Here is a 288,277-nt window from a genome sequence, read left to right on the forward strand (position 1 = left end):
AATACCTTCAAATGATGTCACATATTTCTTTCGGTTAAATAAATAAAATGTCAATGCCCTAGACGCACATCATATAAAAAAAGGAACAACAAAACGTTAAAATAAAATTACTGATTTATTCTGATAAAACGAGCGAAACTACCAAATCTACACATACTAATCACATTTTAATATAAAAACGAGATGTTCAAGGAGTGAAAACTTCAATTGTCCAAATGCCACTAAACTCTCATTGGTATTAAAGTACAAAAAAAGTCCAAATATCAAATTCCGATACTTTGTTTCATTAATAAAGAAAATCAAAATCTTTAAAATGCAGATATATCTATGTAACTTGTTTTCGACATGAACAGAAGATTAGTAAAGTTCATCGTCGGAGACCCACGGGTGATCGCACTACACTACCCTAAACTTATCACAACCATGAATAACACCAAACATACATTATTTGTACAGACATTCAGAGACAAAACAAATATACTCCCCAATAAAATTCACTAAAATTAATCAAACTCCGTGACCATATCCGATGACGTGTATAAAAATTAACGTTGTTCAACCGTTCAACCTCGCTCCACAGATAATTTCTGTATATTTGTTTGGCTAGTTCCTTTGCTATGCCTTTTGGAAATGATTTTCACCGTTACCAAAGAAACTTTGTCAAAATCACCAAAGTACAGTTTTCTTTCCTTTCCAGTCTATAACTCCAAATCTGTTCCACTAACGCGATCTGTAACAATATCTGTATAAAATAGGTCAGTGCCCTGGTTGTGTCTTTGGTTTTAATGGCAGACCTTCATGTTTTGCATTTTCTTTTCTAACATAGAAACATGTTCACATTTTTATTTGGGACTACACCACCAATCTACGGTGGCTGGGAAAGGACTTGTCTGGACTAGGAAAGGACATGAAATATAAAAAGTTACGCAATAGCATCGCGTTCACACGCAGTAGTTTTTGTGTGTTCATAATGTTCTGTAATAAATATTGCGTGTAACACACAGGGACCTGGCACGATTTTTTTTAAACTAACAGTATACATATATATATTTATAGATACTATAATATATAGATATATACTGTTGGTTAAAAAATTTCGTGCCAGGTCCCTGTGGTGTAACACAATACAGGAGATTAGCATCGATACAACTGGTATGGATCTGCAAATGGAACGCACGGCTACATTTAATATTGCGATCGCTCGCATTTTTTTATAATTTATTATTTTTCATGTCCTTTCCTAGCCACCATGGCCACCCTACCCAAATATATGTATAAATAATAAGTAAATAATTCTGATAATGTTTCTTTTTATAAACAGGTAAGAATAAGATCACCAAAACGTCCAACAAGACCCCCGGCTCAGTGACCAGCTCTCCAAAGAAAGCAGACGACACGAAGCAAGACTCCTCCGCTAAGTGCAATGTTTTGTAGCAGTACGAGTGGCTGGCTCGTCATGGCGGGTACAGCAACCATCCAGTCTAGTGTGTCAGTATCGACGACATGTTGTCAAGGCCATTTCTGGGAGACTGTTATACTCTCAAAGTCGTGACTTGGTGTTCAAATGGTCTGAATTACAAAACTTGTGTCAACCAAGAGACCAAATGTCATAGAGGAATCGATTTCCTGAAAAAAATACCATTGTACATAGATATATATATATATACAGAATGTAGTAGAAAATGTTTGATGCTATTGTGTCATTAACGATACACTATAATGTACATCTGTTCAGTTCCCATTCATGACCATGTTGAGGATTCCATTCGATCTTTATCAATGACCGACATCTTACCTCGTCTCATTTACGTATAATCATTGACTTACTTTATCCACATAAGTCTGTCACTTCCTTAGCTCACCTTATTCTGAAAACAACATTAGTTCGCTTATAGGTGTGTGCTGATGAAGAAATAAAAGTTGTGTTGTGCTGAACAGAAAGTTGTGTTGTGCTGAACAGAGTCTGCGTATTTCATTAACGTGTTTGGGATAACAAGGAACCACAACCAAGCCAGTACAAATATCGAATTCTTAAAACCCTTCGTCTTCTCCTTTAATTTCTTATACGTAAACAAAACTTTCAAAAGCCCCTTTCTTTGAGTGATTTGTCTAAAATGAGAATTCAAGTATTCATTTTGTAACAAACATATAACTCAATCAATCTGGATATTAGCTGGCCCGATTAATGTCATGGCTCGGCGTCCGTTGTCGGTTAACTTTTCACTGAAATTCCTACTAGTCATAAACGACTGAAGGATTTGTGCAGCCAATTTTTTTTTTGATAATACGTCAGGATATTGCTTTGGATGAATGAAAAATTAAGTCCCACCCAACGAATCGCCTAGCTTTTAGCGCTATCGGTTGGTTTTGGTCGTGATTTACGGGTAGTGTCGACTACGGTTCAGAGATAATGAGCTAGGCGGTCACGTGGTCTTGTGATGTCACAGTAGTCCGCGGCTACACAAGGTAAGCCTAGTACTATACATCTATACAGCACATACACGTATACGTTAGATCTACAATTTGAGTTTTTCGAGTAAATGGTTATTCTAGCTTTATGATTAAGATATTTTCAGTTTCAAAACATTCCATTTACACCATTTCAAACATTCAAACAAGAATATATCTAACTTTAGATTAGATAATCAGTCCAATTCGATAGCGATATCAATATGATGCTCGGATCAGTCTGGACTGAGATTATCCTCGATACTCCAGGGGTTCCGATCACTTTCGATCTCTACACCCATGGACTATCTCATAGTAAAAATGGAGGCAACAGAATAGAACAGGTAATTTAGTCATTTGATGTACATCAAAAGAGCCGAATAACGGTACACTGTGGTTGACTGTGTGGCTTAGATGTTAGGCGTCGCTCTCTCTGTAGTCTTCAAAGGAAATCTTTGCTAGCCTGTGATTGGTCAAATGTTTTCCGCTGAGCTGCCTTCAATTTCACTATGAGATAGTCCAGGGGTGTAGAGATCGTAAGTGATCGGAAGCCCCGGAGTATCGAGGATGGACTGAGATTAGATAGCATATTATGTAAATTTCTGTGTAATAAAAAACAGTATATTGTAACGCTATCTTTTTACGAGTAAAATCCCAAAATTAAGCATGAATATATCTAGAATCCATGTTTTTATTTCAAACTTCTGCCACAACGATGCAAACACGGCACAGTTTTTGAGTAAAAATAAAATTTGGACGGTTATCAGTTATGTGATATTGGAGTAACAGTACCGAACTTATACAGAAAATAATATGTATATCTATATTGTTGCCTTTGAAACTTAAACGTTTACTAAAAAGCAGAAATACATCAATGATATTTCTGATATATGTTTCTTAATTACAGTATAAGTGTAGATTTAAATTCATTATTTCAAAATCATACTAAATCCTTAAAATAGTATATTCATTGTCGATCCTTTTGTATATCATACCGAAATTTAATAGTATGATATATGAACATTTATCGTATAATCCAAAACGTAACCACATATAGTGTTCAAATGAAAAATGAAATTACTTGTATACAGGCATTATAAATAGATATAATATCTTGTACCTTTTCAAAAATATACTAAGTGATATTAAAATAAGTATATTTATATATAATTAGTGTGGTAATGCTGTAACCCTTCTTGTATGACTATACATGTAGATTCGAAACGGTGAAAATACATGCTTAGAAGTTTTACTAATACCTTAGAAATTACGGTAGATTGCTATATAGATATGCCACGATTCCGTAATTACAGTATTAGACTGGAATAATGTTTAAAGTTTAATCTTTAGTTGAAATAGTTCTTAGAACCATTTTTGTTTCTGAATAAGTCAACTTCCATTATTGTTTTACCTGTGTACGACATATATATATCCTAGGTATGATCAGGGATATTTTATTTCCATTTGCTTTTACATTTTAAAAATGGAGGTGACAATAAAAAACCTAGAGCATAAATGTACGGGGTTTCCATAATTCAAATCACAATCCAATTAACAGATGTCCTAACCTGATTGACAGTAAGACAATAGCAAATACCCGATATAGTCCACCGAATAGCAAATTGCCCGCGGCCAGGTAATTACAGGTGAGTTCGATGAATGGCGTTGTGTACAGGTAAACAACATCCTGGTCCAGGTATTACATAACCATCAAACTAAAGGCATGGCTAATTATATATCTATATCGGAGTATCTACTCGTATATCGATTAAAAATTGAAAGCGACCGCACGGTCTGAAAAAATAGTTTGTTTTGTTTAATATCTCAATATTTAGATCTTTTATAATATCAAAAATAAATTCTTTCTACCATATGTTGAAACGTTTTACGGTATTGTAATAAATGTATCTCAATTTCTTCGGTTAACAACACACAACACAATGTTTGTAATGATCAATCATCGGTGTGTACGTACGTCAATACTTTAATCAAGGATTTCTTAAATTGCTACATGTACGTAAAATTTCATTTTACAGTCACAAACTTTGTAATTCACAATGTATCAAAGATACAGACTATAGGAAAATATTATCTAATTAAAGCTTATTCGTTGCTGAACTCCTCGACAAAAAATCCGAAACTTTTATTTCTGTGCGGATTTTCTTTCATAATTACATGAAGATACCTGCTATTAGAGCATAAATTAGAGCATTTGAAACATCGAATTTCACTCTTTTAGTTATTTACATTCGAGCCAAAGTTATTATACGATTAACTTCACTCAAGAGTAATCATAAAATATCGTTGATCGGCTTTTCCTGTGACCGTCGATGTAAGTCATAGCACACCAGTTTTAGTACAGCTATAAACCACGGACTATTGTGACGTCACACGGTTTAGAGCTAGAAAATATGCATAATCGGGCGGCCAGAATTTTGGACTTCGATATCGACTTCTTACGGGTTATTCCGGTCGCGCGCGGCACGGAGAGGTTTCTACACGTGCTAATAAAGCCATTTCCAGCATAAACTGAAATTATCATTTTTGACTGCACAAATCCTTTAACCAAATTTGGTCTGAAGCTTTCTTGGGTGAAGAAGAACCAATTTTGTATAAACGGTGGTTGTGGTTCCCCAGGGGCCTGTGGGGCGGGCTCAATATGGGAAATATAGCAAATGCTTTAAAATCATTCTTCTTCTGTAGGAATGAAGGGATTTTGTTCTAATTTGGTCTGAAGCTTCCGTGGGTGAAGGGGAACCAATCTTATGAAAATGCTGGGTCTGGTCCAAGGGGCCAGAGGAGCGGGCCGTATAGAGGAAATGGGGTACGGACAAAAGCCCCCCGGACAAAATCCCCTTAGGACATAAGCCCCTAGGACAAAAACCCCTTGGACAAAAGCCCCTTCATACTAATGGAAAAGAGGACAAAAGCCCCTTCATTTAAAAAAAAATTGAATTCAAAAATATAGTAAAAAAAAATATTTTCTTGTATAATTTGTTTAGGTCATCTGACCCGAAGGGTCAGGATGACCTATAGTCGTCATGTTTCGTCCGTCGTCGTCGGCGGACCGCCGTCCGCCGTCCGCCGTGCGTTAACTTTTCACATTTTGAACTTCTTCTCAAGTTCTACCAGTGCGATTTGTCTGAAACTGGCATGAAATGATCCTGATATGGTCCCGACAAAGTGTTGTTATTTTTCCGGTCGATCCGTAATCCAAGATGGCCGCCAAAGCCGCCATCTTGAAAACACATTTTGAACTTCTTCTCAAGTTCTACCAGTGCGATTTGGCTGAAACTTGCATGAAATGATCCTGACATGGTCCCGACAAAGTGTTGTTATTTTTCGGGTCAATCCGAAAACCAAGATGGCCGCCACAGCCGCCATCTTTAAAACACATTTTGAACTTCTTCTCAAGTTCTACCGGTGCAATTGGGCTGAAACTTGCATGAAATGATCCTGACATGGTCCCGACAAAGTGTTGTTATTTTTCGGGTCGATCCGAAATCCAAGATGGCCGCCACAGCCGCCATCTTGAAAACACATTTTGAACTTCTTCTCAAGTTCTATCGGTGCGATTTGGCTGAAACTTGCATGAAATGATCATGACATGGTCCCGACAAAGTGTTGTTATTTTTCGGGTCGATCCGAAAACCAAGATGGCCGCCACAACCGCCAATTTTAAAACACATTTTGAACTTCTTCTCAAGTTCTACCGGTGCGATTTGGCTGAAACTTGCATGAAATGATCCTGACATGGTCCCGACAAAGTGTTGTTATTTTTCGGGTCGATCCGAAATCCAAGATGGCCGCCACAGCCGCCATCTTGAAAATACATTTTGAACTTCTTCTCAAGTTCTACCGGTGCAATTGGGCTGAAACTTGCATGAAATGATCCTGACATGGTCCCGACAAAGTGTTGTTATTTTTCGGGTTGATCCGAAATCCAAGATGGCCGCCACAGTGACACTATATCTAGTTAACTTCCTACATGTTAAGGCCCTTTGGCCTCTTGTTTGAAAGAAAATTTGTTGAAAGAAATTGAAAATGATCCTGACATGGTCCTGACAGAGTGACACCATTTAAGCATTGAACGTCTTTCAGTTGGCATTCATAGCCAATATGAATGCAAACTGGACAGAGGCAAATTCCATGAAGCGCGCTAGCGCTTCATGTTGAATTTGCCTCTATCCAGTTTGCATTCATATTGGTTATGAATGCCAACTGAAAGACGTTCAATGCTTATATTTACATTTGGTTACAATTTTATGATGAAATCCCAAGGAATTTTGCATATATAATTAATTAATCATTCGTTATCGTCATGGATGGAATAGCCATTTGAACAGACCGTCTTCCGTGATCGCTGGCACGACAATTGTGACGTCACAATGATAATGACGTCATTATAAGCGCTTGAAGTTCATTGTCTATATGACTGCCAACTGCGCTTGGTAAGGTTACATAGTGGGACTGCAGTGAAAATGTAAATATATGAAATTAAATTTACTATTGCCAAGGTAGTCAGATGACCGTTAAGGCCCTTTGGGCCTCTTGTTTCTTATAATATACATGTAAATCAAAATAGGACACAATGTATTAATTTACTGGATTATTATGATTTTACTAAAAATTTTGATAAATTGATTTAATGATTTATAGAAAAAAATGTAAAAAATTATATTGATGTTACTCTAATTATGACACTATATGATAAATATTTTGTAATTAAACATACTTTCCTAATTATCTATATATAATCAATGCAAACATCAAGCTGTTAGCCTGGTAGGTGTGTTATTATAAAGTAAACATTAATGGCTTCTTGTATATATAATATTCTAATGTCTATGTATACATGTGTGTACATGTTTTTTTTTATTCTTTCTTTGATATCAATAACTCAAAAATTAAAAGAATTCAAATGATCAAATCATAATTATGCATATTTGTTATGTTTGACACTCTTTTCTGATAATACCAAAATGTATCAAATAGAAAATAAATATTTAAAAAAAACCAGAAATAAGAAAAAATACATTATTTTTGAAGAAGGGGTTTTTGTCCGGAGGGGCTTTTATCCTAAGGGGCTTTTGTCCGCAGGGGCTTTTGTCCTAGGGGCTTATGTCCGGGGGGGGGGAGCTTTTGTCCGGGTGGGCTTTTGTCCTACACTCAGAGGAAATATAGCAAATTCTTTAAAATCCTTCTGTAGAAATAAATAGTCTAAGTTCAAATCTAAAGCTTTCAAGTTGGTAGCTTGTGTTCTTAGCCTGAAACAGGTGAGTGATGCAGGCCCAATGGGCTTCTTGTATATTAACACGGGTTAATTATATTCGTATACATTCACCATTTTAGTTTATAAAAGTCTCCATCATTTTGGTTGTGCCAATGGGTGACACATTGCCACTATCCCGAACATGTATATAACTGCTTACAAATTACTTTACATCTAACGTAAGCAAAGATAGACTAACCAGGTTTATGTGAAATCTGAAATTGCAATTAAGAACATGCAAGTGGACCTTTGCTGATTCCGGGAGAGACTAGTGTATTTTCTAGAAGTGTGAAGTCTGATGAATGACTGACAATGGTGGATATGGAATAAAATGCTCTTTCTATTAACGATTAAATTTTGAACATCGAATGTGATAGAAATGTACTGTTTATTTGAAAGAACATACACAACGTAATAAAAGTACTGGTTTATGCTGATAAAACTATAAAGTCTACACGTGCAGTTCATAATCACCATTTTAATATAAAAACAAAATGATCAATAGGCGAAAATCTAAATTGTCCAAATGCCACAATTCCGATACTTTATTTCATTTACTTTATTTAATAATAGAAAATCAAAATCTTCAAAATGCAGATACATCTATGTAACTTGTTTCCGACATGGACAGACGATAATAAAGTGTTAAAGATCACCAACATACATTATCTGTACAGACATTCAGAGACAAAACAAACATATACTCCCCAATAACATTCACTAAAATTAAGTAAACTCCATATCCGATGACGTTTATAAAAATTAACTTTGCTCAAACGTTTCAACTTAGCTCCACAGATAATTTCTGTATATTTGTTAAGCTAGTTCCCTTGCTATGCCTTTTGGAAATGATTTTCACCGTTACCAAGGAAACTTTGTCAAAAACACCCAAGTACAGTTTTCTTTCCTTTCCATGCAGGCTATAACTCCGAAACTGTTCAACTTTATGATAGATCAGTGCCCTGGCTGTGCCTTTGGTTTTAATGGCAGACTTTCATATTTTGCATTTTCTTTTCTAACATGAAAACATATTGACTTTTTTAATTTGGGACTACACCACCATGTACGGTGGCTGGGAAAGGACTTGTCCGGACTAGGAAAGGGCATGGAAAATTAAAAAGTTACGCAACAGCATTGCGTTCACACGCAGTAGTTTTTGTGTACAAATATTATTATAAATATTGCGTGTAACACAATACTTTTGCGTGTCAACTCAATAAAAATATGTCGTTCACAAGCTGCACGTTCCATGTGCTACCAGTTGTACTTAATTGATTACCGATTAAATTTTGAACATTGAATTGGATACAAATGCACAAATTTATTTTGATAAACACACTAAAGAAATAGACCCGTTTGGTGATCCAATTTCTTAAAAAAGGAATCAGAAGATATCTTTAAACTGTACAAACAAAGTTGTTGGTCATTCTGGCAATGCATAGATAGAGGCTCAAGGATATATGTAAACACAGGGACTACATATATATAATATCATACCATGCCATACCTCCCGGAGTGAGACAAATCCTCCCGTATTTTAAAGCCTTTTTATTGTCTCCCGACAGGAGAGTCTAAATTCCTGATTTCTATAAACCCCTCCGTTTTATTTTCATTGCCACATTTTGTTTACATGCTAGGTTAATTTTAGCACGAGAGTAACCACTCCCTGACCCCCTGACCAACACCCAAGTTGGACCCTAATTAGCAGCCTTGGGCTATTTACACCTTGGCTTGTGGTGTCACTTTACCCTTACGTCCTGTGTATTACGTAAAACTGAAGTCAAGCAGCACCGATCGGCCGCCTAGGAAAACAATCAGCTGGCCTTTCAATAAATTTTATGACACCGAATACCAGGCTAGTGAGGCATATACAACAAAACCAATACTGCTTACAAATTCTGTGAATGATTTACTCACGTTTTTTAATGTTAAATAGGCCTATCTGTATTTGATGGATGTCACCAAACTGCAAATCGTAGATGGACCGCCCGCCATTTTGGGATTAAGTGTAATTTAGATGATCTGGATTTTATAGAATTTCCGGATTTCCTAATAACCACGTTTTTTAAAATGGAAAAAAACGTATTATTTTTTTAGAATTTCTGTGTGAATTTATTTTAAGAAAAAAAAATATATTAATAATAAAATAATTATCAGTAAGTATCTGAATTTAAATAAATAAAATTAAAAAAGAAAGTTACTTTTTTTCTCTCAGATTAATATTACATTTTGAATACTACTGTAACGATTCTGTTTTTTTTTTTTTAATTTAGTGCTTGTAAATTTAGAACTTTATCTAAGTTAATTATCCGTTACATATATATAAATAATCCCTATGTAGACATATGAATGCATATCAACAATACATTAGAAAATTACGTTGATTTTTGTGGGGTTTTCAAATTTCTGCACATTAAATAATTAAGTATGAAACAATTTATTTACATAGTGATACCTTATCTCTGCATTTCTACTTTCACTTTCACTTTCGGTATGGGATTATATACGTCTTTCCAAGAAGTCAACATTAATGTTCAATAAAATTACTGTCTGAATTTTCAAAAAATTAGATATAAATAGAACATGTTGTCATTATTATTACTGGAATGGGATATCAACTATGTAAAATGTTTATAATATCAGTAGTGTAGCTTTATGTTTGACAGTCATCTATAGTTAACTGTTTAGTGAAGGGAGTTCCCAACACTTGAGGAGACCTATGTCACAAGAATCCAATGCTACCTACACAGAGTTTATGTAAAGCTAGGTATACATATAACATACATTACTTGTTTTTTGTCCTTTACTTATGAAGTGGATCTGTTTTCAGATATAGGAGATAATCTTTTTGAGAGCTGATCGAGGTTCATCATGATCACCTGAAAACCGAACTTAAGAATTCTAGGTAAGTGAAAAAAGCTATAGGATTAGAAAGTCTATCTTTGCTTTATCATAGTCATATTGAAAGAAAAATGCATTAATCATATATACTATATATTAGTATTATATGGAATCAGAATGGTACATGTATGTATTATGAAGGTATTTTCTGGACAGTAGATATATTTTTAGTATTATTTACAAAAGTTAAAAAGTTTGTTAACACTTTTTCTCAGTAAAAACTGAAGCATAGGTTCCCCTATGACCCTAGTTGTGCATAATACATTTTGGGGCCGATCAGCTGACAAGATGGCTGACATTGCAAGCCGCCATCTTTGATTTTGAAACTATAAGACTGTTATCGCTATTTTTCAGAAAATACTATAGGGGTCTGTCTTTAAGGAGTAGATATGATAGGACCAGTATTTGGCCTTAATTTTTCAGGCCGAAAAATATTAATTCTGATCCATATCAGTTTCACATCAATAAATACTCTCATACTTGCCATTCATCAAAACATAACTTTTTATAACCATGTACAACGATGTGTGCTCCACCCTATGACGTCATCAAATTGATGATTTTCCTCTTCTCGCCAAATTTTGCTAGAAATTCATCATTTTTGAAACATCCTTGGGGGAAAGGGAAAATACAGAACTTGTATAAATTTTGGCTCTGACACCCCGGGGCAGGCAGGAGGGGCGGGGCCCAATAGGGGAAATATAGGTAAAATCCTTTAAATCGCTACTTGTCATAGAGGTCTGAATGGAACGTAACAAAATTTGGCCACAAACATCCTGGGGGAAGGGGAACAGTACTTGTATAAATTTTGGCTCTGACCCCCCGGGGGGCAGGAGGGGCGGGGCCCAATAGGGGAAATAGAGGTAAATCCTTTAAATCGCTACTAGTCATAGAAATTCTACATGGATTGTAACTAAATTTTGCCACAAACATCCTTAGGGGAAGGGAACAGAACTTGTATAAATTTTGGCTCTGACCCCCCGGGGCAGGAGGGGCGGGGCCCAATAGGGGAAATAGAGGTAAATCCTTTAAATCGCTACTAGTCATAGAGTTCTACATGGATTGTAACTAAAATTTTGCCACAAATATCCTTGGGGGAAGGGGAACAGAACTTGTATAAATTTTGGCTCTGACCCCCCCGGGGGCAGGAGGGGCGGGGCCCAATAGGGGAAATAGAGGTAAATCCTTTAAATCGCTACTTGTCATAGAGTTCTACATGGATTGTAACCAAATTTGGCCACAAACATCCTTGGGGGAAGGGGAACAGAACTTGTATAAATATTTGCTCTGACACCCCGGGGTCAGGAGGGGCGGGGCCCAATAGGGGAAATATAGGTAAATCCTTTAAATCGCTACTTGTCATAGAGTTCTGAATGGAATGTAACAAAATTTGGCCACAAACATCCTTGGGGGAAGAGGAACAGAACTTGTATAAATTTTGGCTCTGACCCTCAGGGGGCAGGAGGGGCGGGGCCCCAATAGGGTAAATAAAGTAAATCCTTTAAATCGCTACTTGTCATAGAGTTCTACATGGATTGTAACCAAATTTGGCTACAAAACATCCTTTGGGGAAGGGGAACAGAACTTTGTTTAAATTTTGGCTCTGACCCCCCAGGGGCAGGAGGGGGGGGGGCCCAATAGGGGAAATAGAGGTAAATCCTATAAATTGCTACTAGTCGTAGAGTTCTGCATGGATTGTAACCCACAATTTGGCCAGAAACATCCTTTGGGGAAGGGAACAGAACTTGTATAAATTTTGGCTCTGGCCCCCCGGGGGCTGGAGGGGTGGTGCCCAATAGGGGAATATAGAGGTAAATCCTTTAATTCGCTACTAGTCATAGAGTTCTGCATGGAATGTAACCAAATTTGGCCAGAAATATCCTTGGGAGAATAAGAACTGAGTTTGTATAAATTTTGGCTCTGGTCCCCGGGGCAGGAGGGGCGGGGCCCAATAGGGGAATTATAGGTAAATTCTATAAATTGCTACTTAATTGTCCTAGAGTTTTGTATGGATTGTAACTAAATTTGGCTACAAACATCCTTGGGGGTAGGAGAACAGAACTTGTATAAAATTTTGGCTCTGACCCTCAGGGGGCAGGAGGGCGGGGCCCAATAGGGGAAATAGAGGTAAATTCTATCAATCGCTACTTGTCCTAGATTTCTGCATGGATTGTAACCAAATTTGGCCACAAACATCCTTGGGGGAACAGAGGAACAGAACTTGTTTAAATTTTGGCCTCTGTTCCCCTGGGGGTAGGAGAGGTGGGGCCCAATAGGGGAAATAGTAGAGGTTTAATCCTTTTAATCGCTACTTCTCATAGAGTTCTGCATGGAATTGTAACCAACATTTGGCCAGAACACTTCAACCTTTGTGGAAGGGGCGAACAGAACTTGTATCAATATTTGTTGGCTATGACCCCAGGGGGCAAGCGGAGGGATGGGGCACCAATAGGGGATTTAGAGGTTAATATAATAAATTCCTTCACAGAAATTATTTGGCATTACCAAACCACAGGTGAGTGCTTACAGGCACATCTTGGGCCTCTTGCGTACGGTTAGAAAAGGCTTTTGAATGATTTTTGGCCGCCACTTTGGATCAACTTTATAATTTTGACATGGGATGTGCGTAAATACACAGATACACAACGTGCTTTTAAAATCTCTTTTGGCTACAACAAAGGCGGCCGCGCGGCCACATTCATTTTTAGAGAAAACCACTCAAAAAGTATGATTTTTCAAGGATTTTTAGGTCATTGACCCGACAAGGGTCAGGATGACCTATAGTCATCATGTTTCGTCCGTCGTCGTCCGCCGTGCGCCGTCCGCCGTCCCGCCGTACGCCGTGCGTTAACTTTTCACATTTTGAACTTCTTCTCAAGTTCTACCAGTGCGATTAGGCTGAAATCTTACGTGAAATGATCCTGACATAGGTCACGGACATAAGTGTTGTTATTTTTCGGGTCGATCCGAAATCCAAGATGGCCGCCACAGCCGCCATCTTTGATGAAAACACAATTTTGAACTTCTTCTCAAGTTCTACCGGTGCGATTTGGCTGATGATAAAACTTGCGTGAAATGATCCTGACATGGTCCCGACAAAGTGTTGTTATTTTTCGGGTCGATCCGAAATCCAAGATGGCCGCCACAGCCGCCATCTTGAAAACACATTTTGAACTTCTTCTCAAGTTCTACCAGTGCGATTTTGACTGAAACTTGCATGAAATGATCCTGACATGGTCCCGACAAAGTGTTGTTATTTTTCGGGTCGTTCCGAAATCCAAGATGGCCGCCACAGCCGCCATCTTGAAAACACATTTTGAACTTCTTCTCAAGTTCTACCGGTGCGATTTAGCTGAAACTTGGGTGAAATGATCCTGACATGGTCCCGACAAAGTGTTGTTATTTTTTGGGTCAATCTAAAATTCAAGATGGCCACCACAGCCGCCATCTTGAAAACACATTTTGAACTTCTTCTCAAGTTCTACCGGTGCGATTTGGCTGAAACTTGCATGAAATGATCCTGACATGGTCCCGACAAAGTGTTGTTATATTTCGTGTTGATCCGAAATCCAAGATGGCCGCCACAGCCGCCATCTTGAAAACACATTTTGAACTTCTTCTCATGTTCTACCGGTTCGATTAGGCTGAAACTTGCGTGAAATGATCCTGACATGGTCCCGACAAAGTGTTGTTATTTTTCAGGTCGATCCGAAATCCAAGATGGCTGCCACATCCGCCATCATGAAAACACATTTTGCAGTTCTTCTCAAGTTCTACCGGTGCGATTTGGCTGAAACTTGCATGAGATGATCCTGACATGGTCCCGACAAAGTGTTGTTATTTTTTTGGGTCGATCTAAAATTCAAGATGGCCCTCCACAGCCTCCATCTTGAAAATACATTTTGGGATTAATTTTGCGAAAAAATTATACGACACTCGTGTTGGTTTATGATGCGGGCGCATTCAAAAATCGGCCGAGCCAACAACCTTAAGGCCCTTGGGCCTCTTGTTTGAAATAAAATTTGTTGAAAGAAATTGAAAATGATCCTGACATGGTCCTGAAAAAGTGACACCATATATAATTAATTTTACTATTGCCAAGGTAGTCAGATGACCGTTAAGGCCCTTTGGGCCTCTTGTTGTGAAAAATGGCGGGAAACTGCATGTTGATGACGTCATAGAGAACAGAATTGGCACATGCGGGATATTTTCGGGATGTAATGTGTTAGCAAATGTATTCAACTGTTATATGGCAAAATATGTTGTTCTTTACTGGAGAATTAATTTTGGGGCCATATTCGAGTCTTAACGTACCTTCTTTCATATGTAGGTTTCCTACAGGCTGTAGTTGTACATATTGCATTTCGGGACTGATCAGTCTACAAGATGGTTGACAAGCTGCCGTCTTAGATTTTGATAGTTGAAGTTTGTTACTTCTATTTCTGAGAAACTACTGGAGGAATCCTTCTCATATCTGATATATGGGTTCCCCATGTACCCTGGTGGTGCATATTGCAATTTTGGAACAATTTCCTTGTTAAATATATACATATTATTTACTCATTAATATGTGATTTTTTACAGTGTGACCCATTGCAACAGTCACAATCATGAACAAGGAGAAGTTTATTGAGCGTCGCCAGTCCATTAAGAAGAAAATATATAATGTTCTTAAGAATGAGGCACCTTTGGGAGTCCTCAAGACAGAATTATGGAATAAAGTTGCAAGCAGTACGGGTGAGCAAGTCGCAGCACATTATTACGGAGTTTCCAAGATGCACCGCTTACTGGAGCAATTTGAAGACATGGTGTGTGAAAGAGTTCAAGGTGGCAATACATATATTTGTTTAGTCCAAGGTTATACACCTTCAGACGTCTCCGATGATGACAGCGATAATGATGTCCAGATTGACCAAGTATCATCGTCAGGACCCGGTATCTATTCTCTACTGCCTGGGAAAAAACCAGGTACATCCTACACTAGCATAAGGTTTGATACCGATCAAAACACTAAGATATTATACCAGTACCAATAAAAGGAATGTTATTTTAATGATACCAATACTAATACTTTTTGAAGAAATAAAAAGATTATCTTACATGCCTCTACTATACAAGGTACTGTATTACTCGTCGGTTTAGCATAGTTATACATTGGAATTATATCTCATAACATTTGTTATGTACCAATAACATTTGTTATACTCACACATACAAATATTGGGAATGTTGGGTAACTTTTTTTCCCAAGATGATGAAAGAAAATAACAAATTGAGGTTTTTACACCAATGGCATATCATGATCATATATACTTACTAGATACTTATGAGGCCAAAAAAAATTAATTAGTTGGTTCTTAGGCCACTTTTTCTGAAAATAGATGAGGGAAGGAGGGTTTTTCTTTTTCTTTTTTTATTGTAGAAATAAGAGACGAGGGCCGGTGAGCTTATGTCATGGCGCGGCGTCCGTCGTCCGTCGTCCGTCCGTCCGTCCGTCCGTCTGTCTGTCCGTCAACATTTCCTTTAAATCGCTACTAGTCATAGAGTTCTGCATGGATTGTGACCAAATTTGGCCACAAACATCCTTGGGGGAAGGGGAACAGAACTTGTATAAATTTTGGCTCTGAGCCCCTGGGGGCAGGAGGGGCGGGGCCCAATAGGGGAAATAAAGGTAAATCCTATAAATCGCTACTAGTCATAGAGTTCTGCATGGATTGTAACCAAATTTGGCCACAAGCATCCTTGGGGGAAGGGGAACAGAACTTGTATAAATTTTGGCTCTGAGCCCCCGGAGGCAGGAGGGGCGGGGCCCAATAGGGGAAATAAAGGTAAATCCTATAAATCGCTACTTGTCCTAGAGTTCTGCATGGATTGTGACCAAATTTGGCCACAAACATCCTTTGGAGAAGGGGAACAGAACTTGTATAAATTTTGGCTCTGACCCCCCGGGGGCAGGAGGGGCGGGGCCCAATAGGGGAAATAAAGGTAAATCCTATAAATCGCTACTTGTCCTAGAGTTCTGCATGGATTGTAACCAAATTTAGCCACAAACATCCTTGGGGGAAGGGGAACAGAACTTGTATAAATTTTGGCTCTGAGCCCCTGGGGGCAGGAGGGGCGGGGCCCAATAGGGGAAATAAAGGTAAATCCTATAAATCGCTACTTGTCATAGAGTTCTGCATGGATTGTAACCAAATTTGGCCACAAGCATCCTTGGGGGAAGGGGAACAGAACTTGTATAAATTTTGGCTCTGAGCCCCCGGGGGCAGGAGGGGCGGGGCCCAATAGGGGAAATAAAGGTAAATCCTATAAATCGCTACTTGTCCTAGAGTTCTGCATGGATTGTGACCAAATTTGGCCACAAACATCCTTGGGAGAAGGGGAACAGAACTTGTATAAATTTTGGCTCTGACCCCCTGGGGGCAGGAGGGGCGGGGCCCAATAGGGGAAATAAAGGTAAATCCTATAAATCGCTACTAGTCATAGAGTTCTGCATGGATTATAACCAAATTTGGCCACAAACATCCTTGGGGGAAGGGGAACAGAGCTTGTATAAATTTTTGCTCTGACCCCCAGGGGGCAGGAATGGTGGGGCCCAATAGGGGAATTAGAGGTAAATATTCAAATTTCTTCAGAAAATAAACAATGAACCTGTATCCAGAATATTACTAGGCATTACAAACCAGGTGAGCGATACAGGCCCTCTGGGCCTCTTGTTGTAGAAAAAAGAGACGATTTTTTTTTTTTTTTTTTTTGATTTCCCAACACAATAGGAGGTAAAATCCACCAAATTTTCAATTCAAAAGGATTTCGTAACAGCAAATGATCAACACCTTGTTAAATACAACACGTTTGTTGTTGACAACGGTGGTATCCTCGGGGTAGGGCTCCGGTAATGACAGTTTCCGAGCAGCCGTGAAAAGCACATCAAAAGCATTTCGTTTACGGTTCCCACTATCACCCGTTTCGTCATGATCACGGTATTCAGGTTCCGTTTGGGTGCATGCACCATCAATAATGTCATATCGGATGTAACGGCCGAATGCTGTGACAGTCTCCCCAACCTTCATGTTCGTCATTACTTGATCGAATCTAGACACTTTTACTTTGACCGATTGATGCTGTCATTTTGTTCAGCATCAGTTTCTCGGGAAAAGTCCATTCATGGGGTCCTAATGTGCTCTCCTCCAATGATTGGAACAGTTCGGTCAAAGTACAAGCATCGGAGAATCCATCGATAATGTTCCATGGCAGTACGACCGTGGAACCGTGCCAAATGTGGACAGATACCAGCGACATTACCACACGACCGTATCACAATGTCGTGTTTTGCATATCACTTTGGCGCTTGGAACATTCATTCACTAGTATTGCAGACAAACATCTAAAAGATGTGCCATCTAAAACTGCTAAAAAAGCGGGAGACGGACACTTTTTTACGGGAGCAACCTCGTACGTTTGCCAATCAAGATCACGTTGGCGCTTGGAATACTCGTAGTGTGAATGCAGACAAGCGTTTTTAAGATGTGCTATCTAATATCGTACAAAAAAACGGATGCGGACACTTTTTTCTGGAATTTTGGTCCACGCATACAATTTTTTTATTTTTTTTTTACTTTTACAATAAAATCGGCAATGCGGGGCTTAAAAATGATATGCGTGTGGGCGTGAGAACTAACTAATTAATTTTTTTTGGCCTAAATTGAACATGTTTATAACATTGCTAATCAGGATTGATATGATATGAAAACATACTTTGACATTCCTGATTAAGATACCAAACACATTATTTTATACTCACTTTCAAACCAAAAACACAGTTATTAAGACTTTTGACAAAGATTTTAACTGGAAACCATTAGTTACAGACTTGTTGGACCCAAGATCCACAGAGTTGATACAATGAAGACCACTACCTCAGTGGGTAATGGGCTAAAAAAATCTATACCAAATAAAACAAAAAGAAAATGGACTGTTACTTGTTGGTTTTTTTTAGCTCACCTGGCCCGAAGCGCAGGTGAGCTATGTCATGGCGCGGCATCCGTCGTCTGTCCGTCCGTCGTCCATCCGTCGACATTCCCTTTAAATCGCTACCAGTCATTAAAGTTCTGCATGGATTGTAACCAAATTTGGCCAGAAACATCCTTAGGGGAACGGGAACAGAGTTTGTAAAAATTTTGGCTCTGACCCCCCCCCGGGGACGGGAGGGGAGGGGCGGGGCCCAATAGGGGAAATAGAGGTAAATCCTTCAAATCGCTACTAGTCATAGAGAGTTCTGCATGGATTCTACCAAATTTGGCCAGAAACATCCTTGGGGAAAGGGGAACAGAGTTTGTATAAATTTTGGCTCTTACCCCTTGGGGGCAGGAGGGGCGGGGCCACATAGGGGAAATAGAGATAAATCAATTATGGTTACCATGAAAGCCAGCTCACAGGTTTTGTAGACAACTCCTTCTGGCTCCAATTTCTTGAAACAAACTTCAGTCAAAAACTGACTTAAGTTATAAATTTTCATATAAGTTACATAAGGAGAGAAACTTAAGTTTTGACTTAAGTCTTCACTTTTGTTTCGAGAAATTGAGGCCTGAACTAGGGAAGCTTAAAGGGACAAGTCATTCATCATTTAGTTAGTTATTAGCTTACAGATCTAGTTCCCTTCAACTTTGAGGGAAAATAGAGATTTTTCATCAACAAGTTGAAAGAGTTCATTCCAGAAAGCAGATGATATTTCCTTTATTGAGGCTATTATTACAAATTTTCATATTGGCATGTCAGGCAGTGGTTAATAGTTTTCCCAATTCTGTAGTCGAGAAAATTTGGTTAAGAACCATGGGTTATATAATGTTCATTATTCATGAAGTACAATTTTACAAGGAATTATCTAAAGACCATTGTGGTTCCTTCTCCAAAGTAATAAAATCATTTTACGTCGGACAAATCCTTGTTTTGTCTGGTATTTCAAGTCCTCATGGTGCACAATCAAAACTCTGAATTTATGCTGAATTATGATGTCCCATTGCTTGTCTGTAATTGTGCAATAGAGGTTTGTCAGGCTTTGTATGGTGTGACCATACATTAATTGTCACTATTGAATAACATGTTTGTGCAATTGAATATAAGTTAAATATTGATTTGTACATGCATTTATTTAATTTGTTTATTAATCGGCTACCTGAATATCAATAATATTTTACATTATGTCCAATAAATCATCCAAATAAATTATTTCAATACCTTTAAAAGTTTTGAATTTAATTGGGTTTATAAATTCTTTGAATGTGTTTGTGATGTTAAATGTTTATGAATGTGAATGCATACATACACTTATACTTACTGTACAGTGTATACTCTACAATCCATGTACAATGTATTGTGGTTGAACACTGTTCTGAAGTAGCTATTTAGCTTCCATGGCGATTGATCAAAAACAGAAATATAAAAAGAAAATGACGTATTTTCTATATTTAAAAAGATGGCGGTCACTTTTCCTCAGGGAGTACTGAAATACAATTTTGAGATAACAATGTGGGTAAAATAAGATGTATTATGTTGAAACTTTGATGTAGATTTAGACAATAATAGTGTTATCCTGTGTGTTGTAGGAAATGATGGCCTGTTACCTACGCCACCCATACGTTTTACAAACTCTCTTCTTCCATTTGGCCCATTTGGCCAGCAGCCACTAATGTTTGGCCATCCAATACCACCAGTACAACAGCCAAGACAGACTTTCCAAGCACCAGAGCCACCTCAACCTTCTCAGCAACTCAGCCAAAATCTTCCCACGGAACACAAGATGGAATTAGAGGAAGAAGATTTTCCCGTCCTTGTGTCCTCGTTAGAAAAACCAGGAACATCTATGGATGCAAATAAAGCTAAATTGAAGAAAAACGTGCTATCTCTTCTTGGTAATTTTCCTAAGGGATTAAAGAAGTCAGAAATATGGAGGGTATACAACACTACATATCACCATCAACCAACAGCAAAGAGCTTTGGGGTGACTAAACTAACAAATGTTTTAAAAGAATTCCCGGAAATCGAAGAATTTGTGAAGGGGGAAATACCCTTTCTGAGACTGAAAGGTCGGACTCCCTCACCTAACCTTGGCTTATCTTGGGGTCAGGGGGCACAGAGTCATGTGTTAGGGCAAATCCGCCGGGAGCGCACCCCATCCACAAGTTCTGTGGAATCTGTGGCGAGTTCCAGCAGCAGTGTACATGGAGTGCAATTTAAGGGCAAGCATACAAGGTTTACATCACCAAACAGAAATGTCATAGATCTCACAGAGACATCATCAACTGCAAAGAAAGATGGACCGTTTATTGATCTTACACAAGAGAAGGCAAAATCAACTAGGGATTACATTAGCTGTGACCCAAATGAAGGGACTTTGCCACAGCAACTGGTGCCAGAAGCTAGAAATTCAAATGCGCAGCTGCAGAGACAACAACCAATGAAACTTGGAGGATCACATCAAGGAGGACAGCCTTTAGACATCACAGAGACACGAGTCGTACCCATCAGTCGGCGCGAGTTTGAGGAAAGGGAGATCAGGGTGTCGGCTATCAGAGGCTATGATGGGCGTAGAAGACCACCACAAAATATCCTTGAAAATGCTGCACGAGAATGCATTGAGATCTTGGCAGAGGCTAACCAGTATGTGTCTCTGTATAGGGTGGAAGACCTGGTAAAACGAAGGTTCAATGCAAATACCATTTCACAGTTAGGATTGAGGTATTTTGAACAAATTAATTGCATCAATGAATTCAATCGCAGCATTGCTAAGGTGAATGCATACATCCAGGCCTTTGTGAAGACAAGGTCTATATGTACTCTCTATGAACTAAACCAGTGTTTGTTGGAGTATGCCCCAGACAAAGAAGACTTTGCTTCATTCAAATTTGGTCCACTGCAGCGCATGCCTGAGGTATATAGGCTGTTCAAATTCCCCACCGACTTTGCAGACATTCCAGAGATTACCACTCTAGATGTTCTGGAGCACCTGCGTAATTTCATGACCAAGCACAACAAGTGGTCGGAGACCTTGGTAATGGAGGAGTTCATGAACTATCTGGTAGAGGTTTACTCCGCAGAAAATGCCTACATGCTAGGGGTTAGACTTCGTAGTCTGCCTCTGGCTGCTATGGTAAATATATTCTCATATTTCCATAAATCCATAAATTATTTCAAAATTCTTGTCAAATTTTCAATTTTTCAATTGGCTTTTGTACAGTGTATATATTATATACAGCTGTGTGATATAATTGAGTTTTCAAATCTAAAAATTACTATATAATAATCTTTGTTAGCTTGAAGGACAAAGGTGAGCTGTTGCCTTACCGTTGTGTCTGACGTCCGGCCATCAACAATTGACTTCTTCTCAATAACCACTAATTGAAATTTCACAAAATTTGACTGGAAGCATCCCTGGGAGGTTTGGATTCAAATTTTTAGAAATTATGGGGTTGAACCAATGTCTGATTAAAGGCAATGGACAGAAATAAAAAAAAAAACATTGATTTGCAGTTTATAAATTCGAGTTTTATTAAAATTGATATATTTACTAATTTAGGAAGAACGATTTTTAAAAAAAAATGTTGATTTTACAGTGAAATTAACTTTAGTGAGGATTATATGGTAAAAAAGGTTTTGCAAAGTCACAACTAACAACTGTAGTGTAGTATTCATGTGTAGAGATATCTTGTTTTTTGCAGTACGTCATTTGTATATAAATACCATTTACTAGTAAGCATCAGGTTTTGGCAAGCAGTGCTGATCACATTCTAAAGAAATTTTTGAAAATTTGATAAAATGACAATTAAAAATGCTTAATGTTTTATTTCATAGCTAATACAGTATACAATATTAGAATGTTGGAATTTCTATGTTCAATAAAACCTGTTTTATCAGGTTTTGAAAAAAGCACAGCGTGATGTTTCATCAAGTAGAAGAACTATTCAGGAAGGTTTTAAGGAAGAGTTGAGACAGCAGATACAGCAAGCTTTCCAGAAGTTCCGAGCCACCATCTTACAGCCTACAGCAGACTCCAGCCTGCAGATACGACAACACTACCTTCAGCTTCAACCAGAGACCGCCATTATGGAGATATTTCAGAAGTTCCAGTTGATCACACAATTGGAACAACCATCCAACAAAATGGAGCGGCGCCAGGTAGCACAGTTCCAGAAAGTGGTGTCAGACTTTTTATTGGTAATCAACGGTGACTCTTTAGGATGCAAACTGTTCCACCTGGCTATCTGTGTCAGTAACACAATACTAGAGGAGGCGGCGTGTGAGCTGCTGTCATCCTCAACGGCAACAAAGGGAGAGACAGACGCAGAGCAGGAAGGAGAGGAAAGGCAGCCACCAAAGAAAGGTATGTGTTTAACAAATCTACAGCTTTTGTATAGAATCCTACTGACGGTATACTGTAAAGTTAAAGGTATGTGTTTTACAAATCTACAGCTTTTGTATAGAATCCTACTGACGGTATACTGTAAAGTTAAAGGTATGTGTTTTACAAATCTACAGCTTTTGTATAGAATCCTACTGACGGTTATACTGTAAAGTTAAAGGTATGTGTTTTACAAATCTACAGCTTTTGTATAGAATCCTACTGACGTTATACTGTAAAGTTAAAGGTATGTGTTTTACAAATCTACAGCTTTTGTATAGAATCCTACTGACGGTATACTGTAAAGTTAAAGGTATGTGTTTTACAAATCTACAGCTTTTGTATAGAATCCTACTGACGTTATACTGTAAAGTTAAAGGTATGTGTTTTACAAATCTACAGCTTTTGTATAGAATCCTACTGATGGTATACTCAAAAGTTAAAGGAATGTGTTTTACAAATCTACAGCTTTTGTATAGAATCCTACTGACGGTATACTGTAAAGTTAAAGGTATGTGTTTTACAAATCTACAGCTTTTGTATAGAATCCTACTGACGGTATACTGTAAAGTTAAAGGTATGTGTTTTACAAATCTACAGCTTTTGTATAGAATCCTACTGACGGTATACTGTAAAGTTAAAGGTATGTGTTTTACAAATCTACAGCTTTTGTATAGAATCCGACTGACGGTATACTGTAAAGTTAAAGGTATGTGTTTTACAAATCTACAGCTTTTGTATAGAATCCTACTGACGGGTATACTGTAAAGTTAAAGGTATGTGTTTTACAAATCTACAGCTTTTGTATAGAATCCTACTGACGGGTATACTGTAAAGTTAAAGGTATGTGTTTTACAAATCTACAACTTTTGTATAGAATCCTACTGACGTTATACTGTAAAGTTAAAGGTATGTGTTTTACAAATCTACAGCTTTTGTATAGAATCCTACTGATGGTGTACTCAAAAGTTTAAGGTATGTGTTTTACAAATCTACAGCTTTTGTATAGAATCCTACTGACGGTATACTGTAAAGTTAAAGGTATGTGTTTTACAAATCTACAGCTTTTGTATAGAATCCGGCTGACGGTATACTGTAAAGTTAAAGGTATGTGTTTTACAAATCTACAGCTTTTGTATAGAATCCTACTGACGGTATACTGTAAAGTTAAAGGTATGTGTTTTACAAATCTACAGCTTTTGTATAGAATCCTACTGACGGTATACTGTAAAGTTAAAGGTATGTGTTTTACAAATCTACAGCTTTTGTATAGAATCCTACTGACGGTATACAGTAAAGTTAAAGGTATGTGTTTTACAAATCTACAGCTTTTGTATAGAATCCTACTGATGGTATACTCAAAAGTTAAAGGTATGTGTTTTACAAATCTACAGCTTTTGTATAGAATCCTACTGACGGTATACAGTAAAGTTAAAGGTATGTGTTTTACAAATCTACAGCTTTTGTATAGAATCCGACTGACGGTATACTGTAAAGTTAAAGGTATGTGTTTTACAAATCTACAGCTTTTGTATAGAATCCTACTGACGGTATACTGTAAAGTTAAAGGTATGTGTTTTACAAATCTACAGCTTTTGTATAGAATCCTACTGACGTTATACTGTAAAGTTAAAGGTATGTGTTTTACAAATCTACAGCTTTTGTATAGAATCCGACTGACGGTATACTGTAAAGTTAAAGGTATGTGTTTTACAAATCTACAGCTTTTGTATAGAATCCTACTGACGGTATACTGTAAAGTTAAAGGTATGTGTTTTACAAATCTACAGCTTTTGTATAGAATCCTACTGACGGTATATACTGTAAAGTTAAAGGTATGTGTTTTACAAATCTACAGCTTTTGTATAGAATCCTACTGACGGTATACTGTAAAGTTAAAGGTATGTGTTTTACAAATCTACAGCTTTTGTATAGACTCCTACTGACGGTATACTGTAAAGTTAAAGGTATGTGTTTTACAAATCTACAGCTTTTGTATAGAATCCTACTGATGTTATACTGTAAAGTTAAAGGTATGTGTTTTACAAATCTACAGCTTTTGTATAGAATACTACTGACGGTATACAGTAAAGTTAAAGGTATGTGTTTTACAAATCTACAGCTTTTGTATAGAATCCTACTGATGGTATACTCAAAAGTTAAAGGTATGTGTTTTACAAATCTACAGCTTTTGTATAGAATACTACTGACGGTATACAGTAAAGTTAAAGGTATGTGTTTTACAAATCTACAGCTTTTGTATAGAATCCTACTGATGGTATACTCAAAAGTTAAAGGTATGTGTTTTACAAATCTACAGCTTTTGTATAGAATCCTACTGATGGTATACTCAAAAGTTAAAGGTATGTGTTTTACAAATCTACAGCTTTTGTATAGAATCCTACTGACGTTATACTGTAAAGTTAAAGGTATGTGTTTTACAAATCTACAGCTTTTGTATAGAATCCTACTGACGGTATACTGTAAAGTTAAAGGTATGTGTTTTACAAATCTACAGCTTTTGTATAGAATCCTACTGACGGTATACTGTAAAGTTAAAGGTATGTGTTTTACAAATCTACAGCTTTTGTATAGAATCCTACTGACGGTATACAGTAAAGTTAAAGGTATGTGTTTTACAAATCTACAGCTTTTGTATAGAATCCGACTGACGGTATACTGTAAAGTTAAAGGTATGTGTTTTACAAATCTACAGCTTTTGTATAGAATCCTACTGACGGTATACTGTAAAGTTAAAGGTATGTGTTTTACAAATCTACAGCTATTGTATAGAATCCTAGTTGTTAACCAGCTCATTTTCACATGCGATTAAATTTTATTTATTTCGCAGGCAAGCCAAAAATCGTGAAAATAAATCATTGCAAACAAGGTCAGGCATTTGTACAATAGACACTTATGACTAAAATCTCAAAATATAATCACTGTAAAGACATCTGAAAATAACTTGCTTTACAATATATACCATAGTAACTAGATAGCCAATACCTAATTAGTAACAGTTACTGTAGTAGGATTTGGTAGCTTGACAACAATAACAAATGACATAACAGTATTATTTTGCACAAATATTGTACACTAATTCACCAAAATATTTTGATGTTTTTTTAAGCTGTAATAAAGTGTATATAAATGCTGCCACGTTTGCAGTACCATGAAAGACATCTCTCCATATATATATTGATGCTGATAGGTGTTGTTATTGAGAATTTGAAGAAGTACCTTGAGCGGTGTCTAGGCCATGGATCTCTGAAGCTGTCCCATATGGATATGATTGAAGAAAAGCTGGCTGATGACTTCAAATTCCCAAGTTTTGTTGCCATGGGATATGGCCGCTTCCTGGAGTTTGTCCTCAGGGAAGCTAAGTCGGTTGGTAGTTATATGGCCTAAGCTGTAATCATTTCACCTTTCGTTTCATTATCATGAATTAATAAAACCAGTATATTTATATTTCTTTAAGTTAACAGATTTACTTATTAAACGTGGACTGATTATATCTGGAAATCTTGTGTAAAAGATAAATATTACAGTGTCTAGGAGAAACTTTATTTTGGAGAAAAGTTTTATGAGTCGTCACCTGAACAATAATAAAGAATTTTGATGTCATGGATTCATGACCAGGCGGTAAATAACATTAATTTCATGTAACACAAATACTCGATTGGACTTAATTAAACGTTTCTTGAGGGACCTTGTCTTTCCCCCTATATTGAATTTGTTTAGTATTTAATCAATTTTTAGCTCACCTGGCCGGAAGGGCCGGTGAGCTTAAGTCATGGCGCGGCATCCAGCGTCCGGCGTCCGGCTTCCGTCCTTCTGTCCATCCAACCGTCAACATTTCCTTTAGATCCCTACTTGTTATAGAGTTCTGCATGAATTGTAACCAAATTTGGCCACAAACATCCATGGGGGAAGGGGAACAGAACTGGTATAAATTTTGGCTCTGACCCCCCGGGGGGGCAGGAGGGGTGGGGCCCAAGAGGGGAATTAGAGGTAAATATTCTTATTCCTTCAGAAAAGTAACAATGAACCAGTATTTAGAACATTACTTGGCATTACAAACCAGGTGAGCGATACAGGCCCTCTGGGCCTCTTGTTTATTGAATTAATTTTACATAATATTTGTTGGCTACTCATTGTGTTTCCAGTTCCTGGACGAGTGTGGTAGGATGAATTTTGTTTGTATTAATTTTTTATGATATTGGCTGACTACATTTTTGTGTTTCCACAGTTTCTGGACGAGTGCGGTGCGATGACTTTATTTTGTATTGAATTAATTTTCTATAATATTTGCTGACTACATTTTTGCGTTTTCACAGTTCCTGGACGAGTGTGGTGGGATGACTATCGGTATGGGAGTCTCCGGAGGGGATACAGACTCTGTGTATAGACCACAGAAGTCTGAGGTGTTGGAGTTCATGCACCAGTGTAAACAATGTGGCTTAGAGCAGGTAATAACATACACTTAAAACACATATTCAGGACACCCACGCATCATCAATTCTCTATCATGTTGGTATACGTAGGTATTGATTATGATGTCATGATTTTGCAAGCTTAAGTAACTTCATACTTTTCAGAGAAAATGGTGCGAGTTTCACTCACAAAAAATAATTTTGTCACAATGGATACCTACATGAAAGGGAGGTAACTCTGTAATATGCAAATACGGAATTTGTGGGTAGTTCACCTTTAAATGCCAATACTTATTATTTATGTAATTTGTGTGATGAGAGGTACATGTCCATTTAAGTTTTGTGTAGTATTGTGATGCTAATCTAAATTCCACGAGGTAAACATGGGTCTGGTCAGAGAATAATCAAGGGGTTAGTGATGACTGTAATAATGTCTAGTTTTAATGTAATCTTGATCAGATCTAAAGTTATCATATTTGTGAGGGAGAAATAAAATATATGCAGCACTAAATAATAATCTTATCTAACTTTCACCTTTAGAATGAAGATTTTGAGAAGGCGCTTTGTCAGCAGTTTCATGTTCGCGAACCAAAGCAACTTGGGTATGGGAACCTTGGACGTCTTCGTACTGAGAGTGACCGGCCGGGCAAACATCAGTCTAAGGAACACACCGTACTGTATGAGTCGGCATTAGGATGTACTCACAGGTAACGCTGCCTATGTATGGGGTTTAGATTAATGTAAAAAATGTCCACTGTTTTAAAAGGTTTTAAAAGGTTTAAAAAGAAACCTTGAAAATTGCCTTTAGGAACCCACTTTATCATGATACTGATCATTGGAGTACTTTGACCATAGTTTGAAATGAACATGAATGCTCTCATATGTAATTAGCTATGTGCAGAAAAACAGTTCATTTTAGAAAGAAAATGCGGTATAACTCAAAGACTCTATTTTAAGGCATTTTGTTATTGAGCTCACATAACTTTTACACCAAGATTATACCGATTTGAGATAGCAAGGCTGAACTTTATATCAAATTGTGTTAAAGTAGCTGCAGAAGTGCAAGACTCTATTAGCAAACTTTGAAATATTATACTTAAAAGTTCACTATTTACACTTTTTCCCTCACATTTCGTTATGGATTCTTGTTGCCAATCTGATAACCTTATGTGTGTAGGGTTTTCAGCTGTTTGACTGCGTACAATTTGTACCAGATATAGTATTCCTTTTTACAGTACAGCAACCCGGGGTCAGGTTGGTATCCTTGGTCACCAGGCTCGTGAGACTGCCCTGGCCTGTCTACATAACTGCCCTTTGCTGGAGGACCTGGCCATCTGGAGTCAGTGGACATTGGTGTTTGAACCAGAGCATGGCAAACTGAAAGATTTCCTACAGAAATATGGTGGCTCACATATCTCTGCAATTGAAGGTATTGTAAATTGCAAGACTTCAATTATATTTTCTTTTTTATGATAAATTATTTTTGTAATCGGCATGAGCTATATTTAACCTCAGCTCCCCAAATTACAATTGTCTTTAACCTTTTTTAGGCCACCATCATCAGAAGTTGTCTGTCCATTAACAATGCTTGTTACCGCTATTTCTCAGAAAGCACATAAGGGATCTTCTCAAATTTCAAATGTAGGTTTCCCTAGGACCCTTGTTGTGCAAATTGCATTTTTGGACCAATCGGTCAACAAGATGGCCAACAGGCAGCCATCTTGGGTTTTGTTTAGTTGAAGTTTGTTTCTGATATTTCTCAGAGTGTACTGAGAAATCTGTCTCAAATTTCATATATAGGTTCCCCTTGGGCCCTTATTATGCATATTACATTTTGGGACTGATAGGTCAACAAGATGGCTGACTAGCTGTCATTTTGATAGGTACAGTTTTAGAAAGCAGAGAAGTGTATACCTTTGTGTACAGGACAACTATTGTCATTTACATTCTAAATATAAACTGTTTGTTCCTCCTCAGGGAAGCGTCTCATGACAACCAACATTCTGGCCCTAGAAACCAAACCAGGAAAGTTTCTCAAGCTGACCAGTCAGACATCTCCAGACATATTTGAACAGTTCCTGATTGACCGTGACGTGACTGGTGTGTGTGGTCACTTGTTGTCCCTGGTGGTCAGTAACAGAGGTCTGGACAACACTCCCTTAGCCCTGCTGACCAATCACCTGAAAACAGCCCTCTTTACCATGCAGGGTTCGGAGAGTAGTCACAGCCTTCCAGGTACAAAAAGTTTTGTTATAAAGAAAAACTTCAACCTTAGAGCTGTGTTATAGGGGGCTATGAGGATAAAATTATGATATTTGGTAATTTTATGTCGAGTGATAACATGCTAGCAGCCTTTCTTTATCCCGTGTCAGTATAATGTGACAGTATAATGTGACCGGGTGGGGTGTGTTGCTTGGTGTCTTCGGCGGCATGCTTCAGTGATATAGCACTATAAAAAGGGCAAAAGTTCCACTATACAAGAAGACACAACATGAATATACCGCAGTCTCCCGAAACACGCACCTCGCACAACATACACGCAACACACTGCATACATGGGAGGCCGTCCTTATATGACTATAGCTGTTAATAGGACGTTAATTAATCAAACAAACAAACAAAATTTTGGCAATATATCACTGATGCAATAGCTTTGTAGCTATCATCATGTACAGTATGTGTATGGCTGTCCTGTCCATCCAAGATTTGTTTATTTGGAATTACACATGGTATTATTAAATATCCTACATACAATGTGGGTTTGAAAGTCTTCTAATTTCAAAATGGGTTTCAGAGCCTCATTTCGAGTTTAGAACACTTTGGGCTATAGCACTTTCAAAAAACCTTGGACTTGTACACACCACTTACTGCCACTAAGGTACGTGTAAGAGACTTTTAAATGATTCAGTGCCTCTTTGATTTTGAATGTAATTTATGACATAACTGCCTATTTTAGGAGCTCCCCCTATGTCCAGTCCTAATGCTGCTGTGAAGTTTGTTTTGGCCTGTCTTGTGAAGCTGCCAATCCGTAGCTGTGTATCCCTGGCTGATAAGGTTTGTTTACTTACGGTATAAATGTTCTTGTATCAAGGTAACAAAAAACTTAACCAATAGTATGTACCTTAAATTGTAGTCCGCTAAACCTGCCTATATTATTAGGCTTTTTTTAATTATCCCCCGCCCAACGAAGTTGGCGGGGGATATACAAATGGGTTCCGTCCGTCCGTCTGTCCGTCCGTACGAATGGTTTCCGGAGCATAACTCTAAAACCAGTAGAGATATTTCCACAAAACTTCATAGACACATTGGTCTTATGGTCTAGTAGTGCCTTTTGCTATTTTTAGGTTTTCATTTTTTGCATTTTTTCCGTAACCATGGAAACATTGCTGAAAATATCATATTTTTGTACCAGGTTCGTTTCCGGAGCATAACTGGAAAACCGTTGAGATATATGCACGGAACTCCATAGGCACATTAGTCTTATGGTCTAGTAGTGCCTTTTGCTATTTTAAGGTTTTCACTTATTGTACTTTTTTCTGTAACCATGGAAACATTGCTGAAAATGGCAGATTTTTGTGTAAGAATCGTTTCCGGAGCACAACTCTAAAACCAGCAGAGATATTTCCATGAAACTTCATAGACACATTGTTCTTATGGTCTAGGAGTGCCTTTTGCTATTTTTAGGTTTTCACTTTTGGTGCTTTTTTTTCTGTAACCATAGAAACATTGCTGAAAATATCATATTTTTGTAGCAGGTTCATTTCCGGAGCATAACTCTAAAAGCAGCAGAGATATTTCCACAAAACTTCATAGATACATTCTTTTTATGGTATAGTTGTACCTTTTGCTATTTTTAGGTTTTCATTTTTTGCATTTTTTCCGTAATCATGGAAACATTGCTGAAAATATCATATTTTTGTACCAGGTTCGTTTCCGGAGCATAACTCTAAAACCGAAGAGATATTTCCATGAAACTTCATAGACACATTGGTCTTATGGTCTAGTAGTGCCTTTTGCTAATTTAAGGTTTTCACTTTTTGCACTTTTTTCTGTAACCATGGAAACATTGCTGAAAATGGCAGATTTTTGTGTAAGAATCGTTTCTGGAGCACAACTCTAAAACCTGCAGAGATATTTCCATGAAACTTCATAGACACATTGTTCTTATGGTCTAGTAGTGCCTTTTGCTATTTTTAGGTTTTCACTTTTTGTGTTTTTTTTCTGTAACTATAGAAACATTGCTGAAAATAACATATCTTTGTAGCAGGTTCATTTCCGGAGCATAACTCTAAAAGCAGCAGAGATATTTCCACGAAACTTCATAGACACATTCTTTTTATGGTCTAGTAGTACCTTATGCTATTTTTAGGTTTTCTTTTTTTGTACTTTTTCCGTTACCATGGAAACATTGCTGAAAATATCATGGTAAATGGTAAATGTTTCTTTGCAAAACTCCACCCATCTTTGTGTATATAGTCTAATATAAATGTCAAGGCTGTATACCTGATTCAACAATTGCAGCCCCGCTCTACTTGAATTATACTCCATCTTTCTTTAGCTCAACTTCCTTTTTCCTGGTTTTTTTCATACACGTAAGTCTCCAAAATCAAACTTACTTCAGTTTTGATATCTCCATTGGCAGGGGATCTGAATGACTATGTCCTTGTTTTTTTTTTTTTTTTGCTTAATATATAGTCAGCTCGCGGTACCTCTTAAAAATGTGAAATCGTAGGCCAGATTTGGCCTACGCTACGTCAGCGGCATATTTCTAATATATCGTCCATGCAATGCCGGGAAAACTTGACAATTTGAATATTTGACATCATGTCGTGTATGTCGACCATAATTTCACTATAAAAACTCTAACTGGCTAGCATTTTGTTTATCTTTCAACTACACTGGCGTTGTATTTGCAGTACTTTGAGTACTTTGATTTAAAAAGTTGAAAGATAAACAAAATGCTAGCCAGTTAGAGTTTTTATAGTGAAATTATGGTCGACATACACGACATGATGTCAAATATTCAAATTGAACACGACTATTGCTGGTACCGCATCACTTTCGCGATATTCACGTTGCATATACATGTAGCATATACACGGTAGAATTTTGTTTATCTTTAAACTACACGTGGTTTTTTAAAAATCAAACCGGAAGCGAAGTTGATTGGCTGCCGTTTGCTCTACTAAATGTGTATACGGCGGCCATTACAAATGTGTGAAATAGAATGGTCTCGGAAGTATTTCATTGTGCAGAGTTGTTTAATTTCATAAATGGGATGTAACATGGGGGCAGTGGAGTACATAAGATCCCAATATATAGGTATGTGTACGTTTTCCCAGCATTGCATGGACGATATATTAGAAATATGTCGCTGACGTAGCGTAGGCCAAATCTGGCCTACGATTTCACATTTTTAAGAGGTACCGCGAGCTGACTATATATTAGGCAAAAAAAAAAAAATTTAAAAAAGCCTAATAATATAGGCAGGTGTAGCGGACTACTTAAATTGATACATTCTAACATAGAAACAAACAAAGATTTCAGATTTCTAGTTATGAAATTTAAATACTGAATTTTGCCTTTCTGTTGTGATTGTTTGTGCCAAGCGTGTATCCTGATTTGTCTGTTTCCATTATAGGTGTTCCTGGAGCCCCTCGGCCATGTTGTAGGTTCTACCAAGTCTAAGTCACTGCTGTTAGGGGCATGCCACACTGTATGTGAGAGGAACCGCCTCCAGGAACTGGGCTGTCTCCTGGGTATTGAAGAGTGGATACAACTAATCAACACTAAATGTTCTCTCCCTGCTGACGCTATAGAGGATATACCCACTGAGGAGGCACAGGAGTTCTTTGGCCAGGTCAACCAGGTACCATATTATTTCACGTTATTCCACACGATATATCGTATCTCATATCAGACAATAATTTATTCCTCACAATATATCGTATCTCATTCTACACGATATATTATATCTTTATTCCACACGAAATATCATATTTTTATTCCACTCAATATATTGTATCTTTATTCCACTCAATATATATCATATCTTTATTCCTCTCGAAATATTATATCTTTATTCCACACGATATATCGTATCTCATTCCACACAATATATCATATTTTTATTCCACACAATAAATCATATCTTTATTCCACACGATATATCGTATCTCATTCCACACGATATATCGTATCTCATTCCACATAATATATCATATCTTTATTCCTCTCGAAATATTATATCTTTATTCCACACGATATATCGTATCTCATTCCACACAATATATCATATCTTTATTCCACTCAATATATTATATCTTTATTCCTCATGAAATATCATATTTTTATTCCACACAATATATCATATCTTTATTTCACACGATATATCATTTCTTTATTCCACACGTTATATCGTATCTTTATTCCACACAAAATATCATATCTTTATTCCACACAATATATATCTTTATTCCACATGATATATCATATCTTTATTCCACATGAAATATCATATCTTTATTTCACACAATATATCATATCTCATTCCACACGAAATATCATATCTTTATTTCACGTGATATATCGTATCTCATTTCACACAATATATCATAATTTTATTCCTCACAATATATCGTATCTCATTCCACACAATATATCATATCTTTATTTCACACGATATATCGTATCTCATTCCACACGAAATATCATATCTTTATTTCATGCGATATATCGTATCTCATTTCACACAATATATCATATCTTTATTCCTCACAATATATCGTATCTCATTCCACACAATATATCATATCTTTATTTCACACGATATATCGTATCTCATTCCACACGATATATCATATCTTTATTTCATGCGATATATCGTATCTCATTTCACACAATATATCATATCTTTATTCCTCACAATATATCGTATCTCATTCCACACAATATATCATATCTTTATTTCACACGATATATCGTATCTCATTCCACACGATATATCATATCTTTATTCCACATAATATATCATATCTTTATTCCACACAATATATCATATCTTTATTCCTCATAACATATCGTATCTCATGCCACACAATATATCATACCTTTATTTCACACGATATATCGTATCTCATTCCACACGATATATCATATCTTTATTCCACATAATATATCATATCTATATTCCACACAATATATCATATCTTTATTCCACACGAAATATCATATCTTTATTCCTCACAATATATCGTATCTCATGCCACACAATATATCATATCTTTATTCCACACGATATATCATATCTTTATTCCTCACAATATATCGTATCTCATGCCACACAATATATCATATCTTTATTCCACACGATATATCGTATCTCATGCCACACAATATATCATATCTATTTTCCACATTGAATATCATATCATATTAAAAAAAGTATCGCATGTCTTCTGCATTTTTTTATTGCTGTTTTTCAGGTTGAAGAGAACAGTGACGATGAATCTGAAGATGAATCATCCTCTGCTTCCTCTATTTTGTCCAGTGACAACGAGGAAGAGGAGGAGGTAGAAAAGGAAACTGAGGCATCAGATGACGTTGTGATAGTAGACGAAGTTAGTGGAGAAGACACATCAGACAGTGGTGAGTGTATCCTGTAGGTGACCTGTATAGAGAGGTCTGACTGTATTTCAAAGCAAATGAAGCTATGAATTACATTAAAAATGAGTATTCCTGTAAACAAAATAATTTAAGGTAAATTTCATTGACCATGGTACAGGATATTTGAGATGACAAAGCTTGGCTCCATTAGAAATGATATTCGAATTTCAGTCATAGATGTCACAGAGAAAGTTGTGGAGTTAGAGGAGGCCAAAGAAAAGGAAGAGGACACAAGCAGGGAGGAGGAGGAAAATTTGTCTGAAGAGGAGAAACAGGAGCGACGTTGCCACAAGATCATTGACAGTATTCGTCGTGATGAGTTTGGTATAGGTGTAGAGCTCAATGAGGATGGACAGAGATTGATGCAGGTTCATCAGGAACGACTGGGGCGCAGTCTTGACCGCCTTTCTAAGGACCTCTACAGCAAGGTAAATATCTTATTAGATAGTTCTATATCCATTTCTGCAGTATAGGTATTAAGTAGTTGACCTTAATAGAATATAGAATCTGTTATGGGAGTTTCTGGAAAAGTGATCAATTGTGGATTCACAATAGAACAATGTGCCGGAGACCAAATGAATTGTTAAACTTAATCCTAGTATTTCAACTGTTGTGACGTAATTGGACTCTGCAATGTGTGTGTTAAAACCTTTTTGCGGTGAAAGAATGGTTCTAATATGCTGTCTAGGAGGTTAGGACAGATATTTTGTTGTTATTGTGTTATCATTAGTAATTATTGTGAACCACATGAAGACTGTTTTAGATGTTTTATAAAACTACAAATTAATCTGTCCATCTACATGCAATTGACTTGTATTTGAAAGGATACCCACTTTGTGCTGGAGTTGGTACAGAACGCTGACGACAACACCTACCCTGATACAATGACAAGTGATGAGTGTCCATCTGTGAAGTTTATTACCAGGCAGGATTCTATCATCGTACTCAACAATGAGAGTGGGTTTGAGGAGAAAAACATCCGTGCCCTTTGTGATGTGGGCAAAAGTACCAAAGGAAAACACACATTTGGCTACATAGGCAAGTACATGTACAAGTGCTCATAGTCAACAGTTTGGGATGTGACTGACTTTTTGTCAAAACTTTGGGGGAAATGTAAAGTTCAGTTCAGCGTTCCTTATAAGTATACTGTCATACATATTTCTATTAACATGAGATTTTAATGAAATAGAGTGAATTGGAACAAAGCCAGCCATTATATTTGATATTCTTTAGATATTATTATCAAATTTGTATAGAATTTATGTCTGTATTCAGTATGTAGATCAGAATATGATGTACGTCGGTATTCTACAGAAATGTATAGAGATTTTGTCAGTATTCTGTGAGGAAATGAATAGGATAGCCTATGCTATGTTATTTATTCACTAAGGTCAGAAAGGTATAGGATTTAAGACCATCTTCTCTTTGTATATACACTTAGGTCAGAAAGGTATAGGATTTAAGTCGGTGTTCCGAGTAACAAGTCGGCCAGAAGTTCACTCCAATGGTTACCATATCTGCTTTGATGCCAAGAGTGGCCCTATGGGATTCATACTACCCCACTGGACGTCAGACTTGTGGGAGGACGGCAAGGAGTAAGTATACTGTCCGTCGTCCCTCTGTCTGTCAACATTTTCCTTTAAATCGCTACTAGTCATAGAGTTCTGCATGGAATGTAACCAAATTTGGCCAGAAACATCCTTTGAGGAAGAGGAATAGAATTTGTATAAATTTTGGCTCTGACCCCCAGGGGGCAGGAGGGACAGGGCCCAATAGGGGAAATAGAGGTAAATTCTTTTAATCGCTATTAGTCATAGAGTTCTGCATAGAATGTAACCAAATTTGGCCAGAAACATCCTTGGGGGAAGGGGAACAGAGTTTGTATAAATTTGGGCTCTGATCCCCAGGGGGCAGGAGGGGTGGGGCCCATTAGGGAAAATAGGAGTAAATCCTTTAAATCCGACTTGTCATAGAGTTCTGCATGGAATGTAACCAAATTTGGCCAGAAACATCCTTGGGGGAAGGGGAACAGAGTTTGTATAAATTTTGGTCTGATCCCCAGGGGGCAGGAGGGGCGGGGCCCATTAGGGAAAATAGGGGTAAATCCTTTAAATCGCTACTTGTCATAGAGTTCTGCATGGAATGTAACCAAATTTGGCCAGAAACATCCTTGGGGGAAGGGGAACAGAGTTTGTATAAATTTTGGCTCTGATCCCCAGGGGGCAGGAGGGGTGGGGCCCATTAGGGAAAATAGTGGTAAATCCTTTAAATCCGACTTGTCATAGAGTTCTGCATGGAATGTAACCAAATTTGGCCAGAACCATCCTTGGGGGAAGGGGAACAGAGTTTGTATAAATTTTGGCTCTGACCCCCAGGGGGTAGGAGGGGCAGGCCCAATAGGGGAAATAGGGGTAAATCCTTTAAATTGCTACTAGTCATAGAATTCTGCTTGGAATGTAACCAAATTTGGTCAGAACTCTTGAGGGGAGATGAAAAGTGATTGTATAAATTTTGGCTCTGAACCTGTAATCAGAACATTACATGGCATTACAATAACCAGGTGAGCGATACAGGCCCTATGGGCCTCTTGTTTTGACCTATATCAAAGAGAAGTCTTAACTCTATGGTCTGTATTTCATCAAATTGTCATAGTTGATATAAAATCATGCTTCAGTGAAATAACACTATAAAAAGGTAAGAGTATCGTTACTAACAAGAGTCGCAATGCGACCATACTGCAGTCTCCCAAGACATACACACACTTTATTCCTGCAACACATGGCATACACATGGATGATGTAAACATTAATCTATTCAACCAACGAATGAATGTGGTATAATAAATTATTGATTAACATAAATCAATACTCACAAGCTAGATTTGTGTTTATCACTTAAATTCCATTGATAAGGCTTTAAACAGACAATTTTGATTCTATACAAGACCGGAAAATTTTAACTGATGGATAAGTTTTTTCTAAAGAAATATTTATGAACCTTGGTTGTAACATTGGGTACTGATTACTTTCTAGTTGGACCACCAAGATAGTGCTCCCCCTGAAGGAGGAGATGGGTACCTCGTCTTGTTCCCTGGCTGCGCGGTTCGATGACATCCACCCCTCACTTCTCCTCTTCCTCCATCGTCTCCGTCAGATCACCGTCCTCAACAAGGTACACCTAATTATTAACCTAAGTAAAGGTTAAGCTGTTTCACCACAAGTGAATGGTAGATACATTAGTAAACATCACTTATTCTCCACATGATTGTTTGTGCACTGTCTGCAATGGAGCATCTTTAAAGTATTGTCCATGATGAATAATGTTTACAATTTTACTTAGCCCAACTTTTTCTTTGATTTGGAATTTCCTAGCAGTTTCTAAAATTTCTTCTGTTAATGGACCAAGAGAAAACTTAAGACCATCGTATTGTCTAGAGTTAAGATCCATGCCTTTGGAGCTCAGGAGGTGTTTTTAAAATTCTGACTTGGATTTCTCAAAGCACTGACTTCAGTCCATTTTTTACCTAAGTTTGTTTTGAGAAATCGGGGCCTGATTCCGGATAGTTTTTGTTTCATAAGAATACCGAGACATGACATGACAGCAAACCTAGCTAACAAAGTAGCCATTGATATCTTGATAGGTTGATGAATCAACGCAGGTGATGCGTCGTCGAGATCTGGGTGACAACGTGGTGGAGATACAACACAAGAAAGGAACTGACAGATTTCTGATCATCAAAAAATCCCTTGATGCCTCTAAGATATCTTTACAGGTAAAGATCTCATAATTCAACTTTAATGATGGAGGAACTACCGATTATGTTTTACCTTTACCAAAATATCTTCATTGTGAAACTCCTTTCCCTAATTGTAAGCTAATTATTTACTGTACATGAATAGATTCATTATTAATAAAAGATTTGTTCGAAACATATAGAAGATTCATCAATGTTTGAAAGCCTTGCCACATTTGGAAAACAAAAGTATTTTTGAATGGAAAGGATCATTGTAAGTCTAACTTAGAACCTGACGTAGAATCAATCTTATCGTGGTGGTTTTGTCCAAAGGACCAAGGTGAGCTTAGCATGACATCCTGTGTCTATCTGGTTATTTGTCATTGGTCCAATAGGACTTCTTCAAACCTGCTGATTCATAAATATAAGATACTGATGGGGCAGATACCAAGCTTTGAAAGTCCAGTAGTTTTGTTATATTTACCAGATCTTTTGGAATCTTGTTGTAAGATGATTATGTTTTTAACAAATATTGCATGAGAGAATCATCTCTCTAGACATTTAAATTGACTCCCAACACATAGGTTTTGTATGATCTTCACCAGGAAAAGTTATCAGTGTATTTACAGTTACTATTGTTCCTCAGGCTAAATCAGGTGTGGAGGTAGACTCAACAGAAATAGCCATGGCTTTTCCTCTGAGGAGCAAGAGTCAGCGCAGCCATTCTTTGGTAAACATGGTTTTATATCTACTACTCTAACAAACTTTTGTTTCTTTATGTTAATACCTAATGTCAAGTAAGAAATGTGAAAAATTTATCTCATTTATCATCTCCATTTTTTGTTTGATAAAAACTACAGTTCTGTTACCATGGTGTCTTGCAGTACCTCAAACAATCTATAATAGGGCATAACAATAACATGCCATAATGGCCACCTCTTTTTAAAAACCGCCTACTTAATGAGACCACTTACTAGGGGTCTTAAATTGACAATTATAATAAAACACTTTATCTGTATAAAGACCACTTTGCTATGAAAACCATTTTGTCTTGGTTCTTTTGTAGTCTTTATAGTCAGATTTGATTAGATCTCTTTTACCAGTGTCTATTGTATCCCAAAAATTGATTCTGTTATAAATTGTTAAAATTCTGTAGATGTCGTATTAAAATGTTGTGTGCCTGTTTTGTTTTGTAGACGAATCAACCCAGACAACCAGTGTTTGCTTTCTTACCACTTCGCAGCTATGGGTTCAGGTTCATTGTTCAAGGTATTGCCAATTGCAATAGTACCGTATTTTCCGGACAATAAGTCGCACCTGTGTACAAGCCGCAGAGGCCTTTTTTACGATTTTTTCAGGTTTTGTACACACATAAGACGCACCGTTACATAAGCCGCAACCAAAAGTTAGGCCCATGCACCCACGCAACCCTCTGTGTATACGATCGATCTCTAATGAAGCACGGTAATGCTTATCGATCGATTAGAATCACGAAAACTGTCTGTAAACTTGTTCTGTAAATGTATAACAAATAAAACTCACAATGATGTAAATATCTTTAGCAAAATTGATTTGGTCATGTTTCTGTTCGTTGTTTACTCTGCCATTACGTAAGACTTCTTGTGTGTAAACAAACATGGCGGCCATACGAATTCACGCTTACTCTCTCTCATATTTCAACATGCCGGTTAAAATACTTTCCTCAATATGCATACCATTTTCTTTTATATCTATTTTGATATACTTCGCGTATTAATTAATTATATTGATGTGTATAGGATTACTTTATTATCAAGACTATCATTAACCTAAAATTGACTTCGTTTAGAGTGTTCTCTCTCAACTTGCCATCCCATGATGCAATATTCACCGAAGCCTTATTTTTGTAAACTTCCGGATATGATTTCGTAGTGTTTGCCGCTGCAGAGATTGATTAAATGATGTTTTATACGACTGTTTGGTGCTTTTTAACATCGCTATAATGTTCTATATTACATGTAATTCACACTATAAACTTGACTGCCGATTATTTCATTGAAGTCACAGCGACAGGATTCTGAGAAATACACATGTTGACCGTGTGTAAACCGTGTGCAAGTTATATTTAGCAGTCATTCAGAAGATTGTTTTTTCCCTGTCTGCGGACATTTCTTTCACTCAAATAATATTTAAATAATATATTTAACTTATTGTTTGATATTTGATGGTTTTTGACGTTTTAGTTATTATTTTCTTGGTAAAGATCCTGCAGCAAATCGATAGCGAAATCAGTCCGCCATTGTGTTGTGACTGTAAACAACCACGCTTCAGTCGGCCGATTTTCCATGAATTAAACAATTTTACGATTGAACATGTATCTGGTACGTTATTATTTTTATCTTTATTATATTTTCATCACATATTATATCGTTTTTAAACACTTTTACAGTGATATTTTCGATGTATAACTTTACTAAACCGCTATTGTGTTGCGCTAGTAAACAAACACGTTTCAGTCGGCGGATTTTCCTTGAATTAAACAATTTTACGAATGACTATGCATCTGATATGTAATCATTTTCATCGTTAATATATTTTCATTGCATATTTTATCTTTTAAACACTTTTACAGTGATTTGTTTGATGTATAACTTAAACAAAACTGGCGAGTAAAAAGATTTTCACATGTGAATCACGACGTAATAATGCCAAAACATCGTCAGATTTTGGTTTTCGTCCACAGATAAGTCGCACTGGTGTATATGCCGCACTCCCGATTTTCACCACTTCGCGATTTTTCAGGGAAAAAAGTAGCGGCTTATACTCCGGAAAATACGGTACAAAGATTTCCCTTAGTTTCACCATTGTGTCATATCATTACATTCAAATTACTTTTCAATGTATAAAATCTATGAATAAAAGGATATTTCTAGCTCTCTTAATTTCACCAATAGATTAAAATAGCATACCTTCTTTTTAAAAAGTCAATATAAAGAACTTTATGATTTACTAAAAGCCTTTATTACAAGCCTCCAGTTCTGAGTATGTAGATAATTCACTAAATTAATACAGATAATTTCACCAAGTCATAGATAACAAGTCCTTGATGATTGTTTTCAGGTGACTTTGACGTGCCGTCCAGTCGTGAGGATGTGGATAGGGACAGTCCCTGGAATCAGTGGATCAGAAATGAGCTCCACACTCTGTTTATAGAGGCCTTGGATTTGTTCAAGGTTTGTCTAATGATACCCATCAGATAAAGAAGTTAACACACTGCTATATATAGACAGCTAGAAACATGTCATGTGTTCTGATCATGTATATCCTAGTGGCATAATTTCAGCTATTAAAAGTAAAGCTTTGTTTGATTATTATTCCCTTCATTGTAAAAGTAGTCTCATTTGTCTAAGTATGAAATACAGATTTGGCCTGATTAAACTATCCTATGTTTTAGTTCCACGAGGAGATTGCTCCCCTTGATGAGACATAATCTTAATAGATCTATGTTCAATGCCTTATGTTTTAGTCCTTTCAGAGTTCACTCCCCTTGATAAGACGTCTGATCATAGTTGAACTATTTCGATGACTCAGACGTTTCAGACACTTACAGAGTTCACTCCCCTTGATAAGATATTTGAACGTAATTTATATTATATATACACTACCTTTAAATATATTTTTAGTCCCACAAGGAGTTCTCTCCCCTTGAAGCTGTCACATCATTCCTCCAATTTGTCCCCATGGAGGATGAGATCCTAGATTTCTTCAGACCTGTTGCTTCACAGATCCTTGCCAAACTCAAAGCCAAAGCCTGTGTGCCTACGCAGCCAAACAGCAAAGGTTTGTTGGCTAAATTCTTACAGTCATTGTTTGTAAAGAATTAAGATAGTTCCGTAAATGGCTATTGATTTTAGAATTCAAAGAAAGTTTTTTATGTATAGTGCAGCTTATTCAGAGCTACAAAGAATGTAAGGAAAAGGAAATACTTCCAATTATATAGATTGATATCTAAGATGACATTTGATGGAACTAGATCATGTTTGGAGGTACTTGCTTTGATTATAATGTAAGGTATACAAAGAGGAAACAAAAAAGGCCTTGTAGGCTTAGTGGTTGAAGTGTTTCTAACACATTATCAGTAGTCCTCAACCTCTGGGTTCAGGTTTGGAACCCATGTTTGGGAGTTGATACTGACCATAGGGTTAGTTGTTTACTGCTGGGCATTGTTTTATTTGTTTTACCTGTCAGTAGGTATGATTAATGATTGTTTTACCTGTACATATCTGTTTTACCTGTAGGTATGATTGTTTTATCTGTACATATCTGTTTTACCTGTACATATCTGTTTTACCTGTAGGTATGATTGTTTTATCTGTACATATCTGTTTTACCTGTACATATCTGTTTTACCTGTACATATCTGTTTTACCTGTACATATCTGTTTTACCTGTACATATCTGTTTTACCTGTAGGTATGATTGTTTTATCTACATATCTGTTTTACCTGTACATATCTGTTTTACCTGTATGTATATGTATGATTGTTTTATCTGAACATATCTGTTTTACCTGTACATATCTGTTTTACCTGTAGGTATGATTGTTTTACCTGTAGGTATGATTGTTACCTGTACATATCTGTTTTACCTGTAGGTATGATTGTTTTATCGGTACATATCTGTTTTACCTGTACATATCTGTTTTACCTGTACATATCTGTTTTACCTGTACATATCTGTTTTACCTGTACATATCTGTTTTACCTGTAGGTATGATTGTTTTACCTGTAGGTATGATTGTTACCTGTACATATCTGTTTTACCTGTAGGTATGATTGTTTTATCTGTACATATCTATATATATCTGTTTTACCTGTAGGTATGATTGTTTTACCTGTAGGTATGATTGTTTTACCTGTAGGTATGATTGTTTTACCTGTAGGTATGATTGTTTTACATGTACATATCTGTTTTACCTGTAGGTATGATTGTTTTACCTGTAGGTATGATTGTTTTACCTGTAGGTATGTTTACCTGTAGGTATGATTGTTTTACATGTACATATCTGTTTTACCTGTAGGTATGATTGTTTTACCTGTAGGTATGATTGTTTTACCTGTAGGTATGATTGGTAGGTATGATTGTTTTACCTGTAGGTATGATTGTTTTACATGTACATATCTGTTTTACCTGTAGGTATGATTGTTTTACCTGTAGGTATGATTGTTTTACCTGTAGGTATGATTGTTTTACCTGTATGTATGATTGTTTTACATGTACATATCTGTTTTACCTGTAGGTATGATTGTTTTACCTGTAGGTATGATTGTTACCTGTACATATCTGTTTTACCTGTAGGTAGGATTGTTTTACCTGTACATATCTGTTTTACCTGCAGGTATGATTGTTTTACCTGTAGGTAGGATTGTTTTACCTGTACATATCTGTTTTACCTGTACATATCTGTTTTACCTGTACATATCTGTTTTACCTGTACATATCTGTTTTACCTGTAGGTATGATTACCTGGAAGATGCCCTCACAAACCGTCATTGTTCGGGACTCGTTAATTTGTGAACTGATCACACCTGAGATGCTACAGAAACACCTGAACCTGTTTTATGTGCATCGTGACCTTGCTGAGTCTCTTAACACGACCTTGACGCAGTGTCTTGGAATTGAGTGCTTGACGACAGATCATCTGATACAGATTGGAAAGGCTCTTATACTTGACCGCAGCCAACAGTCAGGTATTCTTACATTCCTTGTCCAGATCTTCTACTTATGAAAGATATAATTAAAGATTCTTATTTTGAAAACCCTATTGTAATCACCATGTTCATCTGTCTATCTGCATCCACAGTTGATTTCTTGAGATTTCCTTAAGATCCAATAGACCTATTTTTGAAATTGCCCATGGTAATAGCTGATAGTATGCAGATGTGCAATAGGAAGGGGTCATATATAAAAATTGTCCAATTTTAATGAAAATCAGTATACAGGTTTTTTAGGTCACCTGAGACGAAGTCTCAAGTGACCTATTCTAATCGCCTTTTGTCCGTCGTCGTGCGTCGTATGTCCGTAAACAATTTACATTTTCGACTTCTTCTCCAAAACTGCTGAAGCAATTTCAATGAAATTTTGCACAAACCTTCTAAGGCATAAGGCCAATCAAAATTGTGAATTATATGGTCCCCACCCCCCAGGGGGCTGTGGGAGGGGCCAAAAGGGGTAAAATTGAGTAAAATTTAAAAAATCTTCTTCTTTACTCACAGATGTGGTAGAATCAAATACTCTTCATAGATAGAAAGGTCTTAAGGTCCTTTACAAAAATTGTGAATTATATGACCCTGGGGTCTCTAGTTTCCCCCTGGGGAGGGGGTTAAGTTTACTATACTTTATATTGAGAAAACACTTTTTTGCGCATTATTTGGTCATTTGTAATAGGAAATGAGTCAAATGTTGTCAGAATTATCAGTATGAGATGGCCATTTAATCCTATTAACAAATTTTCTATGACTGACCCCCAGGGGCCTTAGGGGCGGGGTCAAAAGGGGTCAAATAGGCTAAAACTTCAAAAATCTTCTTCTGAAATTCTGGAAATGGTAGAATCAAAATACTTTTCATAAATAGAAAGGTCTTAAGGTCCTTTACAAAAATTGTGAATTATATGACCCTGGGGTCTCACATTTCCCCCTGGGGAGGGGGTCAAGTTTACTATAGTTTATATAGGGAAAACACATTTATGAGCATTTTTTGCTCAATTTTCATTTGAAACGAGTCAAACTTGGTTAGAATTATTAGCCTGAGATAGCATTTTAATATCATATCCATATTGGTCCAGGCCGACCCCCTGGGGGCAGAGGGGCGGGGCCAAAAAAGGTCAAATAGGCTAAAACTTCAAAAATATTCTTTTAAAATTCTGGAAATGGTATAATCAAATACACTTTATAGATAAAAAGGTCTTAAAGTTTGTTTATAAAAATTGTAAATTATATGACCCTGGGATCTCCTGTTTCCCCTTGGGGAGGGGGTCAAGTTTACTATAGTTAGGGCCCCGCATCGAGATGCGGGTGCCCTATAGTAATCGGGTTGTCTGTCCGTCCGTCCGTCCGTCTGTCCGTTTTTTTTCTTTTGCACATTAATGATGGAAGGGAGTGGAGTATTTTCCCCATATTTTACATGATGATTCCCCATCCATCCTAGATCTGCTTGGTAATTTTTCAGGCTGAAATTAAATTAAAAAATCGGCCATCTTGGATTTTAACATTTAAAAAAATCACAATGTTGTTGCTCTTAACTGATAAACATTTTGTTATAACATTATGATGCAAAGTTGTTCAGAATTAAACAAGGAGTTGACTGTCCAAAGGTAAGGTCATGGGCCAAGGTTACTAAGTCAAAGGTCAAGGTCAAATTTAAAAAAAATTATTTTCTCATGAACATTTTGCTACAACATTTATAATGAAGCAGAGTTGTTCAGAATTAAACAAGAAGTCAACTCACCAAAGTTTTGACTGACCAAAGGTAAGATCATGGGGTCACTGCATCAAAGGTTGTGGACACATTTTCCATTTTTGGACTTATTAACAATTTGTTATGACATAATAAATAAAATTATTCATTGCTTAATATATTAATTAAAGTCAATATGATTTGAATCAAAATGGCTACATGATATGATTAGAATCAAAAAGGCTGCAAATCAGTCATCTTGGCACGTCAGACACATAGCGGGGCCCTTTCTGACGTGTCAGTGTTCTAGTTTATATAGGAAAAACACATTAATGAGAATTTTTTGCTGAATTTTCATAGGAAATGAGTCAAACTTGGTTAGAATTATTAGCCTGAGATAGCATTTTAATATCATATCCACATTGGTCCTGGCCGACCCCCTGGGGGTAGAGGGGCGGGGCTAAAAAAGAGTCAAATAGGCTAAAACTTCAAAAATCTTCTAAAATTCTGGATATAGTAGAATCAAATAATTATAGATGGAAAGGTCTTCAGGTGTTTTATAAAAACTGTGAATTATATGACCTTGGGGTCTTACGTTACCCCCTGGGGAGGGGTCAAGTTTACTTTAGTTTATATAGGAAAAACATATTTGTGAACATTATTTGCCCAATTTTCGTAGGAAATTAGTCAAACTTGATTAGAATTATTAGCCGAAGATATAGCATTTTAACATCCATATCCGTCCTCGATGACCCCCTGGGGGACCAGAGGGGCAGGACCAAACAGGGTCAAATTGATTAAAATTTCAAAAAATACCTCTAAGTTCACAGGTTTGATGGAAGCAAATACTCTTCATAGTCTAAAAAGATCAAATTTATAAATCACTGACCAACTTCAAGGCCTAGCAATAGAGCATATAGTGTTTTTATGTCTTTCATTTGTTTTATTAGCCCACCATCATCAGATGGTGGGCTATTCAAATCGCCTTTCGTCCGTGGTCCGTCGTCCGTCCGTCCTTCCGTCCGTCCGTCCGTCCGTCCGTCCGTCCGTCCGTCCGTTAACAATTCTTGTGACCGCTATTTCTCTAAAAGTACTGAAGGGATCTTTCTCAAATTTCATATGTAGGTTCCCCTAGGACCCTAGTTGTGCATATTGTATTTTGGGACTGATCGGTCAACAAGATGGCCGCCAAGCAGCCATCTTGGATTTTGATAGTTAAAGTTTGTTACCGCTATTTCTCAGAAAGTACTGAAGGGATCTTTCTCAAATTTCATATGTAGGTTCCCCTAAGACCCTAGTTGTGCATATTGCATTTTGGGACTGATGGGTCAACAAGATGGCCGCCAGGTAGCCATCTTGGATTTTGATAGTTAAAGTTTGTTACCGCTATTTCTCAGAAAGCACTGAAGGGATCTTTCTCAAATTTCATATGTAGGTTCCTCTAGGACCCTAGTTGTGCATATTGTATTTTGGGACTGATCGGTCAACAAGATGGCCGCCAGGCAGCCATCTTGGATTTTGATAGTTAAAGTTTGTTACCGCTATTTCTCATAAAGTATTGAAGGGATCTTTCTCAAATTTCATATGTAAGTTCCCGTAGGACCCTAGTTGTGCATATTGCATTTTGGGACTGATCGGTCAACAAGATGGCCGACCAGCCGCCATCTTGGATTTTGATAGTTAAAGTTTGTTACCGCTAATTCTCAGAAAGTACTTAAGGGATCTTTCTCAAATTTCATATGTAGGTTCCCCTAGGACCCCAGTTGTGCATATTGCATTTTGGGACTGATCGGTCAACAAGATGGCCGACCAGTGGCCATCTTGGATTTTGATAGTTAAAGTTTGTTACCGCTATTTCTCAGAAAGTATTGAAGGGATTGTTCTCAAATTTCATATGTAGGTTCCTCTAGGACTCTTGTTCTGCATATTACATTTTGGGACTGATCGGTCAACAAGATGGCCGACCAGCAACCATCTTGGATTTTGATAGTTAAAGTTTGTTACGGCTATTTCTCAGAAAGTATTGAAGGGATTGTTCTCAAATTTCATATGTAGGTTCCCCTAGGACCCTAGTAGTGCATATTGCATTTTGGAACTGATCAGTCAACAAGATGGCCGCCAGGTAGCCATCTTGGATTTTGATAGTTAAAGTTTGTTACCGCTATTTCTCAGAAAGCACTGAAGGGATCTTTCTCAAATTTCATATGTAGGTTCCCCTAGGACCCCAGTTGTGCATATTGCATTTTGGGACTGATCGGTCAACAAGATGGCCGCCAGGTAGCCATCTTGGATTTTGATAGTTAAAGTTTGTTACCGCTATTTCTCAGAAAGTATTGAAGGGATTGTTCTCAAATATCATATGTAGGTTCCTCTAGGACCCTAGTTCTGCCTATTGCATTTTGCGACCACCATCTTGGATTTTGATAGTTTAAAGTTTGAAAAGCAGAAAAAAGAAGTGTAAGTTTGAAAAGCAGAGAAAAGATCCCTCTTTCATTTGTCAGACATAGATCAATCTTTGGTGGGCGCCAAGATCCCTCTGGGATCTCTTGTTATTTGTTTCATTATATATTCTAACTCAGGTGACCGTTAAGGCCCATGGGCCTCTTGTTAGGAACTTGAAAATGGTCCCAGTAACCCCTAAAGTGGTAAAAATATACAATTTGTGCGATCTCGCTGAAAATGAGCATACAGGCTTTCCAGGGTTGTACAATTCTGAAAATTTTGCACTAGCCCAAGGGCTAGTAGCATCAATTTTTTACTAGCCCTGATCAGAAGTCTACTAGCCCTTTTTTTCGTTCGTTTTTATATGTGCATTTTACTCAATCTGGATTTTTTACAAACCTGTACAAAACAAGTACATGTCTTACAGTGTGTTAAATACCATTCTAATAATAAAGATATCACACCGATTGTTCATAGGTACCAGATATTCATTTAGTAAAAACATTCTTGATTCAATATTGATAATGCAACGATGCAATCGCATGCAAAATACTTTAGATTTGAAATTATGGTTCTTATTTCACTCAGATACTTCCTTTAAAACTATCATTAGAAAGAAAACATAATCAGTATATCTATTAAAGTTTAACTTTGATATTAAAAGCTTAGCAGGAAAATGTAAAGTGAACAATCAGTATTTATTATCTGCCATGTTCATTTTATAGGTATGATGAATTTAGTTAATAGTACTGTTCATGAAAATTCTGCAAAAAAAATACTGTTTTACTGAACACTTACTTTTTTTCCCTAATTTTCTGAGCATTGAAAAAAACCTTTATCGAGTAACATTTGCATGATACATTCGTATTTGAATAAAATGATGCCAATTTCATATAGATTTATTCCAAGAACTACACTAAATCAATTCTACAATTTACTATAAAATATTTTGTAAATGATTATTAATTAGCACTGCTGATTTTCATTTACAAGTTTTCAATATATCATAAAAATATGCGAAAGATAAGATGAAAAATATGCAAAAATATTGTACCTATAATTATGAAACCTCTATTAAAGTTATTTAAAAAAAACATTCAGTGGGTTTATTTGTGTCAGCTCTTGTTAACTAAGCATACCTATGTATCTGCAAGTGTACATGACAACATTTTACCGTGTATTTTAATTACTTCAAAATGATCCGCTATCCATCTCGCAGCAGTAGTACTTTCTGAATCCAACCCCCATATACTCAAATTTATAACACTAAAATGATAATGATGCTAGATAATAAAACTGTCACTTCATAATTGATTCTTATCTAGAGTCAAGAAATCTAGATTTTCCCTTTCCCTGTCTGTCAGCAACCTCGGCAAACACATGGCCATTTGTGTCACTCAAGCGCTTGATTTTCATCAATTACATAACAAAACGTTTGATGCACCTAGATGAAGAATGTTATTTACGTTTGGGAACCACCTGTGGTATGCATCAATATCGTTTGCTTCAGTTTTGACGACACTTTTACTGAATTTCAGAATTCTGAACAGCAATAAAAGGCTAAACTGCTGATTTACAACTAAAATTTCAATGTGAATATAGGATTTTAACAGAAATTTTCACTAGCCCACGGGCTAGTAATGATCGTGAAGCCACTAGCCCTGACCTGAAATTCAGGTCCCGGACGTCGGGCTAGTGGAATTGTACACCCCTGCTTTCAAGGCACAATTAGTTTAGAAAATGGTTTAAAAATCCTTAATCATCACTGTGGTCCCTTAATGTAATTGTAAATACATAACTGTAACACATGTACACAAATGTTTTTGTTTCTTTGTACATCAAACTGAAATCACTCAAACTATACTACATGTAATTATTCTGTAGAAGACTACGACAACCAAATCCTGATGACAGCTAAATGGCTGGCGTGTGTTTACCGGAGTCTGGACGAGTTCCGTGACAACCAATTTATCCTGGACACTCTGAGCACCCTGAAGATTCTGCCTCTTACCACTGATCAGTTTGTGTCCGTGGCAGATAAAACCATCTTTTTCCCTCTGACAGAGGATAAGAAAACACTGCAAAGGGGAGGTAACTTCATATTAGCTTTTGTCAATGTCTTGGCAGTAGTATTATCATCTTTATGAATAAATTTTATTACAGGAAACAAATGAAACTTTGCTCCTTCATGTGATATTGGATCCAACTATACCGACCAAATATGCTAGTCTCGATGGCCTTCAGTTCAGACAAGCTATACTGTATCAATATATATATGTCATCCCTTTAATGGTGTTAACTGTTGACCATTTTTGATACCACCAGATCCTATGATGGTACTACAAGCAGATATCAATACCATCCACCCTCTACTTCTGGCCACCCCCGACAATGAAGTCAACTCCCAAGTCCAGAAACTTCTCAACAAACTCAACGTGAAGCGTCTGATGCCCAGTGATGTCATCACTCACCATATCCTTCCCGTCCTCAGCTCCGACCAGTGGCAGGTAATCCTCCAAACTTTACCATCCAGTCACTTGCGTGGCTTCAGTCCTCTTACATCTTCAAGCTATTGCATGAATTCATAAACAAGGACAATTTTATGACCAGATCAATTTTCAGGTTTGTCTCTCTAACTTGATTAGCTTGTAGTGGCCAGCAGATGACATTACCTATGCTCAGTAAGCCAATATGTCTCTCTTCAAGATTAAAATTCAATATTTGACATAAAATGAAATAATATTGCAAAGAGATTTAGAATGATAATGGTCAAACCCAGCATTGATTATGGGACAGTAACAGTGATGAAAAGATGACCTCCAGGGCCCAGTTGTTCAAAAGGTGATTGACTTATTCACATGATTAGTGAAATTTTCAAATCATCTATGAATATATCTTCTCTAAAATGGGCAGGTAGGTAGAGAAATAAATGCTTCAAAATTTGGTAAAATTTTATAGAGTTAGTATTACAAGAAATCATTTGACTTTGATTTGAAAATTGTCGTTAAACTGTGGTTAGCCTAATCACCTTTTGAACAACTGGGTCCAGTAGATTTTTAGTTTTGAAACCATTTATATTCTCCTTGTACTTTTTCTTCAGTCTTTACAACTTTTACAGTTTACAACTTTGTAATAGTGTCAGAATTCCTTATTCTGGTTTCTTGATCAAGGACAAAACTGTTAGCTACTACTTCATTCCTGTTCACTAATTGCTGCAGTTATAACTTGTATTCAGTCGAGAGAGACTCTGATCAGCTACCTTGTGTTTTGTTTTCAGACCAAGTCGAGAGAGACTCTGATCAGCTACCTTGTGTTTTGTTTTCAGACCAAGTCGAGAGAGACTCTGATCAGCTACCTTGTGTTTTGTTTTCAGACCAAGTCTAGAGAGACTCTGATCAGCTACCTTGTGTTTTGTTTTCAGACCAAGTCAAGAGAGACTCTGATCTGCTACTTTGTGTTTTGTTTTCAGACCAAGTCTAGAGAGACTCTGATCAGCTACCTTGTGTTTTGTTTTCAGACCAAGTCGAGAGAGACTCTGATCTGCTACCTTGTGTTTTGTTTTCAGACCAAGTCGAGAGAGACTCTGATCTGCTACCCTGTGTTTTGTTTTCAGACCAAGTCAAGAGAGACTGTGATCTGCTACCTTGTGTTTTGTTTTCAGACCAAGTCGAGAGAGACTCTGATCAGCTACCTTGTGTTTTGTTTTCAGACCAAGTTGAGAGAGACTGTGATCAGCTACCTTGTGTTTTGTTTTCAGACCAAGTCGAGAGAGACTCTGATCTGCTACCTTGTGTTTTGTTTTCAGACCAAGTCGAGAGAGACTCTGATCTGCTACCTTGTATTTTGTTTTCAGACCAAGTCGAGAGAGACTCTGATCAGCTACCTTGTGTACATTAAGGAATGTTACGAGGAGCAGAATTCTATTGTTGACCTTGAGAATTTATCCAGCGTTGTTAGGCTGGTAACCAACCATGGAGTTAAAAATCCTAGAGATGCCCCTCTGCACTTCTCGGTACTCTACGGTAACACCATCGATCTGCAGGCTTGTTTCCCAGGTAAATGGTTACTGTATTTGTTATCCCACCATTATCATTTTATAAGTTGTATTTTTTAAGTTGTAGATCACACTGTTACTAGTGACATAAAACTAATTTGAGGTCATTTTTTTGGGCAACTTATGCAGACCAGGAGTCAAGATGGCTGCCACGACATGCAATTGGTCAAAATTGAACAAAAAGGAACATGGTTGAGAACACAAATCTAATACAATTATAGGCATTGCTGTGCCTAAGACATTAACTTTAAATGATGTGACTTTTCAAAAGGTATTTTTATTTTGCGAAATAAAATTTATTTACTGGTAAAACAATGTCACATCATTCAGGGGAGGTCACTCTAGTCAAATTAGGCTTTGTGGAGATTGGGGGAACTTTATGTGACGGGTAGATCTTGTTAACAAAATAATTTAATCCTTTTAATAGGTATATCCTATTTTCCCCATATTTGTAGTGTTTTGTTTACCTGTCTAGGATATGATTGGATTCTGCTGGACAGTGTTTACCTGAACAACTGTAGAAATAATTCTACGATACAACGTTGGCACAGATTCCTGACCAAACTCGGTGTCACCAACTTCCTGTGTGTGAGGTCAGAAAAGATCCCGATTGATGCCAACTCAATTGTAAGTTGTTTTTCGATAATAGTGACTGTTAGAAGTTTAATGTTACTTGGTAATCAAAAGCTGAGTTGGTTATCTGACATACTGCCTTTGGCTCCCTAAACATAAAATTTTTGTACTTTGGAGAGCTAAAAAACCGGCTGGTCTGAGCTGTTGTGGTTATGTTGTTAAGCAGGACATTTTACTTTTCATGACACTTCACAATTCATTTATATTTTTAAGCCGCCAGCTATAGCCTGCTTCAAAAGGACCTGTCTGTTTATAAAAAACACCAACTCTGACAAAAATAAATGTTCCTTAAATTAAGATCCAAATGTGTTTGAGTCTACAGACATTTGGATGATGACTTGTGTTTGTTTGAATTATATTTAGAATGGTAGCCATAGATATTGTATTGACGAAAGAAAACCCATAGACTTGACACATAACTAATTAGTATACCAGTATGGTCTTCAAAGCTGCATCTTAATTAAGCACAATGGTTTCAGTAGAAAGACTATGTACTGGTAATATGATAATTCTTAAACATTTACATAAAAAGATCTGTTTGTATAGAAATTGGAGAATTAAATTCATTTTGAAAATATTGTGTCAAGCATTGTATTTGTATCGTAGGTAAAGCCTTTATTATGATTTGGCGACATTTTGTTATCATTTCCAGTCGTCCAGTCCTTGGGCTCCATTGAAGGAGATGTGGGGAGAGCTACAGGAAGGCAGCTACATACAGGACTTGTGCAGTAGGGAGTTGGAGGGTATTGTCTCCGACAACCAAAGTCCCAGCTTGTATGAGGCCCAGATGAAGATCCTTTTCCAGCTACTAGACAATGCTTGGGACACTCAGTATTCCAGCTATATGTCAGCTCAGCTGTGTACAGCTGAAGGAAGGTCGATCAAGGACACAGACTCATCATTCAGTATTCTACTCAGAACACACAGCTGGCTGCCAGCAGTAAAGAAGGACTTGAAAGCTGATGGCATCGGTAATGTGCAGGTGTCAAATAGTGTGACGATGATGGCACCTTCATGTATCTATCAACGCTTGCCTGAAATAGAGAAACATCTGTCTCATACCGTCCTTTATCTTGATGCCACTCCATCCAATCAAAGTACCTTCTGTCAGTTTCTCAGACTGAAAACCTCTGTGGACATTGAGGAGGTAAAAAGCAGTTTGATTCACTGGGGTGAACGGTCAAATGAGGCTGAGCCAGCAGTGTTCTGTACAAGTCTACAGCACATCAGGACAGTGTATCGCTACTTACTAGAAAACCTTCCTCCGAAGAAAACACAGGACCTACTGATGGAAAACTCTGTTATCTTTGTTCCCATGGCAACCTCCCTCCCTGCTTACAACCCACCTACTACAACTGAGGTAGCTGGAAAGATGATGAATAGAAAGGAAGTATGGTGGACGGACAAGACCGGTCTAATTGAAAAACACAGAGAACTTCTACAGGAGTTCCATTCTGACCTTGCTAGGAAGCAGACGTTGTGCCAGCTCTACCATGACACTGATATACAAGACCTCTTCCTGCGTGTTGGTAAGATCATATACCAGCCGTGTATGGCAGAGTATGCCGAGCTACTTATTCTGATGACCAGCGTGATGCCGAGTGTAGACAGAACCAAGCTACGTGATGTCTTTCATCTTTATTCCACCATTGGCTCTCTGCTTCAGGATCCAAGTTCAGATTCAAGTCAAGCCAATTCAACAGATCAGGATGTAAATACAAAACGGCAAATCCTCGAAAGCGAGAAACGTGAGCTTCTTGGACGACTGAAAGGTCAGAAAATTCTGGCCACAAAGAAGGGGCAGTGGATCAGCATTGACCAAAACCCTATGATCAGCGACAACCGTGAATTGGAGAAAATGTTCTGTGATAAAGCAGATGTACACTTCATAGAATTGGAGGATACCAAGACAAAAGACAAACGGGTGCGCCAGTCCAGACTTTATGGTAGGTATCTCCTTTTGCTCTGAAAGAATTTTGCTTCGTCTCTTTGAATGAATGGAAATATTGTATAACCACTCAGTCTGATTCTTTCACTTCGTATGTCTATGGAATAACTCCCTGAAGATGTGTTGAAGGCAGGACATTTGTATCAGTGGTATACATATAGTTCAATTTAATTAGGTCATTATTTTGATTGTAACCAACAGGTTAGAGCCAATTCTTTAAAAAAAAATTGTACTCAGTTGAGTGATATTGGTCCATCATTTTGAAACAATTTAAGGGAATATATTCCCATTTGCAAATTTGCATAGTTATTTTCAAAATCAAATTTCAAATTATCAATATTAGGACTAAATTGCATAGCGGTGCATGGTAGTATTCTTTGCATTGTGATATCTAAAATGTAGCTATGTATTTGACAGATATGGAGGCTGTGCATGTGTTTCTGAAGCTGTGTAAAGTCTGTAGTTTGACTGAGAGTGTAGCGACTGAGGAGATTACACCAGACTTCCAGGAGTGTCCTAGACTCCAGTACTACATCCACCAAGCTGTACCTCAGATACAGGTCTTCATATACAACCGCTACCCTCATATCTACCAGCAACAGACTGATGATGAGATCGCCAAAAAGCTGCCCAATATGAAATTTTTCCAGGTAAATCATTGGCTTGTGGTCCTGACATATCTTTACCTGTCTTTGAATGAATATCATAATGATTATTATATCTAGTCTTATTTTTTAAGCAAGAGTATATTTAAATATTTTTCTGACTTATTCATTCACCACATGAAAGCACCATGGTCTTGTGGTAGGTTGGTACTATTGGACCAAAGATTTGCCACATTTTGTCCCAGAACTCACACTGCATTGGATCTTTTTAGCCCACCATCATCAGATGGTGGGCTATTCAAATCGCCTTTCGTCAGTGGTCCATCGTCCGTTCTTCTGTTCGTCGGTTAACAATTCTTGTTATCGCTATTTCTCAGAAAGTACTGAATAGATCATTCTCAAATTTCATACGAAGATTACCCTAGGGCCCTAGTTGTGCATATTGCATTTTGAAACCGATCAGTCAACAAGATGGCTGCCAGGCAGCCAACTTGGATTTTGGTAGTTGAAGTTTGTTACAGCTATTACTCAGAAAGCACTGAAGGGATCATTCTCAAATTTCATATGTATGTGCCCCTTGGGCCCTAATTGTGTATATTGTGTTTTGGGACTGATCGGTCAACAAGACGGCTGCGAAGCCGCCATCTTTGATTTTGGTAGATGAAGTTTGTTACCGCTATTTTCAGAAAGTGCTACAGTGATCTGTTTTAAATTACATACACATGTAGGTTCCCCTTGGCCCCTAGTTGTGCATAGTGCATTTTGTGACCGATCGGTTAACAAGATGACTGACAGGCCACCATCTTGGATTTGGATAGTTGAAGTTTGAAAAGTAGAGAAAAGATCCATTTGTCAACTGTCAGACATAGATCAATCTTTGGTGGGCACCAAGATCCCTCTGGGATCTCTTTTTAGCCCATCATCATCAGATTGTGGGCTATTCAAATTGCCCTGCGTCCGTCGTCCGTCGTCCGTCCGTAAACAATGCTTGTTATCACTATTTCTAAAAAACTATTACAGGGATTTTGTTCAAACTTCACATGGAGGGTCCCCTTGGTCCATATTTGTGCCATACAGATTTTGAGGCTGATCGGAAAAACAAGATGGCCGCCAGGCAGCCATCTTTGATTTCGGCAGTTGAAGTTTATTATCGATATTTCTTGAGAACTACTGAAGGGATTTTGTTCAAACTTCACATGGAGGTTACCCTTGGTCCCTAGTTGTGCCATACAGATTTTGAGGCTGATCGGAAAAACAAGATGGCCACCAGGCAGCCATCTTTGATTTTGGCAGTTGAAGTTTGTTATCAATATTTCTTGAGAACTACTGAAGGGATTTTGTTCAAACTTCACATGGAGGGAACCCTTGGTCCCCAGTAGTGCCATACAGATTTTGAGGCTGATTGGAAAAACAAGATGGCCGCCAGGTAGCCATCTTTGATTTTGGCAGTTGAAGTTTGTTATCAATATTTCTTGAGAACTACTGAAAGGATTTTGTTCAAACTTCACATGGAGGTTACCCTTGGTTCCTAGTCGTTCCATACAGATTTTGAGGCTGATCGGAAAAACAAGATGGCCGCCAGGCAGCCATCTTTGATTTTGGCAGTTAAAGTTTGTTATCGATATTTCTTGAGAACTACTGAAGGGATTTTGTTCAAACTTCACATGGAGGTTACCCTTGGTCCCTAGTTGTGCCATACAGATTTTGAGGCTGATAGGAAAAACAAGATGGCCGCCAGGCGGCCATCTTGGATTTTGATAGTTAAGATTTGATATCCCTGTTTCTCAAAAAGTGCTGAAGGGATCTTTGTTAAATTTAATATGTAGGTTCCCCTAGGGCCCTAGTTGTGCATATTGCATTTTTGGACCAATCGGTGAACAAGATGGCCACCAGGCCGCCATCTTGGATTTTGATAGTTAAAGTTTGTTATCGCTATTTCTCAGATAGTACTGAAGGGATCTGTCTCAAATTTCATATGTAGGTTCCCCTAGGGACCTAGTTGTACATATTGCATTTTTGGACCAATCGGTCAACAAGATGGCCGCCAGGCCGCCATCTTGGATTTTGATAGTTAAAGTTTGTTATCGCTATTTCTCGGATAGTACTGAAGTGATCTGTCTCAAATTTCATATGTAGGTTCCCCTAGGGACCTTGTTGTGCATATTGCATTTTGAGACTGATCGGCCAACAAGATGGCCGCCAGGCAGCCATCTTGGATTTCGTTATTCAAAGTTTGTTCTCGCTATTTCTCAGAAAGTACTGAAGGGATCTGTCTCAAAATTCATATGTTTGTTCCCCTAGGGCCCTAGATGTGCATATTGTGATTTGGGACCGATCGGTCAACAAGATTGCTGCCAGGCAGCCATCTTGGATTTTGATATTCAAAGTTTGTTATCGCTATTTCTTAGAAAGTACTGAATTGATCTTTCTCAAATTTCACATGTAGGTTCCCCTAGGGCCCTAGTTGTGCATATTGTGATTTGGGACCGATTGATCAACAAGATGGCCGCCAAGGAGTCATCTTGGATTTTGATAGTTGAAGTTTGTTACCGCTGTATCTCAAAAGGTACTGAAGCGATCTGTCTCAAATTTTATGTGTAGTTGATATAGATAATTCTTTGGTGGGCTCCAAGATTCCTCTGGGATCTCTTGTTTAAGCATGTTCTTGATTTCTCTATAGGTTTCCAGATTGGAGGTGCGATATTTCCTACGTTCCCAGCCAGAGATATTCCACATACAGCCGGAGAAATGTCTAAGTGAAGGTTCCACTTTTTTCTTCCACAAAGATTACTTGACTTCCTATCAAGATATCAACAGGGAAATCTCAAAGTTTTTCAGCAGGAAAGATGAGAAATGCTCCAGAGATTTGAGGTAAAAGGGAGTTTATCTACTATACAAAGCATTATTAATAAGTATTCTCTGGTATTTTAGCTTGATATTGTTTTATTTCAATTTCTGTTCTGCATGTTACTTATGTTAAGACCAAGAATTCATTTAATACATAATCTAGAAAATGGTTTTGATACATAAACGCTTTTGAAATATGGTTAGAATTATGAATATTATTTTTGTGGGTCTGTTTAACACGGCATTTTGTTAAAGTTCCAATATCTGTATCTGTCTTGTTTTTTTCATGATGAAGAAGAATGTTGAAAAAAATCCTGTTGTGAATAATGCAGAGACAGGACTAAATTAGGACTAAATTGAAGTCAAGATGAGCAATAATGATTCAGAAACTTTTGATATGTATTGTATGATTTCAGGATGTTCCTGAACAGTGTGATGTCTATCCTATATTATAATGTATTGTATGATTTCAGGACGTTCCTGAACAGTGTGATGTCTATCCAATATTATAATGTATTGTATGATTTCAGGACGTTCCTGAACAGTGTGATGTCTATCCAATATTATAATGTATTGTATGATTTCAGGACGTTCCTGAACAGCGTGATGTCTATCCAATATTATAATGTATTGTATGATTTCAGGACGTTCCTGAACAGCGTGATGCCTATCCTGACAGGCCAGCTAGAGGGGTCACTTGATGAGATTTGTGAGGACAATGGAGTGACAGAGTTTGTACCTGATGGGGAGGAAGCTTGGTGTGTACCAGCTCCAATAATTCCTGTCATACAACCACCTCCTCCTGAAGGTGAGTTCCATGGCGGTCTTAAATCACAGTTTTCATTCCATTTTACACTGAATCTTTATTTCCAGAGCTCCTCCTCCCTTTAAATAAGCTATGACTGTGAAATAGTGTCTTATGCTTTGGTTTTTCAAATATCATAATGTTATATGCTGATTGTGTGACAGCTGAGGTAACTGCTGAAGAGACTGTCCCTGATACCAGATCCCAGCCAGAAGGAGAACCGACTCTGCGAGCTTGGCCACCTGCCTCGGATACAAATGTTACACACAACCAAGGCAAGAAGAGAGGTAGGTAGACCAATACCAATGTTACAGACAACCAAGGCAAGAGGAGAGGTAGGTAGACCAATACCAATGTTACACACAACCAAGGCCAGAAGAGAGGTAGGTAGACCAATACCAATGTTACACACAACCAAGGCCAGAAGAGAGGTAGTAGGTAGACCAATACCAATGTTACACACAACCAAGGCCAGAAGAGAGGTAGGTAGACCAATACCAATGTTACACACAACCAAGGCCAGAGGAGAGGTAGGTAGACCAATACCAATGTTACACACAACCAAGGCCAGAAGAGAGGTAGGTAGACCAATACCAATGTTACACACAACCAAGGCCAGAAGAGAGGTAGGTAGACCAATACCAATGTTACACACAACCAAGGCCAGAAGAGAGGTAGGTAGACCAATACCAATGTTACACACAACCAAGGCCAGAAGAGAGGTAGGTAGACCAATACCAATGTTACACACAACCAAGGCCAAAGGAGAGGTAGGTAGACAACCAATACCAAGTTTAACACAACCAAGGCCAGAAGAGAGGTAGGTAGACCAATACCAATGTTACACACAACCAAGGCCAGAAGAGAGGTAGGTAGACCAATACCAATGTTACACACAACCAAGGCCAGAGGAGAGGTAGGTAGACCAATACCAATGTTACACACAACCAAGGCAGAGAGGAGGATAGGTAGAGGTAGACCAATACCAATGTTACACACAACCAAGGCCAGAAGAGAGGTAGGTAGACCAATACCAATGTTACACACAACCAAGGCCAAAGGAGAGGTAGGTAGACCAATACCAATGTTTCACACACACCAAGGCCAGAAGAGAGGTAGGTAGACCAATACCAATGTTACACACACAACCAAGGCCAGAGGAGAGGTAGGTAGACCAATACCAATGTTACACACAACCAAGGCCAGAAGAGAGGTAGGTAGACCAATACCAATGTTACACACAACCAAGGCCAGGAGGATAGGTAGGTAGACCAATACCAATGTTACACACAACCAAGGCCAGAGAGAGGTAGGTAGACCAATACCAATGTTACACACATCCAAGGCCAGAGGAGAGGTAGGTAGACCAATACCAATGTTACACACAACCAAGGCCAGAAGAGAGGTAGGTAGACCAATACCAATGTTACACACAACCAAGGCCAGAAGAGAGGTAGGTAGACCAATACCAATGTTACACACAACCAAGGCCAGAGGAGAGGTAGGTAGACCAATACCAATGTTACACACAACCAAGGCCAGAAGAGAGGTAGGTAGACCAATACCAATGTTACACACAACCAAGGCAAGAAGAGAGGTAGGTAGACCAATACCAATGTTACACACAACCAAGGCCAGAAGAGAGGTAGGTAGACCAATACCAATGTTACACACAACCAAGGCCAGAGGAGAGGTAGGTAGACCAATACCAATGTTACACACAACCAAGGCCAGAAGAGAGGTAGGTAGACCAATACCAATGTTACACACAACCAAGGCAAGAAGAGAGGTAGGTAGACCAATACCAATGTTACACACAACCAAGGCCAGAGGAGAGGTAGGTAGACCAATACCAATGTTACACACAACCAAGGCCAGAAGAGAGGTAGGTAGACCAATACCAATGTTACACACAACCAAGGCCAGAGGAGAGGTAGGTAGACCAATACCAATGTTACACACAACCAAGGCCAGAAGAGAGGTAGGTAGACCAATACCAATGTTACACACAACCAAGGCCAGAAGAGAGGTAGGTAGACCAATACCAATGTTACACACAACCAAGGCCAGAGGATAGGTAGGTAGACCAATACCAATGTTACACACAACCAAGGCAAGAAGAGAGGTAGGTAGACTGATACCAATGTTACACACAACCAAGGCCAGAAGAGAGGTAGGTAGACCAATACCAATGTTACACACAACCAAGGCCAGAAGAGAGGTAGGTAGACCAATACCAATGTTACACACAACCAAGGCCAGAAGAGAGGTAGGTAGACCAATACCAATGTTACACACAACCAAGGCCAGAGGAGAGGTAGGTAGACCAATACCAATGTTACACACAACCAAGGCCAGAGGAGAGGTAGGTAGACCAATACCAATGTTACACACAACCAAGGCCAGAGGAGAGGTAGGTAGACCAATACCAATGTTACAGACACAACCAAGGCCAGAGGAGAGGTAGGTAGACCAATACCAATGTTACACACAACCAAGGCCAGAGGAGAGGTAGGTAGACCAATACCAATGTTACACACAACCAAGGCCAGAGGAGAGGTAGGTAGACCAATACCAATGTTACACACAACCAAGGCCAGAGGATAGGTAGGTAGACCAATACCAATGTTACACACAACCAAGGCCAGAGGAGAGGTAGGTAGACCAATACCAATGTTACACACAACCAAGGCCAGAAGAGAGGTAGGTAGACCAATACCAATGTTACACACAACCAAGGCCAGAGGAGAGGTAGGTAGACCAATACCAATGTTACAGACAACCAAGGCCAAAGGAGAGGTAGGTAGACCAATACCAATGTTACAGACAACCAAGGCCAGAGGAGAGGTAGGTAGACCAATACCAATGTTACACACAACCAAGGCCAGAGGAGAGGTAGGTAGACCAATACCAATGTTACACACAACCAAGGCCAGAGGAGAGGTAGGTAGACCAATACCAATGTTACACACAACCAAGGCCAGAGGAGAGGTAGGTAGACCAATACCAATGTTACACAAACCAAGGCCAAGGAAGGTAGGTAGACCAATACCAATGTTACACACAACCAAGGCCAGAGGAGAGGTAGGTAGACCAATACCAATGTTACACACAACCAAGGCCAGAGAAGAGGTAGGTAGACCAATACCAATGTTACACACAACCAAGGCCAGAGGATAGGTAGGTAGACCAATACCAATGTTTCACACAACCAAGGCCAGAAGAGAGGTAGGTAGACCAATACCAATGTTACACACAACCAAGGCCAGAGGAGAGGTACATGTAGGTAGACCAATACCAATGTTACACACAACCAAGGCCAGAGGAGAGGTAGGTAGACCAATACCAATGTTACACACAACCAAGGCCAGAGGAGAGGTAGGTAGACCAATACCAATGTTACACACAACCAAGGCCAGAGGAGAGGTAGGTAGACCAATACCAATGTTACACACAACCAAGGCCAGAGGATAGGTAGGTAGACCAATACCAATGTTACACACAACCAAGGCCAGAGGATAGGTAGGTAGACCAATACCAATGTTACACACAACCAAGGCCAGAGGATAGGTAGGTAGACCAATACCAATGTTACACACAACCAAGGCCAGAAGATAGGTAGGTAGACCAATACCAATGTTACACACAACCAAGGCCAGAAGAGAGGTAGGTAGACCAATACCAATGTTACACACAACCAAGGCCAGAGGAGAGGTAGGTAGACCAATACCAATGTTACACACAACCAAGGCCAGAGGAGAGGTAGGTAGACCAATACCAATGTTACACACAACCAAGGCCAGAGGATAGGTAGGTAGACCAATACCAATGTTACACACAACCAAGGCCAGAAGAGAGGTAGGTAGACCAATACCAATGTTACACACAACCAAGGCCAGAAGAGAGGTAGGTAGACCAATACCAATGTTACACACATCCAAGGCCAGAGGAGAGGTAGGTAGACCAATACCAATGTTACACACAACCAAGGCCAGAGGAGAGGTAGGTAGACCAATACCAATGTTACACACAACCAAGGCCAGAGGAGAGGTAGGTAGACCAATACCAATGTTACACACAACCAAGGCCAGAGGAGAGGTAGGTAGACCAATACCAATGTTACACACAACCAAGGCCAGAGGAGAGGTAGGTAGACCAATACCAATGTTACACACAACCAAGGCCAGAGGAGAGGTAGGTAGACCAATACCAATGTTACACACAACCAAGGCCAGAGGAGAGGTAGGTAGACCAATACCAATGTTACACACTACCAAGGCCAGAGGAGAGGTAGGTAGACCAATACCAATGTTTCACACAACCAAGGCCAGAGGATAGGTAGGTTGACTAATACCAATGTTACACACAACCAAGGCCAGAGGAGAGGTAGGTAGACCAATACCAATATAACGCACAATAGAGACATAATAATTTGTTCACCAATGGTCAATATGATATATCCTTCTATTGATTGTAGTACCTAGTATGCTTCTATTAGATCACACTATATTGTCACTATAATGAGAACATGTTTTTGTCTCATGAGAAACACCTTTGACTTCATGCTTCAATGAGATAGCAATATTGTTTGTGTACCACCTCAGAAAGACAAAAACAAAGTGCAGCTTCTCAAAAACACACTGCTCACCACTAATATATTGCACACAGGAAAGCTATCGTAAATACCTTTTTATGGGCTATAAGCTGCTACTCACAGTTGGTACTAAATTATACCAGATCAATATATATATAGAGAGAGTCTCATGAGCCTTTAGGCCAGTAGCAAATCAAATTATTGAACAAATTTGAAAAATTTCATATTACATAGTCATGAACGTAATATTCTATTAATCACGTAACTTTCATTAATAGAAATAGAAGTGAAACTTCTTATTTCATCTTCATATAAAACAATAAAAATCCAGCTCGGATGTGACGTTTTTGTCTACAGAGACAATCGTGCGACGTCATATATAGATTATGACGTCAAAACTACATGTGACATCATAATAGTGTTATTACACATGTATGTTACAATATGTATGACATGGTTGGATGGTCCAGTTATTTGATAAATAAACATCTCTTTTTGAAATGAATTTGATTGATGAATTATTAGTTTCAGCTGTTGTTATGGTCTTTGATGTTTTCAGCCACGAAAAAAGAGGGATCTGAAACCTCCAACATCTGGCCACCACCAAAGGCACCCGACTACCTCCGCAGTGTGAGAGAGCTTCCTTCAGGGGTCAAGGTCACAGATGATGAAAGTTCAGAAAGCGGATCGATAGCAGACCAGAGACCAAGAGAAGGTACAGCTAGTGTATCCGGTACTGAAGCCAGTGTATCTTATACTGCAGCCGGTGTATCTGGTACCACAGCCAATGTATCGGGTACTACAGCCCATGTATCTGGGGTTGTTTACGCCGGTCAGGACACCACTGGAGAGAGTGGTAATATGCTTATGTCTTTAGACGTCTGCCTTTTGTAACGACAATAGATCATAAAGTGTTGATTATTGTTCCACTACTGCAGATTTGACATTAATTCACATATATGGAGTAAAATGAGCTGCCTAAAGATAAAGAAATAATGTTAAATTATCTGTGCAATATTATGTAATGATAAATTTTACCGAAATATTTTTTAGTCATATCAATTTATAAATCAGCTGTTGATCTGAAGATTTTGTATGTATTACTCTCATAACAGTCAACTTTTAATAACAACTTTTATTTTTAAGATGTATGATGACTTTGAAAAACAAGCTTTAAATTTTCAATATAAAATTTGCACTAAGCAAAAACATATTTTTTACAGCAGACGGAATGAAGAGAAAGCGAGCAGACGACAGCGGGTCTGAAGCTGGAGAAACTAAACGTCCATACAGTGGAGGGGAGGTAACTGAGCAGTCTTCTTCTAATCAAGGAGTCGGGAGGTCAACATCGGTCCAGTCAGGGTTAGTACAGTCCGGAGGAGACAAACCTACCGGTCAATATAAAGCTGTGGATGGACAGACAGAGGCCAGTAACAAACGCCGTCACCCAGATGATGGATCACCACCACCTACATCAACCAAGAAACCTGTCACTGGTGTACACTTTGGTAGGTTTATCTTGTAATTGTAGTCCTTTATGTAAACTTTCTGCTTGTACAACCACAGTATATAGCTAGTAGTGGTTAGATTTTGAAGGGTAACATCTATGGATAAGTCTGTATTTGACATTGAATGCTTTTGCCTTAAAAGTCCTGTTATGGTTAAGGTTACCTCTTTAACAGATACAGTAAATCACTGTTATCCTGACCATCTGGGGACCAACTATATTACTTAGTTATAAGCATAGTTGTTATTCACATATTGTAAACACCTGATAGGAAGTTTCCTTGTTGAGAGTGAAACTTCCTATGTTATAACTATGAATTTGCTGCAATTGTGTTTTAACCATGTATTTGTTGTAAGCGTGTCCGTTATAATGTGTTTACTATATGTAGCTGAGTTTAAACCCATCTATTCCTCCATTCAGGTGATCCAGCCTGGGCTAACATTTCCAGTGAGTATGTATTTGAAGAGCTTGACATCAGGAAAGATCTGGCACTGCCAGAGACAGTAACGCTGGAGTCTGGTGCTGGCACTGAAGAGGTTGGACAGTGGGGAGAGAGCCTGGTGTACTACTACCTCCTACAAATGAAGGATATCAGTTCTAATATCATACAGGTCACATGGAAAAACCAGGAGAAGGAGACAGGCTTACCGTACGATTTTGAACTGCATGTTGCCACAGAAACAGGCATCTCTGTGATATATATAGAAGTGAAGAGTACTCTCTCTGATAAAAAGGAAGTTTTTGAGATCTCAGCTCCACAAATAAAGTTTGCTCAGGAACAGAAGGAGAATTTCTGTATCTACCGTGTGTTTAATGCTGGAGATACAGAAAATGTGAAGCTTGTCAGGATTCATAATCTGGCTCTCTGTATGGACCAGAAACAGGTCCGCCTGTGTATGGTGATTTAGATACTCTTGAGTAGGGTCAAGGCCATTAACAGAATATATCCAGGGTGAAAGCCTGGTGCTGGCATTTATGTGTCATATAGGAACTTGTCGTACTAAATCAAAACATTGTTGATATACCCGTTGATGAATGTTTTGCTTAGAGAACATCTTTCAGTTGTGTAAACCTTAATCAAATTGTCCGGAGCAGCATTTTCTTATCTGTATAAACTTAAAATCGTAATTAATATGCGTGTGCCATTATTTCCACATACTTTTGAAAGTGATAAGATGATCATGATACAGATTCATCACATGATCCACATGCTGTCCAGTGACATATATGACTACGTTTATAGGAGTGTATTGAGGATCTATACTGATCTTAGTCTATGAAATACCACTGTTGTTGTGCCAGTGTCTGACAATGCTTAATATGTTTTTATATGACTGACTTGTATAAACCCCACTATTACACCATTAATATGATAAAATATGACCTACGCATGTTTGGGTTGAAATTATGTAGTTACTTAGAAAGGTTATTTTGATCTTTAACAGATGGATATGTACTACATTACATGAAATGTACACCCAAATCTAGGCATGGTTTATTTATGTGATTTCAGTGACCTCAGCACGGTTAATTCCAATTCCATATTCTAAATCAAAATATGATGACTATGATGTATATTTTGTCTTGAACTGAAATATTTGTTTTGAAATTTTTCGTTCCTTCAAATTACAAAATATTTTATGAACGGGGTCATTTTAAATCACATTTTATATCACCACAGTATTATTTATGTATGTGTCTGTGTAAATCTTTAGGAAAGACCAATACCACTTTGTTACCGTTTTATGTTTTTAAAATGTTAAGTTAACCATCAGTTTGGTACATGTGTATGTACATAGAAACATGGCACCGATTTCATTTTTGATTGATGCTGTGAAACAGCAACCATAGGTACCCTCGGCAAGCCTGAGCGCATCAAAACAATCATAACAATCCGCATTGAAAATTAAATGTTTTTTTGTTACTCTCATATCCTTATTGAAGGTATGAAATAATAAAAGTCTCATGTACAATTTTTACAACGTTAATCGATGTTTACAATTACGCATTCGGTGATGTTTCTTCAAACGATTTCGTTTAATTATGAGCGTCCTGTATATTCCCAAATATCACACACAACATCTTCTTAATTTATTACTCCGCAGTAGAATTTTTGAGTGTATATTTCTATTTGAATGCTACAAAGTTGAGATTATATAAATGATGAGAAATAATATTTATTAAAATGATTTATAAAAAAAAAATCAGATTTAGATGTGTTTGCCCCCCTGGTTGAAGTTCCGAACTATATCTGATGAACTTACATTGAGATGTGGTAGCTCTAGTTGCCTTCCTTTAAACGTCATTGCTACTTGGCCTAACATTCATAGTAGGAAAATATTATTTATAGCTACCTTTTGATTATTTAACTAAGATTATTTACACCAAAAGTATACATGAGAAGGTCAATCTCTAGTCAATATTAATTTCATCATTCTTGTTTTTTAAAACATTGTGCATAACACTGCTATATTTAGAAACAGTACATAGCACTTGCTGTTCGACTTGCACAGATAGAGTATAATTTGGAACATTACTTTACATCAAATGAGTGTTATAAGTAACCAAATTATGTACCTTTTATTTGGCAAACTTATCTGGCCATGATTTATAAGTCAAACGTCGGCAAAGCAAAGTGATACACATGCAGGCATGGGCACAATTACTTCAAAATATAATTAATTAATAATCAATTACTTGGGAGAAAATGCTGTAATCTTACAGGTACAATTGACCTGTAATCGATTACTTTACAAAAAGTAATTGAAATTACTTTCAATTACATTCGATTACATATTTAGTTGATTTATTAAATTTTATCTTCTATCACAATATTTTCAATTTGTCCTTTTTACGATTTGATAGCATTCCAAGACCAGTTATATTTAGATAAAATAGTTTCATTGGAATTAGTTAAACTGTTAATTTAGTTTCAAGTCTACACCTGTCCCACATCATGCTTTTTAAACTGGTGTGTCTTAGAAATGACCATGTGCATTTTTCGTATGTGGTTAATTGATAACCTGCATTTTGCAGATGTCAGTATAACACAACAAGTAGATATTTCTTGTATTTATAATTTTCATTTACAATGCAATGCATGTTAAATATATAAAAATGAATCAAGTATATAATTCAAGGATTTTTCAACAGATATATCTTGGTTGACTGTACAGGTAAAAAGAACAGTTACTGGGAATATCAAACAGTATTAATTGTGACTTCTCATTGTTTCCTAAAACAACAAGTTCATTGGAAATCTGAGGACATACTCCCTGAAACAACTGAATTGATCTTATAATTAGTCAATGCCTGTTGACTTTTATGAAAACAATATTTTCCATTGTTTAATACAATATGCTCTTATGCCCATGGGGACACTGGTGAAACTTAAAATTAGCTATAAAGTGTACCTGTATAGACAATTCGCCTCTTGTTATTCTTTATTTCTTTGAGCCGTAAACTAATTATAAAATATTTTTATAGATCAATACTAAACACTGTTACATCTATCTTCAGTTTTAGTTGAACTACAGCAGACAAGTTGAACTTTACACTTTCTAAACTTAGTATACTGGCTGCTAAATTCAACTTCATAATAGGTATAATGTAATTGGAAAGTACTTGAAATGTAATTACGATTACACAGTAAAATTTTTTTACTGTAATCGATTACGATTACAATTATAAGTAATCGAAATAGCCTTCGATTACTGATTACTGTCGATTTCTTGAGAAAATGTAATTAATTACAATCGATTACAATTACACGAGTACGATTACCCCATGCCTGAAAAATAAAAAAAAATAAAAAAACGTTAGAAATATTATTACGTGTGTAACACATGCAATAACTTATTTTTCTTTTCTTTTTATGTCTTTAAAGAAACATTGATAAAATTGATAATTTATTAATAAATACATGTATATGAATAAAGAATCAGAAACATATATACACATACATATATGTTTTTGATAGAATTGATTAATTACTTATAAAAAATGACACTCAGATTCTGACTGAATTTATTTGTGTTGAAATCATTATTTCAGAAATAAGAAATTTAAACATAAAATATATATCTTTGAGTTATTTCAGGAAAATGAGTTATTCAACTTATTGTTCTTGAATCAACTTTAAAAATCATAAAATGAATACAGTAAATATCTTTTGTTTAACTCCACAATTCAACACTGCACACTATATACTACAACATGTATACTAAATTCAATATAAATGATAAACCAATTTCTTTTTTCCTTATTTGAGTCCTTCATTCACAGCATCTATGAGTGGTCTTGGCACTTTGGTTATAATCAGTCATTTATTTGCTGTTGAATTGTGTACCGGATGAAATTTGTGTTTTAAATTTATTAACAAAATATATATATTAATATATCAAATTGTAGAAATACATGTACAAAATGTATTATGTTTCATCAAATTTAACTGATACATGATTTGTAATGCCATATGTACAATGCATATATTACACTTGAACCTCATTAACTTTTTCAACTCAAAGGCTGAACATATACCGAATTTGACACTTCGATATAATTCAATACTCTTAACTTTGATAATTCAACGTTTATCATAGTTCCACTGAATACAAAATTTTTATCAAGAGATATGGCTATAAAGTATTTCATTTACTTGACATATTTTTACACCTGGCTACTGTACAAAATTTCTATTATGCCTGATATGTTGATACAGCAATTCCAGTCCCACAAAATGTACACAATAGGTAAATGGCCTGCAGTTGTTACGTTGAACTTGGTAGGTTTGATGTGTCATACACTTGTACTAGTTAAGTTACTGGAGCTTAAATCAATACATTGATCATGAGAATGATTTCATTGTTTCTTGCCATATGTTTTATGATAATGCTCATTAATGATTATGTTTTGAAATACCTTTATTACGAAATAGAAGCTAACTATTAACCAATAAAGTCCTCTCAGAAACTTAGGACAAGCTGTGGATTAGGTAAAGTCTAAACATTCTGATTCAGAATATCAGAAATAACATATCGTAAAATGTCACGTATATCTATTCATTGAGTGACCTTCCCTTGAAATGTTTTGAAATAGAACCTTGATTTGACTCCCTAACTGTCACTAAAATTATAATGACAGAATATTGTTTGATTTTGTAATTGTTCTCTTGGATTGGCTATAAGCTTTGCTTATTGTTAACATGTAAATTGAATTGGCAGAGCCATCTTGTTGGATATTTTGTTTCTGATGTATTACTATTGTGAAGATTTCAAATACTAGTTAGCAGGTTTAAAGCTAGCATGATGCCAAAATGCCTTCTAGTATTCCATTCTCTTGTCTATTATCCCCTCCATCATTATTCTGTCATGGGTTTGCGAGCATAATGTCATATATTTCACAGTAAAAAGTTCTGCAAACAAAATGATGATGTCCCAATCGACACCTTCCTGCATGGGAGATAACTGTTAAATGCAAATACAGAATACAGTATAAAGAAGTAGTAAGATGACACAATAGACTGAGTTTGAAATAAAAGAATCAGTCAAATATTTCTTACATGATGGTTCGAACTTGAGACAATTTTTTATGATGACTCAATTTTACAACCTATTGTATAATAATCAGTAATAGATGAGTGCCCAATTGAACTTCTTGATTAGCTCAGATGGAGTTTAGACTTTACTACATAACATGTAGTTCACTAAATATTATTAGGTCAAAGTTGAAACTATTCCTACTGAAGTATGGGACCACAATTATCTCTGTTCATTATATATCGTATGGAGTTTATTACATGTTGAAGGAGTACAATCTTCTAAAGGTAGCTAGGCATTAATTACTTTAATTTCATTGTTTTTTGTAATATTATTGTGATAAATTAGTTGAATGGAATATTAAAATTCTATTGAAATGTTATCAGTGTTTTTTAATGATATTACATGAGAATATTGTATATATTGGGTATTTGTTGAATTGGATGTATTTGAAAATTATTCTATCTTAAAGGGACAATTTAGTCTGAAAATGCATTGAAATGTGCATACATATTGGAAATAAACTAGTTCTAATGAAACTTGAAGTAGTTGGCATCACTGTAATATGCCATCAATGTCCGCTATACGATCACAGTTTTTAAAATGCATGTTCATACCCTAGGGTTTGACGGAGAAATCTCGGAGCTTAACCTCCATAAACATCTGTTATAATGTAGGTCTGAATACCATAAGCTTCGTCCCTGTACTATGTTAATTTGATGTACGGCATACTAGTGCACACAGTCTTTAAAAATAAACCGACTTCTTGTTGTATACACTTAAAAAATACTACTGATATCTATTACTATGGTACCACTTCCATGTAGGCCCATATGTGTGATGTTATAGTGTTCTCAAAAAGAATCACAACTTGAACACCTCTACGCTACCTGCTTTCTTCCCAGCCCACAATCTGTCATCAATCGACACAGCAAGGTAATTCAATGCCTTCACCTGGCCTAGACACTGAAGTATGTGTCCGTCTTTGTCTATAATCTCGATAAATCCGGATTTTATGTCCCCAAGTATGATGTAGTCTTTACTATCGATAGCAGGAACGAAGTGTTTGGAGGACACGTCTTGTTGGTAGCTTTGGTCACCTGGGATGACTCGGCCATCACTGAGATAGCGGAACTTCACCTGTAGGTCTCCGGTCATCACTAGAACGTGACTGTTGAAGTTGCCGTCATTACTTTGGTTTGTAATTGAAGTTATCACTACCATATCAGAGACCGGACTTGCAGTGACATACTTGGGGCAGATACTGTTACCGAATCGGTCCCTCTCAAACGTGATCATCCTCTTTCCCTGGGGTGTGTACCGACTCACTGCCCCCACCGTGTCAGGAATCGGGTCCTGGAAGGACGACACCAGGGTTACTAAAACATCCCCGTTATTCGCGACACACACTCTGTTAGGCATTAAAGGCTTTGTGCTAAAACTGTGCATCAGTTTTCCATCGGGAGAAATAGTCTTCACACACTGGCCATCGGAACAAGTCGTCAGTAACTGACCAGACTTTGAAATTGCCATCCCACGAAATTCCGTCCTAGTATCATTTTGGATAGTGTTGATTATTCCTTGTCCACAACAAAGCTTCAATTCCTCTTTTATTATCACCCAAAACGTATCGTTTTTACTGGGAACAACGTTAGATATGTGGTCTGATGAAATTGTGAAACATGAAGCTGATTCCAGTGTCTTGTGTTTGTAGATTTTACCCTCAAAATCTGATGCATGATCGTCTGCTTCGGCTTCAGTTGGTGTACTATTGCTTACATGCGGTTGACATTGCTGTAAAGCTGATAGAATCCCGGTAACGACAGTCTTGTTGATTTCGTCTGGTCCGATATTTGGTGTAGTTTCCTCGGGAATATCTTCTCCATTCGGCTTTGTTATCGTTTTCTTCCCCTCCATGATAATCTCTGCCCAGTCCTCTGCTTCTAAAAGGTGTCCTAGTCTTTGTTGTAATGTTTGTACTGTCTCAACAGAGAATTGTTTGCGTTGATTTAGGCCAATAAGCTCATCCTTTTTTCCTCTATACCTATTTTCAAACTGAGAATTCATATTGTCTATGATTTTATCAACAGCCTCGTGCATCAGTTGCCCTTGTTCCTCCATTAATACACGAAGTTTTGTCAGTTTTTCGTCATTTTCCTTTTGCATGCTTTTAATACGCTCTATTTTCTCATTTTGGTCCATGAGGTATTCTTTGTTTTCAACAAATTTCTCTTGCAGTTGCTTCTTGACTGATTTTCCTACTTCTTCTAGAGTCGTTATTGCATGTCCCTTGTGTGGACCAGCTATGCACAAAACGCAAACTAAACTCGTCTCGCATTCTTGTCTTTGACAAACCATGATAACGGGTTGGTCTTCGTGCATAGAACATTTCATTATTGCCCTGTAATACAGAAAGTTGAAATTTGTTATAATACCTTCTGGTATATGCTTTTCTTCTTAAAGCTATAAAGACAAAAATGAAACACGACCGTTCTAATATTTATGTTACAATGTTCATTTGGATGACGGTATCACCTGGATAATGTATGCTAAAATTTGTGAATAAGAAATTTAAATAGGAGGCTTACTTTATATACTGGGGTCATAATGGGTTACATACGCTTATATGTGATCTGATATACACTCTGCTGACCAATAAAACTTAATTACATAAATATAAGTTTACCAATTGAAAAAGATTTACATATACTTTTGTCATCTTATCATTAAGCCACAGCTTTTGCGCGGTTTCGGCCTCTTGTTAAAAAAAACACTGAGGAAGATAGAGTCACAAAGTGCTAAAGCTTGTTATATATTATTTATGTTCATTTGTACGTTTGTGTCAGTTCATTTGCAGGCACCCTCGGAAATTCAGTGTCTAAACTCCACTACGCTGCGTTACTGATTAACGTGGGTGACCGACGAGGATTTGCAGGTCGATCCATACATATACTGTATTGATTTGCAATAATTGCTTAACCCTTAGCTCTCTAGACAACCACATAGCAGTGTCTTGTTCCTTCACTTTGGTTATATTTCCGAACTCCCATTTAACGTACATATGGTATACACTTACTAGTGAATAAGACGCCAGAGACTTGCAATAGTTAGTCGTGTGATCCTTACTGTACAGTCTGGTAGGAAATGTCACAATTGCATAAGCCTGTGTTCCTGACCAGCGGGTAACAATTGATACAGTTCCTTTTGTTCAAATGCACCAGAGTAGTCATTTATTGGCATGCGAAATATAACGATATTAACCTTTTAAAACTGTCCCGTCGTTCATGGTAGACACTGTCCTATCAATCAATACATAGTATAGGTGTATCTAAATACTTCAAGTCAACTTATGCACTTCTTGTGATTTTCCTACTACATATATATGTAGGTTTTGGTGATAGCTTATCCTCTATTTTGATGTTTTACTTACCTGTGATATTGTCTTCTCTGCATGCATAAAGGACTAGACCGTTCTATAAATAGTCTTAACGTATACAACTAAATGTGTATTGTGTTCCGACATTGAGGTCAGCGTTACCCGACAATACCAAAGAGTTAAATATTATCGAAATAAACTGCTAGATCCATTTCGATCTAAATCAAAGTGTAATGCTTATTGGAAAGTAAAGTGAACTTTAACAAAAACCACTCGCACACTGTAAAATATATGTCTTGTCGTAAAATTTGATAATATCTTTTATTTGGAAACACAGCGTTGTGATCGAGTAACGGAATGGAATGCTTTCGTTTTAATCACCCTAACCATCCCATTATCAATACTTGTGAGACTCTCTATTTTCGATTCAAATTTAGTCGTCTTCAATTTAATGTCTTTTGGCTTTTCGCTTTACTGGAGGTTGTTTTGAGGAATATAATTATGAAATAGTTGTATGATGTTTTCTAAGATACTTGATACATGTATCATTTGCCTTATTTACGATCCACTGTTGCAAAATTATTGAAGTGTCTCCCATTAAAATCACTTATGTAATGAATAGTGGACTAAAGGATTTGCACAAAAAGAATATAATATATATATTATATTTGTTCTATATATATTAGACTCAATCTGCTCAGGTTTCCAAATTTTCCAAATGTTTTGCATTTAGATGTTTCTCAAAAACTGTCAATCAGATCTCCAAGCTAAAGAAATATAGTTAGAGGATAACATATCCGTGACTATAGCAGGGTTCTACCCTGGGTGTAGGGTTCAGAGGCTGTAGAACAGTGGGGTGCTGAGCCACATTGCCTTTTATGGACTGCGTTTAGGCCCAAACTTACCAAAACTTCGAGTATAGATAGAGAAAACCAGTAAGATGATTCTGAAGTGGAGGAGCTTGGGGGTTCTATACAAACAAGGTTTGTTTAGATCGGTTTGAGAAACCAGTCTGATATTCAACACACTTAACAGGATATCATTAAGACCTCGATTTATCTGGTTTGATATATCAAGAATCTTGGAATTTTAGTTATTACAATCAGTGAAAAAGCAACACCATTTCCACACATTTTTTTATTTGCCACCATTAATTCCAGTGACACATATCGGGTATTGAGAGAGGCTGAGAAAATTGCGCGCAACAGATTTAGACATATATATACACAATACATTAACACTAAACCCCACACTCGCATGCATGCAACAATACATTCCTGACACACTCATAGTGACTTCCACACGCACAATCACACACACAACCCTCGCAAGATTATATAATTAGTGTTGTGGGATTTCGCTAAATTATAACATACATGAATTTCTTTTCTTATTACCTAATTTAGTGAATTTTCTAAATCAAATCACCTTTTTTTGTTATGTTTCTAAAAGTTCAATTAATTTATACATAGATTTAATAAAACAAAATTTCTTGATAAAATGCCTTTTTAATTTAAATAGCATTCACATTTTAAAATGTATGTAAAACAAAATTCATATTCAATGTTCCCACTGTTACCGTTCCTGCATGTTCTTTCAGCTATTTCCAGGTTATCAATCCTGCCTTTTTCAATATCTATCATGTGAGAGACAATCTTTTTTGTATTTTTTAAAGGTTTAAACCCTGTTGAAACTATTGATATTTTGCGTGTCTATATATAACTTCTTAAATGTACTTGAACCTAAAAAAAAAGTCTAGGTATGGCCGTTGACTCGTAGATTGATGCGTTGTTGGTAAATTTTGGCAAAATATGTAAGAAATTGTACTTTTCAATTTAGCAAGTTCACAGGGCTCTGTACATATTTCTGTCACTAAATGTTCAAGGAGCGCTTGTTTGACCAGGCACGACTTTACAAAAAGCATATTCACTATGAGTCCGTTTTCGATTGTCTTGCAAATGACGGTTGTAGATTATAACATGCAAATCTGGCATATTCAATATCATTTGAACATAATGGGAATACCATTAATATAATTAAGGAGTTTAGGTGCATTTCCATAAATCTGCATGTTTTGCCCCAAATACAGCAGTCGAGTATCTTTTTTTCAAAACTAGTCTTCGTTTCATGTTCAGTGTTCCTAAATGTATATAATAGGAGTATTTGTGATGATTGAAATGTCATATCTACATGATATAATTTACAACCGCCATTTGAATAACAGGTTAAAAGTACTCGATGTGTGTGCTTTTCTCGAATCATCACGTTCTTTGTCCATACCATAGACACTAGTAAATATAGTGGCATGGTGATCTGGTGACAAAAAGATGCAGCGAACACTGTGGACTATTTAAACTGAAATGTACAATGTTTTACATATTTTGCCAAACTTACAAGCAACGGAACAATCTACGTCTCAACAGTAATACCTAAGGTTAAACCTGATGCATACATACTTTTTATCAACTTAGTTACAATAATATGTTCAAGGATACGTAAAAAGTGATATATAGCATACATTATATAACTAGTTTAAACTGGGTATAAAATCCATACAAAATATCTGAGACATGTTTGATACCATGTCACAAATCGACAAAGTTTTAAAGTCAGCTTCACTATCACAGTTAAAAGTAACATACTGATAACACGAGATTTTACTCAATATGTGTAGCCTTATTAGACACTCCTGATACAATACAACACTTACAAACCGTTTGACACTGGAAAAAATATATATAAGACATTTTTTGTCAAATGCACACAACATTTTACATCTTTACATGATATTAGGCATTTCCTCCTCTGCACCTTCTTTAATGGGTTTGAACCACAAATGTTGTTTATCAACAAAGTCAATAGTTTTTTTATATAATCAATAAAACCGCAATATACTGTGTAATGTTTCCTGTTTTTTTATTTCAATTTTACCTATCAATGTTTTTATATGCTAGCATGGTATCAATAATTGATCGATTCGTTTTGAAACCAAACTAGGCGTCACGTGAAGTGATTTAGAATAATCATTATCAAATTTCATCCAACGCTCATTTGGAGTTGACGTAAAAAAATTCCTTAAATTTTTCCACTATCAAAAACAGGAGAAGACGATTTAGTATTTTATTCTATTACAAAAGTTACTTACTTTACACCATTACCACTATTGAAAAGTTTGAGCTTCTAATTTTCTTTAAAGTTAAAAATATGAAAAATAATTAATTGCATCCCGAAAAAAATTCCGTGGCACTATATTCTATATGAAATGAAGTACTGATTGCGCATGCACCAAAGGCGAAATAAATTATTTTATATTATTTTTTGTGTTAATTAGGCACATATATACACGATTAAACACAGATTATTGTTCGAATGATGAATATCATTTATGCTCTGTCGGCGGTGGAGCATCTTTAAGTATAAATGTGGATAATATAACTATAAAAAGACCAGGTTTTAGGATAAAAATCCAGAGTTACAATATTATCAAACAATATATAATTGTTATAATTGTTCAAAAATTCTCTCACCATTTCTTTCGAATCCGATTCCGCTGAAGATGAATTACTAAAATAATTGACAAAAAACTTCCTTCTTCTGTGAAAATTCTGTGGATTAGGTCTACTTACTGAAGTGTTCCACCGTATTACCATGTCGGAATGTATACTTTACTCAGCTTCTTTATGTTCCATCGTACTACCTTGTCGGAATGTATACTTTACTTAGCTTCTTTATGTTCCATCGTATTACCATGTTGGAATGTATACTTTACTTAGCTTCTAGTTTTTAGCATAGATTTTTTTGGTAATATTTGTATGTTTTCAGATTTGTCCATAATTAGAATAGATACAAACCATACAGCAGACATGTAGACATGTGAATATTATGTAGCTATTGAATTCATCGTCTACAGACGCTCTGACCAGATAATCGTCAATATGATACTCGACAAACGTTTAGTAATTCATATAGAAGCGACACACTCCAACTGTTTGCTCCCAAGGTGACCAGGCCTGTCCTAATTTGACTACATATTTTACGTAATCATCAATATGACTTGCGAAGGAGTCGCTGCTTATATAATAGTTATGTTTACTAAGAATCAATCATATTGGCGGACAGTCTGCGACTTAATTTCTAAATCCTTAGTCGAAACAAAACTAATAATAATCAAACATAATGTGACGATTTTCGTGCCAACTCTGAAGACTTAAGATAAGATTACAAAAATAAGACGGATGACAACATATGCTATAAATAATATGATACCCTCACTTCACAATGTTTAGTGATGCTGCCGTTATTCACTGCTTTCGGGTAATTAGTCAGTTGTACTTGAATACCTCCACTGCGCCTGAATTTTTTCCAATCCACAGTTGGTCGTCAATAGATACCGTGAGGCAGCTGATCCCATCGACCTGCCCCAGACACTGGAGTTTGTGTCCGAGTTTGTCTATAATCTCGATAGAGCCAGATTTGAAGTCCCCCAGGATGATGTGGTCTTTACTATCGATAGCAGGAACGAAGTGTTTCTTTGATGTGTCTTGGTAGTATTCTTGGTCACCAGAGATGATCCGACCATCGCCGAGATACCGGAACTTCACCCGTAGGTCCCCGGTCATCACTAGCACATGACCATAAAACCAGCCCTCACTATCGCTGTGGGTGTGTGTTGTTACCACTACCATATCAGAGACACGACTGGCAGCGACATACTTAGGACAAATACTGTTACCGACTCGGTCCCTCTCAAACGTGATCATCCTCTTGCCTTGGTGAGTGTATCGACTCACCGCTCCTTCTGTGTCAGGTATTGGGTCATCAAAGGATGAAACAAGAGTAACTAAAATATCACCACTACCCGAGATACAAAGTTGGTTAGGTATCAGAGGGGCTGTGCTAAAACTGTGTAGCGTCTTTCCATCAGTTGTGATTGTCTTCACACATTTGTTATCCGTGCACGCAGCAAGTAAAATGTCAGTTTCTTTAATTACCACTCCGCGAATTTTCGTTCCCGATCCGATACTTTTAACAGGGTTATGTGTATTAGTTTTACAGTGCTTTATTTTCTTATCTATTATAGCGAAAAACATGTCCTTTTTATCTGGAGCTATACATGTGATGCTGTACTTCTCTGTGAGAGCAGTACAAGATTCTGGTGTCAGTGATTTGTGTCTGTAGATGCTGCCCTGGAAATCTGATGTAAGTTCGACCTCCGCCACCATTGATGTACCAGGTGGTGGACTTTGCTCTAGTACGCTATCCTTAAGCAGGTCTTCATTCGTTGTCACCGATTTTATATGTTTTCCCTCTTGGATGATCTGTATCCAGTCATCTGATTTCAGAACCTGATTTATTCGCTCTTGTGATGCCTTAACTTTTCTCGTTGCGTCCTTTATCTGGCGTTTCATACTCTTAATACGCTCTAGTCTCATATTTAATTCTTCAAGATATTGGACATTCGCAATCCAAAGATTGTTGAGTTCCTTCTTTACTGTTCCCCCAACATTGCCCAGAGTACCCATGTCATGTCCTTTGTGGGCACCAGCTATACACTCAACACAAGCCAAAAACATGTCACATTCTTGTTTTTGACAAACCATCATGACGTCGTTGTCTTTGTGCTTCAAGCATTTCATGGTGGACTAAAACAAAGAAGATGGTTATTGTCAAATACGTGATGATCAAGACGCAAAGAATGCAAACACAATGGTAACCCAAACGAACGACACAACACACACAAAACGTCTAGAATTCTGGCATCGCACATTCTGTATCAATTTAGCGAGCATTTATTTTTTATCAATTTAGGTTCGAAGAAAAGTGTTAGAAATAGTTTTATGGTTTATATCGATGCATTCTCACACACAAGACATACGTTACACCATAGATTGGTGTTCTTCTCGTGGTGTCGATGATGAATACTTAATTTATGCCAGTAATCGGTCCTTTTGGTGGTTTAACATTTATGCAGTGTGCAACTATAATTTGTCGTCCTAGGTATGAAGATGGCTTCATATACTGTACGTTATTGCTCTAGTTTGACATTAGAATTTGTATATAACGTCCTCATAGGAAGTTGACAAATAACTTGTACTCACCTCAGGTGTTTTACACGTGTTGTTCACAAGCTCGGAACACGTCTACAGGTCTGTTATGTTGTCGTGTGGTTAATGTCTTCTCCTTACTATTTTATCTTCCTGGTCTACATGTAAACACATGATAGCCCTTGACCGTACTATAAATAGAGTATATCATTACAATAGTAAAGGACGTGTTTAACGATCGTTTTAACATTCAATGGATTTTAAAATGGCGGTCGGCCAATACAAACGATTTGCTTGCATACTGCTGTTTCTTGTATTTGGGGTGTTTCTTGTTTGTTATTTATCTTGTGATTCTGCGATATTGAAGGAATGATAATAGAAATGTTATCCAACCCTTCTGCACTTTGGTTACAAGCATTTCAATTAAATTTCAGATAGGATTCGACTGCAAGTGTTTAGAACCTTGTCATAAAGACAAATGACGATATATCACAATGACTAACCTTGTGTACACTAGAAATTGCAAAACCAAGTCTTCACGTATCTGTACAATGCTTTGTGGTGTCGCTGTCGTCATCAATTCTCATGAGATTATTAACATTTTCACTGCAGCCTCACTATGTAACCTTACCATGCGCAGTTGGCATTCATCAGCCTATGAACTGCTTATTATTACGTCATAATCATTGTGAAGTCATAAATGTCGTGCTAGTGATCACGGAAAATGACTGTCCAAATGGCTGTTCCGTCTTTGACGATAATGAATTCTTTATTCATTATATATGCAGCATCTCTTGGGATAACATTATAAAATTGTTATCATATGTAAATACGTATTAACATTGAACGTCTTTCAGTTGGCATTCATAGCCAATATGAATGTCAACTTGACAGAGGCAAATAACATCCTTTTTCAACATAATAATTGCCTGGTATGAAATTAACATCTGTTCCTCTGAACGGGTTCAAACTAAATAGATATCTTTATACCGGAGTTTACAATGAACCACTTGCCATCCACGTAAATACAGAACGGAGTAGAGGTATTACTTAAACTCTAGGAGAAATTTATAATACTGATGTAGTTAAACAATGAAATAGTGCTAACTTTGATAAATGCTTGTGATTTTACAAAAATAGCATATGAAATGTAGCTAAATTCATTGAACAACATGAATTCTTGTCTACATCCAGGGGCGTAGCTTGCTCTATAAAAAAGCCCGGGCATGTACAAAAAAAATCCTAGTATGAATTATTCATGGTCTTGTAAAGTTAAAACATTATGTCGCTCCGTCAAAGTCTTGAATGTAATTTAAAATCAAAGTTAAAATAACCTAAACGTAGATGATTTATGTAAAATTAATAACACTGCAATATACCCGTGCAGTTTTGGAAGTCCGGAAATAGAAACCTGAAGTCGTATCCGTTTATTACGATCAACCTACGGGTCATGGGTGTTTAGGAGGTCTAGTGCTTGTGTTGTTTGGTGCGTTAATATGGATCTTCTAAGACACAAAATGGTTATTACAAGCTTAAAACGAAAGACACGCAAAGTCAAAGGACGACAGATGAAATATCGAAAAGTGACAAATAATAGTGACACAGAGTAGATTCTACCTAGATAGTCCGCTAAAACCTGCCTATATTATTAGTATTTTGATTTAATTTTTTGCCAAATATAAAGTCTATATATAAGAAAAAAAAACACCCTTAAAATATAGAAAGGTTTAGCGGACTAGATTCCATTATTCAGTCATCTAAAGAGGAAAAGGCCACCTTATCTAGATATGGGATTATTGTTCCAAAATCCATACCCCGAGTAAATGCACAATCTACTTACACATCCTCTTGTTGGAACGATATAGAGAAATAAAACTTCCCGTCAAGATAGACTTTAAGAAGACAAAATAATGTGTTTTTCTATCAGTGCGACTTTTATGCCTTATAATATGAGGCGTTGTGTTTATATTCATTCATTTTTTCACGCATATGTATTATTCGATTTTTTACACATGAAAAAATTCCATAACGTAAGAAAGTTCCGTCAATCTATCCTCAAATCCCCTTAGAGTCACTCAAGATACATGTAGGACTTATCATGAGATTTTCATATATTTTGTACGAAACATAAATGCACAATTATCAGGTACGGGTAGAAAACAGACCTAAACATTTGATTTTAATAAATCTAGTTTAGCAATACCTAAAGACTCTAGCTACGCCCCAGACATCCGGATTTGATATCACCCACGGTAAAATGGTCCTTACTATCACAGGAACAAAGTGTTTGGAGGAGGAGGGGAGATATCTGGTCACCAGGAATGACTTCACCTGTAGATCTCATGACAGCTTCTGTCAATGGACTTGAAGGTTGGCATTGCTGTGGCACGTACCCTTGTAACAGACTGACTTCTTCCACTCGTATATCTTACCAAATTCCATATCTTGACTGCCTAAATGATTTCTATGAAATCATCTTTTCAGAGCCTATTTGTTGACACTCTCTATAAAGGGCAATTTGGCCTTTTCCCTTGAGTTTCCTTCATACACAGGTTTGAATGTACTCTTGCGACAGGAACATACACCTCTCTTGTATGCATTTTATGTTTGTGAGTTGACTCCCATTCGACCAAGACTTGATATGGTGAATGTCGATAAAGCAAAAACTTACCCTTAGGAGATCCTGATTCTAAATTATTTTCAAGAATCGAAACCATACTTTGATACTGTGTATATTTTACCCACAATTAATGTTTGTAAAATTATTTCATTATTGTGTTGATATTTTGTATGGATGAAATATACTGCGGTGCCCATTCTTAACACACTTAACACTCGTCCTTATATGAAATCGGGCATTGATATAATCAACCAAACCACAAAAAAACTTACAGAAGAAAGTACCTAATATCTAGCCTCCTGTATTGTATCAGGTCTCTGTAGCTGTTCCTTTTGTGATATCTGTAGCTGTTCCTTTTGTGATATCATCTTCGTGGTAGACAATCAATAGATGTACCATTCTACGTGTCATTAGTGCGTGTACGTATTTCGGACAGGTGTAATCACGTACAGACCTAGGATTAATAGGATTTAATAGGACATATAATGGACGCAGTGCCTCTATTTATTCAATTAATTAAATTAAAATGTCACTTTTGGTGTTTGCTTTGTAGTTAGCTCAAGTTATATTTAGCTCAAGGTGTTTCAAGCGATTGTTCAATTTTATTTCAAAGTCCTTTATTTTTATTGCCTGTATTACAGATTCTGGAAGACTGTTCTACGATTCTGCAGCTAAAGGAGTGCTTCCGAATGTCCAATTTGCAGTTTTTCTTTTTTTAGTCTCTATGTGGATTCCAGACGTATACTGCATATTCCGGGTGTAGGCGGACTAGTGCTTTAAACAATTGTTTGGAGTCACTTGATCCAAATATACAAAAGATCCTCTAATAAGCCCGACGATGTTGCTGGCTTTGTTAACAGCTTGCTACAGGTGTACAGAAAAGTTTAGTATAGATCCACTGTTACCCCAATGTCTTTTTCAGCATTTTTATTTTCCATCACAATGTTGTCCTCTGCTCATGCTATGTGCTAATTCCCAGACTTTCGTTTTTGTTTTATTGATAAAATTTGCATTTTGCAGGATGAAGTTTAAGCAGCCATTTTTGAAACAATTTTGCAAATTAAAGTTAAATCTTGTTGTAGTGTCTTCTTATCTTCATCAGTTTTTTATTTCTCTGTAAATATTGGTATCATCGGCAAACAAGAATGTACTTAAAGAAGTACAATGCGGCAGATCGTTTATATAGATAACAAATAAAATGAGACAAAATACGTTTTAGTGAGGGATTCCCTTCAATACCGGATAATGTTTACTCATGTTTACTATCAACTCTTTAAAGGTTGACTGAAGTAAAATTAGAGATACGATCAGGAAGTTGACATTGAGATCAATCTCAACTTCGAGAAATCTTTGGTTTTGATAATCTCTTAAACATGTTCAGTAAAGTCACGCTAAATTATCAATTTACAAATAAAAAATAAACGATTGGTTAAATATTTTATTTGATGTTCTTTTCTACATTGCAATCGTTTTTATTGTATTGTACTGATATTTGCTTTTTCATATATAAACAAGAGATCCCAGAGGGATCTTGGCGCCCACCAAAGAATGATCTATGTCTGACAATGGAAAGAGGGATCTTTTCTCTGCTTTTCAAACTTTTGCAAACATACTACATATAAAATTTGAGACAGATCGCTTCAGTGCTTTCTGAGAAATAGCAGCAACAAACTTCAACTATCAAAATCCAAGATGGCTCCTTGGCGGCCATCTTGTTGATCGATCGGTCCCAAATCGAAATATGCACAACTATGGCCCTAGGGGAACCTATATATGAAATTTGAGACAGATTCATTCAATACTTTCTGAGAAATAGCGATAACAAACTTTAACTATCAAAATCCAAGATGGCAGCCTGGCGGCCATTTTGTTGACCGATCGATCCAAAAACGCATTATACACAACTAGAGCCCTAGGGAACATACATATGAAATTTGAGAAAAATCCCTTCAGTACTTTGTGAGAAATAGCGATAACAATCTTTAACTATCAAAATCCAAGATGGCTGCCTGGCGGCCATTTTGTTGACCGATCGATCCAAAAACGCATTATGCACAACTAGAGCCCTAGGGGAACCTACATATGAAATTTGAGAAAGATCCCTTCAGTACTTTGTGAGAAATAGCGATAACAAACTTTAACTATCAAAATCCAAGATGGCTGCCTGGCGGCCATCTTGTTGACCGATTGGTCCCAAAATGCAATATGCACAACAAGGGCCCTAGGGGAACCTACATATGAAATTTGAGAAAGATCCCTTCAGTACTTTCTGAGAAATAGCGATAACAAACTTTAACTATCAAAATCCAAGATGGCTGCCTGGCGGCCATCTTGTTGACCGATTGGTCCCAAAATGCAATATGCACAACTAGGGCCCTAGGGGAACCTACATATGAAATTTGAGACAGATCCCTTCAGTACTTTCTGAGAAATAGCGATAACAAACTTTAAGTATCAAAATCCAAGATGGCTGCCTGGCGGCCATCTTGTTGACCGATTGGTCCCAAAATGCAATATGCACAACTAGGGCCATAGGGGAACCTACATATGAAATGTGAGACAGATCCCTTCAGTACTTTCTGAGAAATAGCGATAACAAGAATTGTTAACGGACGGACGGACGGAAGGACGGACGGACGGAAGGACGGACCACGGACCACGGACCACGGACAAAAAGCGATTTGAATAGCCCACCATCTGATGATGGTGGGCTAAAAATATAAAAAATATAAACATTGAAACGTATAGTGAAGCGTATAGTGCAAGTTTGTCGATTTAATTAAAATTTACTCTCCTTTTCGTAATTGAATTTCTTATATTCGAGATTCTTTGTAGTATGTGGCAGTAGGAAAACAGGAAAATCTAGACGCATTCTGGCGATCAGTTTTTGCCAAGTATTCACTCATGGAATCGCATTGGTATTGCATGATTACATCTGGATTTTCGTGAAAAGTCGTCTTCTGACAGAAGACGCTATTAAGCAGCTTTCCAAAACCAATTGGTCGTGCGAATTCATACAACTGCACATGCTACTGCGAGAATAGGTTTTTCATCAGGGAACAAATGTAGTCCAAAGTTTAAGTTAATTTAAATACTTCCACTTGTCCTGTCTCCTTTCCTGTCCACAGTTGGCCGTCAATAGAGACAGCCATCGAGCTCATCGACCTGCCCCAGACACTGGAGTTTGTGTCCATGCATGTCTATAATCTCAATATATCCGGATTTTATGTCACCAAGTATGACGTGGTCTTTACTATCGATAGCAGGAACGAAGTGTTTGGAGGACACGTCTTGTTGGTAGCTTTAGTCACCAGGGATGACTCGGCCATCACTGAGATAGCGGAACTTCACCTGTAGGCTGGGTCATGTGCATAAATTGGGTCATGTTCAATGAATGGTATGATTTGTCCACTACGCATTCTCTATTTACAAATGTTTAAAGTGGGTTTCAAATTATATAAGTTTGTTTTATGAGCCAATTGCTAACGACACCTTCACTGAAGGTAGGGTGTTTTAATGGTACATGCTGTCCCACGGCATGAAAGTAAAAGACGACTAAATTTGGTATCTTAATTTCGTGGCTACCTAGATGAAAATACTTTAATTTTTCAACCATTTTCAACCACGACTGTATCTTGAAGTCACATGAGCTGGGTGACGGGGGAGGAATTGCGCCCTATTCAATTAATGGTATATGTTCACTAAATATTTCTTGGTTTTCTAGAACGAATATAGGTACTTAACCTACTATATACAGAGACGACACGCATTTTCTGTCTACAGGTCTTTTGAGCTACAATATTGCAGCTAAGGATTTCCATGTTGAATTTAGTAAGTGTTTAAGCTATTTACGTTTGGTTTATGAGAAAATCTCAAGCGGCACCTACATTGCAAGTAAGATGTTAAAATTGTACCTATCGTGAAAGGCGATTAAACATGGTGCCTTTATCTCGAGGTACTTTTGGTTTGGTTGAATATACATGCTAGAACGGTCTGGGAGGTGAGCGGTTTGGGAGACTGTGGTATGGTATATTTGTGTTGTGTCTTTTTATATCGTGAATATTTCAGGAATTATGTTTTTTTTCTGTTTTGCAATAATATAATAAAACTTTTGAGAATTGTCCCCTTACTTCCAGCAGAGAAAAGCGATTATAGGTTTCATTATCTATTAATTACTATACAAGTCCAAATCAAACCTTACATGAAGTTACCACATGGAAATGCGTAAGAATTCATATTTGTCAATAAATGATAAAAAACAATAAAAGGTTACTACAGACTGAATCAACTTTATTTATCAACAAGCTTATCTATTATATAAATCAATAAATTCATTTGTCTACTTACAATTATCACAAGAATGGTGTATAAACAGGATAATACACCCCCTTACATCACACAGAAAACTAATGTAAAAGTAGCTGTACTTGTATAAAACATCATTTGATCCCTTCTATAAGGATTTCAGAAAGTACCTATATCATCACAGTCATCACAAACAAAAACGTTGATATGTCAATAAAAGTCACTTAATGAAAGTATACATTTTACAAAGCGGATATCCCAGCAGTTTCTTGTTAAAGTTTTACAAAATTGTTGCTGTAAACATAGGCAACACTTTAAACTAATTTCAAATTTATATACATTATTGTACATTTTACTATGTTCATTAGGAATTTGCCAAACTTTAAATATCAATAAATATCCAATCTCCAGTAACTCAAACTCTCTTCATCATTGAAGGTTTTATTTACCATACCTTTAATTTCTATCAATTAAAATACATAAATCGTCATTCTTTCTATTTACATTTGAATGAATAATGATATTATATTCATTGTGTATTCCAAAATGATGTCTGGCTTTGGTTTGCGAGCAGAACAAAATATGAATCCTACATCCTTCCAGTTCTTGAGATATTACTAAATACATTTGTAAGTCAAAAGATCATAATAATTATCAACTTCACATAAAGGAAAGAGTTTTGTGAAATAACATCCTCCAAAAAAGAGAAGAAAAGAGGACAAATCCTGTTAGAGTCCAGGAAATAGTGTCACGTATCTTGTCAAAGTAATTTAGTTTTGTGTTGTGTAAAGTAATCCTCTACAACCAGAATCGAAGTGAACCCCCACATCCGTACAGTGGTTTCAGGTTTCAGCAGTCATGGTATTTGACAGTTGTACTCAGGAAAAAAAATTGGTGATTGATGAGAATGTTGTCCAATTTGAAATGCAAATGAGTGATAGACGTCAACATATGGGCTATTATTAATGTTTCCCACACACCCACTTTAAACTTGGGTCAGTCAGTTTTTCTAGCGTGGAAACTGAACGATTACAACACTGGCAACAATAGGCACGGCAGCCTGAAAAAGAAAAAGAAATCTTCAGGAGGACATCAATGTGGTATGGTGGTAAAGATTCGGACATCGGCGGCAAACATAATAGTTGCTGAGTATTTTACAGTTTATCAAAGGGACAATTAAGTCTAAAAGAACATTAAAATTTGCACATATATCAGAAAAAACCCAATTCTAATGGAAATTAGGTCAGTCGGTTTTATTCTGAAATGCCAGAAAAGCCCATAGTGGTGAAATGCGTATGAAATGTTCAAACTCGCTCGCTGTCCTCCACTACACATTGTGGTCGAACATATTGTATGCCGAACCCTGTCCCTTGCTCGTAGAGTAATGCTACTTTTGTCAAGAACTGCTCAAATCGCTCTGACAATAGTGTGTTAACCTTATTAGGTGAATTGTCTTGCCTAGAATCATTTCATCACCTCCACAGTGGTTATGTAGTTCATTTTTATAACGTGCGTAACTTTGGCTCGGATATAGGTACAGGGTACATATTGTACCTGCTTAATCATATTGATCACGATTTGTAATTACAATGGTACCAGTTAAAATACTAATTATGATGTGGAATTTGTCAATATTTTATGTTATATGTTTCATAAGAAATGTCGAACAATACATTTATGCCATATTTTGCTTCTTGGTTATGTAAAAGAATTAGCCTGAGTGAATTGTCCCTTTAACTTTATTCGTGAGTTTATAACTACTCTTCCGAATCAGCAAAACAGCATTATCTGGTCAACTTACCTCGCTTTGACCGCAGTTTTGATTTTAATCTTTGGAAGTCTGGGCAATTATTCCTGAGAAATAGATAGTCAGTTGTTGTATCCCACTCAAAGTTGTCAAAAATGGCTACTTTAAAATCACATGATGTGCATCTCATCTGATCACAGGATCTAACAAGAGACAAAGGTTAACATGAACTAGATATAGCTTACACTCAATTTAAAGGTTAGACTTATACATGTATAATGATAAGTGTCAAGGAAACACCAATAACCTTAATTAACATGTATTTAAAAATCATTGATATTTATTTAAGCATTGGTTGTCGTAATTTTGACATGCATTAGAGTGTAACATAAATTGGATGTTCTAGCATATCCAATGGTGTGTGCAGATATGCTAGAACACCAATACATGTAAATAATATGACAGCACCATTAGATATGCTAGAACATCCAATGTATGTTAAACACCAATGCATATAAAAACAAGATCTAATTGTGATGGGTGCCTTCACATAAAGTTCCCCCATCCTCCCATCATTCACTGATTTGTCACCGGTTTTAGCCGCGAGAGATTTCTCTGTCAATCCCTAAGGTATGACAGATTGCGTGCGTTAACTTTTTGAACCTGAACACAATTACGTGACTTCATGACTTTATACAATGTGTCCGTGGCTTGCATTGTCGATGGTTGCTGTGAAAATGCTTTTCTTTAGGATATGATCTCTTCTTTTCCTTTTGTATATGGGAGAAAAAGAATCATTCCCTACCTATGAGGGTGTGACAACAAAATCACAACCCTCGGGGGAATTCCTGAATGTCCAACCCTCGGCAAGCCTCGGGTTGGACGTTCATAAATTTCCCCTTGGGTAGTGTTGTCCCAATGATCAATTATAATTGATGTCTAATCGAAAAGACAACCGATTTCGAGTAATCGATAATGAGATATCAACATTGACGATCGGTATCAAAACAGGAAGTGGAAATTCTACTTTCATTTTCCCTTAGAGAGTACAGAGTTTATGCCGTTTCTCTCTTTTGCAATGACTTGTTTCCTAACCTGTTGTTAAAACAAATATAACAATATAAACATACATAATTTATATAGACCTAATTGTTAAATTGACTTGAGTCAATCTGATAATAAATTAAGATGCAAAACTATCCAGAATAAAGCCAGTATGAAAACAAAATGCATGAATGGCAGCCATCGATATTGTAAAGCTTTTATTTCATATAGGCCTACATTGATATTGTTTCACTGATATTGAATTTTAGAAGTCAACATAATTAAAGTTTGTAAATTGAATTTGAAGATTATTGTTTTTTTGCTTTTTGTCAAAAATTTGGGAATAGGTCTTTTATTGGGAAACATCTTTTGCAACTGAAAACATGAAAAGCTTTAAAAAGAAAAAAACACTAATTGATATGTGATATCAATAAAATTAATGCCATTGTTAAAAATAATGAATATTTCTAAGAAATAACGTAACACAAGAGTAATCGATTAATAATCGAAAATCGATCGGTTGACAGTAACCGATTTTATTCGATCATCGATGATGAAATCTGAACCGATTCCCAACACTACCCTCGGGTTGTCATTTCATTGTCACACCCTCTAGGTAGGGAAAGATTCTATTAACCTCCACAGATCCTAATTTGACAAGAGTGACTTCCCCTGACATATTATTATATTTGCGTTCTCAACCATGTTCCTTTTTGTTCAATTTTGACAAATTGTATGCTGCGGCGGCCATCTTGGTTCCTGGTCTGCAAAAGTTGCACATCTACAGGTCACCAAAAATGACCTCAAATAGTTTCGTGTCAATAGTAACAATATGATTTATTACTTTAAAATACAACAAAAATGAACTTGGACCTAAAACCGATCCCTTCTGATCGGTGAATAAAGGGAGATAACTCTTACTGGTTTAAGATAATTTGAAACAGTTGAAAAATTTCGTTTTTTTTTCACCTATAATAATGGTATTTTTCACTTTAAAATTTAGAATCTGATTTATATTACATATTGACACTGATTCCAGGTAAATCGGACCAGCAGTTCAATTTTGAATAATGAAAGGCTGTGGTGGCCATCTTGGAAGCTTGTCGGAAAAAATGAAACCGGTTACCTAACACATCTGCAGGTCACCAGAAATAACCTTGCCAAATTCCATGGTGATCAGACTTATAATTTTTGGGAAAATGGTCGGACAAAGTCGCGGTGGAAAAAGAAGAACCAGAAGAAGACCAATAAGAAGAATAATAAGAAACGGAGCAAACACAATAAGTTCTCCCACCATTCACTGATTTGTCACCGGTTTTAGCCGTGGGAGATTTCTCTGTCAACCCCTAGGGTATAACAGATTGCGCACTCTAACCTTTTGAAACTGAAGACAATTACGTGACGTCATGACTTCATGCGGTGTGACCATGGCCTGTAGTGTCGATAACGTTATCAATATTGACATGCAAACAATGGAACCATGTTCATGTCGCGGTGAAAATGCTTTTCTTTAGGATATTATCTCATCTTTTTCTTTTGTATGTGGGAGAAAAAGAATCATTCCTTACTTATGAGGCTGTGACAACAAAATAACAACCCTCGGGGAAATTCTTGATGTCCAACCCTCGGCAAACCTCAGGTTAGACGTTCATGAATTGACCCTTGGGTTGTGATTTTGTTGTCACACTCTCCAGGTAGGGAAGGTTAATAGAATCTTACATGGACAGGGATATTTCAACCCTAGTGAAAGATTTTGGCTTGTTAACCCGAGTAACATGTGATGTGGCAATTGTGGTGTCACATGTAATTAGGACATAATAACCAATATGAATCAACTGGCAATTGTCATGGTGGACAAAATCAAAGTGCCAAGGCCACTCATAGATGCTGTGAATGAAGAACTCAAACAAAGGAATAAAGAAATTGGTTTTGCATTTAAATATTGAATTTAGTATACTAAGTGTACAGTGTTAAAATAGGGAGTTAAACAAAATATATTTACGGTATATCCTATTTGTTTTATGATATTTAAAGTTGATTCAAGAACAATAAGCTGAATAAATCATTTTCCTGTAGTAAATTTTATATTAAAAATTTTAAATTATTTCTGAAATAACGATTTCAACAACAATAAAACCGGTCAGAATCTGAGTATCATTTTTTTATGATTCTTTATTAATTACTAAAATTATCAATTTCATCAATATCTCTTCAAACATTTTAAAATATTTTCGGAAAAATATAAAATTAGAAATACATGTATTACCATTTCAGGGTATGTTTTGGTTCCCTTTCTAAAAAATTAACATGGGTTGCTTTGACGACTTTTGACTAATAAATCACGGCCAGATACTTTTGCAAAATAAAAGGTACATTATTTCGTTACCTATAACACTCAGATTTATTTTAAATTCACAAGAAGGCTAGTCGGTAACAGCAAAAAAATTCATGTAATGCATTGGACTTAAGCAAGTCTTCGAAAGACGCAGTAACTGGCCATGGTTGCATTGGCGACATATTATCGCAAAGAACATATTAACGTGATTTTTGCTTTGCCGACTTTTTAATAATAATAAATCATGGCCAGATATTTAAGCCAAATAAAAGGTACATTATTTGGTTACTTATAACACTCAAATTTCTTTTTAACTTATGAGAACGATAACGTCAAGAAAACTAGATGCAATGCATTGGACTTTAACAAGTCTTCGTAAGGCTACCGTACATTACACGACAATATAAGTTCATTTGTCACTTTTAGTTGCTCGTACATATATAGATCTATATTATCATTATATTTTGTAAGTTTGACTTTATGTTGATAAATTTTGTACTTTTTTCCTTTCAATATAACGTAGTTGTTGATAAACATTTCATTACATTAATCGATCAGTAGCATGAATTACATAAAATTGAAATAGACATACACAATCCAAAATCGACCGAAAGTCTGCCGCAGAGGAAGACATCGAAGAAACAAAATTTAAAAATTTTGTATACTCATTGAAAATATTTCTGTGCTTAATAGAATCTTGCAGCCTATTAGTAATATGAAATGTGTCATTTTTGTTTTGAAATATTTCCATATTTCCGTTTGCCTAAAGACACGTGTCACATCAAATTATTGAACTTGTTTGACTAGATCCTCTGTTTTGACTTCCTATACCATAAATTAAAGGGTAACAGCAAACGTACATACTTTAAAAAGAAGAAATTATGATCAAATATAGATTATGTCCTACCTTGGAGTAAGAGAATTGGCCATTCCTAGAGAACTAGAAGAACCTCCTAAATACAATGGGAAACATCTGTAAGAGAAAGACAACACATGAAAACAATTAGTTAAATTAATACATAAGTGTAAAATCTTGGTGAAAATAAAACATTTTCTCCATGGATCTTAGACTTAATGGAAAATTAATATTTATTCAACCCCCCAAAAATGTCACTTTCATATAAATTTGAATTACCTCCCCTGAACAAATAGCATTAAGCAATTGAATAAATTGATGAACCTGAAAAATCTTTACAGATAATTGGATGATCTACCCTGATATTTTTTTAGAACAAATGATTTTCTAGCTTTTAATATTGATATAAATTGGCTGAACTAAAAATTATAAGTCAAGCATTTATTTAACTGAATACATACAATATGTAATTTTGTTTTAAGGATGTGTGCTAAGTTTAGGTGGAGAAAAACCAAAGTATCCGCAGGAAAAACACCAACATGCAGTCGTACATTCCAGCTTGTGACCCTTTACTAAATAAAACCACACAGCCACAGGGGCCCCTATATGAATAATGATATCTTATGTTATATAGTGTTGACTTACTTGCGAGCTGACTCTGGACGATTAACAGCTTGATTACTAGACTTAGTGTCACTGTATTTCTGTAATCAAAACAAAAAGGTTAAAAATATTTATCTATGATGGAAAATGAAGTCTCACTAAAATTATTTGTACCAAATTATAATGTAAATGAAAGGATTCGTTACTGCTTGATCTGTCAAGGAATTTTGGATAGTGTAATTTGATTCAATCCATTCATGCTATATATATATATACTTACAATAGGTTTAAAATCAGAATCTACTGTTATATCATTCAAAATGTCATCCAGGTCATCATCTGTTGATTTTCTGAATAAAAAGTGACAGTCAGGTTATATAACAATGGAATAAAAATTCCCCAACAGCATTAAAGAGATTTATAAATGTATATATGTATATGTATGGAGACTGAATTCATCCAAAAGACTTAATAAAAGCAAGGATTTATAAGTGAGAAGGATTTGTAACTCCTAAACACCATACAAGACACCTATGAACCTGGAATAAAGACCATTTTTCTCAACCAATACTTGTCTTATCAAGTAAAAAAACCCACCAAATTAAAGCTGAATAAATTTCATGATGTACTGTATATTTTTTGTTTTAAGGATGGAAAATTTAGAAGAAATGTCTTAATTTGAAAAAAAAAAATACATCTCGTGAAATGAAGGCCTGCTTCAGAAAGCAAGACGGTAAGCCTGGCCTGGCACCTGCAAGCTACATCAAAGGTTGTGCCGGCGGATATCAAAGGAAAATCAGTCGTTGCCCAACGTCACGGTCAGTGCACAAACACAAAAGCGCATGTGACGTATTCGTCCAAAACCTCGAGTGACAAATCCTTCTCATTTATAAATCCTTGATAAAAGGTACTACAAAATAGTATACAGTATACATGTATCAAATAAATTAATAAGAACGGGTGAATTTGTATGTATTTTACTGGTTACAAATGTTAGATAATGTAGAATTTCATTACCCACAGTTTGAGCTGATCATTTACCTTTAAAATCAAAAACATGGAAATATTTACATGTATTTGAGTCAAGGAGCCACCAATTCAATCTCAGGGTCACTCATATGAGGATGGGTGTTAATAAAGGAGACACCAATTGACATGCAGGGTTATGAGGATGGGACGTTTCAAGAAGAGGTATGTGCGCCAATTCAATGTCAGGGTCATATGAGAATGGGTGTCAATAAGACATATACGATGATTGGTGTCATTTTAAGACTATTAGCCCTTAGGCTGCTGCAATGGTTTGTATAGTAATGGCTCTCAGTGCTGCATTAATTTTGTAAATTCCAGGGAAATAATAACTTAATTATAAATGATTATATCTTGAAAACTATTTGCATTATGTGAATAAAAGTTATATGAAAATTGTTTGTTATTGCCTGTAGTTTATATTGATACTGTTTATTCCGCAAATATACTTCTCGTTAAGCATACTGGTAACAATACAGGTGACTACAGGTAAAAATATTAGGTTGTATCAAATAATAACAAGAAAACTCAATTAAAATTATGAAATAAAACCAATTTAATAGAGTAACCTTAGTATTGAGAAGCATATGACTTCATTTGGTTATTAAGTCTTTGAAAAAATCCAGGTAAAAACTTCTAAAACTAATTAATATTCACAAACAAAATCTTGATAATTGTTCATGAAGGAAAGAAGCTAGTTTCCCGTTTAATTTCTGGTCTATCATCACATAGTGTATGCATTTGCATTATGTACCACATATTATCTCTATCTTAGACCAAGTTACCCTTAAAAGTATTGTTATAGCTCAGGTGAGTCCAGGTAAGTCATTTTCAGTCAGGTGAAAGTTAATTAGACAATATAACTAGAAAACGATCCTAAACAATTTCTGAAAAATTGTTTTTCAAATGCATCATGACTTGACCAACAGTGGTGTAAATCACTCAATCTGGATAAAACCCATAACTAGCCGTTATCAACGTAAAAGAAACACCTGCATCTCAGAAAACGTAATCCCAGTGTCATTTTTTGTTCATGTTTTCTTTCAACATGCCGGTCATTGACAGTAAACTTCGTGTAGATAATATAAATAAATTTGTGTGAACAACTATATTTTCTATATTGTAATCATCCAAAAATGCTTTTAAAAGCAACTAGCTTACATTTATTCATGTTATGCATTAATTTCAACTCGCCTGTGAACGGAGCATTGTGAAAGTCAATCTTGTCATCTCTCGACACGGCAGCCGGCCGCGTGAGAGGCTGCCTCATGTTCTGTGTTGGCATCGGGCACACACTTATTTATAGGAGAAATTAAAATAATGTTGCCTTCTATTGGATCCCAATCTAAAGTATCTGACCCTTAAAATTTACTTTCAACTTCTGACACATCGCTAGCAAAGAACTGTTGTACACATTCTCCATCACTTCGATCTATCGGAGCGGCCATTCTTCTTTAGTCGTAAATTCCTCCTGCATAGGAGCACCTCCTGTGTTGGAGTCAGAACATCTGATGTGAGAATTCCTCCACCACTCAAGTAAGTCTCATGCTTTAGTACTGTACAGTTATGTTAATAAGCACAAGTATATATACACACACACATATATCCATCCAGGTTGTCCTTGTAATACTCATGTAACATATAACGAGAGATTCACTTGGTGCTGGCCTCACCCTTCTACGACTAGCTAAGGGAATGTCAAGCGTGGGTTAAACAGGCATAAGGTATTAAGCATAACAGGCGGATCTAAGTAGCGAAAGTTCATACGCATCAAGCAGATCACAGCACAACATGAAGGCAAATGCTACCAATGCAGTGCCACCCGAAATCCTTCCTATCTTTTCCTTCGTTTTGGTTGTAGCTTTAGCGGACGGTACCGTACAATATGCAGTCTGTAACACAGTCTTCTTGCGTGATAGTCAATTTTCAGAGTTAGATTTTTATAAGTATCCCTTTGCCTGGGCTTCGGTGGGAACATAGAGCTGTCTATGAGTAGTTGAGTAATATCAGCTTCTCTATTGACATCTAACATATTGTCTTGGATACAGAATTCCAATTCTCTTACTATTGGATCAATGGTATCCATGATGTCCGTGCGATGATCAGCGACGTGCATCGAAGGAGAAAGTGCTCCTTGTCCTCAGTTTCCTTCTTACAGAGTTGACATATTGGAGAAACATTGGTCTGATTGAAGGCTTTCCTGTTAGTCTGAAGAATGTACATTCCCGTGGCCAGTTTTAGCTTTGTATGGAGTCTTGTGACGTCCCTCGGGTTTGCGGATGATGTAATTAACAACGGATGAGGCTTGCCTGGAGTATACTGTTGCGCGCCGAGATTTTTGAAGGAGCTGTAAGATACTGATTGGTTAATAATTTGTTCCTTCCAGTAAAGTTGAGTGGTTTTGTTTACAATCGACTTCCATCTCTGTGTTTTTGGTGGATTGTGTAAGAGCTGTACAGCATCTGGTAGTTGATATTTTGCCAACAAGAATTTAACTTGGGTGAACCAGCTCTTGCTGCTAGTTGGCTTGAATGTCAATTGCCTCATGGCGAGTTTTCTCTCTAGGCTTCCAGTCCTTTGGTTGATAACAGCACTATAATGGATCAATATTTTGTGATGAATCTGACCCTTGACGAGAATAAGACCTGACAAAATGTATACTGCAGGGTCTGCTGTGGTTACAGGTAGTGATAGGACTTGTTTCAGTGTCTTTTTCATATATAGATCCAGTTTACGTAGGAGAGGCCCTGAAGGTGTACAGACCTCCATGGAATAGAGTAGGATTGGTATTACATACACTTGGATAAGATGGATTGATGTTGCTGGGTCAAGTCCATTTTCCCCATGTAGGCCAGGTCTCATCAAACTATACATACGTCTTCTAGCTTTCTGGATATTCAACTCAACAGTAGCTGCAGTTGTAGACTGGGAGTCTCTGACCATTCCAAGGTGCCCTGTGGATTGTTGAATTTCGATTCTTTCATTTCCCAAACAAAAAGAGGAAGACTCTCGCTGCTTAGCGCTCTTAATAGCTGGAACTTCTATTATAGCACTTTTCGTGGGTTGGAGTATGTATCTTTCATTCCTGCTATAGTGTACTATTGCATCTAGGAGCACCTGCATATCCAAGGGATTACTCGCTAGTAGAGCCACATCGTCTGCACAGATTGGTGCTGTACATCTGAGGTTACCTATCTTGGCACCTTCTGCCTCACGCTGTAGTCTCTCCAACAGGTTGTTGATGTATATTTTGTACATAATTGTACTCAGAATCCCACCCTGGCGCAGGCCTTGCAAGATGTTGAACCTTTCTGAAGTTTCGCCATTCCATTTTACTGCACTTTGAGTATCCTTATGTAGGTCTCTTACCAATTGCCATGTTTTTCCACTGATACCATTTATATAACTTTCTAAGGAGGCTGTTATGATTTACCACATCGAAAGCTGATTTTGCATCCAGGTAGGCTGTGTAAATTGAGGACTTCAAGTCCTGGGAGTCCCTTAAGACCTTGTCAATGATAGTGGCGCACAATAATTGGGAGGCATTCCTCGTGAATCCTCTCTGCATTTCACTCTGTGAAGATTCAAAGATTGGCTCCACTATGTTCTGCAGTAATAGCTCCAGTACTTTTGTCACCACAGGTGTAACAGTGATCCCTCTATAGTTAATAGCCTCGTATTTACTACCCTTGTTCTTGTAGATAGGGGTGATGATGCCCTGTTTCAGCGCAGGTGGTATGGTACACATGTCTGAGATGGCATTCATTATGCCTGTGAGTGCAGGAATGCACCCATCACCCGCTACCAAAAGGTGTTCGGCAGCTACACTGTAGATGTCCTCTGCCTTGTTTCTGTTCAGTGATGCGATAGCTCTCTTGACTTCGTCTTGAGTAAACCTTAGGGTAGAAGCCTCCTTGTCACATATTTCAGCAATGGAGTCCACGTCCAGCTGGACCTGGTTAATGTAAGAGTTGTCAAAAGAGTCATGGTCTGCTGGTTGAGCCAGGGAGGAGAAGTGCTGATGCCAACCCTGCAACACGTCTGACTGTCCACTAAATACTTTCCCATTTACCCATATCTCCGAGACACACGAGCCTAGGTCCCCTCTGTGTTTTCCAACCAGGCGAAATAGCTTCTGCATATCAGACTCCCTTGCCTCCATTATCTCTTGTCTGCTGTCTAGCTTCTGCTGTGCTACAGCTAACTGGATTAGGCGACAGAGTTCTTTACAGGCCTCCTTCCTTGCCTTAAGATGTTGATTGCTGGGGTCAGTTGGTTTTCCCCCCTCTTTCCATCTCCAGTGACATTTCCTGTTATGCTGGATGGCCTGCTTTATATCCTTATTCCACACTATGAGGTTAGGGACTCTTCTCGACTTCCTGGACGAAGAGTTACCAGTCGTACTTAGCGAGACTGCTGTCGTAAGGATTGAGTTAAAAGATCTTATAGCAACATCCAAATCAAGGCGCGAGTCTGCTGATGATACTACAGTTTCCAGCCTCTCTAAATCAGCTGACACTAGCGCTTGGTACATGTCATTGTCTACCTTCCCCCACTTTGTTTTTGCAGAGAGGACTTTCCCTCGTTGTATGTTTGAGTTTCCTATCTCTATTCGGGTAGTTATTAACACTGGGTAGTGGTCTGAGGTGTTTGTAGCCAAGTCATTAATAACATGGGTATCCAAAAGAGTCAAGTCTTCGTTAAGCATGAAATAATCAATGGTTGATGAATCTTTACCGTTTGGGTGAATGAATGTGGGTCCTGTTTTTGTATGAGACAATTTATGTTCCTGGAGAAATTCCCTCAGTCTTCTATTTCTTTTGCCTTGTCCTATCCTGGTCAAATCCTCATTAAAATCACCACCAATAATGATGGAATGAGTAGAGCTGAATTTTTCAATAAGTTTGTGAATTTGTTCAAGTGTCTCAACAAACTCTTCAGAATCATCAGATGAGTTCCTGCATGGCATGTAGACTGCAACTACAACTGTAGATTTCCCTCTCGTATACATTTCAATTGCCTGTATCCGGTTGCCTCCATCATCTAACCTGATATGCTGGTCCAGTTCCCTGTGCCAGAGAATAGCGATACCTCCATACCCTCGTGGCATCTGACTTGGTGTTATAGGATCACCGCTGTCCACCGCCTTCCCTGTGCCAGTGACATGGTTGCATACCTCTTCTAGGATGCCCAAATGCAAATCAAAGAGCCAGTGTTCTTGTATTAGCAAAACTGAGACAGTACGTGTTCCTCTCAAACAGTTCACGAATAGCTAGAGCAGAGGTGTGTAAGTTCTTACAGTTATATGTACCCAGTTTGACCTTCTTTTTGACGAGTCAGTATACCATTCGAATTCCTCCACATCTATGGTTATTTTTAGCGTATAATCCCGAGAATATCGAATATAATTACACTAGAACCAATCGGAAGCATTCTACTTTCGTTTTCAGTCATAATTTTAGCAACAGGAGGGAGATTTGACGATCGGACCGCCGGTTGAAAACTCGGAGTCAAAAAACGTCTTTTTACGCGTGTAGCACTGAGGGCCATTTAAACCAACGCGTATATAGCCGCGTGTAGCAGTCTAAGGGTTAGGATGATTGTCAAGGAGACACAACTAATATAACCTGGGCTATATGAGGACATTAGAGAGATTAATAAATCTGTTTAAACATAGATGTCTTAAATTTAGTTTGCTATAAACTTTTGTGAGAATCCGCTATGCGATTCACTCAGTTTGCAAACACAATTTATTTCATAACCTGATGAAATAAAATAGTGACATCAATGATTATAATTAATTTTGAAGACTACTTGATGAAATAAAATGCATTTGCATGTACGATTCCATTGATTTTTCCAATGGATTATTTTCCGAATCAATATGCAACGTCAATCACTCAATGTTTCTATTGTGACGTTATGATAATGTGATGTGACATAATAAGACTCATTCACATTACACCTGCAGATACCCGATAATGTTTGTGCGGGACTATTGTTTCTATTGGTGATGGAATGATGTCTAATGACGTTATCGCGGGATAACGCCTTTTTAGATTACAAAGAGTTATACTCCATCACCACTGGAGATACTAGTCCTGCACAAACTTTATCAGGTATCATGTGGTATGTGAATTAGTCCCATTGTGATATAGCGACATTCTAAAAAATATTCAATTACTATGTACACTACACTGTAAACAAATATAAAGAACTAAGAAAAAATATTGTTACTGTATCCTCAAACAGTTTTGAGCTAACAAATGTATATTTGTTGTCATTTATCAATAGTCAAAAACGTGAATATAATTTTGGTCCGTAAAATATTTGTGCAGCGGTGTAAAATTGGTCGAACAGTACAATACAAGTCCATGTATGTATCACATTTACTGTGTATGGTCTGGCACCCTCCCCGCTTTCCCTCTCCCCAGACGGACACAATCCGGTACACCATATCAACACTTTTGGGATCACAAATACCTATTTCTATTAAACTGTTTGTTTTTCTGTTTGTCTCTCGAACAATATTTAGTCTCAACTTCATCAAGAAGATCATCTAAATCGTCTGCCATGGCCACAAATCCTTTCGAACCGGTTCACACGATTTTTCTTGTTAGAAGTTTTCAATGTTTACATCGGGTTTACATCATTGTCAAAACAATTCGTATTCGAATCAAGCGTATACATGATCCTGATTATTTTACAAACAAAAAACAGATTCATTAGACTAAGCCTTATCCGCTTGTTTTTTTAATTACCACAGTATATTTTATCTGTATAATTTCATCTAGTGAGTCAATTAAAATTTTGTAATATTAATATCAAGAAGTGTTTGCATTGGTAGCAATTTTATGAAAGTAATTCGTTTCATCAATCCGATATTTCGACACAACCGTCTCGATTTCACATCCGACTTATGTGTACGCATGCGCAATACACGAAGCTGTCTGGCAGACGTGACATAGGTTAAAAACCAACAATCTTTACCAAATTTAACTCGCTCTGTACTTACAGAGATGGCAAGACAACAAGTTCTACATCTAGAACCTTCAAATGAACTGAGGTTCCGAGGTATGGCACTAAACATGATGAAATATCGCGGCCCACACCCATGCTGTAGTCTCTCAAAAACGCGAAGTTTCCGACAACATTTTCGTCATACCGGGTTATCCTGTAAAATCGATTCCGAAAGTTGCATGATTCAGTGCATTTGTGTGGAATCTATATCCCCGGAAATGTCTAATAGATAGATATTGATGTGTATAACATGATAACAATTGTACGCATAGAGATATAGCATGGAATTACAGATAACGAATTCGAAAGTGCTAAATCAATAATGATCTTGAGGTAGCCTATCGATATTGACCGATATTTTCGCACCTTTAATTCCATCAAGATGTTACTTTTACATTATCAATATGCTCATTGTTACTTAGTATACTATACACATCTATCTAAAACAGAGACTAGATTTATGTTATGCACTTAATCCAAGTGGGTTCTAACTCATCATTGCACTGTTTAACTTTTGACATCAGAATGACTTGTCAAGGCATTGCATGGTCACTGATCATGATGGAGAATGAGATGTCAATACTTCCAAATTAGAGACAGGCTCAAAGGTTTGAGCACATTTGTCTCTGCGAAGTGACATCAATAAATACATATATATATATATATATATATATTTTTTAAAGTGTCATAGTTATTTGAACTCTGCAGTGATGTAGAGTTGTAAATAAATTGTACAAATTACAGATATGATGCGAAGATTGAATGTAAATATTCTATTATATGGCTCTCATATTGATCGTGTAGCGGAATTGGACTGCATGTGTTGATCATTGACATTGATGACCTGAGACCTAGATGGAGCTGAAACGAATAGCAGATTTTGATATTCGTATATTCGTTTGATGTATTAGAATATTCGGACCTTAATGTCAAAGATCTTTGAAACTCCCAAACTCTCCGTACTCATTAAGATTTCCCGCTCGCTACTGTACCGGAAGTAAATATGGGCTTCGTCCTTTAGTGGTGTTTCTCGATGACTGTCCCGCAGAAAATAGAAGCAAAAATGAGGTCACCATTGTGTTGTGATTGTAAACAACCTTGCTTCAATCGGATGATTTTCTGTGAATTAACTAATTTTATGATTGAACATGTGCTGGTACGTACATGTAATTATTTTCATCTTCATCATATTTCCAATATACATTATTTCTTTGGAATGCTTTTACTGATATTTGTCTGATATCTAACTTTGCTAAACTGACGAGTAATACGAAAGTAAAACTTTTTCGATTTTCACATGTGAATAACGACGTAATAATGCGTCATAAGGGATATTGGAAGGAAGGTAAATGTTCACCGAATATTATTTTACTATTCAAATATTTTATAAAAAGGTATTAATTCGCGAATATTCGTTTCAGCTCTAGAAAAGCTTAATCAGCAGAGCATCATGTGGCTATAATGTTCAGAAGTCCAGGGTTCCAAACCTGCCGGGATCTTTATGGTCACTACATAATTCTCTTCGATCCTGTTACAAACGTGACGCCAAAATAAAATACCCACGGTAGTTGTATAAGGGTGTATATAATTTAATACTAAGTCTTTTCATATTTGTATTCAACATGCATATTGTTGATATTAAGACAGACAATTGGTTCCTGTTATACTTTATATAATTACCATTGTCCAGTGCTATTTAACACCCCAATCACATATGATACAACATTGTAAGTAATATAACTTACGGAAGGGCCGGTGAGCTTATGTCCATCCTCCGTCCATCCTTCAACATTTCCTTTAAATCGCTACTAGTCATAGAGTTCTACATAGGTTGTAACCAAATTTTGCCACAAACATCCCTGGGGGAAGGGGAACAGAACTTGTATAAATTTTGGCTCTGACCCTCTTGGGGCAGGAGGGGGGGGGGCCCAATAGGGGAAATAGAGGTAAATCCTATAAATTGCTATTTGTCCTAGAGTTCTGCATGGATTGTAACCAAATTTGGCCACAAACATCCTTGGGGGAACAGAACTTGTATAAATTTTGGCTCTGACCGCCTGGGGGCAGGAGGGGCGGGCCAAATAGGGGAATTAGAGGTAAATCCTATAAATCGCTACTTGTCCTAGCTAGAGTTCTGCATGGATTGTAAACCAAATTTGGCCACAAACATCCTTGGGGGAACAGAACTTGTATAAATATTGGCTCTGACCCCCTTGGAGCAGGAGGGGTGGGGCCCAATAGGGGAATTAGAGATAAATAATCAAATTCCTTCAGAAAAGAAACAATGAACCTGTATTCAGAACATTACTTGGCATTACAAACCAGGTGAGCGATACAAGCCCTCTGGGACTCTTGTTTATGACTTAGTATGAATTTATTTTCACAATTAGTCCGATAGATTCATTTAAGATGATAATGCAAGTTAAAAAGTATGCATTTGAGATTAAAAAAAAGTAATAAAGTATTTTTTTTCAAAAATCCTATTTGAGACAACCCCTTGTGTTTATAAGGAAGTGCAGTTGCCATTTTTGTTTACGTCTGCTAAAATTTTACACACCTGTCAAGCTTGGAGATAAGTTCTCATTCCTCACAAACATGTGCAGCGTTTGATTTTTTTTGTTTGTTTGATTATTTTAACGTCCTATTAACAGCCAGGGTCATGTTAGGACGGTCCCCCATGTATGCAGTGTGTAGCATGTTTGAAGTGCAAGGTGCATGTCTTGGGAGACTGTGGTATGTTCGTGTTGTGTCTTCTTGCATAGTGGAACTGTTGCCCTTTTCATAGTACTATATCACTGAAGCTTGCCGCCGAAGACACCAAGCAACACACCTCACCTGCATGGTCACATTATACTGACAACGGGCGAACCAATCGTCCTTTTCCCTGTATGCTGAGTGCCAAGCAGGAGCAGAAACTACCACTTTTATAGACTTTGGTGTGTCTCGGCCAGAGGACAGAACCCAGAGCCTTCCTCACAGGGGCGAACGCTCAACTCAAGGCCAAAAGTGAGGTGGTGCCTAAGGTGGCATTAGGAAAGATAAAGTCAGTTAGGAAGAAGAGAAAAGATAAGATTCTAAATTTAGTGGCCTTTTACGATCATTCAATAGGGGCAGCAGGTACAATTCTAAACCCTACCTGTAGGGCACATGCGCAGCGTACATTTCTTAGGAATGCTCTGAACTGGAAAGAAGTTTCGGAAAATAAATGATAGTAAATGGTTATCATAGCCATGCAGATTTGCTGTTTCTAATTAATAGGGCTGCCGCGGTTCACCGGTATATTGAGGTATTGCAATACACCACCAAAAAATATTGTACCGCGATACAGTTTACCTGTACCGGTTTTTTACGATATATTTTCTTAGTATCATAATTTCATTAATTTGATATAATTAAAACGTCCTGTCATTAAAACAAAACCAGCAAGTTGTATTTGTTTTCCTTTCCGATAATATGAAGCCATGTGGGTATCCCTTTCGTTTTCATTCGATTCAGATGTCGGTCAAATGTTTGTAACTAACGTGTATAATGTTCAAATGATTCAAACATTTGCATGACGTTGAATATAAACAATATGACATAAGGCTAGTTTCTGAAATATTATCAAGCTGATTCGCTCCATCAATCAACAATACCGGAATATCTAATTCTCTAAACACATTTAAGGCCCGGTGAATACATGGCTGCAGGGATTTTGCCAGCTTTTTCAGGCTTCATCGTCCGCCGCCATTTTCGATTTCCTACACGTGTCAAAACAACACTGCAAGCCGGTCAGCCCTTTGAAGTTTAATCACGATCGTAAGCTTATTTTGCCAGGACAATTGTACGTAAATTTGTTCATCATTTAGGTTCAAAAGTGTAAATATTAGCAGACACTATCATGTTTAGTTATTGCATTATTAGGTTACGATCGTCTGTAACAGTTAGCCTAGCGTTTTCACAAACAGACTCGCATTTTTTTAAAACAAGAACACATTTGAACATTTTTGTTACTCAACAACATGGTTCAAATCGATGTAAAACTACATAACATAGCACTGTATGTTTGTATAATGTAATGGGTGTTTTTTATTATGGAATATATAACAAAATAGACAACACATATGTTAATGTCAAAATATTGCAATACATATCACAATACAGTTGTTGTGTATCGCAATATATCGTGGTACGCTTCTGCCGTATCGCGGCAGCCCTACTAATTAATAAACCCACAATATCTATATTAGAACAAAATCAATCCAAGATTGACACTTGACACTACGACAGAGTGATTAGTTTTCACAGTGCATTTACAATGTATATAGGTACTTGGTGTATTTTCTGGTGTTTATTTACGTGTGACTGAAGACCTTGAAGAGTGCAGGTATAAATATTAATGTAATCTTACAAAAGAAATGTAAATTATGTGGTGATTGGTTCAACAGACTAGGAAGGTTTGTACTTGATACTTGAAAGGGGTTTAATTGGCAGTATGCAGGGTTTGTGGTATTAACATTTAACAGGGTTTTATATAGAGAGGAAATCTCTTCCAAAAACTATGGCAGTATGCATGTGCACATGGGGTTGGCAATATATCGGGGGCAGTAATGGGGGACTACTTTACAGTGTGTAACTTTCATATATAGGTTGTGTCGACATTAAAAAGTAGGGAAGTCATTTGTGCTGCAGTGCGCATGCCATAATTTTCATACTAGACAATGAATCAAGATGTAACTTTAATTTTATATCCAAAATAAAAATATTTTTTTTAACTATGTATATCTAGGTAAAGGAGGTCCATAACCCTCACTATACTGAATGTCACACACTTGCGATTCACTTGCCTTTTTTTTTCAAAAATAAAAATGTCAGATCATCAGACGTCTAAAAAACCCTGTTTGAGGCAGCCAAATTTCTCTTGAGTAGGTCAGTCAATTCCAAACAAACAATATTTCATTTTGGTAACTTATTTAAGGCCCCCTATGTTTCCGAAATGGATATCATTTTTAAAATTTTAACTGTGAACAAGTTTGATAATTTTATGAGTCCAAAAAGTTGTTAGCTTACTGTTAATTATAATCTTATCATCAATACTCTCATCAATATGAGAATTATTTTAGATATATGAAATAAGGTCATTAATATACATATAGATATCATGACATTATAATTGTTGTTACTTACCGGTAACTTTAATACTTTGTTTCAGAAACGAAGTGGCCCTTAAAAAAGTTATTAAGTACATTACATTATCATAATCTCAATTCAAACTAATGATTTACATTAAAATATCAAGTGAGTACTTTGTGATTCAATTTTAAATTCTCTTTAACCTTTACATTTTGATTTTAGGTCCCTTTACAGATGTAGTTACATCAAACTTGAAGTTGAGTAACCCAGAAGGAAGAAAAGTTTTGTTTAAAGTGAAAACAACAGCACCAAAGCGATACTGTGTACGTCCAAATAGTGGAATCATTGAACCAGGAGCATCAGTTACAGTTGCAGGTTTGTATCAGCAATTAATTTAGTACAGGATTTTTTAAGACGAGTCCAGAACACTTATTTTCAAATTTGATGATCACATTCCAGTGCAAAGAATGAAATATAAATGGTTTTCATGATAAAAATTTTGGTGAGTCTCACAAGAAAATTGTGAGTCCAGGACTCGTCGAGGCGAGTCCCGTAAATCACATTTAAAATGTATAATCCTAAACTTAACCAGTGGCAGTGCTTATACATGTGATTGATATTTGCATAGAATCAATTGCAACAAAGTAATTTACAGTGTTGAAGTTAGGCACAGTATATATATATATATATAGAAAAAAGAATGTGTCCATGTAGAGTTGAATATATAAAAAATAAAAGTCATCGACTTTCCTCTTGTACATTCACCATTTCATGATGGCTCTTCAGAAATATGTTTATTTTTAAAAGTTATATAGAGAATACATGGTTAGTATCTTACAATACAAGGTTTATTTTGGTGCGAGACTTAGGAAAGCCGAGATGACGAGGCTTTGCCGAGTCATCTCGGCTTTCCGTGTCGAGCACCAAAATAAAACTTGTATTGTAAGATACTAATCGTGTATTCTGTTTATCCTGCAACTATTATGGCATTCAAAACGAAAGCAAATTGACAGTTATTTACTTGGTTTCGCTTGAAGCGTGACGCTTCTTTGATGCGGAGGTAAATATTCATTCACTAAACCGAATGAGAGTGTACTCCTTTTTACTGCCGTGGGAAATAAATAAGCGCATTCACAAACACCATCCGTAAATCCATTCAGTGTAATATATCACTGAAACAATATGAAAATACTCAAAAAACAATATATACCCGTTTAAAAATTACTTCGCAATACATACCTTTGCCATGAGCCAAGAAAAAAACCACACCGCCATACGAGATTTTGGATACCGTAAAAATGACGTCATTCCGATGAATGTGACGTCACGTTTTAGCGGGACTGAATGACGTTTCATTCACCGTAAGGTTCAAGTTCTGGGTCAAGTTAGAAAAAGTTCCGTCAGATATGGAACAAATTCACGTGATCGTATTGACGGATAAAGCATTTCGTATTGACGGATAAAGCACAAGTTTATCCGGCAGAAGTTATCGGTCAGTATGTGGGACAGTTGCAGGATAAATAAAGGTATAACATTAAATTGATCATCTGCACATGCATGTATATGCTTATTGACATTCAAATTACGTCGAGAGTCCGTTCTGGTGTGTTGCCTATGAACAGTAATACATGTAGTACATATGTGTTTAAACTGACCCTGTGGTGTCGAAATGTAAGACACCTAGATGCAGTACATGTCCAATTATTATTGAATGTAGTACATATGTGTTTAAAAATGGCTTGCATTTTACTGTAAAAGCAAACATGAATTGCAAATCGAAGTGTGTGATATATGCTATAATTTGTTCTCGTTGTGGTGATTTTTACATCGGCCAAACTAGTAATGAACTTAGAACACATATGACTGTTCATAGGCAACAAACAAGAACGGATTCTCTACGTAATTTGAATGTCAATAAACATATACATGCTTGTGCAGGTGATCAATTTAATGTTATACCTTTATATCAATTACATTCTTCAGACACGGTTTTGTTGGATAACAAAGAGAATCAGCTTATAAAAATATTAAAACCAACTCTCAATGGGCCATAATAGAAAATGGCGCAACTTTATATTATTGTTATGTAAACGTGTGTACCTTGTGACGTCACGCTATTCGTGACGTTATTAATTCGTTCTTTTAAAAATAAACATATTTCTGAAGAGCCATCATGAAATGGTGAATGTACAGGAGGAAAGTCTTTGACTTTTATTTTTTATATATATATATACATAGTTTTCTAGTAGGGCTGTAACGAGTATCCGAGTACTCGAGTATTCACGAATTATTGACAAAGATCGGATACGAATATTCGTTACTCCTGATATTAATGGATCGCGATCTTTCAAAAGCAAAAAATAATACCTTCTTTAATGCTGTCATAGCTCAAAAATGTAAAGGAATGTACACTGATGTCTGAATGTCATCGATGTTTTCATTTTGAAGTAGACCGGAAGTACACAAGAGCTGCGTGAAGTAAAGCTAGCAACATGTTATTTTCGTATCCACGCTTCGTTGCAATGTTGTGAATTTTTCATAAAATAATAATGATAAAACATAATTTTTGAATTTTAGAGATGTAAAAGATTATTATCAATTTCGTTTTCATTACGGGTCGGAAATATGTAAAAATAAGAATATATTATATTAGGCTACCGCATGAGTACTGTAGATGTGAACCCCATGTTAAGGCTAATTATGAGTCAAACTAAATTAACTAAACTAAATTAAATTGTAACTACCCTTATAGATTTCAAATATTTTTTTTCTTAATCTCTATGTTTTTCTGTATTTGACCAAAATAAAAGTAACAATAAAAATGTTTTGATATGGTGATTTATGCCTTACCATGATAATTTATGTACAGTGTACCATTCCACAGATGGTTTGATTTTGATTCATGCCGTAATTGATGTGCAGTAGTATTTTTGAGATGACGTCATTTCAAAATTCAAATGATTTGATTTTTTTTACAGTTACAGTGACTGAATCCTGCTGTACTTCACCTGTAACTCTATTGCTTAATGATAAGGAATGTAAAATTGCTAAAAATGGTTTTATTATCAATCAAACATTTATCTATATATAAAACCATTATTGATTTATAAAATCAACAAAAACAGTTTTACTTCATTTGAATCTTTTTCTTGTACCTCACTGGTGATTCGTGGTCCGATCTGTGAATCGTCAACCCTGAATCGTGGATCGGATCGGATCGCCACATGTTAGACAATCCACAGCCCTATTTTCTAGCAAGGATATAATATTACATCATATCTCTTCAAAATAGAATTATATGATTATTACCAACATTAGAGCTAAATTTACATGCTTGCACTTTATATCCACATATTGGCTCGAGCAAAGCTATTGTCTTGTTAAAGTACAGGAAAATCATGTCACAATGTCTCTAAATATATTGGATTGGCAATTAGTATATATGTATACAATATATGTACAAATTAAAAACATCAGAAACAAATTATTTTTAATTCATCTTTTCTACTTAACATATACAGCATTCAGTGCCATTCACTGTATCTATTCTGCCTGAAATAACTTCTCTCGATGTCCGCCATTATGTTCATTTCCTTTATAGTGAAATTGAGTATAGTTTATGAGAGAAAGAAGTGATAATTTTTCATCCTAATACCCACTTCCAGCCATTCCATGGGCAGTGTGTTAGTTTGCACTGCTGACTAATCGGTTCATTTCATGTGACACATAAAGTTGGTAGAATGATAATCCATTGATTAACTAAAGTTTTATCATATCTTTCCTAGACATTATCCAGGGCGTTTTCTCATTAACATGGGAAGGAGCATTTGATCTCATTTTGAAGAAATTTCAAGGTGTAAACTGCGTATTTTGGGGACTTTGGCATAAATTTGATATACCGATAATTTCCATTGGGAAAGGGGTCCGTTATCGGCTCCAGAAAACTCTAGATCTGTTGTCGGTTAGATTACTGTTGACAATATATATTTTGTTGTTATTGAATATTGATTAATTTAGATAGATTATGTCAAATGATTTAAATAACTTTACATACTTTAATTTCAGTTATGCTGCAACCATTTGAATATGATCCAACAGAAAGAAACAAGCACAAGTTTATGGTACAGACTCTTTTTGCACCAGATGGTCCCATAGAAAGCCAAGAAGAATTGGTATGTGTGGTTGAGATGCTCACAGAGGTTTTTATTTTTGTCTGAACTAAAAGAAATTCAAAGTATAAAGGCCACACAAAATTTGTGTACAATGAAAAAGAAAACAATTTTGTATTACATTATATACAGAATTCAAATACTAGGTGAAAAAAAGTTTTTTTTAATTAATCTGTTCTGTGGATAACTTGTTTTTTCTTCTATCTTATACATCATGTTGCTGAGTCATAGACAAAGATATAATTTGCATTAATATATGGATGATCTTGTTATTGATGCAGCCTTGTTTAGTTCATCGTATACTGAACTCTAACTAAAAGATATTTAATTTTAAGTGGAAGGAGGTTACACCTGAAAACCTCATGGACTCCAAATTGAAGTGTGTGTTTGAATTACCTGCAGATAACAGTCATATTGCTTCTCCATCAAGCGTAAGTTGATAAATTCATCTGATCAGTGACTTACATACTACGACGGTGTTTTAGCTCACTTGAGACTTTTTTTCTCCAAAAGTTCTGAAACAAATTCAATGAAATTAGGTTAATCATATTTGTGAATTATATGTCCCCCTCCCGCCTCCTTACCCTAGGGGACTGTGGGAGGGACCAAACGGGGTAAAATGGACTAAAATTTCAAAACTTTCTCAACTCACGGAAATGGTAGAATCAAATAATCTTCGTAAATTGAAGGGTCTAAGTCCCTTCACTTCACAAGTAATATGAATTTCATAGCTCTGTGGTCCAAGATATTCCTCTTGGGGAGGGGGTCAAATTTATTATTATAACTTTTATAGGGGCCTGAGGGGTGGAACCAAATGTGGTCAAATGACTAAAATTTCAAAAATCTTCTCAATTCACAAATGTGGTACAATCAAATACTTTTCATAGATAAAAGGGTCTTATGGCTATTTACCAAAATTTGAATTTCTTTGCCCTAGGGTCTCCGATTTTTCCCTTAGGGAGTGGGTCAAATTCGCAGTATTTCATATAGGGATAACACATTTTTGAGCAATAAATATATTCGTTCACTTTCCATAGGAATCTTTGAATTTGTTGATGCTGCAATCAGTGGAAAAGAAACACCATTAATATTCATTTATTTGTTACTACAAAATTCTGGTAATTAATCTTATTCAGACTGCAAATAAAATTAAACAAAAACATTACAGGTAAGACAAATTATTACATGTCATAATCTTGGTCCAAATTTGACTTGCTGAAACATAATATATGAAGGTAAAATTTTAGAGGGAGCTTCTTTTATAATCTGGTAGTTCTGTTATAATACCATTCTGCCTTGGTAGTATACATTGTATTTGTATAAGCTTTGTTCATGGCAAATACAAAAATGTATTGAAATTGTAAAATATGTGCATGGAATGTGCCTCTATTGCTCTGCATTTTGTGGTGTTATTTTATTTTTGAACAAACATGTCTTTGTTTCAATTTTGTGATACAACATAACAGAAAATAATGTTTCTTTGATAGGGCAACAAAGAATCTGAGGAGAAGCCATTAAAACCTGTCAAACAAGTTCAGCTAGAGAGCTCACCACCAACCAAAGTAATATAATAACTTCTTTGTAATGCATTCTCTAAATATAGTGTTTTAAGTCTCAGTTGACCTATTATTAATACCTTTTGGCTGATGCCCATCATGTATATTAGACCTGCAGCATCCTGAAATGAACTACTACCATGTTTATTTATAGAAATGGTCTTAATTTTAATCCAGGGTCAAATAAAAAAAATCTGACAGTACCAAGAGATTTAGAGACCAGAAAATTATATTCATTTTACGTAATTCAAATAAATGACTTAAACCTTTTCAAATAAATGACTTTAATCTTCAGTCCATAGGTTTTAGTGGCACAGTCAAGTATGCCAAAACATTAAAATTTATTCAGACATTGTAATTCCCGCTAAATTTTAGCATGATAACACAACATTTAGTACTCAAAAACTAAATCCTTCCTGGCGAACTGGAGAATAAACTCTGAGATTGTGTAAAAAATGTAAAGGTCTTGAATCCTTTGTTTTAATTAACAGTGTTGTTATTGAGAAAATGGTAGGACAGAACGAAAACTTTCAGATATCAAAGAATAAAGTATGGTAACTATGGTAAAACAATTTACTTGAAATTTTTGTCACTACAAACAAAATACTCAAAAATTAAATCAACAAATGCAAAGATTTTATGCTCATAGATCTTAGAGTTCAACTGTACTTTTTATTTTAATTACAGGCAACAAGTCAAGATGCAGAGTTACGTAAAGCCCTGGAAGATAAACACAAATTAGAGAAGGACGTACAAGGTCTAAGGGATGAAATTAGCACTCTAAAGGTAAATCTGGATTCAAAGTATTATGATTTGGTCATCATTGTGTGTCCCCATTGGGAACCAGGAGAGGGGGATAATAGGTTTTTGAATTGTGTCTGTCAATTCAACCTGTCTAGGCTATATCTTTTATTATCCCTTTATACAAATATACAAATGGGTTCCGTACGTACGTACGTACGAATGGTTTCCGGAGCATAACTCTAAAACCAGTAGAGATATTTCCACGAAACTTCATACACACATTGGTCTTATGGTCTAGTAGTGCCTTTTGCTATTTTTAGGTTTTCACTTTTTGTACTTTTTAGCCCACCATCAACAGATGAACGTTAGCAATTCTTGTTACCGCTATTTCTCAGAATGTACTAAAGGGATGTTTCTCAAATTTCATATGTAGGTTCCCCTAGGGCCCTAGTTGTGCATATTGTATTTTGGGACCAATCGGTCAACAAAATGGCCGCCAGGCAGCCATCTTGGATTTTGATAGTTAAAGTTTGTTACCGCTATTTCTCAGAATGTACTGAAGGGATCTTTCTCAAATTTCACATGTAAGTTCCCCTAGGGGCCTAGTTGTGCATATTGCATTTTGGGACCAATCGGTTAACAAGATGGCCGACAGGCAGCCATCTTGGATTTTGACAATTGAAGTTTGTTACCGCTATTTCTCAGAAAGTACTGAAGGGATCTGTCTCAAATTGCATGTGCAGGTTCCCCTAGGGGCCTAGTTGTGCATATTGCATTTTGGGACCGATCGATGAACAAGATGGCCGACAGGCCGCCATCTTGGATTTTGACAATTGAACTTTGTTACAGCTATTTCTCAGAAAGTACTGAAGGGATCTGTCTCAAATTGCATGTGCAGATTCCCCTAGGGGTCTAGTTGTGCATATTGCATTTTGGGACCGATTGATTAACAAGATGGCCGACAGGCCGCCATCTTGGATTTTGATAGTTAAAGCTTGTTACCACTATTTGTCAGAAAGTACTCAAGGGATCTGTATCAAATTGCATGTGCAGGTTCCCCTAGGGGTCTAGTTGTGCATATTGCATTTTCAGACCCATCGGTGAACAAGATGGCCGACAGGACGCCATCTTGGATTTTGATAATTGAAGCTTGTTACCACTATTTCTTAGAAAGTACTGAAGGGATCTGTCTGAAATTTCATGTGCAGGTTCCCCTAGGTCTCTGGTTATGCATATTGCATTTTGGTACCGATCAGTGAACAAGATGGCCGACAGAACGCCATCTTGGATTTTGACAATTGAAGTTTTTTTCCGCTATGTCTAAGAATGTACTGAAGGGATCTGTCTCAAATTGTATGTGCAGGTTCTTCTAGGGGTCTAGTTGTGCATATTGCATTTTAGGACCGATCGGTGAACAAGATGGCCGACAGGTAGCCATCAAGGATTTTGATAATAAAAGTTTGTTACCGTTAGAGCTGTTATCGTAGAGAAAATGTGCATCGCGATATCGTCAAAATTTGACGATATCGTCACGATAATATCGCGATTTTTGCCGAGTAAAATATAAAAGGAATTTATGGAAATATAAGTCATGTTTGGGGGACCAATCATGAAAGTACAATAAAGAGTGTAATTTGTAAATAAATAAAGTGAAACATTCATCAAAACTAGGGCTGTCACGGGTACTAAATTTTGTCCCTGGGTTCCTGAATTTTAGTACCCGACCCGTACCCGAGTACTCGACACAGATCTACTGCTTTAGTAACAAATTGGGTTACGTTGTGTTTGTTGTTTGGAAAGATTGGTTGATCGACGGAGATTCGATGAAATCATATGTGAGTTCAGTAAAGATAGCTTCAGTCGTTAAGTGTCTACTTCATTTCTATTTGACTTTCATAATTGCTAATGAGCTGCCGTAAAGTGTCAGTCTAGCCAGCGTGTCTGTAGCTATACCAGTCCCAGAGGAAATGTTTTTGCACATGCGCAACAGGAAGTACTACATTCGGACGGTCTCTTGTGTTATCCGATATCACTATAGTGTGACCTATTTAAGTGCACATGTCCGTCAAGTAGGCCTAGATTGTTCTCGCATCAAAAGACGGTAATGAGAATTAAAATGTATTGAAAAGATAAGGTTTCATCCTTGGTGAGTGAAAACAAATACAAATGAGTTGGATTTTCTAATACTTTTGATATAAGTTCTAGACTTGTTTACGTACATCCAGACGAATTGTCCTATTTTGACGGGTACCCTGGTACACATTTTTTGACCCGGTTACAACCCCAACCCGACCCGTAACCGGGTACTCGTAACAACCCTAATCAAAACAAACGTTTATTTGTGATACTTTTAATTAGATGTTTGTTTACAAGTCAATCAGATTCTGTCCGTGTCCGACAGTGCAATGTTTTTGTTTCCTTTCCAACTAACACATGATGGGTTACGGCTGACGACAATATCGTAGATATAACTTTTTTAACGATATCGTCGTCTCTTCTCTACAATCGTGATATATCGCGATGCCGATATATGATAACAGCTCTAGTTACCGTTATATATCTCAGAAAGCAGTCAAAGGATCTTTCTGAAATTTCATGTGTAGTAATATGTAGTAAAAGCTTGAAAAGCAGAGAAAAGATCCCTCTTGCCTTTGTCAGACAAAGATCGTTCTTAGGTGGGCGCCAAGATCCCTCTGGGATCTCTTGTTTCTGTAACCATGGAAACATTGCTGAAAATATAATATTTTTGTACCAGGTTCGTTTCCGCAACATAACTGGAAAACCGGTTGAGATATATGCATGGAACTCCATAGGCACATTAGTCTTATGGTCTAGTAGTGCCTTTTGCTATTTTAAGGTTTTCACTTTTTGTACTTTTTTCTGTAACCATGGATACATTGCTGAAAATGGCAGATTTTTGTGTAAGAATCGTTTCCGGAGCACAACTCTAAAACCAGCAGAGATATTTCCATGAAACTTCATAGACACATTGGTCTTATGGTCTAGTAGTGCCTTTTGCTATTTTTAGGTGTTCACTTTTTGTGCTTTTTTCTGTAACCATAGAAACATTGCTGAAAATATATTTTTGTAGCGGGTTCATTTCCCGAGCATAACTCTAAAACCAGCAAAGATATTTCCACGAAACTTCATAGACACATTCTTTTTATGGTCTAGTAGTACCTTTTGCTATTTTTAGGTTTTCATTTTTTGCACTTTTTCCGTTACCATGGAAACATTGCTGAAAATATCATGGTAAATGGTAAATGTTACTTTGCAAAACTCCACCCATCTTTGTGTATATAGTCTAATATAAATGTCAAGGCTGTATACCTGATTCAACAATTGCAGCCCCGCTCTACTTGAATTATACTCCATCTTTCTTTAGCTCAACTTCCTTTTTTTTGGTTTTTTTTTCATACACATAAGTCTCCACAATCAAACTTACTTCAGCTTTGATATCTCCATTGGCGGGGGATCTGAATGACTATGTCCTTGTACTAAATGGCTTTGAATCTTTATACTTGATATCGGTATGTGGGTTCTCCTAGGTGGTATGTTAAAACTAGTTCACTGTGACTTATATTTGACCTTTGACCTTATTTGTATAAAAGAAAAGCTTCTCCAAGCTATATCTCTTATAGAACGAATACACGTACCTGGCCTACTATAACTTTTGGCCGGGTACGAAATGGTGCCTATGTGTCTTAGTGGAGCACTGCCTCAGAAAATCACGCATAACTTTCTATACTTTTTTGTGGGTTTCCAATTATTTCATGGGTATGTATGCATTTATATATTATTTTTATCCAAAACAATCATAACGGCCATTCTTAATATCTACTGTACCATTCACAAGACGTCAAGTTTTGTAGACTTGTCGTATTTTTTCTTTCGAAAGAACCATCATATTTATATGTGAAACAAAAAATGTCACGCTGTGAATTTAATATTGCATGCGGTTCAGTTTTATTGCCTGGTAGGTAAGTGATATAAAACACGTAGTGCATACAAACTTTTTAATAATGGTTTGCGCAATCATTATTTTTGAATTGCTCAATTAGCAGTAATAGGCACCAATTGAAGCTCTAGACGACACCATTATCTGTCAAAAAGCCTTTTGAGCTACAATATTGCAACTATATCTCCTATACTATAAAGCCTTAAAACTATTTTCTATATGTGGGTCCACCATGGTGAGATGGTGTGTAGCATATAAAAACTATGTTACTGTGACCTATAATTTTATCTCAATTTCAATCAAGCTTGTGTAATATTGTGAGACATAAGGTGAGGGACTTAAATAGATGAATTAGCTTGTTAACTTTATTCTGCCTCCGGCAATCACCAGTTTCTATTTCATTTGTATTCTGTTTTTCTTGAATAGTAAAAGTGAGATAATTAGGCCTCACCATACCAGGCCTAAGCCATGCTAAGGTACTCTGTATCATGTTTGTCCATATCTGAATCGCCTTTAATGAGTATTTAATTATCAACCTTTTCAAAATCAAAGGCAACTGTGTGTGAAATCATTTGTTATGTACATGTGTAGATGTATGCTAGTTCAAATAACTTCAAGTATAACTGCTGCTTTATGGTCTGAAGTTTAATCCCAAATTATTTTGCTTTTGATAATGGTATTTGGTGTTAAATATTGTTGTTGTATATATTATATAGGTCAAGATGGTCATAGTGTTAGTGTGGCTTATAGTCATATTGTAATACAGCTAATTTTCTCCACAGGAAAATGAGGTGCGCCTACGGAAGGTTGCCATGTCGGACACAGTGAAGTCTACCCCAACGCCAGCCCCAGTGTCATCGTCGTCCCAAGCTCAGACCCTGAACCTTCCTCCAGTTGTCTACCTTATTGCTGCAGTTGTGATAGGAATTATCATCGGCAAGTTAATACTGTAGTATAACCTCAACAAGCTGAGCGACTTTTAAAAACTTCTAATGTAAAATGACATAAATGTGCAAGACTTACAAGGAAAAGGAACGACACAGGCTACACGAATAAATATCCGATGAAGGTGAAGAAGGGTTCTGATTCTTTGTCTCCCACAACAAGAGATAGCAATGATCATGCTGGTCAGTCATTATAACATGACTGAGACTCTTATTGTTTGCCAATCCAACTAGCTAGTAAATGTCTTTTTTTTTCAGCTAGGTGGCGAACTTGTTTGTGTTTCAGTGTTTATGAAGAATATGATATATTAGTCACTTACCTAAACACTTTACTTTTGTTATAAATAGCCCTTCACAATCATTTTGACACTGTATTAAGATCAACCAAATCATTTGTGAAGTAAGGGGGTCATTGTATAACAATGTAGTCAACACTCACTGCACATTTTTTTTTAATTCATTAGAAACTATTTTGAATGTTAAAAACAATACCTTCCTACAGCCTTTGGAGGACGCCTATGTGTGTTTTGTTTGTAATCTGAAGCATTGGTTAGGATTGGTGATGGTGAATATTACCAAGGAATAGAAAGTTTTAATCTGATAATGTCACACAACTGCAGAGAACTCAGCAGACTTTGTATAACTAAACTTGTATTCATGATCAATCAGTTGCTGAGATAAATATGAAGAAGTTAAATAAGCCTTATCGTAGTTTTGAAGTCAACATAAAAAGCATTAGAGTATGTAAGGTTCAAATCACTGCGGGTGTAGTTTTTAATTTGATTAACAATGGTATTATGCTAGGGTAGTCATCATAAAGTAATAATTAAACTGAAAATCCTGATACAACTGCTCTTGTGTGACAACCAAAACATTAAATTGCAAATGACCTATTTCTTCTTTAGTTCTGTTGTAACATGCAATACCAAGTGTTGTTATTCATGAAGAATGAACACTTGCTTTACTGCTGTAAATGATGGTAGACTGATAACTTCCGTAGTGACTTATACCGGTAAATCATATACAGTTATTAATACAATTGTATAGAAATTCAAGGCTTTGCTACTATATCTTGATATGTATAATGTTTGGGAAAGTCAAACTTGGTGACATAATTACGTCACTTTTTGTGTATATGTATACATGTATATAAATGTTATTAATTATTAATGTGTCCTTGGTACATATAGTAATTGCACTAAATAGCAAACTTGTTTATTTGCCATCAATTAAGAATCCCTCATTGTTGAGTTTTTTTTGTTGTTTTTGCTGGGGTTTTTTTTTTTACTTATAATGGTATAAGTAATTGTTATGCATGGATTAAAACAGCACGACCACACCACATAACTGTATACATCTGTTTAAAACTCCTGCTATATTTATAGTATATGCAGCTGTGCTATTTGGGTCATTTGTGCATCTAATATATATATTTAATTAACCCCTTTTCTGTACAGAGCAATATTACAGTCTACAAAACAAAATAAAAGAATTAACTTGCTCAAACATTTTCACAGTTATTCGGTGCTTTCTTAAACATTTGGTGTTGAAATTTTATTTCTGTGAATATAAAATTAACATTGCTCTTTGAAATCATCTGTAAAAACTGACTGCAAATTAAATAAGAACATGTAGTATTTAAAATCAAAACAGAATTGGAAATAGCAGCTTTGCTAGATTTCTGTTAAATGTTTACATTATGTATCATCGAGTGTTCATCTGGAAAAAACCATGTTCATGTATCAGGAACTGATACCTCGAGACACAGCCATACCTGTGTATTAATTCATCTTTATAAAGCAAGTACTGAGTAATGTAGTTACCATGGCAATTAAAGTAAACTAAGTCAATGTATAGTAAATTTGTAAAATTATAATGGTAGTGATGGTTATAACATAATGACATCATGGGATAGGGATTTAGATGAAAAGTTGAATAGTGCCAAGTTACTTATTTTTACGGTTTGAAGTGGTAAATGTCTGTACATTGGGAGGGAAATGGTATTTCATTAAGTTATTATCTCCCCTTTTGTGTTTTTCATTTACACTAACTTAGTGCAATTGAACGCAAGTATGAGTACTATAGCTACATTAGCTTGTAGCTGTAGTAAAGAGGTTTTAAAAGGCAACTGTCTATAAAGGAAGATATTATAATGTAGATCAAGTACCACAATGTTTGTAATCTTATTTGATATGTGCTAAAATACTGCAATATATGTTACAATTATACAAACCCATTTTACATTTATATGAAGTGAAAGTGCATGATTGTATGGCGTTTTGAATAGTTATGTAGTGTTGAAGTGGAGGATAGAAAATGTGAATTGGACATTATGATTTGTATAATTATTGAGTTGTATAGATTATTTAAATTAGTGCTCATTCGTGTATTACTTAACTCTCAACACATCATATCATATATAAATGAGAAGGCAGGTCATATTATACTGCACTGTTTGAGTTATAAGGTTTTGTAGTCAATTCTTTTTTCTTTCTCTTTTTTTTTTTTGCTAGCCAACGATAGATGTGGACATTTGTCCAACTTGTAATTGATAAAATTCATCTTCACTATAGAACAATATAGTGTAATACCAGATTTGATTTTATGAATTTTGAAACCCTAAAATAATGTCTGAATACCTGAAATAAAACTTGTTAAACAGAAGCTGTTGTGCATGTTAGAATTTCTTTGTCCACTACAGTAAGAGAATGTGATGATAAATGAACTCTACCAAATACTACTGTAGCAGAAATGTTAGTTTGACTTTTCCCTCAGGCCTAGCCTATTGAATTGACATTTGGTGATAATGTGTGTTTACAAATTTTGTATTGCTATCTTTTGTGAGTGATGGAGGTATTTTTATATTAAGTCTGTTCCCAGTAAATTATTTTAACGCCTCATTTTCAAATGAATCACAGAACAAAATCTTTCAATTGTACAATCAGCACTGGAAGTCATAAAGAATATCAAAAGATGTATACGGTATATATCTTGTGGAGGATCTCTAATTCTTGATAGTTTTGGCACGATACATAACTTCTAGTACTGGTAGTGACTGGGACCATTTTTATTGAGAACTCTTATATTAATCGGGGAACAGAATCATAGTTTTAAGTATGCAAAATTGTGATCAAAATTACATGATGAAGGAACCTGTCTAGTAAAAATGTAATTTGATATTAGTTTGTTGAGTGACAGCTATATTTTGAAACCATGTTAAATGTTTTTAACAGATGCTCATCTATGAAAATAGAGAATCGTGTGTGATAACAACATTTAGTCACAAGGTTAGTGAACACAATCAACAGGCTAGCAGACATCACTATGTATATACAGCAATTGACAAGAGGGGGAGGGGCCGGGGGTATCACACATTTACATTTGAGGGGTCAAATGCCAGTGCAGATAAGTGTTATAGAGCCATGTTACTGGAGAACTATATGTAACACCTAACTGTACACATGATTCACACACCATTCTGTGACACATGGACCCAACACAAGGTCAACAGATGAACCTACACACATAGCACACACACTCATAAAGGTATTGTGACATGTGCAGTACACATAGCACTCACATAATGGTGATGTAACATGTGTAGTACACATATCACACACACACCGAAAGATGATGTGACATGTGTTATACACATAGCACACATACATAAAGATGATGTGGCATGTGTAGTACACATATCAAACACAAACACACAAAGATGATGTGACATGTGTTATACACATAGCACACATACATAAAGATGATGTCGCATGTGTAGTACACATATCAAACACAAACACACAAAGATGATGTGACATGTGTTATACACATAGCACACATACATAAAGATGATGTGGCATGTGTAGTTCACATTGCACACACGCACACAAAAAGATGATGTGACATGTGTTATTCACATAGCACACACATACACATATAAAGATGATGTGACATGTGTAGTACACACGTCACTCACACAATGGTGATGTGACGTATATTACACATAGCACACACACATTGGTGTTATGACATATGTATAACACATAGCACACACATAAAGGTATTCTAGCATGTGTGTTACACAAAGCACACACACACAAAAAAGGTGATGTGATATCATGTGTATGTGTGATACACACATCACACACATAAAGGTGTTGTGATATGTTTATTACATGCAGCATACCGGTAAAGGTGTTGTGATGTGTATTGCACATAGCACACACACACAATGGTGTTGTGACGTGTATTACATGTAGCACACCGGTATTACCCAGAGTACACATATATAATGGTGATGTGATATATGTGTTACTCATTTCCTTGTATCTATGCTACAATATCCATGTTTTCCACTTCATTTGATTTTGTTATTATTTTCTTATGATATTTTGTTTCATGTATGATAATGCCCTTCCAGTGTTAAGTGTTGTTTTGACAGAAACACCCTGATAGTGATTTTATATAGTATATCTAATTTATGTTCATGTTATATGATCATTTAAGTCAATAAAATTCCCATATTCATCACCTCAAACTTGTATGATTATTTGTTATTCCATTTAATAGTATATGTTAAAGACATTTATTAATTGTGATTTCATGTAATTTCTATCAAAAAGGACTTCTACGTGTAATAATGATATCATTTTGGGCTGATAGTTGTAGCTGTGCATGTGTTTGATGTAGACTTTTAGTTTCCTTGATATTGATTTAAACCTTTCTTTAGTTCTTTTTCTGTTTCTATGTATTTTCGGTGTCTTTTGCCCACCTGAAGAAGATTATGTGAAATCACTTGCTTGGCATTCTGAGGACATACCTATAAAATCAAAACCTGTCAATTTCTATGAGAAATCTCTCTGGAGTTTACACACAGAAACAACAACAACTAAGAGACTTGCATCCATAAGAATTTTCTACGGACAGGAAAATATCATCCTCGGTCCCAGGTGTTCGTCGCACTATCGCTCACTAATCCCTGGGACCATGGGTGCATTTGCCGTGGTTCTAATAAATATTCATAAAACTGTCCACCAATGAACAAGCGTGTTCAAGTTATCGGCACACTTGTGCAGGTCCAGTCGATCACTATATAAGGAAGTGATGAACAAACATGATGTCGCTGTCTACTTACCTGGCATCCATAATGCATTGCGTAACTCGTCCAATCGACTAAATTAAATGTGGTCATATGGTCACTTTTACTATGTATTTACACAGGGGACCAACTCAATGTACCCTGTGTGTATTTACTATGCGAAAAGCACGTGTTATGTGTTCAATTATTTCTTTTGATTCCGGGTAAGTCATAAAATAATTAAATGTTTGATTCTTTGAATGAAGAACGTACATATATCTACGTCCTTGAAATATATAATCAAAGTGTACCAAATGATATCCGAAGTCTTTTTTGAGATACGAAATTTGATTGCATCCGGCTGATTTCACCGAAGCCAATCAAATGACCAGAGTTTGGGTAATGAATTTTTCATGATAGTACGGCAAATGCGGCTCATGGTCCCAGAGGTCAGTAAGCAATAGTACGACAAGCACCTGGGACCGAAGATGGGAAAATATATGGCTTATGTAAATATTTTTGTTACCACAAGCCCTCCACCTTTGGGTTACGAGTACGAATTCCATGTGCGACAGATGCAGACTTTCCTCCACCAATAAACCTGACACGTCCTTGAATGGCACTGACCTTTGACAGGATGCTAAACCAATCAACCGAAATCAAATAAGATACTATTCCTCCTCAATTCATAAAGGGTGTCTCTCAATCAATTATAAAACCTCTTTATGTAATATTTAATAATTCTATATCATCTGTTATGCTTCCTGATGTGTGGAAAAATGCCAATGTTACACCCATATATAAAGGTAAAGGTTTACGAAGTGATCCTTCTGATTATAGACCTATTTCTGTGACCTCTATTTTTAGCAAAATTTTGGAAAAAATTGTGTTTAAAAATCTTTTTAACTATCTTTCCAGACATAACATAATCTCCTAACATCAATCAGGATTTTTACCTAAAGATTCAACAATATCAACTATTAGCTATACATGTATATGACACAATTGTAAAACATTTGGATAATGGCAAAGAAGCAAAGCTTTTGATCGTGTCTGGCATGATGGTTTAATATATAAGCTTAAAAAATATGGAATCGAAGGTAACATGTTGACATGGTTTTCATCCTATTATGAATAGGAGACAGAGAGTGGTCTTTGATGGATTCAAATCTACTTTTAAATCCATACAGGCGGGGGTACCACAGGGATCTGTCCTGGGACCATATCTCTATTGTATATTAATGATATTGGTGATGATATTTCTTCTAATGTAAAATTGTTTGCTGACGATACTTCCTTAATAAGTCTCATTGAAGGAAATAGACAGGAATCTGCCGAAATTCTTAATAATGATATGAGAAAAATATCTTTGTGGACTGAAAAATGGGGCATACTTTTTAATCCTGATAAAACTGCATCTCTTCTTTTCTCAAGGCGAGTTGACTCCCAAATATTAATTCCTGAATTATTTTTCAACAATACTAAAATTACTAATGTTACCAAACATAAGCACTTAGGAGTATATTTCAATTCAATGGCAAATTGGTCTACCCATATAAATTATATATATATGAGAATTTCTGTAAACCTACTCGGATTTGAAATTCAAAATTTTTGATAGAAAATTGTGTTTCAAACTATTTTATACTTCCTTTATTCGACCCATTCTCGAGTATTCTAAATATATGGTCCTAAACAACCAATCAGTGGATTTTTAGTCAATAAAGCTTCAACAAGCAGTACGCATTATAACTGGTTTAAGAAGGGGAACAAGTCACGCTATTATTTATAAAGAATTGGCCTAGTACCACTTATTGACATCTACATCGAAACTTTTCTAATGGCAAAGAAGCAAAGCTTTTGATCGTGTCTGGCATGATGGTTTAATATATAAGCTTAAAAAATATGGAATCGAAGGTAACATGTTGACATGGTTTTCATCCTATTATGAATAGGAGACAGAGAGTGGTCTTTGATGGATTCAAATCTACTTTTAAATCCATACAGGCGGGGGTACCACAGGGATCTGTCCTGGGACCATATCTCTATTGTATATTAATGATATTGGTGATGATATTTCTTCTAATGTAAAATTGTTTGCTGACGATACTTCCTTAATAAGTCTCATTGAAGGAAATAGACAGGAATCTGCCGAAATTCTTAATAATGATATGAGAAAAATATCTTTGTGGACTGAAAAATGGGGCATACTTTTTAATCCTGATAAAACTGCATCTCTTCTTTTCTCAAGGCGAGTTGACTCCCAAATATTAATTCCTGAATTATTTTTCAACAATACTAAAATTACTAATGTTACCAAACATAAGCACTTAGGAGTATATTTCAATTCAATGGCAAATTGGTCTACCCATATAAATTATATATATGAGAAAGCATACAAAAGAATAAACATACTCGGATTACTGAAATTCAAACTTGATAGAAAATCACTTCAAACTATTTATACTTCCTTTATTCGACCCATTCTCGAGTATTCTAATATAGTATGGTCTAATTGCAACCAATCTCAGTGTGATATTTTGGAGTCAATTCAGCTTGAAGCAGTACGCATTATAACTGGTTTAAGAAGGGGAACAAGTCACGCTATTATTTATAAAGAATCTGGCCTAGTACCACTTATTAAACGAAGACATCTACATCGAAACTTTTTTCAATATATTTAATAAAAATTGCCCTTCTCATATTTATGAATTATTACAACCCTCTTTAAATATTAGTGTTAATTACCATTTCCGACATAACAGATTATTTAATGTTCCTGCAGATAGAACCCAGTTATATAAAAGCCAGTAATATAAACGCAGCTTTTCCCCGTCTATTATGACCGAGTGGAACGAACCGTCCTGTCCATTTCCTACAATGTCATCTGTTAGATCCATCAAAAGTTTTACAGTAAATACATATATCTTTGATAATAGAGCTCAATGTTCCGATATTTTCAAATATAATGGGGATCGTATTTTGCTAGTAACCTTAATACGGATCTCTTTAATTCTCATCTCAGTGACAGTCCAGCCTGCCTGTGTGGATTTCAAAACGAAGATTGCGAACACTATTTTCTTTACTGTCCTTTATACGTCAACCCTAGACGGCTCCTTTTTAACTCTATCTTGGAACTTGACAATGGTATACCACTGACAACACAAACATTTTTGCAAAGCTCTGAAAGACACGATAGTAACATTAACAAGGACATAGTCATTCAGATCCCCCGCCAATAGAGATATCAAAGCTGAAGTAAGTTGGATTGTGGAGACTTATGTGTATGAAAAAACCCAGGAAAAAGGAAGTTGTGCTAAAGAAAGATGGAGTATAATTCAAGTAGAGCGGGGCTGCAATTGTTGAATCAGGTATACAGCCTTGACATTTATATTAGACTATATACACAAAGATGGGTGAAGTTTTGCAAAGTAACATTTACCATTTACCATGATATTTTCAGCAATGTTTCCGTGGTAACGAAAAAAGTGCAAAAAATGAAAACCTAAAAATAGCAAAAGGTACTACTAGACCATAAAAAGAATATGTCTATGAAGTTTCGTGGAAATATCTCTGCTGGTTTTAGAGTTATGCTCCGGAAATGAACCTGCTACAAAAATATGATATTTTCAGCAATGTTTCTATGGTTACAGAAAAAAGCACAAAAAGTGAAAACCTAAAAATAGCAAAAGGCACTACTAGACCATAAGAACAATGTGTCTATGAAATTTCATGGAAATATCTCTGCTGGTTTTAGAGTTGTGCTCCGGAAACGATTCTTACACAAAAATCTGCCATTTTCAGCAATGTTTCCATGGTTACAGAAAAAAGTACAAAAAGTGAAAACCTTAAAATAGCAAAAGGCACTACTAGACCATAAGACTAATGTGCCTATGGAGTTCCGTGCATATATCTCAACCGATTTTCCAGTTATGCTGCGGAAACGAACCTGGTACAAAAATATTATATTTTCAGCAATGTTTCCATGGTTACGGAAAAAGTGCAAAAAAGGAAAACCTAAAAATAGCAAAAGGCACTACTAGACCATAAGAACAATGTGTCTATGATGTTTCATGGAAATATCTCTACTGGTTTTAGAGGTGTGCTCCGGAAACGATTCTTACACAAAACTCTGCCATTTTCAGCAATGTTTCAATGGTTACAGTAAAAAGTACAAATACAAAAAAGTGAAAACCTTAAAATAGCAAAAGGCACTACTAGACCATAAGACCAATGTGTCTATGAAGTTTCGTGGAAATATCTCTTCTGGTTTTAGAGTTATACTCCGGAAACGAACCTGGTACAAAAATATGATATTTTCAGCAATGTTTCCATGGTTACGGAAAAAAATGCAAAAAATGAAAACCTAAAAATAGCAAAAGGCACTACTTGACCATAAGACCAATGTGTGTATGAAGTTTCGTAGAAATATCTCTACTGGTTTTAGAGATATGCTCCGGAAACCATTCGTACGGACGGACGGACGGACGGACGGACGGACGGAACCCATTTGTATATCCCCCGCCAACTTCGTTGGGCGGGGGATAATAAAGCTATATTGGATAAAGTTCAGTGCTTTGTCAGAGATACCAATAGATTTCGCTGATTTTGTTGTATAGATTTCGTTGAGTTCGTTGAATATCTTGTAAAATCATTTTTTTCTATTTGTAATGATATGAACTAGGAGACATTTTGTATATGAAGTTTATCAATATCTAGCTTGATGTTTTAGGATATTATCATCATTAAATAAATATAGCAATTCAAATTATTTATGTATATATCAATATTAATTTGTATGTACTGTTAATATGTAAGGAGAGGGCGTTTATAGGCATGTTGTCTGTTGCCCAATTCCGATTGTCTGTAACATCTGACAATAAAATATTCTGAAATGAAATCAAATAAGAACGAGATCATTAACATTCAATACATGCATACAAACGTAAGACATATAATCAATTATTAATTTTGTGGTGCTTACACAGGGATTTGAGAATTAGTACAGTTTATCTACATTTATACCTACCAAAGTATCCATAGACGTCTAGATCAAGAATCGGTAAAAAGCATACTCTACATTGTGTATAAAAGGAGATGAGTGAAATTAATATATAAGCTGTTTTCAGTTATAAATTTTCAGACCCATGTGGTCCTAACTGACTCAATTTCATGTAAGGACTTGAAAAGTGTATGATTTTTTTCGCCGGTATTTCCTTTAAAATTTGGTATTGCATTGCAATGCTGTTTAACATTCATGTAGTTTCTGGTTCCATGTATTACAAGCGTATTTCATTTGCCATCCTTTGCGTCAAAATGTCAGAGGTACGTGCTAATGACATGGGATTTGTTGCCGGCTATATATATACATTAAATTCTTGTCTTGTCAAAATATATGAAAGTCCGATCGTTTAATTATATTTTTATAGTGTAAGCCAGGGTGATGACAATGATCCCTAGCCTTCAAGAACATAATACAACATGTGCTTGCTCAATGCTCTGCGAGCGCGAAAGTGGATTTGTATATCACCAAACTGATTTTGATAAGAAAAAAAAACCATATGCAAATCGCATTGTTTTGTTATTGACATTTACAATTAATGAAGTTTGTGTAACTTAAAGTTATACCAAGTTATATTTATTATGTTAGTGCAACATAATAGTAAAGGAAATAGAATGGAACCTTGACGGCCTCGTTACCAATTTGAGAAGTCCTTGCACGCGAAACTCCGTTCATTAGTCAGATTGAACAGATTGCGCTGTATGTTTGTAGTTAGTACCTTAATTAGGGTTTTCAATGTGAGCAATGGACTTTTAGAAGCACCATTTTGCATTACACAACTGTTTGACAAACACAAATAAAATACATGTTGTACATTATGTCCGAAAGACCCTATTGGATAAAAAACATAATTACCTTTCGTTCTTTTTAATATCGTAAACTTATATTCTGTTTTCCAATAAGAATCCTAAACTACAGAATAATTTTCAAACAGCTTTTATTTCTTCATGTAAATATCTTCTACTTATTCCACTGATGACACTATAATATTGATTTGACAGTCGTTTCCATGGCAAATTCACATTTCTACGAGGGTTTTGTTTTTGTGTGCGTAATTCAAACGCTCTCATTTCTGTCGACTCTGTCTTGTTGGATGTCCCGCCAATGATGTACAGCATTCCCCCGGAGTAGACACACGAGAAATCCATGAACGAAGATGCATGTGCTTTCCCTAGTAACACTGGATCCCTGCCGTATTCATATTCCATCACGTGACCTCGGGGACTTACTATATATAGAATATGTTCGTGCAACGCTATGTCGGTAAAGCTGCATTGCATTGGGAGATTAGTTATTACACAACATGTTTGATTTTCCGTGTCAAAGCACTGAACAGCATCCGTGTACTCTCCAAAAGAGAGTGACCCACCGCACACCAATATGTTGTAGCCTATCACCGCTGCAGATGCATCAGAGACTGGAAGCGCCAATGCCCCACAGTGGCGCCACAACTTCAGCCCAAAGTCGTACTGTTCTATACCAGATATGACGATGTGCACCTGGTTTCTTCCTCCTATAACATAAACGGAATCGCTTGTTGCAACAGCGACGTGTTCCGACCTTGCTTCTCTGAATTTGGGCAAAGATGTCCATTTATTTTTGTTGATGTCATATTTAAAGAACACACATGGGTTACCTGAGCCTCCAGTCAGATATATAAACTGTCCAAAAGAACATGCGGCGAAGGCACTCCCTGGTTCATAGTTTGAAATCGAAGCTAGCTTAAACCATTGCTTAGTTTTGAAACTGAAACAGGCCACGTGTACACCAGTATCCTGACCACTAGCCCTGACCACCAGTAACACCTGTTCATTGCGCTGTCTTTCAGATGTACATGTAGTTTCCATGTCGGAATTGTCTATGACTGTCTGCATGAAGTTGCACGAATCCCTGGGAAATTTATTGTTTACCATTGCGGCAGTGATGCTCGACTTGTTTACGTCTTGAAGACTTACACTTCGAAGGAGAATTGTGAGATCTTCGTCTTGTCGATGGCACGATGAAAACCATTTCAGTACAGATTCGAAAACTTCCGTTTCGTCTGCAACGTCTAAATCGTCGTCTTTTATAAATTCAAGTAGCTGATCCCTCGACAATGAAGAGAATTCTTTGCTCCTGGTAACTTCATGGAAGTTGAGGACGATATACGACAATGCTTTATTTCGTAAAGATTCAAGGCTGTTCAGCTCTGCTAGTCTCAACACTCCAATTATATTGTCAGGATCTGCGTTGTTTATTAAGAATCTCTCGCACTGCACCTGTAATCTGCTGATCTGGAAATAGGAACACGTTGAAATAAGACTTTCAACATTCGTCACACTAATGTCTTCCTCTCCCAGATATACAGCGTTCAATATTCTCCTGAAATCAGTCTTTTTCACTCCGTATATATCGATCTCATCAGCGTCTGTTTCGCGCATCCCCGACAGAAACATTGTATCAAAAAATGGAGAAACTGCTGCGAGAATAGCTTTATGGCACCGAAATGGTTGACCTTCGACCTTTAGTATAACGTCACTTAATGTGCCGTCTTTGTAACATTGCTGTAGTTTCGAAGAAAACTCTGTCATCCACGACTTTCTGAGTTGGTTATTCGTTGTCAATTTACCTTTAACAATTTTCGGTTTATAGTTCAGGATGAAATTGATTTTTAGATCAGATGCAATTGGCTTCATTTCATGCTTCAATATATCAGATGTGATTTCTGGTAAGGAGTACAACCAAGCAAGAACTACATCTAAAGGCCACGGAAGTTCGGGTAGTTTGATGACAGACTTTCTCTTGTGTGTCGTGCTTATTTGTGGCATGAATGCATCCATCAATATCCTGTGGGCTCGAGAAGAACTTTTACCGTCGCCAATAGTGACGTCAGTGTGACGTTCTTCTTTCCATAGCCGACAGAGGCCGTCTAGTATATAGCCTGCGTGTGTTGAATCTCTGGGAGATTTCTCCTGTAAGCATAGAAAACAGATTATAAACAGTACATAATTGTAGTAGAGTATGTTGTAGGTAAAACACGTGTTCCTATGATAATATAGATCCTATATACTATAGGAACAAACTAAGAGAGGAAGCTCGGTTAAAGCAGGACAAAGAAGAAGGCGTATTTTTGTACAAAGTGCGAGGACCGCCGTGGAATAGACGGGTCATCCGTTTTGAGAAACGAAACATATGATAACATATAGCCATATTTGAACTTAATATGAACTCTACCTGTATATACAAATCAAGTATTAATTTCGATAATTCAATCTAAACTACTATAGATATGGATATAGAGGCAATGTATGCCTGCATCCATCAAATTACTATATGATATAATGCTATTTTGTATTGAGAATTCCACCTTTGCGATACACATGTACATGCCTACATTGTTCGTATAGGTCTGATACATGTATATATGTTTCTATTTTTCATCAAACTACACAAGGAGTCTACTCCACAACATAGAGTGCTGACCGTTTTATCACGCAGACAGCTGGCACTGAGCCATCGGAAACTATAAGGTTATCTAGAGCAAAGGGAGCTGCCTTCACACGAATCTACTGACCTAGTCAACAGACACTCAGAGCAGCCAATGTTGGTTTGACTGTGGTCATTAAAATAATCGATGTATCAATTTTATATTATATTACGGGGTTTAATTCACAACGAAAAGTGAATCTGAGTCAGGACGTGCCGGGTATAAAATCACACTTCGATATTATATTTTTGTTTTCGAGGTAAGGAAAGGAGAGATTAAACATTTTCAACATAATTTTATAATTAAGTTAAGGCCTACACGTACATCAATCATAGGCCCATTTAGCATATTGTATATACATGTATATATAATATAAATGTGACTTTTATAAATGCGACTTCAGTGAAGTATTGATTATCGCATTTGGTTTTTATACGTAACGTGTTTACCATCAAGCGCATTAAACATCAGAACAGCACTGCGTCTTAGAGAATGGGGCGGGGTCGTTCCATGAGCAATTGTTTAATCACCCACATACTGTATCTGCGTAGTTTATATCTGACTTAGAATAATATTATCGAAAGGAAATATACATGCAGCGGTGTACTTACCATTTTTAAACAAATCGATGCTATCTCACACTAACCCATATGGCTCGTCACCCCGGTGGAGATACACATGCATACACATGTACCTGTTGTTTACTTGTATCTAGGGTCAAGTCGGGGGAGGTAACTCTCACATTAGATTGGTGTGCAGAACGATTGACAATATTGACGATTGATATTATGTTATATATTTTTGTGTGATATGCCAGGTCAAATATGACCAAATGAGTTGAAAATATTTGACTTTTTTTTATTGAAATGTAATATGTAGCTATTGCTACCGACCGCATTATAATTTTAAAATCTGCTCAGGCCAACAAATATAATATGTCTGTTTAGGGTTACCCGACCGACCCTATTTTTTTTTTTACCCCGACCCTAATTGAAAGTTGGGATTTCGATCTTAGACTCCCGCTCCGGCCATTATTTAAGAGTGAAAGACACACAAAAAAAAAAAAAAAAAAAAAAAACAACACCCGACCTACTGACCCTATTTTTTTGCCAATGTAACCCTAAACAGATATATTTTTTTGGTCTAATTAGTTCATAGTTAGTTTGGGGGCATTTAGAATAAATGTTAATTTTAGACATTTTCCAACTGGTCCTAAGGACCGACTGACCCTAAAAATTACTGGTCCAGACTGAAAATTACTGCATGGTCCTTACAGTGTACACTGTAGGTCCTATACAAAGTTACAATTAATCCTTGTAGTTTATATACTAACAAAGTAATAGTTTTACTAACAAAAGTATCCACATATCTGTTTTAATTTCGTGCGCCCTCTACAAAGTTGACTGAAAACCCGGAGAATATTACGAAAATTTGTTTTGTACAATTAATTGATCTTCAACCTTTCTACAATGCTACTGCTATTTTCATTTTTTAATATATCTTAGTAGACTAGTCTATCAGAACTGGACCAAAAAGTTGCGGGTCAAAGGACCAGTTGCATGGCAAAAATTGTCTGCCCTAATGTAAAGTTGCCGGTCATGGGCAGACGGACAGGCGTTAATTTCGAACGCTGGGTCTATTCCTTGATCTAAATATATAATTTGTTACACAATATAACGTTAACTGTAACTAATCCTTAGATCCCTGTGATTTTTACTATCTAGTTGATGTTAGGCATATTAATATATTTCATCATAACAATTGGTATTACAGCAACAAAGTTCCTTTTATTTTAAAATTTCGATTTGAAAGACCATTAGAATATTTTAGCATAAACGAAGTAGGGGAAAAGGTTTCCGGAAACAGTTTTCCGATACCGAATTTAGACATCCCGGAACTTGGAAGCCAACGCGGAAGTTGGAAGTTGACCATGGAGGACATTGAAACCCTAAAAGTCCTTCTAGAAAATAATCTAGATCACGTGTTAGCAATGGCTGTGTCTTAAGACGGGTTGTAGGAAGTTCTCTTCATAGAACCAGTACTGTAAACTGTCCGCCTGGACAACCATGGACCGGTGAACGGAATCTCTCAACAAATTGACAAAGGGAGCACCTGCTGTCAAACATTGTGAACATAAACAATAACAGAATCGGGATGTATAGTGTTCATGGCGGATGTGTATTAACATTAGAGATGGTCTGTTGATGTCACCGGATATACAATGACAATGCTGAATTTTGGATTAAAAGGTTAGATAATAGATTAGGCGTTCTTAGCGTTTTAAATTGACATGTCTGTTTTATAATTTACACAATTTCATTTGTAAGGGGCCTTTAAATTTCAAGTAAACAAATATTTGTTCATAATAATTTATCATAATGATATTTAACAAAATCACATGTACCCAGTGTTAAAAATTCCAGAATTGCGTTAGTGCACTATAATTATGCTGTCTTTTTGAAGAAAACAGAATATGTGTACAGTGGAATAACTGTATGATCAACTCTACTATATGGTCTTCTATTAAAATGTAATATATATATATGATCTTACATGAGTTTTCATTTCATATTAAATTTTATGAAACAAGTCTAAGGAGTTTTAATTTTTGTGACCCTTGGCAAGCAAAAATTAAAACTTCGAGATGAGTTTCATAAAACCTCATATATGAAATGAACACAAATTTAAAGATGCTCCACCGCTGACAAATGATATCTTTTTGCCATCAAAAACAGGATAAGACAATTTAGTATTTTTCTTCAGTTACAAAAGTTACTTACTTTACACCATTACCAGCATTCTCCAATACAAAAATATTAAAGATAATTAATTGCATACCGAAAAAAATCTGTGGCATTATGTTCTATATGGAATGAAGTATTGATTGCGCACATACTAAAAGCAAAATGAATTATTTTGTATTATATTTTGTGTTAATTAGACATACAAATACACGATTAAACACCAATTATTGTTAAATTGATAAAGATCATTTATACTCTGTCAGCTGTGTTCCGGGTATTCCACTTTCATGAAGGCTTGTCATATATCAAATTATTGAACTTGTTATAATAATTTTCATATTACATAGCATTTAGCCACGTATGTAAGATCCTCTATGTATGATTGATTAGAACCTGTTTTATTTTAGTTTTGAGTGTGACGTACCTTATGAATCTGATGGGTCCATGTGTCAGGTCCCAGTCTACAGGTAAGTTTTACAAACATGTAGTTTAGTGGTGGATTTGATGATTGAATGTTAGTCATATTAGTGTCTTTAGTGTTTTCAGAACAGGAAAATAAATATTTGATAATTAGGAGTTAAACGCTTAAGCTTTAGATTTACTTTTAATGTGATCGTAAGTTACAGGCTGCTTTGGCATGGAAGTGCAGGGTAAAAATACCGGCTATGGCCATGATTCAGAGATCTTGATACAACATATTCAAAACATCCATGTAATTTTGGTTTATAACCTCCATGAAATTTTACTATTTTAATCATCATGTTTTTGGTGAATGGGTTTAATATTTTCATATATTATTCGTCTCGTAGAATGTTCAGTCATAGAGGGAAGCTAAACAAGATTCAATTATTGATAGCATGTTTAAAAAGTACATATTCTGTCTTTCGATATTAAAGAGTTATCTGCCCTTGCGGGTTGGTATTGGTTGTTACATCATAAGTTTGTGAACGTCATATTTTTTAGAGAAAACACTGAGTTTCGCTCACAAAAGATGATGCTACGATTGCTACCTTTCCACAAGGGAAGTAACTCTGTAATATGTAAAGACTGATTATACATTGTATAATGTGATTTTGATTGACAGACATTTGTAAGAGTGAGGAGTACAACAAGGATCATGGCACTATTACCAGCCCCAACTACCCATCACCATACCCAACCAACTTCTGTAAGGACTGGTTCATCACTGGTAACACCAACGATGTCATCACCATCAGGTTTGTTTCAATATCAAACAATTAATAAAGAAACATAAATACATAGTGATTGGAAACTCCTTTGTCATACAGGGCTGTATCTGCCAATTACAGAAGCCATTGTCTGTCTCATGCCTATACTTCTAAGCCTATCCCTCTGTTACAACCTTCTGGTGTCATCCAAGCCCTTTCTCATTTATCCATTTCACATAATTACTGTAAAACCTGTTTATAAAGACTAGTCAAGGAAGAAAAATGTCTAGTCAAGTGGTGGTGCTGGGTGGGGTGTGTTATACACAGGTTATGTTGTAATTGGCCAGTAGGAACCTCACGGTCCCATTAAACAGGTGGTCATTTTACTGAGAGTGATTGAAGGCTGGTTGTGCTGAAATGGATAGGAAGCCATTATAACTCATAATGTCATAATCATTATAGAATGTTGAATGACAGCTTAGTTTGTGATAAAGCATGTGACATAACCTCCGGGGAAAACTTTAGGTCCAGACAATGTCACATTCTGGCCCAGCATGTGACATAACCCCAGGGGAAAACTTTAGGCCTAGACATTCTGGTCCAGCATGTGACATAACCCCAGGGGAAAACTTTAGGCCCACACATTCTGGTCCAGCATGTGACATAACCACAGGGGAAAACTTTAGGCCCAGACATTCTGATCCAGCATGTGACATAACCCCAGGGGAAAACTTTAGGCCCAGACAATGTCACATTCTGGTCCAGCATGTGACATAACCACAGGGGAAAACTTTAGGCCCAGACATTCTGGTCCAGCATGTGACATAACCTCCGAGGAATACTTAAGGCCCAGACATTCTGGTCCAGCATGTGACATAACCCCAGGGGAAAACTTAAGGCCCAGACATTCTGGTCCAGCATGTGACATAACCCCAGGGGAAAACTTAAGGCCCAGACGTTCTGGTCCAGCATGTGACATAACCTCCGGGGAAAACTTTAGGACCACACATTCTGGTCCAGCATGTGACATAACACCAGGGGAAAACTTAAGGCCCAGACATTCTGGTTCAGCATATGACATAACCTCCGGGGAAAACTTTAGGCCCAGACAATGTCACATTCTGGTCCAGCATGTGACATAACCCCAGGGGAAAACTTTAGGCCTAGACATTCTGGTCCAGCAGGTGACATAACCCCAGGGGAAAACTTTAGGCCCAGACATTCTGGTCCAGCATGTGACATAACCCCAGGGGAAAACTTTAGGCCCAGACATTCTGGTCCAGCATGTGACATAACCTCCGAGGAAAACTTAAGGCCCAGACATTCTGGTCCAGCATGTGACATAACCCCAGGGGAAAACTTTAAGCCCAGACATTCTGGTCCAGCATGTGACATAACCTCTGAGGAAAACTTAAGGCCCAGACATTCTGGTCCAGCATATGACATAACCCCAGGGGAAAACCTTAGGGCCCTGACATTCTGGTCCAGCATGTGACATAACCCCAGAGGAAAACTTTGGGCCCAGACATTCTGGTCCAGCATGTGACATAACCTCAGGGGGAAACTTTAGGCCCAGACATTGTGGTCCAGCATGTGACATAACCCAAATAATTACATTTGGTAATTAAGATTAACAATAATATAGAAACTAACATTACTTTTGAAACGAGAATTTATTGATGTTATATTATGATATAACCTTGTATAAAGAGTTCTATATATAATGAATGTTTGTACTAGGTACCGATAGTTTTATGAAATACATCTCAATATGTCTATACTGTATTATCTCTACAATTACTCTTGATATGTTTCAGTTTTAAGATGTTTGATGTTGAGACTGGTATCCTGAAGTCTTGTGACCGTGACTTCCTTGAGATTGGGCCAGACCCAAAGATCAAAATATGTGGTGACATCAACAACATCCAGAGGGTTTACATCTCAAATACCAAACATGTCAGAATTCATTTTAACTCTGACTACATGACAACGGGCAAGGGCTTCGAGCTGATGTATATCATGGGTAGGTCATGGGTATTTAAAGAGACAATCCCGTCTAAGAGTACATTAAAAATTGCACATATTTTGGAAACAAACCAGTTCTAATAGAAATTAGATAAGTTGGTTTTATTGTGATATGCCAGAAAAGCCCACTGTAGTGAAATGTATGTGAAATGTTCAAATTTGCTTACTGTCCGCCATTACACATAGTGGTCGGATGCCTTGTATGCTGAACCCTGGCCCTTGCCTTCTGTAGTAAAGAAATTTTTGTCTAGAGCTACATGTATTCAAATTGCTCTTACAGTAGGTATTTATAGTGTATTTACCTAATTAGATGCATGTTCTTGTCTAATAAAAATAGTTTCATCAACTCCTCAGTGGTTATGTATTGCATTTATTTAATGTGCATGACTTTGGCTCAGGTATGGGTACACCGTACATGTTGTACCTACTTAATCGTATTTATCAACAATTTGGAATTTCAACAGTATCAATGAAAATTATTTCATAAGGAATGTAGAGCAATGCATTTGTGAATTCACTGAATTGTCCCTTTAAATATTATGGATCAGTATATATATGTTGTCTGTTAGAACTCGGGAAATAATCAAGGTATGCTCCCAAACTTTTAACTCTTGTTGACATTTGTTTCTTATTGTATTTATCATTATCATTTGTTTTTTGTTGCAGAAAAAATTAACAAAAGCTCAAAAACCAAAAAACCCTTATTTCATATTATCTTTTGTGTTAACTAGACATATATATACACGATTAAACACCAATTATTGTTCAAATGACAAATACCATTTATAATGTGACGGCGGTGGAGAATCTTTAAAGAAATTATGAAAAGTCTAATTTGTGTGTCAATTTAAATAATGTATTCTATCACAAATATTGTCCTAAGACTACCTCATAATTAGATATTTTATCTTCTAAGAAGAGAAAATATATTCAGAGACACATATGTGGCAAAAATTGGAAGATTATGTATGTACTGATGTATAAAGATTAATTGATATCAACTCCACATATATTGTCTGTTTGTTGATTTCAGGTCCATTGTCTATGAGGAAATGCCCACAGGAGCGGTTCCGCTGTGACAATGGGAAGTGTATCTATAAGGAGTGGAAGTGTAATGGCGTAGCAGAGTGTGAGGATGATAGTGATGAAGCAGACTGTCCTCATAGTATGTATTGATATGGAACCTTTAATTATGTATCTAGCATAGAAATCAAAACTTAGAGATAAATTCTATGAACTCTTATTGGTGTATTGAACATGTAACCTAAGATCTGGTCACATCTCATAACTTTCAAAATTAAACCTGGTATATTGTTTTTGTCATTTGTAGAAGTCCCCTCGACAACAGCTACGACGACTGTGATTTGTACCAATAGCAGTTTGCTGTGTGAGGACCTGACAACGGGTAGTAATCGGTGTATACCAAGATCTCAGTGGTGTGACGGGGAGCGTGACTGTCTGTACGGAGAGGATGAGGATAAGAAACTGTGTCGTAAGTTGCAACATCTGGATCAGTGAAACACTTGTCGCATTGTCATATTAAGTTACAACATCTGGGTCAGTGAAACACTTCGCACTGTCGTAGGTTGCGAATTCTGGATCAGTGAAACACTTGTCACACTGTCATAAGTTACAACATCTGGGTCAGTGAAACACTTTTCACACTGTCGTAAATTGCAACATCTGGATCAGTGAAACACTTGTCACACTGTCATAAGTTACACCATCTGGGTCAGTGAAACACTTGTCACCCTGTCGTAAGTTACAACATTTGGATCAGTGTTACACTTGTCAACCTATCATAAGTGACAACATCTGGATCAGTGATACACTTGTTACACTGTCATAAGTTACAACATCTGGATCAGTGATACACTTGTCACCCTGTCGTAAGTAACAACATCTGGATCAGTGAAACACTTGTCACACTGTCGTAAATTGCAACATTTGGAACAGTGAAGCACTATTCACACTGTCGTAAGTTACAACATCTGGATCAGTGAAACACTTGTCACCCTGTCGTAAGTTACAACATCTGGATCAGTGAAACAATTGTCACACTGTCATAAGTTACAACATCTGGATCAGTGATACACTTGTCACCCTGTCGTAAGTTACAACATGTGGATCAGTGAAACACTATTCACACTGTTGTAAATTACAACATTTGGAACAGTGAAGCACTATTCACACTGTCGTAAGTTGCAACATCTGGATCAGTGATACACTTGTCACACTGTCATAAGTTACATCATCTGGATCAGTGAAACAATTGTCACACTGTCATAAGTTACAACATCTGGATCAGTGAAACACTTGTCACACTGTCGTAAGTTACAACATCTGGATCAGTGATACACTTGTCACACTGTCATAAGTTACAACATGTGGGTCAGTGAAACACTTGTCACACTGTCATAAGTTACAACATCTGGGTCAGTGAAACACTTGTCACCCTGTCGTAAGTTACAACATTTGGATCAGTGAAACACTTGTCACACTGTCGGAAGTTACAACATTTGGGTCAGTGAAACACTTGTCACGCTGTCGTAAGTTACAACATATGGATCAGTGAAACACTTGTCACACTGTTGTAAGTTACAACATTTGGGTCAGTGAAACACTTGTCACCTTGTCGTAAGTTGCAACATTTGGATCAGTGATACACTTGTCACACTGTTATAAGTTACAACATCTGGATCAGTGATACACTTGTCACACTGTCGTAAGTTACAACATTTGGGTCAGTGAAACACTTGTCACACTGTCATAAGTTACAACATCTGGGTCAGTGAAACACTTGTCACACTATTGTAAGTTACAACAGCTGGATCAGTGAAACACTTGTCACACTGTGATAAGTTACAACATCTGGATCAGTGATACACTTGTCACACTGTCGTAAGTTACAACATCTAGGTCAGTGAAACACTTGTCACACTGTCGTAAGTTATAACATCTGGATCAGTGAAACACTAGTTGTGCATATTACATTTTGGGATAATTTTGATAGTCAAGTTTGTTACCGCTATTTCTCAGAAAATTCTCAAATTTCATATGTAGGTTCCCCTAGGGCCCTAGTTTGGGGTCCGCAGTGGTTAAGATGTTCCGACATATTACAACAAATTCAAATGCTATGTGGGACAGTTGCCTGGTACTGACCGCTAGTCTGTGGTTTTTCTGCAGGTACTCCGGCTTTGCTTCACCAACAAACCTAGCACGTCCTTAAATGACTTTGGCTGTTTACAGGACCTTAACTAATGAAAACCAAAACCCCTAGTTATGCATATTGCATTCTGGGACCGATCGGTCTGCAAGATGACAGGCTGCCATCATGAATTTTGATAGTTGAAGTTTGTTATCAGTATTTATCAGAAAGCACTCAAGGGATCCTTTTTAAAATTTTATATGTAGGTTCCCTTTGGGCCCCAGTTGTGCATATTGCATTTAGGAACTTCTTGGTTAACAAGAAGGCCGATAGGCCCCATACTTGCCAACTTCCCCGAATCTGTTGGGAAATTCCCTATTTCAGACTCCCTATTCGTTACCTGATCGTATTGTTCAAAAAGACAGTAATCTCCTGATTTTGAAAGACCACTTATCAATTAGAAATGACTGCTCCAATACAGACTTGCTGATTACCTTACGGGGGACAATGAGTTGCTTATATATGTTATAAAAGTGAACAGTATTTGTGAATTTATGTTTCATGGCCTGTGTAACATTTAAGACTACAAGTCCTAATCAAGATGAGCTGTAACAGTAAACGCATTTGTTTAGTGTAAACTTTAAGCGGCGTATCATACAAACTCTTGCATCACAATATTCTAAGCATCTGATCGACTTTGGAAACTTCCGGAACAATACAATGCAATTCAGGTTTATATTGTCAATAAAAGAAAGTGACGAAACGGATAACTTTTAGTACCAGCCACATATTTAATTTATTTCACATCATCCTAGGTCCTAGGTGTACGTTGCATTAGCGCTTACTAAACCCTGTGACCATAGACTGCATTTGCTGCAGTTCTAATTAATATTTATAGAATTAAACAGCTTTGCGTGAGAGAAACAGAATAAAAAAAACACATTATAAAATATCAGTCTGAGTGTCTGAGCTCTAGATTTAATGTACCCCAGAAAGGTGTTCAAACATGACACAGGTAAGTCACCACGGGCCCAGAGACTGGACGGTGTTCTAGCGGACGACTATTTTGAACAACGAAACAAGTTTATCATATCAATATCAATATGATAATAAACACACTTTTATGTAACAAAGAACTTCAAAGTAATTTTACATTTAAAGTTCTGATGAAGTGAAGGAAAGTATTTACTACCATGCACCTAGGGCGTAAACCATCTCCTTGCAATAAAGTCCCAAGGATAATTAGGGAAAGTGCTACGTACACCTGTTGCAGAGGATGATTTCATATAGCGGAAATTAAGGTTAGGAAGTATTTAGCGAGCACTTAATGTCTAACAAACATATTTCTAGTTTATTTTGTCAGAGTTTTTGCCTGCTTAATTAATTTTATAACTTAAATATATATTAGACAGACTATTATTTTTAAATAAAAAGAGAGTACAGATCAACATAAATATTTACACATACACAGCATTAGATAAAAAAAGAAACAAAATCCTTTTCTTTAATAATTGGATTAATTATCTCCCCTTGATTTAATGCACAATTTGTACCATGTGCGACATGTGTTTCAGTTGGAAAATGTCGTTCCACACTTTCTCCTCCATGTGAATTTTGTGAAAGTTGGCAAGTTTGAGGCCTCAACTTCAGAGAAAGATCCCTCTTTCAAATGTCAGACATGGATTAATCTTTGGTGGGCGCCAAGATCCCTCTTGGAGCACTGGTATCAGTATATATATAATACAGTATATTAAGATGAAATATTTGTTTTTGTTTTCAGCGACCTTTAAGTGTAACAGTCACATTGACCGCCAGACAGGGTTCGTAGTATCACCAAACTTTCCCAAAGATTACCTCAACAATCTCAACTGTACTTGGACAATCCATGTCCAGGATATGTCTGCTCAGGTTCAACTTAGGTTTGTAAAATTTGAACTTCAAAATGAGGCTGGGACCGATTTCCTAACAGTGTATGATGGGACGTACCATGAAGGCAAGGTCATCGGTGTGTATTACGGGGGACTAGAGAATGTTCCTACTCTGTTGGAATCCACATCTGATTACATCACTCTCAAGTTCCAAACAAATGGTGTCCGAGCTGAAAGTGGATTTAACATCACATTCCAAAAGAAAGGTAAGGAAGTGACCAGTTGATGATAACATCTGTCTCTGTGGACCAAATAAATAACTTTTTAGACGCAAAAATTTAGTTGATTATATAATACATATTGTAAGTGTGTTATACTATAGTCCTTATTGATGTGGTTTTGACAGGAGTATGTCTCCCAGACCAGTCATCGTGTGGACCGATAGAGAAAGACTGTTACCCTAAAGATAAAGCATGTGATGGCATGTGGAACTGTCGCATTCATGGAGGAGATGAGAAGGGCTGTGGTAGGTAACATGGGGGAGATGAGAAGGGCTGTGGTAGGTAACATGGGGGAGATGAGAAGGGCTTTGGTAGGTAACATGTGGGAGATGAGAAGGGCTGTGGTAGGTAACATGGGGGAGATGAGAAGGGCTGTGGTAGGTAACATGGGAGAGATGAGAAGGGCTGTGGTAGGTAACATGGGGGAGATGAGAAGGGCTGTGGTAGGTAACATGGGGGAGATGAGAAGGGCTGTGGTAGGTAACATGGGGGAGATGAGAAGGGCTGTGGTAGGTAACATGGGGGAGATGAGAAGGGCTGTGGTAGGTAACATGGGGGAGATGAGAAGGGCTGTGGTAGGTAACATGGGGGAGATGAGAAGGGCTGTGGTAGGTAACATGGGGGAGATGAGAAGGGCTGTGGTAGGTAACATGGGGGAGATGAGAAGGGCTGTGGTAGGTAACATGGGGGAGATGAGAAGGGCTGTGGTAGGTAAGATAACATGGGGAGATGAGAAGGGCTGTGGTAGGTAACATGGGGGAGATGAGAAGGGCTGTGGTAGGTAACATGGGGAGATGAGAAGGGCTGTGGTAGGTAACATGGGGGAGATGAGAAGGGCTGTGGTAGGTAACATGGGGGAGATGAGAAGGGCTGTGGTAGGTAACATGGGGGAGATGAGAAGGGCTGTGGTAGGTAACATGGGGGAGATGAGAAGGGCTGTGGTAGGTAACATGGGGGAGATGAGAAGGGCTGTGGTAGGTAACATGGGGGAGAGATGAGAAGGGCTGTGGTAGGTAACATGGGGGAGATGAGAATGGCTGTGGTAGGTAACATGGGGGAGATGAGAAGGGCTGTGGTAGGTAACATGGGGGAGATGAGAAGGGCTGTGGTAGGTAACATGGGGGAGATGAGAAGGGCTGTGGTAGGTAACATGGGGGAGATGAGAAGGGCTGTGGTAGGTAACATGGGGGAGATGAGAAGGGCTGTGGTAGGTAACATGGGGGAGATGAGAAGGGCTGTGGTAGGTAACATGGGGGAGATGAGAAGGGCTGTGGTAGGTAACATGGGGGAGATGAGAAGGGCTGTGGTAGGTAACATGGGGAGATGAGAAGGGCTGTGGTAGGTAACATGGGAGATGAGAAGGGCTGTGGTAGGTAACATGGGGGAGATGAGAAGGGCTGTGGTAGGTAACATGGGGGAGATGAGAAGGGCTGTGGTAGGTAACATGGGGGAGATGAGAAGGGCTGTGGTAGGTAACATGGGGGAGATGAGAAGGGCTGTGGTAGGTAACATGGGGGAGATGAGAAGGGCTGTGGTAGGTAACATGGGGGAGATGAGAAGGGCTGTGGTAGGTAACATGGGGGAGATGAGAAGGGCTGTGGTAGGTAACATGGGGGAGATGAGAAGGGCTGTGGTAGGTAACATGGGGGAGATGAGAAGGGCTGTGGTTGGTAACATGGGGGAGATGAGAAGGGCTGTGGTAGGTAACATGGGGGAGATGAGAAGGGCTGTGGTAGGTAACATGGGGGAGATGAGAAGGGCTGTGGTAGGTAACATGGGGGAGATGAGAAGGGCTGTGGTAGGTAACATGGGGGAGATGAGAAGGGCTGTGGTAGGTAACATGGGGGATGATAAGAAGGGCTGTGGTAGGTAACATGGGGGAGATGAGAAGGGCTGTGGTAGGTAACATGGGGGAGATGAGAAGGGCTGTGGTAGGTAACATGGGGGAGATGAGAAGGGCTGTGGTAGGTAACATGGGGGAGATGAGAAGGGCTGTGGTAGGTAACATGGGGGAGATAAGAAGGGCTGTGGTAGGTAACATGGGGGAGATGAGAGGGGCTGTGGTAGGTAACATGGGGGAGATGAGAAGGGCTGTGGTAGGTAACATGGGGAGATGATGAGAAGGGCTGTGGTAGGTAACATGGGGGAGATGAGAAGGGCTGTGGTAGGTAACATGGGGGAGATGAGAAGGGCTGTGGTAGGTAACATGGGGGAGATGAGAAGGGCTGTGGTAGGTAACATGGGGGAGATGAGAAGGGCTGTGGTAGGTAACATGGGGGAGATGAGAAGGGCTGTGGTAGGTAACATGGGGGAGATGAGAAGGGCTGTGGTAGGTAACATGGGGGAGATGAGAAGGGCTGTGGTAGGTAACATGGGGGAGATGAGAAGGGCTGTGGTAGGTAACATGGGGGAGATGAGAAGGGCTGTGGTAGGTAACATGAAGGAGATGAGAAGGGCTGTGGTAGGTAACATGGGGGAGATGAGAAGGGCTGTGGTAGGTAACATGGGGGAGATGAGAAGGGCTGTGGTAGGTAACATGGGGGAGATGAGAAGGGCTGTGGTAGGTAACATGGGGAGATGAGAGGCTGTGTAGAACATGGGAGATGAAGGGCTGTGGTAGGTAACATGGGGGAGATGAGAAGGGCTGTGGTAGGTAACATGGGGGAGATGAGAAGGGCTGTGGTAGGTAACATGGGGGAGATGAGAAGGGCTGTGGTAGGTAACATGGGGGAGATGAGAAGGGCTGTGGTAGGTAACATGGGGGAGATGAGAAGGGCTGTGGTAGGTAACATGGGGGAGATGAGAAGGGCTGTGGTAGGTAACATGGGGGAGATGAGAAGGGCTGTGGTAGGTAACATGGGGGAGATGAGAAGGGCTGTGGTAGGTAACATGGGGGAGATGAGAAGGGCTGTGGTAGGTAACATGGGGAGAGATGAGAAGGGCTGTGGTAGGTAACATGGGGGGAGATGAGAAGGGCTGTGGTAGGTAACATGGGGGAGATGAGAAGGGCTGTGGTAGGTAACATGGGGGAGATGAGAAGGGCTGTGGTAGGTAACATGGGGGAGATGAGAAGGGCTGTGGTAGGTAACATGGGGGAGATGAGAAGGGCTGTGGTAGGTAACATGGGGGAGATGAGAAGGGCTGTGGTAGGTAACATGGGGGGAGATGAGAAGGGCTGTGGTAGGTAACATGGGGAGATGAGAAGGGCTGTGGTAGGTAACATGGGGGAGATGAGAAGGGCTGTGGTAGGTAACATGGGGGAGATGAGAAGGGCTGTGGTAGGTAACATGGGGGAGATGAGAAGGGCTGTGGTAGGTAACATGGGGGAGGATAGGTAACATGGGGGATGAAGAGGGCTGTGGTAGGTAACATGGGGGAGATGAGAAGGGCTGTGGTAGGTAACATGGGGGAGATGAGAAGGGCTGTGGTAGGTAACATGGGGGAGATGAGAAGGGCTGTGGTAGGTAACATGGGGGAGATGAGAAGGGCTGTGGTAGGTAACATGGGGGAGATGAGAAGGGCTGTGGTAGGTAACATGGGGGAGATGAGAAGGGCTGTGGTAGGTAACATGGGGGAGATGAGAAGGGCTGTGGTAGGTAACATGGGGGATGAAAGGTGTGGTGGAGATGAGAAGGGCTGTGGTAGGTAACATGGGGGAGATGAGAAGGGCTGTGGTAGGTAACATGGGGGAGATGAGAAGGGCTGTGGTAGGTAACATGGGGGAGATGAGAAGGGCTGTGGTAGGTAACATGGGGGAGATGAGAAGGGCTGTGGTAGGTAACATGGGGGAGATGAGAAGGGCTGTGGTAGATAACAGGGGGGGGGGGAGATGAGAAGGGCTGTGGTAGGTAACATGGGGGAGATGAGAAGGGCTGTGGTAGGTAACATGGGGGAGATGAGAAGGGCTGTGGTAGGTAACATGGGGGAGATGAGAAGGGCTGTGGTAGGTAACATGGGGGAGATGAGAAGGGCTGTGGTAGGTAACATGGGGGAGATGAGAAGGGCTGTGGTAGGTAACATGGGGGAGATGAGAAGGGCTGTGGTATGTAATTATATGGGGGAGATGAGAAGGGCTGTGGTAGGTAACATGGGGGAGATGAGAAGGGCTGTGGTAGGTAACATGGGGGAGATGAGAAGGGCTGTGGTAGGTAACATGGGGGAGATGAGAAGGGCTGTGGTAGGTAACATGGGGGAGATGAGAAGGGCTGTGGTAGGTAACATGGGGGAGATGAGAAGGGCTGTGGTAGGTAACATGGGGGAGATGAGAAGGGCTGTGGTAGGTAACATGGGGGAGATGAGAAGGGCTGTGGTAGGTAACATGGGGGAGATGAGAAGGGCTGTGGTAGGTAACATGGGGGAGATGAGAAGGGCTGTGGTAGGTAACATGGGGGAGATGAGAAGGGCTGTGGTAGGTAACATGGGGGAGATGAGAAGGGCTGTGGTAGGTAACATGGGGGAGATGAGAAGGGCTGTGGTAGGTAACATGGGGAGATGAGAAGGGCTGTGGTAGGTAACATGGGGGAGATGAGAAGGGCTGTGGTAGGTAACATGGGGATGGGGAGATGAGAAGGGCTGTGGTAGGTAACATGGGGAGATGAGAAGGGCTGTGGTAGGTAACATGGGGGAGATGAGAAGGGCTGTGGTAGGTAACATGGGGAGATGAGAAGGGCTGTGGTAGGTAACATGGGGGAGATGAGAAGGGCTGTGGTAGGTAACATGGGGGAGATGAGAAGGGCTGTGGTAGGTAACATGGGGGAGATGAGAAGGGCTGTGGTAGGTAACATGGGGGAGATGAGAAGGGCTGTGGTAGGTAACATGGGGGAGATGAGAAGGGCTGTGGTAGGTAACATGGGGGAGATGAGAAGGGCTGTGGTAGGTAACATGGGGGAGATGAGAAGGGCTGTGGTAGGTAACATGGGGGAGATGAGAAGGGCTGTGGTAGGTAACATGGGGGAGATGAGAAGGGCTGTGGTAGGTAACATGGGGGAGATGAGAAGGGCTGTGGTAGGTAACATGGGGGAGATGAGAAGGGGTGTGGTAGGTAACATGGGGGAGATGAGAAGGGCTGTGGTAGGTAACATGGGGAGATGAGAAGGGCTGTGGTAGGTAACATGGGGGAGATGAGAAGGGCTGTGGTAGGTAACATGGGGGAGATGATAAGGGCTGTGGTAGGTAACATGGGGGAGATGAGAAGGGCTGTGGTAGGTAACATGGGGGAGATGATAAGGGCTGTGGTGGTAACATGGGGAGATGAGAAGGGCTGTGGTAGGTAACATGGGGGAGATGAGAAGGGCTGTGTGTAGGTAACATGGGGGAGATGATAAGGGCTGTGGTAGGTAACATGGGGGAGATGAGAAGGGCTGTGGTAGGTAACATGGGGGAGATGAGAAGGGCTGTGGTTGGTAACATGGGGGAGATGAGAAGGGCTGTTGTAGGTAAAATGGGGGGAGATGAGAAGGGCTGTGGTAGGTAACATGGGGGAGATGAGAAGGGCTGTGTAGTTGGTAACATGGGGGAGATGAGAAGGGCTGTGGTGGTAACATGGGGAGATGTAAGGCTGTGGTAGGTAACATGGGAGATGAGAAGGGCTGTGGTAGGTAACTTGGAGATGAGAAGGGATGTGGTAGGTAACATGGGGAGATGAAAGGGCTGTGGTAGGTAACATGGGGGAGATGAGAAGGGCTGTGGTAGGTAACATGGGGAGATGAGAAGGCTGTGGTAGGTACATGGGGAGATGAGAAGGGCTGTGGTAGGTAACATGGGGAGATGAGAAGGGCTGTGGTAGGTACATGGGGGAGATGAGAAGGGCTGTGGTAGGTAACATGGGGAGATGAGAAGGGCTGTGGTAGTAACATGGGGAGATGAGAAGGGCTGTGGTAGGTAACATGGGAGGAAGTGTGGTATGGAGTGAAAGGGGTGGTGGTGAGATAGGGGAGATGAGAAGGCTGTGGTAGGTAACATTGGGGAGATGAGAAGGGCTGTGGTAGGTTACATGGAGGAGATGAGAAGGGCTGTGGTAGGTAACATGGGGGGAGACGAGAAGGGCTGTGGTAGGTAACATGGGGGAGATGAGAAGGGCTGTGGTAGGTAACATGGGGGAGATGAGAAGGGCTGTGGTATGTAATTATATGGGGGAGATGAGAAGGGCTGTCGTAGGTAACATGGGGGAGATAAGAAGGGCTGTGGTAGGTAACCTGGGTGAGATAAGAATGGCTGTGGTAGGTAACATTGGGGAGATGAGAAGGGCTGTGGTAGGTAACATAGGGGAGATGAGAGGGGCTGTGGTAGGTAACATGGGGGTGATAAGAATGGCTGTGATAGGTAACATGGGGGAGATAAGAATGGCTGTGATAGGTAAGATGGGGGAGATGAGATGGGCTCAGGTAGGTAACCTGGGTGAGATAAGAATGGCTGTGGTAGGTAACATTGGGGAGATGAGAAGGACTGTGGTAGCTAACATGGGGGAATGTCATAAGTCATGCCTTTTATTTTGCAAGTTGATTATTAGAAGGTGCAGAATATGAATGGGTTCACCTTGTTTAAATAAGAGTTGACTAGCTTTTTAGGTCACCTGAGACGAAGTCTCAAGTGACCTATTCTAATCGTCTTTTGTCCGTCGTCGTCCGTCGTGCATTGTGCGTCGTCCGTCGTATGGCGATCAACAATTTACTTTTTCGACTTCTTCTCCAAAACTACTAAACCAAATTTGTTGAAATTTTGCAGAAACCTTTCATAGCCAAAGGTCAACCAAAATTGTGAATTATATGGTCCCAGCCCCCCAGGGCCTGAGGGGTGGGACCAAAAGGGGTCAAATAGGCTAAAACTTCAAAAATCTTCTTCTGAAATTCCAGAAATGGTAGAATCAAATACTTTTCATAGATTGAAAGGTTTTGAGGTCCTTTACAAAAATTGTGAATTATATGACCCTGGGGTCTCACTTTCCCCCCTAGGAAGGGGGGCAAGTTTGCTATAGTTTATATAGGGAAAAGACATTTTTGAGCGTTGTTTGGTCATTTGTAATAGGAAATAAGTCAAATGTTGTCAGAATTATCAGTATGAGATGGCCATTGAATCCTAATAACAATTTTTCCATGACTGACCCCCAGGGGCCTGAGGGGTGGTGCCAAAAGGGGTCAAATAGGCTAAAACTTCAAAAATCTTCTTCTGAAATTCCAGAAATGGTAGAATCAAATACTCTTCATAGATTGAAAGGTCTTGAGGTCCTTCACAAAAATTGTGAATTATATGACCCTGGGGTCTCACGTTCCCCCCTGGGGAGGGGGGCAAGTTTACTATAGTTTATACAGGAAAAAGACATTTTTGAGCATTATTTGGTAATTTGTAATAGGAAAAAAGTCAAATGTTGTCAGAATTATCAGTATGAGAAGGCCATTGAATCCTATTAACAATTTTTCCACGACTGACCCCCAAGGGCCTGAGGGGTGGGGCCAAAAGGGGTCAAATAGGCTAAAACTTCAAAAATCTTCTTCTGAAATTCCAGAAATGGCAGAATCAAATACTCTTCAAAGATTGAAAGGTCTTGAGGTCCTTTACAAAAATTGTGAATTGTATGACCTTGGGGTCTCACATTCCCACCTGGGGAGGGGGTCAAGTTTACTATAGTTTATAGAGGGAAAAGACATTTTTGAGCATTATTTGGTCATTTGTCATAGGAAATAAGTCAAATGTTGTCAGAATTATCAGTATGAGAAGGCCATTGAATCCTATTAACAATTTTTCCACGACTGACCCCCAGGGGCCTGAGAGGTGTGGCCAAAAGGGGTCAAATAGGCTAAAACTTAAAAAAAAATAAAAAAAAAAATTGTGAATTATATGACCCTGGGGTCTCACGTTCCCCCCTGGGGAGGGGTCAATTTTACTATAGTTTATATAGGGAAAACACATTTTTGAGCATTATTTGGTCATTCCTAATAGGAAATGAGTCAAACTGGGTTAGAATGTTTAGCCTGAGATAGTTTTTTAACATCATATCCATATTGGTCCTGGCTGACCCCCAGGGGCTAGAGGGTGGGGCCAAAATTGGTCAAAATGGCTAAAATTTCAAAAGTCTCCTTCTGAATTTACAAATTTGATGGAACCAAATACTCTTCATAGATTGGAAGGTCTTTTTAAGGCCCTTTACAAAAATTGTGAATTTCATGGCCCTGCCATCTCTGACTTTCCCCTGATTAGGGGTCAAATATATTTTAATTGATATTGGAAAAACACATTTATGAGCATTATTTGCTTAATTTTCAAGAGGTCATAATTGGTTAGTTATTACCCTGTGATAGCATTTTAGCATCATATCCATATTGGTCCTGGCCAACCTCCAGGGGTAGATGGGCGGGGCCAAAAGGGGTCAAAATGACTAAAGTAAGAAAAAAAATCTTCTGAATTCAGATTTGATGGAACCAGATACTCTTCATAGATTGAAAAGTCAGTTATATTAAATCACTGACTGGTTTCAAGGGCCTGATGGGCAAATATATATGTTTTAGGTCATCTGACCGAAGGTCAGGATGACCTATTGTCATCGTGTTTTGTCCGTCGTCTTGCGCCGTGCGCCGTGCGTCGTGCGTCGTGCGTAAGACTATTTATACAAAAGCTTACTCCTCCTTCATCCTTTGATGGATTTCATCCATATTTTATTTGAAACATCATTGGGGAAGGACAATCATATTTTATATAAATGAGCCTGGTCCGACCCCTAGGGGCTGAGGGGTGGGGCCCCAAAAGGGCAGATTTGCTAATTTTAGCTTTAAAATCCTACTCCTCCTTCATCCTTGGATGGATTTCATCCATATTTAGTGTGAAACATTATTTGGGAAGGACAATCATATTTTATATATATGAGATAGGTCCGACCCCTAGGGGCTGAGGGGTGGGGCCCCAAAAGGGCAAATTTTCTTAATTTAAACTTTAAAATCCTACTCCTCCTTCATCCTTGGATGGATTTCATCCATATTTAGTGTGAAACATCATTGGGGAAGGACAATCATATTTTTTATATATGAGATAGGTCCGACACCTAGGGGCTGAGGGGTGGGACCCCAAAAGGGCAAATTTTCTTTATTTAAGCTTTAAAATCCTATTCCTCCTTCATCCTTGGATTGATTTCATCCATATTTGGTGTGAAACATCATTGGGGAAAGACAATCAAATTTTATATAAATGAGCCTGGATATAAATGAGCCTGGTCCGACCCCTAGGGGCTGAGGGGTGGGGCCCCAAATGGGGAAATTTTCTTAAATTTAGTTTTAAAATCCTACTCCTCCTTCATCCTTGGATGAATTTCATCCATATTTGGTGTGAAACATCATTGGGGAAGGACAATCATATTTTATATAAATGAGCCTGGTCCGACCCCTAGGGGCTGAGGGGTGGGGCCCCAAAAGGGCAAATTTTCTTAATTTTAGCTGGCCCATTTCCTGTTTCAGGTTTCGGTCTCCGATCTCAATGAAAATTGGTCTATAGGGGTTTTAATTGATGCCGAACAACATTTGCTGAAATTTGGCTTTAAAATCTGACTCCTCCTTATATTAATCCTTGAATGGGTTACAACCATATATGGATGAAGGGCTACCAAGTTCAACAAATGACATTTACCTACTTCAGAAACTTACATATTCACCTAAGGAGTTCCTTGTATTGTTTATATTAATCGTTAACCAATACTTTATACTGTGACTTTGTTGTTTTGTGCCATGAGTCAGATGACCGTTAAGACCCATGGACCTCTTGTTATTGTAAACAATTGTCTTTCTTAGTAGCTCTTCAGTGCATTTTAAAACAGTTAATGGTTTCATAAAGTCTGTGACATTTGAAGGCTACAAGTCATTCAGGCATTGTTCAGCATGTCATTATAAATGACCACATCATAAAGATGTTGATGTGTCCCTTGTAAACAGAATAGAACATTTGTTTTAGGTTCATGTGACAAGGATCACTTCCGCTGTGGCCTAAAAGACAGTCGACAATGTTATGAGGAGAAGCAGAGGTGTAATGGAATCTCACGATGTGCCGAGCTGGAGGATGAACTGAACTGTAGTAAGTATAGGGATTGTTAACTGGGTAATAGTCCGGCCATGTAACAGTCTGAACTGTAGTGAATAAAGTACAGGGACTCTGAATTGTTAACTGACTCTCTATGTAAATGTAAATGAAGTTATTTCGCCTATTGACCGGTCAATAGTTTGACTGTAGTCTGGCCTCGGGAAACAGTTCATCAGGTTGGTCCCAACACCTAGGGAAAGAGTTTTGGCTGTTGACTGAAAAGACTTGAAACAACTGTATACTGTAGTAAGTAATAGGGACTGTTAAATGGGTAATAGTCAGGTCATGTAACAGTTTGAACTGTATTAAGTATAAAGACTGTAAGCTGGATTATAGTCAGGCCATGTAACAGTCTGAACTGTAGTGAATATAGTTCAGGGACTGTTAACTGGGTAATAGTCAGGCCATGTAATAGTCTGAACTGTAGTAAGTATAGGGACTGTTAACTGGGTTATAGATCAGCCATGTAACAGTCTGAACTTAAGTGAGTATAGGATTTGTTTACTAGGTAATAGTCTGACCATGTAACAGTCTGAACTTTAGTGAGTATAGGAACTGTTTACTAGGTAATAGTCTGACCATGTAACAGACTCAATTGCAGTAAGTATAGGGACTGTAAACTGAGTAATAGTCTGACCATGTTACAGACTGAACTGCAGAAAGTATAGGGACTGTTAACTGGTAAATAGTCCGGCCATGTAATAGTCTGAACTGAAGTAAGTATAGGGACTTTTAAATGGGTAATAGTCAGGCCATGTAACAGTCTGAGCTGTAGTAAGTATAGGGACTGTTAACTGGGTTATAGTCAGGCAATGTAACAGTCTGAACTGTAGTATTGTAAGTATAGCACAGGGACTGTTAACTGGATTATAGCCGGGCCATGTAACAATCTGAACTGTAGTGAGTATATTACAGGGACTGTTAACTGGGTTAAAGTCAGGCCATGTAACAGTCTGAACTGTAGTGAATATAGTTCAGGGACTGTTAACTGGGTTATAGTCTGGCCATGTCATAGTCTGAACTAAAGAAGTATAGGGACTGTTAACTGGGTTATAATCAGGCCATGTAACAGTCTGAAGTGTAGGGAGTACAGAACAGGGACTGTTAACTGGGTTTTAGTCAGGTCACGAAACAGTCTGAAGTGTAGAGATTACAGTACAGGGACTGTTGACCATGTAATAGGCGGATTATGTAACATTCTAAAGTGTAGTGAATATAGTACAGGGACTGTTAACTGGGTAAAAGTCAGGCCATGTAATAGTCTGAACTGTAGTAAGTATAGGAACTGTTAACTGGGTTATAGATCAGCCATGTAACAGTCTGAACTTTAGTGAGTATAGGATTTGTTTACTAGGTAATAGTCTGACCATGTAACAGTCTGAACTTTAGTGAGTATAGGAACTGTTTACTAGGTAATAGTCTGACCATGTAACAGACTCAATTGCAGTAAGTATAGGGACTGTAAACTGAGTAATAGTCTGACCATGTTACAGACTGAACTGCAGAAAGTATAGGGACTGTTAACTGGTAAATAGTCCGGCCATGTAATAGTCTGAACTGAAGTAAGTATAGGGACTTTTAAATGGGTAATAGTCAGGCCATGTAACAGTCTGAGCTGTAGTAAGTATAGGGACTGTTAACTGGGTTATAGTCAGGCCATGTAACAGTCTGAACTGTAGTATTGTAAGTATAGCAGAGGGACTGTTAACTGGATTATAGTCGGGCCATGTAACAATCTGAACTGTAGTGAGTATATTACAGGGACTGTTAACTGGGTTAAAGTCAGGCCATGTAACAGTCTGAACTGTAGTGAATATAGTTCAGGGACTGTTAACTGGGTTATAGTCTGGCCATGTCATAGTCTGAACTAAAGAAGTATAGGGACTGTTAACTGGGTTATAATCAGGCCATGTAACAGTCTGAAGTGTAGGGAGTACAGAACAGGGACTGTTAACTGGGTTTTAGTCAGGTCACGAAACAGTCTGAAGTGTAGAGATTACAGTACAGGGACTGTTGACCATGTAATAGGCGGATTATGTAACATTCTAAAGTGTAGTGAATATAGTACAGGGACTGTTGACCAGGCCATAGTCAGGTCATGTAACATTTTGAAGTGTAGTGAGTAATATATACATTTACTTGTGACTTCTACTATCTTAACTAACCAAGGCAAAGTGAAGTATATGATGATATAACTGACACCCAAAACGTGACCATTGTGTTGTCACAAGAGCTTTGCAGACAATCATCTTTTAATGCGCTAGCATGTATTATGAAGATTATTTGCAAAGCTCTTGCATTTTTATGGACCATAGATGCCATAGGAAGATAGTTTAATGCTTAATAATACAGGGACTGTTGACCAAGATAAAGTCAGGTCAAGTAACAGTATAAAGTGTAGTGAGTATAGAACAGGGACTGTTGACCATGTTATAGTCAGGTCAGGTTATGTAACAGTGTAAAGTGTAGTGAGTATAGAACAGGGACTGTTGACAATGTTATAGTAAGGTTATGTAACAGTGTAAAGTGTAGTGAGTATAGAACAGGGACTGTTGACCATGTTATAGTCAGGTCAGGTTATGTAACAGTGTAAAGTGTAGTGAGTATAGAACAGGGACTGTTGACAATGTTATAGTAAGGTTATGTAACAGTGTAAAGTGTAGGGAGTATAGAACAGGGACTGTAGACCATGTTATAGTCAGGTCATGTAACAGTCTAAAGTGTAGTGAGTATAGAACAGGGACTGTTGACCATGTTATAGTCAGGTCATGTAACAGTCTAAAGTGTAGTGAGTATAGAACAGGGACTGTTGACCATGTTATAGTCAGGTTATGTAACAGTGTAAAGTGTAGTGAGTATAGAACAGGGACTGTTGACAATGTTATAGTCAGGTTATGTAACAGTGTAAAGTGTAGTGAGTATAAAACAGAGACTGTTGACCATGTTATAGTCAGATCATGTAACAGTCTAAAGTGTAGTGAGTATAAAACAGGGACTGTTGACCATTTAATAGTCAGGTTATGTTACAGTGTAAAGTGTAGTGAGTACAGAACAGGGACTGTTGACCATGTTATAGTCAGGTCATGTAACAGTCTAAAGTGTAGTGAGTATAGAACAGGGACTATTGACCATGTTATAGTCAGGTCATGTAACAGTCTAAAGTGTAGTGAGTATAGAACAGGGACTGTTGACTATGTTATAGTCAGGTCATGTAACAGTCTAAAGTGTAGGGAGTATAGAACAGGGACTGTAGACCATGTTATAGTCAGGTCATGTAACAGTCTAAAGTGTAGTGAGTATAGAACAGGGACTGTTGACCATGCATGTTAAAGTCAGGTCATGTAACAGTCTAAAGTGTAGTGAGTATAGAACAAGGACTGTTGACCATGTTATAGTCCGGTTATGTAACATTCTAAAGTGTAGTGAGTATTGTACAGGGACTGTTGACCATGTTATAGTCAGGTTATGTGACAGTCTAAAGTGTAGTGAGTACACTGTATAGTACAGGGACTGTTGACCATTTTATAGTCAGGTTATGTAACAGTCTGAAGTGTAGGGAGTACAGTACAGGGACTGTTAAACATGTTATAGTCAGGTCATGTAACAGTCTGAAGTGTAGGGAGTACAGTACAGGGACTGTTAAGCAGGTTATATTAGGAATGTTCTTACTGATTTTAGAAATTTTTCCTAAACATCCAACTACAGCACTTTTCATATTGTAAGTGTGACATGCAAAGCATGCCCATATAGGACATATATTTGAATCAGCAGTCCAATAGCTGTTGTAGACTGTAACACTCTATCTTTGTCTGTTCCAGATTCTGTTTTATGTGGCTCACATAATGGAACTTTTCTCTGTGATAATAAGCGGTGTATTTATGAGACGTGGAAATGTGATAAAACAAATGACTGTGGTGACAATAGTGATGAAGTGGACTGTCCAAGTAAGTAACAGTGATGACATACAAATATCCAGTAAGTAACAGCAATGACAAACACTTACCAAGCAAGTAACAGCAATGACATACACATATCCAGTAAGTAACGGCAATGCCATACACTTATCCAGTAAGTAACAACAATGACATACACTGATCCAGTAAGTAACAACAATGACATACACTTATCCAGTAAGTAACAGCAATGACATACTCTTATCCAGTAAGTAACAGCAATGACATACACTTATCCAGTAAGTAACAGCAAAGACATACACTTATCCAGTAAGTAACAACAATGACATACTCTTATCCAGTAAGTAACAACAATGACATACACTTATCCAGTAAGTAACAGTGATGACATACTCTTATCCAGTAAGTAACAGCAATGACATACACTTATCCAGTAAGTAACAGCAATGACATACACTTATCCAGTAAGTAACAGCAATGACATACTCTTATCCAGTAAGTAACAACAATGACATACTCTTATCCAGTAAGTAACAACAATGACATACACTTATCCAGTAAGTAACAGTGATGACATACTCTTATCAGTAAGTAACAGCAATGACATACTCTTATCCAGTAAGTAACAGCAATGACATACTCTTATCCAGTAAGTAACAGCAATGACATACTCTTATCCAGTAAGTAACAACAATGACATACACTTATCCAGTAAGTAACAGTGATGACATACTCTTATCCAGTAAGTGACAGCAATGACATACACTTATCCAGTAAGTAACAGCAATGACATACACTTATCCAGTAAGTAACAGCAATGACATACTCTTATCCAGTAAGTAACAACAATGACATACTCTTATCCAGTAAGTAACAACAATGACATACACTTATCCAGTAAGTAACAGTGATGACATACTCTTATCCAGTAAGTAACAGCAATGACATACACTTATCCAGTAAGTAACAGCAATGACATACACTTATCCAGTAAGTAACAGCAATGACATACTCTTATCCAGTAAGTAACAGCAATGACATACACTTATCCAGTAAGTAACAACAATGACATACACTTATCCAGTAAGTAACAGCAATGACATACACTTATCCAGTAAGTAACAGTGATGACATACACTTATCCAGTAAGTATCAACAGTGAATAATGATCATGCATGTACAGATGTATACATTTCTGGTAAGATATAACAAAAGCCCTCTAAAATGAACTTAATTTGATGTTGTGTGTTTTGTTTTGACAGGGAGTACCAATCTAATCACTATAGCTGCTGTGGCTGGCTCTCTGATCTGTGCCCTGCTGTTGGTGGTGGCCATGGGGTGTACATGTAAACTGTACAATTTACGGATGCAGCAGTTCCATGGACCACGACATGAGACCCCACTCACACGGATGTATGCTGAGTTTATGAGGAGAAGGGCCCCACCGCCCTATCACGAGGCCATGCTGACATCACGACCTTATGACGAAGTCAGACAGGAACTTGCAGAACAAACCAACCAGAATGAAACATCAGGATCTCGTTCTCGACGTCATCGGCGTCGAACCGCACGTTTAGCACGTCAACAGCAGATAGCCTCACAAAACCCTGCAGGTCAATCTGGTGAACAAAATGATAGCTGTCCACCTGATACAACAAACAACCAGCATCCTGAAGGAAGTACAGGTGAAAGTTCACAGACTGTAAATAGTTCCAATATGACATGGAATACAGACTCTCATTCCTCTAGACTAGCACTTATAGCAGACAATAGTAGTGATACAACAGAAGGACCGGACGAATCAGGAGACGACACCGATCAGCAAGATGGTGAACATGTCAGTTTCTCAAATAATATTGGGATTACAGCAAGATGGCAACGCCCAAGAAATTCTGGGAAAGAAAATAGTAGTAGTAACGAGTGTCAAAATCTCCTTCAGCCAGACTCGCCGTCCAAGGTGGCGGCCAGAACCTCCAGACTCGCCGATCTCCGCTGGCCGGGGAAGTGGCGACATCACTACAACCTCATGTGACAGTGTTGATCCGTCTTCTGTTGTCACTGGAGACAATTGTGATAACGATAATGAATCTGATAAATCCTGTGATACTGATCTGTTGGGTGCTTCTTCCTCATCACTTTGTCAGGGGGAAAACCTCATCTCTATAACTGATCCTGGCGTCAGCAGGGTGCCACGTCAGACAAGTGATTCCTCCAGTGATACAGATGCTATAGTACTCGGAGAAAACTCATCTCAATTTGAGTTATTTTGATTTTTGTAATGTCTTGTTGAAGGTAGGGGTACCTACCTTGATTCAATACCGTTATGTATGTAATGTCCTTATACTTTTAAACATACCAGGTAGAAATAGGATATCATTATTGCATGATTTTCCCCAAAAAAAGTTATATTTTCCTATTAAGATGAAATGTATTGTTGATATTGATGGCAGTTAAACATTCTTCAAATATAAAAAAGGGGCTCAGTTTAATTTTCATCAATTGTTTTAGGTTGAAGGTTTAGCTGTAAAGCATCATCCATTTCCTACTTGACACAATTTCTATTTTACCCCATAAATAACCAGGTTTAGATGATTGACATGACTTTGTAAAACATCTTTTGTTGCTTTATTTTGTGGGTTTTTTTTGTACACACTGGTTGGTTGACTCAGTTTTCTTTCTGCTGAAAAAGTTTTTATTTTTATTTACAATGTCAAGAGTTGGTGACTTCCATACTCATAGTCAATTTATGAGTACAACATATTTTAAATCAGTTAACAGGGCCATTACTATTGTAAAGCAAAAAAATCCATTACTATTGTAAAGCAAAAAAATCAGTCTTATTCTTTTTATGAAACTACTTCATCGGTAAAATGTTATGCATTTGGTGTAGTATTGATGCATTGATCTAATTGATCAGGACAATTCAGATTTGTTTTGATTTTATTTACACCTCTACATATAGCTCAAACAACAAGTGTTTGTGTTTGATAGAATCGTCCTTCCCCCATCCCCAATGCTCATGGATTGCTGTAATCTCCCTTCATATTTTACCATCATGTGTATGTCAATGTAATTTCTTGTCTTTGATTGTCAGAGTTTAACAAAGGACAAGCACAGTGTGATCTTATGTGGAGGGGGGGGGGGGGGGGGAGACTGTGTTTCTGTATTTTTGAGCCTTTTTTAGGATTGTTCCTTGAGGTTATCATATTAGGGGCTGTCTATTTATATACATACATAATAAATTATCTGGAAATGAGGCGTTATTCATGGACCAATCTGTTACTGAAGAATGTAGCATAATACCCAATGTAGCTGTCTCACTCATCTGATACTACCAAATATAACATTATACAGATGTGAGTCTATTTCTCATTGTCGGTTAACATGGATGATCTCTTAATCAAACTATATGGTACACACACACACACATATATATATATGCCATTAATGGTTTCAAAACTGCAATATTGAACTGTGAAGTGGAAGGTCATTGATTTGGAACATCTTTTATCTTCACATCTTATTTTGTCTACAAGGTCCTATAGTGTAGAGCAGCTGTGCCTTAGTTCTAAAGTCTCATTATATTGCAATAGAGTTTAGATCAATTTAAACGGTGGGGAAAATCCGGGATTACTTTTCATTATACAGGGGTTCACCTTTTCTATATTTATCAAGGTTTATAAAGCAACAACTATAATTTTGTATGGCATAAACCAATACACTGTAAATGCATTCTTTCACATTATAGTTCTATTCCAGATATTCCCACAGAACTATTCCAGATTTGATAGTGTAACTTTCCATTTAATATATGTGTTACTGATTTTGTACAATATTTATTTGCTGTTATTAATACTTATGACCGCTGTGATTTGATTTTGTAGGATGCTATTTGTGCTACCTGTTTTGTATTTTTATTTTATTTATTTCAAAAGTTATTAGCTTTCATAGCCTTTTTATTGTGTAATGTATGAAAAGGATATATCCTGTTTAGTTACATATGTGGTATGCTTATTTGGATTAAGATAAAAAAAATCTCTTGCACATAGTGTATCAATTGAAATGATAACCGAACGATGTACATCAGTACAGTTACAGTTAGGGCGCTGATAACATCTGTTATCTAGTATTGCTCTGACCATAAACAATTATACATAAAATTATCACATTGATAATATCTGTTATCTAGTATTGCTCTGACCATATACAATTATACATACAATTATCACACTGATAACATCTGTTATCTAGTATTGCTCTGACCATATACAATTATACATACAATTATCACACTGATATCATCTGTTATCTAGTATTGCTCTGACCATATACAATTATACATACAATTATCACACTGATAACATCTGTTATCTAGTATTGCTCTGACCATATACAATTATACATACAATTATCACACTGATAACATCTGTTATCTAGTATTGCTCTGACCATATACAATTATACATACAATTATCACACTGATAACATCTGTTATCTAGTATTGCTCTGACCATATACAATTATACATACAATTATCACACTGATAACATCTGTTATCTAGTATTGCTCTGACCATATACAATTATACATACAATTATCATACTGATAACATCTGTTATCTAGTATTGCTCTGACCATATACAATTATACATACAATTATCACACTGATAACATCTGTTATCTAGTATTGCTCTGACCATATACAATTATACATACAATTATCACACTGATAACATCTGTTATCTAGTATTGCTCTGACCATATACAATTATACATACAATTATCACACTGATAACATCTGCTATCTAGTACTGCTCTGACCATATACAATTATACATACATACAATTATCACACTGATAACACCCCGTGTTATCTAGTATTGCTCTGACCATAAACAATTATACATACAATTATCACACTGATAACATCTGTTATCTAGTATTGCTCTGACCACATACAATTATACATACAATTATCACACTGATAACACCCGTTATCTAGTATTGCTCTGACCATAAACAATTATACATACAATACAATTATCACACCGATAACATCTGTTATCTAGTATTGCTCTGACCACATACAATTATACATACAATTATCACACTGATAACATCTGTTATCTAGTATTGCTCTGACCACATACAATTATACATACAATTATCACACTGATAACATCTGTTATCTAGTATTGCTCTGACCATATACAATTATACATACAATTATCACACTGATAACACCCGTTATCTAGTATTGCTCTGACCATATACAATTATACATACAATTATCACACCGATAACATCTGTTATCTAGTATTGCTCTGACCACATACAATTATACATACAATTATCACACTGATAACATCTGTTATCTAGTATTGCTCTGACCACATACAATTATACATACAATTATCACACTGATAACATCTGTTATCTAGTATTGCTCTGACCACATACAATTATACATACAATTATCACACTGATAACATCTGTTATCTAGTATTGCTCTGACCATATACAATTATACATACAATTATCACACCGATAACATCTGTTATCTAGTATTGCTCTGACCACATACAATTATACATACAATTATCACACTGATAACATCTGTTATCTAGTATTGCTCTGACCACATACAATTATACATACAATTATCACACTGATAACATCTGTTATCTAGTATTGCTCTGACCATATACAATTATACATACAATTATCACACTGATAACATCTGCTATCTAGTATTGCTCTGACCATATACAATTATACATACAATTATCACACTGATAACATCTGTTATCTAGTATTGCTCTGACCATATACAATTATACATACAATTATCACACTGATAACACCCGTTATCTAGTATTGCTCTGACCATATACAATTATACATACAATTATCACACCGATAACATCTGTTATCTAGTATTGCTCTGACCACATACAATTATACATACAATTATCACACTGATAACATCTGTTATTCTAGTATTGCTCTGACCACATACAATTATACATACAGTTATCACACTGATAACATCTGTTATCTAGTATTGCTCTGACCACATACAATTATACATACAATTATCACACTGATAACATCTGTTATCTAGTATTGCTCTGACCATATACAATTATACATACAATTATCACACCGATAACATCTGTTATCTAGTATTGCTCTGACCACATACAATTATACATACAATTATCACACTGATAACATCTGTTATCTAGTATTGCTCTGACCATAAACAATTATACATACAATTATCACACTGATAACATCTGTTATCTGTATTGCTCTGACCATATACAATTATACATACAATTATCACACTGATAACATCTGCTATCTAGTATTGCTCTGACCATATACAATTATACATACAATTATCACTCTGATAATATCTGTTATCTAGTATTGCTCTGACCACATACAATTATACATACAATTATCACACTGATAACATCTGTTATCTAGTATTGCTCTGACCATAAACAATTATACATACAATTATCACACTGATAACATCTGTTATCTAGTATTGCTCTGACCACATACAATTATACATACAATTATCACACTGATAACATCTGTTATCTAGTATTGCTCTGACCATAAACAATTATACATACAATTATCACACTGATAACATCTGTTATCTAGTATTGCTCTGACCATATACAATTATACATAAAATTATCACACTGATAACATCTGCTATCTAGTATTGCTCTGACCATATACAATTATACATACAATTATCACACTGATAACATCTGCTATCTAGTATTGCTCTGACCACATACAATTATACATACAATTATCACACTGATAACATCTGCTATCTAGTATTGCTCTGACCATATACAATTATACATACAATTATCACACTGATAACATCTGTTATCTAGTGTTGCTCTGACCACATACAATTATACATACAATTATCACACTGATAACATCTGTTATCTAGTATTGCTCTGACCATAAACAATTATACATACAATTATCACACTGATAACATCTGTTATCTAGTATTGCTCTGACCATAAACAATTATACATACAATTATCACACTGATAACATCTGTTATCTAGTATTGCTCTGACCACATACAATTATACATACAATTATCACACTGATAACATCTGTTATCTAGTACTGCTCTGACCATATACAATTATACATACAATTATCACACTGATAACATCTGTTATCTAGTATTGCTCTGACCATATACAATTATACATACAATTATCACACTTGTTTTGCACTGGTGCCATTTTTTATGAATAAATTTGAAATAATTTGTCACATTTTCATAAAATCAAATTAATTTCATTTCTATGATTGTAATTTTAGGTATACAAAACAATTTCTGCTTGTTACTGGTTGTTATAATATTTAATCAGAAATAGTTTTATGCACAAATGTCCATTTGCCAAAGTGTATCATACAATTATTATGAATCATGAAATATATATCAGATGCCATACTGTTCATACCAAATAACATTTAGTTGATTATTTTCCTATTGTTTCATTTGTAAGTACAATGTATATGTTTTTATTTTGTGGTGATTATGAAGATGGAGCTTGTGTAATCCAAGTAATGAATATGGCGTCTGTGTATCCTTTATACATGTACATGCACATGTGTGCAAAATATATGTCCCAGAAATAGTTAACCATCTATAATTGCGATATGAACTCTAGTTGACCTTTGAATTGTTACAAACCTTTTTTTGTTGTTTTTCCTATAACTATTGTGTACGGTATTTGCTTTAGAAGGATTTAACACATTCCTGTTAAGCAGACATTATCTCAGCCAGTGGACTGAAGCCAAAAATCACATATAGTTATCACATGTATAAATGATCTCGGCATTCTAGCTGCAAAACTTAAGATTCTCTGTTCAGTTCCTATTCTTTGCTGTATTGTAATTATTATCCAGAAATAAAACCGCATTTTGAACCGATCGATCAACAAGGTGGCCGACAGGCTGACATTTTGGATTTTTAGCCCACCATCATCAGATGGTGGGCTATTCAAATCGCTTTTTGTCCATGGTCCGTCGTCCATCCTTCCGTCCGTCCTTCCGTCCGTCCGTCCGTCCTTCCGTCCGTCCGTCCGTCCGTCCGTTAACAATTCTTGTTATCGCTATTTCTCAGAAAGTACTGAAGGGAGCTGTCTCGTATTTCATATGTAGGTTCCCCTAGGGCCCTAGTTGTGCATATTGAATTTTGGGACCAATCGGTCAACAAGATGGCCGCCAGGCAGCCATCTTGGATTTTGATACTTAAAGTTTGTTATCGCTATTTCTCAGAAAGTACTAAAGGGATCTGTCTCAAATTTCATATGTAGGTTCCCCTAGGGCCCTAGTTGTGCATATTGCATTTTGGGACCAATCGGTCAACAAGATGGCCGCCAGGCAGCCATCTTGGATTTTGATAGTTAAAGTTTGTTATCGCTATTTCTCAGAAAGTACTGACGGGATCTGTCTCAAATTTAATATATAGGTTCCCCTAGGGTCCTAGTTGTGCATGTTGCGTTTTGGGACCGATCGGTCAACAAGATGGCAGCCATCTTGGATTTTGATAGTTAAAGTTTGTTGTCGCTATTTCTCAGAAAGTACTGAAGGGATCTGTCTCAAATTTTATATATAGGTTCCCCTAGGGTCCTAGTTGTGCATGTTGCGTTTTGGGACCGATCGGTCAACAGGATGGCCGCCAGGCAGCCATCTTGGATTTTGATAGTTAAAGATTGTTATCGCTATATCTCACAAAGTACTGAAGGGATCTTTCTCAAATTTCATATGTAGGTGCCCCTAGGGCTCTAGTTGTACATAATGCGTTTTTGGATCGATCGGTCAACAAAATGGCCGCCAGGCTGCCATCTTGGATTTTGATAGTTAAGATTGTTATCGCTATTTCTCAGAAAGTATTGAATGAATCTGTCTCAAATTTCATATATAGGTTCCCCTAGGGCCCTAGTTGTGCATATTTCGATTTGGGACCGATCAATCATCAAGATGGCCGCCAAGGAGCCATCTTGGATTTTGATAGTTGAAGTTTGGTTACTGCTGTTTCTCAGGCAGTACTGAAGCGATCTGTCTCAAATTTTATATATAGTATGTTTGCAAAAGTTTGAAAAGCAGAGAAAAGATCCCTCTTTCCATTGTCAGACATAGATCTTTCTTTGGTGGGCGCCAAGATCCCTCTGGGATCTCTTGTTATAGTTGAAGTTTATTACCACTATTTCTAAGAAAGTATTGAAAGGATCTGTCTCATATATTTTTAATGTAGGTTCCCCTAGGGATATTGTTGTGCATATTGCATTTCGGGACTGATCGATCAACAATATGGCCAACCAGCCACCATCTTAGATTTTGATAGTGAAGGTTGTTACTGCTATTTCTCAAAAAGTACTGAAGGTTTCATTCTCAAATTTCATATGTATAGAGTCCTCGTAGGCCCTAGATAGGCATAATATATTATTTGAGCGATTTTGTCAACAAGATGGCCCACAGACCCCCATCTTCGATGTTGATATTTGAAGTTTGAAAAGCATAGAAAAGATCCCTCTTTCAATTGTCATACATAGATCATTCGTTGGTGGCGTCAAGATCCCTCTGGGATCTCTTGTTGCATTAAAAGAAAAAGAAAGAGTTGAAATAAATACATGTGGGTTGAAATTAAAGTTCAGATAATTGTAACAACTACAATAACAATGTTCACTCTACTAATAGAGCACCAAATTGGTGAAGGTCTTTCTACCAAATATCAATGCAATGTTTTCACTGATTACATAACCAACAAAAGCATGTAATTTCTCTTTTAAAAAGCCTTAAAATCAGTGTGAAGCTCAGTTGTTTGAAATCTTTTCTGTAAGTCATTAGACAATGTATATACCATATGTTGAAGTCAACAGAATTATAATGAATGATCTTTATGTTTTGTTGGGGGTAAACATCTCTAAGATGTGAACAATTTGATTTGAAGGAGTTATTTTTTAATACTGTACACTGTATTTGTTTTTTATTGAAAAATCGTATGAAAGTCAGTTACTGGTAAGTTAATAAATCTGTTTTGATTATATTGTCAGTTGAGGAATTTATTTAAACCATGAAATAAATAGCAATTACTCTATATGTAAAGATACTGTGGTAGAATTTATATAAAATATTGTAATAGAAATTATTATATGTTCAAAAACCAAGTTAACATTGACCATAGATGTAACCTCCTATTGTGAAAAACAATTTGTTTGATAATTGTTGAATGTTCCTTATTTTGTCAGCAAATGTAAACTTATCTTTTATTGAGATCTTTTTGGTTACAGGTGTGATATTCATTCCAAACCCACAGTCCAGATAAATTGCAGTATCTATACATACGTATACATGTACATGTTTGGACACTACATAATATCTCTAGATGTGATCTCCACAGTTCTTTAAAAAAAAAATTGATCGTAATATATCCCCTTGTTTTGTTCAGGAAGAGAAAAAAAATATGGAGTTCTCCTTAAATTTTGAATAAATAAAAAAAAAATAAAAACTTCAATGTGATGTAGTTTAATAGTGAAACTCTACAGTGCTAATATATGTAGACATCTGGTAAAGAATGTCATAGTTTGTGATATGTTATTTAATCTTCCACATCACATCACAGAAAACCTATTTTAGGATGTGTGATAGCTTAGTCTATCTCTCTCACATCACATCCCAGAAAACCTATTTAAGGGTATGTGATAACTTAGTCTATCTCTCTCACATCACATCCCAGGAAACCTATTTTTGATACTTGTATCCATTGTATGACTGTATGCTTCAGAGATACATTAAAATGTACACAAACTGAATGGAATGTGGTTTTGTGTTTTGTTCAGCTCTACTACACACTAATGTAACTGTTATTAATATGAATCATGCACGGCATGGGAAGAGCGAAACTCTATTTGTTTATTTTATTTTCTATTTCATGTAGAAGACATAATTTAGAAATAAAAGGATGTACTTTAAACTATAGAAGTATCTGATATAATAATTGTCTAGCATAAACTCAATGAAATGAACTCAAAGATGCGGATTTCTCTGTGTCCGTGCAAGGACTATGCAATTTGACTGGTTAGACCTAGTTGTTTGTTTATGAATTAATGACGAACCTGGTGATTTTATATTGTTTTCAGACGAGCCTTGACAAAGCCCTCACAGGCCTGTATTCAACCCAATAAATGCCACCTTCCATATAGCATCCCTCCCTTTTTTGAGGCCTCATTTTCACTTACCGGTACCTGAAATTAAATGGAGATTGAACAGATTTATTGCTTACTTTGTGCATAATTGTATAAATGGCTATTTTAAAAAGCACATCTCTTATTTTTCTCAATTTTCTCAATTTCTATGTACCCTGGAGCTTATTGGGATGAATATGTATAAACTATTTGAAAAAATACTAAATGGCCCACAGGTTTTCTTTCGTTTGGTTAATTGGTTTCTTCATTCTGGGACATCTTCAGCAAACCAAAATCCTGATGTATGAGTTGAACAATTCTAGTTTGTTTTTTGCAAACTAGTGATATATTAAAGATAATTTATATCCCTTTTTTGGACTTCTTATTTGATTTGGAGCTTGACGAAGAATTTTATGTTGCATCTTCAACATCATCGATGGATAATTGGAGAATAAAAAACCCAGATTAATAATTCTTTTACCAGACAAATCAGATGATCTATCTGTGTGACTTCATGTTTTCACAATATCATCACGTCATTGATGTCAACGTGACGTCGTCGACAGTTTCATAGTTGTCAGTATTTTAACAATCGGGAATCTTCGGTACTTTCCGTAAACGAGAAAATTTTTTTTACGGAAAGTGCCGAAGGTTCCCGTTTATCAGTGCTTTCAGTACTTTGATTCCAAAAATAAACACAAAAATCTTGAATTAAGAAAAGGATCCAAGCATTGATTTAAATTATTGTATTTTTGATATAAAGTTTAAATAAATATAAAGCAATAAAAGATTAAACAGATTTTCTTGTCAATGTTATCTTTTATCTAACTAGAAAATGAATACCGACGTTATCGTGATCAGATTCTTACCGGAAGAAGATAATGTGACGCATGCGTATGTTGTATAGTGAATCTGCACTGAGCGATGATGTTGTTGAAAATGGAATAAATGCACGGTTCCTCCGGGATGTCATCTTCAAACGTTCCAGCCTTCTTAACGAAGCTTTGGGCACTTGTGGAAAACCCAACATGCGACGACTTGATATGTTGGGATCCGGTAAATAGTTATATAAAACCCCTTGGTTCTATTTTGAGACTGAAGAATTCCCAAACATGGAGTCGAGACTCCGGATGGAAAGCGAAATAAAACTGTTTTTTTTTTAACGTCACTTTCATATGATTAAATGTGTCTTTTGAAAACGTTGATTTTCTGTTGGACCGTTCAATTCTACACATTAAACCAAATGCTAGTGCTACCATTTTGTTGACAAAACTGTTTTATTGTACTTCAGGAGGAGATAACTCTCTACTGTTTGTTTATATTTTTTATTTTCCACAAATCGCCTTTCGTCCGTCCGTAACAACGCTTGTTACCACTATTTCATGAGAAGTACTGCACGGATATTTTTTCAAATTTTACATGCATGGTTCCCTTGGTCCCTAGGAGTGTAATATGCATGCTGATTTTCAGACTGATTGGAAAAACAATATGGCCGCCAGGCAGCCATCTTGAATTTTGGCAGTTGATGATTGTTACCATTATTTCTCAGAAAGTACTGAAGGGATCTGTCTCAAATTTCATATGTATGTTTCCCTAGGGCCTAGGAGTGTCCTGCTGATTTTGGGACAGATCGGTAAACAAGATGGCTGCTAGCTAGACAGCCATCTTGGAATTTGTTAGTTGAGGTTTGTTAGTGCTATTTCTCAGAAAGTACTGAAGGGATTGTTCTGAAATTTTCATGTAAGTTCTGCTAGGGCCCTAGTTCTGCCTATTGCATTTTGGGACAGATCGGTCAACAAGATGTCCGTCCATCATCTCAGATTTTGATAGTTTTAAGTTTGAAAAGCAGAGAAAAGAAGTTTTAAGTTTTAGACACAGAAAAAAGAAGTTAAAGTTTGAAAAGCAGAAAACAGAAGTTTAAGTTTGAAAAACAGAGAAAAGATCCATCTTTCATTTGTAAGATATAGACCATTAAGACAAATTCTTATACATATAGATCAATCCTTGGTGGGCGCCAAGATCCCTCTGGGATCTCTTGTAAAAGATCAGATTAAATTTAACATCATTCATTCCAAAATTTAATTTTAGAAAATAAGTGAAAACTGAATCTCCTGTCCTAATATCAGGTTGGGGAAAACCACTAGCTTGTGTATTATATGCAAATTAGAGTATTTTATCCCAATTGAGTATGGATTTGTTACTGAAAATAGAGAAGGATTTGTCACTGTCTTTTTACACTACTAAACACAACGTGAAATGCCTATGAACCGAGAATAAAACAAAAATTCTCAACAAATATTTGTCTTATCGAGTCAAAAGAAACAACAATGCAAAGGTTAATAAATTTCAGGATGTCTATTGTTAAGTCATAATTAAGTAACAAATACTTCTACTGCACAAATTTTGGTAAATTGTATTTATCTCGGCATATATACCTGCAATTTTTTTGAAAAATATAGCAATAGTTGAGATTCAGCGATTTAGCTATATTAAGTAATTTGGCTACAATAGGCTAGTTTGTGTATAATACACAAGTTGGTGGTTTTCCTCAAGTATATAGATAAAGACGTGTTATACTGTAGATTTATTTTCATATTTTTGTGTGTTTGGATCTTAAATTTTCTTTTTTTTTCAGACTGGGAACAGCTTTCATGTATATGAACAAGCAAGGTTCTCTAAGGAAATTCTGCCCCTGTACTTCAAGCATAGCAATATAGCTAGCTTTATTCGTCAACTTAATATGTGTAAGTTCAAATGGTTTTTGTTGATAAAGTTTAAGTGTGCATGTATTTTTGTCTTACTTTGATCATACATTTATACAAATTTCCAGAGGTTCTAGAACATTTGGAGGTAGTAGTACTTTGCAAGGCAACAAAGGCACCAGTATATAGCTTTGACATGTACATGTGTAAATAATGATTCCTCCCTTGAGAAACAAGTTTTCTTTTCGGAGAAAATTGAATCAGACTAAAGATCTGTCCATCCAAGGTTCTTTTCTGGGCATTAACTCCAAAACTGTTAAACTTAGCTCTTTGAAACTTATGGTATATATCATGCTAGTACTGGAGTTGTGCCTTTTGCTGTTGGGTACCTTCCATTTTGAATATTATCAATATAATTAAAATTAGACTTGTAAATCTGCTCTGCTATACAATGCTCTACGTTACGCTCCGATACAAGATCTAAAAATGTCCCGTTCATGGGTCACCTCAGCATGACCCATGGCCTAGAATAGGAACATCTCGGGACGTTATGTTAGCTGTTTATATTTCCAAATGACTCAACCACACCGAACTTGGGAAGATTCCGTAGGCGAGACCCTGATGGGCTAACCACAGGGGTCATGCTTAGGTGACCCCAAACGGGCATTGTTAGATCTTGTATTGGAGCATAATGTATTGTAGAGTGGAATTACAAGTCTAGTTTTAATTAGATTTGGATATTATTTCTTAACTGTGGTCTGGATCCACAGTCTTCCGTCCTTCTGTCCGTTAACATTTTAAAAGAAAAAAATCTATTGGCTCAGGAAACCTCATCTTCCATTTTTGGTGTCTAATTAGTTTGTAGATACTATTTTAATTATCAACCATTACAATTCATATTCATTGACATGAAAAGAAAAAGTTTAAAGGTTTGCTTTACGACAGATGGTTTCCGTAAGGTGGTTCATATTGATACTGGAATAAAGACAGAGAAGGACGATGTTGAATTTCAACACCCTTTCTTCATTCGAGGTCAGGAACACCTACTGGAAAACATAAAGAGAAAAATCAGTGGAGTAAGTGTTTATTTATCTGTATGATTTGGTAAAGTGGGGGTGTGCTGAAAAGATTATAATGTATTCATATGTACTTGCATGTAACAGCATGCACCATGACATCATTTCTTCCTAAAATTATTCAGGTTCTAGTTGTGATAAAACATATGTAACATTAATACAGCCTGAAAAATGTAGGTGTTGTCGCTTTTGTGTCATAAATTGCAAGTACAGAGTGTATTAATGAAGCTGTCTGAAGATAAAAATCTTTCATATTGTTGTTAAACTTTGGGTATAGATGCTATTAGTTTTATAGTTTAATGATTTGTTTACCTTGTGCAGGCTGTACCTCTAGTGAAGTCTGAAGCCCCAGCTGGGTCCACTGATGTCAACAGAGTTCTGACTGATGTTGTGGTCCTCAAAGGGAGACAGGAAACTCTCTCAAATCGACTGGATACTGTCAAAAGGTTGCTCTACACTCATACTACCATCCACATACAGTCAAACCTAGATGTATCGAAGTTGAAGGGACCGTCAGAAAAACTTCGAAACATCGAGACTTCGAACTATTCGTGGTTGAAATTAGACCGATGTTTTTTTTACCATGACCAACTGTGGTAGTTGTATACATGTCGCCTCCGTTCTGTAAACTTTATAATCATTGTACCACAAGCAAAACAAAATAAAAACGAAGTATGCAATTAATCACATGTATTGCTATCGTTAGCAATTTTAGAATCTAAAAAACGTAGATTGTAGATTCTAAAAGATCGATATTCTTGGTTTGATATAGGAGAAACTAATTGCTATCGTCAGCAATACATACGTATATCATAAACAAGACTTACGTGTACTAGCTAGGCCTGACCCATGTACAAGTGTTCGTTTGGTGACTATTTAAGCGATGGTTAATATTACGGAATGAATATAAAAACGAAAACACATTGTAAAAACGAAACTAAAAAGGAGGAACCGAAAGCGCTACAACACCTACAAAATACTTCGATTTAGAATGATCGATTTGCTCCAGTATTTATGCATAGTTACTAATAATGAGGCTCGCTATTTACTGTTCCGTAAATTCTACAAACCGCTACCAATGGCGGCGGCGAACATCAAAATCGACTAACTGTATCTTTGCCATACTAATGATTTAATGACGCAGCTTGTAAAAACAAAGCACCGGGTATCGGCCTGATTAGTGATATTAATTATCTTGATGATATCAAGCTAGCAACACAAGCGGTCATAATCCCTATTGTCCGGCGAAGGGCCGTAGCGAGACAGCTAGGTGTGACAGCATGCCTCAGGGTATCGGCGAACACCTGATCTGTACAGGTAAATTTTTATTCGAATCATCGAGTGTCAGTTACCTGTGATTCTATAACAAATGGTCCATGAAAAAAGTTCGATACATCGAGAAATTTGATTCATAAAACTTCGATTCATACATGGGTTAGTTAGTAATGTTATATAGTGAAGAAATTCGGGACCAGACAAAAAGTTCGATACAGCGAGAAATTTGATTCATTGAAGTTTGAATCATCGAGGTTTGACTGTACTTACTTCCACTACTGAGAATGTCAAATATATTGAAAATATACTGAATAACTACTGAAGATCTTACAGTGAACCTTCCTTAATGATTGATTTTTAGTAATTTTTCATATAAAATGATATTTGCCACGCCTACATTGTCTATTGTATGGTTCATTCTCAGTGACCAACATTATCAGCTGTTTATATTTACTTATATATATTTCCTTAATCTTTTTCATGGTATATAGCATCAGTGATTCATAAAACACAATTAAACTATTCAAAACATAATAAAATCTTTATTTCAGTAATGCAACATTAAATAAAAATGGATGCCCAAAATTTTTGTAACTAATCATCCAATATTTTTGTATTGAAAATAATTTTCAATTATTGTGCAACTTCATATCATACTGACATAATTCTAGTTTCTAATTTAAAGGATAATGTAACACATAACCTTTTAGGGTTTGTACGCTTAATTGCCTTTTAGCCCACCATCATCAGATGGTGGGCTATTCAAATCGCCTTTCGTCCGTGGTCAGGGTCCGTCCCTCCTTCTGTCCGTCCGTCTGTTTACAATTCTTGTTATCGCTATTTTTCAGACAGTACTAAAGGGATCTTTTTCAAATTTGAAATGTAGGTTCCCCTAGGGCCCTAGTTGTGCATATTGCATTTTGGGACCATTCGGTAAACAAGATGGCTGCCAGGCAGCCATCTTGGATTTTAATAGTAAAAGTTTGTTACCGCTATTTCTCAGAAAGTGTAGGTTGCCCCAGAGCCCTAGTAGTGCATATTGCATTTTCGGACTGATCGGTGAACAAGATGGCCGACAGGCTGCCATCTTGGATTATGATAGTTGAAATTTGTTAGTTATTTCTCAGAAAGTACTTAAGCAATATGTCTCAAATCGTATATGTAGGTTCCCCTAGAACCCTAGTTGTGCATATTGCATGCTTATACCGATCGGTGAACAAGATTGCTGACAGGCCGCCATCTTTGATTTTGATAGTTGAAGTTTGTTACCGCTATTTATCAGAAAGTACTAAAGGGATCTGTCTCAAATTGTATATATAGTTTCCTCTAGGTCCCTTGTTGTGCATATTGCATTTTGGGACCAATCGGTGTACAAAATGGCCGACAGACGCCATCTTGGATTTTGACAATTGAAGTTTTGTTTGCGCTTTACCTCAGATTGTACTGAAAGGATCTGTCTCAAATTTTATGTGCAGGTTCCTAGGTCCCTAGTTTTGCATATTGCAATTTCAGACCGATCGGTGAAAAAGATGGCCGACAGACTGCCATCTTGGATTTTGATAATTGAAGTTTGTTACTGGGATAAAACTCAGTAAGTAAAGAAAGGATCTTTCTCAAATTTTATATGTAGTTTGTAGTAAAAGTTTGAAAAGACCCATCTATCCATTGTCAGACATAGATCATTCTTTGGTGGGTGCCAAGATCCCTTTGGGATCTCTTGTTGATATATTTATTCATATTGTATAAGAAAATGTGTTTTTCGAAATTTTTAAATCCTTTTGATGTTATTGCAGAGAAAATGAACTCCTTTGGAGAGAGGTGGCTTCTCTGAGACAAAAACACATCAAACAACAACAGATAGTGAACAAGGTCAGTACAGGTGTAAAGAATGCATAAAAATGAATACTGTAAATTCAATTTTATTTTTGCTTTGAAATTATCTAACCCATCTTTCTCCAGACTCTTTAACTTCAACAGAGAAATTTGCTTGTTGCAGCTGATCCAGTTTCTTGTCCATATGGTTGGTGGTAACCGAGGCCTGTCTGGAATGAAAAGAAAGATGGGAATGCCTCTGATGATTGGTGACACTGAAGAACCTTCAAACAAAGTGGCCAAGTACAGCAAGAATATGCCATCAGTACCAGCCAAGACGGCACAGAACTACACTGTACAAAGTGTAGGTATTACCTGTTCAGTTTTAAAGTTAAAATTTAAAGTTAAAAAAATGAGGTCACTATAATGTAGAGGGTCCTGTGTTTATGTTGTGCCAAAAAATAGATAGTTTTGATAATTAGGGCACTGCATCAAGGTACGGGTGATCTATAGTAATCAGGTTGTCGGTCAATCCCTTTTGTTAGGTCACATGAGACAAAATTTAAAGTGACCTAATCTTTCCAAATTCTCCAAAACTGCTGAAACAAATTCAATGAAATTTTGCACAAACCTTTAGCATAAGGCCAATCAAAATTGTGAAATATATGGTCTCAACGTTCAGGGGGCTGTGGGAGGAGCCAAAAGGGGTAAAAATGACAGCCAAATTGGTCCTGGCTGACCCCCAAGGGCCTGAAGGGCAGTGACAAAAGGGATAAAAAAAAATATGATTTCAAAAATGATCACTCAACTAAAAAAATATTTGAATTTAATATTCTTCATTGATTGGAAGGTCGGAAAGCCATTTACATCAATTGTGAATTGTATGGCCCTGGGGTCTCAAATTTTTCCCTTGAAAGGGTGTCTAATTTCCCTTTCCATAGGAAATGAGTAAAACTTAGTTTAACATCTTAGTCAAAGTGGTCCTGTCTGACAGCCAGGGGCCTGAGAAGTGAGACCAAAATGACTAAAATTTTACATCTTCTACTGAACGTCCATGGTCCGTTGTCCTTCCGTCCGTTAAAATTTCTTGTTACCGCTATTTCTCAAAAAGGGTTGAAGGGATCTTTCTCATATTTCATATGTAGGTTCTCTTAGAACCCTAGCTGCACATATTGCATTTTGGACCGATCGGTCAATAAGATGGCTGCCACGATTTAGGATTTTGATAGTTAAAGTTTGTTACCGTAGATTCCCCTAGGGCCCTAGTTGCGCCATTTTGGGACCAATCGGTCAACAAGATGGCCGCCAGGCAGCAATCTTGGATTTTGATAGTTAAGAGTTTGTTACCGCTGTATTTCAGAAAGTACTGAAGACATCTGTCTCAAATTTCATTAGTAGGTTCCCCTAGGATCCTAGTTGTGCATATTGCAATTGGAAACTGATTGGTCAACAAGATGGCCGCCATCTTGGATTTTATCATAAAGTTTTCACTGTTTCTCAGAAAGCACTGAAGTGATCTGTCTCAAATTTTGTGGTATGTTTGAAAAAATTTGAAAAGCAGGGAAAAGATCCCTCTCTCCATTGTCAGACATAGATCATTCTTTGGTGGGCGCTAAGATTTCTCAGAAAGTGCTGAATGGATTTTTTGATGCTGTGAAACAGCAATCATAGGTACGCTAAGCAAGCCTGAGCACATCAAAACAACAATAATAATCCGCGATGAAAATTAAATGCTGTTTTGTTACTTTCACACCCTAATTGAAGGTATAAAATAATAAAACACACACATATAATAATTGTCACAACGATAATCGATGTGTACAATTACGCAATCAGTGATGTTTTCCAATGTTTACTTAGAACTATTTCGTTTTGATCTTGGTTCAGATCTTGTGTATTCCCGAAAATCACACACAACGCCTTCTTAATTTATTCATCCGCAGTAGATTTTCTTTGTTTATCTATCTAGGTGAATGGTACAAAATTGATGCTATAAATGATGATAAATTATGTTTGCTTTAATGATTTATACAAAAAATAAGATTTAAATGTGTTTGCAAAAGTCTTTTGTTTAGTTGACGTTGCGAACTATATCTTTAAATTACTACGCTCTCTTCCATCTAGAGATGTGAAATCTCGAGTTGCCTCACTTTAAACGTCATTGCTATTAGGCCTTTCATTGCAGGAATTAATTATTTATAGCTACCTTTTAATTATTTAACTAAGATCAATTCAAACAAATACATATAGAAATTATACATGTGGTGTCAATTGAAATTACTACGCTCTCTTCCATCTAGAGATGTGAAAGCTCGAGTTGCCTCCCTTTAAACCTCAATACTATATTATCGTAGTGAAAGTGCACTGCATAACACTTGCTGTTCTATTTGTTCAAGCCGTGTTTAAACAAAGATACACAACATATTTGCAACAATGTTCCATAACATCAAAGGATTGTTGTAAAAGGTAACCAAATTATGACTTTTTATTTGACAAAAGTATCTGGCCATGATTTATAAGTCAAAAGTCGGCAAAGCAAAGTGGTACACATGCAAGCAGCCATGTTAGTCTTTCTAACAAGGAAATCGCAATATATTTCTGTTGTTATTAAATGGATATTAATTAACTCATTTTCTTTTCTTTTAAAGAGACATTGATGAAATTGATAATTTCAGTAATTAGTATGTGTACTAGTATATAGATTACTTACATGTATTAAAAGAAAATGGCACTCAGATTTTTACCAGATTTATTGGTTTAATAAATCTACTTATTTCAGAAATAAGAAATTTTAATATATAAAATAGATTTCAGTCATTTCAGAAAAAAAACCCTATTTAACTTGTGGTGGTTGAATCAACTTTGTTTAACTCAAAAATTCAACATTGTACATTATATAAATACAATGTTCTACAACATGTTAACTAAATTTAATATAAATGATAAACCAATTCTTTTATTCCTTTTTGAGTCCTTCAGTCACAGCATCTATGAGTGGCCTTGGCACTTTGATCTCAAATTTCAACTCTGTGTGTTCCTCTAGGGCCCAAGTTGTGCATATTGCATTATGGGACCAATCGGTCATCTGGATGTCCTACCAGCTGCCATCTTGGATTCGGTGCTGACTTGTCAGTATTCTAGTTTATATAAACTTTGACACTGAATACAGCATCTTATTATATGTGGTCTGCATAGAAATATTCTTTGGAAAGAAAAGCTAAAAATGATCATTGATTGTCTACAGCCCTCATCCCAGCCAAATGAGTTTGGTGATCAGGGTTCTGGGGTCATCATCCACGATGTGACAGATATGGTTAAGAAGGAAACACCTGTTCCAGCCCCATTGGCAAGCAGTGCAAGCCCAGTCCAAGCCAAGGCTAGTACATCAACGTCAGGAAAGATGGTCATGCCCGAGAGTTTGTCCCTTCCAGACGATGTCACCAACTTGGTATGTCGTGATTCCTAATTGAGTTTTCAGTTTGTAAACTAGGCCTGTGTGTGATACCACTTAGATCACTGTTAAATTCAAAGATCCATTAGATAGAACTGCCTGGTCTCATTAGGTTGAAATTAAGATAATATCTTTAACATTATTTCAAGTGGATGCAAAGCTGTTTTGATCTTTTAATATTTTAATTTAGCTTGATACATTTAGTCCCTTCAAGTTAAAGGGACAATTCAGTCTAGGAGAACATTAAAATCTGTGATATGCCAGAAAAAACCCATGTTGGTGAATTGCGTGTGAAATTTTCAAACTCGCTAGCTTTCCGCCATTACACATTGTGGTCGAACACCTTGTATGCATTGCCGAACCCTGTCCCTTGCTCGTAGAGTAATGATAATTTTGTTTAGAACTGCTCAAATCGCTCTGACAGTAGTGTGTTTATCTTATTTAGGTGAATTGTCTCGCCTAAATAATCATTTCATCACCTCTTCAGTGGTTATGTATTTCACTTGTTTAACGTGCGTGACTTTGGCTTGGATATGGGTACAACATACATATTGTACCTGCTTAATCGTATTGATCAACGATTTGTAATTACAACGGTATCAATCAAAATACAAAACAATGACGTGGAATTTGTCAATATTTTATGTTATATGTTTCATAAGAAATGTAGAACAATACATTTATGCCATATTTTGCATTTTGGTTATGTAAAAGAATTAGCCTGAACAAATTTGTAAGAAAATTACAAAACTTTTGTCAAAATTATTTCTGAATTTATCCATAACGAATAGTACATTATGTCGTATATTTTCTTTGTAAGTTAAAACCACTGCTGTCATGAAGTTTACTTTTATAGATGTATAAAAAATGGAGCAGAAATCTTGTCACTTGATACTAGTTGATTGTCTTTTGTTGTTATTTTGCAGCATTCTGATTTGGTTGATAACATAGATATGTTTGTCGAGAACATGTATCCTGACATTTCTAGCATTGTGTCGGAGACCCCAGTGGAAGGAACTACAAAAAACACAGTACAGTACAAGAGTGATACTTTCACAGGGGATAAAAGTCCGTCACCACTCAGTATTTCTGTCAACAATCAGCTCTCCAAGTGAGTTACCCTATACACAAGATTCAAATCTTATTCAGCATGAAACCTACATGTCTGTTTGACCCTAAAAAAGTTTGTTATGATAATTCATAAAAATAATCTCATGCTTATATCATTTTTTTTTTCGTTTGTTAAAAGTGAAGCTTCAGGAGTAAAAGAAATTTTCTCTGCAACGATATTTAATCATAAGTTGTCATGTTAGTATCCTTAAACTCATGGTGTCTTTTGATTCAAAATTATGATTAAGTGTTTTGTAGTCTTTGATATGACGCCTATCAGGGGTGCTTGATAACATTTATGTAATGAATAACTGAGTTTTCATTGATCCTATAATTAGTTTTCTGGAGAGTTTATCTGAAATATTTTGGCATCTCCTGCTGTTGTGTACTCATACACTCCGAGTCATGTCCTAATTATATTAAGAACATCTTAAGAGATCTCCTACTATCAACACTGTGCTGTAAACTTTATTGGTATACATGTATTTGATATTATAAACTGATAACTGAATTTTCCTGACAATACTTATCAGCTCTACTGAATTCAAAAAGTGAACATTGATTATATTTGCATGTAAAATCTGAATGTTATTTCTTTGGTAACACATCAGATTGAATTTTGCATTATTTCTTTGCCTTGTCTTGCATGCTTGAATCAATGAAAGTTTTAGCTTAGACCTAGATCAGGGAAATTTTTTTTGACCATATCTATCATAGCTTAACTTTGAGAAAAGTTAGTAAAATCAAATAAGCAACAATTCATTGTTATATTACGGTGAATACCAAAATTCTTTTGCATTTCCTTTTTTGTCCCCCACTTTCACAGACACAGGGAATTAAATCTTTTTATGATTGCTTTGAGCTTGATGTTTGATCTCCTGTGACTGCTGCCATATCATCCTCGATATTCCAGGGTTAATTCCTATCACTGTCTTCATATTCTCCCCTGGACTATTTCATGGCAAAACTGAAGACTCTATGTGCAACCACAGATGAGAAGGTAGTTTTAGCCTTTGGTGGCTTGAAGTTGGGTGTTGCAATTTTTGTAATCTTCAAAGGAAGTCTGCTGGCCTGTGTTTGGTCAGTTCATCTGAACTGCATATGATTGTGCTATGAAATATATTCCATGGATGGTTAAAAGGACCGTGATAGTAATCCCTGGAGTATTGAGGATGCCATATACTATGTACTAAGTGTAGTAATATTGGTGTGTTTTTTTCCAGCAGCTCTAGTGTGTCCCCACAAAAACCTCCCGTCCATACACTCAGTAGACAACCTTCTTTGTAAGTGTGCCTAGGAACTGGCTCATATATAATTTTCACTGTGTGTGTAGTCCTTATGTTATCCAGGCATGTTTAAACTTTATAGATAAAAGTGGATAATCTAATCAGCAAAATGTATAGTAGTATTAGTTTTTGATTTCGCAAATTTGGAATGAAGTGTTAAGATTTTCTTTTAGCTGCAAACATATATCTTAATAAAAGAAAATTGGACTAATAGAATTCGTTATTATTATGGTATAGAAGTTAAGGTCTATAGTTGTCTGCCATTGTCGTCATACATTTCCTCTGAATCTTCTAAACTTATGCAATGTAATAGAATAATGATTACTGGTCAACATGTCTGCTTGTTTTGTACTGTACTATACCGCTTATTTACACGCATGGTTTTTCTTTCATTTCAAAATTGATCATTCATTTTGCCGAAAATTCTGAACAAGGTTTTATTGCTATTTACTGAATAGCTTGTACCTTTGTTTTAGCTGTTTATTGTTTGTGTCTGTTTCAGGTCTGAGATGTCTGACCACCTGGATACTCTACAGTTTGACATTGACAATCTGAAGGATGCTCTATGTGGGGGGCAGTACAGTGTCGACCCTACCTTCCTACAAGGGGTTAGTGTCTTAAAGGTTCATTCAATCAGAGCATGTGTTATCTGTTTATTGCAGTGTATTTTACTGATATGTAGATAAGTTATCTTGTAAGTTATCCTTATTTTATTGTAAGATAACTTAAAGTTCAATATATACTTCAATGTGGTAAGATATTTCAGATAAATCTGAGCAAAGCAGACATAATATTTAATACATGTAGTAGCATTTTAAATTCATAAAACGTTATTGGCAGTATGTTATGATTATACCAATATTCTTTGCATACTAAACTTCAAAAGTGTACTCACTGCACACAGTGGTTTCATATATCCAGATCAGTAGATATGATTCTTTACTTGACAAGCTATTTGATTAAAAAATTGATTACAACCATACATGTATGTTTTCATTTGAGTTGTTACCATTCTTCATTTATACTATTTCTTGTCATTTTATCCTATTACAGTTGTTTAATCCTGATTCTCCAGTTACAATTAGTCCTGAAGGGGTATGTAGAAACTAGTTAATGTCGCAATGGTAACATGTAACATGGGGGGGGGGGGTGGCAGTCTGTGTCTGTTTAGTTCTTTGTGGTTGTCTGATACAATAGAACTAGCTATTCTTGGCCACCATTCACTAATTTGTCACCAGTTTTATCAGTAGGAGATTTCTCTGTCAACCCCTAGAGTATGGTAGATTGTGTACTCTAACCCTTTGAACTTGAAGTTTTGACGAAACAATTACATGACGTCATGCCTTCATGCAGTGTAACCATGTCATGCATATATATGAAGTCATCAATATTGACGTAATGACAGAACCATGTTTATGTTACGATAAAAATTATCCTCGCAAAAGATTGTTCATTCCTGTAACTACCACTTGTGCCTATTGTATCAGGTGATCAGTAAGATGTAGTCAAAGCATATAATGATACAGTTTGATATATTAAAATGGAGCTTGTTTAAAATGGTGATAAAAAGAGCATGTATTCAAGGAAAATCGTCTTTGAGTAAAGAAACCTTATTATTACAGAATTTTGATATCATTTAGCAATAGGGGAAAAGTCTTAAATGGAAGAAATGGTCATAATTTCCAGATTTATAATGGGTGTGAAGTATTGATTTATTTCAGAATCATGCTTTTTCTACTTTCTGTTTATACCTCTGAATATCATTATCCCCCGCCCATCGAAGTTGGCGGGGGATATACAAATGGGTTCCGTCCGTCCGTACGAATGGTTTCCGGAGCATAACTCTAAAACCAGCAGAGATATTTCCACGAAACTTCATAGACATATTCTTTTTATGGTCTAGTAGTACCTTTTGCTATTTTTAGGTTTTCATTTTTTGCACTTTTTTCGTTACCACGGAAACATTGCTGAAAATATCATGGTAAATGGTAAATGTTACTTTGCAAAACTTCACCCATCTTTGTGTATATAGTCTAATATAAATGTCAAGGCTGTATACCTGATTCAACAATTGCAGCCCCGCTCTACTTGAATTATACTCCATCTTTCTTTAGCACAACTTCCTTTTTCCTGGGTTTTTTTCATACACATAAGTCTCCACAATCAAACTTACTTCAGCTTTGATATCTCCATTGGCGGGGGATCTGAATGACTATGTCCTTGTTTTCTTTGTAAATTTATATTTGAAATATGTTTTCTAGGTAGTTAAAGCTGACAATGCAAGTTAAAATTATTAACATGATTTTTTTTTTAAATAAGTATACTCGTTTTTCCAAGAATCGTTTATGAGACATTCCCCGGTTGAGGACAGCCATTTTTGTTTTACATTCCGACGACTCACCGACCCCTATATAAAGCGTGTGAATCGACACACGTGCGCTCATTCATGTACCTATACACTTAGCAGTCCACAGGTTATATCACCTACAAATAGGTAAACAAAACCCTCACCTGTAAAACTATATGGGACTTTTTTTAGCAAGAAAACATGTCAACTCCTCTAAGTTGTCATTTAGATGTTTCTCAAAATAAAATTCCAACGCAAGTGAATAGAAATCCAAAAATAATCCGTCCACATATCTCCACGTATATCATCGTACCCGACGCACTCAACTGACCATATACACGTGACTATGTACCTGACCCGAAGGAGCGACAACTATCAAGGACACACACGTGTCGTTGTACATGTACGTGTAAAACTTAGTGTATATTGAAGTGTTTTATTAGTTCGTATTGGACATATGTTGGGATATAGCTGACAACACATTCATCTATTACTTCAATGAAATATTGTCAGGTGAGTGCAGTGTTTATTTTCAATTTGACATTGTTATTTGCAATATCGGGGCATGTGTATCTGAGACAAGATATGCTTAGAATGATACACGTGTGTCAAGTGTCCCGTGCTTTATATAGGGGGTTGGCCAGTGAAGGTTACTAAGCAGAGCAAAAGAAAAATGGCTGCCACTTCCTTAGATACCACACTGTCATAACTAGGGGATGTCTCAGAAACAATTTTTGAAAAAAAATATTTCGTTAATATTTTTTTTTAAATTTCAACTGCATGTTTTTAACTTGCATTGTCAGCTTTAACAAATTGTTTTGGTTAATATTTGACAGTTTTCAAGTGAAATATCTGCACCTGTTAAAGACGATGATGGTCCTAACAAGTCCAGTTCAATCCTTGGTAAGTGATAGTAAGTTATAAGGATGGTTCTAACAAGTCCATTTCAATCCTAGGTCAATGTGATGGTAGGTTATAAGGATGGTTCTAACAAGTCCAGTTCAATCCTAGGTCAGTGATAGTAAGTTATAAGGATGGTTCGAACAAGTCCATTTCAATCCTAGGTCAATGTGATGGTAGGTTATAAGGATATAAGTGATAGTAAGTTATAAGGATGGTCCTAACAAGTCCAGTTCAATCCTAGGTCAATGTGATGGTAGGTTATAAGGATATAAGTGATAGTAAGTTATAAGGATGGTCCTAACAAGTCCAGTTCAATCCTAGGTCAATGTTATGGTTGAATATAAGGATGTAAGTGATAGTAAGTTATAAGGATGGTCCTAACAAGTCCAGTTCAATCCTAGGTCAGTGATAGTAGGTTATAAGGATGGTCCTAACAAGTCCAGTTCAATCCTAGGTCAGTGATAGTTGGTTATAAGGATGGTCCTAACAAGTCCAGTTCAATCCTAGGTCAATGTGATAATAGGTTATAAGGATGGTCCTAACAAGTCCAGTTCAATCCTAGGTCAGTGATAGTAGGTTATAAGGATGGTCCTAACAAGTCCAGTTCAATCCTAGGTCAATGTGATAGTAGGTTATAAGGATGGTCCTAACAAGTCCAGTTCAATCCTAGGTCAATGTGATGGTAGGTTATAAGGATGGTCCTAACAAGTCCAGTTCAATCTGTGGTAAGTGATGGTAGATTGGTAAAACCTATTTCATACCACGTCTTTACAATTTGTATTTTGTTGTCATTACCAGGTAATGAAGTGATTCAGTACAAACCCTCCGACGATGTGATCCCTGACCTGTTTGACCTTGCGGATCTGTCCCAGGCAGACGACGACCCACTTAGTAACTCTTCCATAGACACATTTAAATTAAAAGCGTTGGAATCAATTCCAAATATGCAGGTGTCGTCTGATGAGCTTGATATTGATTGACAACATGTGATCTGTGATCGTGTAGCTTTAGTGCAGGTCTCCAGGAGATCTATATACCTCATGAACACGTTCTGTGGAAAAGACTGATAGGTAGGAGGCCCTACGGGCAGTATATATTCTATGTACAGTGTCTAAACAAATTAATCTTGATTGATGAGAACATCTAGACAGTCTATAGAAACAGTGAAATAAAGAGGTGAAAGGACATATGATTTTTTAAGTCCTCCCAAACCTGGCCCAACTCCTTACCCCTCTGGGATCTCTTGTTTGAAGTCCTCCCAAACCTGGCCCAACTCTTTACCCCTCTGGGATCTCTTGTTTGAAGTCCTCCCAAACCTGGCCCAACTCCTTACCCCTCTGGGATCTCTTGTTTAAAGTCCTCCCAAACCCCGCCCAACTCCTTACCCCTCTGGGATCTCTTGTTTAAAGTCCTCCCAAACCCCGCCCAACTCCTTACCCCGCTGGGATCTCTTGTTTAAAGTCCTCCCAAACCCCGCCCAACTCCTTACCCCTCTGGGATCTCTTGTTTAAAGTCCTCCCAAACCCCGCCCAACTCCTTACCCCTCTGGGATCTCTTGTTTAAAGTCCTCCCAAACCCCGCCCAACTCCTTACCCCTCTGGGATCTCTTGTTTAAAGTCCTCCCAAACCTGGCCCAACTCCTTACCCCTCTGGAATCTCTTGTTTGAAGTCATCCCAAACCTGGCCCAACTCCTTACCCCTCTGGGATCTCTTGTTTGAAGTCCTCCCAAACCTGGCCCAACTCCTTACCCCTCTGGGATCTCTTGTTTAAAGTCCTCCCAAACCCCGCCCAACTCCTTACCCCTCTGGGATCTCTTGTTTAAAGTCCTCCCAAACCTGGCCCAACTCCTTACCCCTCTGGGATCTCTTGTTTAAAGTCCTCCCAAACCCCGCCCAACTCCTTACCCCTCTGGGATCTCTTGTTTAAAGTCCTCCTAAACCCCGCCCAACTCCTTACCCCTCTGGGATCTCTTGTTTAAAGTCCTCCCAAACCCCGCTCAACTCCTTACCCCTCTGGGATCTCTTGTTTAAAGTCCTCCCAAACCCCGCCCAACTCCTTACCCCTCTGGGATCTCTTGTTTAAAGTCCTCCCAAACCTGGCCCAACTCCTTACCCCTCTGGGATATCTTGTTTAAAGTCCTCCCAAACCCCGCCCAACTCCTTACCCCTCTGGGATCTCTTGTTTAAAGTCCTCCCAAACCCTGCCCAACTCCTTACCCCTCTGGGATTTCTTGTTTAAAGTCCTCCCAAACCCCGCCCAACTCCTTACCCAGATAATTGATTATAACAATTTAAGTCATTTCTTATGAAATTTGATTTCATCAAAGATGTCTCTGATCTTTGAAATTTTAAGTCGTATTCCGTGCTATATAATGATAGATTTCTGGTACAGGATAACATAATAATGCTGTACACCAAACTCTGTACTGTACACACATATTTTATGATAATAGTTTTTGAAAGTAACAACACTTCAGTAGTAGTCATCTACGACCTTGGAATTATAAAAAAAAATCTGTGTTTCCTGTGAAAGTAAAAGTTAAAGTAAAATCTTTCTTATTGACATCAATCCTGGTTAAAGTAAGATCTTTCTTATTGACATCATCCCTGTGTGAAGATATTTGTAATTGACATCATCCCTTGTTATTTGTTAAAAGTCATTAATGATGGAACTTGGAAGGTTTTCGTTTGGAGGTTATCCCTGTTTTATGATGAATTTTTACCAATGTCTACTGGGACCCTACCAGTAGTCGTGAAGGAACAGTTATTTACCATTGTCTACTGGGACCCTACCAGTAGTCGTGAAGGAACAGTTATTTACCAATGTCTACTGGGACCCTACCAGTAGTCGTGAAGGAACAGTTATTTACCAATGTCTACTGGGACCCTATACCAGCAGTCGTGAAGGAACAGTTATTTACCAATGTCTACTGGGACCCTACCAGCAGTCGTGAAGGAACAGTTATTTACCAATGTCTACTGGGACCTTACCAGTAGTTGTGAAGGAACAGTTATTTACCAATGTCTACTGGGACCCTACCAGTAGTCGTGAAGGAACAGTTATTTACCAATGTCTACTGGGACCCTACCAGTAGTTGTGAAGGAACAGTTATTTACCAATGTCTACTGGGACCCTACCAGTAGTCGTGAAGGAACAGTTATTTACCAATGTCTACTGGGACCCTACCAGTAGTCGTGAAGGAACAGTTATTTACCAATGTCTACTGGGACCCTACCAGTAGTCGTGAAGGAACAGTAGTTATGAATCTGGTAAAATTTAATTGTTTGCATCTCATGAAATGCATTATTTCCACATAAACAAATTAAAACCATCAGTTATCGTCAGCAGCTCCAGACATTCAGAAATCTGGATGCACTGTAGAATATGCACACAATCACAACTACTGTTCTGTCACGACTACTGGTTGGGTCTCAGTACCCTAAAATGATAAAGTTATACGAGGAGTGTTGACAGATATCATGGCTATTGAGTTCCTTTGGAAATATTAATAGATTTTAAATGTTTAACTTTGACCCATGTCAAATCCTGAATTCTAGCAATAATCAGTCTTCATACAGACATTGGTTTTATAATTAAAACATGGCCTCGGCAATAGATTTTCTCCAAGGTAATTTTGGTCTGTCATATTTACTGGCAAAGTTATCTTTGGTTGTTTGGTCTTTTATATATGAGTATGTCTTTAATGTTCAATATTGAAGGAATACTCTTCAGATTAAGATGTGCATCAATTATCTGATCTTCCAAGTTTTCTAGTCATGAAAAAATATCCTATCACAGAAAATTATCAGTATATTAGTGTCTACTATGATGGTAATATCTGGTTAGTCTATCAGTATATTAGTGTCTACTATGATGGTTATATCTGGTCAGTCTATCAGTATATTAGTGTCTACTATGATGGTTATATCTGGTTAGTCTATCAGTATATTAGTGTCTACTATGATGGTTATATCTGGTTAGTCTATCAGTATATTAGTGTCTACTATGATGGTTATATCTGGTTAGTCTATCAGTATATTAGTGTCATGATGGTTATATCTGGTTAGTCTATCAGTATATTAGTGTCTACTATGATGGTTATATCTGGTTAGTCTATCAGTATATTAGTGTCTATATGATGGTTATATCTGGTTAGTCTATCAGTATATTAGTGTTACTATGATGGTTATATCTGGTTAGTCTATCAGTATATTAGTGTCATGATGGTTATATCTGGTTAGTCTATCAGTATATTAGTGTCTATATGATGGTTATATCTGGTCAGTCTATCAGTATATTAGTGTCTACTATGATGGTTATATCTGGTTAGTCTATCAGTATATTAGTGTCTACTATGATGGTTATATCTGGTTAGTCTATCAGTATATTAGTGTCATGATGGTTATATCTGGTTAGTCTATCAGTATATTAGTGTCTACTATGATGGTTATATCTGGTTAGTCTATCAGTATATTAGTGTCATGATGGTTATATCTGGTTAGTCTATCAGTATATTAGTGTCTACTATGATGGTTATATCTGGTTAGTCTATCAGTATATTAGTGTCTACTATGATGGTTATATCTGGTTAGTCTATCAGTATATTAGTGTCTACTATGATGGTTATATCTGGTTAGTCTATCAGTATATTAGTGTCTACTATGATGGTTATATCTGGTTAGTCTATCAGTATATTAGTGTCTACTATGATGGTTATATCTGGTTAGTCTATCAGTATATTAGTGTCATGATGGTTATATCTGGTTAGTCTATCAGTATATTAGTGTCATGATGGTTATATCTGGTTAGTCTATCAGTATATTAGTGTCTACTATGATGGTTATATCTGGTTAGTCTATCAGTATATTAGTGTCATGATGGTTATATCTGGTTAGTCTATCAGTATATTAGTGTCTACTATGATGGTTATATCTGGTTAGTCTATCAGTATATTAGTGTCATGATGGTTATATCTGGTTAGTCTATCAGTATATTAGTGTCTACTATGATGGTTATATCTGGTTAGTCTATCAGTATATTAGTGTCATGATGGTTATATCTGGTTAGTCTATCAGTATATTAGTGTCATGATGGTTATATCTGGTTAGTCTATCAGTATATTAGTTCATGATGGTTATATCTGGTTAGTCTATCAGTATATTAGTGTCTACTATGATGGTTATATCTGGTTAGTCTATCAGTATATTAGTGTCTACTATGATGGTTATATCTGGTCAGTCTATCAGTATATTAGTGTCATGATGGTTATATCTGGTCAGTCTATCAGTATATTAGTGTCTACTATGATGGTTATATCTGGTTAGTCTATCAGTATATTAGTGTCTACTATGATGGTTATATCTGGTTAGTCTATCAGTATATTAGTGTCTACTATGATGGTTATATCTGGTTAGTCTATCAGTATATTAGTGTCATGATGGTTATATCTGGTTAGTCTATCAGTATATTAGTGTCTACTATGATGGTTATATCTGGTTAGTCTATCAGTATATTAGTGTCATGATGGTTATATCTGGTTAGTCTATCAGTATATTAGTGTCATGATGGTTATATCTGGTTAGTCTATCAGTATATTAGTGTCATGATGGTTATATCTGGTTAGTCTATCAGTATATTAGTGTCATGATGGTTATATCTGGTTAGTCTATCAGTATATTAGTGTCTACTATGATGGTTATATCTGGTTAGTCTATCAGTATATTAGTGTCATGATGGTTATATCTGGTTAGTCTATCAGTATATTAGTGTCATGATGGTTATATTGGTTAGTCTATCAGTATATTATGTCTACTATGATGGTTATATCTGGTTAGTCTATCAGTATATTAGTGTCTACTATGATGGTTATATCTGGTTAGTCTATCAGTATATTAGTGTCATGATGGTTATATCTGGTTAGTCTATCAGTATATTAGTGTCTACTATGATGGTTATATCTGGTTAGTCTATCAGTATATTAGTGTCATGATGGTTATATCTGGTCAGTCTATCAGTATATTAGTGTCTACTATGATGGTTATATCTGGTCAGTCTATCAGTATATTAGTGTCATGATGGTTATATCTGGTTAGTCTATCAGTATATTAGTGTCTACTATGATGGTTATATCTGGTCAGTCTATCAGTATATTAGTGTCATGATGGTTATATCTGGTCAGTCTATCAGTATATTAGTGTCTACTATGATGGTTATATCTGGTTAGTCTATCAGTATATTAGTGTCATGATGGTTATATCTGGTCAGTCTATCAGTATATTAGTGTCATGATGGTTATATCTGGTTAGTCTATCAGTATATTAGTGTCTACTATGATGGTTATATCTGGTTAGTCTATCAGTATATTAGTGTCATGATGGTTATATCTGGTCAGTCTATCAGTATATTAGTGTCTACTATGATGGTTATATCTGGTTAGTCTATCAGTATATTAGTGTCTACTATGATGGTTATATCTGGTTAGTCTATCAGTATATTAGTGTCTACTATGATGGTTATATCTGGTTAGTCTATCAGTATATTAGTGTCTACTATGATGGTTATATCTGGTTAGTCTATCAGTATATTAGTGTCTACTATGATGGTTATATCTGGTTAGTCTATCAGTATATTAGTGTCATGATGGTTATATCTGGTTAGTCTATCAGTATATTAGTGTCATGATGGTTATATCTGGTTAGTCTATCAGTATATTAGTGTCTACTATGATGGTTATATCTGGTTAGTCTATCAGTATATAGTGTCATATGGTTAATCTGGTTAGTCTATCATATATAGTGTCTATGATGGTTATATCTGGTTAGTCTATCAGTATATTAGTGTCATGATGGTTATATCTGGTTAGTCTATCAGTATATTAGTGTCTATGATGGTTATATCTGGTTAGTCTATCAGTATATTAGTGTCATGATGGTTATATCTGGTTAGTCTATCAGTATATTAGTGTCTACTATGATGGTTATATCTGGTTAGTCTATCAGTATATTAGTGTCTACTATGATGGTTATATCTGGTTAGTCTATCAGTATATTAGTGTCATGATGGTTATATCTGGTCAGTCTATCAGTATATTAGTGTCTCATGATGGTTATATCTGGTTAGTCTATCAGTATATTAGTGTCATGATGGTTATATCTGGTTAGTCTATCAGTATATTAGTGTCTACTATGATGGTTATATCTGGTTAGTCTATCAGTATATTAGTGTCTACATGATGGTTATATCTGGTTAGTCTATCAGTATATTAGTGTCATGATGGTTATATCTGGTTAGTCTATCAGTATATTAGTGTATGATGGTTATATCTGGTTAGTCTATCAGTATATTAGTGTCATGATGGTTATATCTGGTTAGTCTATCAGTATATTAGTGTCTACTATGATGGTTATATCTGGTTAGTCTATCAGTATATTAGTGTCATGATGGTTATATCTGGTTAGTCTATCAGTATATTAGTGTCATGATGGTTATATCTGGTTAGTCTATCAGTATATTAGTGTCTACTATGATGGTTATATCTGGTTAGTCTATCAGTATATTAGTGTCTACTATGATGGTTATATCTGGTTAGTCTATCAGTATATTAGTGTCATGATGGTTATATCTGGTTAGTCTATCAGTATATTAGTGTCTACTATGATGGTTATATCTGGTTAGTCTATCAGTATATTAGTGTCATGATGGTTATATCTGGTTAGTCTATCAGTATATTAGTGTCATGATGGTTATATCTGGTTAGTCTATCAGTATATTAGTGTCATGATGGTTATATCTGGTTAGTCTATCAGTATATTAGTGTCATGATGGTTATATCTGGTTAGTCTATCAGTATATTAGTGTCTACTATGATGGTTATATCTGGTTAGTCTATCATATATTAGTGTACATGATGGTTATATCTGGTAGTCTATCAGTATATTAGTGTCATGATGGTTATATCTGGTTAGTCTATCAGTATATTAGTGTACATGATGGTTATATCTGGTTAGTCTATCAGTATATTAGTGTCTACTATGATGGTTATATCTGGTTAGTCTATCAGTATATTAGTGTCATGATGGTTATATCTGGTTAGTCTATCAGTATATTAGTGTCTACTATGATGGTTATATCTGGTTAGTCTATCAGTATATTAGTGTCATGATGGTTATATCTGGTTAGTCTATCAGTATATTAGTGTCTATATGATGGTTATATCTGGTTAGTCTATCAGTATATTAGTGTCATGATGGTTATATCTGGTTAGTCTATCAGTATATTAGTGTCTACTATGATGGTTATATCTGGTTAGTCTATCAGTATATTAGTGTCTACTATGATGGTTATATCTGGTTAGTCTATCAGTATATTAGTGTCTGATGGTTATATCTGGTAGTCTATCAGTATATTAGTGTCATGATGGTTATATCTGGTTAGTCTATCAGTATATTAGTGTCATGATGGTTATATCTGGTCAGTCTATCAGTATATTAGTGTCTACTATGATGGTTATATCTGGTTAGTCTATCAGTATATTAGTGTCATGATGGTTATATCTGGTTAGTCTATCAGTATATTAGTGTCTACTATGATGGTTATATCTGGTTAGTCTATCAGTATATTAGTGTCATGATGGTTATATCTGGTTAGTCTATCAGTATATTAGTGTCTACTATGATGGTTATATCTGGTTAGTCTATCAGTATATTAGTGTCTACTATGATGGTTATATCTGGTTAGTCTATCAGTATTAGTGTCATTGGTTATAGTTATTTCATGAGTATATTGTGTCTACTATGATGAGTTATATCTGGTAGTCTATCAGTATATTAGTGTCATGATGGTTATATCTGGTTAGTCTATCAGTATTAGTGTCTTTATGGTAGTTATCAGTTATGTTATATATGTTATATTGTAGTCTATAGTATATTAGTGTTACATGATGGTTATATCTGGTTAGTCTATCAGTATATTAGTGTCATGATGGTTATATCTGGTAGTCTATCAGTATATTAGTGTCATGATGGTATATCTGGTTAGTCTATCAGTTATTAGTGTCATGATGTATATCTGGTAGTCTATCAGTATATTAGTGTCATGATGGTTATATCTGGTTAGTCTATCAGTATATTATGTCATGATGTTATATCTGGTTAGTCTATCAGTATATTAGTGTCTACTATGATGGTTATATTGTTAGTATCTATCAGTATATTAGTGTCATGATGGTTATATCTGGTTAGTCTATCAGTATATTAGTGTCATGATGTTATATCTGGTTAGTCTATCAGTATATTAGTGTCTACTATGATGGTTATATCTGGTTAGTCTATCAGTATATTAGTGTCTACTATGATGGTTATATCTGGTTAGTCTATCAGTATTAGTGTCTACTATGATGGTTATATCTGGTTAGTCTATCAGTATATTAGTGTCATGATGGTTATATCTGGTTAGTCTATCAGTATATTAGTGTCTACTATGATGGTTATATCTGGTTAGTCTATCAGTATATTAGTGTCTACTATGATGGTTATATCTGGTTAGTCTATCAGTATATTAGTGTCTACTATGATGGTTATATCTGGTTAGTCTATCAGTATATTAGTGTCATGATGGTTATATCTGGTTAGTCTATCAGTATATTAGTGTCTACTATGATGGTTATATCTGGTTGGCTGGACCTTTTGTCTATTGTGTTTCTTTTAAGAAGAAAAGTTTCTATTGGGCTTGACTAAGCTTATTTTGAACATTTCAAACATCAGATTGATAAGTGACTTGTCACAGTAATGGTTGTGCATGTACATGTATGTAAGGAAAAGTAACACAATACTGACTGACTTGTTGCTTTTAATGTACATAGCAATACAAGATTGTTGAAGATTTGTCTATGATTATCACCTTACCTAATCGATGATGACACATGGAATTGACCTATCACGGTTCATTGCTTTACTATTTCTTATTTGAGGTATTGAACTACAAAGCTTTTAGGAAAGTAACATACATGCACTGTGTAGAGTGCTGATGCATGGATTCATAGTACATGTAATACATCTCCTCGGAAGATGTACCTGTAGCTGTGACATTAGCTCGGTTATCAGCTCTTTTTTAACACACTGCAACACAACCACCATTATGGCATTATGTGATTGTGATGAAGTGATAAAATACCTTAATGCATTCTCCGTTCATAGAGTTTGCTACGCAACAGCGATCACAGAGTGAAACAAAGAGGAGTAACTCTGATAGAATGCCTAATAAATTTTTGAAATTGTGAATTTCTTTACAAAATTGACCCCTATTTCAACTAATGAGAGGCTTCATATGCTTATCATTGCTATGGCAGTCGATCCACTGGTGTTAGAGCGTCAATGACCAAACTGATTTTGGCTTTAATGTTAAAGCTTCTATTTATCTGTTGTATTTGTTTTTGTTTTAACTTGTAAGATAATGAAAGATGATTTCATGCTTTATTTTTATATTATGAAGCCTTTATTAATCCACATTGCATGTTTTATCATTATGGTAACAGTTTCATTTAATAATCAAAGGTTTACTAATACAAAAATATTTCATTTACATTCAGAAAGGTACTCAACATTTGCAGGATGTTTGGCATTATAAACATGTCATAGCTCATATTCTGTAAATGTTGTATTATATGGCTTAATTAATAAATGCAGAAGTTTATTTAACTTTCAATTTTCACTTGTTGTAGATAAATAAGGTCCTTCATTAAAATGAAATCACTACATCTTTATACAAGATGTTTAAGCTTTGAAACAGTGTCAGGATGAGTGTCAACGTTGAGTTATTGTTTTATGTTCAATATCTGATCTCTTTTAAAAGTAGCGTATGGATACAAGAAAATTATCAGTTATAGCATAGCATATATCTTCAATAAACACCTTGCTTTCTTACATGCTCTTTTCATTGATATAGATTCCCAAGACTTTTTATTTCAATTGAGTTTTCCCGACACGACTCTTAAAAGATATAATTTTGCCATCAACTTAAGGATATTATGGGGAATTTTAGATGGGACAGAATTGCCTATATAATTAAGGTTATTTGACATTTTAAGTTTAAGACGCTGACAGAACACAGATTTTAGTCAGGAAGACAAAACCTAGGAATAGGTGTAGTCATGTAGATGGTAAACCAGTAACTAACTGACTCATGCGTTGAAGATGTATCTTTATGGTGTGTTATTTAATTAGGTGTATCTAGGTCAGTAAGCTCTATCTTGGGAAGTTGCAGATTTGTTTGTACATTGTATGTATCATTTAGATTGAGGAAGTTACCGATTCAGCATTTAGTTAAATGTTTAGCACCACTCATTCTGTATATGCTGTACACATATTATATATCGGGATGGATAACTGCAGAAGTGTATAGAGAGGTACATTTTTCCAGTCGGATTTTAAAGAATTATCCTGTTTTAAATTCGAATTAAATTCGAAGGGTGTGTACTGAAATGTCCGTTGTGTACAAACTTTCCTTGTTCTCTTGCTTGATCAACCACAAATATTAAATTAATCACTGTCCCATAGGCTAACCACAATTTATAATTTCTATTCTCTAACACATGAACAGTATCATACCGGTATGTGTTCTTTAACTGCACCAGCAACTCTCCATCCCGAGTTGAGGGATCTGGATCTTTTACCAGGTACTGATTTTAGGTTCTCCTGGAAATCATGACACAGCATTAAATGTTCATAGCTGAAGTAATGAAAAAATAATAAAAAATAAATGAGAACTTACTAAAGGTACATGTGTGAGGAAATTTATTTATATGACAAGCTTGACTAATTAATATAATGTGTACAATAGCACTTTCATTTTTTCATTTATTACATTTTTTATAGTCACAATCATCAATAATGTTTACCTAAATACATGGATCTGATATTTTAACTCTGTTTTATATATACATGTATATTTGATCAAAATATATTAAGTAACTTTCTAGACCAATACTACTTATTCGAGTTTCAATAATACCTTACATGACAGATAATAGATTATGTACTCAGTATATGTACATGTTTGTCATGTAGCTTTAGACAATATATACCCCAAAACATATTCTCAGTGCATAAAAGAAATTTGGCCATATCTTTCACTGATGTGATTATCATTTATATCATTTATGTTGGAAGCAAAAGAATTTTCAGAAAAAAAAACAAACGATTCAGTTGAATATGCATTGTTTACATATCATCATTCTGTTTTGTTTGTTTACACTATTGTAAACAATATAACTTATTTCTCAGTAAGACTTCTCTAGTAGTTGTTTCTGCAAAACTAACCAATTAGCTTCTCAAGTAGTGTAAGAAGAAAACATATTTCTGCCAAATTGTAACCTACGTGTATTATAAAAAGTTTGGTGAATGATATCTGTACTAAAGCTTTAAACATGGTGAATGATATCTGTACTAAAGCTTTAAACATTAGGTTAATGATGACGTCTAGTGGACAATGTTATAAGACCTATTGATGTGTTAAAAGAAGGAGGGACCAGTGGAATGTCGCTGGTGTGCATACAAACATATTGACTCGAGAGGCAAGGGGAGTTTTGAAATTCTTAACTGTAAAATATGAATTTAGTTTGCATAGTGTAAATTGTAAATCATTTGTGCTATCATGTTATGGACAGTTAGTGGATGTATGAGTGTGTACGAATCAGTGAGCTCAATAAGATGTTTTGTCACTTTTGCTATTGATCATGCATAAATATGTACAACTGTCAATGCTTGCGTGTGTGCGTGCGTGTGTGTTTGTGGACATGAATTTTGTAATGTACATTCAGAATTTTGAAATAAACAATTTTAAAAATGTGTTCAATTTTGCTTATGTTAAAGTCGAATGATGCATCACATTGTAGTGTAATATAAAGTATGGTTATCTGCATATGCGCACTGACCTACTTGAACGCAAAAAAGTGAACAAAGTTAACCAAGCCATACAGGACGAAACTATCTCTCCACAGAGGGTTTCCTCCGTTGCAAGGGTTTCTCGTGTAAGAGTTTTGCTGTGACGCCTGCACACTGGTACAACCACCTGGGGTCCAGAACGGGGACGCATTGTCGTACACGTCCTCGTGGTGGTACTTCAGTGTAGTAGCATACACGTACTTCACTCTGAATCCGCCCGCTATCGACACCCTGTTTGGGAATTGGTACTGATATATATTTCCAGTAACATAACTTAGGCTGGAAATCCATGCGTATTCCTGGTAGGTGTTTGAAAAGGCCTGATCGAAACTCTGTAAACTGACGTAGTCATAACTGTGGGTTACATTTCGATTATTGCAGAACGAAATTCCAACTCTAGGGTAGCCGTGTTAGTCCAGGTGCCAAATGGTGATTTTCCACCCAACCTAAAAAAATAGTTCGCATAAAATGTTTTTGCACAGAAATGTTCTTTAACATGTCCTCCATCAGAAACTGGATGATGCCACCGTGGCATCATTGGGGAAATTGAAATATTCAAGATGGCGGACAAGATGGTTGACAAACTGCAACATTGATAAATTTTCATCCTAATTTGAAATTCATGCTATAAAATCATCAATTCTTTATGCACTTCGATGAAATTTTGTGTAGATATTTGTCATACCGTCATTGAACAGAATTTTTAATATAATTAAGTTACCTCTTGTAATTAATGTTTAATTAATAAGTTAATTAACATAATTTTCAAATCGGTTTTTGTATGAAAAAATTGTTTAATTAATTAGTTATTACATGTAGATTGGTATTTTGTATGGTTTTCATAAAGACAATATTTTACATTTCGCTGGTTTCGGTGTCTATAGCGTTTTAATTCTACCTTTTTGCCAATTGCATGATCATAAAAGGCGACCTTTGGGGCTTTATATATTCTTTTCTTCCTAACGTCTTCCTTGACACCACCTCACTTTTGGCCGCCTTGAGTTGACCGTTTAGAAAGGCTCTGGGAACTGTTCCATGAGACATGACTCTTTACTGTAAACGTACCTTTTGTAGCGGTATTGAACTATGGAACTGCGCTATTTTATATCCGTGCCGATAAATAATAATTTACAGATGTTCCCCTTGCGCTACAATAAGTATTGTTTACAGAATATACATGTACATTGTTTCTGCTCTTGCTTAGCATTCAACAGAAAGAGAGTGAGACGACTACTATACATGTAGCCGATGTCAGATTATATGACCGACTGGGATGTTCTCCCAATGTATTAGGCAACATGTTTCAGTGAGGATGCATTAAAATGTTTCCACCATTAAAAAGACACTCTTGATCATATCACAGCCACCCTAACCAAAGCACAACCATCCCACAAAGCAACACATGTAGAGTAGACCGTTCTAAAAATGACATTTTCTGTGAAAAGGGCATTATACGTAACCAACCAACCAACACTTTTAATATTTACAGATTTCTTTCTTCCCAAAATGGAATTACCCATTCAGCAGTCATTTTGAAAGATATAGTAATAAGCTTCATGTGATTTTATTTACATAGCAATATAACTAATCTTATTATAATCATTGGTAAGATGACATATTCAGTCGTACCTTGTTAATTTGTACTGCAGGTAGGGTGTTAATATTGTACCATTGTTGCATTTCATACTCGTAAAAGGCGACTAAATGTATGATCTTATCTTTTATCTTCTTCCTAACTGACGTCCGACTCCTAACGTCTCCCTTGACAACGCCTCACTTTGGGCTTTCGGTTGAGCACTCGTCCCTATGAGAAAGGTTCTGGGTTTGGTCCCTTGGCTAAGACGCTCCAAAGTCTATAAAAGTGGTAGTTTCTGCTCCTGCTTAGTGTTCAGCATACCGGGAGTGGGACGACTGGTTCGTCCGTTGTCAGTATAATTTGACTGGGAGGGTTGTATTGCATGTCTTGGTGGCATGCTTCAGTGATATAACAAACGGCAAGAGTTCCAAAAGTTACACTGGAGAAGAAGACACAACACAAATATACCAGTCTCGCAAAACACACCCGCTCTTCATAACGCAACACAGCGCATACATGAGAGGACGTCTCAACTTGACCCTGCCTGTTAACAGGACGTTACTTTAATAATAATAAAAAAGACAACAAACAAACTAGTTTATTATGCAATACATTCTTATCATAAAATGAAAATACACACTTCTTGAAATTGAATTTATCTATTATAAAAACAAGAATAACTTTTTATTTAAATATAAACAAAGTGTATTGCCTAAATATTTGAACGTATAACATGTAATAACGATGTTTTGTATGCTTCAATATGTATGAAACAGTTCAGAATCAAGCAAAAAGTCTTCCAAGATATACCATATTGATAGAGAAATTAAGCTGAATCGTTTAATGGACAAACGTGATTAGAAAATTGAAAACGTCCTATTAACAGCTAAAGCCATTTGAGGACGGCTTCTACTATACGATGTGTTGCTTGTGCTCCGAATGCCTTGGGAGGCTGCGGTATATTGGTGTTGTGTCTCCTTATATATGTATTAGTGAGGCAATCCTCGGGGTAGACGTTCATGAATTACCCCTCGTGTTGTGCTTTCGTTGTCACACCCTCTAGGTAGAGAAAGAATCTATTAATCACAACCCACCCGGTCACATTAAAATGACAACGGGCAAACAGTCGTCCCCATTCCCTTTGTGCTGACCAGAGACTGCGACATTTTAGAGTAATGTGAGGCTCGGCCAGGGGATGTATTCCCCAAATGGGCGAGAGTTCAACTCTAACAAAAGTTAGGCAGCGATGTTGGGAAGAAAAAGAAAAGATACCAAAATTTAGTCGCCTTTTACGATAATGAAGAGATAGCAGGTACAATTATTATCCCCTACACATAGAGCAACTGGACAAACTTTCAAGACAGATTTTCAATTATTATTTAATATAGAATGGATACCTTTGTTTCGTAACCAGTTTGAATATAATTATGATGCACAAAGATGTTATGTGGCGATAAACATTGAAGCATCAAAATGTCACTAAAACATATGATTTACACTCTTCAATATATTTGACAACGATATCAGTAGAAAGATATAGCAACTGTAAAGGAGAATGTTTACTGATACATTCATTTCCAAAATAGTTACCAGATAAAAATGTTATACTTATTATATGTTAATTTTGATATTTTTCGAAGACCAAATTGAATTTGTTGTTCTTTATGGTTTATAATATTTATATTTTTATTCTGGTTTTGTGTAATTTATTGGTTATACATGTATTTAATGTAACAACATTAGAAAACAAGTTTTAGTTAATTTGATATTGGAGTCCAAAATGACAACATTCCAATATAATGAACATGAAAAATCTTTCTGTGGGATGTTTGATTGCATTACTCAAAAATCATTTTTTTTAACATTTAAAAAAATGTTTGATTTAATGAATTGAACATCTTTTTGATAAAGGGAGTAAAAGGACTGGTTTGTCCAATGTCAGTATAATGTGACGGGGGTGGGGGCTTTTTGGTATCCCATGCAATTTAATAACATTTACCATATTGAGTTTGGGGTATTAGCTTAACGTGCTATTAACAGCCAGGATCATGAAGAGAGGAAACAGATCTTTATCTAGGTAAATACATCATACACGCTAGTCTTCATATTATTGTATGTAAATGGATGTGGGTATCAATTTATTCTTAAATAATTCAATTCAATTTTGCTTGTTACGAACATTTTCATTGACTTACAATTTACTTTACCAGCCCTATAAATGAAAACAATGGCGTCGCCGTTTGTAACGTTGCTTCTGATTGGCTGAGATGACGGAGTAATGATTTCATAGCCAAAAGAGTCCCAAAATAAATTTTGAATATGGAAGAGATTATCTTTAGTAAATCGAATTATTAGGATTACTTTGAATAGAGTTGTTATATTATGGAGATATAACACAAAAACCTGAGTGTACTCTCATAGTAAACAGCTTCGCGGCTATTTAAAGTACACTCAGATTTTTGTGTTATATCTTCATAACATCTTTTCAAGTTAATCCTTAATTAACATTAATCTAAATAAGTGTTTAGGGTTGGGTTATAAGACAAGATAGTTGTCCTTATTTCTGTTATTCGGGATTATTAAAACGTTTTGTCACTACCAAAACAGTATTAACTAGTGTTTAAAACAAAGGGCTTGGTTTTATAAAATGTTATAAAATGATCATGTCAATTTTTTGCTGGAAGTATAGTAAATTCATAAATGCATTATCAATGACTTCTCTTGGCCTTTAAATCATATTACAACAAGTTTCAGTGACTTAGTCACTTGACACTTTTTTAAAATAGAAAACCCAATCTAATAGGCAATTTGTAAGACTAATAAAGTCTATTGTATGAAAGCAAAGTATTTGATATTGCATAAACATAAACATGTGTCAAATTGCAATAGATGTAATCCCTTTTAGCATTTAAATTGGTATTAATTGTATGTCTAGCTGTTTTAGAAGGAAGTACTTAACTAATTTATCTCAAAGAATATTGATATGATGCTTGTATGCTTCCTATATATGTTAATATTAGTTTACATTGTTCGTAAATCTTGATTGTTGTAATTCCGGCCGCCGCACCGTTGTTTTTGGCCTGTAGGTAGGGCATAATAATTGTACCGTCTGCCTTCTATTGCATGATATCTTAAAACGCGACAAAATTTAGGACATTTTTTTCACATCTTCCTAACTGCTTTTTTCTTCTTTACGTCTCTCTTGACATCACCTCACTTTGTGCAGTTGAGCGCTCGCCCTTGTGGGGAAGCTCTGGCTACTATTCCTTAACGCAGGATAAAAAAAAAGATATCCTAAATTTAGTCGCCTTTTACGATCATGCTCAGGTACACTTCTGATGTTTTACCTGCAGGACATTCGTAAACAGTTTGTGTGATGTAGTAAATATTTTTTCCCGAATGGTCGTCCTTAGATATGATATTCTGTTTAACGTTACGCAATATAAGTAATATTGTTCATTTTTCGACAAAATAATGACGTAAAATAACTGATTTTGAAAATTAGTTTTTATTGGATTTTATTTTTTATCAAAGAATATGTATCTGTCTTGCAAAATTAAGAACGGAAACTTATCTTTTGCAATTACGTTACAGTTAAACTCATTTTATTTGATCAATACTGTTTCTGAGAGCGTTCATGGCGGCCATCTTGAATATTTTCAATTCCCCAAAGATGCCGAGGTGGCATCATTCGGATTATGATTAAGCATATCCTACTGCAACATAATCAGCAAAAACATTTTATGCGAACTATATTTTTGGGTTTTCTGGTTGGCACCTGGACTATGTGTAACTGTAAGAGCCATGTATATATCTCCATACGCCACTGGAAGTTTATTCATTTTCCGCCATCCGAATCCGCAATTATTCCACGGATACGATATCCTCATCGATTTGCACTGTATTTATCGGACAGACGCACCTCAAACCCGTCACTCATGTAAGCATTAAAGGTTTTGATTCCAGATATTTCCTTCGACAAATATTCCCACGTCCTTCTTACGCCTTTTTTGTCGAAAAGGCCAAACCAAGCATGACTATTTTTGGCCACATCAGGCTGATACCATTGAACCTGTGCCTTTCCTGTCGTGAAGTCCATTCGTAGGAAGAGTATCTCGTTATCTGTACATACGCCAGTATCTTGCGTCTCTCGCTTGGACCGAGATGAGTAGCCCTGCTGTGAGCATACTGCCCCAGATCCAGTTGAAGACAGACGACCTATATCAAGTACACTTCCATTGTTATTATTGAGGGTGTTTCGTAAGTTGTTCAGTCGATTTCTAGCTGCTTTGACATCCTCATTTTGAACTCCTCCCATTAACTGACTAAAGCCAACATGCAGCGGAATAGTGTTACCATTGGTATCAGTCATCGAGTTTGTCATGGCGCTAAGTATGATGGTTGTGCAATCTGGACAGGGTATATAGTATGTGTACAGGTAAACCGCAGGTGGATCCTGGCCATGATACGCCCTGTACCACGCTAACATTCTTTCTAACACCAAGTTAAGTAACAAGTCTTCCGTGTGAATTGTTGAAATTCCAGGTCGTTGCATTGCCGTACCGTAAACTTTACCACGGAAATCCGGAATCGCGGCCGCATAGTTATGCTCAAACTGGTCAGGAAGGTTATTAGCTGCAAGATTTGGGTATACAACCGGGCTCATGTTTTCGTTGCTGAATGTAATAGGAGGACTTTCCGGATGATACTCTACTGACGAGGGGTTGTTTGGTGGCGGCATATACAAAACACCGTACTGTGATCTCAATCGAAACTGCAAAAACCGCCCAGAAAGCTCGTGTAGGATGTTCACATTTTTTGGGGCTTCGTCGTCAAGTGCTGCAGCGATGGTGCAAAGTAGCGCTATTACTATCGCCATCACAATGAATTGTTTGTTTGCTGCCATTTTGTTCGGTAACCTGGAAAATAATATATGAAGTAAAATGTGTAAAATGTTTAAAATTCATATTAGCAAGTATTGTTGTTTTCAAAATTATTAATTTTAAAGTTTTATGAGGAAGAATTTTCCATGATCTATAGCTTGTTTCATATCATGATTTCTCTACAAATTTAGACAACTTAAAAGGGTAGCTATTGATGAAGACTGCAAGGTATAGGCTTACAATCGACAGTAGTACTGTATATGATGGGGCGATCTTTTTGCGTTAGATTTGACGTTACTTATTTTTGATTAGCCTAGTTGATCATTAGTCATTTTCATTTCTAACAAACATACATACATTTCGTTTAAATCTACCCCTATTTAATCAAAAATTAAATTAATAAAAGATTTTGATTTCGTTATCTTATCTTTATTTGTAGAACAGTTTGTTTGCTTGTTTGTTTGATTAATTAACGTCCTTTAACAGCCAGGGTCATCTAAGGACGGCCTCCCATGTATGCAGTGTGTTGCGTGTGTGAAGTGCGAGGTGCGTGTTTTGGGAATTAGATGTGGTTGCGTCTTCTTGTATAGTGGAACTGTTGCCCTTTTTATAGTGCTATATCACTGAATCATGCCGTCGAAGAAACGTAGCAACGCACTCCACCGGTCACATTATACTGACAAAGGGCAATACTTAATTTCAAATATATTTTAGAGCATTACAAGTTATCTGTAAACTACAGGGAATACAAGCCGTGCCTGGAACATATAATGCTTTATCACAACAAAGGTTTAAGTCGCCAAAAAGAAATAATGTATTGTATACGTATCTTTTGAATTACTACTAATTTGTTGATTGTGTTTTCAGAAAGTAGAAAGTGAACACAGCAGTGGGCTTCAATATATCGTAGATAACTGAATCGCTGCATCAGATACTCGAGCGACGCATAATAGAGAACTTCAATTGAATGCTTGGTTTATAACTCTTGGTTTTCTTTGATCAATCAGATTGCGCGTCGTCTAAGTGTCATACATTGAAACTCAGAAATACATTAAATATAAAAAAATGTCCTGTTTACCAGAAAATCCCAAAAATAAGTCACGTACACCAAATTATCTAGGTCATACCTTAAAGTTGTCTTTCTTGTAAATTTCACCATCACAAACTCTCATAAAATATATATGATGGTTCGGATCCATGAAGACACCAATATACTATTGACATAGCGGTAAATGTCGCATGAAATATCACACGTTTTGAAAGAACCGCCACAGTCAACGCTATATCTCAAACTTTTGGGTAATATCGGAAAACCGAACATCACGTGACGGACATCGGCGATACCCGTATAGATCGGATCCTCCCGAGCCGTATCACGTGCCCAATATCGGCAATACCGGTACAAATCGGAATAGTTCGGAACAGTTCGGATACTTCAGAGCTGTTTTAAACGTGTACACGTTTAAAATATTTTTAGCTCACCTGGCCCGAAGGGCTGGTGAGCTTATGTCATGGCGCGGCGTCCGTCGTCCGTCGTCCGTCCGTCCGTCCGTCCGTCAACATTTCCTTTAAATCGCTACTAGTCATAGAGTTCTGCATGGATTGTAACCAAATTTGGTCACAAGCATCCTTGGGGGAGGGGGAACAGAACTTGTATAAATTTTGGCTCTGAACCCCCGGGGGCAGGAGGGGCGGGGCCCAATAGGGGAAATAGAGGTAAATCCTTTAAATCGCTGCTAGTCATAGAGTTCTACATGAATTGTAACCAAATTTGGCTATAAACATCCTTGGGGGAATGGGAACAGAACTTGTATAAATTTTGGCTCTGACCCCCTGGGGCAGGAGGGGTGGGGCCCAATAGGGGAAAAAGAGGTAAATCCTTTAAATCGCTACTAGTCATAGAGTTCTGAATGGAATGTAACCAAATTTGGCCACAAACATCCTTGGGGGAAGGGGAACAGAACTTGTATGAATTTTGGCTCTGACCCCCCGGGGGCAGGAGGGGCGGGGCCCAATAGGGGAAATAGAGGTAAATCCTTTAAATCGCTGCTAGTCATAGAGTTCTACATGAATTGTAACCAAATTTGGCTATAAACATCCTTGGGGGAATGGGAACAGAACTTGTATAAATTTTGGCTCTGACCCCCTGGGGCAGGAGGGGTGGGGCCCAATAGGGGAAAAAGAGGTAAATCCTTTAAATCGCTACTAGTCATAGAGTTCTGCATGGAATGTAACCAAATTTCGCCACAAACATCCTCGGGGGAAGGGGAACAGAACTTGTATAAATTTTGGCTCTGGCCCCCCGGGGGCAGAACGGATGAGGCCCAATAGGGGAAATAGAGGTAAATCCTATAAATCACTACTTGTCCTAGAGTTTTGCTTGGATTGTGACCAAATTTGGCCATAAACATCCTTGGGGGAAGGGGAACAGAACTTGTATAAATTTGGCTCTGACCCCCTGGGGGCAGGAGGGGTGGGGCCCAATAGGGGATTTAGAGGTTAATATTAAAATTCCTTCAGAAAAGAAACAATGAACTTGTATTCAGAACATTTCTTGGCATTCAAACCAGGTGAGCGATACAGGCCCTCTGGGCCTCTTGTTTACTTTTATAATTAAACATACTTCCTGTGCTGCAACTTTATAAAAAGTGGTAAAAGTAGAAAGTTTAAACCTCGGACAGACGGTGAAAAATGTGTATAACGCTTAAAGAGTTTTCATTATGACAAAACGAGCGAAAGTGATAGACCATACAACTTTAAGTGCAGCGATGCAAATAGTAAACAACACCAACACTTTCCAGGGATACTATTTTACGCTCGATGAAGTTTTCTTACTGAATTAATTACTACTTTATAAACCGATGATATTGGCTTTCATGGCTATTTTGCACATGAAAAATTCTGAAACTTTTGGGGAAAATCTGGTGTTATAGACACTGCCCTGTTACATATGCATTTTCATAAATAAGATTAAAATAAAATGAATTCCAATAATGTTTTAGTTGTCAAATATATTTGACATTAAACCCCTTTTTGAACTTTCTGTTTTAATAACATTATTTCCCTTTTTATAATTTGAAAATATTGACGGACAACTTTTTATCTCAAATAATTTTGTTAAAACTAATTAATATATAAAAAACCGATATCCTGTTTACCAGAAAATTACAAAAATAAGTTACGTACACCAAATATTATCTAGGTCATACCTTAAGTGCAGCGATGCAAATAGTAAACAACGCCAACACTTTCCAGGGATACTATTTTACGCTCGATGAAGTTTTCTTATTGAATTAATTACTACTTTATAAGCCGATGATATTGTCTTTCATGGCTATTTTGCAAATAAAAAATTCTGAAACTTTGGGGGGGGGGGGGGGGGGATCTGGTGTTATAGACACTACCCTGTTACATATGCATTTTCATAAATAAGATTAAAATGAAAAATGAATTCGGATAATGTTTTAGTTGTCAAATATATTTGACATTAAACCCCTTTTTGAACTTTCTGTTTTAATAAAATCTTTTCCCTTTTCATAATTTGAAAATATTGACGGACAACTTTTTATCTCCAATAATTTTGTCAAAACTAATTAATATGCAGAGTTTAGGCTCGTTTCAACCTTGATCAAAGTGTTTTTTGATATTTTCAAAAATTAAATTCTCTTTTTATAGCAAGGTGCCATATGACAAATGTGTCAATAATACTTTTTGACTTTTATTTGTAGAATTTTGTTCACCAAGAACTCAATTGACGATCATTTTGAAGAACGTCGAAATATTTCAAAATTTTCACATAATTCAACGATGCGACCGCTTTTTTTAGCGATATCAGCTGTAAATATATGACGCATTGAAGTGTGAAATCATGACTTAATTGTTAGTATTTTATTTTCAAAGTTTAGTGTAATTTAAATATTATGATTATTTTATTAATAGAAATGCTAAAAAGTAACAAATATTGTAGTAGGACAAAACACTGACGCCAAATTTTATGCTGGGAACCTACTTTTTATTATTTTGGCTGCAAAATCTTAGAAAAAAGTAAAGTCATCAGAACTTTTTGAATCTGACAAAAATAGTGAAAATCAGGTATTAAGATATAGCTTCAGCTTGTCAAGTGTATGGTTAAAACAGCGATACCTGTTTATTTATGTCTAATTTGTTTCATTGTTTTTCTTCTCACTTTTGCCACTATTGGAAAGAACTTATATAGGCTTTGCCTGTTGTTTAATCCAGTGTACATGTTCAATCTGTGTCAATGAAATTTGATGAAATGAAAAATGAAACGGCGAAAGTCCTGTAAAATCACACATTGTCTTAACTAGTTATCGCAATAGTTCAAAATCAAGCACACATATGATCATTTTATTTTCAATTATGAGATCTTTCCAAAAATCTATGTTAGAAAAAAAATGTTATTCATAGGATATTAAATGATTTTTCAGCAAAAATTATTCTTAACAGAATTTGATAATATCTGAACGTGGTAGCAGTTTCGCTCCCTAGCAAAAATCGTTAACAAACAACATGTTAATACATAATGTATATACAATGTATATCATAAGATATGGGTATATCAGATTGTAATGTTTACCTGAATTTTACTATTGTATATATGAAAATCTGCTTAAGGATGTATTCTTCTGTGGTTTCAGTCCCGTTGAAGTCTCGTTTTGACATAGATAAAAAACGTTATGAGATTTTCAAATACGATTTATCAATATATGTAGCATGTGGTCTGTAGCAAATTTTGTCAAAAAATTACATTTCTATTTTTAGTAGATTTTTTTACACAACGATTTTAAGAAATGGCCCATTTGGCGGCCATTTTGAAATTGTGTCTTTTTTGGCTTTGAGTAGAGCCACCGTTTTCCCATTTTTTACTTAAATTGTTTTTACTTAAATCATCACCGCGTCAGCATTTTCAGCTGTATTAAGTTAATTTTTGCTGTAAATCTTCACTGGGTTCATGTTATTTAAAATATTGAACATTAATGTGTGAAATGATACACTTTTGTCACTTTATTTCTACATTTAATGGTAATTTGAGCACTTTTATTTTTTAGTCAAAAATATTGAAAAATAACAAATATTTAAATAGAGCAAAAAAGTAAGCACACGGACCCCCCATTTTTCTGCCTGATTTAGAAAGAACTACCCTTTCCCTATTGATATGCAAACTATTGACAAAAGTTTAATACCAGAACTTTTTCTATAAAGGGTTAAATTTGACAAAAATGGCTGAAAATGGTGCATTTTGGAGCTCAAAATTAAGGGGTAGGGGTAGCATATGTTGTTATTTTGAGAAAAAATATTACTCTTATTAATCATAACTGATATATTTTTAATGAAGACTACTTGAAAATAAATTCTATAAACATCCATACATATCAAACACCTCATTAGGGAATTATGACTTTAAATTCTAGTGTATGTGGTCAAAACGGCTAAATTCCAATAAAATCCACTATTTTGTCATTTTGGTATCTTTGAGTGACAATAGCTCAAAAACGAGCGCACGGACATATGTTTTTTCTTCCATTTTCTTTCATGGTATGAACTCCTATTTCCAAAAATCTATATGAGAAAAAAAGTTTAATACAAGAAAATTTTGACTTCTCAGAGGAGTACATCCTTAACTCAATCAATTATCCTACATTGTGAAAGCCAAGTTCATATTTTAACAATAGTTCATATTTCTTTTCCTTCATTTATGAACATTTTTTAATTTAAAGCTGTTGACACTTTATATTTCAAAACTTTGAAAAATATATTTCACATGAATTATTGGTATACAGTATATTGTGTGTACTTTGTATACGTACCCGGGTACTTGGCGCTAAAGGTGCCGCCTTCTCCTTTCACGATTCTATTGACAAAATTACCCTTTATAGTCTCTGACAGAATCAGGTGATCACTTGTATTTGAAAGGAAAGGAGACCTCCGTAATTGATAATCACCTGTAATGTGTATTTAGGAGTGAGATGACTTTTAAACTCTCGAAAAAGGAGGCTGTTGGTCGCAGCTGAAGGACTCCAATGAATATAAGCTGTTCTCACATAGTTATATGTCGGTTAATTCTAGATGTGTGGTGTAAGTTTCGTGGAAATTGATGCAGCCGATGGTTGCATATACGAAGATTAGTCAAATATTTCGGTTAATGCAAACAAATTTATTCTTCCAAAAGTGCATTCCCGGATATATAAAATGTGCTTCATGATTAGGAAAGAAAGCATTACATTGTACATGAAACACCAAGGACGTAGATAAGTCTTTTATGAAACTATCTTAACCCCCCCCCCCCCCCCCCCCCCCAAAAAAAAAATAAAAAAAATAAATAGATAAATAAACAAAAAAAAACAAAAACAAAAAACACAACAGTATGATAGTTGCCTTATTGATAGGACGCAAACTATCATATTCTCGATCGCAAATATACCCATGGAAATAAAACGTCACATTAACTATATTATATAAAACGAATGTTCTTCTTAGACAAATAAAAAACTAAATAATATAAGTTTATATGGACGATAATCGTTAATACTTATCAAAAACCGTAGGTCTTGAAATTAAATTAAGATATATAAATTATAAAACGAGGATTTAAAAAAATTGATACCAGGTAAAGAAATATCGTGGGCGTTAGTGTATAATTATACAAATTTTGTTGGTTATTTCAATAATATAGATAAAAATATAGCTTCAAAGACCCCACGACTTCTTGCTACTTGCAGATTAATTTATGTTTAAATTCAATATTTTCCTTTAATTTATCTAACAGACAAGATATGTTGAAAAAAACATCCATTTCTATCTAAATCGGCGCATAACATTAAAGCTTCAACAGTCCCATTTACCATCGGGTATTATACTATTTCATTTGTTGTTTAGATACATGTTTATTGATATGTCGAATTTAAACGACAAAATTCTTTATCATGGCTCACAGAAGTGAACAGTACTTACATAAAACATCAATCATTTTTCTTTGTATTTTTATTTCTGACCTGCCTTTACATCATCCCGAACTCATACATCATCATGATGTCATTACCACACTAGCTAGAGTATAAGTTTTCCTTCTCAAATCGTACACCAGTAAACGTCGGCTGTACAGTAACGGACGTCAATATGGCCGTCATATGTACCCAACGACTACTTCTGTTGGTCACTGTGTGTGTCCTGGTCATCCCAACACTACAGCAAACGCTTATGGAAGGTAAGAGTGCATTTGTCTATGATGTGGATAAATAAAAGTCATTTGACATTTATTGGTTATACCACAGACGACCGTTTTTTGTTTTGTTTGTTTTGTTTTTAGTTAGTTTTTTGTTTTGTTTTTATTTTTGTGTTTTTAATATTGTTGATATTCAGAATGATTGACTCTCCAGTATAAAGATATTTGCTGAACTTCAAAATTTGCCATGTTGATTGTGATTTATTGACTTTACTTGAATTTCTCGCCAACTCTTCCGGATCGACTGATTATGTCTTTTTATCCTGCAACTGTCCCACATACTGACCGATAACTACTGCCGATAAACTTGTGCTTTATCCGTCAATACGATATCTTATCGTCATCGATCACGTGAATTTGTTCCATATCTGACGACACTTTTCTAACTTGACCCAGAACTTGAACCTTCCGGTGAATGAAACGTCATTCAGTCCCGCTCAAACGTGACGTCACATTCACCGAAATGACGTCATTTTTACGATATCGAAAATCTCGTATGGCGGTGCCGTCTTTTTCTTGGCTCATGACAAAGGTATGTATTGTTAAGTAATTCTTTAATGGGTATTTATTGTTATTTGAGTATTTTCATTTCCTTTCAGTGATATATCACACTGAATAGAATTACGGTGACTGTTTGTGAATGCGCTTATTTATTTCTCACGGCAGTAAAAAGGAGTGCACGCTCATTCGGTTAAGTGAATGAATCTTTACCTCCGCATCAAAGAATCGTCTCGCTTCGAGCGAAACAAAGTATGGAACTGTCAATTTGATTTCGTTTTGAATGCCATAATGGTTGCAGGATAAACAGAATACACGGTTAGTATCTTACAATACAAGGTTTATTTTGGTGCTCGACACGGAAAGCCGAGATGACGAGGCAAAGCCTCGTCATCTCGGCTTTCCTAAGTCTCGCACCAAAATAAACCTTGTATTGTAAGATACTAACCGTGTGTATTCTCTATGTACCTATGAAGAAGTACATATATTGGTTCAAGTAAATATTTGACTGCATTTGGTCTTGTTTAGGTTATTTAAGCTTCACTTTTAGCTGAACACAAATAAAAAAGTATTAACAAATATAAATTCAAACTGTTGTAAGAGACAATATAACAAAGCGGGATTTTTTTCACACTACAGGTGTGCATCTGTATGTGTTTATTTATGTTTAACCACGTCTCATTAGTTATGGATTTTGTTTATGGTTGTTTTGGTATGATATCGCTATATATACATTTTCACTGCAGTCCCTCTATGTAACCTTACCAAGCGCAGTTGGCATTCATATTGTCTATGAATTCCTATCGCTTATTATGACGTCATTATCATTGTAACGTCACAACTGTCGTCCCAACGATCACAGAAAACGGCTGTTCAGATGGCTGTTCCATCCTTGACGATAACGAATGAATTAATCCATTATAGATGCAATATCCCTTGGGATTTCATCATAATTTCGTAACCAAATGTAAATATAAGCATTGAACGTCTTTCAGATAGCATTCATGGCCAATACGAATGCCAACTGAACAGAGGCGATTCAACATGAAGCGCTAGCGCTGTTAGAATTCTTTTTACAAGACATATTTCATTGCTATATGCTATATTCATATGTGATATGCGATATTCAATTTTTATGTGTAATATAAGACATTTTGCTTCTCATATCAAATAGTAGGTAACCCAGCAACCTTTGTCGTTATTTAAGTCGTTTGCTATCTTAGATATTTGGAATATTCTGTTGACACAGGGCAATTGGTGAGAAGACGAGTTTCGGTGCCATCGAACAGAAGATTAGGTATATGGTGGCCTTGGTGCTGGTGTGTTGCCGAATTCAACTGTCCATGTCGATGGCTGTTTCCGGGGCTTCCAGGGTTGCCATAACAACAGTTTCCTGTCAAGGGTCCCAATATCGATTGTACTAATTTCTTAATTTCATTTGTATAGTCGCAGATATGACAAAAAACAATAAAACTATCTTAAATAAATCGATGTCTTTGTCATATCTTGGTGTATTTGCAAAATGTCCTCAATATTTTGTCTGTTTCATGATCTTGGTGCTAGATGTCCATTTCGTTTCAAAATAAACATTATTTCTCTATACTTTATTTAGTTCTCAAAACAAATACCTTCGACAGTACCAACGCTATCTTTCGTCAAAACTGGTTTGATACCTTTGCTTGTATTTTGTGGCAAACAATGTTCTGGGAAGTATAGTAAACTAGGCTATACGGTTCATTTTAGTATACCTTCTATAGGATAATAAGTATCATGTATGGACGACACGGGTGATAGAAGTTTTGAAGAAATATTGGTATCAACATATGTTTTAATTCAAATGCACGCTTTTACAGACGTTTGGATTAAAATGCCGGAACTGATTAGTGTTATCAAACCACATATATATTATTAAGATAATAAACAAAAGCTACCTGTTGTAAAAAGTAAATTAATGATTAATCGTGAGGTTTTTGTTCGATTTTTTTTACAAATTATATCTAGGTAATTAATAAGTAATTTACTTCTACAGCTTTCGTAACATATACTACGTATGACGAAATTAAAAATAAATTAAATAAGGCTCCTTTGTATAATCTATCAGGTGGCGTCATTATCATGCATATATTGAACGAATAATACTGTAATGTTAATTTAAATTAAATTAGAACAACAGTAACTTCCTGTATCGGATATATTGTAAAGGCGATTTTGATTGATGGTCCACTTTATATGACGTAAGACTTTATTAATCGTGTGTTAACAGGTAAATCACGTATACCTACATATACTCCATAATCAATCTCCAGTACGGAACACAACAACCCACACTATGTCGTTTGTGAAGTATTCATGGCAACTTAACCTATGTGATCTAAATACCACAACTGTCTGTCCCGATGTTAAACAATTAATTTGTTTCGAGACCGTGTGAAGATCTTGCATATGTTTGATGTTGTAACCTTATCTTATGCCATCTGTATATATTTTCTGATGGTATTAATGTTTTAAAGAAACCTTTATGGTTTGCTCCGGAAAAGTAATGGGCCTTTAAGTTAAACGTGTACAGTTATCATATGCACAAGTCGATAAGGAAAAGTCATATTTTAGGCCCAATCCGGGCACAGTCATAATCTCGGTTTAGTCGGTAAAAGTTATAATATCAGTCAAATCCAGGTAAAATCCGTGTCAAGTCGTAATCTCGGTCAAATCTGAGTCAAGTCATAATCTAGGTCAAACGAACATATGGTGGAGACAATGGAACAACAAGGTATTTCAATAGGCATTGAAAACCAAATCAGTATCTTAGGTATAGGTTATATTCAAGATGTTTTATGAATAACAGTAAACATGTTCTTATCGTGCTCTAGATTACATGGATAAAGCGACAGGCTGAATGATTCCTGAAAAGATGTAATCAGGGGCGTAGGAAGCGAGGGGCAGGGGGGCAAACATGTCCCCCCCCCCCCCCCCCCAACATTTTCGCCGACTGAAATGTTCTAAAAATGCATATTTGATAGAAAAAAGGGTCCTCCTGCACATTTTTCGTACTTCATTCTATAAAAATTTCCGCTGCGCGGCGCATTTCCTAAAACGTTCAAGCACATAATGTTCAAACCTTTAATAGTAGAAATTCAATACACATGAACTACACTAATAATGTCCATTAAGGGATTCTACGTACTACATTTGTATTTCAAAAAAATGTCTCTTAAAAGATTACTTTGTTTATATGTCTTAGCAAGACAATTAATTCATTATTATTTTGAGTTACAAAACAATGTGCCGCTAGTGTGAAGCTGGTATGTTCAGATCGAGCAGGGTTGCACAATGATATGACGACACAATTATCATTTATAAATGCAGGTTACTTTAAATCGAAAAATTACCATGGTAAGAACGCTTTATTAAAATACATCGTAAAACTCAGCCATTCTAAATCGTAATTTTTTCATCGGGGGGGGGGGGGGGGGGGGGGGAAGACCCCCGAACTCCCCAAACACCAAAATCTCGCGCCTTCGGGCGCTCGCAAATTCATCAAAATGCATCGTAAAACTCATCTTAGCCATTCTAAATCGTATTTTTTTCCCCGGGGGAGACCCCGAACCCCCCGAACACCAAAATCTTGCGCTTTCGGGCGCTTTTAGCGACCCCACTGTCTATAAATGTGTACAAGGATTATATTTAAAGATATATGAAAAAGGTATATAAAGTATATATATGGTTGTGTGTTGAATTAATCTCCTCCTGTAGGTGCGGCGCAGGGTGGGGGTGGGTGTTTACAAAATATTGAGGATCTTTGCCCCCCCCCCCCCCCCCCCCCCCCCCCCACACACACACACACTGGTAATTATGACATACGTTTCTACGGTAGTTTATTTTCCATCAATTCTGATTTCAATGTATTAAATATTTATCAATTTCAATATCATTATTAATGATAATTAATTCCTGCTTTGATCCTCGCATCCTTTAAACTTAAAGATGCTATTTCTTTCACTATAAAAAACAGGAGCAGACGACTTAGTATTTTTGTCTTCAGTTACAAAAGTTACCATTACCAACATTGAAAAGTTTGAGCTTAAATTATTTTGATTTAAGACTTAAAATGTTATTAATGTGTCCCGAAAAAGAAATCCACGACACTATGCCCTATATAGAATTAAGTACTTATTCAGGATGCACCAAAAGCAAAATATATCATTTTATATGCATCTTTTTGTGCGTTAATTAGACACATAAAAACAATATTATTAGTTATAGTTCAAATGATGAGCATCATCTTTAAGGAAGTCCCACTTTGTTTTAATTAAATTGATATATTTGATTTCGATGAAATGTTTCATAAGACATGCGATATAGTTTAATTGTGTAAATCTGTTTGAATAATCAGATAAACAACTGTTCGCACATACATTGTGTATAATATTGCTGTGATTGGCACATGGAAAGCGTTAGAGGAAACATTCTGAGCGATCAGAGTTATCTCTCTTTTTTTCACTCCGTCAGTGACGATTGGCAGCAAGAGAAATTTAAGCACAAATTAAGAAACAAAACAATACAAACAGAAACAGAATAATCTATTTCGGTGACTTAAAGTAAAGACATTAATACAAACATGATAGGTATTACAATAAGTGTATTATCACGCAACAACACAGATGTTACTCCTATAGGAGATTCCATATGCTCCATATCATAGTTTATACATACAAACGTGACAGGTATTGATATAATTGTATTATCATGGAACATTCCATATCGCTCCATATCATAGTTTATACATACAAACGTGACAGGTATTGATATAATTGTATTATCATGGAACATTCCATATCGCTCCATATCATAGTTTATACATACAAACGTGACAGGTATTGATATAATTGTATTATCATGGAACATTCCATATCGCTCCATATCATAGTTTATACATACAAACGTGACAGGTATTGATATAATTGTATTATCATGGAACATTCCATATCGCTCCATATCATAGTTTATACATACAAACGTGACAGGTATTGATATAATTGTATTATCATGGAACATTCCATATCGCTCCATATCATAGTTTATATATACAAACGTGACAGGTATTGATATAATTGTATTATCATGTAACATTCCATATCGCTCCATATCATAGTTTATACATACAAACGTGACAGGTATTGATATAATTGTATTATCATGGAACATTCCATATCGCTCAATATCATAGTTTATACATACAAACGTGACAGGTATTGATATAATTGTATTATCATGGAACATTCCATATCGCTCCATATCCTATAGTTTATACATACAAACGTGACAGGTATTGATATAATTGTATTATCATGGAACATTCCATATCGCTCCATATCATAGTTTATACATACAAACATGACAGGTCTTGATATAATTGTATTATCATGGAACATTCCATATCGCTCCATATCATAGTTTATACATACAAACATGACAGGTCTTGATATAATTGTATTATCATGGAACATTCCATATCGCACCATATTCTAGTTTATATATACAAACGTGACAGGTATTGATATAATTGTATTATCATGGAACATTCCATATCGCTCCATATCATAGTTTATACATACAAACATGACAGGTCTTGATATAATTGTATTATCATGGAACATTCCATATCACTCCATATCCTATAGTTTATATATACAAACATGACAGGTATTGATATAATTGTATTATCATGGAACATTCCATATCGCTCCATATCCTAGTTTATATATACAAACATGACAGAAATTGATATAATTGTATTATCATGGAACATTCCATATCGCTCCATATCCTATAGTTTATTAATAATAACATGACAGGTATTGATATAATTGTATTATCATGGAACATTCCATATCGCTCCATATCCTATACTTTATGTATACAAACGTGACAGGTATTGATATAATTGTATTATCATGGAACATTCCATATCGCACCATATTCTAGTTTATATATACAAACGTGACAGGTATTGATATAATTGTATTATCATGGAACATTCCATATCGCTCCATATCATTGTTTATATATACAAACATGACAGGAATTGATATAATTGTATTATCATGGAACATTCCATATCGCTCCATATCCTATAGTTTATAAATACAAACATGACAGGTATTGATATAATTGTATTATCATGGAACATTCCATATCGCTCCATATTCTAGTTTATATATACAAACGTGACAGGTATTGATATAATTGTATTATCATGGAACATTCCATATCGATCCATATCCTAGTTTATAAAAGCTGGTTGATGTGTCTTGAAGCAAAGCATTCCTTATTTGACAGTTTCCGTTGTTCTAGATAGATAGTAGAATGTATACGGGGCGCCGTTGTACTATTTTCTCCGTTTTTGGATATCCACAATTCGAATTCTTGATATCTAAAAATCAATTATTGATATCCAAAAATGAATTCTTGCTTTCAAAAACCATTTATTGATATCTAAAAAAAATTTTTTAGATATCAAAAATACAATTTTGGATTTCCAGAATACGATTTTAGATATCAAGAATACGCAATCTGATTAAAATACAGATCCTTATTATCACTACGTTGGATAAGAGGATCTGAGAACATCGCATTAGGGGTCACGTTTGAAATGGCCAATCAAATTGGCACTGCCAGAATCTTGACAATGCTAAATGTATAGGCTTACTGGGACGAAATAGCGTTATCAATTGACGTAGAAATGTGTAGAAAATGCATTTGATCTGGAGTACACGTGGTAAAAGGTCATCTGAACGTGACCCCATATGGGATATTGTCAGATCCTATATAGAACGGAGTGTTTATAAGGATCTGTATTTTAATCAGATTGCAAGAATACGATTTTTGATACCAAAAATTCAATTTTTCGATATCCAATATTCTAAATGATTTATTGATATCAATAATTCGAATTCATGATATCCAGAATTCATTTTTGGATATTAATAATTCGAATGCTTGATATCCAAAAATGAATTCTTGATATCAAGAATTCGAATTATTGATATAAAAAAATTGGCAACCATTTCTTGATACATCAAGAAATGGTTGCCAATTTTTTTATATCAATAATTCGAATTTTTGATATCAAGAAATACATTTTTTTTGGATATCAATAATTCGAATTTTGGATATCAATAAATAGTTTTCAATTTTGGATATCAAGAAATAGAATTCTTGTATCCAAAATTATCGTTTCAACATTGGTTATACAAGGGAGAATTTTTTTATTTTGTCAAAGAAGAATTCAATTTCTTACTTTTAATATCCAAAAATATAATTCTTAAAGTGAATAGTCGGGCAAGGAAGGCTAAAGTTGGTAAAAATGGTGTGAATGTATCCAGTATAATTTCTTACGAAATAAAAAAATAAAATCTCTCGTTAACGTCTCTCTGCATGCGAAGAAATTAATTTTAATTGTAGGAATCCTAAAACGTCCTCCCGGCTAGCTATGTCCGTGGTTACATTTCCACGGAGTCTCGCTTTCAAAGAGTTGTTTTTAGAACTTTTCCATTATTTCAATGGTAAGAACTGGGCAACGTAAGCAAAACTTGACCGTCGTTTGGATATACGAGGACTTTTGGAAGGTCAATGAACGCTTTTTGGACTGGTTTTCTTTGCCCGACTATTCACTTTAATGTCCAAAAAATAACAAAAAATTCTTGATATCCATAATTCTAATTCTTGGTATCAAAAAAGCGGAGAAAATAGTACAAAGGTGCCCCATAAATGTAATTATATGTGCATTTTTTTGTTTTGTTTTTTGTTGTTGTTGTTTTTTATGCTGTTTCGACGATTACTTTTCATACCTTAAAAACGACATTAAAAGGTATTTCATGTTGTTGAGTAGCCTGAAAAATTAATTATACGAATTTAAGAATTGGTGTCACTGATTTTTAATTTCTCCAGGTCATATCGCCATTAAATTTAAAAATAAAATAGTGATATCAATTCTTAAATAATGACAAATCGCTAAATAAAAACGTTAACTTTGACAGAAAGAAATTGAACACATTGTCAATATAATGAATATCTACATACATGTACTTATTCTTTGAAACATATTCTGTTTTTGCATATTACAGAGTTACCTCAGGTGGCTTTCTCTGAATGTAAGACGTTGCGCTGGCAATATAATGACGTCATAATAATTATTACATGACTGGTGCTTTTGCTGTATTTTGATTGGTCAATACGTTTCTCAGAAGTATTCATCAACTGCGATATCAACCCCGAAATCGGCGGCAAAAAGCACGCGAGGTTACTGGACTCAGTCCAGATACCTCTGGCGAGTCCAGTAACCTGTGTCAAAAATAGATCGAGGAAAACTCCTTTGAAATGTGACGTCATAATCACTTTTGACGTCAAGTCGTACCCAAATATAGCGTAACAGGAGTTTCCCTCATTCAATGACGTCGGGATAATCTATTGTGACGTCAATATTATAATCGGCAACATATATGGCGGAAGGCAGCAAGTTTACTGCGATCAACGGTGACAACTGCAAACTTCAATTTATGGTAAACGTTCAAGAATGCCAGACGGGCTGCAGTTGATACAATATTCCAGTTCTACCAGTCTAAACCGTTAGCAAGAAGCATTTGGATATTTACCATATACTACATGTAATTGCTTTTGTAAACAGAAAGTTTGCAAATATCATTTTGTTTTTTTGTAGATTTTAAAGTCTTTTTGAAGAGCCGGGTTAATATCATGTAAGTTTCATATAATAGAACAGTTATCGACCTATTTTCAGGTGGATACGGTGAGTTATCAACCCTCGAAAATGATATAACCCTCGGCCTCCGGCCTCGGGATATATCACTTACTCGGGTTGATAACTCACCGTATCCACCTGAAAATAGGTCGATAATTGTATAATATCTACCAGCAAGGGCAGATAATTATGTGATAAGCAAACACAGAATGCCCAGTGTTTGCAAACATAAGCTATGATAAAATACGAGACACATTTAAAAATTCCATAGTAATGAATAATGTTTTGATATGTAATTCTATGATAATCAAAATGTAAGCATTTTAAATAGTTTGTAAGCGTTTTGAAAATCACATACCATTTTTTACTTAAAGTCAAACACATTCATTACATTGGACGTAATGTATCTATTGCGTATTTTGATAAAAAAATCTCGAATCAAGTCATAATCGAATACAAATACATCACAAAATTATAAAAATAACCCAGTCAGAAAGACATTTGCATAATATTTCTATTTACATCTTCTTGTCTAATTCTCCACTGGTCCAACGGCGGGGTCCTCACGTGTAACGTCTGTCTTGCTCCACATGTGGCACCATCTTATTGTTGGTAAAGTGGTGGGGCAGATTTCTGGTACAGAAAAGTTAAATAGTATATTAGTTGTTGTAAAGTGGTGCGGCAGATTTCTGGTACAGAGAGGTTAGATAGGATATTAGTTGTTGTAAAGTGGTGCGGCAGATTTCTGGTACAGAGAGGTTAAATAGGATATTAGTTGTTGTAAAGTGGTGGGCAGATTTCTGGTACAGAGAGGTTAAATAGGATATTAGTTGTTGTAAAGTGGTGCGGCAGATTGATGGTACAGAGAGGTTAAATAGGATATTAGTTCTTGTAAAGTGGTGCGGCGGCAAGATTTCTGGTACAGAGAGGTTAAATAGGATATTAGTTGTTGTAAAGTGGCGGGCAGATTTCTGGTACAGAGAGGTTAAATAGGATATTAGTTGTTGTAAAGTGGTGGGGCAGATTGCTGTTACAGAGAGTTTAAATAGGATATTAGTTCTTATAAAGTGGTGCGGCAGATTGATGGTAAAGAGAGGTTAAATAGGATATCAGTTGTTGTAAAGTGGTGCGGCAGATTTCTGGTACAGAGAGGTTAAATAGGATATTAGTTCTTATAAAGTGGTGCGGCAGATTTCTAGTACAGAGAGGTTAAATAGGATATTAGTTGTTGTAAAATGGTGCGGCAGATTGATGGTACAGAGAGGTTAAATAGGATATCAGTTCTTGTAAAGTGGTGCGGCAGATTTCTGGTACAGAGAGGTTAAATAGGATATCAGTTCTTGTAAAGTGGTGGGCAGATTTCTGGTACAGAGTGGTTAAATAGGATATTAGTTGTTGTAAAGTGGTGCGGCAGATTGATGGTACAGAGAGGTTAAATAGGATATCAGTTCTTGTAAAGTGGTGCGGCAGATTTCTGGTACAGAGAGGTTAAATAGGATATCAGTTTTTGTAAAGTGGTGGGCAGATTTCTGGTACAGAGAGGTTAAATAGGATATTAGTTGTTGTAAAGTGGTGCGGCAGATTGCTGGTACAGAGAGGTTAAATAGGATATTAGTTGTTGTAAAGTGGTGCGGCAGATTTCTGGTACAGAGAGGTTAAATAGGATATTAGTTGTTGTAAACTGGTGGGGCAGATTTCTGGTACAGAGAGGTTAAATAGGATATTAGTTCTTATAAAGTGGTGCGGCAGATTTCTGGTACAGAGAGGTTAAATAGGATAGTAGTTGTTGTAAAGTGATGCGGCAGATTTCTGGTACAGAGAGGTTAAATAGGATATTAGTTGTTGTAAAGTGGTGGGCAGATTTCTGGTACAGAGAGGTTAAATAGGATATTAGTTGTTGTAAAGTGGTGGGGTAGATTGATGGTACAGAGAGGTTAAATAGGATATCAGTTCTTGTAAAAAGGTGCGGCAGATTTCTGGTACAGAGAGGTTAAATAAGATATTAGTTGTTGTAAAGTGGTGCGGCAGATTTCTGGTACAGAGAGGTTAAATAGGATATTAGTTCTTGTAAAGTGGTGCGGCAGATTTCTGGTACAGAGAGGTTAAATCGGATATTAGTTGTTGTAAAGTGGTGGGGCAGATTGCTGGTACAGAGAGGTTAAATAGGATATCAGTTCTTGTAAAGAGTGGTGGACAGATTTCTGGTACAGCGAGGTTAAATAGGATATTAGTTGTTGTAAAGTGGTGCGGCAGATTGATGGTACGGAGAGGTTAAATAGGATATCAGTTCTTGTAAAGAGGGTGGGCAGATTTCTGGTACAGAGAGGTTAAATAAGATATTAGTTGTTGTAAAGTGGTGGGCAGATTTCTGGTACAGAGAAGTTAAATAGGATATTGTTGTTGTAAAGTGGTGCGGCAGATTTCTGGTACAGAGAGGTTAAATAGGATATTAGTTGTTGTAAAGTGGTGCGGCAGATTTCTGGTACAGAGAGGTTAAATAGGATATTAGTTGTTGTAAAGTGGTGCGGCAGATTTCTGGTACAGAGAGGTTAAATAGGATATTAGTTGTTGTAAAGTGGTGCGGCAGATTTCTGGTACAGAGAGGTTAAATAGGATATTAGTTGTTGTAAAGTGGTGTGGGCAGATTTCTGGTACAGAGAGGTTAAATAGGATATTAGTTGTTGTAAAGTGGTGCGGCAGATTTCTGGTACAGAGAGGTTAAATAGGATATTAGTTGTTGTAAAGTGGTGCGGCAGATTTCTGGTACAGAGAGGTTAAATAGATATTAGTTGTTGTAAAGTGGTGCGGCAGATTTCTGGTACAGAGAGGTTAAATAGGATATTAGTTGTTGTAAAGTGGTGCGGCAGATTTCTGGTACAGAGAGGTTAAATAAGGATATTAGTTCTTGTAAAGTGGTGCGGCAGATTTCTGGTACAGAGAGGTTAAATAGGATATTAGTTGTTGTAAAGTGGTGCGGCAGATTTCTGGTACAGAGAGGTTAAATAGGATATTAGTTCTTGTAAAGTGGTGCGGCAGATTTCTGGTACAGAGAGGTTAAATAAGATATTAGTTGTTGTAAAGTGGTGCGGCAGATTTCTGGTACAGAGAGGTTAAATAGGATATTAGTTGTTGTAAAGTGGTGCGGCAGATTTCTGGTACAGAGAGGTTAAATAAGATATTAGTTGTTGTAAAGTGGTGCGGCAGATTTCTGGTACAGAGAGGTTAAATAGGATATTAGTTTGTTGTAAAGTGGTGCGGCAGATTTCTGGTACAGAGAGGTTAAATAAGGATATTAGTTGTTGTAAAGTGGTGGGGCAGATTGCTGGTACAGAGAGGTTAAATAAGATATTAGTTGTTGTAAAGTGGTGCGGCAGATTTCTGGTACAGAGAGGTTAAATAGGATATTAGTTCTTGTAAAGAGGTGCGGCAGATTTCTGGTACAGAGAGGTTATATAAGATATTATGTTGTTGTAAAGTGGTGCGGCAGATTTCTGGTACAGAGAGGTTAAAATAGGATATTAGTTCTTGTAAAGTGTGGTGCGGCAGATTTCTGGTACAGAGAGGTTAAATAGGATATTAGTTCTTGTAAAGTGGTGCGGCAGATTTCTGGTACAGAGAGGTTAAATAGGATATTAGTTCTTGTAAAGTGGTGCGGCAGATTTCTGGTACAGAGAGGTTAAATAGGATATTAGTTCTTGTAAAGTGGTGCGGCAGATTTCTGGTACAGAGAGGTTAAATAGGATATTAGTTCTTGTAAAGTGGTGGGCAGATTTCTGGTACAGAGAGGTTAAATAAGATATTAGTTCTTGTAAAGTGGTGGGCAGATTGCTGGTACAGAGAGGTTAAATAGGATATTAGTTCTTGTAAAGTGGTGCGGGCAGATTTCTGGTACAGAGAGGTTAAATAAGGATATTAGTTCTTGTAAAGTGGTGCGGCAGATTTCTGGTACAGAGAGGTTAAATAGGATATTGTTGTAAGTGTGTAAAGAGGTAATAGTTGCGGCAGATTGCTGGTACAGAGAGGTTAAAATAGGATATTAGTTGTTGTAAAGTGGTGCGGCAGATTTCTGGTACAGAGAGGTTAAATAGGATATTAGTTCTTGTAAAGTGGTGCGGCAGATTTCTGGTACAGAGAGGTTAAATAGGATATTAGTTGTTGTAAAGTGGTGCGGCAGATTGATGGTACAGAGAGGTTAAATAGGATATTAGTTCTTGTAAAGTGGTGCGGCAGATTTCTGGTACAGAGAGGTTAAATAGGATATTAGTTGTTGTAAAGTGGTGCGGCAGATTTCTGGTACAGAGAGGTTAAATAGGATATTAGTTGTTGTAAAGTGGTGGGGCAGATTTCTGGTACAGAGAGGTTAAATAGGATATTAGTTCTTGTAAAGTGGTGGGCAGATTTCTGGTACAGAGAGGTTAAATAAGGATATTAGTTGTTGTAAAGTGGTGGGGCAGATTTGCTGGTACAGAGAGAGGTTAAATAGGATATTAGTTGTTGTAAAGTGGTGCGGCAGATTTCTGGTACAGAGAGGTTAAATAAGGATATTAGTTGTTGTAAAGTGGTGCGGCAGATTTGGTACAGAGAGGTTAAATAGGATATTAGTTCTTGTAAAGTGGTGCGGCAGATTTCTGGTACAGAGAGGTTAAATAGGATATTAGTTGTTGTAAAGTGGTGCGGCAGATTTCTGGTACAGAGAGGTTAAATAGGATATCAGTTCTTGTAAAGTGGTGCGGCAGATTTCTGGTACAGAGAGGTTAAATAGGATATTAGTTCATTGTAAAGTGGTGCGGCAGATTTCTGGTACAGAGAGGTTAAATAGGATATTAGTTGTTGTAAAGTGGTGCGGCAGATTTCTGGTACAGAGAGGTTAAATAAGGATATTAGTTGTTGTAAAGTGGTGGGGCAGAATTGCTGGTACAGAGAGGTTAAATAGGATATTAGTTGTTGTAAAGTGGTGGGGCAGATTTCTGGTACAGAGAGGTTAAATAGGATATCAGTTCTTGTAAAGTGGTGCGGCAGATTTCTGGTACAGAGAGGTTAAATAGGATATTAGTTGTTGTAAAGTGGTGCGGCAGATTTCTGGTACAGAGAGGTTAAATAAGGATATTAGTTGTTGTAAAGTGGTGCGGCAGATTTCTGGTACAGAGAGGTTAAATAGGATATTAGTTGTTGTAAAGTGGTGCGGCAGATTTCTGGTACAGAGAGGTTAAATAGGATATTAGTTGTTGTAAAGAGGTGCGGCAGATTTCTGGTACAGAGAGGTTAAATAAGATATTAGTTGTTGTAAAGTGGTGCGGCAGATTTCTGGTACAGAGAGGTTAAATAGGATATTAGTTGTTGTAAAGAAGTGGTGCGGCAGATTTCTGGTACAGAGAGGTTAAATAGGATATTAGTTGTTGTAAAGTGGTGCGGCAGATTTCTGGTACAGAGAGGTTAAATAGGATATTAGTTGTTGTAAAGTGGTGCGGCAGATTTCTGGTACAGAGAGGTTAAATAGGATATTAGTTCTTGTAAAGTGGTGCGGCAGATTTCTGGTACAGAGAGGTTAAATAGGATATTAGTTGTTGTAAAGTGGTGCGGCAGATTTCTGGTACAGAGAGGTTAAATAGGATATTAGTTCTTGTAAAGTGGGTGCGGCAGATTTCTGGTACAGAGAGGTTAAATAAGATATTAGTTGTTGTAAAGTGGTGGGGCAGATTTCTGGTACAGAGAGGTTAAATAGGATATTAGTTCTTGTAAAGTGGTGCGGCAGATTTCTGGTACAGAGAGGTTAAATAAGATATAATAGTTCTTGTAAAGTGGTGCGGCAGATTTCTGGTACAGAGAGGTTAAATAGGATATTAGTTCTTGTAAAGTGGTGCGGCAGATTTCTGGTACAGAGAGGTTAAATAGGATATTAGTTGTTGTAAAGTGGTGCGGGCAGATTGCTGGTACAGAGAGGTTAAATAAGATATTAGTTGTTGTAAAGTGGTGCGGCAGATTTCTGGTACAGAGAGGTTAAATAGGATATTAGTTGTTGTAAAGTGGTGCGGCAGATTTCTGGTACAGAGAGGTTAAATAAGATATTAGTTGTTGTAAAGTGGTGCGGCAGATTGCTGGTACAGAGAGGTTAAATAGGATATTAGTTGTTGTAAAGTGGTGCGGCAGATTTCTGGTACAGAGAGGTTTAAATAGGATATTAGTTGTTGTAAAGTGGTGCGGCAGATTTCTGGTACAGAGAGGTTAAATAGGATATTAGTTGTTGTAAAGTGGTGCGGCAGATTTCTGGTACAGAGAGGTTAAATAAGATATTAGTTGTTGTAAAGTGGTGCGGCAGATTTCTGGTACAGAGAGGTTAAATAGGATATTAGTTGTTGTAAAGTGGTGCGGCAGATTTCTGGTACAGAGAGGTTAAATAGGATATTAGATTGTTGTAAAGTGGTGCGGCAGATTTCTGGTACAGAGAGGTTAAATAGGATATTAGTTGTTGTAAAGTGGTGCGGCAGATTTCTGGGTACAGAGAGGTTAAATAGGATATTAGTTGTTGTAAAGTGGTGCGGCAGATTTCTGGTACAGAGAGGTTAAATAAGATATTAGTTGTTGTAAAGTGGTGCGGCAGATTTCTGGGTACAGAGAGGTTAAATAAGGATATTAGTTGTTGTAAAGTGGTGCGGCAGATTGCTGGTACAGAGAGGTTAAATAGGATATTAGTTGTTGTAAAAGTGGTGCGGCAGATTTCTGGTACAGAGAGGTTAAATAAAGGATATTAGTTGTTGTAAAGTGGTGGGCAGATTTCTGGTACAGAGAGGTTAAATAGGATATTAGTTGTTGTAAAGTGGTGCGGCAGATTTCTGGTACAGAGAGGTTAAATAGGATATTAGTTGTTGTAAAGTGGTGCGGCAGATTTCTGGTACAGAGAGGTTAAATAAGATATTAGTTGTTGTAAAGTGGTGCGGCAGATTTCTGGTACAGAGAGGTTAAATAGGATATTAGTTGTTGTAAAGTGGTGCGGCAGATTTCTGGTACAGAGAGGTTAAAATAAGGAATTAGTTGTTGTAAAGTGGTGCGGCAGATTTCTGGTACAGAGAGGTTAAATAAGATATTAGTTGTTGTAAAGTGGTGCGGCAGATTGCTGGTACAGAGAGGTTAAATAGGATATTAGTTGTTGTAAAGTGGTGCGGCAGATTTCTGGTACAGAGAGGTTAAATAGGATATTAGTTGTTTGTAAAGTGGTGCGGGCAGATTGCTTGTACAGAGAGGTTAAATAAGATATTAGTTGTTGTAAAGTGGTGGGGCAGATTTCTGGTACAGAGAGGTTAAATAGGATATTAGTTTGTTGTAAAGTGGTGCGGGCAGATTTCTGGTACAGAGAGGTTAAATAGGATATTAGTTGTTGTAAAGTGGTGCGGCAGATTTCTGGTACAGAGAGGTTTAAATAGGATATTAGTTGTTGTAAAGTGGTGCGGCAGATTTCTGGTACAGAGAGGTTAAATAAGATATTAGTTGTTGTAAAGTGGTGCGGCAGATTTCTGGTACAGAGAGGTTAAATAGGATATTAGTTGTTGTAAAGTGGTGCGGCAGATTTCTGTTACAGAGAGGTTAAATAGGATATTAGTTGTTGTAAAGTGGTGCGGCAGATTTCTGGTACAGAGAGGTTAAATAAGATATTAGTATGTTGTAAAGTGTTGCGGCAGATTTCTGGTACAGTTAGGTTAAATAGGATATTTGTTCTTGTAAAGTGGTGCGGCAGATTTCTGGTACAGAGAGGTTAAATAGGATATTAGTTGTTGTAAAGTGGTGCGGCAGATTTCTGGTACAGAGAGGTTAAATTAGTGATATTAGTTCTTGTAAAAGTGGTGGGCAGATTTCTGGTACAGAGAGGTTAAATAGGATATTAGTTGTTGTAAAGTGGTGCGGCAGATTTCTGGTACAGAGAGGTTAAATAAGATATTAGTTGTTGTAAAGTGGTGCGGCAGATTTCTGGTACAGAGAGGTTAAATAGGATATTAGTTGTTGTAAAGTGGTGGGCAGATTTCTGGTACAGAGAGGTTAAATAAGATATTAGTTGTTGTAAAGTGGTGCGGCAGATTTCTGGTACAGAGAGGTTAAATAGGATATTAGTTCTTGTAAAGTGGTGCGGCAGATTTCTGGTACAGAGAGGTTAAATAAGATATTAGTTGTTGTAAAGTGGTGCGGCAGATTTCTGGTACAGAGAGGTTAAATAGGATATTAGTTGTTGTAAAGTGGTGCGGCAGATTTCTGGTACAGAGAGGTTAAATAGGATATTAGTTCTTGTAAAGTGGTGCGGCAGATTTCTGGTACAGAGAGGTTAAATAGGATATTAGTTGTTGTAAAGTGGTGGGCAGATTGCTGGTACAGAGAGGTTAAATAGGATATTAGTTGTTGTAAAGTGGTGGGCAGATTTCTGGTACAGAGAGGTTAAATAGGATATTAGTTGTTGTAAAGTGGTGCGGCAGATTTCTGGTACAGAGAGGTTAAATAGGATATTAGTTGTTGTAAAGTGGTGCGGCAGATTTCTGGTACAGAGAGGTTAAATAGGATATTAGTTGTTGTAAAGTGGTGCGGCAGATTTCTGTACAGAGAGGTTAAATAGGATATTAGTTGTTGTAAAGTGGTGGTGCGGCAGATTTCTGGTACAGAGAGGTTAAATAGGATATTAAGTTGTTGTAAAGTGGTGCGGCAGATTTCTGGTACAGAGAGGTTAAATAGGATATTAGTTGTTGTAAAGTGGTGCGGCAGATTTCTGGTACAGAGAAGGTTAAATAAGGATATTAGTTGTTGTAAAGTGGTGCGGCAGATTTCTGGTTACAGAGAGGTTAAATAGGATATTAGTTGTTGTAAAGTGGTGCGGCAGATTTCTGGTACAGAGAGGTTAAATAGGATATTAGTTGTTGTAAAGTGGTGGCGGCAGATTTCTGGTACAGAGAGGTTAAATAGGATATTAGTTGTTGTAAAGTGGGTGCGGCAGATTTCTGGTACAGAGAGGTTAAATAGGATATTAGTTGTTGTAAAGTGGTGGCGGCAGATTTCTGGTACAGAGAGGTTAAATAGGATATTAGTTGTTGTAAAGTGGTGCGGCAGATTGATGGTACAGAGAGGTTAAATAGGATATCAGTTGTTGTAAAGTGGTGCGGCAGATTTCTGGTACAGAGAGGTTAAATAGGATAAAAGTTGTTGTAAAAGTGGTGCGGCAGATTTCTGGTACAGAGAGGTTAAATAGGATATTAGTTGTTGTAAAGTGGTGGCGGCAGATTTCTGGTACAGAGAGGTTAATATAGGATATTAGTTGTTGTGAAGTGGTGCGGGCAGATTGCTGGTACAGAGAGGTTAAAATAGGATATTAGTTGTTGTAAAAGTGGTGCGGCAGATTTCTGGTACAGAGAGGTTTAAATAAGGATATTAGTTGTTGTAAAGTGGTGGGGCAGATTTCTGGTACAGAGAGGTTAAATAGGATATTAGTTGTTGTAAAGAGTGGTGCGGCAGATTTCTGGTACAGAGAGGTTAAATAGGATATTAGTTGTTGTAAAGTGGTGCGGCAGATTTCTGGTACAGAGAGGTTAAATAGGATATTAGTTGTTGTAAAGTGGTGGGCAGATTTCTGGTACAGAGAGGTTAAATAGGATATTAGTTGTTGTAAAGTGGTGCGGCAGATTTCTGGTACAGAGAGGTTAAATAGGATAGATATTAGTTGTTGTAAAGTGGTGCGGCAGATTTCTGGTACAGAGAGGTTAAATAGGATATTAGTTGTTGTAAAGTGGTGCGGCAGATTTCTAGGTACAGAGAGGTTAAAAAATAGGATATTAGTTGTGTTGTAAAAGTGGTGCGGCAGATTGCTGGTACAGAGAGGTTAAATAGGATATTAGTTGTTGTAAAGTGGTGCGGCAGATTTCTGGTACAGAGAGGTTAAATAGGATATTAGTTGTTGTAAAGTGGTGCGGCAGATTTCTGGTACAGAGAGGTTAAATAGGATATTAGTTGTTGTAAAGTGGTGCGGCAGATTTCTGGTACAGAGAGGTTAAATAGGATATTAGTTCTTGTAAAGTGGTGCGGCAGATTTCTGGTACAGAGAGGTTAAATAGGATATTAGTTGTTGTAAAGTGGTGGGGCAGATTTTGGTACAGAGAGGTTAAATGAATATTAGGTTCTTGTAAGTGGGTGGGCAGATTTCTGAGAGGTTAAATAATAGGATATTAGTTGTTGTAAAGTGGTGCGGCAGATTTCTGGTACAGAGAGGTTAAATAAGGATATTAGTTGTTGTAGAAGTGGTGGGGCAGATTGCTGGTACAGAGAGGTTAAATAGGGATATTAGTTGTTGTAAAGTGGTGCGGCAGATTTCTGGTACAGAGAGGTTAAATAAGGATATTAGTTGTCTTGTAAAGTGGTGCGGCAGATTTCTGGTACAGAGAGGTTAAATAGGAATATTAGTTGTTGTAAAGTGGTGCGGCAGATTTCTGGTACAGAGAGGTTAAATAGGATATTAGTTGTTGTAAAGTGGTGCGGAGAGATTTCTGGTACAGAGAGGTTAAATAGGATATTAGTTGTTGTAAGTGGTGCGGCAGATTGATGGTACAGGAGAGGTTAAATAGGATAATTAGTTCTTGTAAAGTGGTGCGGCAGATTTCTGGTACAGAGAGGTTAAATAGGATAATTAGTTGTTGTAAAGTGGTGCGGCAGATTTCTGGTACAGAGAGGTTAAATAGGATATTAGTTGTTGTAAAGTGGTGCGGCAGATTTCTGGTACAGAGAGGTTAAATAAGATATTAGTTGTTGTAAAAGTGGTGGGGCAGATTTCTGGTACAGAGAGGTTAAATAGGATATTAGTTGTTGTAAAGTGGTGCGGCAGATTTCTGGTACAGAGAGGTTAAATAGATATTAGTTGTTGTAAAGTGGTGCGGCAGATTTCTGGTACAGAGAGGTTAAATAGGATATTAGTTGTTGTAAAGTGGTGCGGCAGATTTCTGGTACAGAGAGGTTAAATAGGATATTAGTTGTTGTAAAGTGGTGGGCAGATTTCTGGTACAGAGAGGTTAAATAGGATATTAGTTGTTGTAAAGTGGTGCGGCAGATTTCTGGTACAGAGAGGTTAAATAGGATATTTAGTTGTTGTAAAGTGGTGCGGCAGATTTCTGGTACAGAGAGGTTAAATAGGATATTAGTTGTTGTAAAGTGGTGCGGCAGATTTCTGGTACAGAGAGGTTAAATAGGATATTAGTTGTTGTAAAGTGGTGCGGCAGATTTCTGGTACAGAGAGGTTAAATAGGATATTAGTTGTTGTAAAGTGGTGGCGGCAGATTGCTGGTACAGAGAGGTTAAATAGATATTAGTTGTTGTAAGTGGTGCGGCAGATTTCTGGTACAGAGAGGTTAAATAGGATATTAGTTGTTGTAAAGTGGTGCGGCAGATTTCTGGTACAGAGAGGTTAAATAGGATATTAGTTGTTGTAAAGTGGTGCGGCAGATTTCTGGTACAGAGAGGTTAAATAGGATATTAGTTGTTGTAAAGTGGTGCGGCAGATTTCTGGTACAGAGAGGTTAAATAGGATATTAGTTCTTGTAAAGTGGTGCGGCAGATTTCTGGTACAGAGAGGTTAAATAGGATATTAGTTGTTGTAAAGTGGTGCGGCAGATTTCTGTGTACAGAGAGGTTAAATAGGGATATTAGTTGTTGTAAAGTGGTGCGGCAGATTTCTGGTACAGAGAGGTTAAATAGGATATTAGTTGTTGTAAAGTGGTGCGGCAGATTTCTGGTACAGAGAGGTTAAATAGGATATTAGTTTGTTGTAAAGTGTGTGGCAGCAGATTTCTGGTACAGAGAGGTTAAATAGGATATTAGTTGTTGTAAAAGTGGTGCGGCAGATTTCTGGTACAGAGAGGTTAAATAGGATATTAGTTGTTGTAAAGTGGTGCGGCAGATTTCTGGTACAGAGAGGTTAAATAGGATATTAGTTGTTGTAAAGTAGTGGGGCAGATTGCTGGTACAGAGAGGTTAAATAGGATATTAGTTGTTGTAAAGTGGTGCGGCAGATTTCTGGTACAGAGAGGTTAAATAGGATATTAGTTGTTGTAAAGTGGTGGGGCAGATTTCTGGTACAGAGAGGTTAAATAGGATATTAGTTCTTGTAAAGTGGAGTCGGCAGATTTCTGGTACAGAGAGGTTAAATAGGATATTAAGTTGTTGTAAAGTGGTGCGGCAGATTGATGGTACAGAGAGGTTAAATAGGATATCAGTTCTTGTAAAGTGGTGGGCAGATTTCTGGTACAGAGAGGTTAAATAGGATATTAGTTGTTTGTAAAGTGGTGCGGCAGATTGATGGTACAGAGAGGTTAAATAGGATATCAGTTCTTGTAAAGTGGTGCGGCAGATTTCTGGTACAGAGAGGTTAAATAGGATATTAGTTGTTGTAAAGTTGTTGGTGCGGCAGATTTTCTGGTACAGAGAGGTTAAAATAGGATATTAGTTGTTGTAAAAGTGGTGCGGCAGATTTCTGGTACAGAGAGGTTAAATAGGATATCAGTTCTTGTCAAGTGGTGCGGCAGATTTCTGGTACAGAGAGGTTAAATTAGGATATTAGTTGTTGTAAAGTGGTGGGCAGATTTCTGGTACAGAGAGGTTAAATAGGATATTAGTTGTTGTGAAGTGGTGGGGCAGATTGCTGGTACAGAGAGGTTAAATAAGATATTAGTTGTTGTAAAGTGATGCGGCAGATTTCTGGTACAGAGAGGTTAAATAGGATATTAGTTGTTGTAAAGTGGTGCGGCAGATTGCTGGTACAGAGAGGTTAAATAAGATATTAGTTGTTGTAAAGTGGTGCGGCAGATTTCTGGTACAGAGAGGTTAAATAAGGATATTAGTTGTTGTAAAGTGGTGCGGCAGATTTTGGTACAGAGAGGTTAAATAGGATATTAGTTGTTGTAAAGTGGATGCGGCAGATTTCTGGTACAGAGAGGTTAAATAGGATATTAGTTGTTGTAAAGTGGTGGGCAGATTTTCTGGTACAGAGAGGTTAAATAGGATATTAGTTGTTGTAAAGTGGTGCGGCAGATTTCTGGTACAGAGAGGTTAAATAGGATATTAGTTGTTGTAAAGTGGTGCGGCAGATTTCTGGTACAGAGAGGTTAAATAGGATATTAGTTGTATTGTAAAGTGGTGCGGCAGATTTCTGGTACAGAGAGGTTAAATAGGATATTAGTTCTTGTAAAGTGGTGCGGCAGATTTATGGTACAGAGAGGTTAAGATAGGATTTTAGTTGTTGTAAAGTGGTGCGGCAGATTTCTGGTACAGAGAGGTTAAATAAGATATTAGTTGTTGTAAAGTGGTGGGCAGATTTTTCTGGTACAGAGAGGTTAAATATAGATATTTAGTTGTTGTAAAGTGGTGCGGCAGATTGCTGGTACAGAGAGGTTAAATAGGATATTAGTTTGTTGTAAAGTGGTGGGCAGATTTCTGGTACAGAGAGGTTAAATAAGATATTAGTTGTTGTAAAGTGGTGCGGCAGATTTGCTGGTACAGAGAGGTTTAAATAGGATATTAGTTCTTGTAAAGTGGTGCGGCAGATTTCTGGTACAGAGAGGTTAAATAGGATATTAGTTGTTTGTAAAGTGGTGCGGCAGATTTCTGGTACAGAGAGGTTAAATAGGATATTAGTTGTTGAAAAAGTGGTGGGCAGATTTTTGGTACAGAGAGGTTAAATAGGATATTAGTTGTTGTAAAGTGGTGCGGCAGATTGCTGGTACAGAGAGGTTAAATAGGATATTAGTTGTTGTAAAGTGGTGCGGCAGATTTCTGGTACAGAGAGGTTAAATAGGATATTAGTTGTTGTAAATTGGTGCGGCAGATTTCTGGTACAGAGAGGTTAAATAGGATATTAGTTGTTGTAAAGTGGTGCGGCAGATTTCTGGTACAGAGAGGTTAAATAGGATATTAGTTGTTGTAAAGTGGTGCGGCAGATTTCTGGTACAGAGAGGTTAAATAGGATATTAGTTCTTGTAAAGTGGTGCGGCAGATTTCTGGTACAGAGAGGTTAAATAGGATATTAGTTGTTGTAAAGTGGTGCGGCAGATTTGCTGGTACAGAGAGGTTAAATAGGATATTAGTTGTTGTAAAGTGGTGCGGCAGATTTCTGGTACAGAGAGGTTAAATAGGATATTAGTTGTTGTAAAGTGGTGCGGCAGATTTCTGGTACAGAGAGGTTTAAATAGGATATTAGTTGCTTGTTGTAAAGTAGGTGCGGCAGATTTCTGGTACAGAGAGGTTAAATAGGATATTAGTTGTTGTAAAGTGGTGCGGCAGATTTCTGGTACAGAGAGGTTAAATAGGATATTAGTTGTTGTAAAGTGGTGCGGCAGATTTCTGGTACAGAGAGGTTAAATAGGATATTAGTTGTTGTAAAGTGGTGCGGCAGATTTCTTGGTACAGAGAGGTTAGATAGGATTATTAGTTCTTGTAAAGTGGTGGGGCAGATTTTTCTGGTACAGAGAGGTTAAATAGGATATTAAGTGTTGTAAATTGGTGGGGCAGATTGCTGGTACAGAGAGGTTAAATAGGATATCAGTTCTTGTAAAGTGGTGGGCAGATTTCTGGTACAGAGAGGTTAAATAGGATATTATTAGTTGTTGTAAAGTGGTGCGGCAGATTGATGGTACAGAGAGGTTAAATAGGATATCAGTTCTTGTAAAGTGGTGCGGCAGATTGCTGGTACAGAGAGGTTAAATAGGATATTAGTTGTTGTAAAGTGGTGCGCAGATTTCTGATGGTACAGAGAGGTTAAATAGGATATTAGTTGTTGTAAAGTGGTGCGGCAGATTTCTGGTACAGAGAGGTTATATAGGATATCAGTTGTTGTAAAGTGGTGGGCAGATTTCTGGTACAGAGATGTTAAATTAAGGTATTAGTTAGTGTTGTAAAGTGGTGGGGCAGATTTCTGGTACAGAGAGGTTAAATAGGATATTAGTTGTTGTAAAGTGGTGCGGCAGATTGCTGGTACAGAGAGGTTAAATAGGATATTAGTTCTTGTAAAGTGGTGCGGCAGATTTCTGGTACAGAGAGGTTAAATAGGATATTAGTTGTTGTAAAAGTGGTGCGGCAGATTTCTGGTACAGAGAGGTTAAATAGGATATTAGTTGTTGTAAAGTGGTGCGGCAGATTTCTGGTACAGAGAGGTTAAATAGGATATTAGTTGTTGTAAAGTGGTGCGGCAGATTTCTGGTACAGAGAGGTTAAATAGGATATTAGTTGTTGTAAGTGGTGCGGCAGATTTTCTGGTACAGAGAGGTTAAATAGGATATTAGTTCTTGTAAAGTGGTGCGGCAGATTTCTGGTACAGAGAGGTTTAAATAGGATATTAGTTGTTGTAAATTGGTGGGGCAGATTTCTGGTACAGAGAGGTTAAATAGGATATTAGTTCTTGTAAAGGTGGTGCGGCAGATTTCTGGTACAGAGAGGTTAAATAGGATATTAGTTCTTGTAAAGTGGTGGGCAGATTTCTGGTACAGAGAGGTTAAATAGGATATTAGTTGTTGTAAAGTGGTGCGGCAGATTTCTGGTACAGAGAGGTTAAATAGGATATTAGTTGTTGTAAAGTGGTGGGCAGATTTCTGGTACAGAGAGGTTAAATAGGATATTAGTTGTTGTAAAGTGGTGCGGCAGATTGCTGGTACAGAGAGGTTAAATAGGATATTAGTTGTTGTAAAGTGGTGCGGCAGATTTCTGGTACAGAGAGGTTAAATAGGATATCAGTTCTTGTAAAGTGGTGGGCAGATTTCTGGTACAGAGAGGTTAAATAGGATATTAGTTGTTGTAAGTGGTGCGCAGATTGATGGTACAGAGAGGTTAAATAGGATATTAGTTGTTGTGCGAAGTGGTGCGGCAGATTTCTGGTACAGAGAGGTTAAATAGGATATTAGTTGTTGTAAAGTGGTGCGGCAGATTTCTGGTACAGAGAGGTTAAATAGGATATTAGTTGTTTGTAAAGTGGTGGGCAGATTTCTGGTACAGAGAAGGTTAAATAGGATATTAGTTGTTGTAAAGTGGTGCGGCAGATTTCTGGTACAGAGAGGTTAAATAAGATATTAGTTGTTGTAAAGTGGTGGAGGCAGATTTCTGGTACAGAGAGGTTAAATAGGATATTAAGTTCTTGTAAAAGTGGTGGGCAGATTTCTGGTACAGAGAGTGGTTAAATAGGATATTAGTTGTTGTAAAGTGGTGCGGCAGATTTCTGGTACAGAGAGGTTAAATAGGATATTAGTTGTTGTAAAGTGGTGCGGCAGATTTCTGGTACAGAGAGGTTAAATAGGATATTAGTTGTTGTAAAGTGGTGCGGCAGATTTCTGGTACAGAGAGGTTAAATAGGATATTAGTTCTTGTAAAGTGGTGCGGCAGATTTGCTGGTACAGAGAGGTTTAAATTGGATATTAGATGTTGTAAAGTGGTGGGCAGATATGCGGTCAGATTTCTGGTACAGAGAGGTTAAATAGGATATATTGTTGTTGTAAAGTGGTGCGGCAGGATTGCTGGTTACAGAGAGGTTAAATAAGATATTAGTTGTTGTAAAGTGGTGGGGCAGATTTTGCTGTTACAGAAGAGGTTAAATAGGATATTAGTTCTTGTAAAGTGGTGGGCAGATTTCTGCGTACAGAGAGGTTAAATAGGATATTAGTTGTTGTAAATTGGTGCGGCAAGATTTCTGGTACAGAGAGGGTTAAAAAGGTATTAGTTCTTGTAAAAAGTGATTGAGGCAGGATCTATTTGCTGTACAGAGAGGTTAGAATAGGGTATTAGTGTTTGAATAGTGGTGGCGGCGAGAATTTTGGTATACCGATGAGGATCAGAAAGGATAATTAGTACTGTTTGTAGTGAATTGTAAGGCATATTTCTGGAACATGCGAGGTTGGTTAATCAGGGAATAGTAGTTAGTAACGTGGTGCGACCAGATTTCATGGTACGATGAGAGATTAAATAAGGATAATAAGTTTGTTGTAAATATATATCTTCTCAAACATTACCCTATTCTTAACCCACTTCACAAATAAAATACCCTATTATCTTCTCAAACATTACCATCTCTTTAAACAATTAACAACTAATATTAAAATATTATTTCTCAAAATAACATATCTAAAATCTATTAAAAATATTAAAAACCTATTTTCTTCATAAATCATTACCTCTATTAACCAATATTAAAACTAATTATACAATTTGATTTCATATAAATTTAACAACTCTTAACCACCTCAAAATAATAATACCCTATTATCTTGCCTAAAACCATTACCTATCTGAGTACCCACTTCACAAATAACAATAGATATTAGTTTTCCTCAAACATTAATGCCTCTCTTAACCCAACTTCACAAAGTAATAATACCTATTATTCTTCCTCATAAATTACCCTCTCTTCAACTCACACAACTAATAATACCCTATTATTTTCCTCAATCATTAACCCTCTCTTAACCCACTTCACAACTAATAATACCCTATTATCTTATCAAGTCATTAACCCTCTCTTAAACGTTCACAAAATATACAAGTATATTATTTCAATCATTACCTCTCTTAACCCACTTCACAACTAATAATAACCCTATTACTTCCTCTACATTAACCATATCGTTAACCCCACTTCAACAACTAATAATAACCTATTATCTTCCTCTCAAACATTACCTCTCTTTAACCACCTCACAATAATAATACACCCTATTATCTTCCTCAAAACATTTACCATCTCTTAACCCACCCTTCACATCTAATAATACCCCTATTATATTTCCGCAAACCATTACCCTCTCTTAACCCACTTCACAACTAATAATTACCCTAATTTATCTTCCATCAAACATTACCATCTCTTAACCCACTTCAAAACTAATAATAAACCCTATTATTTCCTCAAAAAGCATTTAACCTCTCTTAAACCCAACTCACAACTAATCATATACCCTATTATTTCCTCAAACATTACCCTCTCTTTAACCACTTACAAACAACTAATAATATACCAATTTTATTTTCCTCAAACATTACCCTCTCTTAACCCACTTCACAACTAATAATACCCTATTATCTTCCTCAAACCCTATTATACCTCTCAAACATTAACCCTCCATTAATTAATCCAATGGAACATTTCCATATCGCTCTCCAAATACATCATAGTTTTATATTAACTTCTACCATAACACAAAAGAAAAACCTATGACATGGTATTGATATAAATTCGTCACATTATTCTAATCATGGAATCACCATTCCATATCGCTCTCCATATCATATTTATAATTACACTTAACATCTACACACAACGACGTGGACAGGTATTGCTTCCTGTGATTAACCCGATCTGTATTATATCTGATAGCAACAGAACTAAATTCTCTCCATACGTCGCGTCACCAACTCCAGCAATCCATCTAATGCGCACAAATTCTGGTATGATATAATTGTATTATCATGGATCCCAATCCCGCTCATCATCTGCCATATCGCTCCATATCCATATCTTATACACGTGACAAACGTCCTGGACAGGTAGCCGTATTGATCATAAATTCTGACAGGTATTGCCAATCAATGGAGCTTAAGCCACAATCTCCACATAACAAATTACCGCTCATCCCATGACTAGCATATCCAATCGCTCCATAAATCATAGTTTTATCAATACATACAAACCCCTGCCTGACAGGCAAAGGTATTGATATAATTGATATTACTCATAACTCATGGAACATTCCATATCGCTCCACTAGCAAAATAAAAAATCAAATCGATCTAGATTTATACAAATATCATCAGTTTATACTGCCATACAAAACTAGAAATGACAGGTATTGTGTAGCGACTATAATTGTACATTTGATCATGTAGACCAATTCCACTCCAGCAAATATCTTCTCATAACTCAATCAGCATTCCCACATCCATGACTCATATACATATTTTCCAACTTCTGCATCTCATGATACACTACATCAATACTAGCAAAAACGCTGACCCGTAGGCCCAACGGGTATTGATGCTGTAATTGTATTATCACCATGGAACAATTTCCATAATCGCTCCCATATCATATCTATACCTGACTATATATACCTACAAACAGTGACAGGTATTGATATTAATGCCTTATTTTCACATGCAATCTTGACATCTCCATCTGCATATCGCTCTGAACACATATCTTATAGGTTTATACATAACAAACAATGCTTGACAAGCGTAAATTGATAAGAATTTAATTGTATTATCATGGAATACATATTCCCAATCTGTGATCCTGCCTCCTACACATATCGCTTCCTGCCTGCGCCCCTTCACTGCCCTCCAAGTTTATACAAATACCAAACACATGTACAGGGTCCTTGAATAAAATTATCTTATCTTGGAACATCTCCATATCGCTCAGCGCTAAATATCCGCTACATAGTCAATCATACATACAAAACTGCATCTGACAGGTCTTGACGGATATACATTAGTTATTATCATGGGAACTAACTACAATTATACCATATCGCTATTTAATCAACCTTAGTCTATATACCCACATACAAAACATGAGAACAGGTCTTGCGACTATATACCTCAACTTTGTATTATATTACAAACATTCCATCATGCAGGTAACCAACATCATGCCTCCCCTCGCATCCGCCCGATAAAATATAGCCGATGGACCTGCCACAACGCAAATACTGAATGATCCCTGCGACAGCGCCCACAACACCCCACATTAATTACATAGGAGTATTAATCCTGGAACATTCCACAATGCGACGCACGAGCTATATCATAGTTTATACATTGGTCACATTAAAAATCATGTGACAGGTCCATTGATAAAATTGTCATTATCATGGATCCATTCCATATCAGCCAATACCAAAATCTAATAGCCTCTTTTATAGGCAACAATACAAACATGAGTTTAATATCCAGGTAATCATTTGATATAGGCATTAGTACCATTGCCTGCAATGGAACATTCCATATCGCACTCCCCAATATCCGATACAACCCTATGTCTATATATAGTACAAACAGCCAAACGACAGAAAAAATCTGCTGGGCCATTGATATCCTAATTGTATTATACATGGACACACAGCTGACCAAAGTATTGATCCTGTTATTATCATTAGCCGATCGCCTATATCAGTATCCTACATACAAACGTGCACAGGGTATTATTATACATTCATGAAACATTCCATATCGACCTACCAGTAATTCGCATCTGCCGCGCATATACAATACAAATATAAGGTAATTGATAACGCTGCCTGACTATATTCATGGAACATATCCTCCACATACCCTCGACTTAATCCAATATGATAACATTCCATATACCGCCGGTATTGCAAGCAATTTGTCATTATCCTGCGAACATTTCATATCGCCGTCCATCTAGTTATTATACATACGCTTTCCCTCCCCCCCACCTGGACAAGGGTTTGTTCTTATATTCTGATATTATAATATTATCATATTACTCGCCCCCTCCTATACTCATAGTTCACGCTTATTTATACATACCAACCGTATAGTCCCCAAGTGACACATCGGTCATTGCATATTTAATTGGTACATTGGAACATTCAAGTTATCGCAATAATCATCAGCGCCCTGTTTGTCTCTACTTCATCTGACAGGCAGCATAGTATTGAATACTAATTATCATGGAACATTGCACATCGCCCCTCCATATCCTATAGTTATGGTGAAGTCCTGTTGTATACATACATATCAGTGTCAGGTACTTGATATAATTGTCACAAATAATTGAACAATTCCATATACGACACCTCCGATATCAGAAATTGTAGGCCTATCATGATGGAACATTAATCTGTATTATCGCACACATTACTCCAAAATCTGCATTATCGATATATTAGTATACAAACGTGACAGGTATTGATATAATTGTATTATCATGGAACATTCCATATCGCTCCATATCAAACGTGCACAGGTATTGATCATAATTTATATGTATCCATACTTTGTATACAAACGTGACAGGTATTGATATAATTGTATTATCATGGAACATTCCATCAATCGCTCCATATTCTAGTTTATATATATACAAACGTGACAGGTAATTGATATAATTGTATTATCATCCTGGAACATTCCATAATCGCTCCTCCATATCATAGTTTATACATACAAACATGAACAGGAATTGATATAATTGGTATTATCATGGGGGAACAGTTCCATGAAACGCTCCATATCCTATAGTTTTTTATATCGCTCCATATAGCATAGTTTTATAATACAAACATGACAGGTATTGATATAATTGTATTATCATGGAACATTCCATATCGCTCCATATTCTAGTTTATATATACAAACGTGACAGGTATTGATATAATTGTATTATCATGGAACATTCCATATCGATCCATATCCTAGTTTTATAATACAACATTTACCTTGATTTATTATTGTATTATATGTGGTCTTGAAGCAATAGCATTCTATAAGTTTATATTGACAGTCTTGTTGATTAATTCCGTTGTTCTAGATAGATAGTAGAATGTAAATACGTGGCGCATATAATATGTTATTAATTGTACTAAGTTTATTCTCCGTTTTTGGATATCCACACCATTCGAATTCTTGATATCTTAAATCAATTATTGATATCCAAAAATGAATTCTTGCTTTCAAAAAACCATTCGACCAGGTATTTATTGATATCTAAAAAAAATGTCCTTATCGCTACCATTTTTTTAGATATCTAAAAATATCAAAAAATACCAATTTTGGATTTCCAGAAGAATACGAATTTTAAGATATCAAAATACGCAATCTGATTATAAAAATACAGATCCTTTATTATCACTACGTTGGATAAGAGGATCTGAGAACATCGCATTAGGGGTCACGTCAAGATGATTTTGAAATGGCCAATCAAATTTGGCACTCCCAGCCAAGAATCTTGTGACAATGCTAAATGAATATAGGCTTACTGGGAACGAAACAAATAGCGTTATCAATATTGACGTAGAAATGTGTAGAAAATGCATTTAATCTGGAGTACACGTGGTAAAAGGTCATTCTCTGAACGTGACCCCCATATGGGATATTGTCAGATCCTATATAGAACGGAGAGTGTTTATAAGGATCTGTATTTTAATCAGATTTGCAAGAATAGGTGTGAGATACGATTTTTTGATACCAAAAATTCAATTTTTTTTCGATATCCAATATTCTAAATTCTCATGATTTATTGATATCAATAATTTCGAATTCATGATATCCAGAATTCATTTTTGGATATTAATAATTCGAATGCTTGATATCCAAAAATGAATTCTTGATATCAAGAATTCGAATTATTGATATAAAAAAATTGGCAACCATTTCTTGATACATCAAGAAATGGTTGCCAATTTTTTTATATCAATAATTCGAATTTTTGATATCAAGAAATACATTTTTTTTGGATATCAATAATTCGAATTTTGGATATCAATAAATAGTTTTCAATTTTGGATATCAAGAAATAGAATTCTTGTATCCAAAATTATCGTTTCAACATTGGTTATACAAGGGAGAATTTTTTTATTTTGTCAAAGAAGAATTCAATTTCTTACTTTTAATATCCAAAAATATAATTCTTAAAGTGAATAGTCGGGCAAGGAAGGCTAAAGTTGGTAAAAATGGTGTGAATGTATCCAGTATAATTTCTTACGAAATAAAAAAATAAAATCTCTCGTTAACGTCTCTCTGCATGCGAAGAAATTAATTTTAATTGTAGGAATCCTAAAACGTCCTCCCGGCTAGCTATGTCCGTGGTTACATTTCCACGGAGTCTCGCTTTCAAAGAGTTGTTTTTAGAACTTTTCCATTATTTCAATGGTAAGAACTGGGCAACGTAAGCAAAACTTGACCGTCGTTTGGATATACGAGGACTTTTGGAAGGTCAATGAACGCTTTTTGGACTGGTTTTCTTTGCCCGACTATTCACTTTAATGTCCAAAAAATAACAAAAAATTCTTGATATCCATAATTCTAATTCTTGGTATCAAAAAAGCGGAGAAAATAGTACAAAGGTGCCCCATAAATGTAATTATATGTGCATTTTTTTGTTTTGTTTTTTGTTGTTGTTGTTTTTTATGCTGTTTCGACGATTACTTTTCATACCTTAAAAACGACATTAAAAGGTATTTCATGTTGTTGAGTAGCCTGAAAAATTAATTATACGAATTTAAGAATTGGTGTCACTGATTTTTAATTTCTCCAGGTCATATCGCCATTAAATTTAAAAATAAAATAGTGATATCAATTCTTAAATAATGACAAATCGCTAAATAAAAACGTTAACTTTGACAGAAAGAAATTGAACACATTGTCAATATAATGAATATCTACATACATGTACTTATTCTTTGAAACATATTCTGTTTTTGCATATTACAGAGTTACCTCAGGTGGCTTTCTCTGAATGTAAGACGTTGCGCTGGCAATATAATGACGTCATAATAATTATTACATGACTGGTGCTTTTGCTGTATTTTGATTGGTCAATACGTTTCTCAGAAGTATTCATCAACTGCGATATCAACCCCGAAATCGGGGCAGATTGCTGGTACAGAGAGGTTAAATAGGATATTAGTTGTTGTAAAGTGGTGCGGCAGATTTCTGGTACAGAGAGGTTAAATAGGATATTAGTTGTTGTAAAGTGGTGCGGCAGATTTCTGGTACAGAGAGGTTAAATAGGATATTAGTTGTTGTTGTAAAGTGGTGCGGCAGATTGCTGGTACAGAGAGGTTAAATAGGATATTAGTTGTTGTAAAGTGGTGCGGCAGATTTCTGGTACAGAGAGGTTAAATAAGATATTAGTTGTTGTAAAGTGGTGCGGCAGATTTCTGGTACAGAGAGGTTAAATAAGATATTAGTTGTTGTAAAGTGGTGCGGCAGATTTCTGGTACAGAGAGGTTAAATAAGATATTAGTTGTTGTAAAGTGGTGCGGCAGATTGCTGGTACAGAGAGGTTAAATAGGATATTAGTTGTTGTAAAGTGGTGCGGCAGATTTCTGGTACAGAGAGGTTAAATAGGATATTAGTTGTTGTAAAGTGGTGCGGCAGATTTCTGGTACAGAGAGGTTAAATAGGATATTAGTTGTTGTAAAGTGGTGCGGCAGATTTCTGGTACAGAGAGGTTAAATAGGATATTAGTTGTTGTAAAGTGGTGCGGCAGATTTCTGGTACAGAGAGGTTAAATAGGATATTAGTTCTTGTAAAGTGGTGGGGCAGATTTCTGGTACAGAGAGGTTAAATAGGATATTAGTTGTTGTAAAGTGGTGCGGCAGATTGATGGTACAGAGAGGTTAAATAGGATATCAGTTCTTGTAAAGTGGTGGGCAGATTGCTGGTACAGAGAGGTTAAATAGGATATTAGTTGTTGTAAAGTGGTGCGGCAGATTTCTGGTACAGAGAGGTTAAATAGGATATCAGTTCTTGTAAAGTGGTGGCGGCAGATTTCTGGTACAGAGAGGTTAAATAGGATATTAGTTGTTGTAAAGTGGTGCGGCAGATTTCTGGTACAGAGAGGTTAAATAGGATATTAGTTTTTGTAAAGTGGTGCGGCAGATTTCTGGTACAGAGAGGTTAAATAGGATATTAGTTGTTGTAAAGTGGTGCGGCAGATTTCTGGTACAGAGAGGTTAAATAGATATTAGTTTTGTAAAGTGGTGCGGCATAGAGATAATTGATATTAGTTGTTGTAAAGTGGTGCGGCAGATTTCTGGTACAGAGAGGTTAAATAGGATATTAGTTGTTGTAAAGTGGTGCGGCAGATTGCTGGTACAGAGAGGTTAAATAAGATATTAGTTGTTGTAAAGTGGTGCGGCAGATTTCTGGTACAGAGAGGTTAAATAAGATATTAGTTGTTGTAAAGTGGTGCGGCAGATTTCTGGTACAGAGAGGTTAAATAGGATATTAGTTGTTGTAAAGTGGTGCGGCAGATTTCTGGTACAGAGAGGTTAAATAAGATATTAGTTGTTGTAAAGTGGTGCGGCAGATTTCTGGTACAGAGAGGTTAAATAAGGATATTAGTTGTTGTAAAGTGGTGCGGCAGATTTCTGGTACAGAGAGGTTAAATAAGATATTAGTTGTTGTAAAGTGGTGGGGCAGATTTCTGGTACAGAGAGGTTAAATAGGATATTAGTTGTTGTAAAGTGGTGCGGCAGATTTCTGGTACAGAGAGGTTAAATAGGATATTAGTTGTTGTAAAGTGGTGCGGCAGATTTCTGGTACAGAGAGGTTAAATAGGATATTAGTTCTTGTAAAGTGGTGCGGCAGATTTCTGGTACAGAGAGGTTAAATAGGATATTAGTTGTTGTAAAGTGGTGCGGCAGATTTCTGGTACAGAGAGGTTAAATAGGATATTAGTTGTTGTAAAGTGGTGCGGCAGATTTCTGGTACAGAGAGGTTAAATAGGATATTAGTTGTTGTAAAGTGGTGCGGCAGATTTCTGGTACAGAGAGGTTAAATAGGATATTAGTTGTTGTAAAGTGGTGGGCAGATTTCTGGTACAGAGAGGTTAAATAGGGATGGGCAGATTCTGGTTAGTTGTTGTAAAGTGGTGGGCAGATTGCTGGTACAGAGAGGTTAAATAGGATATTAGTTGTTGTAAAGTGGTGCGGCAGATTGATGGTACAGAGAGGTTAAATAGGATATCAGTTCTTGTAAAGTGGTGCGGCAGATTTCTGGTACAGAGAGGTTAAATAGGATATTAGTTGTTGTAAAGTGGTGGGGCAGATTTCTGGTACAGAGAGGTTAAATAGGATATTAGTTGTTGTAAAGTGGTGCGGCAGATTTCTGGTACAGAGAGGTTAAATAGGATATTAGTTGTTGTAAAGTGGTGCGGCAGATTTCTGGTACAGAGAGGTTAAATAGGATATTAGTTGTTGTAAAGTGGTGCGGCAGATTTCTGGTACAGAGAGGTTAAATAGGATATTAGTTGTTGTAAAGTGGTGCGGCAGGCTGGTACAGAGAGGTTAAATAGGATATTAGTTGTTGTAAAGTGGTGCGGCAGATTTCTGGTACAGAGAGGTTAAATAGGATATTAGTTGTTGTAAAGTGGTGGGCAGATTTCTGGTACAGAGAGGTTAAATAGGATATTAGTTGTTGTAAAGTGGTGCGGCAGATTTCTGGTACAGAGAGGTTAAATAGGATATTAGTTGTTGTAAAGTGGTGCGGCAGATTTCTGGTACAGAGAGGTTAAATAAGGATATTAGTTGTTGTAAAGTGGTGCGGCAGATTTCTGGTACAGAGAGGTTAAATAGGATATTAGTTGTTGTAAAGTGGTGCGGCAGATTTCTGGTACAGAGAGGTTAAATAGGATATTAGTTGTTGTAAAGTGGTGCGGCAGATTTCTGGTACAGAGAGGTTAAATAGGATATTAGTTGTTGTAAAGTGGTGCGGCAGATTTCTGGTACAGAGAGGTTAAATAGGATATTAGTTGTTGTAAAGTGGTGCGGCAGATTTCTGGTACAGAGAGGTTAAATAGGATATTAGTTGTTGTAAAGTGGTGCGGCAGATTTCTGGTACAGAGAGGTTAAATAGGATATTAGTTGTTGTAAAGTGGTGGGCAGATTTCTGGTACAGAGAGGTTAAATAGGATATTAGTTGTTGTAAAGTGGTGCGGCAGATTTCTGGTACAGAGATTTGGGTTAAATAGGATATTAGTTGTTGTAAAGTGGTGCGGCAGATTTCTGGTACAGAGAGGTTAAATAGGATATTAGTTGTTGTAAAGTGGTGCGGCAGATTTCTGGTACAGAGAGGTTAAATAGGATATTAGTTGTTGTAAAAGTGGTGGGCAGATTTCTGGTACAGAGAGGTTAAATAGGATATTAGTTGTTGTAAAGTGGTGCGGCAGATTTCTGGTACAGAGAGGTTAAATAGGATATTAGTTGTTGTAAAGTGGTGCGGCAGATTTCTGGTACAGAGAGGTTAAATAAGATATTAGTTGTTGTAAAGTGGTGCGGCAGATTTCTGGTACAGAGAGGTTAAATAGGATATTAGTTGTTGTAAAGTGGTGCGGCAGATTTCTGGTACAGAGAGGTTAAATAGGATATTAGTTGTTGTAAAGTGGTGGGCAGATTTCTGGTACAGAGAGGTTAAATAGGATATTAGTTGTTGTAAAGTGGTGCGGCAGATTTCTGGTACAGAGAGGTTAAATAAGGATATTAGTTGTTGTAAAGTGGTGCGGCAGATTTCTGGTACAGAGAGGTTAAATAGGATATTAGTTGTTGTAAAGTGGTGGGCAGATTCTGGTACAGAGAGGTAAATAGGATATTAGTTGTTGTAAGTGGTGGGCAGATTTCTGGTACAGAGAGGTTAAATAGGATATTAGTTGTTGTAAAGTGGTGCGGCAGATTGCTGGTACAGAGAGGTTAAATAAGATATTAGTTGTTGTAAAGTGGTGCGGCAGATTTCTGGTACAGAGAGGTTAAATAGGATATTAGTTGTTGTAAAGTGGTGCGGCAGATTTCTGGTACAGAGAGGTTAAATAGGATATTAGTTGTTGTAAAGTGGTGCGGCAGATTTCTGGTACAGAGAGGTTAAATAAGATATTAGTTGTTGTAAAGTGGTGCGGCAGATTTCTGGTACAGAGAGGTTAAATAGGATATTAGTTGTTGTAAAGTGGTGCGGCAGATTTCTGGTACAGAGAGGTTAAATAGGATATTAGTTGTTGTAAAGTGGTGGGGCAGATTTCTGGTACAGAGAGGTTAAATAGGATATTAGTTGTTGTAAAGTGGTGGGCAGATTTCTGGTACAGAGAGGTTAAATAGGATATTAGTTCTTGTAAAGTGGTGCGGCAGATTTCTGGTACAGAGAGGTTAAATAGGATATTAGTTGTTGTAAAGTGGTGCGGCAGATTTCTGGTACAGAGAGGTTAAATAGGATATTAGTTCTTGTAAAGTGGTGCGGCAGATTTCTGGTACAGAGAGGTTAGATAGGATATTAGTTCTTGTAAAGTGGTGCGGCAGATTTCTGGTACAGAGAGGTTAAATAGGATATTAGTTGTTGTAAAGTGGTGCGGCAGATTTCTGGTACAGAGAGGTTAAATAGGATATTAGTTGTTGTAAAGTGGTGCGGCAGATTTCTGGTACAGAGAGGTTAAATAGGATATTAGTTGTTGTAAAGTGGTGCGGCAGATTTCTGGTACAGAGAGGTTAAATAGGATATTAGTTGTTGTAAAGTGGTGCGGCAGATTTCTGGTACAGAGAGGTTAAATAGGATATTAGTTGTTGTAAAGTGGTGCGGCAGATTTCTGGTACAGAGAGGTTAAATAAGATATTAGTTGTTGTAAAGTGGTGCGGCAGATTTCTGGTACAGAGAGGTTAAATAGGATATTAGTTGTTGTAAAGTGGTGCGGCAGATTGCTGGTACAGAGAGGTTAAATAGGATATTAGTTGTTGTAAAGTGGTGCGGCAGATTGCTGGTACAGAGAGGTTAAATAGGATATAAGTTGTTGTAAAGTGGTGCGGCAGATTTCTGGTACAGAGAGGTTAAATAGGATATTAGTTGTTGTAAAGTGGTGCGGCAGATTTCTGGTACAGAGAGGTTAAATAGGATATTAGTTGTTGTAAAGTGGTGGGCAGATTTCTGGTACAGAGAGGTTAAATAGGATATTAGTTGTTGTAAAGTGGTGCGGCAGATTTCTGGTACAGAGAGGTTAAATAAGGATATTAGTTGTTGTAAAGTGGTGCGGCAGATTGCTGGTACAGAGAGGTTAAATAGGATATTAGTTGTTGTAAAGTGGTGCGGCAGATTTCTGGTACAGAGAGGTTAAATAGGATATTAGTTGTTGTAAAGTGGTGCGGCAGATTTCTGGTACAGAGAGGTTAAATAGGATATCAGTTCTTGTAAAGTGGTGGGCAGATTTCTGGTACAGAGATGTTAAATAGGATATTAGTTGTTGTAAAGTGGTGGAGCAGATTTCTGGTACAGAGAGGTTAAATAGGATATTAGTTGTTGTGAAGTGGTGGGGCAGATTGCTGGTACAGAGAGGTTAAATAAGATATTAGTTGTTGTAAAGTGGTGCGGCAGATTTCTGGTACAGAGAGGTTAAATAGGATATTAGTTGTTGTAAAGTGGTGCGGCAGATTTCTGGTACAGAGAGGTTAAATAGGATATTAGTTGTTGTAAAGTGGTGCGGCAGATTGCTGGTACAGAGAGGTTAAATAGGATATTAGTTGTTGTAAAGTGGTGCGGCAGATTTCTGGTACAGAGAGGTTAAATAGGATATTAGTTGTTGTAAAGTGGTGCGGCAGATTTCTGGTACAGAGAGGTTAAATAGGATATTAGTTGTTGTAAAGTGGTGCGGCAGATTGATGGTACAGAGAGGTTAAATAGGATATCAGTTCTTGTAAAGTGGTGGGCAGATTTCTGGTACAGAGAGGTTTAATAGGATATTAGTTGTTGTAAAGTGGTGCGGCAGATTGATGGTACAGAGAGGTTAAATAGGATATTAGTTGTTGTAAAGTGGTGCGGCAGATTTCTGGTACAGAGAGGTTAAATAGGATATTAGTTGTTGTAAAGTGGTGCGGCAGATTTCTGGTACAGAGAGGTTAAATAGGATATTAGTTGTTGTAAAGTGGTGCGGCAGATTTCTGGTACAGAGAGGTTAAATAGGATATTAGTTGTTGTAAAGTGGTGCGGCAGATTTCTGGTACAGAGAGGTTAAATAGGATATTAGTTGTTGTAAAGTGGTGCGGCAGATTTCTGGTACAGAGAGGTTAAATAGGATATTAGTTGTTGTAAAGTGGTGCGGCAGATTTCTGGTACAGAGAGGTTAAATAGGATATTAGTTCTTGTAAAGTGGTGCGGCAGATTTCTGGTACAGAGAGGTTAAATAGGATATTAGTTGTTGTAAAGTGGTGCGGCAGATTTCTGGTACAGAGAGGTTAAATAGGATATTAGTTGTTGTAAAGTGGTGCGGCAGATTTCTGGTACAGAGAGGTTAAATAGGATATTAGTTGTTGTAAAGTGGTGCGGCAGATTTCTGGTACAGAGAGGTTAAATAGGATATTAGTTGTTGTAAAGTGGTGCGGCAGATTTCTGGTACAGAGAGGTTAAATAGGATATTAGTTGTTTGTAAAGTGGTGCGGCAGATTTCTGGTACAGAGAGGTTAAATAGGATATTAGTTGTTGTAAAGTGGTGCGGCAGATTTCTGGTACAGAGAGGTTAAATAGGATATTAGTTGTTGTAAAGTGTGGTGCGGCAGATTTCTGGTACAGAGAGGTTAAATAGGATATTAGTTGTTGTAAAGTGGTGCGGCAGATTTCTGGTACAGAGAGGTTAAATAGGATATTAGTTGTTGTAAAGTGGTGCGGCAGATTTCTGGTACAGAGAGGTTAAATAGGATATTAGTTGTTGTAAAGTGGTGCGGCAGATTTCTGGTACAGAGAGGTTAAATAGGATATTAGTTGTTGTAAAGTGGTGCGGCAGATTTCTGGTACAGAGAGGTTAAATAGGATATTAGTTGTTGTAAAGTGGTGGGCAGATTTCTGGTACAGAGAGGTTAAATAGGATATTAGTTGTTGTAAAGTGGTGCGGCAGATTTCTGGTACAGAGAGGTTAAATAGGATATTAGTTGTTGTAAAGTGGTGCGGCAGATTTCTGGTACAGAGAGGTTAAATAGGATATTAGTTGTTGTAAAGTGGTGCGGCAGATTGCTGGTACAGAGAGGTTAAATAAGATATTAATTGTTGTAAAGTGGTGGGCAGATTTCTGGTACAGAGAGGTTAAATAAGATATTAGTTGTTGTAAAGTGGTGGGGCAGATTTCTGGTACAGAGAGGTTAAATAGGATATTAGTTGTTGTAAAGTGGTGCGGCAGATTTCTGGTACAGAGAGGTTAAATAGGATATTAGTTGTTGTAAAGTGGTGCGGCAGATTGCTGGTACAGAGAGGTTAAATAGGATATTAGTTGTTGTAAAGTGGTGCGGCAGATTTCTGGTACAGAGAGGTTAAATAGGATATTAGTTGTTGTAAAGTGGTGGGCAGATTTCTGGTACAGAGAGGTTAAATAGGATATTAGTTGTTGTAAAGTGGTGCGGCAGATTTCTGGTACAGAGAGGTTAAATAGGATATTAGTTGTTGTAAAGTGGTGCGGCAGATTTCTGGTACAGAGAGGTTAAATAGGATATTAGTTGTTGTAAAGTGGTGCGGCAGATTGCTGGTACAGAGAGGTTAAATAGGATATTAGTTGTTGTAAAGTGGTGCGGCAGATTTCTGGTACAGAGAGGTTAAATAGGATATTAGTTGTTGTAAAGTGGTGGTGCGGCAGATTTCTGGTACAGAGAGGTTAAATAGGATATTAGTTGTTGTAAAGTGGTGCGGCAGATTTCTGGTACAGAGAGGTTAAATAGGATATTAGTTCTTGTAAAGTGGTGCGGCAGATTTCTGGTACAGAGAGGTTAAATAGGATATTAGTTGTTGTAAAGTGGTGCGGCAGATTTCTGGTACAGAGAGGTTAAATAGGATATTAGTTGTTGTAAAGTGGTGCGGCAGATTTCTGGTACAGAGAGGTTAAATAGGATATTAGTTGTTGTAAAGTGGTGCGGCAGATTTCTGGTACAGAGAGGTTAAATAGGATATTAGTTGTTGTAAAGTGGTGCGGCAGATTTCTGGTACAGAGAGGTTAAATAGGATATTAGTTGTTGTAAAGTGGTGCGGCAGATTTCTGGTACAGAGAGGTTAAATAGGATATTAGTTCTTGTAAAGTGGTGCGGCAGATTTCTGGTACAGAGAGGTTAAATAGGATATTAGTTGTTGTAAAGTGGTGCGGCAGATTTCTGGTACAGAGAGGTTAAATAGGATATTAGTTGTTGTAAAGTGGTGCGGCAGATTTCTGGTACAGAGAGGTTAAATAGGATATTAGTTGTTGTAAAGTGGTGGGGCAGATTGCTGGTACAGAGAGGTTAAATAGGATATTAGTTGTTGTAAAGTGGTGCGGCAGATTTCTGGTACAGAGAGGTTAAATAGGATATTAGTTGTTGTAAAGTGGTGGGGCAGATTTCTGGTACAGAGAGGTTAAATAGGATATTAGTTCTTGTAAAGTGGTGCGGCAGATTGCTGGTACAGAGAGGTTAAATAGGATATTAGTTGTTGTAAAGTGGTGCGGCAGATTTCTGGTACAGAGAGGTTAAATAGGATATTAGTTGTTGTAAAGTGGTGCGGCAGATTTCTGGTACAGAGAGGTTAAATAGGATATTAGTTGTTGTAAAGTGGTGCGGCAGATTTCTGGTACAGAGAGGTTAAATAGGATATTAGTTGTTGTAAAGTGGTGCGGCAGATTTCTGGTACAGAGAGGTTAAATAGGATATTAGTTGTTGTAAAGTGGTGCGGCAGATTTCTGGTACAGAGAGGTTAAATAGGATATTAGTTGTTGTAAAAGTGGTGCGGCAGATTTCTGGTACAGAGAGGTTAAATAGGATATTAGTTGTTGTAAAGTGGTGGGCAGATTTCTGGTACAGAGAGGTTAAATAGGATATTAGTTGTTGTAAAGTGGTGCGGCAGATTGCTGGTACAGAGAGGTTAAATAGGATATCAGTTCTTGTAAAGTGGTGGGCAGATTTCTGGTACAGAGAGGTTAAATAGGATATTAGTTGTTGTAAAGTGGTGCGGCAGATTTCTGGTACAGAGAGGTTAAATAGGATATTAGTTGTTGTAAAGTGGTGCGGCAGATTTCTGGTACAGAGAGGTTAAATAGGATATTAGTTGTTGTAAAGTGGTGCGGCAGATTTCTGGTACAGAGAGGTTAAATAGGATATTAGTTGTTGTAAAGTGGTGCGGCAGATTTCTGGTACAGAGAGGTTAAATAGGATATTAGTTGTTGTAAAGTGGTGCGGCAGATTTCTGGTACAGAGAGGTTAAATAGGATATTAGTTGTTGTAAAGTGGTGCGGCAGATTTCTGGTACAGAGAGGTTAAATAGGATATTAGTTGTTGTAAAGTGGTGGGGCAGATTTCTGGTACAGAGAGGTTAAATAGGATATTAGTTGTTGTAAAGTGTGTTGCGGCAGATTTCTGGTACAGAGAGGTTAAATAGGATATTAGTTGTTGTAAAGTGGTGCGGCAGATTTCTGGTACAGAGAGGTTAAATAGGATATTAGTTGTTGTAAAGTGGTGCGGCAGATTTCTGGTACAGAGAGGTTAAATAGGATATTAGTTGTTGTAAAGTGGTGCGGCAGATTTCTGGTACAGAGAGGTTAAATAGGATATTAGTTCTTGTAAAGTGGTGGGGCAGATTTCTGGTACAGAGAGGTTAAATAGGATATTAGTTGTTGTAAAGTGGTGCGGCAGATTTCTGGTACAGAGAGGTTAAATAGGATATTAGTTGTTGTAAAGTGGTGCGGCAGATTTCTGGTACAGAGAGGTTAAATAGGATATTAGTTGTTGTAAAGTGGTGGGGCAGATTTCTGGTACAGAGAGGTTAAATAGGATATTAGTTGTTGTAAAGTGGTGCGGCAGATTTCTGGTACAGAGAGGTTAAATAGGATATTAGTTGTTGTAAAGTGGTGCGGCAGATTTCTGGTACAGAGAGGTTAAATAGGATATTAGTTGTTGTAAAGTGGTGCGGCAGATTTCTGGTACAGAGAGGTTAAATAAGATATTAGTTGTTGTAAAGTGGTGCGGCAGATTTCTGGTACAGAGAGGTTAAATAGGATATTAGTTGTTGTAAAGTGGTGCGGCAGATTTCTGGTACAGAGAGGTTAAATAGGATATTAGTTGTTGTAAAGTGGTGCGGCAGATTTCTGGTACAGAGAGGTTAAATAGGATATTAGTTGTTGTAAAGTGGTGCGGCAGATTTCTGGTACAGAGAGGTTAAATAGGATATTAGTTGTTGTAAAGTGGTGCGGCAGATTTCTGGTACAGAGAGGTTAAATAGGATATTAGTTGTTGTAAAGTGGTGCGGCAGATTTCTGGTACAGAGAGGTTAAATAGGATATTAGTTGTTGTAAAGTGGTGGGGCAGATTTCTGGTACAGAGAGGTTAAATAGGATATTAGTTCTTGTAAAGTGGTGCGGCAGATTTCTGGTACAGAGAGGTTAAATAGGATATTAGTTGTTGTAAAGTGGTGCGGCAGATTTCTGGTACAGAGAGGTTAAATAGGATATTAGTTGTTGTAAAGTGGTGGGCAGATTTCTGGTACAGAGAGGTTAAATAGGATATTAGTTGTTGTAAAGTGGTGCGGCAGATTTCTGGTACAGAGAGGTTAAATAGGATATTAGTTGTTGTAAAGTGGTGGGCAGATTTCTGGTACAGAGAGGTTAAATAGGATATTAGTTGTTGTAAAGTGGTGGGGGGCAGATTTCTGGTACAGAGAGGTTAAATAGGATATTAGTTCTTGTAAAGTGGTGCGGCAGATTTCTGGTACAGAGAGGTTAAATAGGATATTAGTTGTTGTAAAGTGGTGCGGCAGATTTCTGGTACAGAGAGGTTAAATAGGATATTAGTTGTTGTAAAGTGGTGGGCAGATTTCTGGTACAGAGAGGTTAAATAGGATATTAGTTGTTGTAAAGTGGTGCGGCAGATTTCTGGTACAGAGAGGTTAAATAGGATATTAGTTGTTGTAAAGTGGTGCGGCAGATTTCTGGTACAGAGAGGTTAAATAGGATATTAGTTGTTGTAAAGTGGTGCGGCAGATTTCTGGTACAGAGAGGTTAAATAGGATATTAGTTGTTGTAAAGTGGTGCGGCAGATTTCTGGTACAGAGAGGTTAAATAAGATATTAGTTGTTGTAAAGTGGTGGGGCAGATTTCTGGTACAGAGAGGTTAGATAGGATATTAGTTGTTGTAAAGTGGTGCGGCAGATTTCTGGTACAGAGAGGTTAAATAGGATATTAGTTGTTGTAAAGTGGTGCGGCAGATTTCTGGTACAGAGAGGTTAAATAGGATATTAGTTCTTGTAAAGTGGTGCGGCAGATTTCTGGTACAGAGAGGTTAAATAGGATATTAGTTGTTGTAAAGTGGTGCGGCAGATTGCTGGTACAGAGAGGTTAAATAGGATATTAGTTGTTGTAAAGTGGTGCGGCAGATTTCTGGTACAGAGAGGTTAAATAGGATATTAGTTGTTGTAAAGTGGTGCGGCAGATTTCTGGTACAGAGAGGTTAAATAGGATATCAGTTCTTGTAAAGTGGTGGGCAGATTTCTGGTACAGAGAGGTTAAATAGGATATTAGTTCTTGTAAAGTGGTGGGCAGATTTCTGGTACAGAGAGGTTAAATAGGATATTAGTTCTTGTAAAGTGGTGGGCAGATTTCTGGTACAGAGAGGTTAAATAGGATATTAGTTGTTGTAAAGTGGTGGGGCAGATTTCTGGTACAGAGAGGTTAAATAGGATATTAGTTGTTGTAAAGTGGTGCGGCAGATTTCTGGTACAGAGAGGTTAAATAGGATATTAGTTCTTGTAAAGTGGTGGGCAGATTTCTGGTACAGAGAGGTTAAATAGGATATTAGTTCTTGTAAAGTGGTGCGGCAGATTTCTGGTACAGAGAGGTTAAATAGGATATTAGTTGTTGTAAAGTGGTGCGGCAGATTTCTGGTACAGAGAGGTTAAATAGGATATTAGTTGTTGTAAAGTGGTGCGGCAGATTTCTGGTACAGAGAGGTTAAATAGGATATTAGTTGTTGTAAAGTGGTGGGGCAGATTTCTGGTACAGAGAGGTTAAATAGGATATTAGTTGTTGTAAAGTGGTGCGGCAGATTGCTGGTACAGAGAGGTTAAATAGGATATTAGTTGTTGTAAAGTGGTGCGGCAGATTTCTGGTACAGAGAGGTTAAATAGGATATTAGTTGTTGTAAAGTGGTGCGGCAGATTTCTGGTACAGAGAGGTTAAATAGGATATTAGTTGTTGTAAAGTGGTGCGGCAGATTTCTGGTACAGAGAGGTTAAATAGGATATTAGTTGTTGTAAAGTGGTGCGGCAGATTTCTGGTACAGAGAGGTTAAATAGGATATTAGTTGTTGTAAAGTGGTGCGGCAGATTTCTGGTACAGAGAGGTTAAATAGGATATTAGTTGTTGTAAAGTGGTGCGGCAGATTTCTGGTACAGAGAGGTTAAATAAGATATTAGTTGTTGTAAAGTGGTGCGGCAGATTTCTGGTACAGAGAGGTTAAATAGGATATTAGTTGTTGTAAAGTGGTGCGGCAGATTTCTGGTACAGAGAGGTTAAATAAGATATTAGTTGTTGTAAAGTGGTGCGGCAGATTTCTGGTACAGAGAGTTTGGTTAAAGAGGATATTAGTTGTTGTAAAGTGGTGCGGCAGATTTCTGGTACAGAGAGGTTAAATAGGATATTAGTTGTTGTAAAGTGGTGCGGCAGATTTCTGGTACAGAGAGGTTAAATAGGATATTAGTTGTTGTAAAGTGGTGCGGCAGATTTCTGGTACAGAGAGGTTAAATAGGATATTAGTTGTTGTAAAGTGGTGCGGCAGATTTCTGGTACAGAGAGGTTAAATAGGATATTAGTTGTTGTAAAGTGGTGCGGCAGATTTCTGGTACAGAGAGGTTAAATAGGATATTAGTTGTTGTAAAGTGGTGCGGCAGATTTCTGTTACAGAGAGGTTAAATAGGATATTAGTTGTTGTAAAGTGGTGCGGCAGATTTCTGGTACAGAGAGGTTAAATAAGATATTAGTTGTTGTAAAGTGGTGCGGCAGATTTCTGGTACAGAGAGGTTAAATAGGATATTAGTTGTTGTAAAGTGGTGCGGCAGATTTCTGGTACAGAGAGGTTAAATAGGATATTAGTTGTTGTAAAGTGGTGGGCAGATTTCTGGTACAGAGAGGTTAAATAGGATATTAGTTGTTGTAAAGTGGTGCGGCAGATTTCTGGTACAGAGAGGTTAAAAGGATATTAGTTGTTGTAAAGTGGTGCGGCAGATTTCTGGTACAGAGAGGTTAAATAGGATATTAGTTGTTGTAAAGTGGTGCGGCAGATTTCTGGTACAGAGAGGTTAAATAGGATATTAGTTGTTGTAAAGTGGTGCGGCAGATTTCTGGTACAGAGAGGTTAAATAGGATATTAGTTCTTGTAAAGAGGTGCGGCAGATTTCTGGTACAGAGAGGTTAAATAGGATATTAGTTGTTGTAAAGTGGTGCGGCAGATTTCTGGTACAGAGAGGTTAAATAGGATATTAGTTCTTGTAAAGTGGTGCGGCAGATTTCTGGTACAGAGAGGTTAAATAGGATATTAGTTGTTGTAAAAGTGGTGCGGCAGATTTCTGGTACAGAGAGGTTAAATAGGATATTAGTTGTTGTAAAGTGGTGGGGCAGATTTCTGGTACAGAGAGGTTAAATAGGATATTAGTTGTTGTAAAGTGGTGCGGCAGATTTCTGGTACAGAGAGGTTAAATAGGATATTAGTTGTTGTAAAGTGGTGCGGCAGATTGCTGGTACAGAGAGGTTAAATAGGATATTAGTTGTTGTAAAGTGGTGCGGCAGATTTCTGGTACAGAGAGGTTAAATAGGATATAAGTTGTTGTAAATTGGTGCGGCAGATTTCTGGTACAGAGAGGTTAAATAGGATATTAGTTGTTGTAAAGTGGTGCGGCAGATTTCTGGTACAGAGAGGTTAAATAGGATATTAGTTGTTGTAAAGTGGTGGGGCAGATTTCTGGTACAGAGAGGTTAAATAGGATATTAGTTGTTGTAAAGTGGTGGGGCGGCAGATTTCTGGTACAGAGAGGTTAAATAGGATATTAGTTGTTGTAAAGTGGTGCGGCAGATTTCTGGTACAGAGAGGTTAAATAGGATATTAGTTGTTGTAAAGTGGTGGGGCAGATTTCTGGTACAGAGAGGTTAAATAGGATATTAGTTCTTGTAAAGTGGTGCGGCAGATTTCTGGTACAGAGAGGTTAAATAGGATATTAGTTGTTGTAAAGTGGTGCGGCAGATTGCTGGTACAGAGAGGTTAGATAGGATATTAGTTGTTGTAAAGTGGTGGGGCAGATTTCTGGTACAGAGAGGTTAAATAGGATATTAGTTCTTGTAAAGTGGTGCGGCAGATTTCTGGTACAGAGAGGTTAGATAGGATATTAGTTGTTGTAAAGTGGTGGGCAGATTTCTGGTACAGAGAGGTTAAATAGGATATTAGTTGTTGTAAAGTGGTGCGGCAGATTTCTGGTACAGAGAGGTTAAATAGGATATTAGTTGTTGTAAAGTGGTGCGGCAGATTTCTGGTACAGAGAGGTTAGATAGGATATTAGTTCTTGTAAAGTGGTGGGGCAGATTTCTGGTACAGAGAGGTTAGATAGGGTATTAGTTCTTGTAAAGTGGTGGGCAGATTTCTGGTACAGAGAGGTTAAATAAGATATTAGTTCTTGTAAAGTAGTGGGGGCAGATTTCTGGTACAGAGAGGTTAAATAGGATATTAGTTTTGTAAAGTGGTGGGCAGATTTCTGGTACAGAGAGGTTAAATAGGATATTAGTTTTGTAAAGTGGTGGGGCAGATTTCTGGTACAGAGAGGTTAAATAGGATATTAGTTGTTGTAAAGTGGTGCGGCAGATTTCTGGTACAGAGAGGTTAAATAGGATATTAGTTGTTGTAAAGTGGTGCGGCAGATTTCTGGTACAGAGAGGTTAAATAGGATATTAGTTGTTGTAAAGTGGTGCGGCAGATTTCTGGTACAGAGAGGTTAAATAGGATATTAGTTGTTGTAAAGTGGTGCGGCAGATTTCTGGTACAGAGAGGTTAAATAGGATATTAGTTGTTGTAAAGTGGTGCGGCAGATTTCTGGTACAGAGAGGTTAAATAGGATATTAGTTGTTGTAAAGTGGTGCGGCAGATTTCTGGTACAGAGAGGTTAAATAGGATATTAGTTCTTGTAAAGTGGTGGGCAGATTTCTGGTACAGAGAGGTTAAATAGGATATTAGTTGTTGTAAAGTGGTGCGGCAGATTTCTGGTACAGAGAGGTTAAATAGGATATTAGTTGTTGTAAAGTGGTGCGGCAGATTTCTGGTACAGAGAGGTTAAATAGGATATTAGTTGTTGTAAAGTGGTGCGGCAGATTTCTGGTACAGAGAGGTTAAATAGGATATTAGTTGTTGTAAAGTGGTGCGGCAGATTTCTGGTACAGAGAGGTTAAATAGGATATTAGTTCTTGTAAAGTGGTGGGGCAGATTTCTGGTACAGAGAGGTTAAATAGGATATTAGTTGTTGTAAAGTGGTGCGGCAGATTTCTGGTACAGAGAGGTTAAATAGGATATTAGTTGTTGTAAAGTGGTGCGGCAGATTTCTGGTACAGAGAGGTTAAATAGGATATTAGTTGTTGTAAAGTGGTGCGGCAGATTGCTGGTACAGAGAGGTTAAATAGGATATTAGTTGTTGTAAAGTGGTGCGGCAGATTTCTGGTACAGAGAGGTTAGATAGGATATTAGTTCTTGTAAAGTGGTGGGGCAGATTTCTGGTACAGAGAGGTTAAATAGGATATTAGTTGTTGTAAAGTGGTGGGGCAGATTTCTGGTACAGAGAGGTTAAATAGGATATTAGTTGTTGTAAAGTGGTGGGCAGATTTCTGGTACAGAGAGGTTAAATAGGATATTAGTTGTTGTAAAGTGGTGCGGCAGATTTCTGGTACAGAGAGGTTAAATAGGATATTAGTTGTTGTAAAGTGGTGGGGCAGATTTCTGGTACAGAGAGGTTAAATAGGATATTAGTTGTTGTGAAGTGGTGGGGCAGATTGCTGGTACAGAGAGGTTAAATAGGATATTAGTTGTTGTAAAGTGGTGCGGCAGATTTCTGGTACAGAGAGGTTAAATAAGATATTAGTTCTTGTAAAGTGGTGGGCAGATTTCTGGTACAGAGAGGTTAAATAGGATATTAGTTGTTGTAAAGTGGTGCGGCAGATTTCTGGTACAGAAAGGTTAAATAGGATATTAGTTGTTGTAAAGTGGTGCGGCAGATTCCTGGTACAGAGAGGTTCAATGTGGTATTAGTTGTTGTAAAGTGGAGGGGCAGATTTCTGGTATAGAAAAGTTAAATAGAAATAGTAAGTTTTGATTATGGTCTGTTGAATCTTTATGTAAAAAATACAGTTACAGTTCTTTAAATGATATTTAAAAAACAGCACCATGATTTCGTCTCACTCGAGTGATAACAATTACGTTTCAACGAAATTGGGTGTTGTCGCCTAAATAAGAGCTAAAAATATAAACCTTTTCAATTATTTAGATTTACTAAACTATGCTTTTGTTTGAAAATTGATATAAATTATTTAATCACTTTTTATCTAGACACCTCAACCGTCTAAAATTATTGTGAAGACACTGGGATATATCTAAATATTTGTGTGTGATTCCTTAGTCCCTGTACCAGTAATGTGATCAATACCGGTAGTGGTATTGCTTATGAGATAAAACATGCTATTTTAATATCCTATTCATTTTGTTCTTTGCATATTAAAACGATAAGCAAATATTTCAAGCCAAGAAAAGATAGGTAATGACCTTTTCAATGTCTTTTTCAATATTATATGACAGTTAAAGTAAACACAATTTCAGTCATGAAAAAAACCCCATAAATTCTAGCATAGGTAGGACAGATTACGCTCATTATAATAACAAAACTCCAATTGAATGGAGGAAATGGCAAAACTTAATTACATTAGACGTGAATTGGACATTGTCTGATGATACCTGACATTGGTAGATCTTCCTTTTCCCCCCTTCTTCCTTCGTTGTTAGCAGTCAATAATTATACTTGCAACATTATTTCATTAGCTGTTACTATTTACACCAGTACTTACATTGATATTTCTTATTATATATGATTTACGCACAGTACAAGTATATGAAACTGGTACACTGGTGTCTGTTCCAGATTATTGTCACATTTAATTCAATATATAAGTATAATTCTTAAATGAATAATCTCTTGTTAATTATTCCATTTCATTATTGGCAACATATATTCCCCACCTCTCCCCACTTCTTACCCTCCAACCCATCCCTTTCCTATCTCCTTTTCCCCTCCCACCCATCCCGTTTCTGACTGTTCTTTCCTTTCCTAACTTCTCTCCTGTAAATGTAACATCTTGTCTCCCCCCTGAATAAAAGTGTGTGTGGAAGGAATGAAAATAAAAACAAAAAGACAAATATTATATGTAATTATAATAAACACATCATGTATAATTTAAATATTCTAGTAAGAAAGTGTGAGGGTGTATGTATGTATCAGGGTATGTGAGTTGTATGTGTGTATGTGTGAGTGTGTGTGTGTTTGTGTGTATAGTGTGATGTGTTGGTGTTAATGTTATATACATGTACAAAATTTGAAAAAAAGAAAATTATAAAAAAAAAACCAATTGTGTTTGGAATTCCGAAAAATATCAGAAGAGTACTAACCAAGTCAATGCTTTATGCAAACGAACTAAATAACATTAAAAAATCGTGTCTAAAGATTCACACAAATTTCCTTAAATAATTCGAATGTTTTCTACGAATTTCGTGGAAAAACACAAAGACCCGTGGTTAGCCATGGTGAATAATAGGATCAATATTTTGTTCACCCGAGAAATTATTTATAGCCATATAATTGAATTAACATTTTCACTGCAACCCCACTATGTAGCCTTTCCAAATGCAGTTTGCGTTCACCAGTGAGGGAACAGTGACAAATTCAACATGAAACGAGTAGCGCTTCATTAAATTTGCCGCTGTGTAGTTGGCATTCATAGTCCGTTAACTGCCAATTGGATGCAGTTAAACGCTTAAACAGCTTTACCTAATGCGCCTTGTTGTAAGTAAAACTAACCTCTGGATGGGTGTATTCCGGAGGAGCTGCGGCTGAGTAAGTTGGAGGGGCCGCTGGGGATTGTTGGTAGCCCCCTGCCTGTTGGGGAGGATTTGGATAGCCCCCACCTTGCTGGGGAGGCTGTGGGTAGCCCTGTTGTGGGGGATAGGCTTGTGGATATGCCACCGGAACATTTGTTGTCGTTGTTGTGGCCACGACCGTCCTACTTCCATACTCGGGCTGTCCAAAGCGAATGTAGTTCTGACGAGCCCGTCGACGGCGTAAGCAGATGACACAGCTTACAACAAAAAAGAAAATGATGACCCAGATTGACCAGAACCCTGAAACAATAATAATGTAGAACTAGTGTTAATTTGTTGTCGGTGTAGGGATATATTAGGGGAGGTTTTCTTTCGTATCGAGGAGCAATGACATCAGAAAACGTATGTAGTATCTATTCCTGATGTTGTAGTGCTTGTAAATGACTTATGTTCTTTAGGGAGATATGTCTCCTCGTAAAATTATTTATGGATATCGTACATTTCCTGCAGTTTACTTTACACTGCCAAAGACACAAAGCCAGCTGTCCATCCGAAAGACGCTCAACTACATACCAAATATAAGGCAGTGGCAGGGTCACAATAGAAAGCTGTTCAGAAATCACATATCAGAAAAAAGAAGAGATATTGTTTTAGGTTTAAATGGGATTTTTGCAATATTTGTGGTTATCACTTTTCTTATTACCAAACCATTTTTCCGAATTTTTTTTTTATTTTAGAATTATCCCTTTCCTAGTAGATTCTAGATTTGCCCCATGCTTTTAATCCGGCTTTTGGAATTACTGGAAATACATGTACTAAAGAAGTATCTGGTGGTCAGCAGTGAACAGTGTGGTAGCATTATAAAATCCACTCTACCACAGCATAGCATTCATAAACATTCGACACACTCACGTGTTCATCACAGAAATAGACCAAAGAGGCGTTTCCTGTTTTGCATTAAAATGATGACAACGTCTAGGTGAGCAGGGTCTCTTAATGAAAGACCTACTTTTAACGTGAAAACTTATCCATCCTATAACAAGATTTTATTGATTGTTGCAGAAAATATTTGACACTCTTATGATACTTGAAATAGCATATCCCACGGACTGACTTTATGACGAAAGGGTTTATCTAGTTTTCGTTCAGTGACATGGGAACGTGTTTATCCTAGTAAAATGAAATCTTACCATTTTGAGTCAAAAAGAAATGCAGAATCTACTTACACCAGTACTGGTAGACAAATGTGTGATAGCAACAGGTACCAGAACCGGAATAACAGCAGTATGCATCGTCTGTAAGGAAACAAAGCAATCATGTGACAAGTGACGTACACAGTTTTCAGGATTAAGTTTGCATGCACAATTTTGGTTGACATTTAGTAATGTCACATAGGAGATGATGTATATGAGGGCTAAGTCGGCCGGCAATGGTTTCCCCATGTTTTTGTCAAAAACATGTTATTAACAAAGAAGCGGGAGAACTCATTTTCCATTCTTGAGCTATGTTTTCATTTTTCTGGTTTTTTGCATCGAAGCATTCATATAATTTTTTTGTAAAATATAGCATCAAAGACTAAAACACAAATTGTAATCAATAGATAACTTTATTAGTAGAAATAGGAGTTTACCAGCGGTGGTACATGTTTTACCGAAATTATGCTAGTTGGCGCTGTTTTATATGGTATTTGTCGATTTTCATTAGTCTATCACAATGTAATTTATAGAATCTCAATCGGCTGTGGGCCATCGGGCATGCACCTTCTTTTTTAAATTAATCTCAAATCTGAATACTGACGTAATACTAACCTCCATAACACCACGTGCTAATCGACGGGTAGTCGTCATTTTGACAAAAAGCGTCTCCCTAAAACAGACATCGACTTCACTAGATCCTTTACAAAATGTTTCTTTTATTCTCGTTAGTTCATTTTCAAATGTTACATATCCATTGGCTTAAGTTTGTGGTGCGCTTTTGTAAGGTTTGAAAAATAACTAACTCGAAAGAGAAAGAAACAACATGATTATAAAAAACCCACTATTTGTGAAACTTAAGTATCCCTCTACTTTTTTCATTCACGTGTAAACAATATTTAATCTTAAAAGTGGCTGTGTCGCAGCGATGCGCGCATATATATCAGGCCAGGCAGACACATCGCACAAAAATGTCTTCGTCATCATTTGTTGCATAATCACTGAAATAATCTAAAACTTGTACAATTTTGTTCAGATCCCATGTATCTTTTTTCTGATATTGTGTCTTAGAAAAAAATAACTCGTTATTGTGAAGATAAAATAGTTGTGGATCTTGATATTTATATTAAGTTTGTAATTTACTGATAGGCAAAGCCAATCAGACGTCAAGTTACAATCTGTGGTGTAACACATGATGGAACGATACATATATTGTTCAATGCATCTTACATGAGTGGCTATGTAATATGTAACTTATTAAACGAGTTCAATAATTTTATATGACGCATCCCTTTTGGCTGTGGCATATTAAACTATTTTCGAGTTTATTACATTCCACATTACATAGCCACGAGCGTAAGATTCTATTTATCACATACATGCAACAAGTAATGGCTGGCTGGACGGGCCAGATACTTGGCATAGACATGGTTAATATCTACAATGTATTTACAGGGTTTATTTTGATGCGATACTTCGGAAGGACGAGATAGCACTTAGAACGCCCTCTCCTGTTTGCTTTAGGAGGCTGTGGTATATTATCTCACTGAAACATGCCGTCAAAGACACAGTGGGAACAACCCATTCCATACTGACAATGGACAAACCAGTCGTCCCACTCTCTTTTTAAATACCGGTACTTTGTATTTTTATTATGTTTATTTCCTCCAAAAATACGAAGATTAAAAAAGGAATAAATAACATAAACAATAAAATAATAACATGCATGCCAAAAATATCGTACAAATACAAATGTAGTACATAAAAATGTAAAAAGAGTTATATGTGTATTTATGATTTAAAGATATTTATAAAAAAAAACAATGAAACAGACAACACAATTCAATAGGATGTTATATATGTTGTATCAATTTGATGTATCAATATAAATCGTACTCAAACAGACCACAAATTAAAATATTCAATAACTCCTTTCTTCTGGGAGGCTTTATAAAAGCATGCATGTTGATGTCCTTTTCAACAATCACTATTTAAATAAAATATGCATTTTTACCCAAATATCATGGAGTGGACAATAGTCTTTTATCATGAGCAGAGTTTCAATAATTTTTTTCTTTACTTTAGTTTTCAAGTATTTTCTTGGTATTTAGTGTGCCTCCTTTATCTCTGTGTTACAATTTACAACCACCATGTTTATCCATTTGATCATCTGGACTTAAAGAAAAATAGACTGAATCACCTGTCTCCTATAATGAGCCACTTTAAGGTTTATTTATTATTTACTTATCTATGTTTATTGATAACTAAGCTGGAGTAAAGGTGGTTAGTTCGAGACAGCATGATTTGGTATAGAAGAAAAGTACCGCATGGAAATGTTATTAGTTTGTCTCGAATTCCTTGATTCGGTAGCCTTTATGTAAACGCGAACCTATATCACAAAAAAATAATAGCCAATGTCATGCTCTCTCGAGTATGACTTTTATCGAATTTCAATTAGATTGGTCCAAAATATACACGTATCCGTGGTACAGCCAAAAGCCTACTTTTTTACATGACAATGATCACTGTGGTGTACCCGATCTGGAGTGGACACTTCAAGATGGCGGCCGGTTCAGAACGAAAAAGGTAGGTGTCGGTTAAAAAGTGAGGTTTCTGCAGAAATAAGGAGCCGATTTTTCCAAAGCATGGCTAGATTTTCAGAGAATTTGACAAGGAACACGCACATCCATTCCTCTGGATCCATAATTACGTTTTATGGTTGTATCACTGCTCAGAATAGGCGTGAGTTGCGATTTAAAAATCGAAGCGTAACAATCATTGTTCGGACGTTTTGATATTTATATACCGAATGTTTCATCACGTATATCACAAAATGGCGTTTTTACTTAATTCTGCCAAAGCACAACTCATTTGGTCAACTGATTAATTAGTTATCGATGTTTAAACAATTTCGCATTGACATGGAGTGGACCCTGAAAATTTACGATCTTTTAATCACGGAGTGGACTCGAAATTTTAGGTATGGAGTATACTTTTTGGATACGGAGTGGACAATTGTAAATGATAATAATTACATCCATTCATGTGTACGGTATGATATTCATATGAGTTGCATTAAATTACTTTCGTTTTAACAATTATTGTATAATTAATAATTGATGTTTGTAGGGACCATGAGTTCGATGCATTAGAAAGGGCAAGATATGCGAGGTAACGAAGAAAAGGAAACGTGAGCAAGCCAGACGAACCTTCCCGAAAGCCGCTTTTTAGTTAGGGAATCTCACCGAGCGCACGACACCAAAATCCTTTCACATGTTAGACGTGGACTCAATCTTAAAGACTGTGACTGAGTGTATTTAGGTCCAAATCGCAAAGACAGCGATACTTTTTTGTGTGAAAAACAATAATCAGTGTTGATCGATGCTATGAAAGAATAAAACAATTTCACTAGTAAAACAATTTGGTTTCTTCATGTATGATTATGATTTTTGCACAACAGCACCTAACCAAAAAAACTTATCATAGAACTTACTCTTCTTGAGTCATTAAAAACTCTGGAAAATATTTCGTAAAACTATGAAGTAATAAAATATTTCAAAGCCAAGCTAAAGTATATCATTATGATTCTCACAATTAATTGTGATGACATTATGAACAATGATTATAATACAAAATGATACAATGTGAGAATAAACACCAAAAGTCGGCGAGAGCTCCACTGTAAAAAACTAAATTAATTTCTGACTCCTGGTTACGTAAATTCTGAAAATCAAATAAAAACAAAAAGAAATGTAAAGGACTAGCTATATTTCAATAATAAAAACACCTGTTCTGCAAATGTTCCAACCAAATACATGTATGTAGATATAAATCATGGGTTAGGATGTTCTTACGCAATGTGTCTTCAAAGTCCATGGGCCCACCTGTACTGCTTGTCGCAGTGTCGACATGGATATTTCACAAAGTGATGGACACGCCTATGCTATCGGCCCTAGTAAAATATTTCTCACAGTTCGGACACTTTAATGCTTCCTGTCACTGGCTTTCCATGTGCCTCTTGAGATTATAATTGCCCAGTCCACTCCGTATCCAAATGTGTCCACTCCGTATCCAAAAAGTATACTCCGTACCCAAAATTTCGAGTCCACTCCGTGATTAAAAGATCGTAAATTTTCAGGGTCCACTCCATGTCAATGCGAAATTGTTTAAACATCGATAACTAATTAATCAGTTGACCAAATGAGTTGTGCTTTGGCAGAATTAAGTAAAAACGCCATTTTGTGATATACGTGATGAAACATTCGGTATATAAATATCAAAACGTCCGAAAATCGCGCGTTTACAATGAATGTTACGCTTCGATTTTTAAATCGCAACTAACGCCTATTCTGAGCAGTGATACAACCATAAAACGTAATTATGGATCCAGAGGAATGGATGTGCGTGTTCCTTGTCAAATTCTCTGAAAATCTAGCCATGCTTTGGAAAAATCGGCTCCTTATTTCTGCAAAAACCTCACTTTGTAACCGACACCTACCTTTCTCGTTCTGAACCGGTCGCCATCTTGAAGTGTCCACTAGAGATCGGGTACACCACAGAGATGATGATGATTGTGATGAGGAGGAGGGGGGGGGGGGGGGGGGTAAGGAGGATCATACTGTATGGGCGATCCGTGGATATGTATAGCTTCATCATCTTTTTAATGTTTTGAAGTGATCATATACTTGTTTTAAATCTGCTTATGATTGCTAACTTCACAATAGCTTTATATATTCCCCATCTGCCCATCCTTCTGAGTTCTGTGAACAACTTATTTAACAAGTAATTGAGGCAGTTTGATGTTCATTTCTATATATGTTTTGACGGATTACCTAGCAGATATGGACTGTACGGTGTATCAGTAACCATTCAGGAAGGTGTCCATTAATTCACAGGCGTCTGCTTCATGTTAGATAAAAAAAATATAATAACCTACCCCTACTAGGTTATAGTAGGTAACGTGTTAGGACATTGTATTTTTCCAAAACCAGTCGCAGACCCATGTGATTAATTATAATACCAGTCCACGTTATATGTTTTCAACAAAACATGCCATTGATGATTTTGTGATGGAGTTTAGGTATGGTCGATGAAGTGAACTCATTGTGACATTAATTGCAATCAACGTGAATTACAACGCGGAGGTAAATTTATATACATCATGTAAACATTGTAATTACTACCTCCCCTGAGTTTGATACCGACCCTGTTAGAGGCTATCAACACGTACCTTGACCCGGTACCCCAGGGATAAGAGTCCAGAAACGATCAGCAGTAAAGAATCGCACCACCCCATGGTCCTATTGTTTTAATTCGATTCAGATTCCGACGTACCGACTGTTTATAGTATGAGTTGGGGGTACTTCCTGTTTGTCCGCCTGACTGTCATATGACCATGCAGAGTCAGTCACGTTACCTCTCTCATACAGCTTATCGTTTGTATGTACACTCACGTGATAATATTGTATTACATCGTGAACTGAAATCTATGCTTTTGTATGAATTTCAAATGGTTTTTAACCCATTTTACTATTTTTACCATAGGTATTTAGCACGCTGGTAAGTCAAAGACCAACTATAGAATAATATATAGTCTATTATGGGTCTTTGACTTATCAGCGTGCTGATGCCGAAGGCCGAGACGGAGGGAGAGCATGAGGGGGGGGGGGGGGGGGGGGGGGTTAGCCCCTTCTCGTATAGGGGATATGACGGTCTCCCTCAGGAAAAATTGATATTCTAAATGCATGAAGGTAGTATTTGGGCACGTTTTATTGTATAAAAAACCTATTTCCTGGCAATAGCAAGAATTATAGTTTAATTAGTCAAACAATACATGCTAAGTTTGTTCAATCTAACAGTGTTTTAAATTTAATAATGTTTTAAAAATCGTTGCAATATTGTAACTCAAATCCTTTTTCAGCTTCATAACGCTCCTTCTATTATGTACGATGAGTATTGTCAGCCAAAGTTTTGTTGTAAATATTTTGTATCTTAAGTACATTGTCGCCCCCTCTAAATCCGCGCCTGTAAAACTTGTTTTTAAACAATGCCAGAAATTAAGAAAATCGGTTTTCCTTTGAAAAGTCTGATCAAGGAAGGATGTACTGTATTGAATACCTAGTTAATCGATTTACAGATTGTTGATGATATAGTCATATAGACACCTATATGGCAAACCGTTCGGGTTTTTACCCATTGAAATGAAGATATCTCTATTTATTTAATTAAAGATGTATCTATTTGTTTAATTAAAGATATCTCTATTTAATTTAAGATATCTCTATGAAAATAAAGATATGTTTAATTTAAATACAGATAATTCTATTTCTACTGAAAATAGAGAAAGCTTCTTTTAAAATACAGATATCTATTTCAGATCCAGATATCTCTATTTGAATTACGAATATCTATGTTTTAGTTGAGATATCTTTATTCTTAATAGAGATGTTTTAAATTCTTGTCCAATTAAAGATGTGTTTATTTAAAATAGAGTTATCTCGATTTGAATTAAAGATATCCCTATTTTAAAAATAGATTTCTTTATTTTTTTAGATAAAAGTGTCTTCATTTTAAATACAGATATCTCTATTGCAAAAAAAATATATAGATATTTTTAATCAGCAACATAGTATGTCTCTGCTTTAATTGAATTAGAGATATTTGAAATTAATACCAGTATACTTTGCAAGGCATATATCTTTATTTGAATTAAAGATATCTTTATTTTTTATATTAAGAATGATATCTTTACTTTGAATACAAATATCTTATTTCAGTATGGAAAAATCCAAACGGCTTGCCATAATACACTTGCATGTGTTCAGCTGTATTTTACACGTATAGGTGTTTGTTATTAAAGAGGAATCAAATCTCTGATGCCAGAGAGTATTTGGGTTTGTTATTAAGTTCTCATATTTTGTTTCCCTGTGTAGTACAGGGTTTGAAAAATAGTCTATAGACTCGTGAAATGTTCCTCTCCACGGAAATCTTTAGTAAAAGGCGAAAGATTTATGCGTGGTTTGAAGAGAAACCAGAGTACAAACTACGAGTTTCGAATACACTTTATTTTTTACAAAGTAGAACATTCTAAGTGTTCAATAATATCTAGTGCTATTATAATTTCATTTTATTGGTAATTACTTATTAAAAAATGTTAAAACTCATTTCTGGTTGATCATTTTAATAAATGCAATTTGAATTAATCAAAATAAAGTTGAAATAGACATTATTTGTACGAAACTTCACATTCCTTGTGAATCATTTCACTCACACGACAACGCTACCCAAACGCAATGGAAAGGGAGGTAACTCCAGCGACTTCTACTGTCTTTTTCTGAATGATGTCCATAGCTCAGAGGAATTCCAGGTGATCGATGTAAATCGTATAGTAGGCCTATAGAGGTATATTTTCTAGTGTAAGTCAATCATGATGAGATTGGAAACTGTCATAAATCAAAACTACGTATTGGCTAATTGACTTCCACTTATAAATAGGCGTGGTTCTTGTCAAGAAGTTCAACTTTTTATTAGCATTAATACCATATTTTTGTATAATTTTAAATTCAATTGTTTCTTATTTTTGTAATGAAAAGAAGCAATATAAACGTTCCCTGGTAAACTCAAAATCGAGAATGTATACAAGTTATATCACCTGAATTGTACCTACCCTGTATCTACCACCTGATTGTACCTACCCTGTATCTACCAACATACACAGGTCCATCAGCCATATAGAAAGATAATGAAAAGTTTTTAATCTTCCTTGTGAACGTACACCTTTATGTGAATAAGAATCAAATAAAAAACAAAACATTGATTTAATTCGACATACATTTTAATGCTCGTGGAACATTGTTTTGGCAGGAAATGTACTTCAACTTTGTCTATAAAACAATCATATGACAATAGACACAGGGATGCGTCTCACGCACTACTTATAATAAACTAATCGTTACGACTATTTCATGGAATGTTTAATGATCAGTACACAGTATAACATATTCTAGCACATCTTAACATATTCATAAGTTGGCATTATATATCATTAAGATATGACATATATGGCGCTGTTCAAGATGAATGCATCTTGCATATTGTGGAATGTTTTGAAATTAAAAATAAAGTACAGTAGAACTTTATAGGAAAAATAAGTTTGATAAAATAATATCCAATATAGAACGAGAATGATACAATTATCCAGTATGTGAAAAATATGAAAGTGGAAGTTCTACAATAATAATAATATTAGGTTGACATGTTAATGAACATGACGAGAATGTAGAAACACATTGAGTTGGTGATTAATGTATAAACATCTAGTACGTTACGATAGTATTACATGATTGGGACATGGTAAAATAATTAATAATCTAGTACGTATACATGTGTAATATTATCATAGATTAAAATCACATCCAAGTACAAACGATCATGATAAATATAGGAATGTCATGTTTTGGATTTTAAGCACTAATTGTATTTTTTTACAATAACAATTTATTCGGCCCGGATAAAGCATTGATTTTTATAATATGCACATATCTTGGTAGACCTCATCTATAAGTTTTTGATATTCATAAATTTAAAGATAATTGCTCAATAAACCTATCGAAATCAAACCTTTGGCCTGGCTGTTTATTTTAAAAATAAAATTATTTTCAAATACTATAGATCTACATTTGGTATTCAAAACAAACTTCATTTTTATCATATCAATATAAAAATGTTATATCTTGTACCAATAAAAATCTCTTTAAAAGTTGCTTTAAAGATGATGAAGAGGTGACTTTAAAACTTTCATTTCTTCTTAAATTAATTCACATGAGGTATAATAAGGAGAATTCGCACGAATGAAAATTGAGAGTTTTATCACATTCTGATGAGATAAAGTTTCATCACATTTAAATGAGGTAAAGTTTGATCACATTCAGATGAGGTAAAGTTTGATCACATTCAGACGAGGTGAAGTTTCATCACATTCAAATGAGGTAAAGTTTCATCACATTCAGATGAAGTGAAGTTTGATCACATTCAGATGAAGTGAAGTTTCATCACATTCAGTTGAGGTAAAGTTTCATCACATTCAGATGAGGTAAAATTTGATCACATTCAGATGAGGTTGAGTTTCATCACATTCAGATGAGGTAAAGGTTAACACATTCAGATGAGGTAAAGTTTGATCACATTCAGATGAGGTGAAGTTTCATCACATTCAGATGAGGTAAAGTTTGATCACATTCAGATGAAGTAAATTTTGATCACATTCAGATGAGGTGAAGTTTGATCACATTTAGACGAGGTAAAGTTTGATCACATTCAGATAAGGTAAAGTTTCATCACATTCAAATGAGGTAAAGTTTCATCACATTCAAATGAGGTAAAGTTTCATCACATTCAGATGAGGTAAAGTTTCATCACATTCAGACGAGGTAAAGTTTCATAACATTCAGACGAGGTAATGTTTGATCACATTCAGATGAGATGAAGTTTCATCACATTCAAATGAGGCAAAGTTTCATCACATTCAAACTAGGTAAAGTTTGATCACATTCAGACGAGGTAAAGTTTGATCACATTCAGATGAGGTAAAGTTTCATCAAATACTGCGGATATTTAATGTTTATAACGTTGATGAAAAGTTCGATCACATGTATAGTTATGTTATGTTTGATCATATGTATATTTATGTTATGTTTGATCACATGTATAGTTATGTTATGTTTGACAACATGGGGCTGAGGTAAAGTTCGATTAAATACACTCGAATGTATGGAGATCTCGTTTGATGACATCCAGGTGTGTTGCATACACTTCGTTTTAAACCTGACTTAAAGTTCATATATGTATATGGTCTACAAGTTCACAGTGCTATACCTAATTAAGCATGCTGTACCACAGGGCGCAGTTCGCGAATTCCTCCAAGGACCCTGAATCCCTATGGCCCGTCACCGGAGGTCCATCTGTCATGGCGTCGCTGGACTGGAGATATGGGGTCGAACAGCGTTCAGGACTTGAGTAAGTGTGGTCTTTCTGGACAAATCCGGAGATATCGTCTGGATGACTTGACGTACTTGCTCGGTCACTGATGGTCTCTGTCTTCAAGCAGTAGCCTCTACCATCTGTATTAACATAGAGTGTCGTCTGCACGTCCTCACTGGAATATAGATCTTCTGAAGCCTGGGGTGTGTCAAAGGAAGGAACATGACTGTGATCATCAGTATTGGTCTGACAGAGTCCTTGTAGATTGCCAATAGCCTTGTGAATCGATAACTCCCACTGGTCGCTTGATGACTGTGTGACCAAAGACTGCAGGTCAGCATACGACTTGTGTGAGAAAGTCTGCTCTGTTCGACCGGTTGGTGTCGGGTCTGTCTTCATGAATTTACGAACTCTGGGTCTATGGCGGATCTGTTTCCTCTTAGGAACCCTTCCTGATGCGGAACACTCACTCCGAGAGGGAGACACGTCAGACAAACAGGTGGCGCCACGAGTCAAATCCGAGCCATCACGAACCTGGCCGATTGGTGTGATCCATCCAGACTTGGAGTCTTCGTTGATGGGACGGAAACCGCTCATATCATCTGGGGTCCTTGGTTCTGTGATGTCGGAGAAAGCTGGAGATGAGCACTGATCCTGACGAGACTGCTCACTTAGTGACCGAAGAGCCGTGGAGGAAGTCGTCGACAATACAGATGGCGGGCGGATAAATGTAGTGGTTCCTTTATCTGGACTATTAACAACGATAGGACTATTTGCAGAGTTTCCCGACGGAAGACGATACAACACTGGTGTTGGTGGCCCATCCAAGGTGAAGACATGTCTTTTCTTAGACGGAATGGCTTGATCTTCACGACTCTCATCTACTGAGTGAACATCCTTTTCTGAGGCAGGTGTCTTAGTAGGTAAATCTGAGGACGTACGGTCGGACGTGGATGTAGACGGAGCACCTCTTGAGTAGTTGAAGAAGGGGATGTTCGTTCGAGGTATCTGGAGTTCGTCATGCAGATCTTCTGCGTAGTTACCGTCCTTGGCGATGACGGTCTGCTGGCGTCGAAAGAGGCTAGGGGTAACTTCCGAAATATTGACGGCCCACAGGTTGTTCCTGCCGTCAGCAGTCTTCCCTCCCTTCACAAAACACTTACAGTGGGATAGATTGTGGCGTACAGAGTCTTTCCATCCCATATAAGGCTGCTGGAAGAAGTCAAACATATTCCTCAGGTACTCGTGAATCTGGCTCAGGCTAAGCATCTTGTTAGGTGACGTCATAATGGCGACGATGATCATACCGGCATAGGAATAAGGAGGTTTGCCATAGCGTTTGTAGATAGCCTTGTTCTTGTTTGGGAGCTCCATTTTGCGGATATTCTCTAGTATGGACTGACGTACGTTCTCCATGATTCTGTAATCAAAACGAAATATTTATGTTATCAGTACACCATTGCATTTTCGCAAAGTTTCAGAATCTCTAACAACGAAAATACGTAGCACATGTATCGTACGAAATATGAATGGTCACTGATGTTTTTTAATGTGATGTTTTTTGGGGGAATATTTTCGGCTCTGATGATGCCGTATGTGTACAGATGTTGTTGGTATAATTGTATTTATGTACAGATGTTGTTGGTATAATTGTATTTATGTACAGATGTTGTTGGTATAATTGTATTTGTGTATAGATGTTGTTGGTATAATCGTATTTGTGTATATATGTTGTTGGTAGAATCGTATGTGTACGGGTATATTGGCAAAATTGAATGTGTACGGGTATATTGGCAGAATTGAATGTGTATGGATGTTGTTGGTAGAAACGTATGTGTACGGGTATATTGGCAGAATCGGATTTTTTACGAGTATTATTGGTAGAATCGTATGTGTATCTGTGTTATTGGCAGAATTGAATGTGTACGGGTGTTATTGGTAAAATTGTATAAATGTATGGGTATTATTGGTAGAACCGTATACATGCATGTGTGCGGATGTTATTTGTGGAATAGTATGTGTGCTGATTTAATCGGTAGATTCGTATATGTGTGTGGATGGCATTGGTAGAATCGTATGTGTCTACGGATGCTATTGGTAGAATCGTATGTGTGTTGATGTTATTGGTAGATGTTGATGTTTTTGGTAGAATTGTATATATGTACGAATGTTATTAGAAGAATCATATGTGTAATGGTGTGATTCGTAGAAGGGGTTTGATTTTAATTAATTTAACGTCCTATTAACAGACAGGGTCATGTAAGGGCGAACCAGGTTTAATTTGTTGGTTGAGGAAAGCCGGAGTACCTGGAGAAAACCACCGAGCAGTGGTCAGTATCGGGGAACTATCACATTTGAGATTTGAATTCGCGAACCAGATGTGGAGGGCTTGTGGTCATATGTCGAGACATAGTAAGTGCGCGAATGCTATTGGATACATGTAGCGCGATGCAGCTGTAGCACCGGGGATATACGCTCGTGGAAACGCTTCTTTTACATAAAAAAATATCGTCTGGGGAGCGTACGTTATAAATATTTGCACGGTGTTCAATTCACGGCCAAGAATCTTAATATACAAGTTGCCCACGGAACAGTAGAGTGTTTCATCAATGCGTAGAAGTAAAATTTATATTTAAATTGTATTCTATTTCGTACACAGTATAGACGGGTATGTAATCTATCATCGTTGAAAAGAGTGATTTTCAGCAATTTATTTAGGATTTTTTTCTTGTCAGTCCTGGACTCACCACTTTTGAAAATGGTGAGTTCCACACAAAATCAGTGAGTCCAAAATATATGCGAGTCTTCGCATTAGCGAATTCCTGTATGATTTATTTCAATTAAATCATTCAATTGGAAAAAAATATGTTTTTATTTATGACAACCTTTAAATTACATATCATTTAAACGTTTCAAATTTAAATATTTCATACAAAAAATCATTTATTTAAAATTATGTCATTTAAATCTTTATGTTAACCAGTTACACATTTGTATATAACATGTTATTTATTAGGTGGTGAATTTTTGGTTATTTTTTTCAAACAGATATATATGTAAGCGAGAAACAGAGCTAAAGCATGATTTAGTTCATAAAATTGTCACAGATTTCAATGATTATGTGACTTTTTCTTGTGAACATTACTGTTATAACTTTATTTTCCAAATTACGCATGTGAAAACGCTAACCGGGTCACTAAAGAACATACAGTGGATACGTCAAAGTTCCAAAATCATTTCTCATTTTTCAGTAGAATCTGAGCAAAGATTTATCGTTTTGAATTAGTTACGGTGTATAAAGAATCAATTCAATTCACGCTTACGCATTGTAATTCGGTCTTTTCTGATTATATAGCCAACTGAAAACAGTTCAACACTTAAACCGTGAAGATCGAAATTAAAGTTTTGGGGAACATTCTCGTTTATACTCTGTGAACCAATCACATTCTAAGCATGCATTATTTAACATAACGGATAAGCGTCTTAGAACGAGACCACGGAACGTTGTCTACAATATGACGTCAGGTTCGTACTGTTGTCACGGAAATAAAGAAATTATATTTTAAGAAGTAATATCCACTGTCTCATACATTTTTAGTATTCTGTATGCGTACAGCTATACCAGTCTGTAGCGTTTTCGCATAAGTAATTAAGATCAAAGTACCAAGGCCACTCATAGATGCTGTGAATGAAGAACTCAAACAAAGGAATAAAGAAATTGGTTTTGCATTTAAATATTGAATTTAGTGTACAGTGTTAAATTAGGGAGTTAAACAAAATATATTTACGGTATATCGTATTTATTTTATGATATATAAAGTTGAATCAAGAACAATAAGTTGAATAACTCATTTTCCTGAAGTAAATTTTATATCAAAAATTTTGAATTATTTCTTAAATAACGATTTCAACACCAATAAAACCGGTCAGAAACTGAGTATCATTTTTTATGATTCTTTATTAATTACTAAAATTATCAATTTCGTCAATATATCTTCAAACATTTAAGAATATTTTCGGAAAAAATATAACATCAGAAATACATGTTTTACCATTTCCGGGTATGTTTTGGTTCCCTTTCTTAAAAAAATAACATGGGCTGCTTTGACGACTGTTGACTAATAAATCACGCCAGATACTTCTGCCACTGAATAAAAGGTATATTATTTCGTTACGTATAACACTCAGATTTATTTTAAATTCACAAGAACGCTAGTCGGTAACATAAAAAACTTCATGTAAAGCATTGGACTTAAGCAAGTCTTCGAAAGACGCAGTAACCGGTTAGCGACATACTATCGCATGAACATAAGAACATAAGAACATGTATATTATCATCGTGATTTTTGCTTTGCCGAATTTTGAATAATAATAAATCATGGCCAGATATTTAAGTCAAATAAAAGGTACATATTTGGTTACTTATAACACTCAAATTTCTTTTTAATTTATAAGAACGATAACCTCAAGAAAACTAGATGCAATGCATCGGACTTTAGCAAGTCTTCGTAAGGTGTAATAAGTTCATTTGTCACCTTTAGTTGCTTGTACATATATAGATCTATATTATCATTATATTTTGTAAGTTTATGTTGATAAATCTTGTACTTTTTTCCTTTCAATATAATGCAGTGATAAACAAAAGGCACAACTCCCAGTGACCTATTAACTTTTACTGCGCAATGATATCACCAGATATAGTTCGTCAATGCAACCACATTAAAAAACTCTATAACCGTTATAAGAACTTTCTTTTGCAATTATCTTCCTAACATTTCATTACATTAATCGATCAGTAGCATGAATTACGTGAAATGGAAATAGACATACACAATCCAAAATCGACCGAAAGTCTGCCGCGGAGGAAGACATCGAAGAAGGCGTTGTTCGTGATTTTTGGGACCATACATGACGCGTAGGGATACATAAATCATAGAGTCCCAACTGAACACTTAATTCATACCGTCTATAGTGCATATGTATTTAATTTAATGTTTGTGGTTTTGAATACTAAGGTTCGATTTATTCATACTATCAAGTAATATGTAACATGAACAAAACAACATTTAATTTTCATCGCGGAGTGGTTTTATTGTTTAGATGTGCACAGGCTCGTCGAGCGTACCTAAGAATGCTGTTTCACAGCTTCAAAAATATAGTTATAACAGTAACATTCAACTGGAAAAAGGTCAGCTAATCATTGAAATTTGTGATAATTTTATGAACTAAATCCAGCTTTAGCTGTTTCTCGCTTAGATATATCATTTCTTTGAATATGTGACAAAAATCACACTTTTCAACGATGATATGACATCCCCGACAATACAGGACAAAGTATAATACAATACAAGAGATCCCAGAGGGATCTTGGCGCCCACCAAAGAATGATCTATGTCTGACAATGGAAAGAGGGATCTTTTCTCTGCTTTTCAAACTTTTGCAAACATAATACTTATAAAATTTGAGACAGATCGCTTCAGGACTTTCTGAGAAACAGCAGTAACAAACTTCAACTATCAAAATCCAAGATGGCTCCTTGGTGGCCATCTTGTTGATCGATCGGTCCCAAATCAAAGTATGCACAACGAGGGCCCTAGGAGAACCTATATATGAAATTTGAGACAGATTCATTCAATACTTTCTGAGAAATAGCGATATCAATCTTTAACTATCAAAATCCAAGATGGCAGCCTGGCGGCCATTTTGTTGACCGATCGATCCAAAAATACATTGTGCACAACTAGAGACCTAGGGGAACCTACATATGAAATTTGAGAAAGATCCCTTCAGCATTTTGTGAGAAATAGCGATAACAATCTTTAACTATCAAAATCCAAGATGGCTGCCTGGCGGTCATCTTGTTGACCGATCGGTCCCAAAACGCAATTTGCACAACTAAGGCCATAGGGGGAACCTACATATGAAATTTGAGAAAGATCCCTTCAGTACTTTCTGAGAAATAGCGATAACAAACTTTAACTTTCAAAATCCAAGATGGCTGCCTGGCGGCCATCTTGTTGACCGATTGGTCCCAAAATGCAATATGCACAACTAGGGCCCTAGGGGAACCTACATATGAAATTTGTGACAGATCCCTTTAGTACTTTCTGAGAAATAGCGATAACAAACTTAAAGTATCAAAATCCAAGATGGCTGCCTGGCGGCCATCTTGTTGACCGATTGGTCCCAAAATGCAATATGCACAACTAGGGCCCTAGGGGAACCTACATATGAAATTTGTGACAGATCCCTTCAGTACTTTCTGAGAAATAGCGATAACAAACTTAAAGTATCAAAATCCAAGATGGCTGCCTGGCGGCCATCTTGTTGACCGATTGGTCCCAAAATACAATATGCACAACTAGGGCCATAGGGGAACCGACATATGAAATTTGAGACAGATCCCTTAAGTACTTTCTGAGAAATAGCGATAACAAACTTTAAGTAACAAATTCCAAGATGGCTGCCTGGCGGCCATCTTGTTGACCGATTGGTCCCAAAATGCAATATGCACAACTAGGGCCCTAGGGGAACCTACATATGAAATGTGAGACAGATTCCTTCAGTACTTTCTGAGAAATAGCGATAACAAGAATTATTAACGGAGGGACGGACGGACGACGGACCACGGACAAAAAGCGATTTGAATAGCTCACCATCTGATGATGGTGGGCTAAAAGGTTAAGTCTACAGTAGTTGTTCATGAAAAGTAATGATTTACTGTAAACAGCAGATGATTGTCCTGTTGGACAACAGGAAAGAAGAAATGATGTAACAGGTTGGCACTCTGGTAGTATAAGTAGAAATATTATATGATACAACTCTGCAAAATTATATCTACAGCTGTATACATATAAAACAGAGGGATCTTGGCGCCCACCAAAGAATGATCTATATCTGACAAAGGAAAGATGGATCTTTTCTCTACTTTTTAAACTTTTTCAAACATACTACATATAAAATTTGAGACAGATCGCTTCATTACCTTTTGAGAAATAGCGGTAACAAACTTTAAATAACAAAATCCAAAATGGCTACCTGGCGGCCATCTTGTTAACCGATCGGTCTCAAAATGCAATATGCACAACTAGGTCCCTAGGGGAACCTACATATGAAATTTGAGACAGATCCCTTCAGTACTATCTGAGAAATAGCCATAACAAACTTTAACTATCGAAATCCAAGATGGCGGCCTGGCGGCCATCTTGTTCACCGATTGGTCCAAAAAAGCAATATGCACAACAAGGGCCCTAGGGGAACCTACATATTAAATTTGAGAAAGATCCCTTCAGCACTTTTTGAGAAATTGGGATATCCAACCTTAACTATCAAAATCCAAGATGGCCGCCCGGCGGCCATCTTGTTTTTCCTATTAGCCTCAAATTCTGTATGGCACAAATAAGGACCGAGGGTAACCTCCATGTGAAGTTTGAACAAAATTCCTTCGGTAGTTCTCAAGAAATATCGATAACAAACTTCAACTGCCAAAATCAAAGATTGCTGCCTGGCGGCCATCTTGTTTTTCCGATCAGCCACAAAATCTGTATGGCACAAATAGGAACCACGGGTACCCTCCATGTGAAGTTTGAACAAAATCCCTTCAGTAGTTCTCAAGAAATATCGATAACAAACTTCAACTGCCAAAATCAAAATCTTGTTTTTCCGACCAGCCGCAAAATCTGTATGGCACAACTAGGGACCAAGGGTACCCTCCATGTGAAGTTTGAACAAAATCCCTTTAGTAGTTCTCAAGAAATATCGATAACAAACTTCAACTGCCAAAATCAAAGATGGCTGCCTGGCGGCCATCTTGTTTTTCCGATCAGCCTCAAAATCTGTATGGCACAACTAGGGACTAAGGGTAACCTCATGTGAGTTTGAACAAAATCCCTTCAGTAGTTCTCAAGAAATATCGATCAAACTTCAACTGCCAAAATCAAAGATGGCTGCCTGACGGCCATCTTGTTTTACCGATCAGCCTCAAAATCTGAATGGCACAACTAGGGACCAAGGGTAACCTCCATGTGAAGTTTGAACAAAATCCCTTCAGTAGTTCTCAAGAAATATCGATAAAAAACTTCAACTGCCAAAATCAAAGATGGCTGCCTGACGGCCATCTTGTTTTACCGATCAGCCTCAAAATCTGAATGGCACAACTAGGGACCAAGGGTAACCTCCATGTGAAGTTTGAACAAAATCCCTTCAGTAGTTCTCAAGAAATATCGATAACAAACTTCAACTGCCAAAATCAAAGATGGCTGCCTGACGGCCATCTTGTTTTACCGATCAGCCTCAAAATCTGAATGGCACAACTAGGGACCAAGGGTAACCTCCATGTGAAGTTTGAACAAAATCCCTTCAGTAGTTCTCAAGAAATATCGATAAAAAACTTCAACTGCCAAAATCAAAGATGGCTGCCTGACGGCCATCTTGTTTTACCGATCAGCCTCAAAATCTGAATGGCACAACTAGGGACCAAGGGTAACCTCCATGTGAAGTTTGAACAAAATCTCTTCAGTAGTTCTCAAGAAATATCGATAATAAACTTCAACTGCCAAAATCAAAGATGGCTGTCTGGCGGCCATCTTGTTTTTCCGATCAGCCTCAAAATCTGTAAGGCACAACTAGGGACCAAGGGGACCCTCCATGTGAAGTTTGAACAAAATCCCTGCAGCAGTTTTTAAGAAATAGTGATAACAAGCATTGCTTACGGACGGACGATGGACGCCGGACGACGGAAGGCGGACGACGGACCACGGACGCAGGGCGATTTGAATATTTGTAAATATCAATTTTGCTTATACGCAATGGTGATACACTCAACTTTTCCGTGGGTAATTTTATAACTTTTATAATTTTAACACGTACGCATTCCTAGACAACATATTTCAATGTAAAAGAAGCGTTTCCACGAGCGTAAATAGCGTAGCCCGGTTTGTATGATTAGTCCCGGTGTATATGAAATTTATTCGAAAGTATTTCCACCTAAATTTTTTTTTACGGTGGCTAGAAAATAGACAAGGATAATAAAATTTAAACTTTCAAATGAAATAGTAATGTTTTTCCCACGTAATAAACGCATATAGAATGTTATTATTAAATCACATTGACTACATTATATGCCCAAATGTGCATGTCGCTAGAACTATGATCAATTTCACGGCAATTTGCTTCCAATTTGATCATTTGTTGTTGTAATAATATTTTATCAGAATAAAAAAAAACAAAAACAAAAAAACGATGATTTTAGTGTAACAAGGGTTGTAGAACGATTAGTTACTATTTAATTAGTGCCGTGTTTCGTATCTTTCTATCATTATATTGTACAAGATAAGATATAAACTCTTAAAAAATCCATTAAACAAAATCAACGCTTAATATAAGTACAAATAAACATAAATTCCTTTTGAACATTTTTTGTTAGTATCGGGGCAGTTATTACTGCAGTGTGCCGTTCTGACTGGAGCCGTTTTTACAGTGGGGCCGTTTTAATATTATTCAATAATATATAAAGTATATAAAAATTCTACTGGTTATAACGATGGATTGGATTATGGATGAACAAACAGTAAATTCAGCTTAATTCCGTGGCACTCTATCCTGTATGGAAAGAAGTAATGATTGCGCTTGCACTAAAGGCGAAATAAATCATTTTAGATTATATTTTGTGTTAATTGGGCATATATATACACGATTTAGCACCAATAATTGTTCAAATGATGAATATCATTTAATTTTTGCACTGTCTGCGATGGAGCATCTTTAAAGTTTTCCAATTATTTCTTTTCTGGATATAATTTGCTCAATACAAATATTCTTGTACTCCTTCTTTGTTCTCCATAGCTCATGTTATTCATATAAACAACTACTGTATACCTTTTTCGAGTACCAATGATTGTATATAACACTGTAAATTTGTTTTCTATGTGCATTCATAATGAAAAAGAGAAATAAAATGAATTTTGAATTTGTACCGATCTAATTTGCTCTTCTACGAACGGACGGTCTACAGAGATCGACATAGAAGGTTAAATTTCATTAGATTCGTACTTATACTAAAGATTTTCATGTCACTATTGAAGGTATTTTTGTTTAATTTAAATGAATTTTTACCTACTATTATAATTAATTGAAAGATTAAATTTGAAATAAAACAACATGTTTTATCATTATAAATTCCTGATTATGTGATAGAAGAATTATAGATAAATAAAACGTATTTGTAATTAGTTTGTGCTAATTGATTATTTATTCGCGACAGATAATAATTACTGTCAGTAATAACATATCGTGTAAACTATGTGTAGTTTGTTTAGCATTGGGTTTGTTGTCAACCAAACAATAAGTATGATATACTTATATAAACCTTGATGGTTTCCCCACTCATTACACAATAACACACATTGTTTTAATTGTATTGTATCGGTCTGATTGATGTGCAAACATGTAGGATCAAACGAGCAGATAATTAACGTAAAGTGTACAATTAATCAATGCAATGTTGTAAAAATATACACAACTGATCAAGGTTTTAGATGTTTTAGAAATTTATAGGTTCATACTCGTATATGTTGTAAATTTGACATACATATATAGAAAAAATGGTGTTTCTTTCATAAATAATAACCATTCGGTAGTCTTACGTACCAGCAATTAAAATGAAATTTGTGTGTAATTCATTTTTAATTAAATGCTGCACATGCCTTTACTTTCTTTATCGCGTATACTTTTCATTTCAAAACACCACGATATTTAAGTTAAAAGCTTCAAAAGAACGGTTTTGATGTATTTTTATCAAACATACGATTATATTTATGTGTTGATTAAGGACCTATAAATTATAATAAATATCTGAAAACTGTAGATTTATGCTTTCTTACGTTTCGACTGAAATGATGTAAGACTATGTCTATTGAGAAGAATATGAAAAATTCAGATCATACATGTACAGATTTCAATTAAGTCAATATTTTTATCAATTACTGATTGGTTGTCAGCGTATTACAGTGTATGTTAATTACCAACGTATTCCAATGTTTATCTATTAATAATATTGTAGTAAGATACAATAAATCATACATATCTGACATGCAATGAAAGGTACTTTTATAATTATTATTTTTTTTAGTAATACCAATTATGAACAAGCGAGGTTGTACATTTTTCTTAATAACAAAATCTACACTTTTTACCATTCTTTATCGAGAGGTTGAAGCTTTTTATTTCTAATTGAAATCTCAAACAACAATAATTTCGTCTTAAACGAATTAATTTGAAATCAAACCTAAATACTGAGTAAAATTTATGTAAATAATATTTTCCGTCATCACAGCATGGACTAAATATTAATAATTTATAAGGATATAAAAATACACAAATCTCACCTAAGAAGTTCCTTCCTGTGTTCGGTTACGCTGCCTACGTAGAAATGACCAGAATCTAAAACTGTGAAGTTTGACCAAAATGGTAGAGTCCATTAAAAAACGGTATAGGGATGATACATATTTATGCTGTTCCAAATAAATCCTTGAATTAGATATATTTATGTTAAAAGTATTCAAGATTATAAACAATAATAATAAAGTAAAATTACATAAGAGGAAAATAGTGATAATATTTCAAAAGTTAAATTTATTCTAATTAAATTGAACTGAAGTATTTTGATGTACACCCCTAAAATACTAGGATTGATCCGTCCTGTCACATATTGTCAGTGGCAGGGAAGGATCCTTCGAGATCAAAAGGGGCGCGTCGACCGATGGTCGCCGCCTTAATAACACCATGGCTTCTTTGATGTGACGTCACACGTTTGGTGGCCGTGGTAGTTGCCTAGTTAACGAAGCTAGATAATTTGAGATGGACAAGGGGAAAATTACAGAACCTTATACTATATTAAGTATTTACTTGCATTCAGAAACATATATAATACATGTAAATAATTTGTTATTTTTTGTTAAGAAAAAAATAAAGGTTTATCTGTTTAATTCTTTCAAAACCTTGATTTTTTTACATTTATTATAATTGAATACGTCATTATGGAAAATAGGTCGTTACTTGTTCTGTTGTTTCATTTTAACATTTTTTTATTGACGATTGATTTCCACCCCCTTTTATTGGTTTTCGTCAAGGATTTGTAAATACTTGGTTTTCATGTTGCATTTTTTATAAACATATATAATACATTTTATTTGTCGTGATATCTACGTTATAAAACGATATGACCAGACATACACGATGTCTATTTTCTTTGACATTCTTCATGATCCAAGAGGAATAATATTCATGGACGTATATGACATATTATATGTTAATTGGAAGGATGAGGATTGTCTATCAGAGGGTCACAAAATGTAGAAATATCCGAGGCTTGCCAGTGGTTTTACAACATTTTGTGATCCCGAGGGTAGATTACATTGTATACTGTATACCTATCCTTCATATACACATGTGAAAGACTATTTTTTTCTATTCCATACCTCAACGTTGTGAAATTGCATATGTAATCTAGAATTTTAGGGAGAAGGAATTCATTATGAGCTGGGAAGGTAAAATATCGACTCAATGAAGTCAAATATGGTTGAAAATCGTCTAAAATAAAAGTGAATGGACTGAAAGCGTATAAGTAGAGATTTACATAGTACTATATAAACTATCAAAGCTCTGAGTTTTAGTTGGGTTTGGGCAAGGACATGATAAACGGGATCAAGGATTTATAAATCCATGACGGGATTACAAAATTACAAAACCAATTTGTTCAAATTACTCAAGTTACCAAAATCCTCCCATAATCTAAATACTGATACGGAGAACGGTAACAACATTGATTGGATATTAAAGACGAGCATCATTTCGTTTAAAGTGTTGTTTCTTATAAGGATTTACAAGTGAAAAGAGCGGGTCGGTGTGGTTTGTACATAGCGTTAAATACGGCCTCTGTCTCTCGGCTGATGGAGCAATATGTGCTCTTTGGCTCAGTCGGTAGAGTCGAAGATTTCCACGCCGGAAACCCGGGCCGTTTTCGATTATACGGTTTGACTGGTTGGACCTATAGTTGTTCGTTTATTAATTAAAGATTCAAGATTTCAAGATTTATTTATTCACTCAGACACAGTAACTGTGTGACAAGAGGTCCAATTTATAATACAGTTTTAGTGCATGACAGGCACGTGTATATAGAGATATAAACATACAAAATGTAGTACATGAGATATACACATTACAATATAGAACATGGCATTTGTTTGCAATTACTATACATGTTTTGTATTAGAGACAAAAAAGAACAATGTAACATGCGTTTTTATAAGAGTAAAGACAGTTTTTGAATAAATGAACTGATATTAATTAATAGCTTCTTATTGAAAATTCTGAACATTCCTTCCGTTTTAACTTTGCTTGAATTTTTGTGATAAAAGGATGAAATAAACTTTAATCTTAGTTGTTTAACATTAATATGATTAAATAAAAACAAATAATGAAATTCATCTCCTATACCCATATTACACAATGTACATATTCTATCATTCCTTTGCAACCCTCTCCATCTTCCGGTTTCTACCGGTAGTTCCATATTGGAAGTTCTAAATTTGCATAACATTTTTGAATCTTTGTTTTTCAGCCGTATCAAGTAATCTTCTAAACCAAAATTGTGTTTAAAAGTAGTATGAACATTTCCTTTAGATGATTTTTCTATATCACTTAACCAGTGCTGTATAAACTGATCTTTTAATTTTTGTTTAACTTCGTTCTTTAAAAAGTTAATATTTGTTATACAACTTTTTTTATATAACCAGACATGACTTAAACCGATATTATTAAAAGTATTTTTGATAAGCGTGATCCATTTTAATTGCATTTGTCCTGTTTCATGAAGTGAATACATCAATCTATACATACGGCTTGATAATTTATTTTCATTACAAACCAACATATACCAAAATTTCATCATTCTTAATCTTATATCTACATCTAGTGAGTATCTTCCAGATTCTCCATATACCATAAAGTTTGCCGTTCTTTTTCTTAGGCCTAGTATTCTCTTACAGAACTGTAAATGTATCTTTTCAAGAAGTTGTGTTTTCTCATAGCCCCATATTTCGCACGAGTATAATAAAATAGGATTGACTAGTGTATCAAATAATTTAAATTTCAAGTCAATTGGTAAGTCAATATTTCTTATTTTACGATATACAACATAAAGTGCCTTTTGGGCCTGTTCAGACAGTCGATTTTTTGCTGCAGTAAAGTTGCCATTATAATTAATCAAAATACCTAAATAGGAAAATGTGTCTTGTATCTCAAGCTCCTTATTATATAATGTGAACCTATTTTCATTGTAAAGACGGACCTGGTGATTTTATATTGTTTTCATACGAGCCATGACAAACCCCTCACAGGTCTGTATAAAAAACTGCAGATCCGTCAGGATTTATATACATGAAATAATGACTTTACCAGCGGTCGAACTCAATGAAAATGGATGTTGTCATACAGTTTTTGTATTTTGTGGATGAACTGATATTGGCGGAATGGCCCCCTGTGAGATGATGTATGACGGGAAGTAACTCTGGTAGACCATATAGACTTAGGTCTAATTTTTAAGACATTCGGAACTAATATTATTCGGGATTCTCTGATATTTTCCTCATTGTACATTAGTGC

General features: G+C 36.7%; 9 protein-coding genes, 2 long non-coding RNA genes, 1 other non-coding gene and 1 pseudogene across 19 annotated transcripts; 6 read left to right on the forward strand and 7 right to left on the reverse strand.

Annotated features, from left to right (window-relative positions):
• The first annotated feature begins 10,314 nt into the window (after positions 1–10,314).
• LOC138316152 (uncharacterized) lies at positions 10,315–71,634 on the forward strand. 5 transcript variants are annotated; one of them, XM_069257693.1, is made up of 34 exons: positions 10,487–10,625; positions 15,206–15,589; positions 20,224–21,767; positions 22,532–22,997; positions 26,227–26,402; positions 27,353–27,484; positions 27,989–28,155; positions 28,684–28,877; positions 29,426–29,683; positions 30,405–30,502; positions 33,090–33,317; positions 34,933–35,095; positions 35,285–35,541; positions 35,938–36,151; positions 36,555–36,708; positions 38,146–38,284; positions 38,754–38,885; positions 39,493–39,576; positions 40,043–40,115; positions 41,946–42,058; positions 42,509–42,665; positions 44,342–44,575; positions 50,607–50,813; positions 51,048–51,229; positions 52,576–52,777; positions 53,252–53,403; positions 54,062–55,355; positions 55,775–56,007; positions 58,643–58,833; positions 59,454–59,617; positions 59,779–59,901; positions 64,768–65,064; positions 65,432–65,716; positions 66,136–71,634. In XM_069257693.1, the coding sequence occupies exons 2-34, from the start codon at positions 15,232–15,234 to the stop codon at positions 66,621–66,623; spliced, it is 9,159 nt and encodes a 3,052-aa protein (XP_069113794.1). In that variant the 5' UTR covers positions 10,487–10,625; positions 15,206–15,231; the 3' UTR covers positions 66,624–71,634. The 5 variants fall into 5 exon arrangements, with proteins under 5 accessions (XP_069113797.1, XP_069113794.1, XP_069113796.1 ...); XM_069257695.1 differs by having other exon boundaries at positions 64,768–64,923; XM_069257694.1 differs by having other exon boundaries at positions 15,206–15,556.
• Positions 71,635–71,780: 146 nt separating this feature from the next.
• Positions 71,781–75,631, reverse strand: LOC138316153 (uncharacterized). Its single transcript, XM_069257699.1, has 2 exons — positions 74,329–75,631; positions 71,781–73,653 (listed from the first exon to the last, which is right to left on the reverse strand). The coding sequence occupies exon 2, from the start codon at positions 73,644–73,646 to the stop codon at positions 72,117–72,119; it is 1,530 nt and encodes a 509-aa protein (XP_069113800.1). The 5' UTR covers positions 73,647–73,653; positions 74,329–75,631; the 3' UTR covers positions 71,781–72,116.
• A 119-nt stretch (positions 75,632–75,750) lies between these two features.
• On the reverse strand, positions 75,751–81,316 carry LOC138316154 (uncharacterized). The gene is made up of 3 exons (XM_069257700.1): positions 81,176–81,316; positions 80,727–80,863; positions 75,751–80,270 (listed from the first exon to the last, which is right to left on the reverse strand). Exon 3 carries the CDS (start codon positions 80,262–80,264, stop codon positions 78,951–78,953), a length of 1,314 nt encoding a protein of 437 aa, XP_069113801.1. The 5' UTR covers positions 80,265–80,270; positions 80,727–80,863; positions 81,176–81,316; the 3' UTR covers positions 75,751–78,950.
• A 6,249-nt stretch (positions 81,317–87,565) lies between these two features.
• LOC138316155 (cilia- and flagella-associated protein 418-like) lies at positions 87,566–101,873 on the reverse strand. Its single transcript, XM_069257701.1, has 6 exons — positions 101,692–101,873; positions 94,463–94,532; positions 94,225–94,283; positions 93,631–93,696; positions 89,399–89,547; positions 87,566–88,657 (listed from the first exon to the last, which is right to left on the reverse strand). The coding sequence occupies exons 1-6, from the start codon at positions 101,781–101,783 to the stop codon at positions 88,560–88,562; spliced, it is 534 nt and encodes a 177-aa protein (XP_069113802.1). The 5' UTR covers positions 101,784–101,873; the 3' UTR covers positions 87,566–88,559.
• Positions 101,874–102,124: 251 nt separating this feature from the next.
• Positions 102,125–123,248, forward strand: LOC138316156 (vesicle-associated membrane protein/synaptobrevin-binding protein-like). The gene is made up of 7 exons (XM_069257703.1): positions 102,125–102,282; positions 107,563–107,715; positions 111,406–111,512; positions 111,845–111,940; positions 112,997–113,071; positions 113,753–113,851; positions 118,550–123,248. Exons 1-7 carry the CDS (start codon positions 102,228–102,230, stop codon positions 118,718–118,720), a joined length of 756 nt encoding a protein of 251 aa, XP_069113804.1. The 5' UTR covers positions 102,125–102,227; the 3' UTR covers positions 118,721–123,248.
• Positions 123,249–129,770: 6,522 nt separating this feature from the next.
• On the reverse strand, positions 129,771–133,033 carry LOC138316157 (kelch-like protein 24a). The gene is made up of 2 exons (XM_069257704.1): positions 132,928–133,033; positions 129,771–131,801 (listed from the first exon to the last, which is right to left on the reverse strand). Exons 1-2 carry the CDS (start codon positions 132,928–132,930, stop codon positions 129,777–129,779), a joined length of 2,028 nt encoding a protein of 675 aa, XP_069113805.1. The 5' UTR covers positions 132,931–133,033; the 3' UTR covers positions 129,771–129,776.
• A 1,184-nt stretch (positions 133,034–134,217) lies between these two features.
• LOC138316158 (low-density lipoprotein receptor-related protein 12-like) lies at positions 134,218–160,322 on the forward strand. Its single transcript, XM_069257705.1, is given in 12 exon segments — positions 134,218–134,565; positions 135,468–135,527; positions 136,145–136,277; positions 138,047–138,252; positions 139,288–139,419; positions 139,585–139,746; positions 143,183–143,536; positions 143,677–143,796; positions 153,482–153,601; positions 157,426–157,551; positions 158,784–159,466; positions 159,468–160,322. Coding segments are annotated over 12 exon segments (2,448 nt in total). The 5' UTR covers positions 134,218–134,537; the 3' UTR covers positions 159,792–160,322.
• Positions 160,323–169,656: 9,334 nt separating this feature from the next.
• Positions 169,657–187,921, forward strand: LOC138316159 (heat shock factor protein-like). 3 transcript variants are annotated; one of them, XM_069257706.1, is made up of 13 exons: positions 169,657–169,829; positions 171,409–171,517; positions 172,421–172,551; positions 172,873–172,997; positions 175,620–175,695; positions 175,823–176,002; positions 178,883–179,086; positions 180,016–180,200; positions 181,423–181,482; positions 181,988–182,093; positions 182,539–182,580; positions 184,669–184,735; positions 185,534–187,921. In XM_069257706.1, exons 1-13 carry the CDS (start codon positions 169,722–169,724, stop codon positions 185,713–185,715), a joined length of 1,575 nt encoding a protein of 524 aa, XP_069113807.1. In that variant the 5' UTR covers positions 169,657–169,721; the 3' UTR covers positions 185,716–187,921. The 3 variants fall into 3 exon arrangements, with proteins under 3 accessions (XP_069113807.1, XP_069113808.1, XP_069113809.1); XM_069257707.1 differs by having other exon boundaries at positions 181,426–181,482; XM_069257708.1 differs by lacking the exon at positions 181,423–181,482.
• Positions 187,922–194,130: 6,209 nt separating this feature from the next.
• On the forward strand, positions 194,131–197,580 carry LOC138316162 (uncharacterized). Its single transcript, XR_011207598.1, has 2 exons — positions 194,131–196,341; positions 196,755–197,580. It is a non-coding gene; the product is annotated as an uncharacterized lncRNA (long non-coding RNA).
• On the reverse strand, positions 197,574–210,958 carry LOC138316161 (uncharacterized; annotated as a pseudogene).
• Positions 210,959–211,209: 251 nt separating this feature from the next.
• LOC138316163 (uncharacterized) lies at positions 211,210–213,361 on the forward strand. The gene is made up of 2 exons (XR_011207599.1): positions 211,210–211,358; positions 213,124–213,361. It is a non-coding gene; the product is annotated as an uncharacterized lncRNA (long non-coding RNA).
• A 3,073-nt stretch (positions 213,362–216,434) lies between these two features.
• LOC138316160 (protein shisa-5-like) lies at positions 216,435–269,040 on the reverse strand. Of its 2 annotated transcripts, none has more exons than XM_069257709.1 (5): positions 268,869–269,038; positions 264,254–264,311; positions 263,672–263,740; positions 262,426–262,745; positions 216,435–221,262 (listed from the first exon to the last, which is right to left on the reverse strand). In XM_069257709.1, the coding sequence occupies exons 1-5, from the start codon at positions 268,932–268,934 to the stop codon at positions 221,233–221,235; spliced, it is 543 nt and encodes a 180-aa protein (XP_069113810.1). In that variant the 5' UTR covers positions 268,935–269,038; the 3' UTR covers positions 216,435–221,232. The 2 variants fall into 2 exon arrangements, with proteins under 2 accessions (XP_069113810.1, XP_069113811.1); XM_069257710.1 differs by lacking the exon at positions 216,435–221,262 and adding an exon at positions 260,591–260,635 and having other exon boundaries at positions 268,869–269,040.
• Positions 269,041–270,559: 1,519 nt separating this feature from the next.
• Positions 270,560–270,677, reverse strand: LOC138317105 (U5 spliceosomal RNA). Its single transcript, XR_011207725.1, has one exon. It is a non-coding gene; the product is annotated as a U5 spliceosomal RNA (small nuclear RNA).
• Positions 270,678–288,277: the final 17,600 nt, after the last annotated feature.

Source organism: Argopecten irradians, chromosome 2, assembly GCF_041381155.1.
Source record: "Argopecten irradians isolate NY chromosome 2, Ai_NY, whole genome shotgun sequence".
NCBI classification, from domain to species: domain Eukaryota; kingdom Metazoa; phylum Mollusca; class Bivalvia; order Pectinida; family Pectinidae; genus Argopecten; species Argopecten irradians.

What these genes read in the sequence shown, in the direction of transcription:
- LOC138316159 (XM_069257706.1), top strand. Translation starts at nt 169,722, where the DNA reads ATGCACGGTTCCTCCGGGATGTCATCTTCAAACGTTCCAGCCTTCTTA. An exon ending in TAAAGAGAAAAATCAGTGGA is followed by an intron (nt 172,552 to 172,872) that starts GTAAGTGTTTAT and finishes TACCTTGTGCAG; the next exon opens with GCTGTACCTCTAGTGAAGTC. An exon ending in AGAACTACACTGTACAAAGT is followed by an intron (nt 176,003 to 178,882) that starts GTAGGTATTACC and finishes GATTGTCTACAG; the next exon opens with CCCTCATCCCAGCCAAATGA.
- LOC138316152 (XM_069257693.1), top strand. Translation starts at nt 15,232, where the DNA reads ATGAACAAGGAGAAGTTTATTGAGCGTCGCCAGTCCATTAAGAAGAAA. An exon ending in AAATGCTCCAGAGATTTGAG is followed by an intron (nt 58,834 to 59,453) that starts GTAAAAGGGAGT and finishes GTATGATTTCAG; the next exon opens with GACGTTCCTGAACAGCGTGA. An exon ending in GGACACCACTGGAGAGAGTG is followed by an intron (nt 65,065 to 65,431) that starts GTAATATGCTTA and finishes TATTTTTTACAG; the next exon opens with CAGACGGAATGAAGAGAAAG.
- LOC138316156 (XM_069257703.1), top strand. Translation starts at nt 102,228, where the DNA reads ATGGCAAGACAACAAGTTCTACATCTAGAACCTTCAAATGAACTGAGG. An exon ending in AGCATCAGTTACAGTTGCAG is followed by an intron (nt 107,716 to 111,405) that starts GTTTGTATCAGC and finishes CTTTAATTTCAG; the next exon opens with TTATGCTGCAACCATTTGAA. An exon ending in TAGAAAGCCAAGAAGAATTG is followed by an intron (nt 111,513 to 111,844) that starts GTATGTGTGGTT and finishes TTTAATTTTAAG; the next exon opens with TGGAAGGAGGTTACACCTGA.
- LOC138316160 (XM_069257709.1), bottom strand. Translation starts at nt 268,934, where the DNA reads ATGGGGTGGTGCGATTCTTTACTGCTGATCGTTTCTGGACTCTTATCC. An exon ending in TAGCACGTGGTGTTATGGAG is followed by an intron (nt 263,741 to 264,253) that starts GTTAGTATTACG and finishes GTTTCCTTACAG; the next exon opens with ACGATGCATACTGCTGTTAT. An exon ending in ATTTGTCTACCAGTACTGGT is followed by an intron (nt 262,746 to 263,671) that starts GTAAGTAGATTC and finishes TTATTGTTTCAG; the next exon opens with GGTTCTGGTCAATCTGGGTC.
- LOC138316155 (XM_069257701.1), bottom strand. Translation starts at nt 101,783, where the DNA reads ATGGCAGACGATTTAGATGATCTTCTTGATGAAGTTGAGACTAAATAT. An exon ending in GCCAATTCTCTTACTCCAAG is followed by an intron (nt 89,548 to 93,630) that starts GTAGGACATAAT and finishes GTCTCTTGTTAG; the next exon opens with ATCCTGTGATCAGATGAGAT. An exon ending in AAAACTGCGGTCAAAGCGAG is followed by an intron (nt 88,658 to 89,398) that starts GTAAGTTGACCA and finishes TTTCTTTTTCAG; the next exon opens with GCTGCCGTGCCTATTGTTGC.
- LOC138316153 (XM_069257699.1), bottom strand. Translation starts at nt 73,646, where the DNA reads ATGAAATGTTCTATGCACGAAGACCAACCCGTTATCATGGTTTGTCAA.
- LOC138316154 (XM_069257700.1), bottom strand. Translation starts at nt 80,264, where the DNA reads ATGAAATGCTTGAAGCACAAAGACAACGACGTCATGATGGTTTGTCAA.